Raw genomic sequence first — 285,031 nt, 5'->3', positions numbered from 1 at the left:
AAAATTGTATAAAACAATAAGCTTATTAGGGAATTTATATTTAACGCAAGTGTAAAGCAACTGCCTTACTTCGGGATTTATCTTAACTTCTATAGTACGGTTTCATACCGTGTACTTACCTTAGAGTAACTTATATCTAATTGCAATGAGCACTTACCTTAGAGTAACTTATATCTAATTGTAATGAGTACTTACCTTAGAGTAACTTATATCTAATTGTAATGAGTACTTACCTCAGAGTAATTTATATTTAATTGCAATGAATACTTACCTTAGAGTAACTTATATCTAATTGCAATGAGTACTTACCTCGTAGTAACTTATATCTAATCGCACTGTATACTTACCTCAGAGTAACTTATATTTAATCGCACCGTGTATTTACCTTAAAGTAACTCATATCTAATTACATCTTATATAATAATTCTTATATAACTATAAATTATATATCTTATTATATTTAATTTCAGTGAATGAAATCCACTTACCATGAATTACACTCCATAACAAGACAAAAATATTAATCCTTACAGTTACAGCCACCATTTGCGTACTCGCTACGCACGGTACTATAATTACGTGTAGCGACCTGACCTATATACATTCCCCGGGCGTAATTGACTTGCGAGAAAACTCCTGTGACCCTCTGTTGCGCAACCTCTGCGCTAGACACGAAGCGTGCACCAGGCGCCACTTCGTAGAAAACGCCAAACATTGTTCAACGACAAATTATTCTTAAACGACACAAGCCCGCATAAATCCGCGCAAAGCACTATCGCTTTTGATCGTAAAAATGTTTGCGCGGTAATCCTTCCGTTACCTGTTTGTGGCTGAATGGATAAGTATAAATCGGCTTTTGCGCGACCTTCGATTCCTGGTGACAGAGAATTCCCTTGGCTCCCAATACCAACGTCTTACTCGATCAAATTTTATGGAATGGAAAGCTCGAGTATTTTCTCTGTCCTATAGACAAGCGGTCTCTCCTGGGGATCGATGGAACAATCTGTAATATATCGGAACCGAGAAACGGCAACGAAATGCAGGATTAAATGAAATTGATCAGCGGACCGCTCTCGTGTTTCGTTCTACGTCCACCTATTTTTCTCGTAAGAAAACACTGACCGATAAGTATTTGACCAGTGAAACCGACTTTCCCAATGTCTCTTAAGAGCTATACTCAATCAGACACTGCACCGAACAGTTCTGTGCAAATTTACACACTACATTTTCGAAATTTTTATTTTATGAAACTCTTCGGTTTAAAATTTATCGAGTTAAGTTTAAGTTCAGTTTAAAATTTCAAGTATGGTATAATAAGAAGGTTACACTAAAAAATTAAACGATAGAATTGCAAAATTAGTATCAACGTCTCAATGAACGCTAACAAGTCGTGATTTGGGGTGTATTTATTCGTAACCACGTCTTTGAAGAAATCGGCATCTCCAGAGACGCAGGAGATGTTCATTATCGGTATAGACGGAGGCGAGAAAAATCCGATGGTGGAGACGAGGCAGGTCGTGGCAGGTGTGGAAGTTTCGAATCCAGCGGGAGAGAAATTGCGTACACGGGTCTTGCATCAGAGCGTAATAAAGGCGATGAGCGCTCTTTCATCAGGGGCGAGGGAGAGGGGAAAAAAGTTTTGTTCCGTTTTGCCGTGGCGAACTTCCGCCGCGGCGCCAAGAAAATCCAGTTTGTCCCCGGATGAATATGCATGCCGAATAGAAACACGGCAAAGAGAGGAAATATAGATATCGTTCTTAATGCAACGCGCAAAGATATGTTCGTGGAAATACAGGAGAAAAAGGAGGGGAACCCCTCAGTTTCTCCTTTCGACATGAGAAATGTCGTTTTTATACAAAGGATGAAACACAAAGGAGCTGCGATTCGCTAGGAGCTACAATTTTAAATGAAATATTCGAACGGAATCGATCAGTTTGTTCGAATATAAAATCTGTAATATATTTAATTAATACTTAATGTGGAACAGTATGGACATTCTGCAGGAAATATGTTTGATCCCATCTGACTGTTTCAATGGTGATATTTTTCCACTCGCACGAGTTGCGAATCCACAGGGAAATTGTTCCTTTCCTTAAAAAATACATTCTGAAAATTTCGTAATGCAAATCTTTGGGAGGATATCGGTAGTTTGATCATTTAAAATATTTTGTTAGTTGCGGAGCTATGTGCACAGTATCGTGTTGAACGAAAAAGGGAATACAAGCTGGTGAACGATCGAGCAGGGTTGATCGAGAAGAAAAAATCGAGTTGACCGATTCGTTGGTTATTCCATTAACTCTGGTAGGTGAACGGTAACGAAGCGAGGTTCAGTTCAGGGTGCAATGTAAATTGCTGGTGAAACAAAAAAGAGAGAAAATTGAGCGACGAATAGTGGCGTTAGTCGAGGCGCGTATGGAATTTCCGGCGATGTCCTTTGAGCCTTCGGAACCAAGCAAAATGCACCCGTAACAGATGTATTCGAACTTCCTGCTTTTTTTCATCCATCTTCCTCTTTTTCTCCCTCTCCTCGTTCGATCAATCGATTGCGCCTTTCCCTTCATTTTTCAGCCACATCACTCTGTGCAATCAACGTTCGATGTTAGATCTAATACGTCGCGGTATTTGATTACGTTTTCGTTGATGTTGAAAAAGCTTTCTCCCGGACATTGAAAAGATTTCAAATTGCCAACGGAAGGAATAAGCTCGATGAATTCCGACGTATGAGATACGAATGATTTCCTTCGAACTCGCGCATGGCTCCATCGTCCCCAAAGGATTAATTTTTCAAAGTTGGATGGAACGATAAAGATCAGAAGTTGGCCAGAAAAAATTCATCGACCCACGTTTTCTATACCTTTCCCGCGAAGATTAATGCTCGCCCGAGGATTATTCAGGAACTGTTCCAAGAAAATACGTTGCACGGTTATTTCTGACTTCTTCGTTTTTACTCTCCATATTGTTGACACAAGAATCGATAACGGATTGATACCGCAAACAGCTCTTCGAGCTCTAATTTCCAGCAACAATACGTGTCCGTTCGTTCTCATTCAATTTCAACCTTGTAAACTTCGGACACGTAGTGAATTGATGCCAATTAGGCAGAGTAATGATCAATCGCATTAGAGGAATCAGCTCGAGGCGGTCGTATCGACTGAACGTTTATTTGATTTCAATTTCTTCAGAACTGAAAAAATATTTGTCTGGCAATCCAACGGGCAAACGTGGAAATCTAATATCGTAATTGTGATAGTAGAAATTGTGGACAACCCTCGAGAACTTCTATATTGTGGTATGGTTGTCGAATCACTAAATGAATGTACCTCTTGATTTTAGGTAGCTAAAACTGTTGTGTGATTATCGATAGCAAACTGAAAGTCATCGTCTGTAAACAACCTAATCGCAGTAAACTGTCTAACCTGTTCCGACACTCATCCTATTCATGTACCAGAATTTTCACTAATAGTGTTGAACTAGTGCTGAACTAACTAGTGTTGCATTAGCGTTGAACTAGGTAGTGTTGAACTAGCATTGAACTAGCTGGTGTTGAACTAGCGTTGAACTAACTAGTGTTGAACTAGCGTTGAACTAGCTAGTGTTGAACTAGCGTTGAACTAGCTAGTGTTAAACTAGCGTTGAACTAGCTAGTGTTGAACTAGCATTGAATTAGCTGGTGTTAAACTAGCATTGAACTAGCTGGTGTTGAACTAGCGCTGAACTAGCTGGTGTTAAAATAGCATTGAACTAGCTAGTGTTGAACTAGCATTGAACTAGCTACAGTTGAAGTAGCGTTGAACTAGCTAGTGTTAAACTAGCGTTAAACTAGCTAGTGTTGAGCTAGCGTTGAACTAGCTAGTGTTAAACTAGCGTTGAACTAACTAGTGTTGAACTAGCGTTGAACTAGCTGGTGTTAAACTAGCATTGAACTAGCTAGTGTTGAACTAGCGTTGAACTAGCTAGTGTTGAACTAGCATTGAACTAGCTGGTGTTAAACTAGCATTGAACTAGCTGGTGTTGAACTAGCGCTGAACTAGCTAGTGTTGAACTAGCTAGCGTTGAACTAGCTGGTGTTGCACTAGCGTTGAACTAACTAGTGTTGAACTAGCGTTGAACTAGCTAGTGTTGAACTAGCTAGCGTTGAACTAGCTAGTGTTGAACTGGCTAGTGTTGAACTGGCTAGCGTTGAACTAGCTAGTGTTGAACTAGCTAGCGTTGAATAGCTGGTGTCGAACCAGCGTTGAACTAGCGTTGAACTAACTAGCGTTGAACTAGCTAGTGTAGAACTAGCTTGCGTTGAACTAGCTAGTGTCGAACCAGCAAGTGCTGCACTAGTGTTGAACTAGCTAATATTGAACTAGCGTGGAACTAGCTAGTGTTGAACTAGTATTGAACTAGCTAGTATTGAACTAGCTAATATTGAACTGACTTCCCAAAACGAATAAACAACAAAACCACCTACAATGTCAGTTAAAAACCTTATCAACAAATGGCCCTCACGCATCCAGCAAATGAATCAATATTGTAGAAAATAACAATGAGAGACAATCAATAAAAGCAAAAGAGAACCATTCGTTTTCATTCATAGCCGCAGATATGTTGGTCGATTCGCCATTGATTCCCCGGGAAGTGCACCTGTGGCACCAAATATATACCTGGTCGACGTGTGCATGAAATATATCGTCTCCGTCCGATAAGATACCCTTGCCGACAATAAAGTCGAGCCGTGTAACGTCAATCAGTCGTTTTATCGTCGTGAAACGTTTCGAGCAAGATAATACCGCTGGACTTTCAAACAAAATGTATTTACAAATTGCACTTTCGTGTCTGCTTTCTTCGGTCGCTCTCTGCCTGGCGGATGGTGTGGTACGTACTGCTTTGACATCGCTCTCCATAATTTAGCATCTGTTTACACGTAAAACTGAGCACCTTATTTGAACGCCCGCAAAGAGCAGAAACATCAAAATTTGAAACTTACGTGGTACCAAAAGTAGTTAGGTTTGCTTTGTAACTCAAATTGGATGGCCATGTCATCAAACAGGGAAACTACTGCTAAGAACACTATTGAATAAACAAAGTTATATAACGCGTTACGACACATTGCAGCTTGTCATAAAATTGTGAATTAAAATTCAGGTGTTATCGCCTTCGGTAGTAAACTAGCTCGTAGCCTTGCGAATTAAAATCGTCGCTAGTAAATTAGCTCAGCCTTGAAAATCGAATCGAAGTTTCCCAGTTCAAATTTTGTTAAAGCACGAAAGCTGTTGCACGTTACTTGACAAACTCTGGCGAATTTTCGACAGGTTTCGCAAAGGGTCGTGGGGCCCGCGGCAAACGAGGTAATTCAAGCCAACGTCACGAAATATTAGTCGACAGGTGAATGCAAGCTGGCAAGGGAAAACGACGCGAGTTAAACGCGGAAAGCAAGGGGTCGCTGTTAAATTCGCGGGGAACCAGGTCGTGGGCGTTCAACGCTTTTCCGCGAACTTTAAACCGGAAGTTCTCAGACGCGACCTCGTAAACTTCTCGCTGAAAGAGTTGTCGCGATTAAGCCGATATTGCGTTTCATCATTCTAACCGCGAAATATTCTACCGTATTCGATAAAAAGATTCGAGTCCGAATAGACGAATGTTAATTAATTACTCAGAATTTTGTTTGCCAGTATTTAGGTCCCGTTAAACGTAACACGTGCAAGGTAAAGCAACGTAGAATGCGCGAAAACTGGATTATAAAGTTTCGTTGTGTTATCACCGCTTAAGGGATTAACGCTTTCTTGCGCAACGCGTCAGAAATTCTAATCAGTCCCGTGTTTCGAAACTTAATCGAGGTTCTTGGTCAATTTCCCTGACCTACTGGCTGAGTTTACATTTTTCAGGAAACGACCACGAAGCCTGTACCTTTGGACTCCATGTCGGAATCGGCGATTCTTGCTACCATCGCTGCTTGTACCACTGGGTCTGTTTTAATTGTTCTTCTACCCACGATCATTTATCAGTAAGTATTCTGCAAAAGAAAGTCACTTAATAAATTATTCGTAATGATCATATTTAAATTGTAACTGTAAATTGATAGATAAAATTGACGTATGTAATCAGACTATGACTATTCATACCGATCATGAATAAAAATAAATGTATTTATTATTTACTTGTGACTGTAGCTTGATAGATAAAACTGACGTATATAATCAGACTGACTATTGAAAATACTGTTCATTAGTAATAATGAATGTCTTGATTCTTTACTTAAATTGTAACTGTAGCTTGATAGATAAAATTGAAGTATGTAGTCAGACTGACTATTGAAAATACTGTTCATTAGTAATAATGAATGTCTTGATTCTTTACTTAAATTGTAACTGTAGCTTGATAGATAAAATTGAAGTATGTAGTCAGAATGACTATTGAAAATACTGTTCATTAGTAATAATCAATGTCTTGATTCTTTACTTAAATTGTAACTGTAGCTCGATAGATAAAATTGAAGTATGTAGTCAGACTGACTATTGAAAATACTGTTCATTAGTAATAATGAATGTCTTGATTCTTTACTTAAATTGTAACTGTAGCTTGATAGATAAAATTGAAGTATGTAGTCAGAATGACTATTGAAAATACTGTTCATTAGTAATAATGAATGTCTTGATTCTTTACTTAAATTGTAACTGTAGCTTTATAGATAAAAGTGACGTATGTAATCAGACTGACTATTGAAAATACTGTTCATTAGTAAAAACAAATGTCTTTAATATTTATTTAAATTGTAACTGTAGCTTAATAGTTAAAACTGACGTATGTAATCAGACTAAATATTGAAAATACCGATCATTAATAATAATAAATGTCTTTAATATTTATTTAAATTGTAACTGTAACTTAACTGATAAAACTGACGTATGTAATCAGACTAAATATTGAAAATACCGATCATTAGTCAAAATAAATGTCTTTAATATTGTTAAACGTTTAACAATATTACTTAAATTGTAACTGTAGCTTAATAGTTAAAACTGACGTACATACTCAGACTACTGAATTTACCGATCATTAATAATAAATATCCTTATCATCTCACCTTATCACTGATCAAATATTGAGAACATTGAAAAATTGCGTTTCCCTTTTGGTAGCCGATAGCAGCGATTATCGGTAATCCTTACGGATGTCAACAAGTTATATTAATTACAAGGTAATCGCAAGTGTTTACTCGATATGTATCGATTTTACGTCACACGGGACGCATGCTTTACGCTAATGAAAGAAGGTGTTCTTTGGAGATGATAAGGTTAATCGTGTCGGCTAATGAAATCGGCCCGTAGCGTCTGCTTTATCGGTTTAATCTGTGTCGTATATCACCTGATATCTGATCACGGTTTCCCTTTGTCCAATCAAATTACTTCTACGTCGACATCCTACACTCCTAGTAGAATCACGTAGCAAACAATGATCGTTTTCACCTTCGTTTTTCAGCAAGCTGATCCGAAAGCATTTCTACAGCGAGACTTTCTGATCGAGGGATCCACGTTATCCAAAAGTAGCAATTGGGACACTAGAAAATGAGAATAAAACGATTCGTGTAAATTTGGAAGAAGGTTGGAATAAACGGGCAGAGTAAAATATGTAATTATCAGTTTCATTGGGAATCTCGCGCGTAACGACCTGCTGCTCGCATAATACGAATTTTCTGTATACGTTATCGAAGTGATTACTAGCTCATCGCCGGTTACGAGAGCTCTCGACGAGTGCTCGATTTTAACGAGGCTGGAAAATGTCAAATTATATATTCAAAATCACCGATTGATTGACTCGAAAATTGTCAGGACGGTCATCGTTACTCGTTACGCGAAATTATTCCGCCGCATCAGCAGCCTACGGCCCCAGTAAGGGAAAAACAAACTTTAAAATCCTGCGAATAATTACTGTTTTAACTTGACGTTCGAGAGGACTTGATAACGGGATTGCAGCGACCCGACGCACGTTTTCGTTGCAGCGAGTCGATAATTTCTGGGAAATGGAGAACGTCGGTTTGGATAACTGCAGCCTGCGGCCCCATGTTTGTTAACGCGGTCTATCGAATAATAATTTCCCCTGCCAGCTAAATCGAGTCACAGAATAAAAACGTCAACCGCTCGTCGCACCGGCCGCGTTTATTTACCGAAAAATGTGTATGCATAAATTATCGATCGAAGTATTGAATCAACATTACCCCATCATATTCTCCTCGAGAACGAATAAGTAATAAACTTCTCAATTTGTATTAGCGATCGATTCTGAGCACGTACATCCACTTTATCGAGGAGATAATAAAAGAAAACACGGTGGATACAATTTCTCACAACTGACAATACGAACAGGATAAAAAGTTTCGAGCTTGATTACCTCTGGAGCCCCCGCGACAGGGAAATATCGGTTCCGCGACGAAACGTGTCGAAAAAAAGATTTGGTCCCGTCGTAAATTCTCCTCGTGAAACAGACGATAATATAAACCGTGTACATAAAATTCAGACCGAGTGAAATGGTAATATAAAGTTTAATGCAGCCTCAAACTTCCGCGGATTATGATCGGGGAAGGCTTATCGCCGGAACTCTGGTATTCTCCTCATCGCATTGCAAATTAGAAACGTTCCTTTAAGGCATGACAATGTCGAGGTTTTATGCCTCGCCGAAAGCTCACCAGAATATTTTTAAGCCACCGCAACTTTTTCTCGTACTTTCAATACGTATGTAAATTGTCTAACTTGATTGAACAGCACAGAAAGCATTGTCTGAAACGTAGTTTGTATTTGTACTTTTTCCGATACAATCGATGCAACTGTAAATAAAAAAATTTAAATAAATTGTTACATATTCATAGTCTTTTTTATCCTCTGTCGATAACGAACTGCAGTTCCGATGGTCGGTATGTTATCTCTACAAGATAACGTTTTCACAACAAATATTTTTGGTGAATTATAACAACGCAGGAATTAGAAATTAAAAATAATTTATGCAGCTTGCAGTTATATTTTTGTTAACTTTTGTAGTTTGAGTTTTGGTTTGCAAACGGTATGGTCTTCGCCATCTGGCGGCTGTGTATTTTAAGTACATCAGGGTAGTTTTTTATTGAGAAAGAAAAAATGTTTTTTTAAATTAAAATTTTATGTATGTCATGTTTTATGTCTGAAGAGATGTTTGAAGGATTTAATTTTATAAAGTTGCCCGAATTTTCACAATAGACCCACCTTCAAAAATATTTAATGCTCCAAAAAATCCGGGGTTGAAAAGATTCTTTCGCGTCGACAGGTACAAATCCTTCCACGACGTGTATTCTCCCCATGTACCATAAGTGGCCCATTGTACTCGCAGCGACCAATTCACGAGACGTATCTATTCTCCGTGGAACATCAGTCATCGAAATACTTTTCAACAAATCGCTGATTTTCGAACCTCCACTATTAAACGCACGTATGATTGCCACACTGTCTGCTCAACTTATCAAATATTTAGAAAGCTGTAGCTAACGTAGCAACATACACGCCAATCTTTTCCAATTTTCTATAATTTTCTCCACAATTAACGGCAGAAAGAAAAGCTTGCAAAATTTCAATCTTGAATAGTTAATTTTGAAGGGTCAATTTACCGATGTCTTGCGGTCGCTATCAGTATGTTCCTTCGTTTACAACCAAGAATGAATCTCCACCAAGTGTGGCGCATACTCGAATTAGCGGGGACGTTTACGTGCACTTGGCCGGCGAGTACAAACGTTCACACGTGGAAAATCGTTTTGCGCAATATTCGATGGCTGTTTACTCTGATCAATTTACTTCTACTCGCTGTGTTCTTGGCGTTTGATATACATCATTGCCGAGACAATATCGTCGCCATGATGAAAGCGATCACTGAGATGGGGTGTCTACTGGAAGTGATACTGGATTTGGTAATGTACAAGACGTACGGTGCACAACTGCAGGTTAAGTGTCATTTTTTTTACCAACAATACTTCTATTCTATATTAGCAGAGTAATTTACCTGATCCTACCTTTAGATTCTAGTTCGAACCGTGAAGACGTATCTCAAAACAGCAGACCATCACCAGATCACCATTCTACAGAGTTACTTCGATCGCTACAAGAAATTTTTTTCTACAATCGCGTTTCCATACGTCTCGAACGGATTTTCTTTCACGATAATGGCGCTGTGCACGAAAAGAGGCCTACCAGTGGACGGCTGGGTTCCGTTCTCCATCGAACGCAGCGAGATATACTCCTGCGTCTTCTTTGTGCAATCCTACGGAATTTTCCAAATTTCCTTCAGCATCTTCGCTGATTTCATGATCGTCGGACTCCTTTGTTACATCGCAGCCAGACTGGATATATTAAGCGAGAAGATGAAACAGGTGACCGACTATGATCTGCTGACGAGCTGCATCAAAGAACACCAGGAAATAATCGGGTAATCTGCTTTAGACTTTAGATACTCTGAGATCTTTGTAATTTACAAGTCGCGGTACCATTGAAAGAAACTTTTAAGAAAAATAATAATTATCTGCAGTGAGGTAGAATAGAAACAACCGATTAGGCATTTACGCAGATGTATAAATTGAAACATGATGTTAGATTTTTCGAGGATACTAAAGCTGCTGTTCAGACTTTGTTATTTAAAACGAACATCACGATGGGAGGTACTGTTATATCCGCAGTTTTAGCGCTGCTTTATGTGAGTGTTTTGCCGTTAGAGCCAGTGGAAAAACAGCGGAACAGACATAAGACAATTTTTATCTCTTAATAAATATTTTTGTCATAAGGTTCGAAATCAGTCGATGGTTGTGGCGAGTCAGTTTCTCTTTATAGTGCTAGCGGGTTGTGGACACATGTATGTTATTACTTGGCCAGCGAACGATTTGAAAGAAAGTGTAAGTAACTTAAATCTTATTTCATGTTAAATTTCATGCATGAATTCATGTGGTGCTTTGCAGAGTCTACGATTCGCGATATCGTTAAATGACATTCGATGGATCGGAAAGAGTCGAGAAATGAAGAGTGCTGTACTAATCATGATGCTCAGGAGCCAGAAACCATTTCTAATCCCAATGGCCGGTTTACTCCCACCACTCTCCTTAGAATATTTCTCGCAAGTAAGTACTAAACTATTTCTACAGAATATTAAAATAATTACTGTTTTTTTAGTTCATGTCCAGCGTATTTTCCTACTTTATGACAATGAGATCCATGCTCGAGCTATAACATGTACCAAATTTTGTACGTCAAAACGCTATAATAAACTTATCGTTCTTTGAACAAAAATTGAGGGACACTTTTCTTTTAGATCTTCAATTAATGGAGACTGGTATTTTCATCTTCACCTTGTGAAATCCATCAACATTCACATCGTACACTTTTTTAATCTAGTCATGCAATGTCAACACAGTAAATAAATTCGCTGATACTAGAAAAATTACGCTATTGAATCACCCCTGTAGACAAGCATACTCACTGCGAACGTCTTCAAATAACTTCCATTTTGATTTACTTTCTTCCTTAAATTGTCGAACGATTTTGTGACATTTTTGTAAACTTGAGATTCATGACTTTTGTGAACGTGCGTTTGTTAACAAAGTCCGCCAACATTTTAATTGACAATATAACTGTCAAATCTAACCGTGAGTTCAACGCCTGCACCTATCGATTGAAAAGCAACAATGTATACAAAATAGATAAATCAAAGTGCTTTCTAGAGGCAACCGTTTCCACTACGATTAAATTTGCAGCACTCGGAAAAAATACCTTCCTGGAATAACATCGTAGCTTGCGTGCAAATCTGTATCACATTGAATGATTAATAGTTCCAAAGGGTTGATTTCGTTTAGCGATCTTCCGTCAGTATGGAACCTTCGCTCGCATCGACATACTCCTTAACATGTCCGCGTATCTCCACCAAGTGTGGGGTCTAATAGCGTCGATTGGTACGTTCACGTGTACCTGGCCGGCCGATACGAACGTCAGCAAGTGGAGGATCATTTTGCGCAATGTCCATTGGATGTTCGCCGTGATGAACGCGTTCGTGGTGGGAACGGGCTTGGTTCTTACCATGTATCACTATAGAAGCGACCTTATCACCATGACGGAAGCCATTTCAGAGATGGGGTGTCTCATAGAGTTGACGTTGGACCTCATACTTTACAAAGTTTACAGTGCGCAACTACAGGTTGAAGTTAGAATTAGAACTCAAGATCCTTTTTATCTGATATAGACCTAGATGGTTTTTTCAGATCCTCGTTCGAAAAGTGAAGACGTATATCGAAACAGCTAACGAGTACGAAACCAGCGTAATAGAGGGTTACGTTGATCGCTACAAAATACACTTCATAGTGATCGTGTCTCAGTACGTCTCCACTGGAACTCTGTTCAATTTGATAGCCTTGTACATGAGACGCCGGCTACCACTCAATGGTTGGTTTCCGTTCTCCATGGAACGCGATGTGGTATACTACTACATTTTCTGTGTGGAAGCCTATACCGTTTTCCAAATATCGTTCAGCATCTTCGCCGACTTCGTGATCGTCGGCCTGATCTCGTACATCGCGGCCAGGCTAGATATATTAGGCTCCGAGATGAAACAAGTGAGTGACTATGATCTGCTGGTAAACTGTGTCAAAGAACACCAAGAAATAATAGGGTAAGGTAACTCTACTTTCTATCAGAAAGATACATCTCAAATCTCAATACAGATTTCTCATAACGTTAGTTTCTACTCTTGGTGAACTTTTTGTCTAAATATTGTGCTCTCAAGATTGCTCAGATAGAATAGTCGGTTAGGTGCTTACGTAGATTGTAAAGTGAAACATGATGGTAGATTTTTCGAGGATACTACAGCTGCTGTTCAGACTATATTATTTAAAACGAACATCACGATGGGAGGTACGGTCATATCCGCGGTTTTGTCCCTGCTTTACGTGAGTGTAACCGTTTTTATTTTACGGATGGTAGGGTAGTGGTAGACAGTGTATTTGCAAGGTATGTCCTATGATTTTAAATGGGCATCTGTTATAAGGTTCGAAACCAATCGTTGCTTACGGCGTGTCAGTATTTGGGAATGGTAATGGCGGGATATGGACATATGTGGATTATTACTTGGCCGGCGAATGACTTGACGGAAAGTGTAAGTTTTAACTAAATTAATTTTGCAATACAACGTTAAGTACTTAACTACAATAATAGAAGTTAGGTTACTTCTGATGAATCAGTACTAATACACAGTTTTGTTAGTCTTTCGCGCTTAATACTTTGTCTAATGACTATATTACAGAGTCTGAAGTTTGCAAGATCGCTTCATGACATCCCATGGCTAGGAAAGTCTCGCAGAATGAAGAGTGCCATACTAATTATGATGCAAAGGTGCCAAAAACCGTTTCTGATTACGATGGGTGGCTTGCTTCCGGTCTTATCATTGCAGTACTTCTCTCAAGTAAATTTTACCAAACTTTCATTGTAATTATTCCTTAGATAATTTCTCTATTTTGCAGTTTTTGACCAACGTGTTTTCGTACTTTATGGCGATGAGGTCCATGCTGGAATAATTTTCAGTATGTGTGACTCACATTTTGTTCCTCATTTTTCTCTTTCTCAAATTTTGTGGCTCAGTATTTATTGTACTTTGAAAAAGTGAGAACTTATGTTCAATTTTCTTTTAGATCGAGATACCGATGGCCTTCAACTATACACCTCTTCACCCCACAGTGACATTTGTTAACCATTTTACATTGTACTGGATCAAGCACATCACCGTACACATTTATTAAGTTAATATGTTATTGCATACTCAATAAACAGTATGTATTTATTATACATTACCTCCATTTCAATATTAAAAAATTACTCACATGACAACAGTTTCACGTCGAACGAAATGTGAAACATTGTGTAAACCATTGAAGCGTTTAGCTATGATACGCGATACTGAAAATTTGTATGCTTCGTGCATATCTCTTTGCTGATGTAGATTTCTGAGCCTCAATAGTAATGTCGAAAGAATCTACAGAAAAAAACGATTAACACAGTTTTGAAGTGCAGAAAAAGCTCTATCGAATGAATATTATAACCTCTTGCAAATTGCAAAATGTCGCTGTAAAAAAAAGAAAATGTCAAAACGCTACGAACTTATTCCCCAACCTAATATTTCTACTGAATACCATAATAATTACTGTTTTTATACTTCATGTCCAGCGTATTTTCCTACTTCATGACAATGAGATCCATGCTCGAGTTATAACATGTACCAAATTTTGTACGTTAAAACGCTATAATAAACTTATCGTTCTTTGAACAAAAATTGAGTAACACTTTTCTTTTATATCTTCGTTTAACGGAGACTGGTATTTTCATCTTCACTTTATGAAATCCATCAATATTCACATCGTACACTTTTTTAATCTAGTCATGCAATGTCAACACAGTAAATAAATTCGCTGATACTAGAAAAATTACGCTGTTAAATCATCCCTGTAGACAAGCATACTCACTGCGAAGGTCTTCAAAGAATATTCCATTTTGATTTACTTTCTTCATTAAATTGTCGAACGATTTTGTGACATTTTTGCAAACTTATGATTTATGACTTTTGTGAACCTGCGTTTGTTAACAAAGTCCGCGAACATTTTAATTGACCATATAACTGCCAAATCTAACCGTGAGTTCAACGCCTGCACCTATCGATTGAGAAGTAACAATGTATAAAAAATACATAAATCAAAGTGCTCTCTAGAGGCAATCGTTCCACTACGATTAAATTTGCAGCGCTCGGAAAAAATACCTTCGTGAGTGTAGCTTGCGTGCGAATCTGTATCACATTGAATAATTAATAGTTTCAGAGGGTTGATTTCGTTTAGCGCTCTTCCGTCAGTATGGAACCTTCGCTCGCATCGACATACTCTTTAACATGTCCGCGTATCTCCACAAAGTGTGGGATCTATTAGAGTCGATGGGTATGTTCACGTGTACCTGGCCTGTAGATAGGAACGCCAGCAAGTGGAAGATCATTTTGCGCAATGTCCATTGGTTGGTCGCTGTGGTAAACGTGCTCATAGTGATAACGAGCTTGATTTTTACCATGTATCACTACAAAAGTGACATTATCATCATGACGGAAGCTATTTCGGAGATGGGGTGTCTTATAGAGTTGACGCTGGACATGATACTTTGCAAAATTCACAGTTCGCAAATACAGGTTAAAGTTAGAATTAGAACTCGAGATCATTTTTATCTAATATAGACCTAGATGGTTTTTTCAGATCCTCGTTCGAAAAGTGAAGGCGTACATCGACACATCGAACGAGTACAAAAACAGCGTAATAGAGGGTTACGTTCATCGCTACAAAATACACTTCTTGCTGATCGTGTCTCAGTTCGTCTCCACTGGAACTCTGTTCAATTTGATGGCCTTGTACACGAAACAACTACCGCTCAATGGTTGGTATCCGTTCTCCACGGAACCCGATCTGGTATTCTACTACATTTTCTGTGTGGAAGCCTATAGTATTTTCCAAGTATCGTTCAGCATCTTCTCCGACTTCGTGATCATCGGCCTGATCTCGTTCATCGCGGCCAGGCTAGATATATTAAGCAGCCAGATGAAACAAGTGAGTGACTATGATCTGCTGGTAAAATGTGTCAAAGAACACCACGAAATAATAGGGTAAGCTACTTTCTATCAGAGCTCTATTTCTCATAACGTTAGTCACTCTTGATGAGCGTTTTGTCTAACTGCTCTCAAGATTACCAGGTAGAATAGTCGGTTAGGTGTTTATGTAGTTTATAAAGTGAAACATGATGGTAGATTTTTCGAGGATACTACAGCTGCTGTTCGGAGTTTGTTATTTAAAACAAACATCACGATGGGAGGTACGGTCATATCCGCGGTTTTGTCTTTGCTTTACGTGAGTGTAACCGTTTTTATTTTACGGTTCGTAGGGTAGTGGTAGACAGTTTATTTGCAAGGTATGTCCTATGATTTTAAATCGGTATCTGTTATAAGGTTCGAAACCAATCGTTGTATACGGCGTGTCAGTATTTCGGTATGGTAATGGCGGGATATGGACACATGTGGATTATTACTTGGCCGGCGGATGACTTGACGGAAAGTGTAAGTTTTAACTAAATTAATTTTACAATACAACTCTAAGTTACTTCTGACAAATCAAGATTACTAATACACATCCTTGTTAGACTTCCCAGCTTACTTAATACTTTGACGTCTAAGTTAATAGTACTATAACCGTATATTGAATAATACTGTATTATAGAGTTTAAAGTTTGCAAAATCGCTTCATGACATCCCGTGGCCAGGAAAGTCTCGCAGAATGAAGAGTACCGTACTAATTATGATGCTAAGGTGCCAAAAACCGTTTCTGATTACGATGGGTGGTTTGCTTCCGGTCTTGTCATTGCAGTATTTCTCTCAAGTAAATTTTATCAAACTTTCATTGAAATTATTCCTTGGATAATTTCTCTATTTTGCAGTTTTTGACCAACGTGTTTTCGTACTTTATGGCGATGAGGTCCATGCTGGAATAACTTTCAGTATGTGTGACTCCATTTTTGTTTCTCATTTTTGTCATTCTTAAATGTGACTCAGTATTTATTGCACTTTGAATAAGAAGTGAGAACTTAAGTTGAGTTTTCTTTTAGATCGAGATACCGATGACCTTCAACTAGACACCTCTTCACCCGACAGTGACATTTGTTAACCTAACAATTTTACATTGTACTGGATCAAGCACATCACCGTACACATTTATTAAGTTTACGTAATATGTTATTGCATACTCAATAAACAGTATGTATTTATTATACATTACCTTCGTTTCAATATTAAAAAATTACTCACATGACAACAGTTTCACGTCGAGTGAAATGTGAAACTGTGTGTAAATCATTGGAGTGTTTAACTTTGATACGCGATACTAAAATTTGCTTCGTTTATTTCTGTTTACTGATGTAGTTAATAATTCCAACATGTAATAGCAAAGTTAAACACACATTGAACAGTGTAAGCAAGATGTAATACTAGATTTCTAGAGGAGTGCAGTTCAGAACACCACGAGGATTTGCTTTGTGAGTCTTTTGCTTTTCTATTCCCATATTATTTTACGAGTAAAGTAGCAGTTCGCAGACCACAAGTGCTCCATTCGTTAAATACCTCGATACCGGAACCAATTCATTTTCGCAAGCACGACTAATCGTATAAAGCAAGAGGTTTCCATTCACGTTATTGAATCTTTTAATTGATTTTCTATCGATACCTCTGTTTGAGATCTCCAGTTTAATATCTCTTTTCAGAGTCTACGGTTCGCAATATCGGTTAACGATGTCCGATGGATTGGGAAGCCGGAGAACGACGAGTAGCGTATTAATCCGGATGTCGGAAACCATTTTTGATTACAACCGTTCCCATACTTTCAACTATTTCTTAGTTTCACTTTCTTTCAAATCACTTTCTAATTCTGCATGTTTTCTTAAATCATTCAAACAATGGAGGGACTTAGAACAATATTATGGATCGAACTTAACCTAAAATTGGTACAATATTAAGGCAAACCTAACCTAAAAGCAACCAAAAAGAAAGTTACAATATTAGGTCCATTTTTATTATTCAAACTTGTGCGTCACGAGTGCGTCACAGTGTTGTAAGTTAAAGGGTTACATGTCAGTTTAAGTTACAACACGGTGACGCACTCGTGACGCAGAAGGGTTATATGTCAGTTTAAGTTACAACACGGTGACGCACTCGTGACGCACAAGAGTTATATGTCAGTCAGTGACAGAATAGGTTACGACACAACAGATATACTATAAATATATTTTACTTAACTTCATTAAATATTAAAGCAGTTGAACAAAACATGTAATTTGCTTATCAAACAAATATACTTCCAAACCCCCGAATCCCTCTCAACAAATAAATAAATTCAGTTCCAAATAATCTGGAATTTCCCAACATATAAACAATATAGTTTTCACTGTTCAAAAGACCACAATTTTCACTAAACAATTTTGCAAAACATAATATCAATTTCTCATGCAGAAACATTGCAACACAAACGATTACAGACAAAAACCAGGCTAATCAAATAAAAGGTATACGAATGCAAATATTAATCGTAGAGGACAGATATTCGTTTTTGTTCCAACCACGTATTTGATTCCGCTCCCGAATTAATGTTCGGTACTTCGCGCAGCGTCAAACTAACTGTTTGTAGAGAACGGCGTTGAAGCAACAATGTACATATAAAAGATACATAACCAATTTTCCAGCAGACTACTTCCTATCATTTCAGCAATTATCGTTGCTAAAGAAAAATACAAAATAATCCCTTCGTACTAGCGTAGCGTGCAAAATTCAGTCGTGAATGATTAATTTCGATCGATTTTCATTTGTTCCGCGAACACCTCATGGAAGCTTCCCGTAGCATATTCTGTCATAAAAGTAAAATGATCGCAAACCTCAATCAAGTGCTGTGTGTTCTCGAATTGGCGGGCACGTTCACGTGTACCTGGCCGGCTTCGAACAGCAGCAAGTTTAGAACCGTTTTACGGAACGTTCGGTGGACATTCGTCATGATCAATGTTATCCTCCTGACTGTGTCCCTGGTGTTCGGAATTTATTACTATCGCAGCGACATTGTTATACTGACGAAAAGCATTTCGGAGCTGACTGCCCTTCTGGAGGTGATTCTGGACCTGCTGTTCTGCAAAATGAACCACAGGCGACTGCAGGTTGTATTAAAGTTCTATGCATTCTTTGAGAAGAATCTGGCTCTTGTTAAAAGAAAGAATAGTCTTCCTAGAGTATAAAATTCCTAAAGTTCTGGTTTGAATTCAGGGTCTGATCGGGAGAATCAGGATGTATCTACAGGTAGCCGACGAGCAGGAGAATAAAATCATACAGAGTTACGTGGATCGTTACAAGAAATTGTTTTCGGTGATCGCGATCGCGTACGTTTCGACTGGAATATCGTTTAGCTTGGCTCCGTTATTCTCTGGGCAAAAACTTCCGGCAGATGGTTGGATCCCGTTCTCCGTCGAATCCGTTGGAATATACTGGGTCGTTTATCTCGTGCAAGTCTATTGCATCTTGCAGACGGCGCTCTGCATCGGTGTGGACTTCATGATCACCACACTTTTCTGTTTCACCGCCGCGAGGCTAGACATACTAGGCTCGAAGATGAAGCGAGTGAACCGCTACGACCTGCTGGTAAGCTGTGTCAAAGAACATCAAGAAATACTAGGGTAAGATATCGCTTCTGGAAACTTTATTTTGTTAGTAAAGACAGAGACAATTTATAGGAATTTTGTCCTATTGTGTATAATATTTTAAAGGATAATATTATTGTAAGTAAATTGAAATACGACGGTTAGATTTGTGGACGATACTAAAGCTGCTGTTCAGGCTTTATTATTCAAAACGAACATCACGATGGGAAGCGCTGTCATATGCGGAGCTTTCCCTCTGATTTACGTGAGTTTAGCTCTCCCTTGCACTGTAGAGTAGAATAGCAATCCAGGTTCCTTTTTAAACGTATTTCTGTGATATCAGAACCAGTCGTTGGCTGTAACGAGTCAGTTTCTTTGTATGGTGGTATCAGGCTGCGGACACCTGTACGTTATTTCCTGGCCGGCTGACGATTTGAAAGAAAGTGTAAGCTTGATAATTTTAGCTTGATCAGAGGTTCATCTCATTCATCATCAAATGCTACTGATACGAATCTGAAATAAATACTATTTTGAAATTTTTGAGAGTGATCTTCATAGTGCATAGAATCCCACTTTTGACTACAATTCTTCTTTAGACTTCAATTCTAAAAATTTTCAGAGCAATCTTAGAAAATATGAAGTCATGTCACGAGTTAGTTTTTCTTTAAATAGACCTCAAACTTTAACTTCGATATTATGCACTTTAGAGGCCTTACTTCAGAAATTCACCACCAGATGGATAAACATTCGACTCATTCTCGCAACTGCTCACTCAGTCATTCATCACCACACATGACATACGTCCAGAAAGGAGCACATATGTCAAATTATTTTCTATTATATTCTACTTCTAGGATTGTCCAGCTCTTAGTGTAATAGTGGCACTTTTCAGAGTCTACGTTTCGCAACATCGGTGAACGACATTCAGTGGATAGGACAGCCACGGAAAATGACAAACGTCGTTCTGATCATGATGCAAAGAAGCAGGAAACCGTGTCTGATCACAATGGGTGGTTTGCTTCCACCACTCTCGTTGGAATATTATGCACACGTAAGTTGCATAATATAAATTTTGTATGTACTTAAAAGAACCTAAATTTTGTATACAACAATAATTATTATGTGTTATGCAGTTTTTGACTAGCATATCTTCCTACTTTATGGCAATGCGAACCATGATTGAGTCATAATTCGGATCGAATGTACTGATTAATAAAAGGTCAGAGCAAATCTTTATTTATCGAATTTAAAAGAACCCGTATACCTTCAATTGTTATAAAATATCAAGTCATCGTACAATTCCTTCGTATAAATTGCACCCTCAAAGTGGAATTATTTCCACTCGCAATGAAAACACCCTTTCCCTATTTCTTAAGTTTCACCGTTTGCAGCACGCTATTCAACACTTTCCACGCACGGGTGTATAGATTCTCCCTCGAAAATGGAAACAGGTTTCTTGCAACAAATCATTAGGGGTTGCGAAGATTCTACGTACTGCGGTATTCTCACGAACTAGTGAAATAGTTACTAGCAAGGATGAATGTTGATTGCATAGCTTGCCACTGGCGCGTTACTTATTAATTTAATTTCGCCCTCGGTGTTGCGCGAGCGAACCCGTGCCACTATTTGAAAGAGATACCGTGTACGAGTATCGTCGGTTACGGAGTTCTTTGTTACAAATGCGGATTGTGTAGATACCGTAAAAATTATTTTACCCTTTAAACAGCCTTTTGGCAATTTTTGTAGCAAGTTATTTTACTGAATGTATAAAGGAATGTGAAGGGTTTGTAACATGAAACACGTGACTCCGGAGGCAGCTATACATTTCACCAAACTGAGTGTCCTCCTAACTTGTTCGTGGCCACCTTCGCCCCTAATAACAAAGACTCGTCTCTTATTTTTTAACATTTTGTGGTGTACGTCTCTGGTCAGTGCATTAGGGTTGTTCGTACCGTTGTTCAACGCTGTGTACGAATATCGTAAAGACCCGATCATTCTTGGGAAAACTGTGAGTCTCTGCGCGGCGGTGGCTCAGGTGATCATTAAAATGACGATGTGTCGGTTGCAGCAGAAGCAATTTCAGGTAAAATACTAAATTTCTAAGTTACAACTAAATTTCTAAGAAGAAACCATGGATAACTATAATTTTGAAAGTGAAATATTATTTCAAAACACAACCAATAGTAGTTGAGAATGTACTCTAGAAGACGTCTCAGTTGAGAAAATCCAAGAATCATAAAAGTGCTTTCAGGTTTTGTACTTCGACATGGAAGATTTCTGTAAGCGTGCCACATCCTCTGAAAGAATAGTTCTGCAACGTTATGTCGACAGATACAAATACTTCCACGGCGTTTACACTCTGTGGTGCTTTCTCACCACGATGTTCGTCATAAGTGGCCCATTGTACTCACCGCAAACGTTTCCAACGCACGCGATATATCCATTCCCCGTGGAGCATCAGCCATTGAAGTGCTTAATATTTTTCCATCAATCGTTGGTTGGCTTTCAGGCATCGTCTGGTATGGCTATCGATGCCCAAGTAGCTCTTCTTTTGCGGTACACGGCTGCTAGGTTCGAATTATTGGCGATGCAGTTGCATGCTGCTACTTCTGATCGTGAGTTGAACGCCTGCATAAAAGTACACAGTGAACTTCTGAGGTAATGTTTTTTGGGAAATTATTCTTGTTATGAATTTGTTTTTTATGAATTTTATACATTGAGTACCAAACATGAATTTTATACGTTGAGTACCAAACATGAATTTTACACATTGAGTACCAAACATGAATTTTATACATTGAGTACCAAACATGAATTTTATACATTGAGTACCAAACATGAATTTTATACATTGAGTACCAAATATGAATTTTACACATTGAGTACTAATCATGAATTTTATACATTGAGTACCAAACATGAATTTTACACATTGAGTACTAATCATGAATTTTATACATTGAGTACCAGACATAAATTTTATACATTGAGTACCAAACATGAATTTTACACATTGAGTACTAATCATGAATTTTATACATTGAGTACCAAACATGAATTTTATACATTGAGTACCAAACATGAATTTTACACATTGAGTACTAATCATGAATTTTATACATTGAGTACCAAACATAAATTTTATACATTGAATACTACCCATTAATTTTATACATTAAGTACTACTCATGAATTTTATACATTGAGTCCCAGTCATGAATTTTACACATTGAGTCCCAATCATGAATTTTGTGCATTGAGTACCAATCATGAATTTTGTACATTGAGTACCACTCATGAATTTTACTCATTGAGTCCCAGTCATGAATTTTACACATTGAGTCCCAATCATGAATTTTGTGCATTGAGTACCAATCATGAATTTTGCACATTGTTACACATGAATTTTAGGTACACTAGACAGGTATGCAAATGCGCCAGATTCTTAGTGCTAGCAACAGTAACAACTACAATAATAGCAGTTATATTTGGAAGTCTAAACCTGGTTACTGTAAGTATATTTTGGTCACTGCTTTTATCATACAGTGATAAAGTATAAAATTCTTGTTAATAACAGAAGCAGCCATTATTATTGAAAGGCTTATACGCAGTCATAGTGTTCAGTGCGAGCGTGGAGCTGTTCATGTACGCCTGGCCGGCTGACAACTTGATGCGCATGGTAATAAAAATGCGTGAACAAAAGTAAAAATGTAAGAATAATGAGAAAGTGAGATCTTTTTGTAGAGTGAGAAGATAGCTACGAATGCGTACAGTACGAAGTGGTTCGAAAAAAATATTGCGATACAAAGAAAGATATTTTTTATGATGTTAAGATCTCAGAAGTTGGAGTTTATTTATGTTAGAGGTATCGTTCCGAAGCTGTCGTTGTTTTACTACGCGCAGGTAATTTTTGGAACTAACTGCAATTATACGATGATAATCAATGATACTATTTTTCAGTACTTGTACAAGTCAACGTCGTACTTCGCTGCGTTGCGTATAATGGTCGAAAAATGAACGTTGTGATATAACGAAACAATAAAAGACAGTAAAACATTGAAAGTGTACATTAGTCGTTACATTTTCCTCGTTACAAGAACATTTGATCTCATAGAATACTGCACTAGAACTGAATTTCGAAGCGAATTTGATACTACATTCAATTACCCGAATTATATCAATTACCTATAGGAATAATAGCAACCATAACATCCCATTACGTGTGCCAGACTTCCCACGCTGTATCGTTTCTTCCAAACGCGAAGTTAACTGCTGAAGTCTAGAATAAGTGCTCTTAGACGCCATTATACTATTACACCTCTTATCGAAGCAAGACTATGATTTTTTTAATAGAAACGAGAATGTATTCCTTCGCACGTTCGATCTGGTATTCAATCGAGTCCGACTTAGCAAAACAGTTTACTAAAATAAGTGACTTTTAGAACGCAGCATGAAACAATACACAGTTAATACAGTGTTTAAAATGTATTTAAGTCAAGCCGACAATGGGCGCGAAAGTGTTAAAACGTTCTAAAAGCTAAGTTATCAAAAATCATGTTCCAAAACACGTCTCCAGAAAAAGCGATCACATTCACGCGATTTTGCCTGGCACTCTCATTATTCTTACCACTTTCTTCTAGAGCTACTAAATTACAGACGATCTGTTACAAGAGTCTCAAGCTTATAGTAGTCCTGAGCTCCTTCTTTCTCTTTCTGCCCATAATAAACAGTTTGTGCATGTACCAAGATCCTACGAATGTCTCCCAATCCGTCTGCTTCTTGATGGGAGAGTTCCAATTAATCTCGAACACCATTATTGGCACCGTTCAATACGATCGTTTACAGGTAAGATTCTTTCATGACTGAATTTACGAGTCAGACTGGGTATAAGATTGAAATCAGAATTTAGAATTTGGGAACTCATCAATTGTTCATTTTGGAAATTTGGGAATATAGCAGTATGGGATAATTCACCTGTCAGATGTGACATGTGTGACATAAGTGATTTTTGTACCTGACCACATATGTGATTAATGTGATTTTTGTACCTGACCACATATGTGACTAATGTGATTTTTTTACCTGACCACATATGTGACATATGTGACTATTGTAATTTTTGTACCTGACCACATATGTGACATATGTGATTTTTGTACCTGACCACATATGTGACATATGTAATTTTTAAACCTGACCACATATGTCACATATGTGATTTTTGTACCTAGCCACATATGTGACATATTTTTGTACCTGACCTCATATATGACTAATGCGATTTTTGTACCTAACCACATATGTGACTAGTGTGACTTTTATACACTGAACCATAAACTAAAAGACTACGTTACAGGAGGTGATAGAAGTGATGGAAGCTTGTTGCAAAAACGCAACCTTGCACGAGAAAGTGGTGTTCCAAAGGTACATCAATACGTACTCCCCGTTCTACGGTTCATCAGCGATATGGTTCTATGTGACGGGGATGATCCTCATATTGGGTACACTCGTCTCATCCGAGCCTTTTCCAACAAACGCCGAATATCCGTTTCCAGTGGATTACCAACCCCTCGAGTCCATAGTATTCCTGCATCAATCGCTTGTTCTCATCCAATGTTGCGCCCACGCGTGTATCAATATGTTCTGTGCCTTTCTCCTACTATTCGCTGCAGCCCGCTTCGAGATCTTGAAAATGGAGCTGCGGGAGGTTATGAATATCGAACAGTTCGTAATGTGCGTGGAGAAATATTATACCGTGAAAAGGTACTTCGAATAAAAATATTCTGGCAAATTGAAAATTTGTAAATTTTTGAAAATTGTAAGAAATTTGTAATTGTAAAATTGTAATTTGGGAACATTGTGTTAGGTATGCGAAGCAAGTGGTCAGCGTCGTGCGACTGGAAGTTTTGTGCATGCTAGTTCTGAGCGCTATAGCAGTAGTGTTTTGCGGTATTATCCTGATCCAAGTAAGTACGTTTCCTCAATGTGTATTAAAAACGGTGATGGAATTTGTTTCGAACAGCCACAGCCGCTCGCTACGAAAGGTCAATATTTGCCTGTGGTTGGAACTGCTTTGCTGGAGGTTTTCGTGATTGCCTGGCCTGCAGATCATCTGTTGGACATGGTAGGTTTACAAACCCGTATTTGACGGAAAATGTATTAAAACTGTCATGAACTTCACTCCGTAAATTTGATAAATTTCTTAATATATTCATGTGTGTATTATAAAATATATGTTATCAGAGCGAAAATGTTATGCACGAGATATATAAATCGAAGTGGTACGATCAGGATGTGAGGATGCAGAGGAACGTCAGAGTCATGATGTTACCCCAGAAGGCTGTGGCCATTAAAGTCCCCTGCCTCATCTCGACTCTGTCGTTGAATTACTTTTGCTCGGTATGAACCATTCTCGTATTAAATTAATGTCACTTCACTGATTTCATATTCTTTCAGTTCATCTCTAATGTATTCTCCTTGTTCTCCGTTTTGCGTATCGCTATTCTAAAAGATGGGTGAAGAGGAGCGAAACTAAATTTTAGAAAATTCTTTAACCGAGACAATGTGAAACATGTCTGTGTTTAGAAGTTTGTTAATAAATGTATCACTGCAGACAGTGTTTTATACTCGCGTGATGCTCATTGAACACTTTGCTTTATGGAGACACTTTATAGTGTCAATCAGACTTTATGTTTTTTTTGTAATCACTTCACAAACTCTAACACTGTTCTCGTAATTTATGAAGTATGAACCTTTACTAGAATATTGTATCATGAACCAAGAAATTACATAATACGACAAAACAGTCCAGAAGCTTTGGAAGTACGGCACATAATCCGTGCCATGTGCTAGACCTCCCATGTCGATGAATATCGTGCTTATCGCATCTTCCAAACAGAGAGAAGGTAATTACCCAGCACATAGAATACTTCCCGATTAATCTCGTGATTTCGTATCTCATTGATGATCACTTAATACCTAAATTCATTGATATTTCGTATCTTTCGAAGCGTGAACTCAACTGGTGAAATGTAGAATATTGTGTCGACTGAGACCTGAAGTTTTCGCGACGAAACAGACTACATTACTACATGTTGATAACTGTTACTTTACAGTCCCTCACCCAACGCTATCTAAAACGCTACAATTACCCGCGTAATCACAGTATGCCCCGTGATAAATTGCCACATGTGCCACACTTCCCATGACAATAAATATCATCTTTCGAACTACGCAACTTAAAGAAATAGTGGCTGTTCTGTAATGTATTTTTAATAGAACCGGGGGTTCACCACTGCGTTCCATCCGCCGTCATTTAGTTTCCAACAGCTCTCCAAAGTTGGCGAATAAACAGTGATCATTTTTGGTATCATGAGTCATTGTACATTTTCATTTATTTTCAATTAAAAAATATTAGAACAAATGTTTCGAAACGTAACGCCAGAGAAAGCGATCGCGTTTACTCGAATTAGCGTCGCGCCTGCAGTATTCTTACCGCTTTCCTCGCGAGCAACTAAGCTGCTGACGACTGGCTACAAGGTCTTCAAAATTTTAGTGCTCCTCAACTCGTTCCTTTTCCTCCTGCCTTTAATTAACGCTTTGTACACGTACAATGACCCCGCGAACGTTTCTGAGTCCATTTGTTTTTTGTTAGCCGAGGTGCAGTTTATAGTGAACACTATTATTAGTATTACTCACTACGACCGGTTCCAGGTAAGATCTCTCTGATTATTAGAAAATAGTACACCATTTAATACAGGTTCAATGCAAATTTTTTAAAGCATTATTTCATTTAATTTCTTTAAGTATCTTAGTCAAACAGCTATCAAGCATTACCCTGTTAAGGATATTGTTCAAGTATGATAATAGTTCTAGTCAAAAATAGTGCAAGTTTAATTACTGTAAAAGATAAAATAATATTACTGAATCACACAGAGCAAATGAACTTAATTTCTTGTCTAAGCGTCTTAACCAAACAGCTATCGAGCATTATCCTGCTAAGTATTATTCAAGTATGATAATAGTGCAAGTCAAAAATAGTGCAAGTTACTGTAAAAGAAAAAATATCACTGAATCGCCCAAAGCAAATAAACTTAAAGACTCAAACTGAGACTTCAGAAAAGTTAAAAAATTTTAATTTTGCCACAAAGTGAAATCACTAGTTAAAATGAATATAGGTACACGTTGCAGGGGGTAATGGAAGGCATGCAAACGTACTGCAAGAACGCAAAGGTTCGCGAGAGAGCCATATTACAGTGGTACGTCAATCAGTTCTCCACGTTCTACGGAGTGTCAGCGACATGGTTCTACACGACGGCGATAGTAGTCATTCTAGGAACATTTTTCTCGTCCCATCCATTTCCGACAAACGCCGTATACCCATTCGCCGTTGATTACCAACCTCTAATGAGCATAGTATTTCTGCATCAATCGGTCATCGGTTTACAATTTTCCGCGAGCGTGTGTGTTAGTGTGCTTTGCGCTCTGCTGTTACTCTTCGCCTCGGCAAGGTTTGAGATCTTGAAGATGGAGCTGAGGGAGGTTAAGAAGCCTAGCGAGTTGATAAAGTGTATGGAAAAGTATTATACCGTGAGAAGGTATGGAAAAGTATACCGTGAGGAGGTAGGAGGATAATTTGGGAAATAGGTAGCGAATGATGTTGTTTTAGGTACGCATGTGACGTGGTCAACACTATTAAACTCTTACCTCTGTGCACGGTTATCCTGTGCGGTGTGATACTTGTATTTTGCGGGATAAAGTTAATACAAGTATGTAGTAATAGTGACCTTAAAATGGATTCAGTTTAATTTTGAAATTTGTACAGCCGCAACCCTTCACATCGAGGTGCCAGTATTTATCTATAGTGTGGACTGCGTTGGTGGAGGTTTTCGTTTGTGCCTGGCCCGCTGATCATCTACTGGGTATAGTGAGTGTTTTTATATCATTACCTCACTTGTAACTCAATCCCAAGTGAAATTATATTAAAATTATTGAAATTATTGTGAAATGATTCTGCAAGCTCTGCAAATTTTACGCAGAAATCAGGTATGAAATTAATATCTCTGTTGACAGAGCCAGAATGTTATGGAAGGTATATACGAATCAACGTGGTTTGATCAAGATACGAGCATGCAGAGAGACGTAAGAATTATGTTGCTGCCACAAGCACCAGTGGCCATCAAAATCGACTGCATTATCCCGGCACTCTCGTTGAATTACTTTTGCTCGGTATGAAACATTGTTGCTAATGTAACGCGCATTTACTAATTTCGAATATTTTCAGTTCGTGTCGAACGTATTCTCTTTGTTCTCCGTCTTGCGAGTTGCCATCTCCGAAGACGAAGTAACGAACCACCAAACCTAACCTAGAAATTGTGTAATGCCTACGTAGTGTAGCTAAACTATGATCAAAAATGTTACTGCACTTTCATCATCGCACTTACAAGCATGTTTGATGTTCAAAAATCTTGCCACGGTAACCACTGAAACTCGATAAGGTTTTTCTGATTGGTATGTCCTTAAACATGTTAAATATGAACATAGAGAACATACGAACATACACGAAATCATGTGTCTCATCCTTCATGTCTTCTATAATAAAAATCATAACACCACATTCGTATCGTTTATTCTTTCCACATTCGTATTGTTTATTCTTCAATATTGTGTGATACAATTTTTCCAAGCTTTAGATGCAATAATTTGTTTACGAGGAAAAAATACGATGCAGCAATTCAGCCTAAGACAAATGCAGCTCTTCCCATGCGGGTGCTGACTTGCCCGAGATAATTGCTAAGGAAGAGAACCTTGCAGTCATTAAAACTGCATTCGTCATGACCAATGTTATCCTGCTGACTGTGTCCCTGGTGTTCGGAATTTATTACTATCGCAGCGACATTGTTATACTGACGAAAAGCATTTCGGAGCTGACTGCCCTTCTGGAGGTGATCCTGGACCTGTTGTTCTGCAAAATGAACCACAGGCGACTGCAGGTTGTATTAAAGTTCTATGCATTCTTCAAGAAGAATCTGGCTCTTGTTGAAAGAAAGAATAGTCTTCCTAGAGTATAAAATTCCTAAAGTTCTGATTTGAATTCAGGGTCTGATCGGGAGAATCAGGATGTACCTACAGGTAACCGACGAGCAGGAGAATAAAATCATACAGAGTTACGTGGATCGTTACAAGAAATTGTTTTCGGTGATCGCGATCGCGTACGTTTCGACTGGAATATCGTTTAGCCTGGCTCCGTTATTCTCTGGGCAAAAACTTCCGGCAGATGGTTGGATCCCGTTCTCCGTCGAATCCGTTGGAATATACTGGGTCGTTTATCTGGTGCAAGTCTATTGCATCTTGCAGACGGCGCTCTGCATCGGTGTGGACTTCATGATCACCACACTTTTCTGTTTCACCGCCGCGAGGCTAGACATACTAGGCTCGAAGATGAAGCGAGTGAATCGCTACGACCTGCTGGTAAGCTGTGTCAAAGAACATCAAGAAATACTAGGGTAAGATATCTCTTCTGGAAACTTTATTTTGTTAGTAAAGACAGAGAAAGTTTATAGGAACTTTGTCCTATTGTATATAATATTTTAAAGGATAATATTATTGTAAGTAAATTGATATACGACGGTTAGATTTGTGGACGATACTAAAGTTGCTGTTCAGGCTTTATTATTCAAAACGAACATCACGATGGGAAGCGCTGTCATATGCGGAGCTTTCCCTCTGATTTACGTGAGTTTAGCTTTCCCTTGCACTGTAGAGTAGAATAGCAATCCAGGTTGCTTTTTAACCGTATTTCTGTGATATCAGAACCAGTCGTTGGCTGTAACGAGTCAGTTTCTTTGTATGGTGGTATCAGGCTGTGGACACCTGTACGTTATTTCCTGGCCGGCTGACGATTTGAAAGAAAGTGTAAGCTTGATAATTTTAGCTTGATCAGAGGTTCATCTCATTCATCATCAAATGCTACTGATACGAATCTGAAATAAATACTATTTTGAAATTTTTGAGAGTGATCTTCATAGTGCATAGAATCCCCCTTTTGACTACAATTCTCCTTTAGACTTCAATTCTCAAAATTTTCAGAGCAATCTTAGAAAATATGAAGTCATGTCACGAGTTAGTTTTTCTTTAAATAGACCTCAAACTTTAACTTCGATATTATGCACTTTAGAGGCCTTACTTCAGAAATTCACCACCAGATGGATAAACATTCGACTCATTCTCGCAACTGCTCACTCAGTCAATCATCACCACACATGACATACGTCCAGAAAGGAGCACATATGTCAAATTATTTTCTATTATATTCTACTTCTAGGATTGTCTAGCTCTTAGTGTAATAGCGACACTTTTCAGAGTCTACGTTTCGCAACATCGGTGAACGACATTCAGTGGATAGGACAGCCACGGAAAATGACAAATCTCATTCTGATCATGATGCAAAGAAACAGGAAACCATGTCTGATCACAATGGGTGGTTTGCTTCCACCACTCTCGTTGGAATATTATGCACACGTAAGTTGATTTAAAAAAAAAACATAAATTTTGTACATAACAATAATTATTATGTGTTATGCAGTTTTTGACTAGCATATCTTCCTACTTTATGGCAATGCGAGCCGTGATAGAATCATGATTCGAATCGAATGTACTGATTAATAAAAGGTCAGAACAAATCTTTATTGATACTGAATTTAAAAGAACCTGAACATTCGTATACCGTCAATTGTTACAAAATATCAAATCATCGTACAATTCCTTCGTATAAATTGCACCCTCAAAGTGGAATTATTTCCACTCGCAATGATTTGATCACACAGAATACTGCACTAGAACTGAATTTCGAAGGGAATTTGATACTACATTCAATTGCCCGAATTATATCAATTACCTACAGGAACAATAGCAACCATAACATCCCATTATTTGTGCCAGACTTCCCACGCTGTACCGTTTCTTCCAAATGCGAAGTTAACTGCTGAAATCTAGAATAAGTGCTCTTAGACGCTGAATTACTTTTGCTCGGTATGAACCATTCTCGTATTAAATTAATGGCACTTCACTGATTTCATATTCTTTCAGTTCGTCTCTAATGTATTCTTCTTATTCTCCGTTTTGCGTATCGCAATTGTAAAAGATGGGTGAAAAGAAGAGGAACATACATAACTGAATCATAGTCAATTCTGAAACAATGTGAAACATATCTGTGTTTAGAAGTTTGTTAATAAATGTATCACTGCAGACAGTGTTTTACACTCACGTGATGCTCATTGAACACTTTGCTTCATGGACACTTTATAGTGTCAATCAGATTTTATGGTTTTTTGTAATCACTTCACAAACTCTAACAGTGTTCTCGTAATTTATGAAGTATGAACCTTTACTAGAATATTGTATCATGATCCAAGAAATTACATAATACGACAAAACAGTCCAGAAGCTTTGGAAGTACGGCACATAATCTGTGCCATGTGCTAGACTTCCCATGTCGCTGAATATCGTGCTTATCGCATCTTCCAAACAGAGGGAAGGTAATTACACAGCACATAGAATACTTCCCGATTAATCTCGTGATTTCGTATCTCATTGATGATCACTTAATAGTTAAATTCATTGACATCGCTTTGGGGTAGCGTGAACCCCAACTGAAGAAATATTAAGTAAAATATTGTCTTGACTGAGACCTGTAGTTTTCGTGACGAGACAGACTACATTGCAACATGTTGCTAACTGTTACTTTACACTCCCTCACCCAACGATATCTAAAACGCTACAATTACCCGCGTAATCACTGTATGCCCCCTGATAAATTGCTACATGTGCCACACTTCCCATGACAATAAGCAACATCTTTCGAACTACCCAACTTAAAGAAATAGTGGCTATTTTGTAATGTATTTTTAATAGAACCGGGGGTTCACCACTGCGTTCCATCTGCCGTCATTTAGTTTCCAACAGCTCTACAAAGTTGGCGAATAAACAGTGATCATTTTTGGTATCATGAGTTATTGTACACTTTCATTTACTTTCAATTAAAAAATATTAGAACAAATGTTTCGAAACATAACGCCAGAGAAAGCGATCGCGTTTACTCGAATGAGCGTCGCGCCTGCAGTATTCTTACCGCTTTCCTCGCAAACAACTAAGCTGCTGACGACTGGCTACAAGGTCTTCAAAATTTTAGTGCTCCTCAACTCGTTCCTTTTCCTCCTACCTTTAATTAACGCTTTGTACACGTACAATGACCCCGCGAACGTTTCTGAGTCCATTTGTTTTCTGTTAGCCGAGGTGCAGTTTATAGTGAACACGATTATTAGTATTACTCACTACGACCGGTTCCAGGTAAGACCTCTCTGATTATTAGAAAATAGTACACTCTTTAATATAGGTTCAATGCAAATTTTTTAAAGCATTATTTCATTTAATTTCTTTAAGTATCTTAGTCAAACAGCTATCGAACGTTACCTTGCTGAGGGTATAATTCAAGTATAATAATAAGGCAAATCAAAAAACAGTGCGAGTTTAATTACTGTACAAGATAAAATAGTATTACTAAATCACACAGAGCAATTAAATTTAATACAGGTTCAATGCAAATTTTTTAGAGCATTATTTCATTTAATTTCTTGTATGAGTGTCTTAACCAAACAGCTACCGATTACCCTGCTAAGTATGATAATAGTGCTAGTCAAAAATAATGCAAGTTACTGTAAAAGATGAAATATCACTGAATCGTCCAAAGCAAATAAACTTAAAGACTCAAACAGAAAATTCAGAAAAATTCAAAAATTTTAATTTTGCCACAAAGTGAAATCACTAGTTAAAATAAATATAGGTACACGTTGCAGGGAGTAGTGGAAGGCATGCAAACGTACTGCAAGAACGCAAAGGTTCGGGAGAGAGTCATATTACAGTGGTACGTCGATCAGTTCTCCACGTTCTACGGAGTGTCAGCAACATGGTTCTACATGACGGCGATACTAGTCATTCTAGGAACATTTTTCTCGTCCCATCCATTTCCGACAAACGCCGTATATCCAATCGCCGTTGATTACCAACCTCTAATGAGCATAGTATTTCTGCATCAATCGGTCATCGGTTTACAATTTTCCGCGACCGTGTGTGTTAGCGTGCTTTGCGCTCTGCTGTTGCTGTTCGCCTCGGCAAGGTTTGAGATCTTGAAGATGGAGCTGAGGGAGGTTAAGAAGCCTAGCGAGTTGATAAAGTGTATGGAAAAATATTATACCGTGAGAAGGTATGGAAAAGTATACCGTGAGGAGGTATGAGGATAATTTGAGAAATAGGTAGCGAATGATGTTGTTTCAGGTATGCATGTGACGTGGTCAACACTATTAAATACTTACCTATGTGTACAGTTATCATGTGCGGTGTGATACTTGTATTTTGCGGGATAAAGATAATACAAGTATGTAGCAATAGTGACCTTAAAATGGATTCAGTTTAATTTTGAAATTTGTACAGCCACAACCCTTCACATCGAGGTGCCAGTACTTATCTATAGTGTGGACTGCGTTGGTGGACGTTTTCGTTTGTGCCTGGCCCGCTGATCATCTACTAAGTATAGTGAGTGTTTTTATATCATTAATACAGTATCTCACTTGTAACTCAATCCCAAGTGAAATTATATTAAAATTATTGAAATTATGGTGAAATTCTGCAGGCTTCGGCTCTACGTATTTTAAGCAGAAATCAGGTATGAAATTAATATCTCTGTTGACAGAGCCAGAATGTTATGGAAGGTATATACGAATCAACGTGGTTTGATCGAGGTTCGAACATGCAGAGAGACGTGAGAATTATGTTGCTGCCACAACCACCAGTGGCCATTAAAGTCGACTGCATTATCCCGGCACTCTCGTTGAATTACTTTTGCTCGGTATGAAACATTGTTGCTAATGTAACGCGCATTTTCTAATTTCGAATATTTTCAGTTCGTGTCGAACGTATTCTCTTTGTTCTCCGTCTTGCGAGTTGCCATTTCCGAAGACGAAGTAACGAACCACCAAACCTAACCTAGAAATTGTGTAATACCTACGTAGTGTAGCTAAACTATGATCAAAAATGTCACTGCACTTTTATTATCGCACTTACAAGCAACTTTGATGTTCAAAAATATTGTAACTACTGAAACTCTATAAGGTTTTACTGATTAGTATGTCCTTAAACATGTTAAATATGTACATAGAGAAATACACGAAATCTTGACAACCCAAGAAATCTTGTGTCTTATCCTTCATGTCTTCTATGTATAATAAAAATCATAACACTACATTCGTATCGTTTATTCTCTCCACATTTGTATCGTTTATTCTTCAATATTGTGTGATACAATTTTTCCAAGCTGATGCAATAATTTGTTTACGAGGAAAAAATACGATGCAACAATTCAGCCTAAGACATATGCAGCTCTTCCCATGCGGGTGCTGACTTGCCCGAGATAATTGCTAGGGAAGAGAACCTTGCAGTCATTAAAACTGCAGCAATCGTAACGTATCATTTCGTAACAGAAAGGGTTGATACCATCGACCTACGTGTCGACATTCTAGTGCTGAGGGGATAACAGTAAACTACAGTGCTACTTCTCTAAAAATTTTTTTGACCAAACATTATTAACGCAAAACCTAACTAATTAGAACCTATGAGGTGTATAACGAAAATCATCTATGTGTATAACGATATCGTGAACGAGTTTAAATTTTAATTAAAATTTAACCGAGAAAATTTCAGAGTTAATTATGTTCAGAAATATAAGTCCAGAAAGAGCGATCGAATTCACGCGATATAGCGTGGCATTGACGTGCTGCTGGCCCGCGCAGGCCAGGTCCCGGGTGACCCGTTTCAAAATCTGCAGATGCTTAGTGCTCCTTAACGCGTTTCTTCTCTTTCTGCCTTTGGTATACTCTTTATACACGAACCACAACGACTACGTTAATTTTTCCAAATCCATATGTCTTTTCATAGCTGTCGTGCAGATTCTGTGGAACTCGTCCATCTGCATCGTTCACCAGAATAATTTTCTGGTGAGGCCGGTTTAATTATAAACTTCTAGCAGCCCTAATTCCACGCGTTGTGTCGCCACGCGCCCTAATTCCACGCGTTGTGTCGCCACGCGTCATATTTCCACGCGTTATATATCTCCACGCGCCATATTTCCACTCGTTGTGTCGCCACGCGCCCTAATTCCACGCGTTGTGTCGCCACGCGTCATATTTCCACGCGTTATATATCTCCACGTGCCATATTTCCACGCGTTGTGTCGCCACGCGCCCTAATTCCACGCGTTGTGTCGCCACGCGTCATATTTCCACGCGTTTTATATCTCCACGCGCCATATTTCCACGCATTGTGTCGCCACGCGCCCTAATTCCACGCGTTGTGTCGCCGCGCGCCATATTTCCACGCGTTATATATCTCCACGCGCCATATTTCCACTCGTTGTGTCGCCACGCGCCCTAATTCCACGCGTTGTGTCGCCACGCGTCCTAAGAGTTTAATTATAAACTCCTAGCAATATATCATTAAATCAATTTAACTGGAGTTGATCAATAGGAACTGATCGCAGAAATGAAAGATTGTTGCAAGAACGCGAAACCCTACGAGAGATCCACTTATCAAAGGTACGTCGACAAGTACTCGATGTTCTACGGAGTGTCTACCATCTGGTTCTACGTGACAGCGTTAATCATATCCACCGGAACGTTGTTCATACCACAGCCCTTTCCCACAAACGCGGAATACCCGTTCCCCGTGCATTACCAACCCCTCAAGAGCATCATATTCCTGCACCAATCCTTTCTGCTGCTGCAATGCTCCGCGCACGTGTGCATCAACACGCTCTGCGCTCTGCTGATGTTGTTCGCTGCCGCCCGTTTCGAGATCTTAAAAATCAAACTACGCAAAGTACGGACCTCCAGGGACCTGATAGACTGCGTGAAAACGTATTACATCGTGAGAAGGTATAAAATCGTCACAGGAAAGGATCACAGGGAAGTTATAGAAGATTGTCGTAGGTACGCGAAGAGGGTGTCGACGGCCGTTCGGTTTATAGCTTTGGTTACGGTAACCATGTGCGGAGTGGTGCTCGTATTTTGCGGGGTTAATTTCATCGAAGTAAGTTACGTTAGTGGTTATAGCAATTTAATCGTGGCAAGAGGGTTTTTGCAGAAACAGCCGTTCACGGTGCAAGTGCAGTTTCTGTCGCTGGCGGGGACTGGGCTGATCGAGGTCTTCATGTTCGCTTGGCCAGCTGATCATCTGCTACATCTTGTAAGTTTTTAACTCTTTGAGTACTGAATTGTTTGAACATGGGGCGGATTTAATTTGTCGCTGTATGGATTAATATATTAATTAATTTTCTTAAATGCAAATGACGAGTCAGACTCCACCGTTTCGCCCAAGTAAACAGATGACTCGTCAAATGTCAAAGGGTTAATACGCTGTATAAGTTATTACTGTGTCTGTTGTTAGAGTCAAAATACTATGCAAGTTATATACGAGTCACTGTGGTACCTAAGGTCTGCGAGCATGCAGAGAGACATAGCGATCATGATGCTGCCCCAAGCGCCAGTAGCTATTAAAATAGTGTACATCATTCCGATAATGTCACTGAACTACTACTGCTCGGTATTACTGCTTATTTCTAACATGTTACAGATTTTGTAACTTATTAATTTTAATAAACTTATTAATTTGTACTTTTAGTTTGTCTCGAACGTACTCTCCCTCTTCACCGTTCTACGAGCAACGATAAAGACCGAGCACAATTAAGCTGATCGATTATAGATTATACGTAATAAAGTTCCCTGCAAACGATAATACGAATCATTACTCGTAACGAGTCACCTTCATACATAATTGCGAAACGATGTCGTTTTCCTCCTCGATTAGTATCGATTTTTCAGAATGAGTTCTTGTCACATAATTTTCTTGACAGTCGAACATGTACCGAAGAGATCGTAACTTCCTAAGATTTTTGAGGACAGGTTGTCTGATCTTTGGGCACTGGACAAACTCAGAGGATAGTAGATGGAAACGTTTTCCGTTCGAGGTTTTATATTTGATGGAGTTCACCTATCAGTTGTATGGAATAATCGCAACTATACATGGTCTACGCTGTTGTTACCACTCTGTGAGCCATTTTGTGAAATCCGCCGCTGATATAATATTCGCGTCAGAGGTTTTGTACAACTCGGTGTACGTTCGACGGAGAAGGAAAAAGTTTCAGGTTGATAGAATTTGATATACCATTTGATAAAATTTAATAAAATTTGATATACCATTTGATAAAATTTAATAAAATTTGATATACCATTTGATAAAATTTAATAAAATTTGATATACCATTTGATAAAATTTGATAAAATTTGATATACCATTTGATAAAATTTGATAAAATTTGATATACCATTTGATAAAATTTAATAAAATTTGATATACCATTTGATAAAATTTAATAAAATTTGATATACCATTTGATAAAATTTGATAAAATTTGATATACCATTTGATAAAATTTAATAAAATTTGATATACCATTTGATAAAATTTGATAAAATTTGATATACCATTTGATAAAATTTAATAAAATTTGATATACCATTTGATAAAATTTAATAAAATTTGATATACCATTTGATAAAATTTAATAAAATTTGATATACCATTTGATAAAATTTAATAAAATTTGATATACCATTTGATAAAATTTAATAAAATTTGATATACCATTTGATAAAATTTAATAAAATTTGATATACCATTTGATAAAATTTAATAAAATTTGATATACCATTTGATAAAATTTGATGCACCATTTGATAGAACTTGATATACCATTTGATAAAATTTAATAAAATTTGATATACCATTTGATAGAATTTGATATACCATTTGATAAAATTTGATATACCATTCGTTAGAATTTGATATACAATTTGATAGAATTATTACAGATTTCTTTCCAGCACGTGGTGACCGACATGCAACAATTTTTCAACACGACAAACGTGAGTCTGAGACAACCAATAAAAGCTTGCTTCGTTCTGATAACTGCCTTCGTCCTCGGCAGTGTGCTTTATGTCATCGTGCCGTTCTTCGTTGAGAAACAAATGACTCCGCTGACTACGGTGTACTTTACGCTGCCTACAGACGAGCAGTGGGGTCGAAATCTCACTTTTATTTTGAATATCGTTAACATTGCGAACGCTTCCTCGTTTCTGTTCCTTGACATGCTGGTGATATTTATAATGTGGCATGTGGCTTGTAAGTTTAGTCTGTTGGGGAGGAGATTCTCGATTTGTGGGGAAGGGAGGATGAAGTTGTGGATCAAGCAACATCAAGATACTCTCAGGTATAAAGTTGTAAATCAAGCAATATCAGGATACTCTTAGTTTCTTGTTTAAAATAAAATGTTAAATTGCAATTTTGGAATTTTTGTTTAGGTACGCGAATGAAATCAATTCTATTATAGCCATCCTTGTAGTGAAGTCCACAATTGCTGTGGCGCTGAATATGATCATATGTGGTCTCGTAATCGTACGTGTAAGTACATACTGAATTTTAAACAGTGGCATAAAGACAGTAATCAGATCGTTATGTGTTATACTAATTCTGATGTGATATCACAATTGCGAGTCCACATACTTCCCTAATATTTCACCTTTCCAGAGCAAGAATTTCATAGAACTGATCAAATTCTTCACACTCACAATATTTTCCGTGTTGAGGTTCGTTATCTGCAGCTCGGTGGCCGACACGATGAGCGAGAACGTAAGTTGCGATACCGAAAGTTCAACAGAAAACAGAAGTACTTTTGCAATTTTCTAAACAGGCTAACGGCATCGCCTGGAAGATATACGATTCCCCATGGACCTACAGCAGCCCAAGAATACGTAGAATGGCTCTGTTGATTATAGCGAGGTGTCAGAAACCCGTGGCAATTCACGCGACTGGATTTTTATCATCGTGGAATTTGAAATTTTGTGCTCAGGTGGGTCACAAAATTTGGTTTGGTCAGTGATTAAAAACGAAACACGCGCTATATTTTCATGCGTTGTGTCATCACGCGCCCTAATTCCACGCGTTGTGTCGCCACGCGCCATATTTCCACGCGTTGTATCGCCACGCGCCATATTTCCGCGCGTTATATATCTCCACGCGCCATATTTCCACGCGTTGTGTCGCCACGCGCCCTAATTCCACGCGTTGTGTCGCCACGCACCCTAATTCCACGCGTTGTGTCGCCACGCGCCATATTTCCACGCGTTGTATATCTTCACGCGCCATATTTCCACGCGTTGTGTCGCCACGCGCCCTAATTCCACGCGTTGTGTCGCCACGCGCCACATTTCCACGCGTTATATATCTCTACGCGCCATATTTCCACGCGTTGTGTCGCCACGCGCCCTAATTCCACGCGTTGTATCGCCACGCGCCACATTTCCACGCGTTGTATATCTCCACGCGTCATATTTCCACGCGTTGTGTCGCCACGCATTGTACCTTCACGCGTCATACTTTAATGGGTTGCACCCCAACGCGCTATATTTCCCTCTACTATATTTCAACATGACGCATCACCTCTAGTCTCCCTTCCACAAATAAAATAAATGTTTAAAACATTTTAAACATAGAGTCATTTTATACTTTACAGGTGCTGTACACGAACGCCACCTATCTGATGACGTTGAGGGTGGTCATACGAGAATGAGACCTTCGGAAATCATTTTTATTTTATTTTAACAGAAGAAAAATGAAATAGGTTTGGTTAGGAGACGTTTATGAACTTTTATTGTGTTTGAACAGAAGGAAAATGAAATAGGTTTGTTTAGGAGAATAAGACATTTTTTATTGCCTTTTAACAGAAGAAAAATGAAATTCGTTTTCTTAATACTTTGCCTATCTTCGCCTAATCTTTGATACAATAACTCAGTAACACTGTTTACAGAAACTCCGCTTAATTCGAACCATTTCAAATATGGTCCATACAGTTTTCCATCGATTAGCGATGGTCGTTTAATCCCTGTCGACGAAGCGGAAACGAAGCGGTTTATTGGGCACGTTCACCATTTGGAATCTGCTTTTAATGTCGGCGTAGTCGTATTCGATTCGGAATTGCCGTATGAGCTGTAAACGTGAATGTATCAAAACTTCGTGACACAATACAAACTACTGTAATTACCCTTGCTGTTAATAGCATCATCGTCACTTCGGCCATATTTTTCCCTAAACATGATCTGGCACCGTAACCGAAAGGCAAGTAGCTGTAATTCGTGTCTTCTGTGGAATTCAGCCATCTTTCTGGACGGAACTTTTCTGGGTCCTCAAAGTTCTCCTCTCGCTTCGAGGTGATCTCGTTCGCCATTATGACGAAGGTCTAAAAAATAATTTTTGAACTGTGAATTTATTGATTAGGTTTTGAAGCAAATTGCAATTGTATCTTGAAGCAAATACAATTTGATATCACAGAACTGACAAAATATGAACTTACTCCTTTAGGTACCGTGTACCCATGTATCGATATCGTTTTAGGTAACAGCCTGGTGATGTAAGGAACCGCCGGACGCAACCTGTAAATCAGATTATTTATCCACAGATAAAATTTCTCCTAAAGATTCGACGTTACCTTAAGCTCTCTTGAAGACAAGCTCTCAAGTACGGCATACTTCTCAGCGTCTTCTCCGTGAAAGACGAATCGCTTGGTAAAACTGACACGATCTCTTCGTACAGCTTCCTCTGACTCCGCGGGTTCCTCGCTAAGTAATACAGCAAGAATGCTTCAGAGTTTACTGTCTGAAAGTTAAACCTGTTAATCTCGTTTTATATTGTACACCCAGAATCATGTCCATTACCGCTTGTACACCCAGAATCATCATGTCCATCAGCAACGTACAAACGTCGTCCGGATGTATGCCTTCGTTCAGGAGGAACTTTTCCAAAATGGGCGCACCCTCTTCGGTCTTGCCACTTTGGGCTCGGGTTCGGAGCTTGTTCTGCGCCTGACGGACGTGCTTTGCTATGACACTGAAGAATGTAGAACTGTTAGAGAACTATTAGAAAAATTAGAGAAATATAATAATTTGTTTTCAGCCCTTTGCACTATTTTAACGAGTCAGACTCGTGACGCACTCGGTCTTGATCAATTTTACTCAAATTTTTAATACGCTTCAATTTGGAGTTCAAGTCCAATTATAATTTACATAGTTAACTATTGACATAACATTCCTTTTTGTATATTTTAATATTGTAGCTATAATTAGGCAGTTCTGATTAACGCGCCTGACAAATAAGTCATAGTGCAAAGGGTTAAGAGATATGTACCCATCGAGGACGTCACAGGCGTCAAACAGCTTCCGTGCGAAGGGAGTCAAGAAGAATCGCCACACTTGGAAGCCCGTTTCGCAGCGACTCATGTATTTGTGGGCGACCGACAGTGCATTGATGATCCTCGACGTCTCTGACGTGGAGTTGTAGCCCGCTGGTTCTAGGAAACCCAGGTGCTTGTTGAATGTGAGACTGCAGAAGCACTCCATGCCCCAGCGGAGGATGTCTTCGTGAAATGTGGGAGGCACCTGATGATATCAAGCCTGCTATTAAGATTGCCAGGTGCAAAGTTATGAACGTACTTCATTTTGCCTGTTCCTGATTTTGTATATCCTGTTGATCAGCTCGTCACAGACGGTGTCGATTCTCTCGAAGAACGTGGAGGCCATCTGATCGAAGTCTTGCTCTACCTTCTCCCTCATCTCGAGCCACTCGGAGCCTTGCCTGAATATTTAACTTAAAATTAATCTGGGTTAAATTAGTAAATACTGTAGTAATAGTTGCTCGAAGATAACTGACAGCGAGAATGGGCCGGCGAGTCGATATTTGCGATAGTGCAGACGGTAATGCTGTAAAATGTCGATTCCGCTTCGAACCGGTGTGTCACCTTCTTGTTTGAAGACCTCCGCTATATGTTCTGGTCTGTAGACAAAAATTTAAATTCTATTCATTACTTTGTAACGTGTAATAGAGCTTTGATTATCCGAATGAATACAAGTACAAGTGTTAACTTTAAACCCATTTGCTTTGTGTTAACTTTAAACACTTCGACTTAACTAAGTTTTGAACACACCATCTAAGTTTTAACTTTGAGCACAGTATCTAAGTTTTAACTTTGTTCGCACAGAGTTGAATTCATCTCTGCCAATTTTCTACACTCCACTGTTCTTCAGACTATTTAGATTACAGATCGAAGGAACAAATGAGCTTCTTACCTATGAATCATGACAATGTCTCCAGAAAGTGGTCCATTGATTCTCACGATGCAGCCGTACTCGTTGAACAAGTACTTCAAAGGAGTGACGTTGCGGTTCCACGAGAGTCGTCCTGCAAACCACTCGTTTGAAATTCGATAATCCCTATGTGCAATCTGATCAGTGTACTAATAAAAACAACCTATCTCTCATAATTTTTGAAAGATCCAATTCGAACTAATAGACTTGAAGATTTCTAGATTTCAAATTGTATTTTGTTCAAGACAGGGATTTTCGAATTTCGATCTATCGAAACTTCAACAGATCGTACCCTGGGTGAATCTGTTGATTAGCAGACTGGAAAACAGTTGCGTACCGAGCAGCGGCACGTATTTCCAATACTTCTCCCAGATTTTCAACACAGCGGGTCCTGGAATCTCCTCGAAAGGGGCGGACTTGTCTCCGATGATCTGCGGCTCGATTTTCGGCGTGACGTCGAACGAGGTCGACACTTCCGGAGCATGATCCAACAGTGGTATCGTATTTGTTCGAGTTAACGATTCATTCATCACCGCCGCTGCTTGAGACTGACCAATGGGCGCAGCTGTACAGAAATTAATATTAATATTAGTTTATTGAATATCAAATTTCACGAGCCAATAATATTAAAATATCGTAATTATACTGTATCAGTAACCGATGATAACGACTACATTAACCCTTCATTATTACCCATTAGTAAACATCAAATTCCCAATCGCCATTGCAAATTGATTGAAATACGAAATTGCGAGAGCCATTAATTCCATAAAATATGCGGCTGTCAAAGTGTTCAATTGCGGATCAATAAACGCTATATTTGCTAGGGTTAATTATCGTTACTGAAAATTTACTCACAGAGTATGTCAGCCGCGTTCAGATCCAGACATTTTTGACTCTCGTTCACCGTCAGGGGTTTCGACAACTTCGCCACGGAACATTGTCGAGAAATCGTCGCGAATTTCGGTAACAAACGCTGCATCCTAAAAACTATTCACTTAACAGCAACTTTTAATAAAATTCGATTTTGTGGTACTGAATTCTGAGCTCGAGAAACAGTTAATAGCTGACGGAAAAAAATTAGAGCATCGTCGATGCGCAACTTCACCTCGTTGTCGGTGAATACTCGATCGACTCGAAATAATAGAGGCATTCTTTGTATATAAATTTTATTTGCCATATAAATTCGGTACTTAAAATTAAATAATGTACATCAAACGTCAACTTCGATCTCGACGTCTTCATCGTCTGAAACAGTCTTTTCCGCGTTCTTCTCCTTTATTTTCCTAGGCTCCTTCTGCGAATCGGAAGTTTGGCTCTCGCTTTCTTTCGTGTGTCGCCACTTCATTCGCCGATTTTGGAACCAAACTTTCACCTGGAGTAAATAAGATACAATACCAGACATTAGTATAGAGAGTTACTACAGAGAAAGTAATTATTAAAGAGAATATTAAAAATGTGACAATCATGAAGGTGTTTCCTTAACCCTTCCCGTGCCATTTATTTAACAGATGCGTCAGTCAAGACTAACTATAAAGGGCTATAACATTAAAACGAACAAAGAAAATTAAAATGTGAGTATTTTATATTCAGGGGTCCTTGATAATGCAACTTATAGTTGGACCTAAATTTCAAGTTAAAGAATGTTCAAAGTTTGTCACATTTTGTAAGTGCGACTCGTCAAAGCGAAGGGGTTAACAGAAAGAGTATCAATGGCTATAAAAAATAATACCTGAGCGTCTGTAAGACCAAGAGTAGCAGCTAGCTGCCTTCTATCAGGCTTCGTGATGTACTTCTGCAAGGAGAATCTTCTCTCCAACCCCTTCCTCTGCAAGGAGCTGAACACAGCCCTCGACCAGGACCTCTTTCTTCTGGTACTGGACTCTGATTGACTGGTGGGTGTCGATGTGGAGGATATCGGAACTGTAGAAGACATTCATTCGAATTATGATTAATTTGAGAGCAGCTTGTGGAAGAGGATTCGTCACGAATTGGAGACGGTAGTCTCAGCTGTATGGGGTGAGTGTTTCAACGGATCCTGAAGAGGCCCCCGAGATTGGGTACTTCTGGCTGATTTACAACCCTACCGTAAGTATACAACATGTGTACGTATTTAAACAGTGTGGTTCTCTCCGGTTGGTACGATCCGAATGAATTAGACCCAGGCAGTTTGTAAGGTCATAGTTATTTCGGGAGCTTTATGCTGCCGTTTGAAAGTGCAACTTCGATTGATGAGTTTTCGGTATTGTTGGATTACGAGGTATACGTAAATATTTAACTTAGTTTCTATCGAAACTGGGCGATTAATTGTAAAGATTACTATTGCAAGTCTAACATCTTGCAAATTTCATATCTTGCAAATTTAATATCTGGCAAACTTAATATCTTGCAAATTTCATAACATTTATTAATAGAACCCTGTTTCTCTGATCACCTTATTTCCGAGCACCATTCAAACACAAAATTACGATTTCCGATGAAAGGTCTGCTCGCTCGCTAAAAAAACAGCTCCGACTAAAATAAAATTTTACTCAAAAGTTAACAACAAAACCATGACATAAAAAATCTTGGTATTCAAAAATATTTCCTTTCAAAATAAACGGTATTGCATGTCTAAAGATACGAGAACAATTAAATTGATCAGGATTTGTAATTTTTATAGGTACTTCAGGTTCGAGAGATTCACGGCTACAAGATTTCCGACTTTTAACTAACCGAGAAGGGGCACGACGAAAACCGCTGTTTACGCCGGGCATAAACGAACGGTGGCACTTAAGATGTCGTTTAAACACGGACAGGAAACACGAGAATACACTGGCACGTAAATATTTTGCCCTACTTGCTGCCGAGTATTCGAGAGACAAGACAGCGATCCATATGCTCGCATTTGTTAATGACGCAACTTTCGTTTCATGAGTCGATGCTCCTGGATTATTTCCGTTAAGTGCATTTTCTTCTCTTAGATTAATTACAAGTTAAAGTTTTATTAGTTAGATACACTTTCGAGGTGATTTGTTACGAATTTGACTAAGCAGTTTCATTGGACACATTCAGTATTCAGTTTAATATAGTTTATAATAAATTTTGTTTGACTAAAGCTAGATTATGATGTGTGACGATGTGTAACATAGTGGAAGACATTTGCAGTTACAGAGAAATAGGAATTTTAAAAGAAGTCAGCAGAGTTTGTTACGAATTTGGCCAATCAGTTTAGTTCGACACTTTCATCATTCAGTTTAATGCAATTTATAATAAACATTGTTTGACTAGACCTATATTATGATGTGTGATGACGTATGAACATAGTAGGACAGACATTAGCAGTAACAGAAAAATAGCAATGTTAAAAGAAGTCAGCAAGTTTGTTACGAATTTGGCCAATCAGTTTAGTTCGACACTTTCATCATTCAGTTTAATACAATTTATAATAAATATTGTTTGACTAGATCTATATTATGATGTGTGATGACGTATGAACATAGTAGGACAGACATTAGCAGCAACAGAAAAATAGTAATTTTAAAAGGACTCAGCTAGTTTGTTACGAATTTGATCAATCAGTTTAATTCGACACTTTCATCATTCAGTTTAATGCAATTTATAATAAATATTGTTTGACTAGATCTATATTATGATATGTGATGACGTATGAACATAGTAGGACAGACATTAGCAGCAACAGAAAAATAGCAACGTTAAAAGAAGTCAGCAAATTTATTACGAATTTACCAGTCAGTTTAATTCACCACATTCGACACATTCACCATTCAGTCTGATACAAAAATTCATAATAAATATTTTTTAATTAAATCTATATTACGATGTGTAACGATGTATGCTCATAGTGGAAGACATTAGAAACAGACATTAATAACAGAGAAAAAATAATCTTAAAAGAAGTCAGTAAATTTTATGAACAAAACTAGAAAGTTTTAAGTAAAAGTATCTTCAAGTACAAAATAAATATTGTTTAATAATTTTTTATCTTACCTCGAGGAACAGGTCGAAGAGGAGCAGGTCGATAGATGCTCGGATAATTTTCGACGATAGCATGATTGCCATAACTTCCATTAATTTGAGCATAGGGAAAGGTGGGGCAGAGTCTGAGGGCTTCGCACCTGACGCATCCTCCGGGACAAGGGCAGCGCAGGGTGGAGAACTGGACCGGAAGTGGCCGGAGTACATCTTGTCGAAGACACAACGTCTCTTGAAACTCGCATAAACGAAAGAAACGCGTTCTCACTTATCGCGAAAATCAGAATCGACTTAATGAAAACAACGGAAACGGAATATTTAATCTATAACGTTTGTTTTGAAAGCGCGATTTCCGGTGCTCTCACCTGTTCTCTTCGTGCTGAATTCTTCCGATAATATACGTTCCACGCCGAACTTTAACTGTTTGGAACAATTCGTGTTGTCCACCACGTGTGTTTTCACTTCGTTCATTTTTAAATCCTTTTGCACAACTTTTAACTTTATGACATCTTTTGAGACCGAAAACCACTGTCTCGATTTGTCATGACGGAAGATTGACACATCGATTAATCGAATGTAGACGACGCTAAAGTTAAGGGTTGACTAAACGATGCATAGGAACATGGGTTTCTGCCATCTTCAGATTTTCGTTGGAAAAAAGAGAAAAAACGAAATATCGTGGGAGCTCGGTGCAATTTGGCCGATGGGATTGGCCCACACGAATACCGTAGGCGTGGCTCACTGAAGATTGGTTCCTGAAGGATGATGATGAGTCCGAATGTCAGGCTCTCATGCGCTGCTTCGCAGCATTCCTTCTTCTCGTTTCGTGAAATAAACATTATAAAAGTACCATAAAATCGTGCGTAACGATACGATTGGCTGGTGATACTTGACCATTGAGAATGAAGGTGAAATATTTAGCTTTGTTGGAAAGTTACGTTCACATTTTTAAAAATAAAATGCATACAACAAATTACTTGATTATTATTTACACTGATGCTTGATTTTTTGGAAGATTTTTATTTTGTCAAAAATTAACAGTATATTTTTATTAATCACACGTGTCACATCTTATGGTACAATTTATCTGAAACGTCTGAAGACATTTTGAACATAGTCTTGAAAATTTCGGTACATTTCTGACAAGAGAAAAATATAAAAATGGTAGCGAAGCTATAGATATCCACGGAATAATAGCATAGAGACGTATGGCCGATGATATCTCTGGAAGCCATATGGTTATCTTTGCATGCAGACTTTCGGAGTATACAGTCACTTAGGTGTTTATTTGAACAGCCATGTTTGAAGCAGCCTCTACCCACATGCTAAGAATATTCTTCGGGATATGTACACACCGTGATCCTCTATTCGATTTTATTAGGTTTTAGGATTTTCAAGAGTCCGCCGAATCATGATAAGCGAATCCCTAATTGAGTGCTTGGATCGCGAAACCTCTTTTTCGATCTCTCAACGCGTCTTCTATTCCTAATCTTCAAAAATTATGGAAGTTAATTATATTCCGCGTATTTCCGGGACAACATGATCATTCCTTGATACAATTTCTCTATTTGGAACTCGTTTACATCTACTCTGACGTTTCTCCGTGGACGATAATTCTGTAAATTCTGCAGCGCTTGCAGACCTTGCAAATTCTAAAACAGAAATGAACGAATTCCCCAAAAAATTCGTGTTGCAGATTTGCACTTTTACTCACCGAGAGAACAATAACGTTTCCATTGTTCGCGTTCATGGAATTTTGACGAATAGTCGTTATTATCATCGTCAGCAGATAGCCACCGAACGCCAGAAATGACAGGGCAGTGACAGACAATTGAAATATCTTGGAAATCTTCGAGTCTTTGCCCTTCTCGTCGTAGTGATCCTCGTAACGTCTTATGGACTTCTTGTTGAACCTCTTCAAGGGCTGCGCAACGGGGAGCGACACCGATAACATCCTACTTGAAGCTTGCATATCTTCCTCAGGAGCCTCATCTCAAATTTCACGAGAATTTTTCTTCTATTTCGATGCTTATTTTTCTGACGTATTATGATATTTTATATTACCTTCGATGAGGGAGGACTTTATGTGAATCAACTCGGTTATTGGCAGCTCGCTCAGACTGCGAACCTCGTCCAGGTAGAAGGATGTTCGATTTGCGGATGTTGGTTTTGAAGATAGTAACGTCATGAAGGCAATAGTTGCAGAAATAAAATTTCTGTAACATTCACATTTCGTTATGCAATATTTTTCGTAAAGTCCTTTGTACTTATAATTATTTTGGAAAATTTGATACTCCTCTTGCAAAAGTTACTGGTACTCACTTTTTCGCCATGTCTACCGAAATACTACAAGAGAACTGACTTACTTCCCGCTCAAGACTTATCCAGGACATAATTGTCCCCTCGAGTCCCAATTTCTTCTGCTTGGTCAGCAAAGCGTTGAGTCCCAATCTGATCACCGCGTCACAAAAACTCACCAGGATGGAAATGAGTAATTAAAATCCGTTACACCTGTCTCTTCTTCAGTACACAAAACGTTTCCGTAGCATCAACATGCCAAGACTTCTGTGTCTTCTTTGTATCACCGTCTTAACTTTGTATCAAGTCGATGGATCGCCAGAAAACAATGGTTAGTCATACTTGTGGGTCATAAATTAATCTACTTGTGGGCATAAATTAATCAATTATGTTTACAGGCGTTCTACACAAGATCAAGGCAGGCTTGGAGTATGCCACAAATTATTTGGAAACTGCGAAGGATATTGCTGATTTGGTGGCGAAGAGCTTGGGTCATAATTCGAAACGAGGCGAAGATGATGTGAAGCAGAAGGGTACTTTTGGGACGTCGAATCTCGTGTCTGCGTTTTTCCGGCTTGTTGGATTGGATTCGCAGAAGGTCACTGCTATTGCGGTTAACAGTGTCATATTTCTGGCGCAAATGGTGTGTATATTGTATGCCATGCGTTGTATTTCCACGCTTTGTATTACCACGCGCCATATTTCCACACTTTGTATTACCACGCGTCATATTTCCACGGGTTGTATATCTCCACACGCCCTAATTCCACGCGTCGTGTCGACACGCGCTATATTTCCATGCGTTGTGTCGCCACGCACCCTAATTCCACGCGTTGTATATCTCCACGCGCCATATTTCCACGCGTTGTGTCGCCACGCACCCTAATTCCACGCGTTGTATATCTCCACGCGCCATATTTCCACGCGTTGTGTCGCCACGCACCCTAATTCCACGCGTTGTGTCGCCATGCGCCATTATTCCACGCGTTGTATATCTCTACGCGTCATATTTCCACGCGTTGTGTCGCCACGCACCCTAATTCCACGCGTTGTGTCGCCACGCGCCCTAATTCCACGCCTTGTGTCGCCACGCGTCATATTTCCACGCGTTGTGTCGCCATGCGCCATATTTCCCCGCGGTGTGTTGTCACGCCCCATATTTCCACGCGTCGTACCGCTACGTATTGCACCTCCACGCATCATACTTTAATATGTTTCACCCCAACACGCTATATTTCCACCTACTATATTCCAACATGACGCATCACCTCCAGTCTCCCTCCCACAAGTAAAATAAAATTACACACCTTGCATAAAATCCTCAAAATTCGCATTCTAATTCACACTAACCTCAGATAGGTTCACTATTCGACCTGAAGCCCCCCAAAGAAAACCTCGGCCGAAGTTTCGAAGACGACTTACCGTGGAATCCAGCGGACCTCATCACAGAAAGCAAGAACGACAGAGTGAGTTACCCAGCAATTAAAAACCAGCGCATTCACTTAATAATATCATTTGCAGATACAGAGATTGTTAAATCAGGCTCAGGATGATGAACTACCGAATCAGCTGATCGAAAGAATAGAGGACGTGAATTTGGGATGCGTGAGACTCTTACTGTGCAAAACGTCGCCGGTGATCAGAGGTGTGCAAAATTTTCTGAGGAATAAAACGCGAAACGAATCGCATCGAATGACTTCATGGCTTCCCAGCAGGGACCAGTTCGAAGAAAACAGCGACGAATGTGAAAACACGCATACCGATTGCAGTTTATTTTCCTAGCCATAGTTATCGAAGCGGTTCCGAGTTTATTTAAGTTTATTCGCGGCGAAGTTGGTCGGAAAAAGAGTACGATGGATGGGGGTTCTTTCTTTCTTTTTTTAGAAACTGAGAAATTAATCCGTTGAATCGTCGTGTAACAATTTACTGTTGCATGCATCAGTTTTATTTAAGTATATGTATAGCATGTTTCACATTTTGATCATCAAAATAGTTCAATTAAACTAAGGGGTTGTAACAATATAAGATCTAGGTATATTAAACAGTCTTTGATAGGTTTGAGAAATTCATTGGTCTAAATGACATAATAGTTTTATTGTATATACGGTGTCCTCGGAAGAAAGGATACTGATCTGAATTAAATCGAACGGAAATTTTGATAGGTCGGATTTAAATAAATATTCTTGCAGAAGTTGATTTAAAAGGAAATAGTATCCTTTCATTCGTGGACACCCTGTACAAGTTATCGAAACAATCATTAACCATTGTTTCTTCTCGCTAACAATTTTTCACCCTCGATGAAAAGAGAATCGTGGTATTAGTTTGTATAGTATATATATTTGCGTCCATACAAATATATATTATATTACAGAATATACAAGGTATTCCAAAATTAATTTATCGAATATCTTGTGTACGTATCTGCCGCAACTTTACACGTGCGTATCAAATGAAATAGAAAAGGAATGAAATGCAAATCGATTCTTCGAACCAAGATGGGTCTGTTCAATGTTTAAAATAAACTTGTGCTTCGAATCGTTTCGCGAACGGCTTCCCGATACGAGATTAAACAACACTTTAAATATTGTTTCGTGATTCAACAAACTTCGGTTAAAGATAGAGAAAAAACGATATCCAGCAACGCATCGTAAAATTATTGCACTGACGAAGCACCTTTCAAACGATCATAAAAATTCACGTAGCAATTATTTCTCTAATAAACGAAACGGATGCTTGTACGATTCGCAAGGACGGCGCTAATGAAGATTATCTATTTAACTCAGATACAACCGTATGTCTACGATTTCGAATATCTACGTGCTCCTTTATCCATATACAAAATCACCTAAACTCGACTTTAGTCGATTAATATGAGTACAAGCGAAACAAAGTTCGACGAGAAACAGCAACGAGAGTAACAAGTAAAGGGGAACAACGATTATAAAAACAAGGTTTCTCGCGAAATTAACGCGTTCACCGATTGCCAAGACTTGGAAATGAACGCGTTAACTTTGGGCCTCTAACTACATCTAATGAGATCAGGATTATTGCGAGCTACGTTTCCCGGTAATGTCGAACTCTAGAAATTAATTGCGGGTAGCCTCTGGATTCTAGGAACACCGTTTAACCCTCGAAGGTTCATTCATGGAAATAAAAGCTGGTCAAATTCTTAAAAGTCTGTCAACAAAATTTAAAACGTGACCCTCGAGGGTTAACACCGAACTTTGGCATTCGAGAGTCAATCTCACCAGAGAGCTCAGACGTTAAATTCACCCGACTTTAGGCAAATATACTAGTTTTGATTTTAAGTTCGGGTTAGACTTGACGAGGTGAATCTAACCTGTACGTATACATGTAGTAAACTCTCCTTATATTGTCCTTCAAGCCTATGGCTGCAAGATCGCAATGAAAATCCACAACTCGGCAATATAACGAGAGTCCATATACACTCGCAGAAAAATCCAGCCCGAAAATATAAACTATCGAGAAAGGAACGGAACCTGTATAGGAAATTATTTACAGGAGAGCCCATTCACAAGTTCATTCACGATTTCACCAAGAGTCCATTGCCTTTTAGGCTGAACGATTTCTGCACACTGCAGTCTTTGGTAGGAGCAAGCGGAGACGAGGTTCAAGGTCAGCCAGTGACCTGACTAGAGGTTCGAAACGACGAAATCCAGTTCGTTTCCAAAAACGCGAATCGAAACTATCGTTGAAGAAGAAGTATAGGAAGCAACTGGAAACGAATCGACGGACGATCGCCGTTTACAGAGTCGCTTGACCTGGACTGATCAAATCGGTGCTCTCTGCGCAGGCTTGCCGCAACCAATCACGCAGGTTCCATGTTCTTTCCATTAAGTTTGAAGTGGGTTTGTCGACGGTGCCGACGCTGGTCGTGAAACCGCTGTTAGGACCGTACTGGGCGATTATGTTCTGCGTGGTGGTCACCGGTGGTTGCGTGGCTGTTAGCTGGGACAGGATGTTCGACTGGATATTCGGGGTACCAAACGTTCCTGAAAATCCAGATCCTCATAAAGATTTAACATTTCAAAATAAAATAAGACTGTTTTAACAGCTGCGAGATTTCCACAGACCTTGTACGCTGTTTGATTGTGCTGCAAGGTGGTGAAAACGTAGCCATCGCAAATAAGAGTACATCAAAGTGGGCGGCGGTGGAGTGTTAGTGTCCAAACGTTTGTTCAGCACGCCCCAGATCTCACGTATCTCTGAGTTTAGGTTTTCCAGGCTTGCGATGATTTCCGTCGACTCCTGGTAGTGATCCGGTTTGTCTGAATACGTCGGGATCGTGACACAAAATCGAAAGAAAATTGTTGAGTAAAAGAAAGCAACCAAAGATCTCGAACCGAAAGGACTAACTAACGGAACTGAAAAATGGAGTGTGAAAAGAAAGGGAAGGGATTGAGGACTGCAGCTCACCTATGAACGTGTCCGTTCCCAGATCCGTTGAACTGAAGCCACTGCTGGCGCTGGACATGTCGCTCAACGTTAGTTCGTCGTTTCTCGTCGAAGTTGGGTCGTTTTCGTTCCTTTTGGCACTCGCCACTCTCTCCAAGGATTGTTCCAGATGCCTCAGATGAATCACCTTCTCACCTAAAAGACTTCTGGTTCGATGTAGGCTCACCTCCATTTCCGAAAGTTCCCGTTCCTCCTGCAAAATTAAGTGCTCAGGTTAGCACTTGTAACTTGTTTCACTGTAAAAGTGTGTTCCAGCTACCAGGCCACGTATAGGGTGCTTTAGGTCTTGTCTAATTTGTTCAAGGTTATAATAAAAAATCTTCGTGTCACATTTTTAGAAAACAGGGTTGAAGTGACCAAACCTGAGACACTCCATACTGTGTTGCATTCTTGCTAAATTAACACTTTACTCTTTAACCCCTATGTCTTATTTGGTGCGTCAGTTAGAACTGACTAATTACAGGTACATTATTCAAACAGACAAAAAAGTTTGAAATGTTATGTCAATATGTTATTATGCAATCGTTGACTAAGCAAATTATAATTAGACTTGAACTTTAAATTGAAGCATACTAAAAATTCGAGTAGAATTGATCATGGCTGAAGTACGAGTGCGTCACGAGTCAGACTCGTCAAAGTAGTGCAAATATCCAAACCTTCCTTCAGAGGTGAAAATCCTGAGGTTAAGATTTGTCTATAACTAACAAACTGAAATGAAGTGCTCAGGTTAGCACTTAATTTGATAAAATCAAGATGATAGTGAAAGTACCTGAACCAATTGCTCGAGGGTTGCCCTGGCGCTACGTTGCTTCCAAGCCCTCTGTCGCCCGTGGAATGCGTTCTCTTGGTGTCGGAGCGCCTCTCGAGCCCTTCTCACGGAATCCCTCTCGACGTGGATTCGGTGCCGGAAGAACTCCAGCTCCGAGGAGGCGTTCGCCAGCGCTAGAAAATCGAGCAGATTCCTTTTCGGTGTCATCCGACACGCCCTAGGCTGCTTGGCTCGCGAAAGCGGCGTGCAAGAAAAGAGGTAACGGAAAGAAGAGAACGAAAGAGAAACGAGTCATAGAAGGAGAACCAAGAGTCCGGTGGTGCGTTCAGCGGGCCCAGAAAAGCCGCTAGCCAAAATAAAGTCTATAGATGCCTGGGGAAGAAATCATAAAACAATTTTCAAAATCGACCAATTGTGAGAAACGATCGAGAAAGAAACTGCGTTCGCGCGCGTGATGGCGTAATTGAAGCGGTTAAGCTGTAGACGCTTGACTGTTAGTTGTGAAAGTGTGTTCCTGCTACCAAGCCATGTATAGGGTGCTCCAAGTCTTCTCTAATTTGTTCAACGTTATTAACAAAAATACACTTCATGTTACATTTTTATAAAACAAGGTTGATGAAGAAGTGACAAACTGAAAAACCTGAGACACTCCATACTCTGTTGCATTCTTGCTGCCAAATTAACACTTTACAGTTCAACAAAAATCCAAACCTTCCTTCAGAGATCCTTCTTAAGGTTAAGTGTCCATACATAAACTAATAAACTGATTTTGAAAGACCGCTACAGTAAAGTGTTAACGTAAAAGCTCAACTGTCGAATGTCCCCAAGGTCCCTTTAAAAAGATTCACCTTTGTCCTGGAAAGGATACCGCAGCGTGTAGGCCGTTTCATTGCTGGGCAGCTGATCGCCCAGATCCTCCAGCTTCTCCAGCTGCTTCCTGATGTTCTCAACCGGGTTCTCGAGGTTGTTGTTGTTGTTGTTGCCAGAGCTGGCCCTGGCGGCGCTGGTCTTCTTGCTGAAGTTCTTCTTCCTCTTCATCATCATGTTCGCGTTCATCTCGCTGGCGGTGGTCGTGTCGTCGGACTCGACTCGGGCGGCGACCGTCTTCGAGATCGACGCCGCTCCACTCTTCTGAAACCCCGAATTCTGAACCTTCTGAACCGAGTCGTCCGACTTGTGTTCCTCGGTCTGCTCCTTCGTGGTTTGTGTCTCGTGCGCTTTCGCGCTCGTCGTCGCCGGGGGTGGGCGCGTGTTCCTTAGCGGCGTACTGCGAGCACGATTTAAGGCCTATAGCCAGACATTAGGGCGAATCGCATGAACGTGAGAGAGTACCTTCACAGTTCACTTTATGAGCGAGGGTTTGTTTAAACTATTAGGATTAGAGCGATCGAGGGGTAACGTCTCGAAAGTAAGATGAGCCGACTGCGAAGGTACTGGAGGTGACGAGGAAAATGGAGGTGCAAAAAACGAATATGAACACTGATTCGAGCAACGTGACCGCGTTGAACGTTTCAAGAATAACATGAATTCTCAAAACTTTCAGCGTGGTGGTAACACACAAACGGAACCATGCTTCCGAATCGGTTGTCACGACACGTACAATATCAGAGAGCGGTCCAAAACGTGCGATCAACCCTTTGCGATTCATTTCGTTTCTCTCGTTTCACACCGCCTCCATCTGTACGACGCTCCTACAATGTTGAGATGGCTTGAGAATTTCTGAACGGCAAACGGTTGACCATAAATGATTCGCGACAATACGAAGGTTAAATTCGACTCACTTTTGTTCCGACGACTCGGTCTTGTCGGTTCGGGTCCTCGTGGACGTTGACCTCTCCGTCTCCGAGGCAGTGGTGTATTCCTCCTTTCTTCTGCTCCTCCTCTCGACCGCCAAACGAACCTCCGTCTTCAGCTTCACGTATTTCTCCTTTAAAGCCATGTACTTGTCCTGCAGCAGCCGTTTCTCGCAACGCATTTTCTCGAACTCTATACTGTCTTGCTGGAGAGCTCGCTCCGTCTGCTTCCTCGCCTCCTTCTCCGCGTCGCGAGAGAAATCCGCGTGGATCTCCTCCAGACGCTGCTTGTACATCTTTCGGGTGAGATCCTCCTGCGAAAATTCCGGTTCGTGGAACGCGTGAGGATAGAAATCGAAGATAGTATGACGGTAAAGGTTACATCGCGATAATACGCAACGTGACGATATCTCGCGTGACGATACGCTGCGTGACACTACGACGCGACATGTAGCGTGACGTTACGGTGAACAGTGCGTGACTACACAATGTGATTGTACAATGAAAACGTATACTAGCAATGAAATATCAAAATATTGGAATCAGGATCAGTAGATAACCATCAGGTTGTACTGCTATCAGATAATAATACGCACTAGCGTTTTATTCAGTAACGTTGAAATATAATTCTTCAAGATACAACAGAATAGATCTCTCTTAAAGCTATCCTAAGGCGCTAAGGACGGTGTTGGAAAGAAGCTTCGGTTAAATATTGCACAATATAATCTTAAGATTTAACTTCAGTAAGTAACTAAAGTAACAGGCATCGTCAGGTACTCACGTCGATTCTAAAGTCGCGAAATATCTCCGCTAAACATTTCTCATGATCTTCCGTGATCTTCGTGATCTTCTCCCTTTGCTGTATCCGCAGTTTGGTGCGCAGATCGTCGAATTCGCTGTCGAGTTTCTTCTTCAGGGCCTCGATCTCCTCGGAATGTTGTTTTCGCAGCTCGAACTCGGTCAGTTTGGCGAGTTTCTCCTCGCCTAGGTCTCGTTCGTATTCGTTCTCTAATTTCCCCATCTCCTGATTCCGTAATTCTAGTAATTCTTTTCTCCTCTCGTCGAGTTCAGTCTTCAAATTCGCTAAAATCTCTTGTCTCTCCTTTTCGTAACACACTTCCAGCTCTGCCTTCACCTTCTTCAGGTTCTCCAACCTTGCCTTATCCATCTCGGCGATCAGTTTCTGGATCTCCTGCTCCTCCTTAAATAATCACAAATAATTAATCTGCTGAAACATTAAAAAATTGTTAGAGTGACATACCTTCTCAGCCATTTCTCTCTTCAACTCCTCCAGCTTGTCGTTCAAATTTTTCTGCAGCAACTGTTTCTGTTCCACGAAGTTCTCCTCCAGTTCCTTCTTCGTCTGCTCCAACTTGTTCTGGAAATCCGTCCTCAAAGCCTCTATGTCTTTCTGATGCTCCTTGCTGAGTCCCACCCTCGCCTCGTCGAAGTTCCTGTTCTGCTCCTCCTTCAAACGCTCCCTCCGCGACTGCTCCACATCCTGGTTAACTTTCGACAAGTCGGACGTGACGTCATCGTCGGTCTGCTTATCGTTCGTGAAACGAATCGCCGATTTTTTAGGCTTCACCGTCTTCTTGCTCTTCCGGATCTCGTCGGAGTCACTGCTCTTCACAACGCTGCAATCCGTCTCGCTCCTCGAGACCAGATCGATGTTCTTTATCTTCGTGAATTTGTTATTGGGAACATAATCTAAACTGCTCTCCCGTGACAGACTGTCTCTTCGCAGACTCTCCCTGGCCATTTGACTGCGGTGCTCGTTTTCGGAGACGTTCTGAACGACGAACCTTCTGCCGACCACCTTGCCGTTCTTCGGAGGCTCGGCCTTCTCGGAGGAGGAGCTCTTTCTGGTGTCCTCGTCGAGCTTGCTCTCGGTGTCCTCCTTGTTCTCGTCGTCGAAGCTCTGGGAACTCGATCTTTGAGAAGACAGAATCGACCCAGTGGGCTTGGTCGAGACCACTGCGGATATTCGCACGTTCTGCTCCTCGGATTCGGACTCCCACTCGTCCTCGGACCCGGAATAGGTGAACTTGATGTCCACTTCTTTCTCTATGTCGAAACGGACGCTCTTTCGTTCTTCGTCCACTGGTCTGTCGTCTGTTGGCAATGGAATACAAGGTGAAAGGTGATATTTAAATCTGGGTACCTCTGATTCTTAGCAAACTCCATTAATTAATTCTTGAAATGCAAACTCTTAGCAAACTCCATTTCAAGTAATTCTTGAAATGCGACGACTCACATTTTCACCACGATTCAATTTCGCGTTTAATTTCAATTCTTACCCCTCCATCAATGATCGACATATAGAAAATGTCCCTAACATTTGAACATTCTCTGTCTGTCTTAATGTTACAACAATAATTAACTCGCCCTGTCTGACGCACTTGCTGAGACAATCATAAGTTAAGGAGTTTCAACGTTAAATCTCTGTCTTACCATCCTCCGATTGCTTCTCCCTGAGTATCGACTTCAGCCTATCTCCAACGATATTCACTTCGTCAGCAATCGCCACAGTGCGGAAGTCGTCCAACTTAGCACCTTCCTGGCTAGGAGTAGTATCCCTGCTCCTGTTGCTCTTCAGGAACATAGTCCCTCCGCCGCTCAGAGTCAGCTCCTTCTGTTGTCCAAACTGACTAGGATGTTTCTCCTTGTCGAACTTCTCGGGCCTCTCCGATCTCGCCAGTGCCGTGATACTTAATTTGTCGATGTCTATAATATTCTCCTCGGAGCTGAACTTGCTGGAGAGCTGTTCCCAGTCCTTTTCGTGTCGCGGACTGAGGGACTCCGATCTTTTTAGCACCTCCTTTAGATCCAGCTCCTGTTTGGGACTCGCGGTGGTGGATGCGCTGTCCAGAAGTTTGGGACACTCGTAGAATTTTGGGTCTTGAAACCTGTGGACAGAACGGAGCTTACCATCACGAGTGGGTGGAAGAGAAGAATAACAAACCTGAGGTTCGTGTAATCTCTGGAAGCTCTGTCGGTCGCTAAGGGATTCTCCATCTTCGAGTCGCTCTCTCGTCTCGAATGTTTCTCTTGGCCGTTGTCCTTCTTGCGCGCGCCCTCGTTTTTGTCCAGCTTCTTCAAGGGCGCCAATTTCGTCGGGATCCTGGTAGCGACATTCGTTTTGTGTTTTATAGTCTCCTTCGAGGAAGTCTCCTTTGGAAGAGTCGCCTCCTCGTGAGACTCGAGTTCCTTGGCCGTGGTCTTCGAGTCTTCCTCTGTCGATCAAAAACTTTGTATGAGTTTCTGTGTCTCCGGTTATAGAGACTCCTGAAAGGATCGGGGAAAGCGAACTTCTTCTTGCGCGACGACCCTCTCGAGGGAAAAGAGGTAACAGTGGCAACGTTCCCTCCAGTGGAAGTCAACGACTGCTTTCCTTTTTACACGGCCCAGAAGAAGCGGATAAGAAAATTACGTAACAGCGGGAAGTGTCGAAACGAGCCGTTTTTTTCAGACGCTTTTCACGGCAATCACCTCTCGTTTCTCTTTGACGAAAAGTCCGACGTCCAAAAGGATAATGCTGTGGCAACTATTCTCTGGGAAAAACAAGCGACGGAGTGAACAAGTGTATGCATGCGGCGTACATATATAGACTGCTTCACAACACGTGGATTACGTCAGTGATAGAAAAACAATGCTAAAATTTCGGGCGAACACGCAGTTCTGATGTTTCAGTAATTTTCCGCTGCTTGACTCCGAGTTTTTAAAAGGAACCTGTAACCGTTTCTTTGACCATTTCCCTCCGCAAAATCGCATCGCAATCGCGAGTCTCGTTCGTGGGGTCTCAAAGGAGGAAGGTTTCCGCGTGAACGACTCTCCAGAGAATCGTCGGCGCAGGGAAATTTAAAAATAAAAAAAGGAAAACCTTGCTCTTTAAACCGACTGTGCCTTTAATCTTCCACGGAGTAGAAACAAGAATGCCAGGTGAAGGGGGACGAGAACCGCCAACAAATATTGACTTTTCGCGCAGTCGCAATTTCGTCTGGCACGCGATTTTAAGCGAAGCTTTTAACCGTTCGCTAAGTGACACTCCGTAATTCGACGATAATCAAAGTCAAAGAAGTCGCTTCTTTGAAACAGCTGTCTTTTAGAAAATTAAGTCGATGCGTTTGAGCGCGATTCATTGTTCCCTTTTCTCTTAATTTGAATCGCGAGCTTTCGTAGGCTGTTCACGAGGAGGAGCGTTCAAACAATTCGCGCTCGATGGACGTCGACGCGATAATTGGACGGATCTACGTTCAAGCAACTATTACGTACTTTCACGAGCGAGTGCACCGACACGTGAGTGCCTTAACGAATGTGTCGCACGCCGACGAGCAGCTCGAAAGAGTTTCGAGGGCTCTTTGCCGAGCAACTGCGTCCGTCTATCCTATCGAACGAGAAATCGCGCAACAAACTCGCTCGGCTGTGTAACTTTATTGCACTCGAAGAGGGACGATGAGACGAACGGCCTTTAACGCGTTCACTGGTGAATAACAGTTAAGTAGATCGATTGGATAAACCTCCGAGTTTTCGGTTTACCTGCTCCCAGTTTAATTATATAACAATTTGCTCGAAACGCTTCATACTCGAAAATTACCTTGATTTCAAATTGTAACAAGTAAATAACAATGTGTATTTTCTAATCAGGCCTTCAGATGTTTCAATGTCAGGTTAACGTACTTGATCTATGATACACCACAAGCGTCTGGCTTCGATCGCAACAGTTTAATAAAGACACAGCAAAGTGCAACGACAAACAAACAAATATCGAGCAACCGCGATGGCCTCTGACGAACTTTGACAACCAGATGGAATCGATTCACTTGCAAATTATCATTGTTTTTACGCGAACTATAATCCCGCGATAAGATTACCGTTAGCACGTGCTTGAAAATAAATAATAAACGTATCGCACGCGAATGTTACATAAAAGTACGAATCGCTTTAGCGGTGTTACGTAAAATGCAAGAAAAAGGACACGGAGTCAATAAGCAAAGTCGATGTTCCGATCTGCGGTCATTGAGAAAACTAAGTAATTGTGCAAACCGATGCTCCAAGGTCAAGCAATATTCTTTACGTAATAGGCGTGAATCATTACGACGATCGAATCGCGATCGAAAGCAAACACGACGGGCAAAGAAATCCTAAAAATATAATTCACGTTTGACGAGTAGCCAATTCGAAGCTACAATAATCGAAATTCTGGCAGAGTTACAGTGAACAGGTGTCCGCAATACTGCATCGTTCCTCAATTTTAGTTTTCTACTTGAAATGCAAGGCTGTACCGCTATACAATACGTGACTATCGGTTTTTGCCGGTCTCCATGGATTCCTCGATGAATAGCTAGTATGCGAATTCCATGAAAATATCCACTGTGACAATCAACGTGTTAATCATATACGAGTTACATCATGATTGCCGGTTAATTTCGCAAATGGAGAATCTTTGTCAATGGCAAAAATTACCTGTAAGAAATAGCATCGCGATCAAACGGTAATTAAATGACGCTCGTATCTTATCTTATCTTGTTTACCGTCCCATCGATAAGTCCGAAGATGCATATCGATACTCGAGAAAAGAACGCAGAAAGCTGAAATGCGGGGGTTTAGATTGCTGTTTGGAGGTTCGCGTGTTAACCCTTTGCACGAGACGAAAAGAAAAAAAGAGTCATGCCATTTCTAGTCCATAATATGCATGTCATGGTTTATTTATACACATGTGGTCTACATTATACATGTACAGAACGCGAAACCGTGAATGTTACACAAGCTGTCGCATCGTAATCACAGTCGAAGGGTATAAAAATATTTAGTTTTGTGTACTCGATAGCAATACAAGGTACGAACATAACTGGTCCTATCGTCAAATTCAACTACAATTTATGGAAAGAAAAAGGTCATACATTATGTGAATCAGTCAGGATGTGCACAGTAACATACAGCGTACACGCGATATCTGCTTTACAATTTAAGCGATGATAATCATGGAAGACTTTGGCTATCTTAATCGAAAGCTTACAAGGATTACAAAGCTTAAGCAATTAAAACAGAAAGAAACAAAGAATATCTAGAATAGAAAATGTAATTTCTAGGAGGGTGGGAATGTAGAAGGGTGAGAATTCGGAGGGTTGGCAGTGGACAGGTCACCGATTCGATTTCCGGTGTCGTCCCTAGTTATCACAGATCCCTGCATCATCGGTTGCAAGGTTAATCAGGTTACACCTACCCTAACAACGTACAAGTTCTTTCATAAATATTGCGTGTACGCTACAAACTGCAAGTCCAAGTGCAAAGGGTTAATCCTATATTTTCCATTCGCCCGTAATGACGAGGCAATCCGTACCGACGCTCATTTGCCTGGTATTGCCAGCCCTGGCTTGCTTGACCAGCTGTTTGTAGACAGCGTCCAGTGGATGCTCCCAGGTGGTGGTTCCGGTGGAAGCTTGATAATAGTACCAAGCTCCGCTGGCCTCGTGGTAGCATGGTTTCCAGCCCTTCGGTAGGGCCGCCATGAGGCCCTCCCGGGCAAGAACCAGAAGGTGCGGTTCCGCATCGGGGTCGATTCCCAGGCGTCTCGCATAGTCGAGCACCTCTGAAAAAGAAAACCAGGTGCCATCCATTAGCTGATTAAGGCTCGGATACTAATCTACCTGGAAAAATTAACGTTACGGTATAATTTGCGTTGGCAAGTGAAATTTAGTTAGCGTTAATAAGTAAAATCTTGGTAAGTGAAATTTAGTTAACTTTAGTAAGTGAAATTTTGCAAGATAAGGTCAGAGAGTACCAAGCGCCATAACGATATAACCTTGTAATCTTCTTCCGTCAAACACGATCAAATCACATAAATCACCCGAGTTAGAGCAAGAACTCAACAACTTTCTCCGATAATTCTTATAAATTTTACAACAGTTGATCAAAGAGAACTCGAGTATTATTGGACGTGGGCGTCCATAAAGAGTGTCGAGGGTCGTAGAATTTTTAACCTATCGGTTATTATAAATATTATACTTGTCGAAGAAAGTATAAAAAGCTTGTGGAAACGAGTGATTTCAAGGTTCTCGAGTTGGCGTATACTCATCGATAATATAGGCCAGGTGGAAGTACACGTGATACGGAACTACCTCGAGGGAAAAATTTGTCGTTAACATTGAATAGCATGTTAGCCAAACTTCTAGCTAATTGCTGGCAGTGGTTAAACATTTATCAACGGTACTTGGCACGATATTAATCAATTTTTGAGTACAGGATTCTAAAATTAAACATTGTTGCTCGAAAGAAGTCTAATCACCCAATCTGTTACGTCATTCAGAGAAATTGTGCACGTTCCATGCTACATGTATAATAAATGTGGAATACGTTAGCATAGTTCAAAAGGGACAGTTCAATATCTATATAATATTCAGAATCTTCTGACATCCGAGAAATTGCCTTCGCTAGCGACAAAAATAATGCATCACCGGAAGTACTGGCTGCGTCCTAAGCATACAATTAACCGAGTCTCGAGACTGTTTTCATAATGAAACATGGAAAATCGCGACGACAGCGCTGCAAAAGGGTCGATTAAAAATTCCATCATGGAAGTCTTTGACAGGTGGCTCGTATGGGGCTAACCGTCACAACATCTGTCTTCTCCGATGGGGAATGTTTCGTAGATATTCCGTTCGTTACCAGCTGAAATTTCCGAAATAACTGTCAGATTTTCGAGGAAAATACGCTGACGGGGCAAACATCGAAAGTGATTTTCAATTGACGGACGGATCTGGTGCAACGGAAGCTGGTCAGCGGTACTGTTAGGGGGGTGGTCCTCGAGGCTTATGACAAAACTTTCGCCGCACTGCGGATTCTATTGATTTTCCTCGTCGCGCTAGGGTACACGAGCTCACTGCTCCCGTACGACCCTGGTGTAAATAAACAAGGAAACACCACCGAAACTGTTTGACCTTTCATAGTTTTATCCACGACTTTTCCCATTTGATCTCTTCCGCCGTTAACTTTTACCCAAGACTTACGATTCTTTTACGTCATTACAGAAATTAACGATTACGTGTCAGAACATAAATTGACCCTGTTAGGTAATTAGAAGAGTGGTTTATTAGCAAGGAACGACTTTTCATCCCGATCAAACGGGATGAAAGAGTGTTTGACCCTGACCTCGAGATGGCCAAGTCGTAGAATTAACGAGGCAGAGAAAGATCTGGCGAAAACCACCCCTACATCGATCGAGGAACCCTGGAGTGTCCACGTACCTTCGTTCGACGGATGAGACGTCTCGTCGAAGACCTCCCTGCACAAGATCGTGGCTGCGCTGTCCTGAGAAATGCTCATGCTAGCGCGAACGAACAGCCGGGTCCCGGGGTGCAGGACGTTCACATAACTCGGCTAGGTAGGTCGCGTTTGGCCCGAGGACAACAACGCGCGTCGCAACGATCCGCCAGGCAAATGTCCCGCATTTTACGGTTACGACGACGACGCGTGCACTCGAGAGAGTTTCAGCTAACGACGAGGACGAGGACGACGACGACGAGGCCCGTCCGACGACAGTCAACGTTGAATTCGACTTGAACGTAGGCGGTGGAAGGAGGAACGGACACGAAGCGTGCAGCGCCCTCGGTAGCCTGACCCCGAACTAGGCCAATGATAAGGAAACGAGTGTAACAGCCGGCGGCAACTGTCTTATCGATTAATCGAAAGTTTCTGGCGTTCTCGTTTGACAGCCCGGGAAATACGGGAAACGATTTTCGAAACACTCGTTTGTTATTTTGAGACGTGGTTCACATTATCGCGGTTAGATCATGCAAACTTTACTGGAGTATTCGATTAAGGGATGTTAATTTAATTACACAGGTACTTTTGGACTAAAAGACCTTTGGATCATTCTTGAACTGTACTTTGAGTGACAAGTTGCAGGTACTTGTTTGTGATCTGATCTCTTGTGAGATTTCTGATTGATTCACATACTTGAGAATCAGATAAATGAATTCTTTTTTAATTGATGAGTCAGTGATCAAAGTCTGACGAGGTTTTTACAGTAAATGAAAATGATAATTGGTGTGTTGAAATATTTCTAACAGAAGTAAAAAGAGCAAATAATTCTTGACATCAGAAAATACCAGTGGCAATTATTGCTACAATTTGTTCAATTAATTGCTGTAATGTATCTATTATCGTTAAGTGGAGTTTTTATCACAAAGGCCTCGAAATAATGATCGAAGTAAGGTCACTCTTCAATAAGTACATTTTCAACTAAGAATTTTACAAGATTAATCTCTGTACATTGATTTTTGAATGTTAGAAGTTTTACACTTTATCGATCACCGTTTAAAAAATAGAAACGATAGTAGCGCTACGAATTTCGTTCTTTCCCGCGAAAAGTTTCAGATTCCTTCCTTACCGACGATCTAGAGATTTTACCAATGGAAGTTTCCCCTATGAATATCTATTTTATACACAAATATGCAAGAATGAATTAACTATTAAAAACATAGATTTTAACGCGGTTAGTATTATTTTTATAATAAGAAGAATTACAAAATTAATAAAACGTGTGTCATCATATTTGAGTGTCCTCCGCAGAGATGGCGCCAACGTATACGAAACTACCCTTACAATAATTCACGTCCGCTAATCTCTCGTTAAATTTTTACTAGTAAAATTTTTAGATACCTTCACTTTGCAAATTGCAGAAAATTGTCTCCATTGAATATGTAAAGTTTTTACGCACTTAAAATTAGAATTCAGTTATTCAGATTTATGCAACGTGTGACATAAATGATGACAGTGTGATTATGGAAATTTGTATTAGTATTGTATTTTTTATGCTGCTGCATTGTTCGCTCTTTCAGACACTTATAGATTAATAGTTTATGCATTCAAGTTTGAAAGTATATGTTAATAATTTTACGCTAGCAATTCACAAGGTAGAATACGAAGGAAATAATGAAATGTTCAGTAGAGTGCAAGATGTATCATAAAAATATTTTGGAGTGATACTTGGAAGAAACATTTGTATCATAAAAATGAAATGTAATAATTAGCACTTTGAAGTAATGTTAAAATATTCGTCGCATGTAATAATCAACTACAATTCAAATTGCAAATCACTTCTTTAAAATAGAACATTCATGGAAACTGCTGCATGACTCTATTGAAATAAAAGAAGGGAAATTATACATTCGATTATCGAAAAGTCAGAGCTGTAACTGATAATTTATTGTCTAGAAGTAATAAGAAAATATGTGATGAACTATCCAAACAATTGGGAAGAAACTGAATTACATAATGAGTAATATATGTAAATTCGTATCTAAGTATTCATACAGTGAGTTCATACAACCAAGAAAATTGGTAACACATCTTACAGGCTTCTTATTTTAAATTACAAAGCCTATTCAGACACTTGTGTCGAAATATTTATTTCATCAAAATAAATTCATTTCCCCAATGAATCTTAAATTATAAATTCTATTAAATTATATGATCTTAAGCTATATGTTCACTCGTTTTTAATTATTCACGTTACAGAAACAAATTCTTGGAATAAACAGGTAGTTAAACCCATTTTATTGCTGACCTAGCACTCTCAAATTTTGTGGGACAGAGAATGGAAGAAAATCTGATTCGAAGATGCAACTCCGATGGCAGACTCTTATTTCTCCATCCCCCAAGTCACAACACGATCTGTCGTTTCCAGCAATAGCGAAAATAATGATCGAACCATCGATTGGGACATTTAAATTTCACGCTCTATAGAAAACAACGAGGACCACCGAATCATGGTGTTAACGTTAACGACTGCAGTATTCGGGAGTCGTTTCGTCGAACGCGAAAATTAAATGATAATGATATCGTACGCCGACGTCGCATGAAATACTTGCGGCCTCTAGTCGAGAACATTTATTTCTCTCCTTCTCTTTACCTGTTCCCGTCACTCTTTCTTCTCATATCCAAGTCTCCAGTCAGTCACTCCCTCTTACTTCCCTCCGTCATCATATTTTCCTTTCTGTTCGCCCTTCCTCCTCGTTCTTGCGTTTTTTATTCTGTAAAAATCCTCGTTAACTCGAATCACGACTCAGGTCGCCGACTTTCCACTTTTCTCCAGCTAAATAAATCGTTAGAGGCTTGGTGGCCGAGCGCGGGCTAATGGCGCTCCACTTGTTATTGTTCCATGGTGTTTCTTCGATGAAACCGGCTTTAATCAATCTTCAATACATGCCGATGACACCATCCTTCCTACATTCTTCGCTATTTACAAAATAATTAAATACCGAAGAATTAATAGGCAACCCCTACTTGCCATTCAGTGTTCCTCCAAAAATATCGTGAAATTAGGATTCACATTGTCAAAGTTTTAATAAAATCTTCAATCACAATTCAAATTTCACACGTTTCAAATTGTTATTTATAAAAGAAACTCTTTTGTACATATTCCAAAGAGCATTTACCTCCAGCAACAGCGCATTGAGTCTCAGAAATTAAGTACTGTTTTTTCCTGCAATTTTCAAGTGTGCACACATTTCTCTTGAAGAATAACAGAGAGAAATTTAACAGGATTGTTGACTGGATTCTGTGAAACAGACGGGCAAAAGGGTACTTGGCTTTCTGGAGTCGAACCGAGAACAAAATGGCTGAAATGTACAGCGAGAAAAGCCACGCTTTTTGTGCAATATTTTAGCAAAAGAAGTTTCGTTTTGTTGAATCGTTTGTCGGGGAATTTTGTGGCTTTCGGAGACTACTGTTTTAGGGGTTGATTGACCTCTTTGGACGTCACGTGTCATCAAGATTTTATAAAAAAATATAAACCTTTATGCATTTGCAGTGCTAATAAAATGTAACTTGTTTATTTATGGAAAGTAAAATTCGGATTTAAATTTTAGATATTTAATGTAGAAATATTTATTTGAAGGCAATATTTCTTTAGCTTTACAATAAAATTTATGGAAAGTTACATAAATTGATATTATTTTAAATTGTTAAACGTATATTGAAATATGAGTTCAAATTAAAATTTTGTTAAATGTCGAGGACGTTTGCACACCTTCCTAAATAAATGTTACGTATAAAATTACTGGTGCATTTAATGTAGCGACAAAAATATCATTAAGTTTCTTTGAATCGCCTCGAAATAAAAAAGAAAGGTACACAAAAGGAAGGCAGAGAAAATCCGTTACGTAGCCATGATGGGAGAACGTAACAACCGAAAAATCACGTACATTACCCGGAACAATAAATTCTATTGGTCGTTAGACCCTCGAGCACACGCCAGGGGATCCCCTAATCCGACCTAACGCCGTAATATCGTTACCTTGTTAAATAAATGTCACAGCAGGAGGGTTGCTCGGGGCTGGCCAGTCGGTCTACAAAAGACCAACCCCTAAAAATTGGGCCAACGTTCGTACCGTTCAAAATGGTGGACCAACACGTCCCTAGCTAACAAAGAAATGCACAAAAAGGAGTGACGTTTTAGCGACTGCAATCTTTCTCGGCAATGGCCGATTGCAACCTAACCCCGATGATTCGTCGACTGAAAGACGAGATAATCGGACACTGACGAAGTGTTGCTATCACCATGTTCTCACCCTACTCTTCTGAAAACCTTGTGTAACTGCTAACAAAACTTCCATTGTTGTTTTCTATAGAAGTTGTAACAAGATGTAATCGTTAAGGGATGGACAACATAGAGCAGTTATTAATAAATATTATTGAACATATATTAGAATATATTCATTAATGAATAGCATTCATATTTTCTTTATTCTGATTTTTTCTTCGGTGAAGAATGTTGAGGAGGATGGAGAGATTAAATTTGAAAATGTATTTTATTTCTGACTTGTTTCTGTTTTCTTAATTATGATGGTTTCTGTACATTACTGTGTAAAATTCATGGAAGTCGAATTTGTTAAAGTCTGTTGATAAATTAGTTGTCACATCGGTCGGTTACAAATAATTGTATAATAGAAGAAAAAATATTTTGAACGTCATCAAATTAGGGTTGGAAATTTTTAAGCAAATGTAAAATAAAAGAATTTAATAATTCAACCCTTGTTCAGTCAAGATAAGTCCAGTGACCTCATCAAATATTCGTTTAATTGAATATAATCATGCAGGTAATCTTTCAAGTAATGATTAGAATTTATGCAAATTTATTTTAGAAACTAAGTACACCTCCTCATAAAAATTTTGTATTGATGCACTATAACGAATTCGGATTCTGCAGTGATGCGATTACAATGATTATGTCTGTTGTAAATCGCTGTATTTATTATATATCAATCTACAATGTTTCACTAAAAGTTAGACACAGATTTGTGTGCGGAAACAGGTAAAATTTACCACGTACAAGATTAGCGAAAGGCCTAAATGTGGTTACGATGTGCGCCATTGCGACGGCAAGCTTCTTCCGTTACAACAGGAAACTCACCTATGCACGACAGTTTCTACACATCATTCCTCAAGATACATTGCACATAAAATGCACAATAACATTATTACAAAAGAATTAACAGCCCTATAATTTATCCTACTTCGCTTTCCACAAATATTACATGACTGCCAGTTACAAAATTATCCAACAATTTTTTAAAATTGTTAATTTCCTTTTTCTACGGAAAAAGATCTCATTTTTTAAGCAACCTCGGAATCCGGAGGTTTCTATTCGTAGATAGAGCAAATTCCAAAGTAAAACGAAATCAAGAACTGGCTGGTTCACGCGACACGAGAGAGAACGTTCCATAAACATTTCATCCCCGTTCCATCAAGCTGAATGCACGAATAAAAATATAAAACATGCTGTTTTGAAAATCCATTCGACGCGTGCATTCATTGAACGTAACATCGATGAACGCTGATCGTTATCGGCGACGACAGATTTCACGGTTTCAAATAATAATGCGATTCTTCATCATCCGGTCGAGATGTTTATCCGCACCTGGTAACAAATGTCCGTTTCTCACGCAACCCTGATCTTTATCCCTGTTTGGTTGACTGGTCGTTTGATTCTCGTTAGATAACCACGTGTTAAATAACTTAATGATGCGTTTATTGTGGCTGTGGATTAACGAAGAAATGTACTCTCTCAAGCTTGAAAGGGCGGAAAGAATTATTTCTCCTTTACGAAATATAAATGGAATGTTTTTAGGTCGCGGAACGGCGGATTTCTTGCAGCGAGAAACTTTCAGTGTTGCAATTTGAAAAATATACTCAAAATTGTTATGGGAATGTGACTAATTATTGAAGGAATAAAGTGAAGATTGCAATGAAATTATAGCAGAGGTGATGAGTTCTTGTAAGGGTTGTTACATGTGTGTGATGATCCTCATAAAATGTACTTGAAAATTTGCATGCCTACGTGTCAGCACATTTTACTATATTTTGAAGACTTTTTCTGTAGATTGTTATTCTAGACATTACCACCGAAAGGGACTACAAGTTTTACTTCTATGTAAAACTTTGTAAAACCTAAACGAATTTTTCTATTAACTCATGTCGACACAGTGAAGTTAAACCTTAAAAATTATACCGATGTGTTATCGAGGAGATCGTAGCATCTACTTGCCGAAGTGAAAAATGAAGGGACGTCATTAATCGTAAAAACCCACAAGGTTGAAATATTATGGCACAATCATGGCGACAATTAAGACCGCACAATGTACACTCGAACGTGAATATTTTACCCTATCGCAAAGAGTTTCCCCAAATATCTTTGAAGAGTGTAGGCATTAAACTGGATCATTAATTCTTCCCGCAAAAAAACCCATAGCAATGCAACTTTGTTGCAATGCGATCTGGCAACGGTGGCGGCAATTACGATCTTGAAGCAGCGAACACAATGACTCTCAAACAGCGGTGGAAGACGATCGAAAGAAGAGGCTGACTGCGCGAGGATCCTTCTTGAGGCCTCAGAGGACGAGACCGCAGGAAGACCATTAGCACCGTATCATCGGCCTCGCAATAGTCGGTCTAAGCCTTTAAGCGCCATTTTGCTTTTCAATTTTCCAGCCGCAATCCACCCCCGTCGCCGAGAGAATCGTCCGTCCGTCGTTTTTCTGTCACTAATTCGTCGCTGTTCTTTTCTGCGGGGCCTAATGCCAGCTTGAGGCTACGCGGCTGCCAAAGCGAGGACACAAAGCGCGCGGCGGGGGTGTCAGAGGGTGGAAAAACGAAGGAAGGAAGCCGCGTAGTCGCACTATACGCGCGATGGAAGCGCGAGAGTGATCGACAACGCACACACGTACACACAGGTGGCAAGAGAAAAGGAGAGAAGAAATTTTACAGCGCGACAATCCACAAGGTAGGAGAAAATAATTGCAAGTTCCGTCAGCGACGACCGTGAGGGTGGTTCTTGGGGGGTGAGCAACGCTGAGGGACAGAGACGGACGAACTTTCGAGCGGTTTCCTTGCCGCGGGAAGAAGCAGCCAAAAGGGAAGGAGACGTCGACTGCGGACCCGCACGTCAGACAGAGACGGAGAGATCCAATTAAAAATATTACACATTACCCGCTACACCGCTAAAATGTATTTACTGTTTAAAAGCGGCACAGACAGAGGGGCCCCGGCTCCCGCTCCACCTACACGACTCAGATAGATACGTGTGCATTCTATGTGTGACGTGTTATGATCTTAACGCCTCCGGTGATGCGTACACGCGTGTGGGTATTATTATGTGAACTCTGTCACTCTTCAAACTGGGGATATTAATTCGCCCGATCACTCGAATTCAATTTCCTCAAACCTTCTAGCATCGTAGTCTCCAAGATTTGATGGGATTCGATCATAATTCTCATGCTGACTTTTCGATTCCTGAATCAAATCCATTTCATAAAGATGACAACCAAGTACACCTACATGATTCAAGCACCATTTTAAAATTTGATCATGATTGCGTATGAAGACAAATTTCAGAGGTTAACACCTGATGTATGCATAATGTACTGATCTCATAACCTATGACATTCAGGGTAGTGTTCGATGCATGCGTTATGACCAACCCTTTTAGTGCATCGTCTGTTATCGAGAATTCTCAGCTACTTGCAGTTGTATTCACTTCTAATTATTTGTACATGTATCCACTTTTGTACATTAAATTCAGTGTCTGATTATTTAAGGATGAATGATTATTCTTGAATAGTCAGACACTGAATGCAATGTCCAAAAGTGCATACACGTGCAAATAATTATAAGCTGATACAAGTGCATGTATCCACTTTTGTGCATTGAATTCAGTGTCTGATTATTAAAAAATAATCATTATTAATTCTTGAATAATCAGACACTGAATGCAATGTCCAAAAGTGCATACACGTGCAAATAATTATAAGCTGATACAAGTGCATGTATCCACTTTTGTGCATTGAATTCAGTGTCTGATTATTAAAAAATAATCATTATTAATTCTTGAATAATCAGACACTGAATGCAATGTCCAAAAGTGCATACATGTGTAAATAATTATAAGCTGATACAAGTGCATGTATCCACTTTTGTGCAATTCAGTGTCTGATTATTAAAAAATAATCATTATTAATTCTTGAATAATCAGACACTGAATGCAATGTCCAAAAGTGCATACACGTGCAAATAATTATAAGCTGATACAAGTGCATGTATCCACTTTTGTGCATTGAATTCAGTGTCTGATTATTAAAAAATAATCATTATTAATTCTTGAATAATCAGACACTGAATGCAATGTCCAAAAGTGCATACACGTGCAAATAATTATAAGCTGATACAAGTGCATGTATCCACTTTTGTGCAATTCAGTGTTTGATTATTTAGGGATAATTATTATTCATCCTTGAATAATCAGACACTGAATTAAATGTATAAAAGTGGATACATGTGCAGATAATTATAAGCTGATACAAATATAAATAGCTGAGAATTCTTGGTAATAGACGGTGTACAAGGGTTGACCACAACGCACACATCGAACTCTACCTGAATGTCACAGGTCATGGGATCAGTACATTTTGATGGACTCGATACGTATCGACTGTGAGCCATTAATTGCATCGAACATCGAATGCGGGAATTGGTCAGGATACTGAATTACCTCGAAACAACTACACCTAAATTGAAATCAAACGAAAAACAAAGCTGCCTCTGCAATTAAAAACAGACTTCCCTTCTATCCTATCTAAAGTAAAATCTAAAGTCTACCCTATCTAAAAGACTCCATTCTCTTCTAAAATTCCCTGTCAAATCTCCGTATGATGTTCATCAAACACCGGAAGAGATCTCCATCCACCAATCGAGAGCCAATCAAGCTGCACCATGATTAAACCAGGAAACCGGAAGAGCAGACAAAACCGTCCTATCAAAATAATCGAACAGGAGGCAACGGAATCGATCTCGTTCCATTCGCGCCTCGTTTCATTCACGGTGCAGAAAGAAATCGAGCCTTCTCGATTCTTGTCACGAGATCCGAGAAACGGAACACGGGTCTGTTTCCACGTCCAGCTAGTATCGGATCGATGGCCAACGCCGATATTGGAGGTGACATGTTTTGAAACACACCCCTTTCATCGGTTACCAGTTCCTCGATTTCTATGAGCATATTTAGGAGGCGGTTTCTTCCCACGTGCTTGCCAAGAAGGGATATAAGTGTCGTGTTACCACGGTGTACCGTGAACCCTGGCCACCGGAAGAAATTTTGACCGACAGAAACCCGACACTTCGATCTCTGTTTTTCGATCTTCGGATCCACTTTGTTTCCGATCAACCGATCTTACTAACTTGCTGATTTTTCCCTTCTATTTCAAGGATCCTCGATGGGTATGAATGTAAATAATTTCATTTGATGACATTTGTGGAGGAACATTGACTATGAATATATCTGTGAAGAAGAATACTTGGCTTCTTGTGTGAGGCAAGGGATGGATATTTAAGGGCTGATATTTTAATCAATTTTCTTAGTGTTCTGTTCGAAAGATACATAAAGGAGAATTTCAAAAATATTGAGAAAGTCAAGCAAGAGAGAAAATGTGGAAATATTTGATGATGACTAGTGAAGCTCCTGTTACAATAAAGAATAAAAATATTCAAGAATGAGTCTCAACCCTTTGTATAATTTTCACAGTTACATATGAAAGTACCACTCATATGTTACAAAAGAAAATTCATTGAATCCTCACGTAATTTTTACAAAAAGGCAACAACATGAAGTTTAAGTTCTGTTAATAAAATCAGTGACAAAGAAGTTCTAAAAAAAAAAAATGAAACGTGTTGTTTTATAATTTTTTCCCAAATATCCAAAGTACTAAACCATGGTTTTATTTTCAAGGAATATTGAAACACGTATGAAGGAAGGGGACAATGGTCCAACCACGGAGCCAATAAAATGTCCCCGGTGACATATCGTGTGTTCTAATACGGCTCCGGATCGTCGTACGATACCTGCCATGTATCTGAAGAGGTCCATTTAAACGTCCCTCGCATGTCCTCGCCGGTGACATTACATATCCGGCCAGGTATCGTTTGAATAAGTTAATTAAAACAGGTACGGCTTTCAGTTTGGCCCAAAACAAAGGCTCTCGCTGTCAAACCGAACCAAAATAAGGACCATTCAGCCGGTCTGCTTCTTCGTGACACCCACACTTCCTTCGGAACGGAAAGAGCCTCTTTTTGTCACCGCGTGTGTCCACATTTATTATTTTCCTTCGAGTACGAGCCTTTATGGCACAATCGAACTTGACGTATGCAAGGACGCTCTTTCCTACTTTTTTTGGAAATCATAATCGATCGTGTTCAAGACCTTATTCAAATTTAAGTTAAATTTTAATGTCTTGTTAATTCAAATTTCATTCAAACTTAAATATTAATGTTCTCATATGATTGGAAATTTAGGACGTTCAGAATTTAGGATGTTCAGGACGTACCTCAGAATATTCCAACTAAACCTGAGCTCTCAAATTGTTATAATTTAGAAAATACAGTCCCACAATCTACCTCAACTTCAAACCTCTTACAGCAAAAGATCCTATCAATAAAATTCGCTAACCGATTAAACTTGAAAAAAATGAAAGACAGCAAAAATATAAATTGCCCGGACGAAAGATTTCGTCCTCGTCGCGATCGAGGCATCGTGGCGCTGTTTGAATAGGAAACATGTCTCTTCTGGCACACGCACGCCATTTTTGAATGCGAGGTGAAGTGTTCCGTGGGGTGTCGGCTTAAGACACTCCTTTTTGCATTAATTGAAAAAGCCGATGCCAGGAGACGCGGTGGTACATCAAAGAGAATGTTTTCGTGGAACGCCATCGTGCAAACGAAATAATAAACAACATCTCGTTCCCGTTTCTAATGGGATGGCTGCTTGTCACCAGAAGCACATCGTCAAAGATATTCCGTCAGAAAAAAAGAAGTTCCTCCGCGTACATGTGTCACAAACGACGAACAGTACAATTTAGGGACTTCTACGAATAATTGCACGTGCATGCTTTCTCTCGTGAATTAATCATGCTGCTTCGAGGATAATTTTTATATATTTCCCTTCATTGAACAAGCTTCAAAATTCGTCGAATGTTCATTAGAGATGATTTGAGAGTTACAGAAAATGTGTGTAAATTTGTAAATTTTGTGTTATGTTATAATACTAAATTGTTAACTAAATTACTAAAATCCTAACCTATGAAAATTTATAAATACTGCATCCACTTTTGAGAGGAGTAGATTATTGGTACAAGGGGGTGGAAGGTTAAATTTGAGAATGAAGTATTTGTACCCTCATTACTAATGAAATGTGTTATAGCATATGTCTATTTTCCCTGTGATAGTCAGTGAAAATAATGGTTTGAGATTGAAGTAGCACGGAAGAGACTGTCAATGAGGGTGAGTAAAGGGATTAGAGGATACTTTCTCGTAGGACAATCAGGAAAGCGAAGTAAGACGAAGGAGAAGGAGGTATCTTGTCCGCCGGCGAAGAAAATTCGCAGGAGCTGTTAGTGGTGGAGGCATCGGCGGATCAGAGTGTGCGGGGTGTAACGTGCAATCGAGATTCCAGGGTGTTTCGCGTCTGCAACAAGAAGCTGATGCGCGTATACTCGCTAGCCGATGTCTGCGAGTATATCCACATGTTTCAACGTGTCTCTGCATACATTATCTTCGGCGGAGAAGGGTTGAGGGAAGCGCCTCGCCAACCCCCTCGACAGTGATCCGCGGCAGCGACTTCGCCACCCTCCCCGCGCCCCTCGGTCCGTCGCGAGCCCCTTTTTTCGCAGGGCGAGCAGAGAAAAATGCGCGATATAAAAGGAAAAATTTTTCTTTGCCCTCTGATTGGCGGTTGCCGTGGCAACACCCGGGCCACCTCGGCCTCTAATTATTTCCAGACACTGAGAATCGAACGAGCTCTCCCACGAGCTGCCGGAATAGCCCGGCACCACACACATTTTTCCATCGTATCCACCGTCACCGTTCGCATGGTGACGAGGGGTAAAGGAGGTGAAAACCACCTCCTTTCCTCTCCTCGCCTCGCCTCGCCTCACCACCCCCTCTTTCTCTCTTTCCCTGTGCCCGCCACCGTTGCTCTCGAGGGTGTTGATTGTTGATAGTCGTGCCACTACGCTACGGGAGGGAGAGACAGAGGAGATGGAACGAACAAGGGAATGATGGAGACACTGCATAGATGGATAGATGATAGATAGAGGCTAGGTGGTCTTTAGCGCGGTTTAACGGGAAACAATCGGTAAGAGCATCGAAAGTGGAGAACTTTCAGATGATTAGAAGAAACTACCGATACAACTTTGTCATCGTTCCTCATATCCAACGATACTCATCGAATGTTTAGCCACATACGATTTTATTACAATAATCATTTCTACATCAACATGTTTCTGGATTTTCAGAATCAAGTAATCATTAAATAACATTCTGTCCTACTGTCTTCATATTTGTTTTATATTCTGCTTCACATCTGTCTTATTCCTTTCCATCTACTAGTCCAGATATCTACACTGATAGATTTTTGAGGTTATGATCTTTGATTTAATAGAGCTACAGAACAGCGTCAAAAACAATGGAGCCATCGATAAAAAATAAAACAGTAAATAAATGAATGCTAGCGAAGTGTGTTAATCGAGCCGAAAAGCAGAACGATTACGAAGAAAAAAGATAGCGAGTGAATTCAACAACACGGATGCAGGTTCGCAGCGTCTCTCTAATCAAACGCAATTTTCCGTGTCCCCGTCGTCGCATCAAAGCGCAGCAGTTGAAAGTCCACGTGTTAGAGGATTCGCGAACGACAGAACTTTTTTCACGCTGCATTTCCAGATCAAACATCAAAGCTGTTTCGTCGTGCTTCGTCGCGTCGTCGGTCAGGTTGAAGCACGGATGCGACGCTCGTCGCGAAAAGCGATCGAGGAAACCTATATTCCGCAGACAACGCTTTCAACGGCGCATCTAATGAAAAAATTGTTGCAGCTAAAAAAAAGTTCTCCTACGTTCATTTTTTATTTTAGAAGCTCCCCCATGTGTGGAATAATAATGTGCTTCCATGTTTGCGAATCGCCTCGATATTCCCCTCATGACGAGGTAAACACCGCCAGTGAGTAAACGAAGTGCAACAACGACGTCGTTGTTTTCCTCTGCTGACGGGAGAACCTGGTTTACCAGGATCCTTAGGCTGCAGGATGAAGGGACCAGAGATAAAGAGACGGGGAAGAAAATCGTCGCTGGAAACTGGCGAGCGAGATGGACAATGCAATTTTTTTTTACGTCTAACCAGCCACGTAGACCCATTGTTGCTAGAGCGTCAGTTTCCCGCGAATGGATGCCTCGTCGTATACGCGTGAATCGCGAATTCGCTTCTAGGTAATTTTCCTCGCTCGGTGTACCAGCTCGGGAGTATTGTCCTCGAAGAATGTTGCTACGCGAATGCGAGTTCCCCTCGTAATAGGGATCGCGGAAAAAAGGCTTCCCTCCTTTTGGAAACGCGAAGACATTGCCTACTGTTTTCGATAGGCGACACTAGTTAGGGCTCTTGCCACCCTAATGGCTTTCATTTTCCTGACGGGTGATATTGTTGAGACAAAATCTTACTGACATTTAGATATTCATATGTCAATCTTTATCAAGTAATATTTATAATTCATGTGTGACATATGTGATATGTGGAGTTTACTTGTGATGTATAGGTTCAGTTCGAATTGTGACTTTCATGGTTGATCTTTGCAAACATAACCTCAAACTTTTTCTATTTGACTTTGACAGTTAGCTCTGATAAATTCAGCTGCTGAGTAAAGCAAAAATGAAGGTGTTAGAAGTTACAGTTGCAGAAGATTAATAAGCTTTTCTGATCAAAGACTATGAAACAGACTCTCTTGTAAATTTTTTTAAGATTACCACATTTCAATCAACATTCCATGACATTCAAACTATCGAAACATATTTTACATTCATAGTAAACCACAAATGAAACTGAAAGCTTGAAAGTTGTACCTGAAAGAGTACATTTCTTGTAAAGCTACAGTTGCAAACACACTTAAAATTGTCCATCAAAAGGTCTCTCAAGTTTCCATAACCACAAAAGGTCGATGTAAACGTTCGATAACTGCATTGTCCGCTAAGTGTTCACTGTCGGTAACTCGCGTGAAACGAGACGATTTCGAATTTCGAAAAATATCCCACAAACAGCGTAGGGTCAAGCGGGGGTCACAATGAACGGCCAACGAAAGGGAGGCACAGAATGAAGGAGTAGGAATTGAAGGGAACGTGAAAAGGCTCGCTGACAAGTCCTAGAGACGCGCTGTTCCGTGGGTCGGGTTCCTCTCAAATTTCAAAACTCGATTCTTCGACAAATTAGCTCGGACATTGGAGGCAGACCCTCGGACCTCACGGACCCGTTTTCATTCGATTATTCGCGTCCGTGGGATGCACGCCACGGTTTTACGCCCTCGGCCCTCTCGAGTGGATCGATTGAAAGCGAACAGATTTCTAGGACTTTTTACCTGAGACAGTATCTTCGCTCGGGACAATAAGTCCTGGAAAATCGAGTTTGCCATGTTTTTTCTTTGCGAGGGTGCGAATGACCGGTGAAGATGGAAATCTTTTTCTGGAGAGATTGTACAAATATTTCTGACAATGTAATATCTTGTTCGACACTGTTATTTTAAGTCAAAACAATTTACTTCGCAAGATTTTCTTAAGAAGGAAATTTGGTTGTATAGTAAAATAATCATGGAGGGTGGATTATGAGAAGAATAGAATTATGTGCATCCAGAGGTTGCGACGAAGGGTTTTAAGGTGTAAAAAGAAGAGTAACGAAACGTTTTCGACGAGGTGCCATGGACGATGGAAATTCGCATCGACGGAACGTGTCGATGAGAAAAATTGAAGACTTGAATTTCAGCGTGAGACGTAGCTCGAAGAATACCGAGGCCACTTTCTAAACCTCATCTTATCAAACTTATCTGTTCCATTACCCCCGTGAAACAACTGCCCCTCTGTTCCTCTCGATCAAACTTTTTCGATGCAAAATCTTAACAAATAAAATACGATCAAATGAAATCTTGAAACTCCCCAATCCACGAGACAATGTCGAAGAAAATTCGATAAGAAAATCGAGAAGCACCTAGCGAATTTTTAATCGTGTAACGAAGTACGTTTTTATTTTGTTTTAACATCTCCTGTAATTTGTCCATTTTAATTAATTTCTACGGGGCAGAACGACGCGACTATAGGTAGAATTCGTTACTCTCTCACGCGCATTATACGAGGCAAATAAGCATATATAAATAATGAAGCCGGCGATGCGCAACAATTTAATTACAACGTTCACGCGGATTTCTTCCCCCGAACCTGGCACGGTGTGTGTTCCGCGGCCCGGAACCCGTGTGTAGGTGCATCAGTAATTACGACAAAGACGGACAAGTGCTGCTAATGAACTCTTCATTCGGCCCAGACTACAAATAATTTACATCCTCGGCCGGAGGAGATGTAATTTCTATCACAATAACGCTTCTCGCCTTCCGCGAAACTGTGACGCTCGGTCCGCTCGCAAATCGGTACTCTCTGAATAAACAATCGTGGTCGGACTAATTGCATCAAAGAATTTTGGGTATTTTATACCGTTTCTAAGTTTTATGTTTCTATAATTATTTCTTGGTAAGGGATGTGCAATATTCAGCACAAATGCAATGCAGCAATTTATTGGACTGAAAGACTAGCAAGGTGAAGCAATCATATTTCCAGTAAGAACACTAAATTTTTATTGCTTAGACTTGTAGACCAAGTTTCATAAATTACATCACTTCTATATATTTTTTAATTTTAATTATAGTGGTATAATTCTATGACCCTGAAATATTCACTACCTTCTGATCTTCGATTTTAAAATTCTACAGTATGACTACAGGTTCAGGTTGCAACAAAATCTGCACCTCTATCGTTAATTTTTAATAGCACAAGTTGTACAATCTTCACTCAAGTTCTAAATATTTAATATTCACGATATTCAACAGGGTATATGTTCCTCTCAGACTTCCATTTCTGTAAATTTCCCTCCCCATTTTTAAAACACAAAATTCCAAGTACGTAATTTTTGACGATCTCGAATTTAATGTTATTGCGTACGAACTTGATGGAACATAAGTGGAAAGAGAGAAGTGTTGTAATGACTCGAGTCAGACAGCGAATACTACTTAAATTTCCGAGGCTAGGCCTATGTGCCGACGGATCGCGTCTCCCGTCGCGCGGCAAACGATTCTGCGAGCAAACTTCGTTGCCTACCCTCTACAGAATATATTCAATTTGTTGCAACTTCGTTTATGATTTAAAGGAGCTGCGTAACAAGGTTCTATGAAACTACACAGAACGTAATTGTTGAAAAACGATGTTCAAAATAGCTCTCTTTACAGATTATTCACGTTTTGGTTCCTCATTAAAAGCAACTAGTTCTCTATTTTAATTTTTACGTCTAAAATTAAACAAATGATACATGATACTTTTGCAAGGCTCTCACAAGGACTTCTAATGACTTACAGCAAAAATTTTTTGCTTTGAAATTTGACTACCAAAAATAATGATGTTCACATTCAACTATTTTCACATTGCAACAAAATGTACAGTTTAATCAACTCAAACTAGGAAACCTCTTTCTTTCTTCTACAAAAACAATAGTCAGACCTAGTACTCTTAACATCCTACAGTAATCTTGTAATTTTCAGTGAGTTTAATCGTTTCTATTGAAAAGTACCACAGCAAAGGTCGAAATCCAATCGTAAAATTTGATCATCCCCAACGATTCCCAGGGTTGATTGCGACGCGAATCGAATTTCCAGGGTTTGTGGATCTTGGACGACAGGCAGTTTCCGAACTGTAGGAAAAATTTTCATATTTACGACGTGTTCCATTATGCGGTTGGCGAGTTCGGAGAGGTCCGCATTGAAATCCCGCTGGACAAAAGTTGTGTCGTTCTGGACGTGTCCAAATATTGTCGAGCGCAGATGTCCGTCCTCTGCTTTTTACAATAAGAACGCGTCCATTCAGGGACAGGTTACGCGCCAACTTTCCGCAGCGTCCGGAAAAATATTTTATTTTGACGTCGACGTTAGTTTGAATAAAATCAAAACGTAGTTGTTGCTAGTTCGATATTCTAACCTGAAGATTGTTGCAAATGGGGACAATTTTAGGGTGGAATCGGAACTTGGTGTTCTAGCGTCGGATCGTTGCGAAATAGATTTCTGAATCTTCTCGCAAGAAGGGTGTGAAATTAACCTCTTGCCGTGCCATTTATTTATGAGGTGCGTCAGTCAAGACTAACCATTCAGGACTATAACATTAAAACGAACAAAGAAAATGAAAATGTTCTAAGTATTTTATATTCAGGGATCCTTGACAACGCAAATTATAGTTGGATCTTAAATTCAAGTTGAAGAGTATTCAAAATTTGAGTAACATTAATCACATTTGAGTTGTGAGTGCGTCACGAGTGAGACTCGTCAAAGCACGGCAAGGGGTTAAAATGTAAGATGAGACAATTTTAATGTAAACGAAGAAGAGACTCCTACTTTTTCGCGTCAAACTGCAACTTCGAAAATTGATCAGAGAAATTGAGAACCGAAGTGTCGCGTTTCCATGGTGTAAATTTTCATTTGTAAGCAAACATGCCGTTCTATTCTACGTTGTCCGTGAGAAAACCCAGAAAGATATACAACAAACAAAGAGTAAAGAAGAAGAGCAGCAGGGGAAACAAAAGCGTGAAACGAAAGAAAAAAACAAAAAAAAAGACATACCGATGGAAGGATCCTCGTATCAGGCGTCGATCGACGTGCCCCTTTTTCCCTCCCCCGTAACGCGCCGAATCCTTGGCAAAGGGAAGATAATAAGAAAAGGGGAGGGGGCGAGGAGAAAACGAAGGCGATCGAGAGAAAGAAAAAGCGAGTCCGGTGTGTAAACTGCGTAACCTGACGCCACGCACTGGTGGCAAAAAACTAAACGCAGAAAAGGCCAGGACCCCGGGTCCGTGACGGAGCAACGATCGTGAACTATTTCGAAAACCATAGCCTGTAACAGCGTCTCTTTCTCTCAGCGCTTGTCGTCTCTCTCTGTCGCACGCTCTCCATCCCCCTATCGCTTCTCCTCTCCTACGTGTGTCCCCGCGAATTGGTATTATGGTGCACCCCTCTCGAACGTTGATGCGGTTCGATTCACGCGTTGATATTTCACGCGAGCCGCGCATTTGCGCTCGACGACGCTCTGCCGGTCCCGCGAGTGCACGCGCGTGCATCGATACAGGGACGCCGTTAATGCGTCGAGCAGGAAGCGGTGAATTTCGACGGAAAAGTTGAGAAAAGGAAGCGACGAGAGGGTTGGCGCAGGGGGTGGGTAAGATTTCAGAGGCACAGAGGAACCGCGAATGGTAGGGGAGGAAGAGAGAGAAAAAGAGAGCGAATGAAAAGAGAGGGCAGCAGAGAGCGTAGAGGGAGAGAGAAGGATACGCGTCTGCAAAGGAGAAATCATTAAAAAAATCCGAAAACAAAGGAGAGGAGGCGTGCCTCGAGCCAAGATGGCCGTACTACTGGCGGCCCGGAGGCAGGAGCTTTTAATTAATGCAAAAAAAGCGAGGGGTGAACGATGGGAGGGGGCAAAGGAGTCGAGAGTACAGCAGCGCCTCCCGATTTCTGCCGACTCTCTCCCTCTCCGTACTTTACCGCCCATCGTTGCGGTTTTTTCGAGCAAAGTCACAAAAATACCGATTGACGATGCTCGATAGATCGTTCGACGTATGTGGACAACTCGAGCGACGATTCTAGCAGACGTCTAGCGTCGATAATAATCGAGCCGAGAAGAGGGTTGCCTTTTCGCGCTGACTGTACCGCGTAATGGGGTAGATGTGTGCTTTGTGTGCACCAGCCCTTCGGGAGTGTTACAACGGGTGGGGATACCCAAACAGGGGGTGGGGACATTCGTAATAACTCGACGTAGAGACCCTGCGACGTCAGAGACAAGCGCGTCACGACGATTAATTTGCGTCGAACTTTTCACGCGTTGGAAAATTTATTTGTCCCCCGTGAAACTTTTTATCGCCACCGAATAATTGAGCAGATTTTTGAATCGCTTTGTAGGAATCGCAGGAGGAGGAAGACGGAGCGGTCGCTTCGTATGGAGGCACCCTTACGCCCGCGCAAAAATCAACATGGCAGGGAGGACGCAGAGATGGCGGCTGCGGGCCGACTCTCGCCTCGTCTCGTTTCGTTTTCTCTCGTCCCCTGCGCCGTTGGGAAACACGATTATCCGATTTAAATACGAAATCGCGTGGCCCGCAATTTCATCGTGCCCGAAAACTAAGTAAATCGCTGCTAAATAACCTGCTAACGAGCCGACTTACGAGCTTCTTCGCCGCGAACCCGGTGACTTCACCGAGGCCGGTTGTCGCGAAACACGAATTTGCATGGAGTCCGTGGACTAACGCGATCAAAGTCGACTTCTGCTTGTTCGGGAAGAAGAATTCGGGAATTATACGACGAGGAAAATTTTTTTGTTATTCATGAACCGAAGGTAAACGTTCTCCAGGGGGACTATTGACGGAGAGGGTGGCGGAGTTGGCAAATAAGGTGAAACTCGAATTTTTATTACATGATGCAGTGAATAATTGAAGATTATTTAGCAATCGTAGTGGGTAACGATGTTTGAGGGATGTTAATATTTTTGAGGAAATAAATTAATTTTGTCTGACGCATAATAAGTAGCAGCTATTTTGACGTAGACGTCAAGTCTGTTAGGTGCTTTTGTTTGAGACTGCTAGGAGCCCTTATTTCTGATCCTATCGCACCCCCATGCTTCAAAACCACAAACCCTTAACTGACAGCTGAGATAAAACGACCCCTAACATCGAGATTTGTACGACCGAAAACATCGGTGAAAACTTAGAAGGTGGAATACAAACAAAATGTATTAACCCTCTGCAGATGGTTTACACTCCTTTCATCATTTAAAAAATGAAAAAAATTGTGGGATACTCTTCAAAGTCTCTACAACATACAGTCCTTTATATCAAATCTCTAAAATTTTTGTTGATAAAAATAAAAATTCTACTTCAATCTTCTACCTTCAGTCTGCTATCTTCAGTCTTCAGAGTTAAGGGTGAAATAATTAACTAGGGTGTTAATAAAATTTGTAAAAATTGTAGTAGATGAAGGCTAAGGTTTCTACCATGCAGAAGATGAATATTTGAAAATTGTCTCGAGGATATTGGCAGAAACGCATCTGCGCGAGAATCAATGTCTCCCTCGGAGGCGTTCCGCCGTCCTCCATCTTTCTTTCCTTCCGGAGGAGAACGCGTTCGCCGTATTAAAACCCTCGGTCCTTGCAACGACGCACGGGGGTTGTTTTCACGTGACCATGTTCAATTACTTACGAAGCGTACGTCGGTATCGACGAGGGAAAGGCAAGACATCGGGAGGAAGGTGGCTGCATCGAGGGTTCGGTAGACCGGAGCCATTAGTAGAAAAATATTCTCCAAGGGGCCATTTCGAGTGCCACCAGCGTAAACCCTTTAGGGCTGCTACAAAACGACGGGGGTTATAAACGACTTACGTATCTCGATTGAAAGCTTAATGACAAAATGGCGACACCAAGACGCTGCAGATAAACTTCGCGAACTATCATTTCACCCTTGCGAGGCGGTACTTCAAATTCACATTAAAATTTGTGTGAACTTCTAAGAAGAAAGTAGGAAAATTTCATCAACGTAATTATTATAAAATACAAGAGAATGTGAGATTTAAGCTATTAAGTCTCGGTCACATGATGCAAAATTCTTGTGAGGGTGTGATTTAGGAGATACAGAAAAGAGTTTTATTTCATCTGCAAGCTTTATTAATAAATCTTCTTTTTCTTCTTGTGTAGGTGGGTCACAATAACCTTGCATACATCAAGGAATTAAATATACTCTTGTTTCAGTATGCAAACAAAACCACCCTCTTCGATATTTCAAATTAAATCACATATGTAGTCAAACACATGTTAACCAAAATTTAATAGACTAATTCAGTATGATTATGATGACCATAATCTCAAGTTTCTCCTTCAGAAAGCCAAAAAGGGGTTAATAAGCTTTGCAATATCCATAATTGATCTTACAGTTACTAATCAACAAAGTTGAAAAAAATTTTGATGTACTACAAGATCTTTGATTATACAAATTATTTCTACTTAGTGTTTACTATCTTACAGTGCTATTTTCTGTGTAACACGTTAACTTTCTTAAGAGGGAAGTCGACAAGAATGGAGTGCAAACTTATGCATACGCGATGATCGCGAGCGGCGAAGGTCGCGCGTTCTCAAGATGGCGACCATCGACACCCTCGAATCGCGCGTCTACGCCCACGGGGGATGATAATCGAATGCAAAAATAGGGTGCTCGGTAATGCTGTGTACGCGGATAAAAAAGTTTCGCACGATGCACCGCACGCTATTGTTGCAGATACCATTAAATCTTAAACCCGTCGGTTTTCGTGGCACCCCTAGATATAATGACGAGGAGCAGTACTTAACATATGCGCATAAATCTATTATTAAAATTCACGTCCTTTGTGTCGACCGCGTCGACATTTTTATTTTCGTACCCTATACACCGTACATATGGAGCCTTCGTGGAATCTGAGGAGCGCATTAAAAAAACCGCGCCATCCATATGCCGTTTGCGACTCTAATCATAGCTATTATCGCGAACACGTCACGAACACCCCCGATCCACCCCTACTTTTAACCCGCCATACCTATTCTTCTCGCAATACACCGACGTGTTACGTTAATGACCCGAGGCGCGCTACTAGCGGAAAGAAATGATTCTTCTACAGGGTGATCCTAGTAACGAGGACACCTGCAAGCTTCGTACCTTTGAAACTACTCTGGTTTCCCTTCAAATCACGCATACCTTTTAAACTAACATACGTGAGCAATATGAGACTGTTCCATGAGTCCTCATGACGTTTCACAAATTTGAACAAATTGAGATCGAAAGAACAATTGTTGACGGTAAAATAGAACGTTCATCGTAGAAATTGCGTATCGTTGAATGAACGAAAAGTCTCGAAGAAGACAAGAAATCGTTCGCGGGATATCGAAGAGTACAACACACAATTTTCCACGAACCACTAACTCGCTACAAAAGATGTCTTCTGGTTCTGACAAGCATTCAGTGGAAAGGAAGAGAGGAAGGAAATTCCTCGCGGAAGCGAAAGGACATCGGGCAGAACGACAGTGCCTTTAGGATCCTTGGACGAGGGCACTTGACAATGGCCAGGACGAAACGACTTTTCCGCGTCGGACCTTTGACGAGGCAAGCTCTCCCGTTTCTATATACCGCATCTCCCGCACTCGTTTTATTCTCCTCCTCCGCCACCCTATCGGCCTTTTATTCCAACGGAGAAGAAGGAGGCAGGAGCTCGCGAAATTGCTGATAGAAATTTTAGCAATTTCCCAAATGGTTCCTTTCTTGTGGAGAAATCGAGCGGTCAATTAAAAGGGACCACGAGATCCCTCGGACGAAAATGGAACCTAGGGGCTATTTGCAAGAGTTATGCTGAAAGTCGTTCTTCTTCATTCGAAGATATCCACATTTTATATTGTCAAGAAAGTTCAACTTTATTTTTATAATTCACAAAAAATATTTGAGCGAAGAATATCCTTACTGTATTTTTAAGAAGGTCCTGAAAAATAAAATTTTACTTGAGTCCTGTCTTTATTTGCAAATTTCAGTGATGTTCTATAAAAGTGATGCTCCTAATACTCCTATCAGAATCGATAAATATTCAGGAATCCGTGACAATAAGAAGAAGAAAAATTAGTAAGGAGACAAAGGGGGAACGGTAATAACTTGACTGTTTGCAGCCAACGGAGCATACAGCCATTTTCTATCAAGAGTTAGCTCGTTAGAGTTTAAGCGTAATTGCATCACTCGTAACCGGTGTGCCTCGAGGGGGTTGAATCGCCTTGCAAAGTCGCGTGAGTCATTTTGATTGGATCCAGAAATTAAGGGTGGTAAAATGGCGGCAGCGCGAAACTGCCGTTGGCGAGGAATCCGGCCCACGACAATGCCAGACGTGAAATATTACCAGCGTCTTGTAACTTTTATAATTGCAACCAGCTAACGAATCCCGTCCACGGCTCTCGTTGTTTTTAATTTATAATCGCCGTCCATTTTTTCCGACGCTGTTCGCGAAAAGTAATCACAGGAATTTCAATCATCACGAATGTTATAGTCAATGTTATAGTCGCAGACAGGGAGCAGATACTGGGGGAGTTAGACCACGCAAGAGATGACTTATGTGTTAGGTCACCAGACGTTAGTACGCGTTACTTTGCTACATGTACAGCGATGTCTTTTGTCACGCAAGTCTCAAGAGTCTTCATCATCACTACAGTGTAAATTTTCAAATCGACAGATCTACTCTCATATTTTAATTTTGATTTCTATTTTTTTGCTGAGGTTGAAACCTTGAGCAGCTGTGAAAATGACAAAGTAATATGATATTTCTTGAAGAGAAAAAAGAGAGGTGAATGAAAGTATACGGTCCCGTTGGCGGGCAATGAAGCGGTAATTCTCGAATTTAATAAGGAACTCGATCGAGGATCGTTAATAGAATGAACGGCAGCATCCGAGGGGGTGGTAGTCGAAATAGAGCGAAACGCAAGACGTCGACGATTCGCCGAAGGATATCAACGAGATATCCTGGTATTTTATCTCATTCGATTATCGGCACGAGGTATTATCGAATTTATTATCAATTTTCGGCGAACGGCAAATTTCCCGGGGCAACGAAGACCTCGCCGGTGGTTGAACGGTGATTCCCTTACCCTTTTTCAACAGGGGGACTCCATTTCTATCTCCAGCCGACCGGAAGTCTTGCGCGAATGGCTGCTCAGCCATTTCCGCACGAAGAAGAAATCAAATGAGCGAACGATGGAACCCGCCGGTTACTGGGAAGGGGCTGTTAGGGTGATGTACTAAAAAGATAGGCTCCAAGGAAGGGATAAGGGTCCCCTTCGGCAAGAGTGCCGTACCCTACCAATAATTTTAGAGAATGTTTCAACGTTTCTTTTTTCTACATCCTCTTTTTTTTCTTGCATGGAAACCCTTCATGTGCTCATTCGCGTATAAACTCCAACTATTTTTATGAATTATTTCTTATAGGATATCATAACACGGATTGTATTAAAGAAACGTGACGATAATTTTCAGTCCTGTATGACACATTTAAATCCTAACTAAATGATCACATATTTATTATAATTTTTGCAGATATAAAATTTTCATCGCACAGCATTTTCAATGTCATCAGCTTACAATTTCATCTCAACGTCCTATCATGTATGAGACATACGAAATCATTGTTAAAATAAATTTTCATTTTGTGTCACAACTGACAATTTAAATTGAGGTTCAATAAATATATTTTTTCTAAGAAATTGAGTGGTTTTGAAGTACTTCTGATTTGTTTATTAAACGCTTATTGGTTACTGAAACGTACTTTGGCAATTTTCTCGGTTGCCATTGTGCGCAATATACGAACGTAGTTATCCAACTAGGATACTCCTCGTCAAACAACAAGTTACGGAATAAGCTATTCCGAACTAACTTTAACGAGAATATCACGGGGACGCGTTTAATAAAAGTCATTACAACGGACTGAAGTTAAGTTGCTCCTCGTTTATTTCTGCTTAAATACAATTAAGGAACTTCTCGCTGCTCGGAGCCAGAGCGAAATTGCTTTATTTGCTAGAAGTGTCATTTATATCTGTAGACGTTACGCTGTACGTGTTATATCGCTGGAAGAATGAATTCAATCTATTCAAAACGACGAGAGGAGAAACAATTTAATCGTCCGTTGCAAGGATAAATCATCGAACGTTTAACTGTTTCTCTCCCAATTACCGTTATTTCTCGATTACGGTACAATCTTTCGCTCCGATCAATTATCAGAAGATTTCATTTTATATTCACAGTCTCCCAAATCTATATATAATAATAATTTAAAGCGGACAGATTTAAATGATCTTAAATCATAAGTTATTTTTATCAATTTTATTTTATTGAGTTCTTGCAAATATTATAAGCTTATGTTATATTATATTGTAATTGTATTTTATATTATATCGTGCTTATATGTATTTTGTATATTGTAATTGTATTTTATATTACATTGTGCTTATATGTATTTTTATATTGTAATTGTATTTTATATTATATTGTGTTTATATGTATTTTGTATATTGTAATTGTATTTTATATTACATTGTGCTTATATGTATTTTTATATTGTAATTGTATTTTATATTATATTGTGCTTATATGTATTTTGCATATTGTAATTGTATTTTATATTACATTGTGCTTATATGTATTTTTATATTGTAATTGTATTTTATATTATATTGTGTTTATATGTATTTTGTATATTGTAATTGTATTTTATATTACATTGTGCTTATATGTATTGTTATATTGTAATTGTATGTTATATTATATTGTGCTTATATGTATTATTCCTTATATGTATTGTTATATTGTAAGCTATATGCAGAAAGATTAGAGGATAATTTTAGTAAGAAACGCATGTAAGAAGACTAGGAAGAAGTATAAAGATCCACAAGCCCGACTCATCGAACCGAATGACGAAAGCACCCCTGAACGACGGACAGACCGAAAAACCATCGTACAAAATACCTTCCTAATCCATTATCGTGGAATGCACTTTGCTCGCAGCCCCCGGCAAAGCGAAGTCCTGCAGGGTATATCGGGAATCGTGAAGAAGAAACCACCCCCGTTCGCTATCTAGCCGAGTTATCAGCTACCATGAGAGGAAAATGAGAATGTGAATGGTCGACGCACGGTTCCGTGTAGACAGGTGGATGATAAGTGCACGTAAATGACACGCGTGTGCAGGAAGCTTGGGTGGTAGGGGGAGCGATTCATCCAGGAAGATCCAAGGGTAGGGATCCTTGCAGATACGATGGCAAGGGATCTCGTGAAATGGTGGTTAGTCCGTGTATGCGTGTCTAGGGAGATAGGAAGGATAGGGACGGTGAAAAAGGGAGAGATAGAGAAGGGTGGTGAATGGTGGTTGTATGGTACGCGTGCGACGGTTTGTAGCAGGAATAGGAATATGAATATTCCTGGTGTTGGCACAGCCTGCGGGATATATATTCAGGGCCGAGTCGGCCCGCCCGCGGAAAAAAAAGTCGACAATGCACCGAGGGGTTGCGATTTAAATGCAGTCCACGGCGATTGGTGAACCGGTGGGGTGGTGGGCGTGGCCAACATGCCTTATGATTTTATATGTAGCCTCTTGATAGCTCCAGCTATACCCCCCTCGCTTATCCTCCCTTCTACCGTCTACTATCCGACACCCTCTCTTCTCCACCCCCGAACCCTCTTCCTCCCCCTTGGCGCATCAGGCTGCATCCGTTCGAATGCATAAAATACACGTAAGTGCGAGCTCGCTCTCTTCGGCTCGAGTGTAACGCGCATAATAGATGAAGAAAAGACCGGAGTCTTCTTCGTGTGTACGACCGTGTCTACGAGAAGGGAAAATGGAAAAATATTTTTCCATTTCACCCTTGCCGATGGCTGCACACGTGACTTATACCGATGCTTGCGCATCACAGGGTCAGTTATTTTTACTCGACCATGCATGCGGACTTTGATTTCCTTCTACACGAATTATCCTTTCAGATCGTTTTCGTTTTTCTTTCAAACTTCTTCTTATAATAAAAAGATCAAACGCGTGCAAAATACATCGCAACATAATCGAAAAAGACTAGGTAATTTATTGTAATATCTTCAAACTTACTACACACAATTTAAATTAACAGTCAAATATTTCAATCGACACATCGATCATTACAATTCATAAGGTTCAGTAATTTCCGATAAAACCAATTGCTGTCATGGTTGCAATTGGTATTCGAACTTAAAGGGAATCGATCCAGTTCGTCGTTACAGCTTTTAACAAACCTATAAACGATCGACTACTTGACCGGAGAACGAAGTAATATTCTAATGAATTTTCCATCTGAAACGTTCTTTTCCCCTTTCCGGATTATAATCTCGTAGGATAACGCTATGGAAGAACAACGTGACTTCGTCGTTCGATGCAGATTGCAGGCTGAGGATTAATAGATAGCGAGTGTTCGAAGGGCCCTCTTGCGTTTAGCTGTTTCAGCACATTAATATTCATACCTCCTCCACCCTCGGCAACCTTCTTCCGTTTACCCCTCGCGAGGCCCCCCGCCCCCGAGAAACCGTCTCGTTCGATTGTCGATGCAATTGCATTTTTTCAAAATTCAAGTGTACAAACATTTTGCCCTCTCCACCTGAATACATCGCAAAACCGCTGGCCTGTCAAAAAGGGATGATCCACTATTTTCCTTGTTAGGGTGCTATCGACAGGGTGCAACCTAACTCATTGCAAAAAATTTTTGGAGCAACTTCACCCTCTTTGTGACAGATTACATTATATGATATGAAATGTTACAGCAAGTGTACCTCAAATGAAATTTAACTTAGATCAAATGCAACTATCTTCTTCTTTATTCTCTCTACTTCTTTGCAACTCTCACAGTCAATTTCACAGTCAACCAATATTCACAGTCAAACAATATCACAGTCAAGTAGATTTAAAAAAGTTAAAGAAAGAATTTGTGAATCACTTGAACAAGTTCACGCTATAAACCTTGACACAAGGAAACAGGAAAAGTGATAAGAGCGCCACCCTCCGACTTTACATTTTTCTCGTCTGCCGTCTTCACGAGTGTACGGAAAGCAGGGGTGAAAAGTAGAGTTACTAGCCTAACTAGCATGCTTCCATGTATGACACTACACGCGTTGAGGCCACTAGAGGCAGAAGTACCTGAAGATTTTCCGGGTTTGTTAGTAGAGGCCTGTTGCATCTTTGCTGGCCTCGGGCCACGCTGAAAAATCTCTGGTAAGCTGGTTCGCGAAAGGGGGAAGAAAATGCCGAGAAGAGCCAAAAGCGACAGACTACTTCTTTCCCTCTTGGGATGCTCGAGACACGCGTTCAAGATTCTAAACCGCGATACTAGAACCGTGTCCTCACTCGACTTGTTTCTCTTCGTGTTTATTGTAAACTGGACGTTAAGATCTTTTGATCTTATACCACCTTTGTTAGCCATATTAGAAATAACTTTTATGATAATCGATATTATTTTTTCCTTTACAAAAGGCATTTTATAAATCTCCTTTCTTCTTTGAAGAAAATAAAATACATTCCTTCGCAAATTTGAAAGATTTTTGACAGACTCTTGGAACATAATAAAAAGCTGTATCAGCAGGGGAATTTCTAAGCCCATTCAGTTCCTAATTCATCAGGTAAAAATAGAAAACAGGAAGAGTGACCAGCAAGTCTGCCTTTAAATGACTAATCAAGTGGTCGACCGTAATTATGTCCCTCCAGACCCGAAACGTGTCATTCTAACCATTTTGACGGCTATATCGTGTCAGCAATCGGGGATTAATTAATACCCTGAAACGCCAGTTCGAGGATTATAATCAAATTAAATGATCAAGCATTTGAACGCTCCTATTATCTACAAATACACTAATGCTTCGTTGTATCAAACCTGCTTATAAAATGGGTAAATAAGTAGAGAAATATTCGCAATTATTTCGAAGTTGGATTAGAAACAAGTTATACAAGAAAGGAAATAATCTTCAGAATACTTGAATGACCGTTCTTGGTTATACTCAAAAGTACTGTGAATGATTTCTACAATTTGAAGACAATTTTGCGAGTACGAGATGTGAGAAGAAAGTTGATCGAGGGGGTGAAAAGAAGAGAAAATAAAATGGGAATTATTTTTTTCTTTCGACAGTAGGCCCGACCGAAAAGTTTTCGCACCTGGCCCTTTGATCTTTGGACAAACATGGCTGCTATAATTTCGTCGTTAAGAGGGCGTGGCATGTGTGATACCATCGTGGCGGGCGATGGGGGTCGTGCAAACAAGAAACGGCGCGGAACTCTTCGGGGGTTCTGTGCACCCCTTGAGAGGGAGGAAGGTCCGTCCAAACAGATGGGAGAGAGAAAGAGAGGATCAGAGCGTAGGTGTATTGGTACCTGGCAGGCATAATTATTTCTTAGCGGTGGCGCGGCCCATTGCTGCAATTAAAATGCCGAAGAAAAAAAGAACGAGATGCGGTAATGAGAGCGTTCCATACGGTACGCGACGTCCCATTAGATATTTCGGTGTGCAGCCGCGGGAAAATAAACCGAAATCGTTACGAGAATCATTATGGCCGGTTCTCTTTTTTAGCCGCGCCAACATTTCTACGCGTTCGATGGGCGCAATGAAAAATAATATCGCGCATCTGACGCCGACGCTTGTTCCCACCCCTCGCGAATCGTTCGTGAAATAACGAAACGAGATGTAAATGCGTTTGTTTCTTCTTCGTTTTATTTCTTTCCTATTTCTCTTGAATAGGAAAAGCCCAACCCCCACGTTGCCGATTACTCATCGCTAGTTTGCGATAAACGAAACGGGAAGAAAAATAATGTGCGTTGGTCGTTCGCGGAATATTTGAAGAATATGAGTAAATCGAGGGAAAGATCGATGAGACAATTACGACACGTAAAATTTTTTACGAAATCCCCGGCGAAACGAGATGTAAATGTTTCTTCTTCGAATAGCAAAAGGGGGAGGAACGCAGATTACTCATCGCTAGTTTGAACGAAATGGAGGATGAGAAAAAACAATATTGATGTATGTTGCTAGAAAAATAATAACGACGTTTTTCATTCGCGTTTCGTATTTGAATATAAGTGAGGAGGATTTGATGAGACAATCATGGAAAGTTTTTTCAAAATGATTCGTTCGGGAAATCACGAAACTAGACATAAACGTGTTTGTTTTTCCTCCCTTACTTTTTCCATTTGAATTTTCTTCTGAAGGTGGTTGGGGGTTGATTACTCGTCGCTAGTTTGCGGTAAATCACGCAGGAAGAAAGGATGGTTAAAAAAATAATAATTACGATACGTTTTGTTCACATTCGAGGGAGATTACTGTAGATGGAAGTTTTTCGAAATGAATTGCTCCTGGAACAATGAACGTTTCTTCTCCTTTTCGCTCTAAAATGCAAGCCTTATTGCTAGTTTGCACGAATGGCAATTATTAAGGTTACATGAAAAATTTAGAAAATAAGTCTTAGAGCTCGGGAGGGTTGCCGCCATTTGATTTTGTACAATAATTTAAAATAAGGATTTTTTAACTAATTCTTTATTACACATGTGAGGTATGCATATGACGAAGCACATGATAATAGAAATTATTAGTAGAGAAATAATAACAAAAGAATTTATTCAACTTTGTAATTTTTAAACTTGCTCTTAGCAGACAGTAAAAATCTACAAATGCAAAGGGAAGATCTATTCTGTATTAGAAAATTTTAACATAAAAATTGAACAAATTATGACAGCAGGCTTAAACTTTTCAGTAGAGAAATAATAACAAAAGAATTTATTTAACTTTGTAATTTTTAAATTTGCTTTTAGCAGACAGTAAAAATCTTCAAGTGCAAAGGGAAAATCTATTCTGTATTTGAAAATTTTAACATATAAAAATTGAACAAATTATGATAGCAGGCTTAAGTTTCTCCTCGCTGAAAATCTGTCAACGGTCCTCTACCAGTAATGAAGGAGTTTATGCGAAAATCGAACACTCAAATTTCCGGACACATTTCCATTGCCGGACTGGAGCGACGATCGAAATTCGAGGGAGCAAATTCGTGTAGGGACCAAGGGAAACGATTTAATAAACGAGGAATCGTGACTGTCAAGGAATCGGCATCGAATGATTTCGAGCGATCCGAGCCCGGAGGCGTCCATGGGAACGCGTTGTCTCCGAATAGGGCCAATTACGAGGACAGAAGGACTGTGACTGTTGGCGTATACCAGTCGAGCCTTAATTGGATCGTATAATGAGCGAATGACGTGCCGACCCATGGCCAATACCGGACGTGCTTAGACCGAAATTTGACACGGATGACAAATCGGGCCAATTGCTACAAAGTTGCAGGGGGAATTTTCCTCTCGCTAAAACCATCAAAATTACTTTCATTGTCATACTTATTATCTGTGAAATTTTTTGGAAGAATTTATAATTCATAGAGAATTAACGTATGTCATATATGGGGGGCATGTAAAAGGGGGTGGTTGAGGAAATATTTTATTTTGCAGTCAATGTTTTACATCTTGATAAGATCCCTTCATGTAATTTGTAAAATATAATTCACAAGTCACTGACATACGCCATATTTTTTGTATGGTTCTTGCAAAACAAGGGTGACTGAGGAAATATTTTATTCTGCAGTCAATGTTTTACTTCTTGATAATATTCTTGAAAGTTACCCTCCATGTAACTCATATAATATAATTCACAAGTCATTGACATACGCCATATTTTTTATATGGTTCTTGCAAAACAGGGGTGACTGAGGAAATATTTTATTCTGCAGTCAATGTTTTATATTTTGATAATATTCTTGACAGTTACCCTTCATGTAACTCATAAAATATAATTCACAAGTCACTGATATACGCCATATTTTTTATATGATTCTTGTAAAACAGGGGTGACTGAGGAAATATTTTATTCTGCAGTCAATGTCTTACATCTTGATAATATTCTTGAAAGTTACCCTTCATGTAACTCATATAATATAATTCACACCTAACACATTGTTTATGGTTCTCATAAAACATAGGATAACTAAGAAAATATTTTAACCCGACGTCAATGAAGAGGATCCTAACGTCCGAGGCTACAAATATATTCATACCATTTGCTGAAAAAATTCAGAGAACTTCGCACATATATGTTTGAACCCATGTGTGTGAAATAAAAATTGAGGACTCTTTGGACCCCAATCTTTCGCGACAAGGTTTCTACAATACTTCAATCAGTTACAACAAGATCCCCATCGTGGCCACGGAAGACAATAAAACGTTGCAAAAGTTGGCGGAGACACCCCCAGAGCAGTCAATGCGTTAATTTCTCTTTCAGAATGGCAAGAAAGCTCGCGGAGTAGGGATACAAAAAGAGGTGGCAGAGAAACTCATAAGTATTTCCTCTCCGGGTGGTTTACACGGCGGATTGGCATAATCTCTCAAATGTCTCGTTTCCAACGATCGCGCGATGTCGTTACGAGAAGGAAAGGACTCGGATTGAATGTAGAAGCGGTATGCGTGCGCTCTGTTCTTTGCGCGAAACACAGCATCTTCCCGGTGTCTTTGTGCACGCGTGTGTGTGTGAGCGTGCAAAGTCGAGCTTCATGGTGGAAAAGCGATCCTTAAAGTTTAATATTTAACGAGGGCTCGCTCTCTCCTTTCGGTCGGGTTGTAGTCGACGGTGGTCGCGTTACTTCGCAATCAGCCCGTCGAAAAAGTCGTATTACGTAATTCCTTTTGAAGCCGTATCCGGTGCACCATTAAGGCCAGCCGCGATCTCTTCGAATCTTTGATAAATTCCGGAATATTCATCTTGATGGCGCGTTAACGGGCCCGATTCCTCTCTTCGCCCGCCGAAGAAATCCGCGATCAGGCTTGACCGATCAAAGGATTAACTCGCTCCGATTTCACCGACTGCCACCTTTCCTGTACTTTTTCTATTGAGAAATGCACGCGAAACGATCCTCGGCCGGAATGAAAGGAAAGCTTGGGTTTATTGCGCCTCGCGAAATTACGCCTTCTAAAAAGGGAAACGTTCGAGTGAAACGCTGCTTGCATTCTGCCGTTGAATAAACAACGTTTCGTTCCTGATAACTGACTTGCTGATGTTCCTTTCGAAACCAAGCATTCACCACCCTGGATGAAGTATCAAGCACATTTATTTATATTAACAACCATATTGGTATATTCATGTAAATCAAAATTAATAACTTTAATGCTAACATGTGTTGGTAACATTATGTTCGTTACATTACTAGTTACAACACTTGTCAATCTGAAATGCATGAATTTATATTTAAAGAAGTGACATATTTAACGTACAAAGTAGCAAAGATCTAACTAACATAAGTTGAATATAAATATAATATAAATCGAGGCTTATGTTTATTCACACTTAAAAATAAAATAATTACAGTAGAGTATCACTAAATAAAAAAAATAGTTAAGCATAAAGCACATTGATTCCGACGCGAGTAAAACGCGAATAAATCCATCGTTTCCAGACGCGAATGTTAAAAGCGAGCTATTAAAGCAATTTCGCGTTTGTCCCCGTGAAAAAGCGTGCGATAAAGTATTTATAATAACTCGATGATTCCGAGTGAACGCGATGGACGATTAACGCTACTGGAGGGGGATGATCCGGCATCGACGATCATCAAATCACTGCGCGCTTTTATTTTGTTTTTACAATTTCATAAAAATCACCTGTCGGATAAATCGTGAAAACTTATCGGGAATAAAAAAAACAATGTTTCGTCGAACATTGAAGGGATGCAAATCGCGATTCGTTTCCTCGCGGAAATGCTTCTGCCCTCGCGGCGTCGTCCTGCGAGTGTTTCCAAGCACAAAGGGAGCGCGTGTGTAATTTGACGGTATTGTAAAGCCGCGACGCGACGCCGATCTTCGCGACGACCCAGGACAGACGCGCAAAATGGTGCTGCCGAGGATTTCATGGAATATTATTTCTCTCTCCAGAAGAGGGAGAAAGAATTGACCGGAATTCAGTTCGATTCCCAGCGTGCAGACGGCAGCACGTTCGGAATTACCGACCAGATGCGTGCTGCCATCTGTTCTGTACGCCTCAAACCTTGGAATTCACTAGACTTTTCGGGAAAAGGTACTAGATTTTTGAAACAGCGCTTCTTCGAGGGTGGAGATTTCTTACGGAACGATTGATTTGACATTTATCTTTGTTAATTATGGATGAATAATGGATTCATCGTTGGGATTTTTTGAAAGGGCTGCATCTTTGAGAATTAACTCATATTTTTTTATAGGTATCTTACATTATTTTTTTATGATACAACCGATCATAATTTCTGTTATTATAATTCTCTTTCAAAGGAGAGATGTTCAAAGAAATGAACAAAAACTAGATGCTGGCTGCAATAAATCCGTTATACATTGAATTATATTAATTTGTCTGTCCCTTTGCAAAAGCCCTTCTACTTGCAATCAAAAACAAAATGAAGCTTGAAAATTAAGTTCACAATTGCTCTGAATTCTCACAAATAGTAGCTAAACAAAATGTTCGTACCTTTCATTTTCACAAGATGCCAAGCAGTAAAAGTTTTAATTCTTCCACTGCAAATAACAGCAAACAGCAAGAAAAAGGTGGACGTTATTGAAGTAGTCTTTTCTTAATGCGATACACTTGTATGTGGAGTCACACAACCGTCTCACTTAGCTGCTCGAAAGACACTACTAGAAAATGTAAAGAGTACGCTCTTATACCGAGCTGCCATCGTGTTGTAAGCATTCGCTGAAGGCATCGATCAATTCGATTATTTCTCAAATTGTTAAACTAGTTTAGAAAGATTCTAAAACATTTGTATACTCTTTAGAGAAATTTTACAGTGTCACTGTTAGGGGTACGCACCCCCTAAATTAATATTTCATTCATAAATTCAGGATCTGCAGAATTATTTACTAACAAGAACCACTTTTTGAAGATTAAGAATAATTGGCGAAAATTAATTAGCAGTCTTTTATTATATTTTAATAAACTTTCATATGATGCTAAAATAAAAGACCATGAAAACCTTTCTTGAATTTCCCTTAACCTTCCTTAATTCCCCCTTCCATTTTTAACCAAATCCTTCAACCCCAATTGAACTTCCCAACTCCAAAGTTCAATTAAAAAAATTTCTAAGAACAGAAATTTCCACAAATATTCGAAAAGGAAGCAAACAAATTTTTCCGCAGTCGGATCTCGCTGCACGGATATGCAATTTCACGCGTCATTCGGATGCATTTAATGCAACGCATCTATTCCTGAGAAGAACTAGAACGGGATACCACGGCGCCGAGCGAGGGAGCATCGTGAGAAGCTCGAGTGGTCGCGGATACTTAAGGGCTCATGGAAGAAAGATTAAGAGAAGGACTACCAGTTAGAGGCGATGACTGGGCTGCCTTTTTTTGAGAGGCAGAAATTATCTTGTCGTCTTCCTGACGAGCCCTGGGTGGTCCACGTTTCACCATTCAGAATACCACGAAACACTGTTAACCTCATGATAAATTTGATTAAAAGAACCATCTTGACGCACCGTGCTTATCGAAATTCTTCCTGGTTTTGTCAAATTCGTGATGGAAGAAAAATTCAAGATTTGAGATTCGAAATGTCGTGCACTTAGTTAAGTTTATAGTTGAACTATGACTTTTAAGATTATTCAAGCTGGTACATTGTAATCTTAGTACTTGACAATTCAATTTATGTTAATATGAACAAGCTCCATTTTCCAAACAAGTTCACAAATTTCAGAATTCTTGTATTTTTCAAGAGGGTTATGAATGAAGAGACTAAATTTTTAGAGGATATGAAGTTGTTAATGTATATCCATTTTGTTCGAATAAGTAGAAATGAATGGCTTCGATTAATAAGACTATATCCTAAAATAATAATCCTGATCGCTGAACGATCATCTCAGCAGATTTTAATGGCGTCATATCGCAACAGTGTTATTCAACCGAAGGAGCAGCTAAGCCGAAAGAGATCCAGCTCGTTCGAAGAAGAAGGCGAACACGAAGAAGATTGAAGCCGTTCCTTCAGGAAAAGGATACTTAGGATTAATCAGGGATGCTGTAATTGAATTTAACGTCCGAATTGAGTATTTTCGCTTACAAAGAGCCGAAAGAGAGCGTGGGCCGGGGAGATCGAAGAGAGAAGCTCTGAAGGAGCAGGAGAGGACGAACTGTGTAATTGGAAAAGCTTCGGATTAACAATTTTGCAGGACTCGGCGAAAATGTTGGCGAAAAGAGGATTGCCAGAGCAACGAGATCCTTTTCGAGGTCGAGTTTGTAGGTTGGAAACACGGTCGAACGAACGAAGGGGCACCGTCGACGTTTATCGATGCTGAAAGTGGGCCTCTTCGAGGAAATCGAGTTTGAGAAATTAATTTACCGGCATTATGCATCGATCGGGCTTGCCTTGGCCACCTTGCTTCTTCGGGAGACGATTTTTCTGATGCGTTGTTTAACGGTGTACCAGTTTCTCATTCAATTTCTATACTATTACTAATTTTCAGGATATCATTCTTTACCGAGCTAGCTTCATTCTAATAATTTAGTTTAGCTTTAGTCATTGACATTTATCTTCTATTTAAATAAAAATTCTGTGACAATTAGTTACATTTTGAGATAGTCAGTGCTGTTGAGGCTTTTAGTACATTTTGAGATGTTATTAAAATCTGATAATTTAAAAATGCATTTAATTCTTCAGTAGTGTACTACAATTCTAATATCAATGTGTCTAATTTATTTAAAAAAAACGTGAACTAATTTTGAGGAACGATATCATTCTTAACTGATGCAAAATCTACTTTCATTCTGGTAATTCAGTTTAGACTCACATTCAGACTCATTGACATTTATCATTTATTTTCTAAATAAAAATTCTGTCAGTTACATTTTGAGATAGTCATTGCTGTTGAGGCCTTTAGGTGTACATTCTGAGATGTTATTAAAATCTGACAATCTAACAATGCATCTAATTCTTCAATAGTATACTTCAATTCTAAAATCAATGTGTCTAATTTATTTTAAAAAAAGAAACGTGAACTAATTTTGAGGAACGATATCATTCTTAACTGATGCAAAATCTAGCTCCATTCTGGTAATTCAGTTTAGACTTACATTTAAACTCATTGACATTTATCTTCTATTTATCATTCATCTTCTAAATAAAAATTCTATTAGTTACATTTTGAGGTAGTCATTGCTGTTGAGGCCTTTAGGTGTACATTTTGAGATGTTATTAAAATCTGATAATTTAACAATGCATCCAATTCTTCAATAGTATACTTCAATTCTAAAATCAATCTATCTAATTTATTTTTAAAAAAACGTAAACTAATTTTGAGGAACGATATCATTCTTAACTGATGCAAAATCTAGCTCCATTCTGGTAATTCTTCTGAATAAAAATTCTGTCAGTTACATTTTGAGATAGTTATTGCTACTGAGGCTTTTAGGTGAACATTTGAAATGTCATTAAAATCCAACAATTTAAGAATGCATATAAAGCTTCAATAATATCCTTCATGTGTCTAATTTATTTTAAAAAAAAAGTAATAGTGAAACTTGAAAACTGACTTCTTCTAACACCTGAAAGATTGAAATATTTCGTGAATTCGCTTTGGACTTCGCAAGAGCGTTATAACATGAAATTTTGTGTGCTCCCTGTTTAATCGTCGCGAGGAAAACGGTAGAGCTTCCGGACACCGATTACATTGTAATATCGCGAAATTTCGAGGTAGCTGAAGCATTGCAACTAATTTCATATTTCCCCCGTGGCCTGTGCTCGTCTCAAATTTCCTCTAGTACGGGATAAATGATCTCGACTGGTATCGTAATTAGATAAATTAACAGCGTGAGTTGAGGCAACGTGTTCGTAAACGAGAACACACGGACAGCCGCGCGAACAGGAACAAGAGTGGTTTGAGGTCTAGTTATCCGGAACTAGGATCGCTGCATAGTGCATCGACTAATTGTAAATAGCGCGAGCCGCGGAATAAATGCTCGTTAGCGTGCTAGCCAAAGGAATTTAATCAATTTGTCGCTACTGGGACTTTGTTCCTTTTCCAACATTCCCTCAATTCTTTTCAGAAAAAAAATTAACTTGACGTCTTTGAAACGGTGCATACACGGTGCATACAAATTGTAAAATAATCGGTGATGCATAAATAATTGATAACGTAAAAAATTAATTAAGTAGCAAAAATTTAATGTGAAATAATTAAGAAAGCGACGTAAATTCTTTTCAGAAAAAATGAGCTTGATCATGAGGTCTTTGAAACGGTGCATACACGGTGCATACAAATTGAAAAATAATCGGTGACGCATAAATAATTGATAACGTAAAAAATTAATTAAGTAGCAAAAATTTAATGTGAAATAATTAAGAAAGCGATGTAAATTCTTTTCAGAAAAAATGAGCTTGATCATGAGGTCTTTGAAACGGTGCATACACGGTGCATACAAATTGTAAATTTGACATGATCGGTGATACATATATGATCCATAACGTAAAAATTTAATTAAGCAGCGAAAATGTAGGATTTCATGTGAAATAATTAAGAAAGATAAGGACAAGCAACTACTAAATTCTTTTCAGGAAAAAAAGACTTGATCGCGACGTCTTTGAAAGGGTGCATTCTTCTCAGTGCATAAAAATTAGACAATCCATCAAAATGTGATAATCGGTGATCCATAAATGATCGATGACGTAAAAATGTAATTAAGTAGGTAAAATTTAAGGTGAAATAACTAAGAACGTCACCGTTAAATTTAAATATTGCAATTATAAAATTACAAGCAAGTAAACTTGCAATTTTACCTGGTACCCTCGAATTTACGGAAGAACGATTCGCATTTCCGACAAATTTGCTAGCATTAACGAGCGGCAATCTCACAGTTAACACTCTTTGAGCATGATGGCAACGTGAGAAGGTTATCACCCTCGCGTGCCCCGTTTCTCCAGTCCACCATGTAAATAGTTACCGCGATTTCTTCCTGAAAAAGACGAGGGAAACTTTGAGAAAAAATCACGATCGTAAAAGAGTGTGGATGTGGCCACGCCTGGAATCCTGTTGAAGGAGGCTTAAAACTCGCTCGGAGAGGCGCGATCTGGCCAGATGAAGATATTTGCGCTTCCGTCTGTGACACGGTCGCCCTTACACGGCCACCAGTCAGCACAATGCGCTGAATTTAGAAGTACAATGATCCTATCGTTAAGTTAAGAAGCAAGTACTTGGATCTGCAATTCGTTGGAGAGCGTTGGCCGATGAAGGGGTGCCCCCTCGCGCGCTCCTGTCCCAACGCTCTTCACCCGACAGATTTACGAGTTTAAGCGTTTTTTCGAATCCTTCGGCAACACTTCGCGAGACTCGGTAATTGCAATTTCAGGGAACCGCAAGATTCGAGCCTGACGTGAACATCGGGGAACGATTTCCGCGCCAAATCCTCCTGAGTGAACGGACTCTTATCTTATTTTTTTGCAAATTTCTCGACTTACGCGTCTGCGAGTCATCTTTCATGTAACAGCCCCTTTTCGTTTAATTACTCTGCTGAACATCTAACACTAATATCGTATTGTCTAGCTCATTAAGCTTGTAAAGAAATAATAATTTTGCTAATTTTTTTGTATGACATATTTTAAAGGAGATAAAGTTTATTTTGGTATGATTGAAATTATCGTATGCGAAATTGAAACTGCTTGAAATTTATCACTATTGCAAGATATATTTGTCTTTTGAGATTAGTGCAGATTTTGGTACATTCTGCTAATTTCTTGTTTCCAAACTATTTTTAATAAGAAAATCTTCTTTTGTACTGTTACTGTACAAGTAACTATAGATTGAACAGAAATGAAATTAATCTCACATAGCTGCACAGCTGAAAATGCTTATAACCTCGAATAGGCCTAGGTGATTATATAACCTCAAAATGAGACTATCACAAATATTTTCCCAGCGTCTACTTTTGATGGCTCTACCTTTGAATCTACTGAAATATTTTTCTAATTAAAGTAAAAAGAAATTGAGTCACTTTCAAGCCCAAAATCGTTTCAAAATTTAATACCGTATTGCAAGATTAGCACCAAAATATCTTCTGCAAAAATTGCTCTCTTCCAAAAGGCATTATTAGGAATAGATAACATGCAGGTTTATTGAACGACAATTCAGAAAGCATGCAATAATTTCTTAATATAAAGAGCAAACGAGCGAGGACTGAAAATGAAGGGGTTGCTCTTATACTTTTCCTTGGCTGAGAAGATGAACGTAGGAGCTCCGAGATATTTCAACGAAACAAAGCTTGGAATACAAAACCTCTCTCCTTCTTTCTTCTTCCCGTACGACGAAAAGATTTTTTCGCCGATAAAAAGACTATCTCAGCTTCGGTATTATGCTTCTTTGGTGTTATCGTTGGCGGATGTTAGACCGGCATGAATGTACGTATCGTTGGCGCGTTTCATCTGAAAATGCAAATGATAAATGCAGCTGACGGGTTCCCTTTCGCGCGGATCGCGTCAAACAAATTTTGGAGCGAACTTTTCGTTCAATTCTTCGCTTTCAATTCACTTTATACTCGCGAACTTTTCTTACTTAATCCTCGTTCGTTACGGACTTTGTATCTTTTACTTATATAAGGATTTGTATTGAAAAATTGAGAGATTAAATCAGGCCTACTTATTGCGAAATTCATTTTAGTATTTTTAACTGATGTTATAAAAAGTCTGCATTTATTTCAACTGACTTCAAGATTAACTTCTTAAATAACAAATACGAAGATAGGTAATTTTGTACACATTTGTTCATGTTATTAAAAAGGTGAGATTTTTAAGCTGACGATGTGAGAAATTAAGCTGACGATAAACATACATGTTTTCAAATTATTGTGGAAAATTTTAGCAAAGAATTTTAATCTTTGTTCTTACAAAACTTCACCTCAAAAACTTTATAAGTTTATATTGTAAATACATGTGTAAATAATTATATAGTTACTGAAGTCTTTGTTTATAAATTTTCATTTTTAAGAAGGTGATATGTGGAGTCTGCAGTTACATGCTGCGAACATTGATGATGTCCTTCTAAATACATCAGTATTTACTTTTATCAACAATCACCGTCTTAACCACTGTCCAACATCGGATTTTCAGCATCAGATGAAACGTATACAATTATTTTCTCCTACTGTTTCACCCCAAAAAACCAAAATTCAAAAGCATACAAGAAGAGGAACGGTGAAAAGGAAGAAATGTTAGAAGTATAGATGCGAATAGACAGAGGAAAGCGATAAGGAAGAAGAAAAAGCCTCGTTTTCGAAAAATGGCTCAATTTCGAGCAGGGGGCACAGGATTCCGTCGAAAAATGTTCCCTCCAACGATATCGGGAGACCCACCGAAGATCACGAGTCTCCACACCCTTTTCGTGTTCGTAGCAGTCGAACCACCCCCGCCACGGTGTTCGCCACCACCATCGACGCCACCAACACCACTACAACCAACACCACCCCCCTTCTCAAGTGGAATTGGCGGTGTTGAACGTCACGAAAGGCATCCGAGGAGAGTAGACCTTAAGCTGGACGGCCTTAAGGGCGTGTTTCCCCTGTCGGCCGCAGACGGGTTGAGTGATAAATCGATTTACGTTCTGGCCAATGAGGGTTGAAAGTGGCGCTTTCTGATTGGCCCGTAGCTAGACCACTCCCACTTCGTTAATAAAGGTTTCGGGCGAAAGCCCGTTTCACTGTGCCACAATTTCCGTTTGAAAGTATGTTTGCTTCTACTCGCTAAGAGATCCACAGTTGCGATATTTTCGAAACGCAATCGTGTCTTTATTCTTCTAATCTATCATCTTCAGACTTTACATTCGTATCTCAATCTTCTATGAATTAGATTAGATGAAGAAGGTGAACTAGATAAGGATGTTCAGATGTTGGTCTTTGAAAGTTGAGATATATTCTTCATGAAATTAATACACACAACAGACACATGAGTTTACCTACATTTCGTATTGAGCAAAGTTCATGTTGAACAGTTTTCACAGAAGTTTTCCTTAAAACAGTCCTTCACTCTCAATTAAGATATCTTCATAGATAGACTCTCAAACATGCTGCAACAAATTTTGTTTACAAAGCATTCAACAGAAGTCCAACATTTTCTATGTCCAAATGTATCTCGCGAAGAAACGCGAATAGGGAGAACAGGGTCCTGGATGGTCGAAAGCGTCCAGAAGGTGGCAGCGAAGATAGAAGAAATCCTGTCTGGAATGAAAGTTGTAGCTCCAGAAGCCAGATCTTTTCCCCGTGGTGAACCGGTCTGTCGTAGGCGTATCCGAGCGAGGCGTTGACATCGGTAGACCCCACCTTCGAGCCGGTAACTAGGGCTATGTCTACCCTGCTGGCTGTCTCAAAAAACCGACCAATCCGCGATGCGAGACGGCCACTGTCGGCGCGCAAAGTAGCGGAGGCGCCTTTGTTACGAGGGGTCGTTGGGACGAGATCGTGGAAAAGAAGAGACGGAGAGAGTGGGGTTGTACGCGCGTCGCGTCGAAAGGGAGGCAGGCAGGCAGCCGTCGAGGAAGAGAGAAGGGGTCCTTTCCCCGGCGAGGAGGGGGCAAACAGCGTCGGAGGGGGTGTGGGGTCGAGTAAACGCCACCCTCCGCGAGATGGTACGTGTACGCGGGCGCCCGCGCGTGTGTGGGTGCGTGTACGGCGCCCCCGGGGGGTTTCCCTTCTTCGTTGGCTGTCGCGCAGTCGAGCAACCCTGTGCTGCTCGCCAGCTCAGTTGCCCATCGCCGCGACGACGACACGGTTGCGCCACGACGACAGGCCAGACGTCACCGTAACCGGGACTACCCCCGAGAGCAGCCACGTTGCTTCTCTCTCTCTCTTTCTTTTTTCTTTTCCGTACGTTCCGCTCTCGAACCACCGTGTTACGCGCGACCGCAGAGTATCAACTCGCCACGCGGATTCAGCCAGTCTGGAAGTAAGCCGTGCCGCCGGTGCTGTCACTCGGTTGTTGCCTCCGACGTTCTCTGTGTTGTTCCGTATTACGATCCAACTGTTGGACGAAGGTTTGTACGTCGTCGGGGATGGATGGACGTTGAATCGTCCGAGACGATCCTTGACAAACAGAAGATCCCGGTGGTGTGCCTTCCTGTCAGGAAATAGGAGGCGAGCAGAAGACTCTGTTTTGTCTCGTGAAATTCGATCCAAACCGCGAGGAGAATGAAAGGAAGCGGTTCCATGAATTTCCATGCGCATCGTTGAGGTCCGAGAAGAGTTTTGTTCTGGTGGCCAGGGACGATGAATGGAACCTATAACCGCGATATCGGGAGAGTGAATAGAATTCCTGGACGCAGATAAGGTTCTGATTGTCTCGAGATTTCGGCGTGAGAAAGAGAGAGAGAAGTATTATCGAGTAACTTCGACTACCGGTCGGTTCGACGAGGAATCCGTACCTGAACACAACGAATCTTCCATTCAACGAACAGACTGGACGAATGTGTGCCGTTAGACGCGTAGTTTCTACACGGTAATTTGTGTTTAAGTGCAAAACGAAACGCGAGGCGATTCGGTTGGCTCGAAGAGTCGATCCACGTATCTCGAGTTGCCGTCGCTCGCCGAAAGCTGTCTTCTTCGCGAAAACGCATCAAGGATTTTTACGTCCACAACGAAGATTAGCCGAGAACACAGCCCAGTAAGCTTTCCACCAATTTTCTATGCACGACAATCTTTCGATTTCAAGGGATCTTCGATGATGGAGATCTATGAGAACACTTAGGATCACCGACGGGACTCTGATCTCGATCTAGCTCAAACTGTTCCGTATATTTTTTCAAACTAAACGAACCGTTCGATTAGCGATCCCTTCGTAGCGGGCCTATATTAATTTTCAACGTTCGTCGAGCCCAGCGTCGGCGGGGACATCGAAATAGCGACGCGTACGCTCGCCACAAACCGTCGGATGCCGAGCGAGCGTTATGTCAGGGCCTAGCCGCGACAAAGGACTCGTTTCGCTTCCTCTTCTCGTCGATCTACGTGAAAAACTCTCCTCCGATTTCTGATCTGGAGTTTGCGTTCCGAATAACCTGTCAGCCACCTCCCATCGCTTAAAAACAAAGTTCCTACGAATCGAGACACGAAGCAACGATCAAACTTTTCTCAATCCTAGCAAGAATACAAGGAAGTTAACTCGAAGAACAACGATTTCCGTGAAGCCTGTTCCGTCAACGAGCCTGTCAAGGATGCTCCATTGACAGGGACACACTAGAGACTAGAAAATATTCGTTAAAAGAGGGATCACGATCGGAAAATGTCGTTTTGAGTCGATAAGATTATCGACAAAGACGCAAAGATGCCGCAGCGATCGCCGTTCGCGATCCAAGAGCTGCTGGGGCTGAACGGTACCGGAAACGGAAGCGGTACCGATCGCGGCTCGCCCCAAGGATCACCGCCAGCCGGCGTCTCCGCCGTTTCTTACGCGCCCGCGGCGCCTCATCACAAACTATGGGACTACATGCCCAGCCTCACCAATCATTTGGGCAATCTGGGCAATCTTGGGAATCTGGGCAACCTGACCGCCTCGCGGATGGCTTACCTGAATGCGCAGGCGGCCGTCGCGGCTGCCTTCCTGCCGCCGCCCCACCCCCACCCGGCCCACCACGTACCGCATCATCAGGTACATCAACCGGGACAACTTCCGGCCTCACCGGCCGGCGTCAACGTGCATCCGGCTGCTCACGCGCAGCATGTACTTCCGGGAACCGCAATCACCGCGAATCATCATCAGCACAGTCCGAATCAGCACACGCCACCCCATGGTGAGTTCACGACTTCCTTTCTTTCTGTCTTACAGATTCCGGATCAGTTTTACCTCCGCTTCGTCTAGATTTTTATTTTTTATTTAGTGAGTTGGATCTTTTATTTCCTCTTCGTTCATTTCTTTGCTTGAAACTGGAGCTAGATGCGGACTCCGAGTTGAGTTTTTTTGAGTTTCTGGGGGTGAGATTTCTAGAGTAGATGGTCAAGAAAGCTTTTGTATTGCATGCTTCATTACTTGTGACTTAGGCAACGATGTATGTGAAATATTCAGACGTGTCTTCTTATTATAACAGATAGGGATACAGATTTTAAACAAGAAAATTGAATAATTCCGATTATGAACGTCGTCGAGAATTAAGGAACGGGTGTAACTTTTGCAAACTGCTTATTTGCAACTCAGCTTCCCTACGTAACTCGTCATTACCGTTAATACTCGCCCCCACCCCCGTTAATTTATAGATGACGATTAAAGATGACATTGTTTCCGTCATATAGTTCCGCTCGCGAGACGCGGCCCATTGTGCTTCGACAATTATAGCCGTGCCATTTATTCCATGAACGGAGCCTCTAACTGTTCCTTTCATTCGCCGGCCTATGGAGAATTGATAATTAATTTTATACAAACCGTGCAGGTATTGTGCCCGAGTAACAAGCAAACCACCGCGATTCAATCTTAACGCGTTCTCGTTAAGACCCAACATCTTGGCGACGTTGCGCGTAGAAAAACCTTCGGAACTAAGGCGTCTGGCCGGTCGTTAGACGCAAATTTTACAATAAACAAATTATAAAGTGACCCGATGTTTTTGAACGGACCGCAGCCGGCTATACAAGACCTTCCCTTTACAAGCTACTCCTTGCAAGAGTTTAAGCGGGGCGAGAAACCAATTAAAAAAACACGCGGTCTCCAGCCATTGATTCCACGTGTTATTACCCTTTGCGGAATGCCTCGATTTTAATTTGCATTTCAGAGATTTCCAAAGGAAACTTTCGTAAAATTGCTAGGTTTGCTTTTACTTCCAATAAACAGTATCATTAATTTTACGTTTGAAAGGGGGTTACAGAGGGGTTCTCTGGGGAGTCACGATTAATATTATTGAAGATGGTAAACAGGAAGATTAATATTAAAAATGTAACGATAAAGAGTAAGTTCGTTTTTGCCAGTTATGTGACCTCACAGATCACAATAACACTAATCGATCTTTGGACGAATCGACCGCCAACGATGAAGAGTAAATTAATAGGCGTGTATCCCGCCATGAAACGAGCACTTAACGCACACCACTCATGGCTATCGCTTAACAGAGAGCCACTCAAGATCGTGTTACCGAAAATCGACTCACACCTTGTATCCACGTGCGAACTTCTATTGTATCGTTCGCAGGGAGCAGACTTTTGGGGGAAAAATCGAGGAAAGCTGACCCAGCTTCACGCCTCGGTTCACTTTTCCTTCATTTGTGTACAAACAACTCGAATTGACCAGCTGAATCGACTGACCCATCGATTCGCGGTGAAAACTGTATTGTTTCTCTTTTCGTTAACGTCAAGATACGTTAACTGAGACGGAGAGCGAGGGAAAGAAAGAGGGTAGTTGGGGTGAGCGCACTGTGGGAATTGAATATTTTTGTCAGAATAATCCCCAACGTTATGAATAATTAGTGGTATAATGAGTTGAGTGTTGGGCAGACCTGCAATGTCTCACCAAAACACAAAGAGCCTCGACAAAACGTAAAAATGGCCGTGCTCTCGCAAACTGTTCTCAACCTACACCGACCCCTAAACTTCGTCCTCGTGAGAATCTCAATCACTCAATATTAATGCAAATCAGCTACATTCGCTGACCACAAAATTTCGGGAATTTACAGGAAGATTCAGAGTCTCAATTTTTTTATTCCTCATCTTTCTAGACACCTGGTGTCATAATTAACTCAATCATTAAAACTAAATTTTACGACGTTGAGGTTCTTCCATGTTAAACTTATTTCCATCATCTTCAAACATCTTTGAGACACGTCATTCAGATTGTGAAGCAAAGAAAAGGAAAATGAGAGTTTTCGCGATAGGCATTACCGTAATAAGAGGGTATCACGATCCGGAGCGTGGATTTTGTCCTGTATAACGAATTTTGAGAACGATTTTCGGGTGTCGGGTTCCCGGTGTAGCACAAAGGATCTGCCCTTCCATTCAAACGTCACTCTAGCACCTCGTCTTACAGTACAGCATTTATTTGCCGCGCTTCATTCGTTCCTTTTTGTCTTAAATCTTGGCCAGACTTAAAGACGAGAGCACAGAGGCGAGCCAACTGCTCTCAATTTATCCTCGATAATAATCATATCGATCGATTTCGCGTTGGTTGAAAAAACAGACGCAGGATCTGTCGCGTGGAACGCAGCCCTTGAACGCTGTCTGGCTGGTTCGTCGATTAAAAGTCCTTTGTTCTTCGCTTATAATGGACCCTCGTCCACGAAAATTTCGGAGCGAGCCTGCAAGTTGTTTGCACACTTCGAGTCGAAAACTTTCAAACTTATCTCGCTAACTTCGACAGCTGATACAAAAATAGGTTACCTTAATCAATTCTTTATACTTAGGTCGAGGAAGTTTATAGACTCTCGGATATTTAAGGAATAGGGACGTACTTAAGGAAGGTAAAAATACCCTCTGTCTGTATTTACTGTATAAGTGCTATAAGTATTAATTTGCTTTTAAGGAATAAGTTCAGATAAGTCTAGAAAGTTTATGATGTATATGATAAGTCTAGAAGGTTTGTATCTGTAAGCAGTAGCGTTTAAACGAAGGTGTAATTAATATGTGTACGCGGAGGTTGTAACAAGAATAAAAATTGTTGGCGAGGACGCGACGGGGACAAAAGAGCAGGCGATAAACAGCGACAATGAATAGGAGGCGGTGGTAAATGGGGAATCATCGATTCGCTTGGCACCGCGTTAATCGTTAGGATGAAGAGAGGGCCAGAATGCAGGAACTCTGCGGATCGCATTGTCTAAGAATTCCGAGATTCGCGCCGGTTCGTTTCGGGCTTTTGCCTTTCCAACGGCTTGTATAGGAGCGCCTCTCTCTCTCTCGTACCCTCACTCCGCTTTTTCGGTTCGTTTGAAGTTGGCAATCAACTAGATTGCCTATCAACGCCTGAGAAGTCTCCTTGCACCACTCCTGTCGGTCCAGTCCTTTTCTTGCTTTTGCACCCTCTCCTCCTCTATTACACCCTCACACACGGCCACGCGACAACGTTGTTCTTCGTTTATTCCCTCCTCGTTTCCTCTCGCATCTATCCCACCCTTTCACCTCTTTCTCCTACTTTCCCCTCTCTTCGTCCTGGTAACACATCTCCGATTCTGCAAAACGTGGCGCAATCGGTCCACCATTGTTTCCGTGTACCCTTCTCATCCTGAGGGAACGTCAAGAACGCCACAAGCGGCTGACCATTTTACTCGAAGACATTCAAAAATCCACAAGCAGTTGATAAAAGTCTTTCAATATGGCTTTCGGATAGGGTCTGGCTCAGAATTTCCCTTGCATTACAAGATCGATTGAAGGTTCATCGAATTAAGAGAAGTGGTTGGTTTTATTAGCGTAGTTTCTTTCGAAATAACGGATTATACGGGTGGTGATTGATCGACGATAGGCGTCGAAGAAATCCGGGTCCTCGTCTCGAGACCAGATCGAGGCGTCGGTTTCGTAGTGGGCTAATTTGAATTGCGACGGCTCTTACACACACGCGATCACGCGGAATCGGTCGTTGAAGGCGCGGAAATACAAGGCGCAACACAGAGGGCTAGGGGTTATATAGGTGTTCGTGTCGCGAGTCTCTTATACTAGTCCGCGACCACTTTTCCCGGAAACAAAGCCGGGCGAATTCATAATCCGCTAATTTGTTCAAGATTTTTTGCTCGAGTGGCGGCGCTTGCTTTGTCGCGGATCCCAGCGTGTCGAAGCCGGGCGCGCGTGGGGCTCGCGTTCAAGCCGCTTTGAAGTACTAATCAGTATCGACCTGCGCCTACAGGCCGCACCCCTTATCCGTGCTTACACCCTCGCCTACCGCCCACATCCACCCTCTCCTTCGCGCAACACCCCGACCACGGAATTTCTCCCTTTCATTCTTTTCCTCGACTTTCCGTCAGAGGCGTGACGGATCAACGGATACGTCAGCCGGAAGTCTATCCCGTTGCCATTTCGATTTCCCAACGATGCACCCCTTTTCTTACGATCGCTTAGACACCGCATTACACTACGTACTCCATAAAATACTAAAGCTACTATGTTCCAAATTATTATTGTTTCAATAGTTATTTTATGTAATCTTTGTTGAAACATCAGTCCTAAATTGTGTAGAATACTCGAAATATTTGTGGGCAACAAAAGGTGTAAAGTATCGAATATGCATGCTGAAATTAATCGATTCGTCTGGAAAGAGAAAAGCGTCGCAGGTTGGCTAGCTGACTCGGCTTATGCAATTGTGAATGCAAATTAAACGAAATTAAACAGTTAATTAAAGCACCCGGCGCCCCCGGGAGAAGTTAATTGAGATTCTTGGGAGATTTGTCGCGCGGAATGTCTTAATTTAGTCCCTTAAGCGCCCTAACTCGCCTTAACAACTTAGAATAATTGGATAACACTGCCAGGGCGTACTCACCGTCACAAGTAGGAAAATTCAGTCTCTCGGCACGGAGAGATGCTTTTTCATTCTTTTTTCTTCCCCTTCATCTCTTTTTCGTTTTTTTTTTACAAAACGAGTCACGATTCACCTGCATGCTTACTGCCATGTTCTCTGTTACGTTTGCGTTAATCCTTCAATCGATCAAGATTAACCTGCATATTAATACTGTAAAATTGACCTGCCTGTAAATAGAGTAAAATTAACCTATTTATAAATACTGTAAAATTAACCTGCCTGTAAATAGTGCAAAATTAACCTGTCTACAAATACTGCAAAATTAACCTGTCTACAAATTCTGCAAAATTAACCTGCCTGTAAATAGTGTAAAATTAACCTGTCTATAAATACTGCAAAATTAACCTGCCTGTAAATATTATAAAATGAACCTGTCTATAAATACTGCAAAATTAACCTGCCTGTAAATAGTGTAAAATTAACCTGTCTATAAATACTGTAAAATTAACCTGTCTATAAATACTGTAAAATTAACCTGTCTACAAATACTGCAAAATTAACCTGTCTATAAATACTGTAAAATTAACCTGCCTGTAAATACTGCAAAATTAACCTGTCTACAAATTCTGCAAAATTAACCTGTCTACAAATTCTGCAAAATTAACCTGCCTGTAAATAATGCAAAATTAACCTGTCTACAAATACTTCAAAATTAACCTGTCTATAAAAACTATGTTTAATTTCGAATTTGTTATTAAAGTAGGTGTATTGTTCATACAGGAAAAGAGAATTCCATTGATTGACCAAAGGTTTACCAACTCCCCAATGTATCTTCAAACTTCTGAATCGAAAATTAACCTGTAGTTATAAATGTTGTGTTGAGTTTCGAACTTGTTATGAAAGTAGGTGTACAATTGTTCAAGCGAGAAAAGAGCTATTGATCGAGCACAGTTTTCCCAGCTCAGTCAGAAATGATTTTCTCTCATCATTACGCTCTGGTCGCGGTGTCAATCATACCCACCCTCGCCTAATCGCGTAATCCGCTCGAACAAACCAATCCGGGGAACGCGAGGAAAATCTCTTCTGCGACTCGAACTTTCCGCAGGAAATGGAATGGAAATTACGAATCGGTTATATCAGAATCTCACAAGATAAAAAATCTGCAATCAATGTATTAGCCTCTGTACTTTGTAATATCCCACTTCGTGTACAATTACGAAAGAACTTATTTGATCTAAGAATTACATCCTGCAGTAAAGTTTGAACGAAAATATGCGAAAAATGTTTGATATTTAGGTTAGATTTGACGTAGGTTTGTTTGAAAAGGAAAAGTAGTAACAGAAACGTTGTCTGAACGGATAATATAAATCTGCCTATCGATCAACCCTCCTGGCAAAGTCATGCGCGCTAACCGGTCGGTGTAAAGCACAGCACGTTTCATCGTAACGTAAGCATGCGGCATTATTTCAAGTCTGTGCACAGAGTACTTAGAGGTGGTAGGTCGACTATCAATCGGCCTTTTCGCGCCTGCTCTACGCTCACCTCGTAAATTTTCACCCTTTGACACGCGCCTAATACGAGCCCCTTTCGGGTGTTACGCTCGTTCCGATGTTGGCTGGTGGTGTTAACCCCTCGGGAGCTGCGGGACGTTAATGAAATAACACGGGAATTAGTCTCGGACATTACCGGCAAACTATGTCCATTATCGCGACTCGCTTGCGCGTACAAACGCGCCAAGTTTCTGCTCGATATTCCGCCGAGTTTCTGGCCAACGTTTCTGCCAATCGTGGCCGAGCCGGGCGACGCGATCGCTAATTAGTGGGTGTGAATTGGTGGATTCTCGTCGGGATTCGGTTGCTTGATCGATGAAAATTAAGGGAAATTGACTGTAATTGTAGTTATCGGCGATCGCTGGATCGAGGGGGTGCCTCTACTGACTTCCACTTGGTCTCTATGTCGAATTATGCCGGTTATTCGTTGAATCGTGCGTTGCTTCATGGAAATTAAGGGAAATCAAGTTTAATTGTAATTATCGACGATCGTTGAATTAATAGTACTTCCAATTAGTTTCTATGTCGAATTAGTAGATTCGTGTCGAAACCACGCTATAAGCTTCTGCTCTAGTTTTTGATTAGACGTCTTCAATTAATATCGTTATTAATGCACTGTTCGAATCTTCTCAGATCCAATTTTACCTTCATCCAATATTCCACCTACATTTACTGCTCTCTTCGACAACGTTTCACCCCTTCCCTTATTACATCCACTCGTCATGCACATCACTATTGAAACATAATAAAAATTTGCCCTACAAGTTTCAGTTCAGCACCTGCTGTAATTTGTACAATTAATGATCGTTAAGTTCAAAACATGTCTGACATTTCAAGCTTATTTTAGTATTGCAATTGTGATTAGTTCTGGTGCGACTGTCAAAAGTTAATAGGTCAAAAGAATGAAGAAGACCTTAATCCAACATGTTTGCAAAAATGAATCTAAGTAAAACCGAGTGAAGGTTAAGCAAGAAAATTTAAATGAAAAGGCAAGAAAATTTAAGTGAAATTTAGGCAAGAAAATTTAATTGAAATTTAGGCAAGAAAACTTAAGTGAAATTTAAGCAAGAAAATTTAATTGAAATTTAGGCAAGAAAATTTAGTATAATTATTAAAGTAATTGTTTAAACACCTTTAAAGAAATATGAGCGTCAGTGGGTCAAAGGGAGTACAGCGTCCATTCTATGCGGCATCACGTTTTGCACCTAATTTTACACTCCCGGCTCGAAAGTAGGCAAGTAGCTCTTTTATCTCTGGGAAGGTCTCTTGAAGTTTTCCACGCTAAACCTCGTCTCGCCTTTGTACTTCTCCGCTATGTTCTTACGATCAAAAGCAGCGACAAAAATTGTGCGCGAAATCGATGCGGATCGTCCGGTCGATTGACCCCTGTAAAGCTGTAGGAATAAACGGAACCGCAAAGGAACAAACAAGGTGCGTGTCAACGTTCAACGTATCGTCTCGCGTTTAAACCTGGATGCGTGCGTAAACGCGCGTACACATGGACGATTCTCCGTAGACGCTTGCGTTGGTGTGCGTGGAGAACGGTGGTGTTAGTGGGCTTTCAAGCGAACGACCGTAAGTCGCTCAAATTGGTATGGATTTCCAGTCCAACACCTCGATTGTCCCATGTGAAGAGTGCTTCGCGAGCATACATGAATTCACGCCTCAGACACACGCGCGCCGTAGTCCTCCGTTTTCCCTCCCCCTCTTTCTCTCTTCGTTCCTCTTTCTTCGTCGTGATCGTCAACCCCGTGTTTTCTCCTCTCGCAGTTTCTCCTTCCTTCTCCATCGCGTTGGGCCTCGAATCTCGTCCGCTCTCTCGTGCGTTAGTCGCGGGCAAAATCTTGCTTGCCCGCCGTTGTATGAATGGGCACGCGGGTAACACATATACGCGCGCGTGTACCAGCGTTGATTGCGTGCCGATGAATGCGTTTTCACCCGTTCTCTCTAAGTAGCAGCTCATTCCGCGAGCCATGCTCTCTCTCGCGACTTGGAAAATGAAGGTGGCTGCCGCTTCTCTCCGAGGCTCTTCGGAGCCACGAGTGCGTGCGTGCCTACGTACCATCTCTGTCCGTTTCACCGTTAAGGGTGTCTTTCTCGACGCGACGGATCTCAGGACGCCACGGTTTATTTTTCCTTCGACCGCTCTCTCTTTTCACCGACGATACTCCGTTTTTGCCATTTACCCTGGTAATTATTTGCCGAGCCTGCCGGTCATGATTACCCACTGCTCGTTACTTGAATTATCCAGGAACGTTCGTGAAAGCTAATTCTCATTTTGTGTTCTCATGCATCGAGAACAAAATCTATTGCCTTCATAAGTGTCCTATTGTGTATTGTCTTCATAGGTGTCTTATTATATGTCTTTGATATACACACATCATATATGCACATATGGAATCGTTGGTCAAAGGTGAAGCTGTTAGTTGATGGAGGTCAATCAAGTCTTTCTGACCAACTGGTATATGCAAACCTTATATCCACATATCAAATCATTGATCAAAAGTGAAGATGTTGATTGACAAAGATTAATTGTATCTCCTCGTTCAACTGATATAAACAAGTCGTACATCCACATATGGAGTCGTTGGTCAAAAGTGAAGGTAATAGTTGACAGAGGTCAATCAAGTCTTCCTGTCCAACTGATATACACAAACTTCATATCCACATGTGGAGTCATTGGTCAAAAGTGAAGGTAATAGTTGTCAGAGGTCAATCAAGTCTTCCTGTCCAACTGATATACACAAACTTCATATCCACATATGGAGTCGTTGGTCAAAAGTGAAGGTAATAGTTGTCAGAGGTCAATCAAGTCTTCCTGTCCAACTGATGTACACAAACTTCATATCCACATGTGGAGTCGTTGATCAAAAGTGAAGGTAATAGTTGATAGAGGTCGATCAAGTCTTCTTGTCCAACTGATATACACAAACTTCATATCCACATATGGAGTCGTTGGTCAAAAGTGAAAGTGGTCGTTGACAAAAATTAATCGAGTCTTCCTGTGCAACTGACACATACAAATCTTACATCCACATATGGAATCGTTGGTTAAAAGTGAAGGTAATAGTTGACATAGATCAGTCGAGTCTTTCTGTCCAACTGACATAAACAAACCTTATGCCCACATATATCCAACATAAACTAATCTTCACACATTGGTGAAAACTAAAGATGATGAATAAGAATCATCAATTGAGTCTCCCTACCCAATATAAACTCTACCCAACAAATACGTCTGCCTATAATTGCTCAAAAATAAAAATGACGAACGACACAAATCAATAGAGCGTTAAACAGAGCATAGGACATTTCCTAATCCAGGTGACAGATGAAGAAAACGAGCTGACTCGACTCGCCTCGCCTTGATCGAAGGAAATTGCGCGTTGAACAGGCAGGACACGTTCGAACCGTGTCCTGAATGGGTCGACGCGAGCTAAGCATTCGGTTTCGGGCTAGAAAGAGGCCGTTGAAGGAGAGAGGCCGAGAGAGGAAAGGACGTCTTTCAAGGAGTAACCACAAATCCTAGTATAATACTAATAGGCACATAATAGAGTCAATAGGGCTTAGCCGCGGGACGACAATGAGATCCTGTCAAAATACGTCGGGTAACACGAAACCTAGGAAGTGGATTTTTCTCAATGGAAGGCCCCTGTCTTGTCACCACGCGCGGGCTGTGCCTTATTGTCGGGTTTTCAAAAAATCCGAAACCTACCGTGCATGCGATTGGGGTTTAAGTTTCACAGTAAGGATTTCGGGTACAGGAACGCGGGGAACGGATAATAACGGAGCGTGACACGCTTTCGATCCTCAAGTGAACAACGCTTTTCTGTGGTTTCGGGAAATTTGGGATCGGGAGCTGTAGAAGGGAATTTGGGAATTTGGGAATTCGCAAGGTTGGGAATTTGGGGATTTGGGAATTTGCAAGCTTGGGAATTTGGGGATTTGGGAATTTGCAAGCTTGGGAATTTGGGGATTTGGGAATTTGGAGATTTGGGAATTTGCAAGCTTGGAAATTTGGGGATTTGCAAGCTTGGGAATTTGGGGATTTGGGAATTTGGGGATTTGGGAATTTGCAAGCTTGGGAATTTGGGGATTTGGGAATTTGCAAGCTTGGGAATTTGGGGTTTTGGGAATTTGGAGATTTGGGAATTTGGGGATTTGGGAATTTGCAAGCTTGGGAATTTGGGGGTTTGGGAATTTGGGGATTTGGGAATTTGCAAGCTTGGGAATTTGGGGATTTGGGAATTTGCAAGCTTGGGAATTTGCAAGCTTGGGAATTTGGGGATTTGGGAATTTGGAGATTTGGGAATTTGCAAGCTTGGGAATTTGGGAATTTTGGAATTTGGGGATTTGGGAATTTGCAAGCTTGGGAATTTGGGGATTTGGAAATTTGCAAGCTTGGGAATTTGGGGATTTGGGAATTTGCAAGTTTGAGAATTTGGGAATTTGCAAATTTGGGAACCTGCAAGTTTGGGAACTTGAAATTTAGGACTTGAGGAATTTGGGAATTTAGGTATTTGAGGCATCAGGTGACGAGGACGAAATTTAAGATTTAGGTCCTCAAATTTCCAAGTGCTCAGATGCCCAGTTCCCCAGATTCCTACCACTCTACATCTCCAAACTCCTAAAAGAAATTACACTTGAAAATCTCTATACTCCAAGATCCTTAGATCCCGAGGTCGCTAGAGCTCTAAGTGGACCTCAAGATCATCGCTACATTTCCATCTTCCTATATCCAGAAGTTTGAAATAAAGTTTGAAGGGGTTGATCTAGCGTTAATCACCGATTCGTTGAAGTATCATTTGCTCTACATTTCCCATGGTCGCAACTCGTAGGCTTGTTAAGTGTTCCCAACGGCGGAGCATACTTTTCTGGGTTAATTTATCAAACAAACGCGCAAACTCGGCGCAAGCTCGGCATCCCCATTTTAAGACGGCGGCTCGTTAAAGTCGTTTGAGGGTGGAGTTCTGCCGCCCCCGTGGCCGTGCACTACAACCACCGCAGCCCCGTGTACCTATATCGAGCCTCGTAACCGAATATATTCTTGCTGGTCGTTCTTGAAACGCGAACTTTCCTCTCCTTCTCTCGTCCGCTTTGTCTCTTTGCCTCTTTATCGCTCCGTCGACCGGCAACCAGCCCTAACCTTCTTAGGAACGCGAGAATCTTTTTCAACCCCTGTTTTTCAACCGCGCGCCAACAGGGACGACTTTATTAGAAAATGGCCGTGGTGAAACGTCTTAATACGCGGACTTATTTTCCTTCCTAGGGCGATGAGCTCTGAAAGCGGTATTCCTCGCAAACGATGCTCGAATATTTTATGTACGTATAAATACGTTTCAGGAAATGAAAAAGCGTGTAGGCTGCGGGTGTCGACAAAGTGATTCAGAATCCGTGCGCGATTAACGGGCGCGTGGATTTGTTCTGTCGTGTGTTGGGCAATTAAATCCACCGAAACGGCGGAACTAACGAGTGAAACTTCAACGAACGTCTGCGCTTAGCAAGGATCCTACGGTTTTCAAAATTGCCTTCAATTACGAATATATCGCTGTTGTATAGCCCCGACGAGCCGGGGCTCGTCACTCGTTAAACGGGAAATCATGGAAACGCAATAATTAAAATTTTACGATTTCGCGAGCAACATCGCGCTTGTAATTCAACCTTTTTGACTTTTATTTTGGTCTGCCACTCTTTCCAGGAGAATCATACTGGCGGACCTTCCTTCTTCGATCTTTCTTTTATTTTTTAGTCAAAATCGTCTCAAGAATTTCTTCATTAAAAAATTCAAACTCACAGCAGTGCTTTTTTATGTATTTTATGAACTGATCTTCACCGATGTAATTTTCTCTGTTTGCACAGAAATTGTTTCATAAATTAACGGTGTTAAAAATGCGAGTGTAGAAGAACCCATAGAATTGGTAATTGGTATCAGGAGCGTGACAAATAATTAGGAAGGTTAATTAATTGCAGAGCATCAAAGTTGCGACGAGTTTAAATTTGATCTCGTGGAAGATTGATTCCCTGTTAATTTTCCAGGGGAAAAAATGCGAGGTCTGATAATCATTCTAACGAGGTGACCTAGGTCATGCCTCTGGTCCCGTGCGAAAGAGGACGCTGTTTTTTCTTTTTAATAAAATTTTAATTAATTAAATTACAGTTAATTCTCGTCGAGTCATTAAGGGTAGCGTATTCGAGACCAGTTATATAGTACGTGCATGTCTCTCTCTACCATTCCGGATCCCAAAGAGCATTGGAAGCTGGATGAAAAATGTCTTACTAGGCGCTAATGAAATAATTGTCGAGTTAATTTCGCGGAGTCGTTAATCAGGGTCGAGCGTCGAGGCAGCCACCGCATGCCACCCCCTTCGAACCACATTTCACGGAATTCTATTTCATTTTTAGATGAAATTTCGCTTCGCGCGATACACTTTATTCCCCGTTCTTTTACGCTATTTTTATTTAATATCTTCCGGGTTCCGCAATTACGATTCCCTTCGAATAATTATTGCCGCGAATATTCGCGTAATTTGCAATAACGAGGTATCGACGAACTCACTCGCGTTTCCGAAAGACAATTTGTAAACGATCATTATAATTTTTGTTGCAGGATACTCTCAATCGAAGAGTTCGTTTCCGAACGCCAGTCCAGGTAAGAATTTTCCGCGCAAAATTTCGTTTCATCAAGTAGCTTCGCTCTGAATTTCTCGAATTTAGTCGTGTTAAATTGTGCATAGGACCTCGTTTCCAGCTGGCACGTTCAAGTGGTTCCTCGAGTTTCAAAGGGGTAAAATTCGGTTCTGTTCATTTTCCGCGGAGCGGAAACGCTGAATCGATAAAGACGGCCAAACTATCGGAGGTTACGTTTTTCGCTCGAGTTCTTCCACGCGATCATCTTCAGCTTCTTCTAACTTTTCAAAAATGCGAGCAAACTTTCGATTCTGTATGCTTTCACCCAGAATTGAAAATGTTCTTCAAATCGACTTCTAACAAGGGTTCTTTCACGAGTACCCTCATAACTTTTTCTATCCTCCATTCAGCCGATTCTTTCCGGCTTTTTAATCGCATTAACCCAAAACTTTAACATTTAGATTACAAATAGGTGATATCATTTTTAGATTAGAGATGCAATTCGTGAATAATGCTGGCATATCAACTGCTAAGGGTTCATATAAACAAGTATTACGATTCATAACCGAGATTCATGATCGTGACAAGGCTACATTACTCTTGCGATGACGTCATGTAGTGGATGAGCGGGAAAACTGATTACGTATTCATACTCGCTATGACTCCGATTTTTCCGAGCCATTAAGTGGTTCTCGCCTGACCCGCAAAACGATGTCGCTCGAAACGAGGAACGACAGGTTGAGAATGATTACCGTGAACTTTACATTTAATGGGACCTTCAAAACTTTACGCGATTAAAGCTTTAAAAAGTTTATAAACTTCGGGTGGAATTTTGGGAGCCAGGTACGCGAAACCGTATATGGTTTTTTTCCGAACAATATAGAATTTCTTGTCAAAATATTTCGAGGGTGGACCACACCCCTAATCGGTAACGGGAGACTTCCGAAACGGGAGACCCGCCCACCGTTCAATTTTAAATCGCTGTTCCTTGGACTGTGATTCCTATTCGTACAAAGATGCCAGAAGAATTGACTGTTTCATTAAGAACTGAATATAACCGGAAGAGGAGTTTAAAAACATGCATCAAAGTGGAAGAGATTTTTGTATTGGCCAGCGTTTCCATTGCGTCAGCAGGCGAAACGGTTTGCCATCAGGATTACGAAGGATTCCGCAAGGACGAGACGAGAGGCGTCCTTAACGAGCAGCTTTCCGACAGAATTGGTTGTTTTAACAACTGTGCGCCACTTTGAGCTCGCTAGGCAAGAGAGAAGCAGCATCGGGGGAAAAGGGTAGGTAGGAGGCAAAGGACGAGACGAGGGTGGTAAAGGTAGGGAGAAAATACGCGGTTTTCGCGAGGACACGGCGCAGAGGTACGGGAGCTACCGTAATAGTCCAATTTGCTGGCAAAGGAAAATACCGGAGGATTCTGGGAGGTAAAAGGAGACCTGGAACGGCCCCGGGGCTGCCACTAGCAACGCTCAGAAAAGACGGCTAGAAAATTGGAGACGCGGCGAAACACGGAGGGAGCCTTTTCCGTGGAGGACCTGTTTTCCACGAGGGCACCTACTTTTCCTTTAGACCCGGTTTACTGGCTGACGTGATGTCAATTATACATGGGCTCCTAAAAAGACCACTGCTAAAACTCTCTGATACCGTGCACCCTTCTTACACATTTCTCAGCAATTCTTTCCTCGTACGTTTCAAGCAATGACAAGGTGCTAAAGGTTCTTTGTGTTGGCAATTAAAAATATTAACACTAAACCTACCGGCGTATATGTACTTAATCTGAGATGAAATATGGAGTCAAAAAATAAATGAACAAATGACAAAACAATTAATTCTTTATCTTGATGAAGATCAATGCAGATATCAGAAGAATCAATTCAACAAATTGTGTCATTTATAACAAGGATCTTGTGGACCGGTTTGGTAGTTTTAGTGTTAATCAAAGGGAGCAGTGTCTCAAACAGAAAATATTAACACTAAACTTACCAGTATATAATATGTACTTAATCTGAGATGAAAAATGGAGTCAAAAAATAAATGAACAAATGACAAAACAATTAATTCTTTATCTTGATGAAGATCAATACAGATATCAGAAGAATCAATTCAACAAATTGTGTCATTTATAATAATGATCTTATGGAACCTTTTTGGTAGTTTTAGTGTTAATCAAAGAGAACAGTGTCTCAAAGAGGTGAAAGTTACATCCATGACACGTCTCTGAATAACTTCATAAACCTGACAATCGAATAAATGCACCATAAGCTTTCCAGGTCGAGCCTCTTAAATCCTTCAGCCGTCAGTGTCCGATCATCTTATTTCCCAGTATCGATTTCACCGTTGCTAGTTTCCGTGAGAAGACATTGACGGTGTACGAGTGACGAGGAAGGAGAGTAGAAAGTTGCAAATAAAGATTTGCAAAACGGTACAGACCGAAGTTATGTATTTAGGGGGTAAAGAAATCTGGAGAAAACAATTTAGATGGTCGAGAAGAATTGTTGGAGAAGAGAGCTGGAGAGTGGCGAGGGTTAACTGACAAAGGGGTTAACCAACGATTCCTCGATTCGTCGCGAAAGAGATATTCTCTCTCCGAGTTGAAAACGGTTGAACGGTATAAATCGGAGGAACGGGCCCGCGTACCTCCGCGCTTCTTTCTTGCTTTTTTCCTTTCGTCACTCGTGACCGATTGTACCTATCATAGTGGCTCGAGATGCGCGTGTGTTCCCATACATCTCCTTTCATTCGAGAGACTCGAGAAGAGAAGTGGGTGGACGGTGCTGTTGGGGTGTCGCCGAGGACAGACAAAGAGGGGTTGAGTTGAACACGCGAGATGGAAAACGGGAGAAAGAGAGAAAGAAAGCGAGAAAAACGAAGGTGGAAGCGGTTGGAAGAAGGTGGCGGGAGAAGAACAGGGATGGAGAACGAACGAGCGAGAAATGGGTGCCGAGGGCTGCCACGTCGGAGGAGGCAACAAAGATATTAATTAAGAATTAACACGCGTACTGAAACCGCCCTTAATTAGTAACAGTCAGTGCCTGGAGCAGCGGTTTGTCTGCGCGAACCTGTACCAGTGGGTGCAGGGTAAACACGGGGAATGAATTGTGATGAAAACAGAGAGAGAGAGAAAATAATAATAATAAAAAAGCAACGGACGGTGATTCGCGAAGGAAAAATAATTTGCTTCGAATATTCTGCTGGCGAGGATAATAAAGAAAAATGGTTCGTGGCACCGTTTCTTCGATCGAAAGTGCAGATGACGATGGCGTTTTACGCGAAACGAAGTTTAAACGCGCGAGCACGAAAATAGAGACGAGGAGAAACCGAGGTGCAACGAGCGAAGGCCAAACGGACATAAAGGAAAAGCCTTCAAACGGTTTTCACTCGTGTCATGAAACATATGCTTTGATTACTCGGTGGAGCTCATTAGCACCGTAATAACATGAAACGGGTATACGCGAAAAGGGATACCTTAGAAACGGCTTAATACCAACGAAGAATTTCGCTTTACGACTTTTTCGTGGAAGGACACTCCGGATCGACTTAGCTATTCAACCGCTGCGCGTGCCAACCCTCTATGCATCAACACTTAACTGGCTGAAAGAAAAATTTACTCTTTCAACTAAATAGAATCGCTAACCCATCTTTAGCCCCATCAGCTAATTTACCCTTCTAATACTCTTTACCCTTCTAATTCTAATATCAACCGATCTAAGAAGAAAATAAACGTCGTGATTTCTCAGATCGATCGACACATTCTCTGATCACCCAGCTCTGAATATCTTCTCGTGCAAGAAGCAACGTGCCGCATTCAGAGCGCCCCGTTCAAAGCGTTCTACATACTTTGAATTTCTCTCTAGCGCTACTTTACATTCGGAACGCAATTATGGCGGGGCAAAATGGAACCCTTTCTAATAACCGGTTAAATTCATCCTCGTAAATGGCGTTGAAAGTTCGGTGAAAGGACGCTTATTTTTTAAATAGCGTTACGCGTTCTTGCGCGATGAATAGTTCTAGTTTCGAGTCAAAAGCTATCCTTTTGCACGTAACGCGTAGTGAATAGAGGTCATTAGCTTGACGGTATTTCTCCGTGATAGAATTTTCCTGTTGCCGGAAAGCATTCCAGAAGAATTTTCGAACGCGTTCTCGTTATCCTTTCATTGGCCAAGCTGTCGACTCGTAGCCGGGATCGATGCGTGTACCTATTGCGTGTGGAGCACGTGAAATCGTGACGTCACAGGCCGGAGGCCATTTTGACTCAGCTGGTCCCGACAAAAAGCAGCTCGAATGGCAGGACGCCATGTCCTGCGAGCATGGCAATACAATGAACAATGATCTGTGAGTCGGTGTGCGCCCCACGAACACCACTAAACCGTACATCGATTAACACGCATATTTGTCAGTGAAAGACCTCGCCAGCTCCGGTGCTGGAACTTCCACCCTTTCCAAGGGCCTTCTAATCGAACGTATCTACGAAGAAAGGGCTTACATTCGAATAAAACGTTCAAATTTTCAACCCTTCGAGGAATTAGCGAAATGGCTACCTGAAGATGCGAAAGGTTTAATAGCGTCACACTGAGAGTTAACACCCTTTGATCATATCCGGAGGAGGAGAGATCGAAAGACGTTGAATCGTTTCTCAGGAAATATTTTGACAGAAATGGGTGTGGTGGTTTTGGTTACCAAGCGACGGTCGCCCTACGGATCAAAGGAATTTCTTTTCCCCGGTTTTCGGTTTCACTGGCGCCACAATTTGTCAGCTGGCAACTTTTACCCCCCCGAATTCAGGAAAATTCGGTAATGAAGGTCAATGTGCGTTCGACCATTAAAGCGACACGACTCGCGGACGAATAAATATTATGCGGCTGAAAAATGCGCTTTCGAGCACATCCAGGCGTCCTCGACTCCTTGCGCGAGGATTGTGCCGATGAAAGAGGGTAGAGAGGTCGGGGTTGTCGCGAGAGTAGAGAAGCCCTCTCGCTGCCGTTCGTACAGATACACTGGCTACATTGTGGGTTTATAGGCTCATTGTGCGACTCCGTCACAGGGCATTGTCGTCCTTTTTTCGAGGGCCGGAGATTCACACCTTTTCACCGGTGCGGCGCGATTTTCCACGATGGGCGCGCGAACGAAACGCACCGCGCCGGTTCCATTGAGCGGAAGAGGGCGAGCCAACTCTCGTGGAAGGGACGACGACGAGAGAATCCGGTGATGGGATAAAGGGTGATGGAGATACACAGGACAGATAAGAACTAAACGCGAAGGAACGCGGAACCGGTAGAGGTTCGTCGGATTTATCGCGCGACGAATGGGGTTACACGAGCGTCTTTCTTTTCGACCGGCGTCGATGGGTCGGTTGAAATGAGAAAGACAATGATGGCTGTTTAAAACGGGGTGTTGAGGATGTGAGAGCTCTTCTGGATTAAATTTCTTATGGTTGTACGTTTGAAAGACGGATCTCGTTTCCTCGATTTAAAACGATGAAAATCATTTTCGAACCTGTTGCAAATATCCTGGTCACAAGTGCTAGAATTATTGAAGTGCTCTATTCTTACATTATAATGTGTTATTTCTGTTCTGGGAATTAACATATATTATTAAGAATAACACAGCTCCATTAGCTTGAGAACAGAGTTTCGTTACAAAATTTTCAGACAGCGTACGATAACTGATTATTCGATAATTGAGTTTGATCCCGTCGTTATTGTTATCGCTAGGATCGATTTGCCGGGACCTTATGAATTTGTAAGCAAAGAAATTTGAAGGCTTGCCAAGTCTCTCTTCTGGAACGGACAATTAGACTTTTCTCGTCGACCTTGAGGGGAGTCAACGAGACGTTGAGGAGTTTGTCCGACCGATCGTTAAGTCACCCCGTACCTTCGCCCTTGTTCTTTGTCGAGATTAGAACCCGGTGCTTCGAATAATATGCCCTTACCATATATAAACCTCAAATTTTCTTCTTCGCATTAACTCCACATATTCGCGAGATGCACCCCTCTTCAATTTTCATTCTGAGACCTTAAAATTATTATTGCACCTTGAAATTATTAATGTACCTTAAAATTATTAGTGCACCTTGAAATTATTAGTGTACCTTAAAATTATTATTGCACCTTGAAATTATTAGTGTACCTTAAAATTATTAGTGTACCTTGAAATTATTAGTGTACCTTAAAATTATTAGTGTACCTTGAAATTATTAGTGTACCTTGAAATTATTAGTGTACCTTAAAATTATTATTGTACTTTGAAATTGTTAGTGTACCTTAAAATTATTAGTGTACCTTGAAATTATTAGTGTACCTTAAAATTATTATTGCACCTTGAAATTATTAGTGTATCTTAAAATTATTAGTGTACCTTGAAATTATTAGTGTACCTTAAAATTATTAGTGCACTTTGAAATTATTAGTGTACCTTAAAATTATTATTGCACCTTGAAATTATTAGTGTACCTTAAAATTATTATTGCACCTTGAAATTATTATTGCACCTTAAAATTATTCTTGCACCTTGAAATTATTAGTGTACCTTAAAATTATTATTGCACCTTGAAATTATTAGTGTACCTTAAAATTATTAGTGCACCTTGAAATTGTTACTGTACCTTAAAATTATAAGTTGACTTTACCGTAAAATTGTTTAAAAGAAAAAAGAAGAGGATGAATTAAAAAGAACAGCGGTGACAGCGAGGCTAAAGTAGGAACTAAATTTAGGTCGACATGTGCGTACGTAACGTTTGTCTGGCGCCAAGGAACAAAATATGTAGTTCGCTCACAAAAATATTAGGTTACTCCGAAAACAGCCGGCAGTCAACACTCTCCTGAAGCGTTGCACGTGGCGTGGACAAATTAAAACGGATTCCCATGGTAGTTTCCAACCTGGAGACAGAGGCAAGTCGATATTAATTCACTGAGCCGATCGTGATCGATTATTCGGGCAGACAAGGAGCGGAACAATTTGCAGGCAACAATCGACAAACGCGAAATATGATTCGTTGCGAAGATCTGTGAAGTCTGCAACGGCTATGGGGGACGATTAATTGCGCCATTGAGCGAATAGTGTGTATTGCCGGTATTATCCGAATCGAACATAGCACGCCACTCGGAGAATAATTATGAAATCATTCACTCGTGGAACAATTTCGAGCGGCAGTTCTCTGCTTTTCATTTAATTCCCGATGTTTAGCCGCTCTATTTTCAAAGGGTGCCGTGCACAGCTTTGTTAATTCGCGTCACTGAATCGATTCGAACGAGTGCTACTCTAACCCCTCTTTCTCTCTAAAACGTGAAATTATGCAAATTATTAAAACACGTTCGATTAGCGCTCGAGAAGTGCCTCTTCGATTTTTCACCCTGCACACAGTAGTGCTTACGCTCTTTACAAACTCTGCTCAACAAATATTTGTAATTATTTACAGCATATAATATCAACTACTGCTCGCTCTGCTTCGTTTAGAAGAAATAAATTGAAATACTACGCGTGGTAAATACTTCTAAATGTTAGCTACGGGCTAAAAGAGGTTCATCGAAATGATCGTAACGAGACGTGAATGACGAGGAATCGTATCGTTCCCCGATAAGTTATATTTTTGTCCAAGAGTGACGGAACGTTGGCTCCGCGCTCTCCAATTATTAGAACCCCAAGCAGTGGTGTAACAAGTTTGCGACCCTCGCGTCTCCATCGAGCTGGGATTTGGTAGGGGTTGCTTGAAAGCTTGCAGCGTGTGCCGCGTAACGTGATCGCGCCTCGACTCTTATGAATACCGTAAATTTTACGCGATACGTTGCCGACAATTTCGCCCGGTCATCAGCATAAAATCTATTCCACGTTTGCCAGGCAAAATGAAACCCGTAGGAAGCTCGACGGAGATTTACGAAAGTACGCTCTCGCGTCGATTTCGATTTCACTTCCCCGGGTTAGGAGCGACGATTTTCCACGCGCAATTTTCGCGACGAACAATTATTCAGCGGCTCTGGCCACTTAGCTCTCCCGTTAACGAGTGAGTTTTGTCCCGTCGTGTCCGGGATTCTTTCGCGATTCTCTAATTAAAAGCTGGCGCCCGTCACGTGGCTTCGCCAACGTTTTTACCGGTTCTGTGACGTGCTAATAGTCCGACTGGAGAGGACCAAATTAATTTGTACGCGTTTTTTACTACCGGAGCCGTCATCGAATTAGGACCTTTTTACGATGACTACACTCTTCAGTTTACCTACGGTCGCCGAAAGTCAAGCTTCTGACAATAGTTTAGGGATTTGGACTTCTTTTTTGTTTAAGAAATGACAAGATGACAAGTTGCAGCCGAAAGTGAAGTTGTAGCTGCTTGTGATAAAAGTTTAGGGATATGGACTTATATTCTTTGTTTAGGAAATGACAAGATGACAAGTTGTAGCCGAAAGTCAAGTTCTAGCTGTTTGTGATAAAAGTTTAGGGGTATGGACTTATATTCTTTGTTTAGGAAATGACAAGATGTGAAGTTGTAGCTGAAAGTCTAGTTGTAGCTGCTTGTGATAAAAGATTAGGGATTTGGACTTCTTCTTTGTTTAGGAAATGATAAGATGTCAAGTTGTAGCTGAATGTCAAGTAATAGCTGCTTATGACAAATGTTTAGGGATTTGGACTTCTTCTTTATTTAAAAAATGACAAGATGTACAGATAATGAAAAGTTTATTCAATTAACGCTGGTAACAAAAAGCTTGTGGCTACAAGAGTGCAACGCGATAGAGTCATGGATTAATTGAGGCTATAGACAAGAATATAGGCTAACATTACTAATTTGAAATAATATGGTAGAAGTCAGATATGACACTCTTAAAATTATGGAGACCTTCAGGTCCAAATGAATGCATCTCTAATTTGAGATAGTATGGCAAAAGTCAGATATGATACTCTTAAAATTATGGAGACCTTCAGGTCCAAATAAATGCATCTCTAATTTGAGATAGTATGTTAAAAGTCAGATGTGATACTCTTAAAATTATGGGGACCTTGAGGTCCAAATGAATGCATCTCTAATTTGAGATAGTACAGTAGAAGTCAGATATGACACTCTTAAAATCATGGAGACCTCCAGGTCTAAATGGATGCACCTCTAATTTGAGATAGTACAGTAGAAGTCAGATGTGATACTCTTAAAATTATGGAGACCTTCAGGTCCAAATAGATACATCTCTAATTTGAAACAGTATGGTAGAAGTCAGATATGACACTTAACATTATGAAGACCTCCAGGTCTAAATGAATATATCTTTAATATGAGATACGTGTTAGAACTCACGTATGCTTAACATTATGGAGACTGAGATCTAAATGGATACATCTTAATTCGATCTGAGGCTAACAACGCTCTCAGCATCGACAAGCGCGTAAACTGGCGTTAAATTTTCTAGGATGGTACCAGCAATTTTAGCGGGTCATCGGCGTAAAGTCGATGCTCATTGTAGGCTGGCGTTCACGAGGATGCGAGCAGAGTGGACCGTTGGTGGGTGGACAGGGCAGAGTAGGGGGCAGACAGCGAGGGCAGAGGAGTTAATGGGGACGAACTGTAGAAGTGGCTATAGTCTAGTGGCGTGTTAGGGCCAGGGCCATTAAGCTTAATGACATAATGAAGTAAATGGCTGTGCATGCCATGCCACGCCGGAGACTATAGCTTATAACCGCCGGGCCTCCACCCCCGCGCAATATACCGCGTGCCAGGAATTCCTGACTTATGCCTCCACTGCCCAGTCGAAAGGGGTAGCTCTAGGGAGGGTGCTACCACCCTTCTCTGTTTCTCTTTCGACTCGCCATTTCTCCGTCGTTCTTTCAACCCTTCGTCTATCTCTCGCGAATGTCTCTGTTCCATTTGTTCGCCGAGGCTCTTTCTCTGTTCGTATATTACGTAAAGGGTTGTCGGTAGCACACGTGCTGGAAAGCGAATTTATTTCGGGAATTGCCAAGCGTCTCCGTCACTCTATCCCCCGTTTTAAAAACCTAACCCTCTCGAATTTCCTGCGAGGACTCGTAATTATGCGTTTCGACTAACGGAAAGGTCGCGGTCGCGAGCGTTTAATGTAACGCAAAGGTGGACACCTTCCCTGCTCTCTTGTTTACCGGTCGCTGCACTCCTTTCACCTTCCAGCTTTTCTCCCAGCCACTTTCAAAGCCTGATAGCTGCAATTTCCAGTATTAATTGGACGCGTGAATGGACCGTGTCGTTCCCTGTCTTTCGAGATTCAAGCGAAGAGCTTCGAGTTCTGGCGGGAGCTTTCGGCCCATTTGTCGCGTTCGATTCACTTGTGACGACCTGCTAGACCCATGAGCTTCTCCTCATTCATGCTGGTTGAAAGAGTCAAAAGGGGCAATTGCTGGCGTCATTTTCAAGTAGCCTTTTCTCGCATAGTCGGAAGAAAGACTCTGCTATCTAGGCTAAAGAAATAGACGATTCAAATACTAATTTATTTCTGCGCGTATGGAAAAGCTTAATTTAAGAGTGTTTGAATAGGTTTTGAGCACTCTATAATTACATCAACGTTTCGGACTAATTTGTTGAAGAAAGTTTGAATAAATCGATCGATAGATCGTCTCGAGAAATCCTTGAGAGCTGCCCTCGAGCATGGAACAAAGTACGTAGGTACGACGAAGGTTAAAAAAAAACCGCGTTGTTTTCGGGCAATCAACACTTCGTCCATTGTCCTTGGCTGGCACCTGAATGCGTGGCCATCATAATATTCACACCATTTCGTATAGGGTCGAATTTCGAGCATGGCCACCGAGAATGGTTCGAGACGCGCGTGAAAACACGTTTCTGACCACGAGGCGCGAAGAAACCTATGGAAGGAAAAAAAGTAGAGAAAGAAGAATCGGAGAAACAGAGCGGGTTAGTCGAGGGTAAAAGAGTCGAGAAGCGCTTCCAAGAAGAAGACTATTCTACGCCCACGTAGAATCCGTTATTCTTTTCTTTCCTTTTTCCTCGCGTTTTCTTTCCCCATCTTCTTTTTCTTTTCTTATTTTATTTTTCGGCTTCTATTCATTAATTATCGCCCATTGAAAGGGGGCCAGGCCGTCCGATTGTGCGATCCCAGATCGATGAAACGCGTTTCACCGGTAACCGTGATTAAATCCGTCGCGTTTTTCGCGAAATAACCGGTCGGAGGGTTTTTTATTCGAGAATTTAATTACTGCCGTATTATGCACGCGAATGCTCGCGATACGAGCGGAGCGAATCGCTCCAGCCGAGAAACAACGTCGCGATTCCTGGCGCGCTTAGAAGAAAACTCGCCTTCGTTAATTATTCGTCTTCGTTATCATTGTCGGGGGTACTCGAACCTTGTATCTGAAAATAATTACCGTCTCCTCTCCTCCTTCCGCTTCTTTATACCCTCCCTTGATAACAAGCGACTCCTGATAAACCCCTAACATTTTCTATTTAACCAAACAAATTTCATTTAGACGAATTAACACTGCAACTACCTGACTGCTTCCAGATTTCTCATTTTATATTACAAAATTTATTATCGTCATTTTATGGAAATGTCTGTTATTTTGTTGAGGTAAAAAATAGTTCTATATGTTACTTGTGTTTTGCTCTATATGTAGTTCTATATGTTACTTGTTTTGTTCTATATGTAGTTCCATATGTTACTTGTTTTGTTCCATATGTAGTTCTATATGTTACTTCTTTTGTTCTATATGTGGTTCTATATGTTACTTGTTTTGTTCCATATGTAGTTCTATATGTTACTTCTTTTGTTCTATATGTAATTCTATATGTTACTTATTTTGTTCTATATGTAGTTCCATATGTTACTTGTTTTGTTCTATATGTAGTTCTATATGTTACTTGTTTTATTCTATATGTAGTTCTATATGTTACTTGTTTTGTTCTATATGCAGTTCCATATGTTACTTGTTTTGTTCTACATGTAGTTCTATATGTCACTTGTTTTGTTCTATATGTAGTTCCACATATTACTTCTTCTGTTCTATATGCAGTTCTACATGTTACTTCTTTTGTTCCACATGTAGTTCCACATGTTACTTCATGCTTGATTTATATATTTGCCTTCTAATTTTACTTTCAATTCCTTGATAAACGTCGGTAGTTCTAGCGTTAATGCTTGGCGCTAAAATAAAAAAGAGAAAATTGCGAAGCAAAAGGAAACGCACGGAGCGAATCGAACGAATCTCCAGAGGGCCGATCGAAGCCAGCAAATTAATTCGACCCCGAAAACATCGTGGAAGCATTAGCAGCTTACCCCTAAGCTGCTTGCCGGTCTGTTACAAGTGTTTTACAGCGTGTTACATGGTGCAGCAAAACTATCCCGGGCTCGAGGGTCCCTAATCTACCGAAACATCCCTCGGGATGTATCCGAGCATCACCACTGCACTCGGATACGCTCCATTCGCCCTTTCGGCCATGTAAACGACCGCGTTACATGTTTCACGCGCTCGATAAATAATTCCTGGCTCGATGCATTTTTCAGGCGTGCTGGTATTTCGGGGTCCTCAGAACTGTTGCTAACATTGAGAACGATCGAACGTTAGCTCTTCTTTCGAGTATTGTCTCTGTTCAGTTTAGCATATTGATACGAAGTGATATTGCGTGACAGTGAAATATTCTTTGACCGGTAGAACATGTAATATTTTCTACCACGTTGATCGCTGAATTAATAATTTCTTCTGACATTATTTTTCGCGTTGCCTGTAGGAAGATGCGACGTCTGGCGTATCAAATTGATGCGTAACGTCGTTTTCGTATACGATGGGGTTGGAAAGCTACGCAATTTCTCTGTTGACCTATCGGGGAGAGTAATCGATTGCATTTTACAAGAAACACTCGCCAAGGGCTTCAACGTACACGTTCATCATCTACGTCCTTACAGAAGGATAAAAAAATCCTCCATTTTGTCCACTTTAATCTTGATTGAATATAAATTTTCTTGAGCAAGTGTATCGTGAAGCGGCATAAAGACTCATTCGTTAGACGGCGAGGTAATTTCACGAAAGAGCATTTATCCGTCCTCGGAAACGAATTTTCAATTATCAGACACAAAAGGCCCGGGGTAATTCCCGGTTTAAAACGTCTTCGCGATGCACGGAGCTGGAAGGGAGAGGAACGAAAGAGAGGACAGGGCGGTGCCATGAAAAGATTTTCAAATTAAATTTCAGGATTAGTACCCTGGTTTAATACGGACAAGTGACGGCAGAAGACGTCCCAGGGGTGTGCTACGTGCTACCTTCGCCCTCCCCATGGGACACCGTGCACACCAGGCCACTGTGTAACAACGATGTTCCTACCCCTACTGGTAACGCTTCGCGCCTTTCCATTTGCTCGATGCAAACTATGGCCTTCTCTTTCTATACCTCTTTCTCGGGCCTCTGTCCAGCTGGACTATTTCAGGAGGGATGCTAGAATAAACAGAACCGGGGAAATTTGCCGTAGTGAAGGACTTATGGGGTTGATACTTCTTGTATCTTGTCAGCAAGATATAAATTTTCTTGATATATATATAGGTATATAGTTCTTGATATAGTGTTCTGATAAACAGATCAAGATCTTCAATGTTGGTAGAATTGTTGTTAACAATAAATATTAAGCTGTGACGGTCTAAGAGACTAGCATCAAGAAGTTTCAGATCCCCTGTTTGATAAGTGCTGTTACATTGCAAGCCACATTAAGTAATGTACTAAGACTTAATAATGTAGATCCTTCAACTCTGTAACAGTTCTCCACCCTTCGAAACAAATATTTACGTGAGGTGCTAGCTACCACTGTTTCATCATAGATGATGACTCCAGATTTTTGATGGAGCTAACTGTATTTCTCAATCTCATAAGAAATGTGAAGTATCATTTGAAGAATTTTTACCCCACCATTTTAAATGAATAGACGTGCATCGATTTCGACGGGGTAGGATCGGCAGCGATCAGAGGCTGCATCCAGCAGGATTAGAATATCAATTATCGAAGAAACACGGACCCCCGGGATCTAAAGAGGTTCTATTATGTTTGAGCGCAAGGAAGGAAGGCAACCAGCCAGCCAAGCAAGGCCACGGGTTTAAGGTCTTAACAGCTACTAAAGCAAAAGCTCCTTCTGTCTCGCTCTTAAGCACGGAAAACAAGCCGTGTTAGACGAAGGGGTGTATTGAGGGCCGCCATTGGCTATCCACGCTCCTTTATTGCCGGTTGCCTGGTAACCGGCCTGCCGCCGACACACACCGATCGCAACCACCCTGCAAACCACCCTGGAACCCGACGGGAACGCGCACACCCTCGCCTAGGAACACCAACTCGCAACCACCACTACCACCACCACCACCATCGCCACCATCTCTCGCCACCCTCTCCTCGACGCTCCACCAGACACGCACACACTCGCGCCACCGTTTTCTCAACCTCTACGAACGAGCGCACACCCTCAACGCTCACGGGGGTGTGCGAAGGAATCTTCGTGTAATCATCCTTAGACCGCTCGACGTGTGCGTGCGTGAAACAACCCTACCCTGAGCCTTGGAGTGTACGTACGCATGGCGTGAATATATTTAGCGAGGAAACTACCACTGTTTTCACGGGAGAGGGTGTTTCGAGAGCCGACTCTTACTCCAGCCTGACTCTGTACGCGCACAAAGTCTACCACGCTCGCTGGACGAGAAGACTGTGCAAAGTTTTCTCGAGCTACTGCGTTTCTTTGTTTTTATCGGTGACCAGATACCCTCGGTCATTGTTCCTTATCTATACGTACTTCTCAAGATGCTGTTCTTAGGGTTGCATTATCAAGCTACTACGTTACAAGCTTTGGATGTAGAATTTTCAGTGGTGGTCAATTTTAGTGATTCAGTTTTTGTTTTATCTCAAAAGGTACACTCAGTCGGTAGCAAGTTAATTTATATAAATATGATATGTGTGTACATATGGTCACATGTGAGCTCGTATGTGGTCACATATGTATATCATATCATATATAAATATAATACATATCACTTGTATCTTTCATCTCAGAAGATATACTCAGTCAGTAGCAAGTCAGTTTATATAAATATGACATGTACATGTGGTCACATGTGAGCTCGTGCGTGGTCACATATGTATATCATATCATATATAAATATAATCCATATCACTTGTATCTTTCATCTCAGAAGATATACTCAGTCACAAGTGAGTTTACATAAATATGACGTGCATGTACATGTGGTCACATGTGAGCTCGTATGTGGTCACATATGTATATCACATCATATATAAATATAATCCATATCACTTGTATCTTTCATCTCAGAAGACATACTCAGTAGGAAGTCAATTTATACAAAAATGATATGTATCTACATATGTTCACATGTGACCTCGTATGTGGTCACATATATATATATCTTATCATATATAAATATCATAATCCACATCACTTGTGTCTTTCAAATCCGTCACATACCACATACGAGATCACATGTAACCTCGTATGTGGTCACATGTGACCTCGCATGTGTGTGACAGATTTCGTTGAAAGATGTGATGCGTATTATATTTGCAGTACCTGCTTCCTTCATTGAACCCAAGGTCTCAAGTACCCTCATTTTGTGGAAGCTAATCAGTGCACGTCAAATCCAATAAAGATGGTTAATTCGTAATAACGCTATATCACGGCCGTAATCTTGCGTTCTCGAGGAGATTAAAAACAATTGCTTCTGAAGTGGCTACGTGCACAAACAGTGTCTCCCTAGGTTCCCGAGGGAGGTCGCGACATCCCACGATGTTCGAGTGCACTACGAACGGATTAGATCCAGGGCAAATTAGAGGAGAGAAATGTTCTCTCGTCATTGGGTAACCAGAATATATATGTACATGTACATATCAGGGTAGAAGGGCAAACGTGTCTCTCCGTAATAGCTAACTGGATTTGATTAATCGATTCGGTTACAGCCTCCTACTTAGCCATCGTGACGCTTCCTGCCGCAACTAATATCGATCATTCGAAAACAATCTGCAATGTTTCACTTTTCCAAAATTGTGTTACAGAAAAATTGCGTTACCGAGTGTTTCACTCGGAGCTTAGGGAAACATTCTACTCGGAATTCGCTTGAAGTATTCAACGATGTTCCAATCTTCGAGATTTATTCCTCCTCCGGGTATTTGGGACAAACCGTCATAAAGATACGTCGGAGTGACAGTTCCATTTTCTTTGAAAATGGTCCACGTATGCAAGGTTATTGGTTGGACTTGTAAATAAGCGTGCTCAAGCTGGAACAGGAAGAAACGGGTGTAAAGAGCCTCTCCTACGATCTTGTAAAACAATGCGTGCTAGGTTGAGCCTCAAATATTTCCTATGCGACTTATTTTCTTTGAAATGTCTCGGACACTTGAGTTCTTGACATTGGATAGAAATTTCATTAGATTACTTTTACAATTTTATTTCAATTATTTGTCACAAGTGGGTTTTTGATGTGAACTAATTCAAAAGTGATGTACTTTTCTGAAGTTACAGCTTTTGATTAGATTTTGTAATCTGGGCGTTGCTGGACATTTCAATTACTTTAATTTGAAAAATTAATTATTTTGGCTGAAGGTAGGGCAACGTTCTTCAGCGTCTTTAGTCGCTACACATACAGAGCGCGTAAAATAGAGCGAAATTTACTTGGCACAGTAGTCGAAAAGACACTTCTGACCACTGTAGGGATTCGTGTATGCGTCGAGAAGAAACACTGGATAAAATTAAGCTTGCACGCGAGAAATTTGCTTGAATCGACTGAATGCGCCCGACGCTTCCTCATTAAGTTCTTCGTCTTCGCGACGACGGAATACTTTCCCATCTGTCGAATTTAAGACGACGGTTTTCGTTGAAAATAAGATCCACCGAATTAATTAGTTCATCGAATCTCGTTTGAAAACAAATTTCGTTCACAAAAAAAAATTCATTTCTTTTTGAAATGTCGCCAATGGAACGTTCCTTTGACTTTGAGGAAACGTTTTGAAAAAAAGCGGTGAAACGCAACCGACGAAATGAACGCAAAAGAGCAGAACGCGAGACGAACAAGGAAGAATTAACAATGCTTTACAAAAGCAGCCTTCGCTATTTTCGCCTTGTATGCGCCGTGGGTCGCGAGCAACCGTGAAACTACTCGACTCGAAAAAATTCAACACGGAATTCCTCTTTTGCTTCTCTGGCCTTTTTCCGATGCTCACGCATTCGGAAAACTAGCTTTGACCGTGCCTTGCGCACAAAGTTGAAACACTTTATTTTGCACCCACCTAACAATTTATCCAATGCGATTCTCAATCGCTATTTCGAACAGAAAGGGTACATTACACCCTTGTCAAAGACTAACCATCGATGTCTTGATCGTTCATTTTATTTCTGGATTAAACGAATTTCAATTGCAGCGAAAACTTAATAGATGCTTTTTAAATATATCAGGAAATTTGCTCAATTTTTTGGTAGGACTTTCAGAATGATATTTTAACTTTGAAGCATTTTTGTGCAAGCACCTAAGACCTGACTTCAGTATACATTATATTTCAGTATACAGAATATTTCACATATGTACATATGTCACATATGTAATACTTCAACAATATGTCACTACCCATTAAAGTATAACTATGTTACAATACTACAATATACATTAGTATATTTCACATATGTACATATGTACATATGTAACATGTTGTTGAAGTGTTACATACGTACATATGTCACGTATGTAACACTTCAACAATATGTCACTACCCGTTAAAGTATAACTATGTTACAATACTACAGCATACATTAGTATATTTCACATATGTACATATGTACATATGTAACATGTTGTTGAAGTGTTACATATGTGACATATGTACATATGTAACAATATGTCATATTCAACAATATGTCACTACCCATTAAAATATAACTATGTTACAATACTACAACATACATTAGTATATTTCACATGTGTACATATGTCACATATGTAACACTTCAACATGTCACTGCTCATTAAAATATAACTATGATACAATACTACAACATTCTGTTTGTACATTATGTTTACACTTAACGTTTGAAAAGAATCAACGAATGGATGAAATAGTTCCTGCATTTATTCTGAGACATTAATTTTCTGGTTTGAATATTAATATCAAAAAATGTGAAACTCAACTTTAACTCGGTGTGAATTAAATATAAAAAGTGAGAAATTTTATTTCGATAGAATTTTATTTATATTGTATAGAATTTTGATGGGGCATCGCGCAGAAAAATGTGCAACATGGAGGTAAAATTTCCGATGAGAATAAACATGAAAGAAGTAGGACGTGTGGAGTAATAGCGAGCGTGACGTCAGCAATGCGTTTCGTGGGTCCAATTAGTCGAAGAACACGTATAATTGGAATTAAGCTCTTAATTAATAGTTAATTAGCCGCCGGTAGTAACGGCACCGGCACCACCAACAACTGTAGTAACGAGTTAGCCCCGGGGAGAGGGTTTCATTGTGGGAAGAGCGGCGCGCGCCGAGCCGGTTTTCGCTCGTTAATTCGAAATTAATTTATAATTGATAATTAATTTCGGGCCACGGGTCCTGTCCTGGCTGCCCGTTCCAAACCTTTCTAATTTTCTGCCTCTCGTGGCCACCGGGGAAAAAACTGCCATTTACTCGCCACGTACCAATCGTCACTAACGGCATATTTAAAAAAAAATGAAGGAGTTGTTTTTCTCTTTCTGTATCATAGGAGCACCGTTAGCTCCGTAATTGGAGAACCTAGAATTTTTCAGATGAAAAATCCGACCGGACAACAGGCTTTCGTGACTTTTTCCTTCTATTTTTCACTATTTTGCACGGCAATTTTTTCTCCTTGGAAACCGTTCCATCGAACCGTAGGAAATTCCGTTATCGGTAATCCATTTTCCGAGTATTCTGCCGGAATATCGAGTGTCAAGTCCTTGCTACGACAGTCGATATCGAGTAAGGGAGGAATTTCTGTTTCGATCTCGACCACCGTTTCCTCGTCGAAACTCGTCGTGTCGTTAATTGAGTTCTTCCTTTTTTTCTATTCGAGATAATGCTTTAAACTTGACGTTGCAAACGTTTGACAAAAAAATTTCGGGATAAAAGAGAAAGTGGGACTGCGTAATGTGCGCTCCTTAGTGGCGTGTCGATAGTTACAAAGGGTGAAATTGGAACAGGAAAAGAGATCAAAGTGTTGGGCGAATTTGGGTTACGTAGGAAACCTTGTTCTCCACATTTTAGTACTTTTAATTGTGTCTAACGATCTGGAGCTTAAACTATAACTTGCAAGCAGGTTGATGATTAATTACGATAACGTTCATATTTCTATTCAAAAATGGTAGATTTTCCACAAATATTTAGGGAGACAGGGAAAATGAAAGTTTAAGTAGAACTTGGTGTCAGTAGATGCAGTCGTGCGTAGCAAGACTGGCGCAGAAAATAAGATATTACTCTTTCAACCCCCTGGGAGTATTTTGATAAATTTGACTAATGACATACTTCTTCAACTGGGACTAATTTTACTCGAATTTTTAATTCGGAGCAAGTCCATAATTTTTTTTGTAATATAGCTGTGATTAGTTAACGTACCCTAAATCATACTACAAGGGGTTGAAGACAGAAGTATACATAACATTTATCTGTCCATAGAAATACATCACCCATAACATTAGCATCCCTTACTCACCTAATTACAAATTTTAGAATTTGTCAATGCAAGTACTTGAAGAGTCCTGAAATCTTAAAACTTAAAACTTATCCAAAACAGAAATAATCCTTTTAATAATCACAAGTGTCCTACACAGTCTTTTTCACTGCACCAATGCTTTAATCCATGAAGTGTAATTTTCTGAATAAAATTTGATTTTCGAAAGTGCAGTTCATTAAAGATGAAATTTTTCTCGTTAACTGATATCGAGTGATAGGGAAGCAGAGTCAGGATACTAATACAAGCTAAACATTGAACGTAATTTGCGTGGGATACGCATGGTTTCGATTCATTGGCAAGTCAGGTATAATGGGTAATTTGATCCTTGATGTACGCGCGGCTGGAACAAAGCGGCGTGTATAATTATCAATTACAGTCGGTGCTATGAAATGACGAGCTCCGAGTCTAATGGACCGTTACTGCGCGCTAACTGGCGATTTTTTTGCGAAAATACTCTGCGGAGAATACGTTGCAAATTTCAGCGCTATTGGATACTTTGTGATCAATTGCGCAACTTTGTCTTATTGCTTTGTCAAGTCAATTTCATCTTTCAAGACTGCAACTTTTATTATTACGTTACTCTTTGCATAAGGGTGCTCGCATTTACTGAGATTCGTTCAACAATTTGAAATAAATATTTTTTAAATGAATTCAGAGTGTTATACATATGTATAATGATATATAAACATGGAGGAACATTAGATTATTTTATTGTGTAAGACAGGAACTGTTATTATTATTTGTCTCTTTTAATCCTTTACACAAAGATGCTCATATTTACTGAGATTCATACAGCAATTTGAAATAAATATTTTTTAAGTGAATCCAGAGTGTTATACACATGTATAATGATGTATAAACATGGAGAAACATTAGATTATTTTATTGTGTAAGATAGGAACTGTTATTATTATTTGTCTCTTTTAATCCTTTACACAAAGGTGCTCACATTTACTGAGATTCATACAACAATTTGATTTGCAATATTTTTTAAATAAATCCAAAGTGTTATACCCATGTATAACGACGTATAAACATGGCGGAACAATAAATTATTAAGTAAGACAGGAACTTTTATTATTATGCATTTGTTACTTTTAAACTTTTGCACAAAGGTGCTCACATTTACTGAGATTCATACAACAATTTGATTTGCAATATTTTTTAAATAAATCCAGAGTGTTATACTCATGTATAACGACGTACAAACATGGTGGAACAATAAATTATTAAGTAAGACAGGAATTTTTATTATTATGTATTCGTTACTTTTAAACCTTTGTACAAAGGTGCTCACATTTACTGAGATTCGTACAGCAATTTTATTTACAATATTTTTTAACTAAATCCAGAGTGTTATACACATGTATAATGATGTATAAACATGGAGAAACAATAGTGGCAATTAATGATAAGATAATAGTAAATCATTTAACTAAAAAGTTTTGAGGTTAACATCTGACAAGAGCAGAAACAGCTTCAAGTGCAGAGGGTTGAAATATTTGTTTCAATTTAAAATATCATTGTGCCTATCACTACTTGTAAATACAGAGAGCTATCTAATCTTTAAGACGTTTAAAAATAACATTGTTTAAAAGAAGTCCAACAAAAGTAAATAATTTTAACGATACTGTTACAGGTGTGGGTCACAACATAGAATCAGGAAAAGACTTCACGGTCGACGGTCTCTCCGGTTTCAGCAAAAAGAAGAAAAAGAAGCGCCGTCATAGGTGAGTGTCTCACCCCAAACATCAACCACCAATGTTTAGTTTACCATTATGTCTCCTAAAATAGAAAAAATTAAATTGACCCGTAAAATCAGCGCGATAGAAACACGCGTGAATAATTAATAACCACTGGGGAAAATTTTCGGCGTTGCATCGAGGACTATTCTTCCGTGCTTTCCCTTAATTATCCGCCGAACAATCGTTCGCAATAATGATAAATTTATTCCGGGCCAACGTATACACATCATTTCGAACTTTTCAACGTGTAATCGGTGGTAATGAGTTTGCAGGAATTTTGAAGCGACAGATAATCCAATACCAATCATCGTTCGCTAATGATTGCACATCAGATGAACGAATTCATCCTCAAATTATTTATTGAAAAATTTAATTATAGAAGTTGATTTCGTTCCGATATTTTGAGAATTCCCACCATTTTGCGTGCAAACTTCACACGGAAATATTTCACATTTATCTTCAAAATAATTGTTCTGAAGACCGTTCAAGTTTTGTGTAAAACTTTTCATGGAATGTTATGGAAATGTTAGGGGTAGCAAACTGAAAGTTTCAGTAATTTACCTTTCAAGTTTTGTGTAATTTAATTAACTTGTCAAATCATGGACTTAACCTTAACATAAGGGGTAACTTGTTAACTGAATAACTGATACATCAACCCTTCTATGATAAGAATGTTAAACTTCTGAATTTTTTATTTCGCATCATTCTGCTTCCATCATGTACATTTTACAAATGTAGTATTTAAAAACTTGAGAAGTCAACCACAATTGTTAGCGATTTAAAATACGAAGAAAGATTGGCAGGTGTGAATGTCCCCATTGAGCGTAGGCTAGCTTTAAGGGAAAAGCTGTAATGGCATATAACTAGGTTCATACGGTTGTTGCTCCAGGACGATCTTCACGTCACAGCAGCTGGAGGAGCTGGAAGCAGCGTTCAAGGAAGCCCATTATCCTGACGTGTATGCCCGCGAGATGCTCAGCCTTCGAACCGATCTGCCCGAGGACAGGATACAGGTGAGCGAAAATCAAAAGACCTATGAAATCCGACCTCGTGACCTACGAATCGGAAGCTCGATACCACCATCGTAACCTTGCCTCGCTGAAATTCGCGACTCAGTGGTATCGTGTTTCTCGATACTCCTGAACCCGATCCACTAGAATCGATCTTATATCCCTCGAATTTTTTAGATCCACTCCTTGCTAATTTCTCGCCACAGTTTTCGAATCGTGAACGAATGTTTGCACATCGCGTAAAGCTCGCAATATAATTCGCTATCACGAGCACAATCCGCTTGGTCGATAATTTCGTTCGTTAACGAGAATTAACAACGTTACACGCTCTTGTGAAAATTTACCGTGTCGTTCGGGCACGATCACACGGCATAATCACCGAAGATATAAAGCTCCAATACGTTTTCACGCAATTACAATGAGCGTTCGTTCTGTCGACGAAAATTCCCCCGTAGAGTTACAACGGTGAGACTGCTTTTTGCAAACGGCTTTCGCGGCTGCGTTTTATTCGTCAAAGAGAATCGTTATCAATCAACGAACGTTTGGTATTAGTTGCACTCGTATAAATTACCATGCAATTAATTTTGTTAATTTCTACAGCGTCAATACGAATCTGTTTATTTCCGATGCAATTCCGCAATTAATTTTCATGAGATTATTTTTCTTTCGTTACAATTACTGAATTTTTGTTACAAGTAACTCTATTTCTTTATGTTTATTACTCCACACGGGTTATTTTTTATTTTGAGGTCCAAAAGCCTCGCACCCCATTTTTTCTATTTACAATCAGTGACTGATAGAGTCACAAGTATCTCTATTTCTTTAGGTTTAGTGCTGTAATGTGTTCATGCACACTGGTCAATTTTTATTTTGCAAAGTATTCAAGGGAAAAATCTTGCACCCCATTTTTGGCGCAAACCCCACTCGCAACAGTTTCGATCTCGCGGTGATATCGCGCAGAATTATCGACATCGCGTACAAAGCAGCGAAAGAACAGTCGCGAAAGGGGTGGTTCAGTGTCGGGTGGAGGGTGGAGAGTAGCAGGACCAAAAGGCACGACCATAAAAGGGAGAATTTTCCCGGGCTGACGGTTAGTTACCGCGGACCCATGGAGTACTAGGCTCAGATAGGTTTCCGCATGGCGGACCCGGGACAAGCTTCCCTCTCTCTCCCTTTTCCCTCTCCCTCTCCAACCCTCCCCGTGTACCTCTCGTTCTCGATCTCTCCCCTCCGGCGTGCGTGCGCCACGTTGTCAAAATCTGGCCGAAAAACCTAGACGCGGAAAAGGGAGAAGAAAATCGGAGCGTGGCACGTGGATGAACGCGCGAGTAACGTCCACAGGTATCCGATACGCGGCGAGCGTAGAGCGCTGATCGCGTTTCGATATAATTCAGAGGGTGGGTCAGAGGGTGGCGGTCCGCGAGAAGCAAAGGTGGCAAAGGAACCGCCGACGAAGGTGTACAAGGGGTAAACGGACCGGGAGTAAGAGCAACGAGGACGGGCTCCGTTCGAAAGACGGAGAGAGGCGGAAGGAGGAAGGCCACGAAGGCTTTGGAGAAGGGTGAAAAGACAGGAGAGGGGAAAGGATAGGTAGGTACGGAGTCGCGCTTCACGGGGTTGTTGAAGCTTCGTGGCTGAAGCGTGCAGGCGCGTACACACAGAGAAGAGCGAGAGGAGAGCGGCGCCGTGAAACGACAAAGCGGCCATTGCAGGATGGGTGCGGTCCCGCGGGCCAATCAGAGAGACGAGTCGCGGACCGGTCGGCCAATCAGACCGCGCCTTCCATCCGTCTTTTGTTTCTAAATTTGCGCGCGCGGCGGGGACACAATATAACGAGCGCGGGGACGGAAAGAGGGGTTGATAATCGTTAACGGTGATATTTTTGTATGGGAGTGCCGGCTTTCTTCGTCTTTTCTCTACCTCCACCTTCAGCCTACCCTCCCACATGCTGCCACACACTCCTCCCTTCCACATCCTTCGGTTCGCTATCGCTCTTCTTCTTCCTCCTCGTCTTTGTTTCCTTCGTTTGCCGCGCGAATACGCTTCCGCTTCTTGATGTAGACTGATTCGCGATCTTCCAACGAGCTTCTTCGTCTTTTGCCGAGACCCTGTGTCTTTTCTAATCCCTTTGTAGCTTCCTTTGTCTACTGCTGCGTTTTGTTTCTCCCGCGCTCGGGTGCGCGCACACGCGTGTCCCGAACCGACTATGCGGGCGCCTCGTCGCGACGCACCGGCCAGTTTTCATATCGATTAGGACCATTTTCTGGCGGTTGTTAAGCATAGAACGTCGCTAACCTTTTCTTGCTACAACTTCACAAAATATTCAGCAAAACAAGACTTGCCATTTTCGATCGAGCAATCATCAAAGTATTTTCTCCAAACAAAAACCTTCATGTATTCCACAACTAAAATTTGTCGTTCTGAAACTAAAATTTGCCAAGTTATGAACTTACTATTTACTAGAGAATTTTCATGGCATGAAAACTTTCAGTACACGAAAATACAAAGAGTATAACATGCATGACTCAAACAGAAATAGTTCCTACCCTGAAATTTTACTAATAAGTTCCCATAGCCCCGTCATCGAATTAAACCGTAACGAACCGTCAACGTCGAAACGAAGAAAGGGAGCGGAAGTGGCTGCTTCCGCTATCGAACGAAATTATCGCGTCCAGCGAACGACTTGACGTTGCACCGTCTGTCAGTTCCGCGCGTTGAGGTGTTATTACTCGATTAAACGAATGAATTCGTTCGTTCCAAAGTGGCACGAACAAATTAATTAGTTACGCCCATTGTGCACGCTACATCGAAAAACCTGGCTCAAGACACGTTGTCTCTTCATCAGGACAATGCGAAAAGTATTCCCTTTGACGAGACATGATTTTCGGTATCGAGAAGCTTTCTCATTTCGAGGACGGACAAAGAGATGCAAGAAGCAGGGAAAGGAAAAAGAGTCTTTCTTTGAGAACGAGGGAAGAAATATTCCTTTTCCTCGCGAAATGAGAAACCAAGATACTCCATGGCATTCTCGCTTGCTCGAAATACAAAGATTTTTAATACACTCTGACGGATAAGTTTGTGGGGATCGTAATAATTACCGGTCTTTTCAAGTTTTCAGAGCTCACTCGATGAAAGAAAGACTCCCGCGGTGAAGTTAATCGAAATGTCTTCGACAGACGCGACTCAATTGTGCACACCCCGATTGCAACTGTTTCCGAATTATCTTTTTTTAGCCTAAGAAGAAATAGTGTTTAGTATAAGAAGAAATTTCAGTGCGCAGAGTCTGGTTTCCAAATTCACCCCACGAACCGATCGACTTGACTGCTCGTTATCGCGATCGTTCTCGTGCTCGCGACGAGGCTGCGTCTGATTGGCGCGGAATCGTTCACAAACGGCGGTAATTTCGGTGGTCGGAGGGTTACGACTTCTTACGGGGGTGCGAAAATTACAGGCTGCCAGCACACGTTCTTTCAGACCGTGATCGATGTATATAACCGTATAGACGCAGGGGTCCTAACTCGCCAAGTGTTTCGGACAAAATGACACCGCGAATCACTGTTCAATTACTGTTTAATTTTCCCGTACGCGTGCGCTTAATAAATCCTCTCGCCACGGGACTTTTAACTGCAATTCCGCGTGCTAATCGCGTTCGAACCGTATGATTTTCAGTGGGTAATGTGCGGCTTCACGATCATTTTTGTTATATCGTAATTGCACTCCGATTCGGCTGGCAACTGTAAGAGATTCGAGCCTGAAGAAATTCGAAACCACAGAGTACAAAATTTTATGAACGATAATATTCATCAAATCCAATTTAACATACATTTGCCAGATAATCTCTCTGCTGACAACGTTGATAAAATATCTCGAGTCCAAAGACTTCCGTTACAATCAAAGCTGAACTCTTCCTAATTACTCTAACGGGTTTGCTATCTTGCTCGAACAGAAAGACGTTTCCCGGTTGAAGTTATCCGGGTAATGAGACCCAAGACTCCCACGGGCTCGTTCGAAAAAACAACACGTATCTTCGTAAGCGGCCCATTAGCGAAGAATTTTGACGTGGCTCAGACAATCGTTCGCGGCTAGGCGGATGGAAAGCTGTTCTGTTAAGGAAAAAAAATTGACTTCAAGTAGCGAGGAACGGCTCGCGAGACGCAAGTCATCCACGAGGATCTCTGGAGGGTTCTCAGCTACGGCTTCCACGTACGTTCCTTGACAAAGGTTCCAAGGAAGCCCCCTTTCCTGACAACGGGGCCCCATTGTCGGTTCACGTTCGGCCGAGGCGCCATTGAAGATTCGAACGGCCTGCCAGGTAGGCAGGCGGTCTTCGACATTTTTTTTCTCCTTCGATCATCGTGCACGATCATCGTTGGCCACCGGCTCGATACGCTTCGTAGCCGTGTAATTATCGCCTGGAACCATTAGTTCGTGTAATCGGGATCTTGTGGTGGTTTAGAAGCGCCCACTTGATCATCCGGAGACTTCAATTTACTTTCGAACGGTGATTAGGATGTTAACACCTCACTCTGTTTATACTTTAGCTATTGATTTAATCGAGTATTATTTTAGTTTCATCTTCGTATGTTACGTTTGTTCAAGGTATCACATACTGTGTATTTGATTAGAGTTCACTGTTTTATATCGCCATTGCAAGACAAATAATTATGTCTACACTGAGTGTCAACACAATTAACTTTTTCCGCTAACCAGATGATACAGATTAAGGAAAACCGATAGAAAAGGTACTGTTTCTTTTAACCAAACTCATTATCGAATTACCGTTGTCTCAGGTATAATCGAATCGGAAAGTTAGCGAAGCTTTTTCCATGGTCCGACAATTGTTACGTCGCTTTATAAAGGAAAGAGGATCTTTTCGTTTACAACCCGGTCAATCTTTCACATAATTCAGTAGCAGAAGTGTTCCGCGAGGAAACATTGGACCGAAAGCAATTGAAGAATCGAGGATCTTTGTCTAGCGAGATCGAGTTCGAACGAGCCTCTTATTCGGTTTTACGATGGCTCTGACGACGCTCTCGGAAATTCTCGAAAAGGAGCGCCATTTTGTTGGATCCAACGAATTACTCTTCCACGAACTCGACGAGCGATAAAAGATATTGTTCCTTCAAGTTGAATTTTATTTCTAAAATTCGAATCGTAAACGTCTCGTTGAAGATCAAACTTCGAAGGCGTAAGAATGCTGGACCCCTGAAAGAAGTCGTGGAGGATAACAGAAAATTAAGTGCGCGTTTCAAGCAGAGCGTAATCGCTGAAATGAAGCATAATCCCCCAGTCCGAGCATTACGAATTTTCATTTTTAATCCACTCGTTAGCCGACACAATCCACAATTTGCCGGAGAGTGGCGCATTACCAGCGACAAGAACAAAACCGGCGTTCATGCTCCCTTCCTCTCGACCGCTACCAAAATGGCTCGCGACAATGACGTCGGCCGAGAGAAGACATCGAGCCAAGCGAAACTCGCCGTATCATTCGGCAGCGAATGAAATCGTCGGGTTACCGGAGGGTCCTGGACCGTTCGGGTCGTTTAGACCGATGAACAGGAAGAAAGGGAGGAAAGGCTGAAAGTTTGGCTCGTTTCGAGGATATAATCTACCGGAGGAGAAGAAAGTAACGAGGAATCGAGTTACGTTCACCACCCACCCTCTTCAACCCTCTTCCGCTCTACTTCGATCTTCTCTGTTCGCTCCTCTTCTCGTCCGTTTCGCGGAAAGAAAGCCAAGCTAAGAAAGGGTAATGGCGCGGAAACACGGCTCAAATGACCCGCGAATTTCCAGCGGACGGAACTTCCTACTCTCTCGTACTCTTTCTCTCTCGTGTTTATGTTTAATAGGCAGCTACAGTCGTGACTCGACGTGAATTATACCGGGATATTACCATTCACACGGCGAATTTATGGTAATTTTCGTCTCCTAGACGGTGCTTAACGTCCTGCGGTACGCCAGATATGATCTTCCTTCGATCTGCACTTATTCAAATTTCAATCTCTATGAAGTGTTATGCAGTCGAGACTCTTACGTAATACCGCAAATGTCTCTCAAAATTTTCACATTACTGAACAATGTACTTACTGTAGTTTATACGACTTGCACTCTACGAAATGTTAAGTGTTTAGAAATTTTAAGTATTGAAACTTTTTAACATTTTATGCTGCATCCACCATTTACCACATCTTTCTTCATTTTAAGTATTGAAAGTCTTTAACATTTTATACTGCATCCACCTTTTACAACATCTTTCTTGATTTTAAGTATTGAAACTTTTTAATATTTTATACTGCATCCACCATTTACCACATTTTTCTTGAACACTTATGTATCACAACTTAAACACGTACCTGACACATATTATCACATATGCACATATATTATCACATATGCACATATATTGTCACATTATGTACATGCTATAAATTCGACAGCAATGTCTGAAATAGACAAGATATCATATGCAAATAATAACGAACTTCAACTTTAAGTAAACCTTGACAAAACTTGACAAAGATGGAACAAACTTTTGAAGAACCGAAACTTGAATTTCAGTTGGAATTTTTTTTATAAAGGATCAAGTTTAAGTTCTGCGATTACCATCTGGCCGATAGAGATTGTCTACAGACTCTGTTATTCCTGAGGAATTTTCAATGCTCTTGAGGGCGGGGTGACAGGTGGATATCCTGGATAAAGGACCGAAAAGGACTCCGTTCGAGTACCTAGTGAAGACGTTAACACGTTCTACAGGCCATGCTAACACTGTGTAAACAGCATCAAGCCCTCGAAATTAGCCATTCTTGGCTGGGTAAAATAAATATTTTCGCATCCGACCATCGTTAACGGATTATGAAAATCCCCCTAGAGTGATGTAGCTATATTGCAATAACTTTGTCAAATGTTACAAAGACCCTACAAAAATTATAACAACTCTTGTGTATTAAAAATCTAAACCTTCATATCTTCAATTTCATTAACAGACTTCTAAAGAATAAATCTTTCCTAGCAATTGAAGAAGTATTCTTGCTAAGAAGGATTCGAAGAATCAGAGGAATACTTGTTTCCTGAAAAGAGTCGAAACTCAGCCTGCAGCGAGGATTCGGAGATGTGGCGATTACGCAATCCGTGTTAGGAAATTTCGAGGCTGGTTCCTGCCCAATTATTGATTTTGTCTTTTCGATGGCCACGGTCGCGACAGGAAAGCGATGCACGCTCACACTCTCGGCTCGTCAGGCTACGCACAGAGGGGTGCACGCGTGTGTGAGCTGCGCCCGCAGAAAGGGGGTGGGTTACAAAGCTACGAACGCATTAAATACTCGAGAGCTCGGTGTCCTCGGATGAGCTTTACGTACACCTTCATACGCTCGCACGCACGGAGTCGCGCACAAAGACAGAGGCTAAATTGATTGCGTCTAAAATCCAACGAGCTTTCTCGCCGTTTCGTTGCCGGCAGCCGCGACACCGCCACGAAGATGGCGAGGAACGACCTTTGTGACGGAACGACCGATGCGTTTCACAAAAAAATATATATAGCAGAGAGGATTTTTTTCTCCGGTTGCCTCTCTTTTTTTCCAAGAGCGCGCTCTCTTCTAGCCACCCTCTGTGGATGCATGGAAACGGATCACGGGGGTGGCTCGAGTACTACGTTTCGCCTCGCGATAAATAAGTTTTTCGCCGAAAAACGCGATCAAAGAAAGGCCGAACTAATGGGGCGGACTCTCAAATTTTCGGATTTCTTTTAATTAGACCAAATTAACATTCTTGTACTCTCAAACAAGCATTTCATAAAATATATTATTTGCAAACGTCGATCATTCGAAGTAAGAATTTTGATAAAAAGCCTGATCAAAAGAAATTCTGAACGCGTCGATGATCCTAAACCGAGCGAACGTTTTTGCGCGGTCGTTCGCATTCGGACAATTTTTCTGTATAATGTGCAATTTCCAGTAAAGTTTTCCGACAGAGTTGGATTCACCGTTTTTCCCCCTAATTGATCGCGAACGAGTGGCCTGTGTAAAAAAGATTCGTCTCATTGAACGTTCAAACGTTCGCTCTCGCCCCATCTCCGTTGGCGTCATAATTGTCGGTGGATCGAATTAAAATCGAATTACCGGATTATCGCGTGTGATTCAGCGGCCAACAATTCCCTTATGGGGGATGCTTATAATCCGCTCGTAAGAAGCGGCCGATCGTTCGCGCATAAAAGCAGGCCGGTTGCATCGTCGACCTACGAATCCAATAGACCGTGGACCCTGCGACCCTCGTAATGGGGTTGTGGCCAGCGCGAAAGCTCATGAATTTTCTATCGCTCGTCAAATGATTAAATGATCTTCACGTAGGGTGGCCCTTTGACTTCCGCGTCTAGACACTGACAAGTGGCGTTCATCCCCCTATGAATAAGGCGAACCTTGCGTGGTGACACGTACACTTATTTTTTTGGCAATATTTAACGGGTGTAGTGTACTGGACAAATTTTTGTAATTTCCATGACGGAATTTAAGGGGGTGAGAAATCGGTGCGATTAATGTTTGAACGTTCCAAGATTTTCAACACAAAGATTTAATTTAAGATAATCGCAATAGGTAATATATAAAGATAACCAACTTCCACTATCGAGATTTGGTGTATTTTAGCATAAAACTATATTTAGCGGACAGTTTCTTGGGCGCCTGTGGAAGGAACTCGTAAAACACGCCGCAAACAAAGCGATGAATTCCGGTTGGCCGCATTCCACCCTAAAAATTGACCAATATCCCTCGGTACGGCTGGGTCCAGACTCGAGGCAAATAAATAAGGGCCTGTAGCGTGGAAATCGGGTTCTGTATAGGAACATCTAGCAATTTGGGCGTTGCAGGATTGTCAACGGTGCCGCTTATAAATTCTAATAAACCCCATTGCACCGGGCGAAATCTAGAGACAAGGGTGGGTACCAAGGATGAGGAACTCGGTGGACGGGAACAAGGGGATACTGGATACTGGATATAAATCTCGACTAACCGAATTAAGTTAGAAGCATGGGCCGAAGTTTCGCCACGCCCTCGTCGCCGATGAAACGCTATCGAAACCCGGAGTCTGCGTGGTGAAAACTGTGGCGAGAGAGGAAGAAACGCGGCGGAAAAGGGGGTGTGGAAGAAACCGCGACTTCGAGATGCGCTGTCTTGACGTTAATTAATGCGGGCTCTTCGGAAATTAGCGGGAAAAAAGACCCGCAATGCGTACGCTTCTACGCATCCTTCACTTCTTCCTTCAGAAGTAGATTCAGTTTAACGGGTTTAGTTTAACGGACTTATATCGAGTTGCATTGAGAGCATTGTTATTACCATGGGACCGATGGTAAGGCATAATTGCATTCGGCTAACGTAACAGCTTCATCAGGTTTCCCGTTAGCTCCACTGCAATCGAACACCCCAATCAGATGATTTTCAGTTAATCAATACCTAGATATTTCGGGAAATTGCAAAACGGATTATTAATGAAACGTGTCAAAAATTTCCCTTTATGCCTGCGGGAACTAAATCGTGATTAACGGGACCCTCTTTCCTTCGTCCAGCAAGTGTCCCACCTAATGATGTTCCGGCGCGTGCCACTTCACGGCATGGGGTCTACCCACGAACCCCATGCTCCCAGCTAACCGAACTATTTGTCAGCCGATGACCAGTAAGAAGAACATGCTTGCACGAGCATTATGCGGCAAACGAGCGATGCGTTTTTCGAGGGTTTAACTTCGCAGCTCCACACGTTACTTATTGGAACAGATTAATTGGCTTACGGGCACCCTTGGTTGTGGGAACATTATTCCCGCGGATGATCAACTGTATCGTGCTAAATGATCTGTATGAATATTTGATAAAACTCTGACGCACTGTGGGAAATTGAAATTCTGATCGTCGATGGACTTTTTAGATGTTTGGGAACAGGGTTCCTAAGGTCTCAGGGTTAGGAAAAGAGTTTGGACTCAAATTGAACGAAAACTTCAGATATTAACATTTCATCTAGAACCAATGATTACAGCAGGTCCTTATAAAATCAATCAATCGATCAATCAACATTTGATCCTCCTTTCAAATAAAAAAGGAATTTGTAGAAATACTCTTTAGATTTTTTTGCAAGCTATTATAAGTAGTATTATTGTAATTAAAATATGCCATACTTCATACATAAAAATTAATAACTATTCGTACATAATAATCTTGGTAAATTCAGAGTTTAGAGTTTTATGGTTCCTACGCAAGTTGCCAGTGAAATTCTTAAAATTCCGCTCGTACTGCTCCAAGTTCTCATTCTTGCCATCTCGATTTCAAAGACGCTCGTCTGGAGGATCCTCGGCGACAGGGAAACACGATCACGCGAGGATAAAAAGGCAAGAAGGAAGAAAGCGTTTAATAAGCACGTAACGGACATCTAATACGTCTCGTCGTCGAGTTTGAGCTTTGACGACACTGGCAACGGAGGGTTGGTTGATCGCGTTGGAGGGTGGGAGCGTGGCGTGGCGGAAGAGGGAGAACCAGAACTCGATATCTCATTATCGGTCGATCGTAAATTGAAGTTACCGGTAGGGAGTAACGAGATCTCCAATTATCCTTGGGACAGTATCGGCTTGCGTGGTGTGTACAGGTGTTGACGTGACGATGACTCCGAGGAAAAAAGCATTCGCGTTATTGAGCTTTCAAAAGTTAATAGAATATTCAAACTAAGAAGAATGTAGATATCGACTTGAAGTTTAAGCTTCTGTAAAAATAGTGTTCAAATTAGAAGCAAGCAATCAGTTTTCCAGTCTTCTGATGTTTTCCAATCATCACAAAGTTAGTGACAAATTTCAAAACATTTGAAGTTAGAGTGAAAAGAATTAGAAGGAACCAGAAGAAAAATAACGGTTTGGCAATGTCTCTCTCGACGGCGGAAAATCAAAAAGCTTTCGGTTAGGTAGACCTTCGAGGACCCTCGTCCTGCCAGTACCTGACGGCAACTCTTCAGCCTCGGTTTCAATACGTGGTGCCGGTATCGAGGCTCGAGTGTTGCGGCAAGAAGCAGGCAGGTGGGTGCCGACTTGTCACGCTCCTCTTTTCCCAACTTCCTTGAGCGTGTTTCCGCGTCGACATCCTGCACACTATCGGTGACTTCGCGAGCGTGTATCGTATCGGTGTATTGGTAATCCATTGGAAGTAACCGCGACTCCCTCTGTTCCTCAGACCAACGTCACCCTCTTTCAACACAGCTCGACCAACTTGGACGCGGTAATACCATGGTATTCGAGTCTTTCCCTCGATCTTCCTATCGATGTCCTTCTCTCCATCGCGGTATCGTCGTCCTCGTCCACCTTCAGTATTCCCTGTTTCTCCTTCTCTACCCCTCTCTGCCCCGTTCCACTTGCCTGCCTCTTCCTGTCGCGCTTTATACATCGGCCTCTCTCTCTCTTTATTCCCATTCCCATTCTCATCCTCTTGTTTTGGTCCAATAGTCAGTCGCCGGTCTGATCGATGATACGCCAACAGCCAGTACTGCGCATGACCGACTAAATACAAACTCGCTCCTTATTATACCGGGTGTGCCAATAAAGAGGGGGGTGGCGGGACAGAGAATGGAGAAAGGACGAGGCGTCGACGGGGCACAAGGGGTGGGAAGCTCATCGTGCCGGAGTTCTAGCTCCTTCGAGTCGACGAACGCTACCATAAAGGATCCTCTTCTTTCTCGTTGCCTCGTTGCTGCTGCTGCTCCTGCAATGCAGCCCTGGACCCTTCTTCATCCACCTATATACGTGTATATACGCGTATATACGTATCCATTCTGTTCCCGTACTTTCGTCTCTCGACAACCTATTCCGGCATGCCGAAGGATAAATCCCGGTACCCGATTTCCAATCCTGAACAATCTTAAACGCGACTCATTCGCTGGCTTTCGGATTTCAATCGCCTACGAATCTTTCCTTTTTTATATCACTCCTTTCTCCCTGTATCTTTTACTTCTTTCCTGCTGTTAGGTTTCCAGCTTCTGACTTCTTGCAAACTTCTTGCTTCATTTCTTGTTTCAACTGTGTTCCATGTTGAAAACTACAGTGTTGATTTTTTAACAGATGTTTAAAAAGGATCATCAAAATTGGTTCATTGGTTTAAGAGAAAATTGTGGACAAACGTACATACATACATATACACACATGTGTACATACATGCATACATACATACGTACATTATACACATGTGGACATATATGCATACATACATACGTACATACATATGCACACATGTGTACATACATACGTACATACATATTCACATATGTGGACATACATACATACATACGTACATACATATACACATATACACACATATGTACATATACATATAGATACATATACACACATGTGTACATACATACGTACATAGACACACATGTATACATACATACTTACATACATACATACATACATACCTATATACATACATGCAGATGAAATACAGAATCTCCTTTTTGAAGTCGATTAAAAATAAACCTGAATTTCCATAAAATCTTCGACAATGCAAAAAACCAAAAAGAGTTTGAGATTTTTGTCAGCATGAGAGAAGGTAGATTGTGTACCCACTCTGAAACAGACATCGATAAAGCGACCCAGCAGAGATGCTTCGTTGAATCGTTCGAACTGCAAGTACATTTAAAGTAGATTTCATCGTGGTTCGTTGCTGAAGCGCGCAATCGCTGTCACGAATCCGTTTGGAAATCGAATAAAACAGCTTTACGATCGGTACAATCATTTACGCGTCAGCGAATAGAACGGCTGTCCCCGATCAACGACAGATTTCCAACAGGATTCTCTCTGGTTCTCGACCATCACCATTTCTGCGACATAGCCTTCGAGTTTGCTTTTCTCCTTTCGTCTTTCCACATTGACGGACTATTACCGCACGATTTTCATAATAGCGTTAAAAATTGGAAGAAGATTCATGTGATTCGGTCATAGGTCTTTTAGATCCAGATCAAATATTTTTTAAACCTTCTCATTTATTTATCAGAAGACTAACTGAAAGAAAATTAAAATGTTCTGAATATTTTATATTCAGGAATCCTTGATAATGCAACTCAGATAAGACTTAAATTTCAAGTTGAAGAGTATTCAAAAGAGTAAGGTTTGAACAGTAAGTCAGAGCATGGGAAGAGGTTAATTTATTTTGCCTTCTCCGATGTTCCACACGATATGAATTCAACGTTTGCCATTAAAATTATTTAGATTAAAGCTTCAGTCTTTCATGAAGTTTTCTTTATCCGCTTATATTAAGTTTGTGACACACAGGTGAGCCATGGGGTAGCGTTAATAAAGCGAAAGCAGTTCGAGAGCAATGCAACATTTGCATGTTGTATTTTCCTGGTTGGCAAGGGGGTGGGGTCGCGAAAAAAAGGCCGGCCAGCTCGTTCGAGGCTAGGCGGAAGATAATTTCGGGGTGGCAGCGCAAATTGACAGGGCAACGCGTTCCCATTCATTCGAATTACGTTCCAATTCTGCCGGTGACTTTAGCATTGTTGCTACAAATTGGTACACGCCCTGGCCTCCGGCCCTCGTATCCACCACCCACTTCTCTCCTCTTCTCATCCCTCATCCCTGGTCTGCCCGCTGCACACGTCTCGCAAATGATGCGTACACGATTCTTTTTTTTAATCACATCCTCCGACGATCACGTACGAGGAATGCGTCTGACGGATTGACCGTTAAATGGAAACTGTTCCACAAAATTTTTCCTCAAAATGGCCGACACGAGTCTCTCTATTAATCCCTTAACCTATAAATTCTTTAGTCTAATTATTATTGCAGTAACACTGAAATGTTAGGGTACTTCAACCAATCTTTATTTATACAAAATTTGATCTTTGTGAAATTCAACTAATGTATACAGGTACATTTAACTGCAACCATGAGTTTGACTTATAAGCCAACCTTTAACAATTCATAATTATCAGAAGTGTATGAGAAACAAATTACCGTGACTAATTTACTACTGATTAGTTCGAAAACTTGCAAATCTAGCTCGTTAAGGTCGAAGCCGAGGGTTGCGTGACCCAAGAACCGGCACGCGTCTTCGCCCTAGGTGGTCCCACGATCGGAATCGTTAACAAGTAACCTAACAGCCACGGAAAACAGAATAACGAGTAGAGGATCGTTTAAGCGTGATAGTTAACTAGAAGCTAGCGAACCGCACGCACCGATCGCACGCTCATAGTGCGCCAATTACGAGACAATGATCATTAAATGGACAAGCGAATCGATACTCCAGTTTTCTGAAGTCGGTGAACCATGTTTAGACACTAACAAGCAATCTTCTAGCGAATAATTATGGAAACAGATCTCGGCAATATGGAGAATATTGTACACAAAAATTTTGAGGTTATCTTCAAACTTGAACGTTTAATAACAAAATCGAGTAATAAAGTTTGGTTTGGAATTTGTTGCAGGTGTGGTTCCAAAACCGGAGAGCAAAATGGCGCAAAACGGAGAAGTGTTGGGGCAGAAGTACCATAATGGCGGAGTACGGGTTATACGGAGCGATGGTGCGACACTCGCTGCCGCTTCCGGAGACGATCCTGAAGAGTGCCAAGGAGAACGAGTCGGTCGCGCCGTGGTTGTTAGGTAAGCACCATCAGAATGTCTTTCGAATCTTGAACAAAGCGGTGCCATTAAGTTTTGCTAACTTCAGGAAACTTTTAAGAATCTTTTCTCGATCGGAGCCAGCAATGCTTAATGATTAATTGAACGTCCAACCTTGCAGAGAGTATACAAATCTCGACTTTGTATTTTTTTGTTCGTCCTTGTCAGCTCAATCATCTAAGACGAGCAGCTTTAGTCAAGATATCGAAAATAATCAAGAAATGATTGACTGTGGCCCCGCAGGGATGCATCGGAAGTCAATCGAAGCGGCGGAACATCTCAAGTCCGGCGGCGAGGATAGCGGAAACGATCACAACGGAAGCGGAAGCAGTCCCCATCACAATCATCATCAAGGCGGACCGACCAGTTCCGAGAGCGGCCAAGAAAGCCAGGACGGCATGGGACCATCTTCTTCGACAGGTAATACACCTTTCAAAATTATGGATTACTTAGATTGATCAATAAATTAGATAGGTAGTTGCAAAGTAGATTATTCGTTCCTTTGAACTGAAGTCAAATTTAGAAAATTTCTGATCCTCTTGCTTGCGTGAAAGGATAAAGCTTGAACTATGTAATTTGAGCTTAAAGTATGTGATTTATTTGGTCAAATTTGTGTGCTGCAGGAATGGTACAAGACACAGAGCAGTTGAGAAACGAGAGCATCGCCTGTTTGAGGGCGAAAGCCCAGCAACACCAGCTACAACTGAGCCTACAACCGACGCCAGCGCCTACCAGCACCTCGTATCCAGCAGGACCCCCGTCGAGCACGCTTCACGCTTCCGTTTAATCATCGTTCGAAACATTCATCCAATTAAACAGCGTCCATCTTCACGGACAAGCCGATACCGATCTTCCGATACGTAGTCACGAACATCGGTATCGCGATCGAGTTTTAGACGCGATAAACCTTTGACAGAGGTCACTCAACGAACACGGAAAGAAATTCTTCAGAAGAAGGTTTTCGACGAATCAGGGTAAACGAATGATCCATTACGGGATGTACGAATTATACAGAAAAGGAAACACAACGAATCGTTCGGTTTCGAGCGAATCTGGCTGCATCATCGATGTCGCACAGGGCCTACGTAATTCTCGGTTCCTTCGAGAATCGATAGCCGAAGGGAGAACACAACGAGAATGATTTCGGTCCTCATCAACGAAACGGTGGCCTATGGACGGCCAGTACAATGACGAATCATCGATCGCGGATAAAGCTCGCTTCCAACGCGTCCATCGCTCGACCTCGAAACGAGGACCTCGAAGACAATTACTCGTGAAAGAGCAGGTGATTCGCGACGTGGAAGACGAACAACTAATTAGAAGTTAGAACCGCTTTAAATAGTGCGAGTATAAATAAATATGTATATGTGTGAGGGAGAGCCTGCGTGCGTGTGTGAGCCTTGTGTAATCGTGAAACGAACATTTCGCCTTTAGGAGAACTCCAAACGATTTGCAACGAACGATTAAATAACGAGTGAGACGTTAACGAATTAATAGCCAGCAGACACATCGAACCTTGAGAGACGCTTGAGGAGCCGAAAATTCATAAATCATCTTACGTGAGAATGAGCGAATGCGTGCGAGTTTCGGGAAGGTGAGCGTGACAATGTTTATTAGCGAACAATTCCTATACCCAAGTACTTAAAGAAGACGTAACTGTTGTCAAATGTGCAATATGTCGGTATAAGTTCTAGCTCCGTAAGGCATTATACTTTATTTACGGATACGACGTGAGGTGGTGGTGGCAGGGTAATGGTGCCCACGGACACGAAACAGTGATTGATCCTAGGATGCAAGTGAGATATTTAGTACGTTGTTTTTGGCAAGGAAAATTCAGCGAATTATTCTAAATATTAAAGCGAGACTGAGTGATACATTTTGCAGAGCACTTGCCGATACATTCTTCCACGGAAAGCAACGAAACCTTTTATCAGGATATTTGAAACCAAAATAAGTTTAGTACCGTTTGATCTAGATATCTACAGTTTCATTCTTATATAACGATACCTCGATCAGAATGATGGCTTAGAAAGGTAAAATATGGTTTACTCTTTGCATCCTAAGGTTAACTTAGAGTATAAAGAGCACGTTACACGAAAAATAACCACACGTAATTTTTATTCTTCCATTTTGAGAGTTTTGGTGCCGCGATGGCGCCGTTACCTTCCGCCCGCCGCCCACTGTATATAAATATATAAATACAAAGTATACATATATAAATAAATATATATATATAAAAGAATATAAATGCAAAATATATGTGGTTACGCTGTAAACTAAGTCGAACGAGTCTCTCTGCGATTTTGCTCGGCAAAATTGGTCCTAAGACTCACTTTGCACCCTCTAGGTTTTTCGAATGTTCGATTTTGCACATTTTGATTTGTTCACGCGAAAAGCAGCTGGTCGATCTCGAAACGGGACGAGCGGGGGACGTCGTTCGTCTTAGACCCATCGGATTATACACACGTAACGTAACGCATTATAATTTAAACGAAACAATTACGGGATGAGGTAATCACGTGCTGTGCAAGGGTGAAAAGAAACGGTATAATGGAAAACAGCGGTGTTTGTGAGATACAATAAACAACGCGTTTCGGATCTCAAGCGAAATCCCTATATCCGAATGCCCCAACGCATGCATAGTAGTCGGCTAGTGTATGTAATAAATAAAGTTTCTGAACAAAATTACGTGTTGCGTTTACATTGTCTTTGTTCCCTCTATTTCTCTTTCGAACGTTTTCTAACAAAAATTTTCCTACAATCTTACAACATTAATATTGCGTTAATATTCCTAATCTTACAACATTAATATTGCATTTTTTTGTTTAATCATTCGATGGATTTTAACAATTTAAATTTATTATTATGAAACTGATTAACAACTCAAGACTTTCATTAAGGCCAACAGTTATGTCTAATGACGTCCTCGGATTTTTCGGCACAGAAACTTCACTTTGAAAATGAATGACTGTATTACATTTTTTTTAGATACAAGGGAGCCGTTGACGCGAAAAAATAATTAAAAGTTTATTAATTATCGCACGATGTAGGCGATATAAAAGTGCGGCCTAAATTTTTAATGACCGTTCGAACATCGTTAATACTATCGGAATTCGTCCATACTTTCATTCCAGATTTTTTCTAAATCTTAATTATCGGATATTATTTTCTATCCTTAACAACATCAGAAGTTATAGCTTTTTTATTTTATCAATCTTTTGCATTTGCACTGTTGTTAGTCACATTATCTAGTTAATTAAATGTAGCAATGATATGTGAAATGCAGGGACTATCAGTATCTGTGGCGCCATCTTTAGTCACGGGTTATACTCGAAGAATTCTGGGAAATTTTATATGTGACGCCATCTTAGGTCGAGTATACAGGTTTCTACTATATCTGATACTAATAGAGTAAATAGTTGAGTGATATTATGATTAGATTGTTAATTAATCTTGGTAAATCATATTTTATCCAAGTAAATCAAATTATCCAAATTGTACATTCTCTTCAACCACATCTCTGAGAGTACAGATAAGTGAACGCTGGATGTCTGAAGGCTGTAAGGCAATCTTGAAAAACTCGACAGTAATTTTCATATATTTCGGTATATTTCTGTATATATTAATACATGTGACATTAAGGACTCGGTAATATATTAACTGGACATTGAGTCTTGTCGAGCGTCCTCCACAAGAACGAGACGTCGATACTGAATATTTACAAAAATACAAAAGCTTATAAAACATCGACTACTATACAACAAACTCTCGTCTAATCGCTCCTTCTCTACACATCGAAAACTAACACGATTTCTGTCGACTAGACGATTGCCAACTAGTCCCTAAATACAGTGCTGTCCAGGTTCCCTGACACAGACAGGATTTGTGGTACTGGTACATATAGAGACAAAGTGTTGGGAAGAGGACTACACAAGGGTCAAGCAATAATAGTTGTAAGGACATATTATGGAAATAACCCACCTACAACACTAGCTACCCTAGAACTTTTGCCCTTGAATATTGTCCAATGCTAGCAATAACACTAACATGTGTACACATGTGTTATGAAGCTCGTGTGTAGTGAAGGATCTCGTGGACAGCACTGCGCTAAGCGATCTAATCGATGCGTTCGTCGATTTCTAAAATACAAAATCAGACTTGTATGTTTCGTGGGGGCAGAAGGTCTGCACCCTTCTAGGCCCTGTTTGTATGTTTCATAAGGACACGTTCAAAAAGTTGTAAAAAAATTTCAAAAAATGTCTTAGAATCGCGTTATTTTCTTGAGTGACAAATCCGTGACTATATACAAAGAAAATCTTGTGGTTATTTAAGGATATATGTTCCGCCTTTTTCAACGTTGTGATCGATGGAAATACTATTATACGTTTTCTAAATTTTAAAGATAGTCTTTGTGCTTAGAAAAATGAAACATTGAAAACTATCAAAGGAATAAAGTCTTTAACAAACGAATCAAAGGAAGACGTCTCAAAATCAACGAAGAAATTCGCGAGAAACTTAAATTTCCTTGTCTATGTACATTCCCTACTTGTCTCTCTACACGAACATTTTTCTTCCTATCACATATTAAACCGCAGTTCCACCGAAGCCAAGGAAACATTTCGAGATAATTTCAAAACGATTCAGTGTCGTTCTCTCGAGTCTTCCCTGTGTGCGCTGTGTCTTCGCGATTCTTGTCCGCTGGGAGTCACAGGTCTGCGCTTCGATCTCTTGAACTTTGCTATATCCTCCCCGAAAACATCCCCCGTACGAAGGGCTGATATCAGGTCGTCGAATTCACCCTTATTGTCCGTTTGCCCGTTACTGTTCACCTCGTTCTTCTTGCTCAGAGAGATGCTGTTCAATATTCCCTCGCGAGAGTTCTTTCTCTCCATTGTCCTCTTTCGAAGCTGCAAATTATCAAAATTTACCAATACTGTTAAGGTTGATTTGAATTAATTCATACTTCTTGCTCCTGCTTTGCTCGACGCTCTTCCTCCTCTATCTTCTTCCTCATGTTCTCCACGTCCTGTCTCGCCTCGGCTAACGCCTGCAGGAAGTTCTCGAAGATCCCGAAGAACTCGTCGGGCTGCACTCCTGCGGAGTCCTCGCCGAACAGTCTTACTGCACGATCGAACTGCAAATCAAATTCAAAGTTCAAACTGCATCTTTGTGGAACTTTTGTTTAACCTTAGATAGTTGTTCAACCTTGTTTGAGGTCCTTGTGACCTTTGAGGTCCTTGTGACTATAGAGTACTTGTAGTACCTGTAAATAGAGTTTAACATACCCTGGTCTTCATGTCCTGGAACAGATCCTCCGCCTCCGCCAGCCTACACGTGGCCTGCGCCTGGAAGTCCCTCATCGCCGGCAAGAACATATCTCCCTGCAGTACCTGCGACTGTCCCCGATGGAATTCTGAAAGTACACCAAACATGGTGAAACCAGTTTGTATAAAATTCTTTCCCAACCCGCCTATATTAGGAATCGAAAGTAAACTCGATTGCAACTGACCAATTTCTCTCTGAACGTCTTGAAGACCGTTCTTGAGATTAGCCACCTCCTTCTGCAGGTCGGCCATGCTAACCCTGGCGGCGGTTCGAACGTGCGGCATGTCCTCCTCGATGTCCAGCACCTCCCTGAACCTGGACTCCAGAATCTGAACCAAATAGTGCAACAGCGTGGTGCCTTTGGAGCAAGAGGACTTCGTGTCGACCAGACGGTTCAAGGAGGCCAGACGGAAACCGCAAGCGTTCCCTCGAGCGTTGCCGCGATTTACGTAATTCCCTAGAGCCAGCACCAGTTCCAGCAACTTTCTGAGCCGCCTTGATCTGGCCACCTGCCGACTGGCTTCGAGAACCGCGCGCATTCTCGGCGTCAATTCCGCGATGCTGGCAGCGAATTTCTTTTTGTAGTGAAGGGATCGCAGTCTTTGCTCGTAGTGGGGCACTCTGGAATGACCGGGTGATGTAAAGAGAAATGAATATTGAACAGAGACTGAAATATTTCAATCACGTACTTGGATATTTGGTATAAGAAACAGTCGGCCCTGCTCTGCAGCTCCTTCTGGTGCATGTCCAACAGAGCTGCCTCCTCGGACGACGGAATATATTTCAACAGCTGTTCGACCATGTCTATGTGCAGAATATTTTGTTGATCCATAGATAAAATTGTTCTTGTGATCTCGTTGTCGGACATTTTTAATTTTGATAACAGTATGGTGCAGTTTTGAGCTCTCCTAGAATCGATCACCGACATGGTCTTCTTATTCTTTCCCAAAGTTCGGAGGTCCTCGATCGAACCTTCTGCTGATACTCCGTTCTTCTGGTAGGCGCAGAAGATCTTGTCGATGGACTCTAGGTCCATGACGTTGTACAATTTCGTGTCGTCTAATTCGGACCATATTGTTCCCTGGAGTTTCTGCTCCGGTATTTTGGACCAGTTGAAGGATTTTAGGGGGTTGCTGGGCTGAGGAACGTTCTTTATTATCTCCACCTGTGGGAATTTGCAATGTTACTTAAATCTTGAAGATGATTAGATATTAAACATGCAATTGCTTGAATATTTAGTCTATAATACTCTGTATTTTAATATTTAGTCTGTCATCCTTCATGATAAACTTGAAAAGTGAAACCTAAGAGTGAAATTACCTTCATAGGAGGAGGAGCAGCCGGCATCAAACAAGGCGGTGGCGGCGGCGCCAAAGGTGGAGGCGGAGGAGGCGGCGGCATCGGTTTCGACTCAACCTTCTCCAGAACCTCATCCTCCACAATTTTGATCGTCGCTTTCGCATCATCCGGCAAGCTCCCAGAGGCCACCAATTGCTCCAGCCGCTTTCTCTCAGATTTTTCATTATTTATCTGTCGAGATAACGTCTCCAAGTTGTCCTGCAGCTCCGAGATCCTCTGCTTCGTCTCTATATGCATCGACGTCTCCTTTTCGAGACGTTCCTTGACTCTCGCCAGACTGGCCTCCATATCTTCCTAAAAAAAAAACGGTAACAATAACGTAACGTACGGTGGCAAAAAGCAGCCTCGATTTGGCAAGGCGATAAATTACTTTCTCCTGCGTCCTCAGATCCAACTCTTGTTCCTTCTTGGCCAATCTGGTCGACATATCGGAGTTTTCTCGCTCCAACTCCTCGGCCTTCTTCCTGGCCGCGACGAGTTCCTCTTCCTTAGCGAGCAGGTGAACGATTTCCTTCACGTTGATGTCGATCGGAGCCACGTCAGGGTTTCTAGTGACGCACGTGTCGGTTCCTTCTGATTGAAGGACGATCTGCTGCACGATGCGGTCGAACAGCAACCAGTGCTGCGGGTAGGAACCATAGTCGACTGAAAACGAAATCAATTTTTAAAATAATTTGATGAATAAATAATTTTAGTCAGAATATTCTTTTAAATCGACTACTCACGAGGCAGCAACAGGCAGTGTTCTAACAGACTCAACAGATGAGGATAGGCAGCGGTGTGGCTGAGCTTCCTCCTCAACAGATCAAACATGGCGGTGGCGCTCTTCGTGTCCACATGTTCCTTCTCGAATTTCCTTGCCAGCTCCTTCTCATCCTCGTTCCTGACCATCTCGAAGAAGTCCAAATGTCTGTCCAACGTCTCGTTCTCGTACTTCCTCAGCTTCTCGATAATCGGTTGTATCCCAAGCATCAGCAACTCGTATCTCAAGTGCAGCCTAAACTCTAGGGTCACTTGACCGGGTCCGTAGTTCAGCACCGCGTTGATGAACGACATGATCGCCGTTTTCAACGACAAATTATCCTTGTAGATCCCGAAATTCTTGTCCAGATCATTGATGATGCTTTGGAATCTCGTTCGTTCGGAATGGAACTGCTGGAAGTGCAGCATCGCCTCCAGCACTTTTCGGTGTCCGCCAGGAACCAGGCATACGGCGCCCAGAATTTCCAGCACGGAGATTTTCGTTTTGATATTCTCGGTCGCCAGCGACTGTGAGATCGTGTTGATGGCTGTCGGGTGCGCCAGTACGTGTGCCCTCCCGTTCTGTAAGGATACAAGTTCTGTAAGATACAAGTTCTGGGAAAAAATATTCACTGCTTCTGAAACTTACGGAATTGTTCATCAACGCCTTTAAGCACCCTATGACGCTCGTGTGCAGGTTACTGTTGGCTGCTTCGGGCTCCATCGTGCCTAGTACTTGCAACAAAGCGTTTAGACCATCAAGCTCTATGAATCTGAGAACGAAACTGTGCGGCTGCGTCCTTAGGGCGGTCTTCAGGGCCTCTACCTGTCGCATCTGGTTCGTGAGTTCCTCGCCTTCTTCAGAGAATGGACTCTGTAATTAGAAAAATTTAGATTAACCCCGTACAATTTAATTTCATACTGTGCCATAAATAACAAGATTGTCTTCTTTATGTTTCACCCGGTACACCACTTCTTTGATACGTCTTTATGTCCAGGTTTATCTGAACTTTGGTTTAGATTTATCACGTGTCTGAGATGTCATTGTAAGCTAAGAGGTTAAGAGACGTTCAGTGTGATGTACAATGCTAATTTGATTTGTATGTATATTTGAATGGAGTCACTTACGCTAGCTATGGTCCTCAGTCTGTTGATGTAGTCCTCAGGATCGCCGCTAAGGTCGGTGGTCCTCAGACTCCCGTTCTCCAACGTGCCGTTGCCTTTCCTGGAGCAGTAAATCTGCCACTTTTTGTTCGCCGGAAGTGCCAAGACCGCCTGCCGGTTAGCCTGGGTCAGGTCCAGCTCGTCCACCAATTCGAGGAACATCTTGTTCAACTCCTCCTCGGAGGGCATCGGCAGGGTGGGTGTCATCGCTTGAAGCGTGAGCGTACCCGTGTGCTCCACCACGCAATACGTGATTTCCGGGGGCTCGTCATCCTAAAATTGATCATTAACAAAATTAATCAAAATTGATTATTATCAAAGTTCATCAAAGTTGATCATTATCAAAGTTCATCAAAGTTGATCAGTATCAAAGTTCATCAAAGTTGATCATTATCAAAGTTCATCAAAGTTGATCATTATCAAAGTTCATCAAAGTTGATCATTGTCAAAGTTAATCAAAGTTGATCATTATCAAAGTTCATCAAAGTTGATCATTAGCAAAATTAATCAAAGTTGATCATTATCAAAGTTCATCAAAGTTGATCATTATCAAAATTAATCAAAGTTGATCAGTATCAAAGTTCATCAAAGTTGATCATTATCAAAATTAATTAAAGTTGATCGGTGTCAAAGTTCATCAAAGTTGATCATTATCAAAATTAATTAAAGTTGATCGGTGTCAAAGTTCATCAAAGTAGATCATTAGCAAAATTAATCAAAGTTGATCATTATCAAAGTTCATCAAAGTTGATCATTATCAAAGTTCATCAAAATTGATCATTGTCAAAATTAATTAAAGTTGATCATTATCAAAGTTCACCAAAATTGACCATATCAGTTGGGTGTTTGACCAAATAATTTGTAATTTCATAACATTAGCAAGTCAACTCTGCAAGACTATAAAATTATACTCGACATAAAAAGACACTTTCAGACTTGCAAAAAATATGACAACAAGATGAATCAAAACCGAAATTTTAATGCGAACATTGTTTTGAAGATAAAAGAGAACTGAGACGTGAAAGAATTTTACAAGCATGTTTTTTTAACGGCACGTGAGAGAAATGACGAGAACGAGGGAAGACACGTGAGAGACAGCCGAAAGGTCATGGAATCGAGTTCGCACGTTCCTCTCGAACGTCACAGGTATTTCGACTTTCCGTGAAAACCGATTGGGAACGAAGACGATCGAGGGTATGTAACCAGGTCTTGACCTTATTGAAGACGGGCCTCGGCATTAAATCGCGGAGATGCCGCTTCGCTTGCGTACAGTGTAAGCGATCGACGATCGCACTGTAATCTCTTCACACGAGTACCCTACTTCCAAGAGATTCGGTGCTGTTATGCTGATTTAAGAGGACTCAGAAAACTGTCTATGTCGAACTTCTGTTCTGTCGATCTCCTGTCGAATCAGAAATTTAAGATGAGACACGTTGAAAAAATATGGAGGATGTTAAAATATGGGAGGATGTACGAAATATTAATTGGTAATTTTGCAGATTTTCTGATTCATGTTTGCAATAAATTTATGCAAAATTAACGTGAAGATCGGATGGCGGCAACAGCACAAAGGGGCGTAACGCCTTTGAAATTCAGTGGTATTCGTACGCTAACGTTCAAGTTCATCGAGCGTTTACGATCGACAGAAAGCATCGACATCTCGCACTGTACAGTTCTCGCGGCTCCTTCGACCCAGCTCGAAGCAAAGAGGCAACGGCAGCAAAGGTCAGGGGACCGGCTCAGGCACCGGATTCCTAAGGTACTTTCACACGTGACTAGGAAATTACCTATTCGTATCCATCGCTATTATTAATTATCAGGTCGAAAGTACTACTTGCACCTGAATTGTGTAACTGTTTCAAAAACTCTTCCAGGAATGAAATTGATAAATTCGTTCTGAAGAACGGAATCGGTCATGTCCGAAGTACAGTAAAGTAATTTTGCACGAAAGAAAGACATTACATCCGGAGAAGAAATTGCAGAGGCCTCGATATGCGAAACAGATGGACGATAGAAAACAACATAAGCTGGATAGCACATACGGTTCTTCATAAGCGCCTACTTCTCGATAAAGCTGAAATGGATCCGGCAAGAAAGCTTCTACGTGAACATTAGTATGTTTTTCGTTAGTGTCGCTGGAAAAGTGATTCTTGGAACTGAGTTTCTTGTCAGAGCCTCTGAGACGAACAAAACGGAATTAAAAATCAGCTTTCAATGTTAACATTGTTTTATTACTGTGTTTTTAGAGTCTGACCTAGAGACTAGAAAAAGTCTCGTGACAGAAATATTCTTTGATCGTCGATAATTGAAAACGTGTTCCATGAGTCACCTGCATTCCACCGGAACTTTGCAGGTAAAAAAGGACTAGAGGATCCTCTCTTTAGAGAGTATTTATAAAATAGGTTCGGTGAAAGTTCGATAATGCTTGAATGAGTCTTAATAAGAGGTGTACTGAACAATTGAGAAGAAACGAGTTTCCAAACTTGATTCTTTAGTTCAGATCAGATCGAAAGTGCGATGTTTTGTGCTGGAGGCATTGAAATCCGTCATTAAAGAAAATGGGTCGGATTCGTTACGAGCTGACAAATATACAGGTTTGAAATGATTGCGAGATGCGGAGGGTTACATTACCCTATCCGGTACACACCCATAAATGCAAAGCATTCTTGCGTCCGTTACGCTTGCTCGAATGACATCTGCAATGCAAAGTGATGCACTCCCAGTATAACTTGACGAGGCGCGTTAACCTTCCTCAGGGAAAATGAAAAGGACCACCATTCATCTCAATATACACAATAATACTTGTCTATCTCACCTTAAATCAAATATTAAATCGACTAGACTCTCAAATATTAAGACAAATGCTTATTGTTCTGTACTCGAAGACCTAACGCGTGGCTCAGATCTCATTTTCCTCCGCCATTTTTTTCAGAGGTGACCGGCACTTCTCAGCAACTTCTCACTTCTCAGTCGAGATCAGAAGAGGAGCAATTAAGGATGAGACTTGAAATTACAGGGTGGAGAAAGGCTAGATCAAATCGAAAGTGCTGAGATTGAATCATTAAGTTTCCTCGAGCCTCGCAATTACAGCACGCGATAAATCAGCGGCTTCTAGAGCAGAAACGGAAGTCTAGATGCTGAAAGTGCAACAGAATTTACATGGAGAAAAATACAGCTATTAGTAAATTATCAGAGAATAAAAAGCCTTTAATTTCTTCGTTTGTTCCAGCTGCTGAATCTGCTTAGGCTTACGTAACTTCCTAATGACAATCGACTTCGTGGAAGTCTACAATCGGCTCGAAACGGAACGAGGAATGCGGAATTGCTTGGCGGCTTCAAAGCACGGAATCAATTTTCGCGCTTTATGATCGACTAATTGTTCCTGTTAGAGCTCAACAGCTCGCTGCATTCAATTTCGCTGGGCAGCTATTTGTGGAATTATTAACCCTTCGGAGGTTAACTTGTAACGGCTTCACAGGGAATTTCATAGATAAATATAAGTGGAGGTAAGAATTACCTGGAGGCAACCGCAGAAGGACTTTTTCACTCGCGATGGCATCGTCTGGCAGCGACCCACGAACTCCTTCAAAGGCTGCGGACTCTTCACGGGACAGCTCGGAATCCTCTGTAAATTAATACAAGTTATTATTAAATCTCTAGCTTACAAGTTCGCCGAATAAGACACAACTCTTACACGCTATTCAAAATATAAGTATAGGGTGTCTCAAAAACAATGCACAGGATAAGAACTTTATTATTTAGTCATTTAAGAAGAGTGACTAGAAAAAGAACCTTTTTATCCCTTATGCAGTAAGAGAACCATAGTTCGCAGTATAGTAAAGAATTTTTAATTTGATTCAATATATAAAATTTATATATGTATTTTTGAAACGACCTGTACAATTCTATACACGTAAACGTCCCATGAATTTATAGGACAATGAAGTAATCAAACAAAGGGACAAATATCTACAGTGTTTATCAACGAAAATCTTGAAATGTACAGGGTGTCTCAAAAACAATGCACAGGATAAAAACTTTATTATTTGGTCATTTAAGAAGAGTGGAAAAAGAACCTTTTTATCCCTTATGCAGTAAGAGAATCATAGTTCGCAGTATAGTAAAGAATTTTTAATTTGATTCAATATATAAAATTTATGTATGTATTTTTGAAACGACCTGTACAATCCTATACACGTGAACGTCCCATGAATTTATAGGACAATAAAATAATCAAACAAAGAGAAATATCTACAGTGTTCATCAACGAAAATGTACAGGGTGATTCAAATAAAATTCTCCCAGTTACGACGAAGAAATACTGAAATACTCGAAGTTATGATTCCAACAGCGAAAACTCGTTCTCTAAATAGTAGAGCACATAGCATTGCAAATGAATTAGTACATAAATAACAGTTATTTGCAAATAACTTTCTTCGGAACAGTGTCCGTTTCGGAATAAAGATAAAATCACGAGAAGAAACCTAGGAAATCATTCGTGACTAATTATCGAATGCCTCTGAATATTAACACCGCGTAATCGGATAGAAAATCGGATCAGGAAGCTTTACAAGTTTCATCGCGGAAATGCGTTTCCCTTTATCGATGACTTTCTCCGTCTTTTGTCCGATACGCGAATTCTTCTGTCGTAATTAGAAGAACAAGTAGGACAACTTGTTACGGAAGAGCAAACGTAACGCAGCATATACAGTGTCATAACGATGCTATCGTGTAACTGTCGATACTCGAGATACATTATCTTGCGTTGACAGAGTCGTATCTGGGACTTTAAATCATTGCGGTACAAAATTTATCGTTCGTCAACTCCGCGTTCCGAGAAAAATGAACTTCTTGTGGAATTTTTTAATTGAATAGACTTCGGAGAGAATACTCTATCTTTTTGATCTGCATATTTTTGGGACGAGTCAAGTTTTTAAGATGTGATCTTTTTTACATCTTCTTTCAGAGATGCAATCTTTTACTGCTTTAAATTTGTGAGCAAAAATGACCTGTTTCGGTAAAAGTGTAGAGACGTTAAAAATGTAAGAAATGGAGATGGAAATTAAAATTGGAGAAATGTTTCGGTAAAAGTATAAAGACGTTAAAAATGTAAAAAATGCGAATATATTAGGAAATTAAAATGGAAACTTACAAAATTATTTTTAACCTTAATTTTAACTTTCAAAAATAAGTTGAAGGATCCTCATAAAAGAAGACTAAGATAAAATGGGAAGTTCTGAAGGCGTGAAATTTATTTTACGACTACGTTCACCTACACCAAAGAACCAGGACGATCCATTGTCCCGTTCTTCCGGACAGGACTCGATGTCCTCGTGCTGACCGGGTGACATCGCGTATGAATATGCGACGGCTTTTTCATCTAATGAAAGAGTAGACAACGGCACGATCACGATCGTAATTGTTCGTCCAATTACCCGCGAATTTCACTTTTGCGCGTCTAGAGCGTCGGCGAGACTGCCTCTTCACCGAGAGGCTCGAGCCGACGTCAACGAGGTCGACCCACAACGTTACCTCTTATCGTGTCGTCAATTTCTTATCGCCGTGTACGGAAAATAAATATCCTCGACAATTTCTGGTCGACTTATCACCCAGGTATGCATAATACATCCTTTTACGTTTGATAAAAATTGCAGATTATATGCTGAATCATCTCTGAAGCTAGGCTCAAAATTTTAGTTCATTATGGATTAGTTCATTTAGCTCAATTTTAGGATTCTAATTTATTCGTTCATTACAGAGTATTTTGTTCAAATTTTCTATTGTGACGGGTTTATTTCTGTATTTTTTTTAAATTGTTTGATGAGCTTGTTCAAAATGGTTGTTTGATGAACCTTGTTCAAAGTGACTGTTTGATGAACCTTGTTCAAAATGATTGTTTGAATTGAAACTTGTTCAAAATGACTGTTTGATGAACCTTGTTCAAAAGGTTTGTTTGATGAACCTTGTTCAAAATGATTGTTTGATGAACCTTGTTCAAAATTATTGTTTGATGAACCTTGTTCAAAATGACTGTTTGATGAACCTTGTTCAAAATGACTGTTTGATGAATCTTATTCAAAATGACTGTTTGATGAACCTTGTTCAAAATTATTGTTTGATGAACCTTGTTCAAAATGACTGTTTGATGAACCTTGTTCAAAATGATTGCTTGATGAACCTTATTCAAAATGATTGTTTGATGAACCTTGTTCAAAATGACTCTTTGATGAAGTTTATTCGAAAGGATTGTTTGATGAGCGTTGTTCAAAATGATTACTTGATGAACCTTGTTCAAAATGACTGTTTGATGAAGTTTATTCAAAAGGATTGTTTGATGAACCTTGTTCAAAATGACTGTTTGATAAACCTTGTTCAAAATGACTGTTTGATGAAGTTTATTCAAAAGGATTGTTTGATGAACCTTGTTCAAAATGACTGTTTGATGAAGTTTATTCAAAAGGATTGTTTGATGAAGTTGATTCAAAAGGATTGTTTGATGAACCTTGTTCAAAATGACTGTTTGATGAAGTTTATTCAAAAGGATTGTTTGATGAAGTTGATTCAAAAGGATTGTTTGATGAACCTTGTTCAAAATGACTGTTTGATGAAGTTTATTCAAAAGGATTGTTTGATGAAGTTTATTCAAAAGGATTGTTTGATGAAGTTTATTCAAAAGGATTGTTTGATGAACCTTGTTCAAAAGGATTGTTTGATGAACCTTGTTCAAAATGACTGTTTGATGAAGTTGATGAACATTTCTCAGTTTAAATCCAAAAAATTCAATGATTACGAATTGACTCGAATACATCTGTACAAAAAGATAAATCGACTTTCGTCAAATATTTACCACCTCATTATCAGTTATCAGCAGTGCAAAGTTATGGACCGACACTAAGGAAATAACCGGAGAAACTTAGCTATCGTATTGCATATCGATGATCTGCGATAAAAAGGCGTCGAGGAATTCCAAGCATCGATCGACCACTTTCCACACCGTCGCGAAAATTTATGGCATCGATGGCTACCCTCGTTGTCGTATTTTCACGGCATCGTTAAACGGTGAATATGAATGTCCATACTTAACACCTTTCTCTTAGAAAGCACCAGCCTGGATGCTGAAGCTTATTTTTCTTTGATTGCTTGATCGATTTTTCAAAGACCTTTTTTAATTAATCTTCCGAAATTATTTTAATTAGACATAAATCTAGTTTGTGTACGCTTCTGTCAATTAATCGAACGATGGACTAACCTCAAAATGAACTACCGAAAATTCAACGAAGTCTGAACGATGACTGAGTGTTGTAAACTTTTTTTTCCAAGGCTGCACGACTTAATCTAGCACCTAAATCATTTCCTTCGCAGACACGCCAGACTGTCATGGCTTGTAGATTCGCAACTGTAAATACACAGCCAGTGGTTCGCAATTTGCAAGAAATTCGCAGAACAAATCTGGCAAAGAATATTTCCGCGTATCGAAACCTGTATCAATAAAAAGCGCAAGTTATTTCTCGTATAAATATTCATCGATTCCTGTTATTCAACGTTGCAGTTCTATGGAATTATGCGAAACGGCATAACTATTTCATTGCGTAACTATTCTCAACAATTTTTACAGAGTAAAAAATCAACACGTGGCAATATTAACGGTACACCGAATTAATCCTATGTAAATCAAAGGGTTACGATACGTCGACAAAAAGGTGTCTCCAGGCAAAAGGTGAACTTTCATCGGGAAAAAACCATTCGGAACGTTAACGCAAAATTTACGGAAAGATTACGGTAATATATCTTGGCGAAGGACAAAGCAAATTTGCATAGATAAACGCGTGAAGATTTCAGAAAGTGGGTCACACTACGGTTCTCGCCTGAATGATCATATGGAGGACTGAATGGCTTAATTAGACCTGGCTATCTTCCTAAGCGTGACGATTTGATTGTTTTCCATTTCTGAAGAAAGAGTCTTGCTTGAGAGAACTCATTGTTACCTGAAGTGTGATTCTCTAAACGATTCTCTTAAACTTTACTGTGTATACAGTACACATACGTTACTGTATATGTAATACACATACGTTACTCTGTATGCAATATACATACGTTACTGTGTATACAGTTTCAAAGAAAATTGCATACTGACTTCATGATATTTTCATTATGCACTAAGTGATTGTAGTTGCACTGTATAAGTAATAGCACTTGACTTGTATAAGTGACATTTGAATTTTATACAAGTTCATAATATTTTCATTATGCACTAAGTGACAGTAGTTGCACTGTATAAGTGATAGCACTTGAATTGTATAAGTGACATTTGAATTTTATACAAGTTCCTAATATTTTCATTGGGTATTAAGCGACAGTAGTTGCGCTCTATAAGTGATAGCACTTGAATTGTACAAGTGACATTTGAATTTTATATAAGTTCATATTTTCATTGCGTACTAAGCGACAGTACTTGCACTGTATAAGTGATAGCACTTGAATTGTATAAGTGACGTTTGAATTTTATACAAGTTCGTGATATTTTCATTGCGTACTTGACAGTACTTGCACTCTATAAGTGATAGCACTTGAATTGCATAAGTGACATTTGAATTTTATACAAGTTCGTGATATTTTCATTGCGTACTTGACAGTACTTGCACTGTATAAGTGATAGCACTTGAATTGTATAAGTGACATTTGAATTTTATACAAGTTCGTGATATTTTCATTATGCATTAAGTGACAGTAGTTGCACTCTATAAGTGATAGCACTTGAATTGTATAAGTGACATTTGAATTTTATACAAGTTCATGATATTTTCATTGCGTACTTGACAGTACTTGCACTCTATAAGTGATAGCATTTGAATTGTATAAGTGACATTTGAATTTTATACAAGTTCATGATATTTTCATTGCGTACTTGACAGTACTTGCACTCTATAAGTGATAGCACTTGAATTGTATAAGTGACATTTGAATTTTATACAAGTTCATGATATTTTCATTATGCACTAAGTGACAGTACTTGCACTCTATAAGTAATAGCACTTAAATTGTATAAGTGATACTTTATACAAGTAACAATAATAAAACTGATTTTCTAGCTGTTACTTTAGCTGGACGAATCTTGCTCAGTCCCTTGATTTCCCCGCTCGTTAATTCCCGTTTCCCAATATTTCCATCAGAGGTAGCCAGCGAAAGATAGAAAGAGCAGCCATCTCGAATCTCACGGTACCGGTTATCCAGCCTCGGTAGCGATTCTTCACGATCTTCAGCCGCTAGAAATCTCGACGTTAAATGCTCCAGCGTGATTTGTCATCGTGGACCACCTCGTGCATCATTCGTGAACGTTAATTGCGAACGGCGTTCTCTACACGATTATTCTTGTTATACATTCGATACGGACTCTAGGACAGATTTCCAAAGGGGAAGAACAAAAACGAGCTACGACTTAATAGCTTCTTGCTCTAATCCTTTGATTAATCAGCGGTACCTTTAATGGAACGATTGTATCATGGGGTGTGAAGTTCCATTGGGAATAATTAAAGTTGTCTTGAAAGACTTTGTTTTTAGTAATATATCCACGTCACTTAACTGGTAAAATTCGACGGAGAAGAAAATATCAAGGACGTCATTAAAATTATTTTAAAAGATAAACGAAACCTATCTGGCCAATATTAATGAATATAATTATCAATTTATAGGTAAAAATTTTTAATAAATTATCTGAAGTTATCCTAAAATTATCTTAAATTATCTTAAATTGTCTTCTAACCTGTATAATCGATAACAGAGATAGCAAGCAAATCTAATCACGTCCCAGATTTCTCAATCGAAGCGAGTCAATAACCGGAGTATTTATCGATCTATCGACGGAACAATAGAAGATCGAATCACGTGACCAGTAGCGATGTTCTCTATCATACATCTGACATCGATTTCGATCAAATCGAGAGAAATGCTTTTTGAAAACTGTAAACCAGCTTACGGAGGGAGTCGAATTCGATGATTTACGAGGTCGTTAAAATGGTAGTGTAGCAGAGCAGTGCGTTCGTTTAACAGCTTCGATGATCGATCTACGACCAGCGTAGATATTTCTGGACTTTCCTTTTTAAATGAGCACCGATATGTACGCGAGAGTACCGCGATAATTTATACTAACGTAACTTCGGTATTTAGCCCGTACGTAAATCGACCAATCACGACGAGAAATATATGTACTGGTATCAAGGTTTGTTTTAAAACGTACCGATTAGGAACTGAAAATAGAGTCGTGTAATACAGTGATTAATAAATTATAGCTGGCGAAAGACTACTTATCGATAGTAATTAGTTTCATTAAACTGGGAATTCCTAGTTCTAATTGTTTCAGATTGCTCTTATCTCGTGTACGAAATATCTCTGGGTCAAAATTCTTTGAAGAATGCGGAGAAAGTATCCGTGGATTCTTCTACGTTAAACGTTCGTAATATCGATCCAGATATGGAGGCGATTGGTCGACATCGATAACACTGACCGAATAAAGTTTCACTTGAATATCTTTGGTGAGAGTACCAGGACTCATTATGGACTCGATAATTTACCTATTTTTCATCGGCCATTGTTACACGCATGGCTTTCGACATCACGTGTGAATTTGAACACATGATCTAGAGTTTGACGCAAGTTATTCAGAATGGGCGTGGTTGAGAATTTCAGAGCTAATTAGGCTTAACTTTGTTCTGAAACCTCAAAACTTCATCGAATCGAAGGTCTGGATTTTGAGTGTGACGCACTTGTGACGCACTTGTACTTCACATGGGATCAATGTTACTCAAATTTTTAATACAAAATGAATTCAAGGTCAAATGCACTTCTTTTTGAGCTCAACTCCTAATTGCATAGTTTATTGCATAATACCAATTTGATATTTTATCATGACGCAGCATGACGCACCAGACAAGTGCAAGAGCTTAATCCTAACTTATAATTATTTCAAGAGTTTCATAAGTCAGAGCTAACTAATATTAAAATAAATAAAAAATTGCATAGTACCAAATTGATATTTCATTATGACGCACCATGACGCACCAGACAAGTGCAAGGGCTTAATCCTAACTTATGATTCTTTCAACAGTTTCATAAGTCAGAGCTAACTAATATTAAAATAAATAAAAAATTGCATTGTACCAAATTGATATTTCATTATGACGCACCATGACGCATCAGACAAGTACAAGAGCTTAATCGTAACTTATAATTCTTTCAACAGTTTCATAAGTCAGAGCTAACTGATATTAAAATAAATAAAAAATTGCATAGTACCAAATTGATATTTTATCACGACGCACCATGACGCACCAGACAAGTGCAAGAGTTTAATTCTAACTTATAATTCTTTCAACAGTTTCGTAAGGCAGAGCTAACTAATATTAAAATAAATAAAAAATTGCATTGTAACAAATTGATATTTTATCACGACGCACCATGACGCACCAGACAAGTGCAAGAGTTTAATTCTAACTTATAATTCTTTCAACAGTTTCGTAAGGCAGAGCTAACTAATATTAAAATAAATAAAAAATTGCATAGTACCAAATTGATATTTCATTATGACGCACCATGACGCATCAGACAAGTGCAAGAGATCAACCTTAACCTATAATTTTTTCGACAATTTCGTCAGTCAGAGCTAATCTTAAAATAAATAAAAAATTGCAAGGCACCAAATTGATATTTCATACTAGACGCATCATGACGCACCAGACAAGTGCAAGAGATTAACCTTAACCTATAATTTTTTCCACAGTTTCGTCAGTCAGAGCTAATCTAAAAAAATGAAATGTTTGAAACTTTCATAAGAAAAGAATAAACGAAGGGGTCAGTATGTAAGGACAATGGCCTAAGGCCGTTCGTAGGATACGAACGAATGCCCGTAGCCAGCGATTCGAGCAAGGAACCGTTTGAATTCCTTCCTGCTGTTCTTCCAGCGTCCTGTAATTCGTAATTAGTTGCGGATGCAAACGACGGTGAATGTACCTTGACGAAAGCGCTACCTTAGACGCGCAAATCGTGGTTGACTCGATCACGGACAAGCGTCTAATCAATTTACGTACACCAATTACGCGTAATTACTTCTATTTCGCGCGTTTTAATTAGAAGTAATCGCTGGAGGTCGGCTTCACGGAACCACCGTAACGGAACAGCCTCCTGAGTAAAATATGAATTCATCCGAGTTCACGCCGACGGACACGCGATTTATTCGTTTAATTGCCGGGAATTAAAAGATTCTACGGTGACTTCCTTGCCAATTATATAAATGCGAGATGGTAAATTGCTCGAACAATCGAGCAGGAAGAAAACTGTAGAAATTTTCTATCATCGAAACGCTCAGAAATGTCAGAAATATTCTCATGGTCCTAGACCATTGTTAACGATAATCAGGGAATCGCAATTTCTCTTCGGTTTCCATAATCTACTTCCATAAAAAAAAATCTGAAGCGAAGGATAATTAAACCGATTTCAGATTTTTCTCTACTCATAAATTCTTCGCGTGAAATTATTTTGAGATCTAATAATGGAAGCTCGAGTACCGTAATTTGTATTCATTTTATCCGTCACGAAATTTTGTAATTTCGAGGAAAAATGTCGTCGATATCACATGGATAATTCGTAGTAATTTAGCGGTTACCGCAGGTGGCTAACTGGCCGTTGTACGAACCTCCAGCTTCAGATTGAAACATGCAACTGTTCGAACAAGCCTGTGGCGATTCCGCCGGCAAAAGAAAACGATCCAAGCTTGAACCAGTCGATCGTAACGAGGTAATCGATAAACATCTAGTTGCTGGACTAAACTTGGTAGAAATCGAAAAAACCTGATAACCATATACAGGATGTTTCAAAAACAGTATGCACCGCAGTTTTTTACTGTAGTAAACACCGGTTTGCAAACTTTAACTAGCGAGCATGAAATTGTAGGCTGCGACTTTAGGATTTTAATGTTCGAGAGAAAGCTAAATGGTTCTTTATAATAAAATTTACTCTCTAATTCAAGTTTGCACTATTTGCAATAAAAGTCTTATCAAGGCTTTATATACATATTTTTCTATTTCTCAAACTTTAATTTCCTTTCAATTTCCAAGAAATTTTCACACGGAAAAAGTTTGCGTAGTTTGCAGAATGATGACAGGATTTGTGAATGAGTAGCAGGAAAGCTTAGACCTAATGTCAGATAACATTAGAAGTTAATTTAGTGCAAGAAGCGTCGAACGGTTCTCCGAGCAAAAACCGAAGAGGTTCAAAGCACTTCGGACATTTGTAGGTGCAAATGTCTGCGATATAGAAAACGGTACTTTGTAAAATTACGCGGCCGACCACGTGGCTAGATAATTTCCTAAACATTACCAAATTCAGCTTGCCCATCTTCTCCAGTACGGTGTCCATTTTGAATCTTTCCAGGAGTCTTATCTCACAGTCACTAGTTCATATCACGAACGAGAGTAAATCTGGTTTCAGACTTATCATAAATCACGTGCAAATGAAGAAACCGCTGCACCGGTTCATCCAGTTTTCCTCCGAATTCTCATCCGACCTTATCTTAATGTCTCTTGTCACATTATCGATCCGTAGCATGTGGTATGCAGAACGAGATCTCGTGGTGAGAGGATCGCGGAACCAACCTTCTTGCTCGCGATTGTAGGTTGAACTGCCAGGTGAAAACACAACACCTCTCAACCTGCACAGGTGCACACCGAGGCCTCCCGGCCCGTGGTAGGAAGGGGGTCCTACTTGTACTCCGGGGGGAACTGTTCAACACGGATACCTTAATCTTTGCCTGGCCATCCGACCGATATCGTCTTTGATGCTCGCAAGTCGCATTACCGGAAGCGAACAGGTTTCGAGATACTTACAAGGATTGCAGGGATAGTGCATCTTGATATTGACCCTTTAGCTACGTTCACCTTCGATTCCGGTGTCGATTAAAATTTATTCTTGATTAATCGCTCGTGAGATCAAGGATACTTCGCTAACAATGAACATATAGGGTGTTCACGTTATTTCAAATTATTTTAAGTTACTTCAGCTATGAACTAGAATAAATTGCTGAATGATTAGGTCTGAATTTAAGCAGATGATTTAAGAAGACATTTAAGATGATTATATTATATATGCAATTTTGAAACTCCAAAACTAAAGTACATTTATAAAGTTCAATTATTGAAGATATTCGTAAAATGTGTAGTACGGAATTCAGCACTAAATGTGTACTTAAAATGTATACTTAATTTGAAATTGAAAATGAAGCTGTTTTGATGAAAGACTCTTTGTCTGTGTTCTTTGTCTGATTCTTTGTTTGGATGAAAATTAATGTATGTTTCAAGAGAATCACTTCAACAAATTCTGTAATGTATAACAAGTGTGGAACATTTAACTTGAGGAACATTTAGCTTGAGGAACAATTAGCTTGAGGAACATTTAGCTTGAGGAACATTAGACCGTATGGGTATATTTGCTGTTAAAATGCAGGACTTGTCGAAATGTTGAAATTTGAAGAAGTCGGTCGAAACGGGCGTGAGCGACCCAAATTTTGCGCAAGTCGTTCGAACAATGAATATTTATAGGATGCAGGCGAATACGTAATTTCGTGAGCAAACGTATGTGGAAGGAAAATATTTTACGAGCCATTAATGTCCCCTGTCAAATAGCAACATTCTTAGCCTTACGATGTCTCACGAAATCGGGTCACTTTTAAATCCGTCAACCTCAAACAAACCTCAGAAAACCTCAAAAACTTGATGCAAAGTTAAATCGTTGCAAAAGTAGTTTCGTGCAATCGAGGAAAAAAGCAAGTAGCCATACAAGGAGGCGGCTAAAGAAAAAAACATGAAAAATCCTCTTGATGCATTTGAAACAGGCAAATGCTGACCGTTTTCTCCTGGAATCTCGACTTCTTTTCCGCACACTTTTCGTACTTGCACTTAAGGAACGATTGCGTGTGCATTGTACTTAAACGGGCGAGGGATAAAAAGCGGACGGAACGTGCACGAGTTGCACGAGCCACGTGCTTTCGAAACTTGGAAAACCATCTCGTGGAATATTTGGTCAGATTTACATTTGGTTCAAACTTATTTAGGTTTCATCGAAAATCTTAGGTTAGGTTTGAAACTTCACCCTTAAAATTCATTGTCTTTGTCTAATGGCTACTTCTATCTTATAGATAGTAAGGATCAATACAGAAGTACAAGTATTAAACTATTGGAGCTAGTTTTCAGTAGAGCTTGCATGACTATAATGTGGAGGTACCTTCTGTCTCGAGATATCTTTCTGTTGTATCTTACCTATGATGTTGTATAGGAACTTGGGGCTTCGATTTGTACTCCAGAACTTAGAACTTCTAAGAGCATTCAGCCAGAAGGATAACTCTATACGAGTAGTTTACTATCTACACGATATTGTAGCGAGTGGAGTTCAGCTAAAGTAGCTACTCGAAATCCTTCCAGTTGAAAGACTCATGAATTTCTTTAAAATTATTATTTTCTATTATAAATTGTCCTGTTCTCCATATTACTGTTCAAGCGTCCCACGTATAACTCTACAGCCAAAGTATCTTCTCAAAAATCCTTCCAGTTGAAAGACTCATGAATTTCTTTCCTATTATTAATTGCCCCTGTTCTCCATCTCACTGTCCCATAACTCTATCCATAACTATATAGAACTACCTAAAAAATATAACCTAACCTAACCTAAATATAACCTATCCAAATACACCTTCCAAAGTGTCCAATTGAATCATCACAATAACCAAACCAAACGTCACCGAAAGTACCAAAGATGGTTCCATTGTTCGGATTAGGAAGAACGTAAAGAAGTCCTTGTTTGGTCGATGGGCAGTAGCCTTGCAATGGAATGCATTCTCGTCTCTTCTCGCCGCTGGTCGACTGGTTTTTCAGCAAGTAAAACGAGACTCGCGAACGTCACCACATTTTTTCCTGTTTCCCTGGCGGAGGAGGGCTTGCTTCATCGTCGTTCCTGTCGCACTCGATCTCCGTCCTTGAAGGCATTCTTCGACGCGGTGGTCCTCGGGATCCAAGCGACATTTCAATCGAGTTAACTCCAAGACCTATCGATGTTCTTCAATTAACACCTGGCGAAAGTACTTCTGAAAAATCATTCCGAGCGAACCGGTACTTTCTTATACGGTTTTTAACCGACATTTAGAAACCGTTCGTCGCCATTGTGCTCTTGTGACCTGACCTCCAGATGTCTGCGGAATTGGACAATTTTGACATATGTCTCAGAATAGACTGAATAGATTTTGCTAAAGGATTCTAATTTTAGAGACTATGAAACTAGTTTTGAAAATAATACTGCAACATTAGTCAATGTTATACTTGAAATTCACAGAATGCTTCGGATGTCATATAAGCGTATTAACGCAAGATTATCGGTCTGTTAAAGGAAACTTCAATTTGTAAGGTATAGAATGCCTGCAATTTTTCCGCGTTTGAAAAAATGCAGAAGTCGTAAACCCTCGCTCGTAAACCCGGTAAACGAAGACAATTGCGGAAACGCGGAGATCGGAAGATTCCTCGTTTTCACCGGTACCCGCATATTTACGCGCATTCCTATGATAACGGCCGAACGAGACCAATCGATTAACGGCGACGCCATTAAGTCCTCGTTAACGCGACGAAGTCCCGATCTCTGAAAAACTCGAGTTGGAGCAGATGTCAAATCGAGAATCCAGCTGCTATCGTGAAGAAATCTCTCGGATCATTAGAAGAAATTAGAATTAGTCGGAATGACGTTAATTAAATTACATTAGCTCTCATGAATATTAATATGTGGGAAAGGTACGATGGAAATAATGTTTTTCTACTTAATAAAACTTTCTTAAATTTAATGTTTTGCTTCATAATGGTTTTTATTGCCATGTGATCCACATTTCTTGCTATATTATCCATATTTTATCGTTGAGAACACAATTGAAATAAAGCCGTGAGCCACGTTCGCACGCTTCACCGGATATCGCCAAAAGAGACGAGGAAGAAAAGCTGTAATGTTATGGCGCACGTGTCGGGCATAAATTTGAGAAGAAAAATAGAGAAATCGAAAGTGCAGTCGCGACACAATGAACCTATTAACGCCTATTGAGCGTGGAGAAACTGTGTATTTTCCAAAGATTTGCCACGCTCGCTCTAACACTCGATAATGGCTGGTCAAATTCATGAGGGGCAATAAACGCTCATTAACGCAAAAATCGGGCAGTAAATCCTCGTTATATCACGGAAGCTGTGGGAGACGAATAGGCAATATACATAAAAAATTTCTCCTTTGATATCCCGACTGTTATGACTGCACATGATCATGTAGGGTAATTCAATAATAAATTATATAGTCGCTCACAAAAAATTAGCTGAATTTTATCATCCACTAAATACTTTTATGATCTCTTAATACGTAATAAAATGATTCGAAATTAATTAAGTACCTATAAAACTTTGTAGAGTCAAAGACACTCCTGTGTGATTGATATAAAATTCTAGTTCGAACATTTCAAGAATTACTTGTCGTTTGCAGAAATAATTTTAGGAACCCACATAATTTTGATTTATGAATATTCTGCACTTTGAGAAGTATTGTTCGATGTTTCCGTGTTTTATTATGTGTCGATTACAAACGTGATACATGCGTATTTCGAGGTCCTAATCGGTGTCAACTACTGCACGTATCGACCTACTGAGGAAGACCCGTTAAGTTGGACCTCCCTTTCTCTCTCTGCGCCTCTCTGTCTGACTTTTGACTTTTAGAGTGGACATGCTCGAGTACACTGCATCGACCGAGCAAAAACTTTAGCAAATCCTCTGAAATATTCCATCATAATTTCGAACACGTCATGACATCACAAGACATCGCATGACAAGTTTGTCGAATATCGAACCTAATAACAAATGTCCGATTGTCCGCCGCAACAATGGAAGAATACCTGAATTTCAATCGCTCTGAAAGGTTAAATTTGTGGTATTATACTTCGACAATCATTATACAAAGGCGAACAAATGTTCAAGTTTTGCCGCACGTTTCATGAAAAATTTACAAAGCAAAGGATGTTAACGGTAGCGCGTTGTGAGACATAACTGTCCGTTTGACACGCTGCAATTCATAGCAACTTATCCGCGAGGCGTCCTGTCGAACAAAAGAGACGTGCAGAAAATTCAGAAGAGAGCGGGAAAAGCCACGAAGGTGGCCGCTCAGGGACTCCGTGTCCGCGAAATCGGCACGAACGGGAATGGAATAACGAAATAACGTCTGAATGAGCCCACGCGACGGTCTGCACGCCCACCTTCCAACAGGGTCTCTCAGCTAAACCTTTCATGTTTCCTTTAATTCGATAAACATTTACTCTGTGCAGTCATACACGGTTAGACGCGTGAAAATTGTTAATTAACGGATGACGTTAATCGAGAAACCTCTTGATTTAATTTTGCATTCACATGATAAAGGGGTGCAGTGGTTTGTGATACAATTTTTCTATGTAACAGTACTTATAGAGTTTGACAGTAGAGACACATAGTGTTAGGTTAGGTTAGCCCCTTAACCTACAAGGTTTACAACGGTCCATCAGTCAAAGCTAATTATTACAGTAATGTTAAGATATGTACAGAATATTAAAATTTTAGGTTCAGATGTTTTAGAAATCTTCAATGAAACAAATTACAATTGGTAACTCAAAACTTCATCTTAATGCAAATACAATTTAGGTTAAGTTTGAACTGCAACGTGCGTCACTAGTGCGTCACCATTGCATTAGGATATGTAAAGAGTATTAAAATTTTAGGTATATTTTATGTTCAATCTTCAATTATACAAATTACAATTGGTAATTCAAAACTTGATGCAAATTTAGGTTAAGTTTGAACTGCAACGTGCGTCACTAGTGCGTCACCATTGCATTAGGATATGTAAAGAGTATTAAAATTTTGGGTACATTTTATGTTCAATCTTCAATCATACAAATTACAATTGGTAATTCAAAACTTGATGCAAATACAATTTAGGTTAAGTTAGAACTACAACGTGCGTCACTAGTGCGTCACTACTGCATCAGACTCCACATTATAAGTCAAGAGACCAACCCTTCAAATTTATTTAACTTCTTCAAATTTGATAGAATTAAAAAAGGAATTAGATTTAGGTTAAGTTTGAACTGTAACGTGCGTCACTAGTGCGTCACCATTGCATTAAGATATGTAAAGAATATTAATTATAGGTATATTTTATGTTCAATCTTCAATTATACAAATTACAATTGATAACTCAAAACTTGATGCAAATACAATTTAGGTTAAGTTTGAACTGCAACGTGCGTCACTAGTGCGTCTCTAGTGCATTTATTTAACTTCTTCAAATTTGATAGAATTAAAAAGGGAATAAAGTGACGAGTATCACGTAGTGATCGACAAAAATCGTGGCACACTGACCCAAGCTGCGTTTTAGAATAAATTTAGTTACCTCCGCTGTTAACGGTGCTCGGTTCCGATACCTCCACATTTTCGATTCGACGGACGTACCGAAAGGTCGATCTACGAGGATCTACGTGACCGTCGCTTCATTAGCATTGTTTACGTGACGCGTGTCTGGGCAACTTAATTACAATTCCACGGCACGTAAATCCGTGTATGATGCTTCTGGAAAGGTACAGAACATACGCCAAACATAACTCATAAAGAAATGAACGTATTTTGCGAGACATGATGTATCGTTAGAAAATACCGGTATCGGAAAAGAACTTGAATTTCAAAGACTGGCAAAGTCAGGTGTGCCCGTGACTTTCATTTAACGAGCCGTTCTTAATTACCTGCTTGAATCGAATGTAGCCTGAAGCTGGAATGAAATTAGAACACCGGTAAACGTTTCCACGTTCCATTACCATTTCACCGATTATCAATGACGAATGACAGGGTGTTTAAAGGTGCAGATTTAGTAATCGGTTGAAAGTTCTATGAAAAGATCCCTAAATTCCATATTTGTGAATGTGTATATAGTGTTCAGATAGGAGTGGTTTCGCACTTATCTACCGTAGTGGGTCACCGTGCCTTTTTATCCCCCGATAAACCCGGCTATCTTTCACAGCGGGTTTTTTCTCCCAGTTCGCATTTCTGGGATGAAAATTTCACGCATGAGGGCTCGTGAACTCCGGGCGATCCTTTTTTCCGAGCGGATCATCGAGCCGATGATAGGTTGCACCGTAAGATTAGAACGGTCGCTGATAAGCGGCCGGTTCGTGCGAGTTCCTCGTTACGCTCGCGAGATAATAAATCGTTTGTCCGGCGTGGAAATGTGGAACTCGAGTTACTTTCGAACTCGAAATACGTCGCGTGTTGCGTGCCACAGCCACTGGCGACGAGTCCCGTGGGAAAAGATGAATTTACGGACCGTCCGTTACTAAATTAACTCGTTTCTCTTCTGGAGCTAAGATTATAACGATGCGAGCCTCTATTCGTTGGCAATTCTCATTTATCAACCCCGCTTTCTACCGCGTTCGTAGAAATCTGACCACAAACCCTCGTTTCATCTGGATGCTCCTGGATATAAGGTCAATTCGCTGATTAGTCACGGGGTCTTCGCTGACAATTCTTGACACAGACTCTTGGAGGTCTTACCTTTCCTCGTATACAGTTGCAACTTTCTATCTCAAGACCGAACCTTTCCAAAAGTAATAATCGAACGGAAGGTAATCCCCAAAGAACCATGCTGGTTTCGTCAGGCATTGTCACCCAATCCTTGAATCATCACTCCCCGGTAACTTCGGCTAAATTTTCCTCGCGCCTCTAATTCACGGTTGAATCTTACCAATGAGTCACGCACGAAGTTGGGGACTCGTGGGTGGAGCACGGAAACCCTTAGGCCCAGACGAAATCAATAATAGCACCGACTCCGCGATACCCAGACGATTTCGTCCAAGAAGTAAACGAAGCTCGGTGAAATTCTAGCTGACTTCTCGAGGGCGATTAATCTCCGTTTAGAAGGTCCGCTGACCTTACAGTGATTCGCGATCGATCCCTACAATGCATGATTTAATTAGAGGAACTCGAATGACAAGCGGTGTACGATTACTCCCTCGGTGCTGGACTGATGCCAGTCTGTCAGCTCAGAACGTCTTAGCCCTTCGATACCATTTCGTGGATGCGGTCGGGAATAACTATAATATTGCAGACTAAGTTGTTATGTGACTGACTGTGAATTTGACTTGATTAGTATTATTGTTCGTAGCTGAACATCACGAATCAGATTAAAAAAATTGCAAAGTTAACTCAGATGGCAATGAATTTATAATTCTTCAAAGTCAATGTAACTCTAAATCCAACAATGTAAATTATACGTCTTGCATGATTTTTAGTAATCAAAGAAATAATACAACAAATCTTATCGAAGCTGTAAATTAACCTAAATATTCAGCAATTTATTTGGAACTCTTGTAGCTTGATGAAGCTTTACAGTAACCTTAGATCCATCGATACCAATAATCTAAATCATGTGTAGATTTTGTAGAACTGCTACCAACTTTCAAAGATTGAAATAATGCAATGAATCCTATAGAAATTATAAATAAACCCAAATATCCAACAATCTGAGTTCATGAAACTTGAGGAAACCAGTAACCTCTAATCCATCGACACCACAATATAAATTATGAGTACGTCTTGCAATTTCTACCAAATGTCAAAGATCGAAATAATATAACAAATCCTCTTGAAGCTGTAAATAAATCTAAGTGTCCAGCAATCTGAATTCTTGAAACTTGCTGAAACCCCTAACCCCAAATGTATCGATCACAATCTAAATTATGTTTTGCTATTTCTATCAACCAAAGACCGAAATAATACAACGAATCCTAAAACTGTAACTAGACCCAAATGTCCAGCAATCAGAATTTTTAAAACTTGAAACCAGAACCCCCAAATGCATCAACTACAAAGTGTCCAGCGATTTCTACCAACTTTCCGACAAATTCCGATCAGATAAGCAAAGATGTACGTCTCCGATATTTCTCCATTTTGATAACGGATCTAAAGACGAGATCCGAACAATTTCTCCGGTCGTTGAAAATCTATCGGACAATCGCGAGCTTCCGTCGCTTCTTCCCTCACGAGGATGACTCTACCGCGTGGAAGATCTTGGCACGAGTTCAAGCATTCGTTATTCCTCGCACGCTTCTCCCTCTTCATCCCGCAGACTTTTTCGCGATGCAAGCCTCGGTTATTCGCGTTCACGATTTTCGGAGATGGTCAGAAAGAGAAACGTGGAGAAAAGAAAACAGAAAACCCGGTTACATCTTATAATTCGGCGTTATTTACATTTCAATCGGAAGCTTTCAGATCCGTCTTTGCTAGATTCTTGGCAAGATTCAAAGTTTTTGCTCGATTAATCGTGGATTTTGCTGGTTTTGAAAGTTTATCCTTTCTGGCAATCTAAGTTGCTCTACTTTTGACTTGGCGTTGCTTAAGGAAAATTCGGGGGAGAAGAGGTGGAGTTTTCTTTTGGATGGAGAGTCTAACCTCTTAAGTAACGGGTCACGTGACTCTTAAAAAGAGATATAAGATTCATATTTTTTCAGAGAGTAATTTTTTTTATTCTATTTATGATGTATATAATGGAGTTCAACTTTGACTCTAATTGCAAATTTATGATCTGTATAATCAAGTTTAATTTTGACTTTAATTCTCAATTTATGATCTGTCGAATCAAGTTGAACTTTGACTCTCATTGCCAATTTATGACCTGTAAAATCAAGTACAACTTTGACTTTAATTCTCAATTTATGATCTGTATAATCAAGTTGAACTTTGACTCTCATTACTAATTTATGACCTCTAAAATCAAGTTCAACTTTGACTTTAATTCTCAATTTATGATCTGTATAATCAAGTTGAACTTTGACTCTCATTACTAATTTATGACCTCTAAAATCAAGTTCAACTTTGACTTTATGATCTGTCGAATCAAGTTGAACTTTGACTCTCATTTTCAATTTATGATCTGTAAAATCAAGTTCAACTTTGACTTTACTTCTCAATTTATGATCTGTCTAATCAAGTTGAACTTTGACTCTCATTGCCAATTTATGACCTCTAAAAGCAAGTTCAACTTTGACTGTATGATCTGTCGAATCAAGTTGAACTTTGACTCTCATCGCCAATTTATGATCTGTAAAATCAAGTTCAACTTTGACTTTTGATCTGTCTAATCAAGTTGAACTTTGACTCTCATCGCCAATTTATGACCTGTAAAATCAAGTTCAACTTTAATTATCAAATTGTATGTTAGTTAATGAAATATAAGTTTGTTCAAAATTAGCTTAAAATTTATTTTCATTAAGCTGAATAAGGGGAAGCTGCATTCCACGTATGCATCAGATAAACATCAGTATTTGATAAACAGCTTCCCCATTTGACGAAACGCAGCCCCCTGTGACTAATAAATCGATCCGATAACATCTGAGCGCAGAAAAAACAGAAGGAGCGAAAATTCATGGCTGTTCCGCGTTCTGACAGCTGAAAAATTGTGAACGCATTCCTGTTGGCTGAGGACCTCTTCGTTGAATAAAAAAAATTTCCGATGAGGCAGTCATTAAGGCGATCGCTTATTACTTGTGCCAGGTTTTTTTGCGACATCGCATTTTTCACGGGCGATTTCTTCGCTAAGAGGATTAAAAAAGGCGTCCAGTTTACGGTACTTTAACGAGACAAATCGATAGTGTTATCGGCTCGAGGGCTTAGCTAACATCCTTTGTACAAACTGATATCTTAAAGCGTGGAAAATGAGGCGAGAAATTGGGTTCCGAAACAACAGACAAATGATTAGAAATCGGTTTACCGTTAGAAGTCCCCGAGATATAGAATTATTCGATGCAGAAGCAACAAGAACCTTTGCTTCGTTAGCAACCAGTGATTATCGCGGCAGGTAAGCCGACGATTTATACCGAAAAGAATCGCTTCCGTGTTTCCGAGCATCGCTGCGTTTAATTGTAGCTTCGCGAATAAACATGCCCCGTTAGTCTCGCTACTTCAAAGAAATCCACAAGTCTTTTAACAACAATTTAACAAGATAAGATCCTCCGTCACTGAATCCCCGAGGAGTCTAACTTGTCAGGGAGCGTTAAAATATTCCGAAAGGACAAAATGGCTAGATTCGACCCGTGATTTATGGCCTCGTTCGAGTCAATTACCAGTCAATTACCAGCTTCCGAAGCGCGGTAGCAATTAGTGGAATTTATTAGCCTGAAATTTTGTCCCTGTTGAAAATCCAGCGTCTGCGGAATAAAGTGGAAGGAATTAATGGTTAATAGACAAACATCTAAGAGTTTATATCTCGGTACGTTTCTCCAATTATGTTCGCATTAATGACGGCGATAAACTACGGCAAGAACTTGATCCTATTAATATTCACTGACATGTGGATTTAATGGTTACCCATTCTAACGTGGAAGTTTACGAGGATATCGCGAAGTGAGAGTAGGATCAAAATGTCTTTTAATCGTGCGTGAATTTAGAAAATACAAATAATCAATTTTAGTAGGACTTTGCACTCACATTTTTTGTCTAGCTCTATCATTAGCTTCATTTCATGCTTTTTGCAACGAGGAGAATTTCTGTTCGAGTGACCTGCAAATGTTACTTCAAGTTCTTGACCGATACTAATTGCCGCGTACTGAAAAACGTTATAATTGCATAAACATCCGCAGTCTAATGACTCGAAGCGCCAATAAAATCCCACACGTTTTTGCTGATAAAAATCGCAGCCTTTCCAAGCCGCTCAACGACCTCAAAACGCCGATCAGATCTAATCCGTATCGGTCAGAAATCGAGCCTGTTCGAGCAAAATAACCGTTCGTTAACGAGAACCAGTTTTCGGAAATTAAAAGGCAAAAGCAAAAGTTAAATATCCTAACCTTGACGTGGGTGAAGAAAGTGGTTTAGACAACCTGCAACTTGTACTTTCCGACATTCCCTGAAACAGGAACGTGTCCCTAATTGACGAAGCCCTGGTGATGGATTAACCCATTAGGCATCTTAATACCGAGATTCTAGTTGGAAATAAACGGATAACAGTCCGTTGCTCTTATCTTACTTTCAACCCTTGCTTCGCTATTTGATGCATTCTCTCCTCATTCTTCTATAGATACATTAGCTATAGGAATATATAGATACATTAACTATAGGAATGTATCTATAGAATGTTTGAGTATCTATAGAATGTTTGAATTATACACAGTATGTCGACAAAGTAGCGGAACATTTTAAATTGAAGAAAAATTTAAATTTAAAATTTAATCATTTTCTGACATACTGTTTAGATTTCACTGAAACATCAGTATATCGAATTGCAGTATATATAATTTCTTTGGCGATAGAAACTTTTCCAGGCATACCGGAATCCTCGTTTCGTAACCCGCTGCGGAAGACGTTTAAATGGTAAACGATGTCCCAGCGGTGATTTTCGTAACAGTCTCTAGGGGAAACTCGCGTCCATAACTCAAGACCAGGAATTAATCAAGCGAATCTACACCGCGTGTAAAATTCGATCGTCACTTTCCATTTCCGTAAGTGTAAAACCGTCGGTCATTAATTAACGACACATCTTCGTTACGTAAAACGTATCCAACAAAATTCCACGTGGATGTAGCACGTGTTACGATTTCGATACCGAGAGGATACATCGGATACTGAAACCGAGTCTATTGCGTCCAACTTGCGGTATTTTCCTGTATGACAGCATCGTGAAACTCGATGACGTTAGATACCGATCGGTGACTTTACACTTCCGGAAAGATCGGTGCTTGGCACGGCTGCGTAAGATAAATCGAGAAATAAAACAATTGTGCAATTGACCAACTCATCTTCTATGTTATATTCGCTACATTGTCTAATTAAACCGTAACAATATCCTTCCTGTTCCGAATCATAACTTTTCATATGTGGTCGATGAAAAAATGATCCACATCCTCCAATTGTACCGGTTAAATTCGTACGTATTAGATTGCCGACAAAGGCGGTTCACACTTACGAGGCGCAAGGGATAGTCGCGTGCAACACGTATCTCATGAGTTCTAATCCTGTGCAATCCATTTATTGAAAGCAAACTTCCACGTCACTGTATTCCTTAATCACTGTACCATTAAAGTTCACTTAGCACACTTATTGGACGTTCGTGACAACTTATAGGCAGATGCAAATCTAGTGCACTGTGTCGAATATTCCACATGAAATTGATATTTGGAGCAGTCACGATTTGGAGTAATCAGGCATACTGAAGTATTTGTACTCCACACTCCTATGTCTTCACTTCTACAGATGTCTTCACTTCTATAAATGTCTTCACTCTTATAAATTTTAATCTTCAATCAACAAGATGCACCGGTTCAAAAATATCCAACATTCCCCAAGAACCCCAGCAGATCAATAGTCCCCGAATCCCGCACTCGCAACAGAAGCAGCACGAAAGCAACTCGCGGATGATTCACAGTGAAACACGGAATCTGGGGATTCTCGCGATTCTCGCGCGTCTTCCATCGGCGAAGAACGCGCACGTGGCAAAAGGCGAGCCACGATACTCGGAGTCTCCGGGGCGAATTCAGCGAGCCTTTGTGTGCGGGTCGGCGTGTATGCGTGAAAATGCGTGTTCCCGTGTGTCACGTGGCCCTTAAGGCCGGCTCACAAGGGACGGAAGCAGAGGAGGCCATTGTCGTCGAGTTTGCCGTCCAGCTACAGCCTGCACGAAAGAGAATCGCTGCCAGAGGGTAGTTTATGGCGCGGCACCCCATGGGGGACTGGAGCCCTCGTGCCATGGACCAAACATCTGTCAGTCCCCTCCACCTTGCCACTTTACCCGTACCAATTTCGACCCTGTTTCCCTTTTCTTTCTTTTTCATTTCCTTCGACGTTGGGCCTACGTTTTGAAACTTCTACAAAATTATTCAATCATGCACATCTCTTCATTGAGTTATGATGTAGTTTAGCTTACATCATTTTTGTAGAAGAAATTACCTGGTTACAATGTTTTGTTAGTAGGAAATGATACAATTTGGAGAAATGCATATTTCACATATGTTCACATATGCTCTTCTATAATTTCATGCGTATGTCATTACTGAGTATGATATACATACTGACATACATACATATACATATGTATATAGATATGTATATAACATACATGTACATATACATACACATACATATACATACATATACATACATATACATACATATACATATACATATAACGGTAATGATACAATTTAGAAAAATGCATATTTCACATATGTTCACATATGCTCTTCTATAATTTTATGCATGTGTCATTACTGAGTATGATATACATACTGACATACATACATATACATATATATATAGATATGTATGTAACATATACATACACATACATGTACATATACATACACATACATGTACATATACATACACATACATATACATATACATATACATACATGAACATATACATATATGTACATATGCAGATATACATACATTTAGTATGATATACATATTGCAGCACAATTCTTACTGCACCAGAGAAAAATTATGAAATGTATGTTGCAACACTGCAACATGTCTAATACAAGTATGTAGAAGATTCACACGTGATATTTGGGTGGTAATCACATTCGGTAATCGCCTTTGTGCAGATTGTTATTAGCGTTTTATTATCAATGATCGTTGTTGGGCGTTTCAAGTGTTTGCGGACATCGTAACTGGAAAATGGTAAATGGAGCGAGCATAGGGATTGCGTGGAGACGTGGTGCAAGATGTAATTTGCGTGACGATGCGTGCACGTAGTGCTCGAGGGAAAGGAACGCCGAGGGCAGCAACGTCGAAGCGATTAGGGCGGTTCCGGGAGATGCATAATGCATACGCGTTGATGCATGCTTTCCATGATCGACTTCGTGACATTGTTTCATGGGGTTCCATGTGTGAGGTTGCGAACTAGAAAGCTGATCGCGATATGAAACAATGTGGAATTGAGTGGTAATTCAATGAACAATTGAAGATGAATTTGCGAATAAAAAACAAATTTGTTCAAATTTCATTGAACAAACTAAAAGTATATTAAACTGAAAGTAAACATAAATTGAAAATGTAAAAATTGTATTAGCGAACTATTTTACTTTGCACCGGAAATGCAATGCTAATTTGACGCGCCACCACACCCCATGTGCAACGTGCCCCATAGCAACGTGGTAATTAGAATCGTTTCATGGTTTATTAGGAACAACCCAGCCACGTTTTGGGCGCGTTCTTGCCAGCCAATACAGGGTGTCTCAAAAATGTTGCTCTCAATAACAAACGTTCTATGCAACTGCTATAAATATTTTTTGAACCATTAGGAAACACGATGTAGCAACTGTTTCAGCGAAAGTGCATTATCGTAACACGCGAGCAAGTATCGCTATGGTTAATTGTTCGCGAACGAACACGCAGCGCGTGCATAACGATTTTGCGACGAGCGGCGATGACGCGCGACCTAGCTGCAAATTGCAGGAGGGGTCGGACAATTGGCGGCAATTGACGACAATTAGGGACAGGAGCCGTGACGGTCGTGATTTCGTCGAGGAACGGGACGATGCTCTGACACGGAACGCCTTTTAGATTCAAAGGATCCGACACTTTCGCTTAACGAGAAGCGTGAAGTCGAAAGTTTGCACTTCGTCGAAATTCACAGTTTTTTAGAAGAATGATTTTTGATACAAAATTTTGATTGTTAAAATTATTTAGAACACAGCTGATTTTCAATCATGAATTTCAAACATAGCTGATTTTCAATCATGAATTTCAAACATAGCTGATTGAAATAAGAGATAGCAAGAAAATATTAAATATACTTGAAGAGATACCTGTTACACAATGCGTTAAGAAACCTTTCTTCCCAAGAATTAAAGCAACCTTGACAACCTTATTAAGGAACCCAAAAAAAGCCCCATGACTCCCCACGTACACAGACGCACAATTGTTTCCACAACTTGGAAACCTCAAGAGGAAAGAAACGATCACGTGGATATCTTTATCGACCGCAGCAAGAAGGTTAACTTTGAACGAGGCTAAACGAAGTAACAGGCGAGACTAGCGGTGTCCTTGATGCCAGTTTCTCCTAACAAGGGTTGTCGGTTGGTCCGCTGAAATGGCAATGCGACCAAATGAACATTCCATAAAGGGATGCGTCGATCCTTTCCGAGAAAGTCCGACCTGGAGATCCTCGGGGAAACGGAATCTACTCCGCGGAACAAAGAGGAGACATTTTCAAAGGAACAGTCCGGGGACGTTTCGAATTGTTTCAATTTATTAAAAGACTTCCTTCAGACAAAATGTGCTCGATCGCTTCAGAGACTAAATTCTAAGTTCAATGATTTTTTTCATGTCTCATAGTTAATATCCTATCGTATCCCACAGTTAATATCCCTTTTAATATCACTTTAAAAATGGAAGTAGTGGACTTGAACTCTGTATGTAAGCATCAGAAGAGAAAAATGTAGAAGCTTTTTACTTGTTGATGGAATTACCTGGAACGTTTAGCGAAAAAAGAAGACCTTGTTGTTATTGCAACCTAGGACCGAGTGCAACTCGAGAAGTCAAGCACCGTGTTTCTTGCCATCGATTTCTCGTTCACGTGACTCATTGTTTCGTCTCGAGTAGTCTGCACACGTTTCGCACCTTCCAGGGTGTATGCCGAGGAGATTAGCCGCGTACTTCGTCTCCGTGTTTCCAGAATAGCCGATTAATTTATTTTTAACGAGTATGACATCATGCGCTTGAACCCGTCGTCAACTATGCACCAGGCTAATAAAAGATTCCGTATTCTCGTTTGCATTCGCCGGATGATTATACACGGATAGAAATTCCTGTTTATCAAAGGACAGCTGCAGTATTTCTCGTTCCGCCGGGGTGGTATGAATCAGGATTTTAATATCCCACCTCCGCACCGCCTTCGTGCTCCTTATCGTGCCCCTTTCCTTTCAATGACGTCATTGTCTCGCCTTCTGAAAGACTGCAAGTTTTGCAGGGGACTACAATATTTTGGCAGACGTCGTGCAAACCTTGCGAACACTAAGGCTATTATGCTATGGGTAGGTGCTATGGTCCATCTTTAGGCACCGTTCACAATAATGAGGCTACGAGGATCGATAGCTCTGAATAAGTCACTACGACCTTAACCTCTGGTGTCTCGGGACGTTATAGTGACTTGTAATCGATTATGTTCGTGCCTCACATTCTCAATAATTTAGAAGCTAGCACTTTAGGTAAACTAGTTATGAGTTCCACAAGATGGCCATAGGAACAGTTTTGGACTGAGGATATCGAGACAATGTGACGTCAAAAATACTTGTAATGCAAACCCGAAATAATTTAGAAACTACAGCTATTAATGTAGTTTAGCTATTAAACTATTAATATAATTTAGCATTAATACAGTTTAACTATTAAACTATAAATTACCCCAAAAGATGAATAGATTTTAAAACGCACTTAACGTGGAAGATCGCCATTGTAAGTCCGCTGAATATTCATATGGAATTTCACACCGCTGACAGTGTTTCCGACAATAAAGTGATGTGTAGCACACTCGGCATTGTGAACGGAGCTTAAGGGCGTACGACGATACATACACTCGAGCAGGGAGCTGACAGCTGTGCCCGATAGCCCACATGGCGCTCTTTGCTCTTGTCGGGATGCAGGCCTATCGATTTTATCGCGCAGTTTCGCTAACGAATGGCTGGACGAACGTTGATTAGAAGACAGCGGTTTATCGTTCGTTATTGACTCGTCTTGCCAACTTAAAAGAAGCCTAGTACGTGTCGGCTACTTCGATCGGCTATACCGTTGCAACACCAAAACATTTGCATACGTAAGTTTGAAAATGTTCAGCCTAGTTTGTCTGGTCTACCAAACGACTGAGGTTAGGATGTAAGAATGTGGATATCTCCAAGGACTTCCTATACATTCCGTACTTTCTAGCAACAGCCTAATACATCCAGAAAATGGATTCTGTCAACCTGTCGGGAAGCAACATTGTCGCTTAGAGCAGGAAATCCAGCTTTCTTCGGCGACACGGTAATCTCAGAATGGACAATCAGCATAATGCACAACGAGAATGGGTGGCTCGAAAATCCTCTTAAAGCAGCCTTAACGAGTGAACGACTAGGTGAGGCTGGAGGTGGTTTAATTGGAGCCGCGATGATGAATGGCACACGGTAGGCAGAGCCCTCGAGCTAGCTATCTTCCAACTTTAAACGACGTATCATCCGGAAATTAGAATGAAACCAAGGCCTACCGGTCGAGCAACGCTCGAGGCCCTTGAAATTCGCTCGGGAGAGTTACGATTCTTCCATTGGCGTTTTGCAATCATTAGCGATCGTTTTAATTAGAGACCGTAACGATAGAGTAATAAAGGCTGATAGAGAATCTTCTTTACCGCTAAGTCTTTTTCGATCGATATTCACGCACAGAGATATTAAGCAACCGGTGAAAAGTACCTTCCGTTTTCGGAAGGAAACGCCGAAACTTTCACTGGCCACAGTCGCTTACCAATGATACCGTTGCCCCATTGTTCCCTTAACAGTTACGGCAATTAGATTATGGCTCCGCGTGTGTGGTAACCCGCGCTGACCTAATGAGAGTGTGTCGAAACGCAAATTGTTGCAATTTCTATACAGCACCAATTATTATCGTTATCACGATGAACACAGCGAAAGTTTCTAAGGAATAAATTTAACAACGCGTTTTCGAGCAAGCTTGCGAAACTCCGCTCAAGAATCTTCCTGCGTTCTTCGCTCTTTTTTTCTACCCACCGGACGAGGTTTGTTCTTGCTGCGAGGCTATAATGTGACTTTCAGCGTGCACGGTAGCCAACGGTGAGAAGAGAATTACGATGGCGATACACGGGGAGAAGAAGTACACGGAGCGCTTATTACGATTTTTACTGGCCTTTACGATCGCACAGTCGAACGCGCTATCAAACGCATACCTAACTGTACCTTCAATTGGACACATAGTAGCGCATGGCCACCGAATTTATTCTTGTTTTTAATCGATCGACCCAATTTCGAAATGCTCTTACGGCTTCTTCCTTCCTCCCTCTTTCAATTATATTGTCTTTACGCTCGAGGGGTGACTCTCAGTCACCATTTTATTTAATAATACGAAACAAGCATTTTTTAACTGATTCTATAATATGACACGTGTGATGTACAAACATAGAGAAACAAACAATAGTGGAAATTATTAGTAGAGAGAATTCATTTAATTTTTTAATTAAGTTTTAAAGTTGCTGTTTGCAAACAGTCAAATTACGTTCGAGCGCAAAGGGTTAACATTTTGTCCCTGTGAAACGAAGGTACTGAACGAATTCCCATGTGATGCAATGCAAAAGAAATCCGAGAAAATAAATAATAGAAAAGGGAGCCTAAGAAAACGGCCCTATGCCGCCTCTAAATATTTACAGTAGCCGTAACACGTGTTTCCTCTCATAAGCGTGCCAGTAGAATCTTTTTACTGTTCGTGCTTTACACGAATTTAATTCAATACCTAATTTGTGAGGTCGAACTAATTTCCTGAAAATTTCCGCTGGGACAATGGTGTCCCACAACGTCGCACACGAGTAGCCTACGTGTAGAACTCGTGTAGGTAGTCACTGACATTTGAAAATGTCAGTGGGCCCTCTTGCAATGCGCTGTTTATCATTTGGGTTAGCGAGTCGTCCGCGGAGTCGATATCTGTACCAAAACGGATGGAGTCATGGTAAAACATTTTATCTTTCAAGGTGGAAGCGACAAGAAAAGATTCATGGCCAACGTCGCGGAACATTTTTCTTTCAATAAATTCAATAAATTCTGAACTGATGATTTACGAAGTCTGCACTTGTAAAAATATACGATGGTTAAAACTGACTGATTTTTGGAACCTCTGGAAAATACGCTCCTTGTGGGAGACTTAATTTGAAGCCAAATATTGGCATACTTTCCTTCGGAGATATTTAAACCGTACAATTGTACAAAGAATTTTTGCAATTATGCTTTAAAAATGTTTCTATTTGCTTTCGTTATGAAGCTTAACCCTTATGAAGCTTTAACCCTTCATATTACTAAACGCTGGAATTTTTCTTTTTCCAACGACGCTTTTGTAGATACTTTCTAAATCTTCCAACTCGGCCAATGAATGTGAAAATCTCCCGAAGAATGTAACCTTTTCGTTGAGCGTGAATCCTTAATGCTAAATAGCTTGCTCTTTTTCCTTAATACAGGATTGACATGTTTAACCAACAGAATACTTATCACAAATACATGGACTGTTAATCCACAAATATTGTAAGACTGCAGAAAGGATGTTCACAGTTTGCGAGAGAGCAATTAAAAGAAAGCGTTAATTGAGTGTGCGTGTTCGACATCGAGCACAATGGAAATTCCTTGTAACGTTAATGAAAACTGCTCGAACTCTATCGGTAGCTAAAGAGACGCTAATCAGTGGTTAACGCACGATAGAGACATAACTTCCCTTTCAAATCGAAAGTGTCAGAGAAAGCCGGTAACGTGAACTGTGCTTGCGTAACGAAAGTCCCTTTAGGTATAATATTTGAACCAGGGAAATTCACTTGATTTAGGGAAATTCAGGTGGCATTTTCTTTTCGAAGAAGATTTGCAATCAACCGCTTAGAATTGTATGTAGCTTCGGATTCTTATTACCAAGATTATACGTCCATTCGTTGGTCCTGATTGATGTAACGACTATAATCGTGGCTCGAATGTCGGTGCCGGCCTCGCTAAGCGTCGTTTTAAATCACCCTACTGCTCTCCCATCGGTTCGAGTTCTAAATTTACGACTTTCTCCGGCCAACTTGAACTCGAAGCACCGTTTCGATATACACATTCGTGATAACTACAAACGCACGTGTTCGCGATTCGCGTTTTGCTGAATAAACCACGTTAGCCCGTAACGACGTTGTAACATTGTCTCGGACAATGCCGGCTAACGCGTGCGGGTAAATATATCGAACGATGGTTCATAAGTGGATGATGAGTCGATAAATCAAGCTGGAAAGCGGGATAATTCTATGTATTACGCTGTTACTGATGTCAATTCGTCTTTGTGCGGACCGTTGACACAGATTCCGTCATGCAAGTTTTACGAGCTAATGCGTTACGAATTTGAAGGATCCGATATATGTTCTGTGAGTATCGATTATCCGTAATGTTGCATTTCGAAGTTCCTAACATCGGTTGACCCTTAATTGCCACATTGCTGTACAACTGTAAATGTTCAGATGTTCCGAAAATTCTGGTATGAATATGACATACACTTACATGCATGTATATCACATATGTATGTATCACATGTATGACTTAAACTTGTGTGTCACATATGTGACTTAAACTTGTATGTCACATATGTGACTTAAACTTGCATGTCACATATATGACTTAAACTTGTATGTCACATATGTGACTCAAACCTACATGTTACATATGTGACTCGAACCTACATGGTTCATATGTGACTCAAACCTACATGTTACACATGTGACTCAAATCTAAATGTTACATACATATGAGACTCAAACCTACATGTTATACATGTGACTCAAACCTACATATTACATATGTGACACAAACCTACATGTTACATATGTGACTCAAACCTACATGTTACACATGTGACTCAAATCTAAATGTTACATACATATGAGACTCAAACCTACATGTTATACATGTGACTCAAATCTAAATGTTACATACATATGAGACTCAAACCTACATGCTATACATGTGACTCAAACCTAGATGCTACATACATATGTGACTCAAACCTACATATTACATATGTGACACAAACCTACATGTTACATATGTGACTCAAACCTACATGTTACATATGTGACTCAAACCTAGATGTTACATACGTATGTGACACAAACCTACATTTCACATATATGACTTAAACTTGTATGTCACATACATGACTTAAACCTACATATCATACATATGACTTGAACTTGTATGTCACATATGTGACTTAGACCTACATATCATATATATGACTTGAACTCGTATGTCACATACATGACTTAAACCTACATGTCACTTATATGACCTAAACCTACATGTCATATGATTTAAACTTGTACGTCACACATGACTAAAACCTATATCGGCCGATAAATATTTAACGTCATCAACCTGTCAGGGGTTAGATCCAATGTAGAATTTATTGGAAAATGGTTTCGGAGCTATATCGGTGGAAATTATAGTTTATTTTTGGCAGCTCTAGATAGCAAGTAGGACACGTTCGAAGCAGAAACTTACCGTCTCTCGTAGGTCGCGATCCCGAGACGTCAGGATCCGGTGGTCGCGTCGGGACGCGGCGATCAATAGAAGAGCAAAAGGCACATGTCCCGGTAACTTCTCACGCGGCGATGCACTTCAGCTTGGCGGTCATGCTTCACCAATGCCACGATCTTGTTGACAACCTCGATGTCTCAACAATTAAAATCGACAGTCTGCAGATATGATTTAAAAATAAACTTCCTCTTCAATTTTCAGAATCTTTCTGAATATTGTCGAATTTTTACTTTGAGTACAAATATAAGAATGACTTCAAGATTATGATGGTACTCTAACTCCTTACCCCTTCAAGATTTTACGTCTTTACGTAGCCACTTAATGTAACACTTAATGTATCCACTTAATGTGATGTAACACGTAACGTGACATATCCAGAGATTAATGTTACAAGAATGTAGTATAAATGAAAGTAGGAGCAGGGGGTGGTCCTCCCTTGTCTTCAAGATTAAGTCTTCAAAATAGAGTATCCAGAATGTCTAGACGTCACGCGATCTGAACCTCAATGAACCTCTCCCTTCGAAACGGGAGTAGGAAATTATGAACGACGGTCGAATAGGCGTTGGTTAGGTTCACATCGTACACAGTTCAGAGGTAGAAACTTCCATGAGAGATTGATTGCGAGATGAACGACAAAGCATGAATAAACATCGCGATGGAAACGAGATCAGTCGTCGCGACGCTGGCGTCGATACGAGGAACACGAGAGCCGAGAAAAGTCGGGACACTGCCATCGGGTAGACCGACGACCCGGTGTGGTTCTCCTAACACGACGACGCACTGCGCCGACGTCGCGACGTCGACGACGTCGTCACCTAGGCGACCACGACCTCTCGCTCTCCTCCGCCTCTTCTATCGCGGAGGGTGGATCGATCAATCGAAGTCGGCCGAGTACAGCGCTCTCCGAGATATCGAGATGTCGAGAGGGAGGAAATGCACTTTTTCTTTTCTTTTCGATACTTTGGTATCGTGTTCCACGCTTCGACGAAACGGTAACACTATTGTCACACATTTCTCTTATCGGACGCTTGCTTCAATTGACATTTGAAATTTTATGAAAGGAGGTTGATTCGAATAATCACACGATGAAAGGGTTGATTACGTAGATTTACTGTTCACACGATATCGTGTGCATGCATGCTTAGAGTTTATTGGCTCAGTTTAAAAGCAATTATACATACATACAATTATATGTACATAGGTTCAAAATATATTTAAACCCATTACGTATGGTTTTATAAAGCGTATTACGTGAACTAACATTTTTAGCGAGAACACATTTTCATATCAAATAGCCGAATATCGATCAAAGCTAAATAGACAGAAAATCGATGACACAATCGATAACCTCAAGTACCAAAAATCAAGAAGGTTAAAATGGTGAAAAATGCCATAAAAGTGTACGCTCGAGTGAAGCCCGAGAAGAACAGGAAGAACGTGCTGGTACATAGTCAAATATACAAAGCTAACCCCTATTTTTCATTGTACATTCTTTCTAAAAGAATTACCAAATCCATCACCGTCCCAAAGAAAACGTGGAGGAAGATTTCCTGTTTCTGGTAACACCGAGCCAAAAAACGAAAGAGTACCCCGACAATCGAGCGGAGTCATGGAATTTCTCGTGAGATAGCAAAATTAATATTTAGCTTTCATAGATGCGAATCGGGTACTACTTTCAGTTTCTATCGGATATTCGAGGAATCCACTACGCAGGAGGACGTGTTCAAGACCGTTGCTCAACCCGTGGTGGAAAGGTAAAAGGAATCGTATCGTTCGTTAATTAATGAGAATATAATTCACGATCTTCATTCAGATGCCATTTCTATTAAAGTGCCCTCGATGGCTACAACGGCACCATCTTTGCTTATGGACAGGTACGCTCTAATTATATTGCCATGATGGTTAAAATTTGTAAAATTGAATTAGTGAAATTGTTTGGAGAACAGCAAAAGATTTTGTGACTCTTCAACTAAGTCTAAAATATTGTGGCAGTCGGTAAACGCTCTAATTATATTGCCATGGTACATTTGTAGAATTAAATTAGTGAAATTGTTTGGAGAACGTCAAAAGATTTTGTGACTCTTCAACTAAGTCTAAAATATTGTGGCAGTCGATAAACTCTCTAATTATATTGCCATGGTACAACATTTGTAAAATTGAATTATTGAAATTGTTTGGAGAACAGCAATAGATTTTGTGACTCTTCAACTAAGTCTAAAATATTGTGGCAGTCGGTGAACGCTCTAATTATATTGCCATGGTATAACATTTGCAGAATTAAATTATTGAAACTGTTTGGAGAACAGCAATAGATTTTGTGACTCTTCAACTAAGTCTAAAATATTGTGGCAGTCGGTAAACGCTCTAATTATATTGCCATGGTACATTTGTAGAATTAAATTAGTGAAATTGTTTGGAGAACAGTAAAAGATTTTGTGACTCTTCAACTAAGTCTAAAATATCGTGACAATCTACTGACGTCTATATCTAACAACAGATTAGTGATAGATGTGTCTGTGTCACATAATATGTGTCTAACGTGCAACATGGACAATCTACTCTACGTAACGTGGCAATATAATACGTTTATTTATGACATAATTTTGAGAACCTTGCAGACAGCAAGTGGAAAGACATATTCCATAACCGGAAGACGTGAGAGCGTCGAGCAGCTCGGAATCTTACCCAGAACCCTACTGCACCTCTTCGAGGCGATAGAAAAGGTAGCATTACTGTTAAGTGTGATAACAGAATTGGTACAGAGCCCTTCTCACAGCGCCCAGAAAACGTCTACTCGGTCGAGGTGGCTTATCTGGAGATTTACAACGAGAATGGCTACGACCTGTTGGATCGGAAGCTGCGAGAGGTTACGAGATTGGAGGATTTACCGTAAGAACCTATTTCCACAAAGTGCATTTCTCTAAGTCCAGTTATAATTCAAACGTTACCTAATATTTCTGAAAAGTCAATTAATTGATGGTAACATTTGATAAAGAAATCCATCGGTTAGTGGTTAGTATTTCCATCAAGTATTTTTAAAAAGTCTTAATTGACAGTCTACTGTGCTAACAGGAAGCTCGGTTAATTCGCTATCATGCAGGTAATGGTAGGTTTTATGAGACGAGGGAAATTGACGACGTAACTCGATTAATTAATGAAGATCCTTCGTGTTTCTAGACGAGTAGTTGTCCAGGAAGACGAAATTGGTCGACTACACCTGAAGAATCTGACCTTCCACTGCGTTGCAAGCGCGGAGGACGCTTTCGAGCTGCTTGCAGTGGGCGACGGCAATAGGTGAGATAATTTGCAATGGTATTGTTGTCTCGAACCTGCAACATGCGTGGTCGTGACCAGTTTCTAGAGTAATTTAACCCTTTCAAAGAATTTTTTCGAGCTAACTTTCAAGCGGAAGTGGTCGATGTTTATTTCTTCTTAATCGTAGGATTGTACTGAGAGAAATTACGACTTTCTTTAGATTAATGGTTATATAATTTAGGTATATAAGTTAATGTTTAATAAGATTGATTTGTTGGAAGGGTCACTGTGGAGACTCCGATGAATCCAGAGTCATCGAGATCGCACTGCGTCTTTACCATCGTAGTCTGCACGAAGGAGTTCGGAGCCGACGAGTATAAGCGAGCGAAAATACACCTGGTAGACCTTGCTGGGTTCGTATACTCCCGCTTTGATCGACCGAAGGTACAATGGCAGCTTAGGCTAACCTCGTGTAGGGCAGTGCTGTACTGACAGAACCTCTGGAACTAACTGTATGGAGCTATAGAGATTTGCATTAATCTTCTCGTCATTTTTAACTAAATTTGTTCAAATGTAGTTGCTTAGGAGTTTCGTACAAACTGACTGTTATTATGGGATCATTGAGTACTTTAATTCAATTTTATTTTCAAAAGATAATTTCGTCAGAGTATATTCATCATAACATGACTATTAACTATTGACTACTGACTGCTAGTATAAAACTATTGTATTTTCAGTAATTAACTAAATATCATTTGCTTGCAAAACAGTCTCACCACATTCAAACGGTGCTTCAGTTTTGGTGAATTTATTTCAGTACAAATTTTCAGTAATTAACTAAATATCATTTGCTTGCAAAACTGTCTCACCATATTCAAACGGTGCTTCAGTTTTTGTGAATTTAGTTCAGTACAAATTTTCAGTAATTAACTAAATATCATTTGCTTGCAAAACAGTCTCACCACATTCAAACGGTGCTTCAGTTTTGGTGAATTTATTTCAGTACAAATTTTCAGTAATTAACTAAATATCATTTGCTTGCAAAACAGTCTCACTCAAATTCAAACGGTGCTTCAGTTTTTGTGAATTTATTTCAGTACAAATTTTCAGTAATTAACTAAATATCATTTGCTTGCAAAACAGTCTCACCATATTCAAACGGTGCTTCAGTTTCTGTGAATTTAGTTCAGTAGAAATTTTCAGTGATTAACTAAATATCATTTGCTTGCAAAACAGTCTCACCATATTCAAACGGTGCTTCAGTTTTTGTGAATTTATTTCAGTACAAATTTTCAGTAATTAACTAAATGTCATTTGCTTGCCAAACAGTCTCACCATATTCAAACGGTGCTTCAGCTTTTGTGAATTCAGTTCAATAGAAATAAAAGAAATAAAATGAAATAAATCAATGAAATGATTAACATCCAAAACGACCCACTTGCCAACAATTTTTCCATGCTTTCTCATCGCCATCTGCGATGGTGGCGAAATTTCGTAACGGTACCCGATTTTTCAACGAGATCTCCTCGTAGGTCCGAGCGAGTCTACAAATGCTCGATAAGCGGCACCATTCTAACCGAGGCGAAGCACATTAACCTGAGCCTACATTACCTGGAACAAGTCATAGTGTGTCTGGGTCAGGAGAGCGCGGGTCACATTCCATACAGGTGCTAAATTCAAGAACCCGTAACTATTCATTCACTACATGCTTCTACTAGTCATTGTATTAAATTACTTTCGTTATAATTCCTTGTTTACTGTTTACTTGCTGTGGTACACCGTTATGTTGACTCGAGTGTGCCTCGACTAGGTTCACATAACGTTGTGGATATTTAGCTGATGGCTATGTAACTTTCTGTTATGTTATTATTTTTATTTTTGTTGCATTATGTTAACTTTGCTTTTACTGTATTAAGTTATTATTTTGTTTAGTATTCTTTTATAAAATCTTTCAATGATTCATGTAATGTGGACAACTGTATTAGCTAAATAGCTAATGGCAACATAACTTTGTGTTATGTTATTATTTTTATTTTTGTAGCATTATGTCAACTTTACTTTTACTGTGTTAAGTTAGCATGTTGTTTAGTATTCTCTTATAAAATCTTTCAATAATTCATGTAATTTGGACATCTGTATATTTAGCTAATAGCAATCTAACTTTCTATTACATTATTATTTTTATATTATTATAACATTTTATTATACTAACTAAGTTACGTTGTATAGCAATCTCATACAAAATCTAACAATGTCATAAAAATGAAAGAGATTCAAAAACAGCTTCAAAGACAATAGGTACTTTCTTATTTGAAAAGTGACCCATTTGAATGGTGACAGTCAAACTTGACTATCATTAATTGTCAAATTATGAAACTTTCATTCTTCTTTTTTAACAACTGTGACACTCTTATTCTTATCATCTTATTCTCCTATCTTTTATTTTTCAGGAACTCGCTTTTGACATCGATTCTCAGAGACAGTCTAGGAGGAAACTGTTTAACCACAATGTTAGCCACCATGAGCATCGCCTCCTTCAATCTAGAGGTGATCCCCTAACCACCCCTTAATTAACTTCCACCTCTTAACTTAACATTTCCTGCACATCAGGAGACCCTGTCCACCTGTAGATTCGCCCAAAGGGTAGCTCTCATCAGAAACGACGTGAAACTGGTCCTAGAAAAGGACGTCAACAGCGAGAACGCCTTACTAAAACTAGAAAACGAGAAGCTGAGACAACAGATTAAGGAAATGACGAAGAACACAGTAAATTTCTTGGTGCTTTAATTACAAGATCTGAAGTTTTAATCGATTTTATTAATAGGAGCTCACCGCCGAAGATAAGCGAAATCTTGACTCGCAGATCAGAAACTTTTTAGAAGCGGACGGGCAAGTTGAAGTGGGAAACAATGTCAAGAAAATTGAGTATTGTTTCGAGAGTTTTAAGAGGGTCTTCAAGTTGAATAAAGATAAGAACGGTTGCTTGAAGAAGCTGGAGTATTATAAGGATCTGGTTATTCAGAGGGACAAGGAAATTTGTATCCTATTTAATATTTGTTATCTACTTTGTAACTGTTCTTATAATTTTTGTCTACTTTTTTATTTATTTATTTTCTTTGAGTATTTTCCTGAAGTCTGAGTAGCTTTGCTGATTGATTTGATGAAGAAGGGAAAAGAAGGTTACAAACTCAAGTATCCATAAGTATTCTTTCGTTATTAATAATATCTCGTTCGAATAATATCTCACTGAATTTTCAGATTCGACAGAAAAAAATTTGGAAAACCTAAAACCTGTTCCTAAAACAGTTCAGACGACAGACAGTTCAGACATCGACGTTGATAAAATTAAATTAAACCTAGAATGCAATGGACTTAACAACCCCCGTAAGATCAAATTAATTCTACAAGCTACATTTTATTTTAATAAATTAAATTTCAGCATCAGAAACCAGCAAAATTGCAATCGATAAATTTCTGACCGCTATTCCAAAGAAACCGAGGCCCAAAATTAAATTGCCAAAATGTTTGGATCAAAATATTGATACGAATGTTAGAACTGCTGATTCTGATCAGATTACTATCAGATCAATTTGTAATGATATCTCGAGACCGAATTTACCTTGCAACGTTATCAACTTGACTCTGAATTCAACCGACGAACCGAGTCAGCAATCCTTCCGCAAAAAGGAACGGGAGAAAGCGAGGAGGCAAATTGAGGCTCCCAAAAAGAAGTCCGAAGTGAAGCAAAGTACAGAACCGAGTGGAACTCCCATCTCTTCCGAGTCGAAAGAGAGAATAGAAATTTTGGATACCGACACACCGTTCTATCAAAGATTTTTAAATTCGAACGCATCCAAACCTTCCATGACTGAAAATTTGGCGGGAAGAAAGTCTGAGAGCGCGAAGAAAGAAATTGAGGCTCCCAAAAAGAAATTCGAAGGGAAGCAAAATACAGAACCGAGTGAAACTCCCATCTCCTCCGAATTGGAAAAGAAAACAGAAATTTTGGCTACCGACACACCGTTCTATCAAAAATTCTTAAACTTCAACGTCCCCAAAATCTCCAGTCCCTCCATAACTCAAAATTTGACCGAAAGAAAGTCACAAAGTGCACCTAAAATAGAATCCACAGAGAGTAAACTATCTCGAATAAATTCCCAACAGGATTACAAGATAAATCCCAACGAAGATAGCATTGACTTAAAATTTTTAGAAAGACCCGATAGAAGGAGAGAAAACGCAGATATCGATCATGTAACTCACACAAAAGTCGGTAGCAATTTACGAGATATCGGTTTACCACATAGAAACGAGGTGGAAAATGAGGCAAAAGAAAGTCACTCGAGAATGTGTTCCTCTGATAAGATAGACAGAAAAACGAGCGAAAAGAGAACTAGTATTTCCAGTTTCAATACAGAAAAATGCGAGCGGACGAAAATTATGAAGGAAGTCAATGAAGCTACGAATTACGAGAAATGTTTTACAGATTCGTTGCCTTTAACTGGTGATCCAGAGATCGATGAGGAGATTATTGCTTTTTATAAGGCAAAACGGTCTGGGGGTACTTATTGAATCTTGAAAGAGTGAACTATAGCTGTAGTTTCAAGTGTATTACAAATATGTACAATAATTATAAATAACAAAGTTTATGTTCTTTAATTTCATTAAAGGACTTGTCCTACACTTTAGGACAGGAGAGCTCCATGTCTAGTTTTTCACCGTGCATGTCTGCTTCTAGAATCGTTAGACGATTTTCGTGAACCAATGCGAGACAGTGTCGTTTCACCACGTTTGTGTATTTTCTGATTTTTAGGGTGAATATTTTGTCAACGTCCATTCTTATGCTGTCTCTGTACAGGAAGCCTTCAATACCTACGAAGAGAATAAATGAAGTTTGCAGATGAGAATATAGGGTTATTTAATAAATGGATGTACATTCAGTGTTGAGGATATTATAAAATTATGTACTGTGTGAATGTATTGTACATTATTATACAGGGTGTCTCACAACTAGTGTAGGTCTCTGGGGGGTAGCTGACGTGATTTTAAATAAGGTTTCCCTTTGCAAAAATGGGATCTGAAACTCCGATTTGGAATTATTAAGGAAAAACACGGATCAATCAGAGCGCGTGGTAAATACAATGCGTAGTAAATACAACGCGTGGTAGATATAACGCTTGGTAGGTGCAGCGTGTGGTAAATACAACGCGTGGTGGGTGCAGCGCGTGGTAAGCAACGCGTGGTGGGTGCAGCACGTGATAAACAACGCGTGGTAAGTGCAGCACGTGGTAAATACAACGCGTGGTAAATATAATGCGTGGTCAATACGACGCGTGGTAAATTCAATGCGTCGTAAATACAACGCGTGGTAAATATAATGCGTGGTCAATACAACGCGTTGTAAATTCAATGCGTGGTCAATACAACGCGTGGTAAATTCAATGCGTGGTAAATAGAACGCGTGGTAAATACAACGCGTGGCAAATACAACGCGTGGTAAATACAACGCGTGGTAAATACAATGCGTGGTAAATACAACGCGTGGTAAATACAACGCGTGGTAAAGAACGCGTGGTAAATATAATGCGTGGTAAATATAATGCGTGGTAAATATAATGCGTGGTCAATACAACGCGTGGTAAATGCAATGCGTGGTAAATATAACGCGTGGTAAATTCAACGCGTGGTAAATTCAATGCGTGGTAAATACAATGCGTGGTAAATTCAATGCGTGGTAAATACAACGCGTGGTAAATACAATGCGTGGTAAATACAACGCTTGGTAAATACAACGCGTGGTAAATGTGTGAGACACCCCGTAGATTAAATTCATACCTTTATATTCATAAATTCGGAGATACATTCCGTTCTCAATAAAGATTAACAGTGTTTCAATATTTCCTTCGAAATTAATTACAGTGAAGAATGTTGGTCTATGTGTCTTTATAGTTTGAAACACCTTTCGTTTTGTTCCGCTAATCTTATAAATCTGAAACGAAAAGATATTAGTATTCCAATTGCAAAATTTTGAAATTTTACTCACAAATATATCTTTGCTAATTTCTTCGTCGTAGTACAGTATCATCTCTTTCTGCAGTAATCCAGCCTTGAACTTCAGAACATCAGGCTTCGCATCTTTCTCAAAATCATTACTATCAACATTGTACTTATAGATCTCAGACTTTCTGGCCAGCAACATTTTATCTCCATCGAAAACAATTTTTAAATCATCTGGTGAAGACAGACTCTCGTTCAATCCTACTGATCTCATCTGTTCGTTACTCATCATCCTCAAAAACGTGTCCCGATTGCTATTTACATTCTGACCGAAGTCTAACACGTGCTGCAAAATAAATACATACACAATCTTGCATAATTTTGCAATTGTATAATCTTGCAATTTTTATAGAATGTGATTGTATAATCTTGCAATTTTCATCTTCAACTATGATTAACACACCGTGAACGTATCGTTCTCCAACTTCCACAAATTCGCAGAGCCTCGTCCACACAAATTAGGTCCGGAAGCCAGGAAAAATAAAATGTCCTTGTGTCTGATGGTGGACCAACGTTCCACTACTCCAAAATCTGGAACATTTTCTATCAACTCGAATTTTGTTCCTGTATACACATATGCGTGCATGTGACACGTGGTGAAGCTTAACATCATGTAGTCTCTGTCCTCTAACTCGAAGTAGTGAACACTGACTATCTTGTTGTCGAATTCTATGATCTGCAGGTAGTCGAAGGCGTTGAATTGGTATATTTGATTTTCGGCGTAGTATTTGAGGCGTTTGAGCTCTTCACATGTGGTTTTCAATTTTTCCTGAAAGGCATATGTGAAATATGTTGCATATGAATAGGGTTAGAATTACAGAATTATGGAATTGAAGAATGTTCTATAGGATTAGAATTAAAGAATTGTAGAATTAAAGAATGTTATGTTACATAATGACATGAAATATTATGTTACACAGTGAAATACTACATATGTTACACAGTGACACGAAATACTACATATGTCACACAGTGACGCAAAATACTACATATGTCACACAGTGACACCAAACATGTTACTCTATTATATAAAATATTGCTACTCTAACTTCTGTGCTAAACTTCTGAAACCATACTTTTTCCTTTGTCAACACAGCATCCATTTCTGCATGTGTCTTCGCCAACACATGTGATATCTCAGTGATGTTAGTTCCATTCACAATATCGCTCCCAACAGCTCCCTTCTGGAAGTAGACATCGCCTCGCACGGTCCAGGTACCGGAAACCACTTGTCGAAGAGGGCTGTTCTTCATGACAGCCACCGCCTCCCATCGTGCAGGGTCTATGCCGTTCAAGTAGCCTAATGTCCGAAGACTCTTCTTCAAATATATCGGTCTCTCGAATATGAAGTTTCCTGTGAAAAACCATTTTCTATAGACACCTTTGAATGTCCAAATTTCTTCTTAATTTAAGTGTTTCAAATAATCTACATTTTATTGTACACTATTGTATATTTTATACATACATAGACACCTTTGAATGTTCACATTTGTTCTTAATTTAAATGTTTCAACTAATCTACATTTTGTTGTAAATTATTCTATATTTTATACATACATATATTTTAAAGTGACCGATATAACAGGTCTGTATATATAATAATCTCAACATAATAATTCATAATAAATAACCCACCTCTCAAATCGCCTTTCGAGTTCAAAGAAATCATTCTGCTTGGATCAATGCCATTAAGATGTGCATTGAAATCACGTCGCATGCGAACGTGACCATGGAAATTGAAATGTCCTGTTATGTTCTGGTTCCCATTTACCTGAGCAGAAATAATCTCATACGTTCCATCAACTTCATTTCTATACAACATTATTATGTTTTACCATGAACGTGGTTTGCTGAACATGCTTCAAATCTTGCCCATTAATTTTTCCTAGTATCTCGATGTTCTCCACGTTGACTGTTCTGCATCTCAGAACGTTCACAGGTATAGCTTGATCGGTGTGCAAAGGAATTAACAAACTCATATCGATGTCGTTAATCTTCCCCGCTTGGATGTTCGACAGGAACGTCACGTTCGTTAGCGTCATAGGCTCTGCAAACCCCCAAATTATTGTTTACTTAACACTAAACCTACTAGCATGTATACTTAACTTCAAATTAAAAAATAAATAAATAAGTACACACATTTATTCTTTATTTTGATGAGAATCAATGCTGATTTCAAGGAATGTACTTTAAAAAAATATGTACCTTATAATAAAAAACTTGTGGAGCATTTGACCGGTTTGATAGTGTAATCTCATTTTACCTGTAATGTAGGCGGGTTTGTTCAAGTGCAAAACGCTATGTCGCAACTCGTCAACGTCGATTCCCATGATGGACTTCGTTTCGAAGCTCTGTTTGACTGTAATGTCGCCATTCACAAGAATTCCACCCTTAAAATTAATTTTGGATTTGATCTTAAATGGTTTGTCGATGAACACAGCCTTCTCCCAGAATCTCTTCAAGTTTATGTCGTTCAACTTATCGTGGACAGTGATCGAATTCTCAAAGGTGACAGAGTTGAACACTTTCTTCCCTGATATGGTGACATTATCTTCATCCTTGAAGACTATGTCTTTCAAAAAGCTATTAAAGTTTTTCCCCTGAATGGAGCCATTCGTGTATAAGTTTTGGATAGTGACGTTGCCATTGAAATGGACATCTCCATTTAATACGTAGGTGTCGCCCACGAGTTTGAATCTGTCCATCAAATCTTGGAACGGTATGTCGTTGATCTTCCCAGTCACGTTGAATTTATTGAGCACCGTGATGGAACCTTTAAAATATTAATATACAATTTCAAAACACAGAACTCCATTGTTACATCAATAACTACATTGTTCCAAAACTCACCATTTACAACCACGGGTCCTGTCAACACCTGTTCCTTGCTGGGGTCAAACAGCATCTCTATAGGTCGCCCGTTCAGCATAGTTGTCTCGATCACGCCACAGTTAACAACATCGAAAGTTTTATGTCCATCAACCTCTATATTCGTGTCCGTTTTCATCACGGTATCAGAAACGAATTCAGAAAAATTTACACCGTTCACTAAACCTAGAATAGTCAAATTTCCAATGGAGACGCCATCTTCGAAAATGATGTTTCCGTTCTGGTCTTCGTTGTACCAGTCCACCACCGACTTCCCGTTTACCGAATTCGCTTTAATCACTCCTGTCACACGAAGAGACTCCAAAGTAACGTTCCCATTGAAAATTTCTGATAACATCGTTAACAAGCGATTGGTTTTCTCATTGATTTCGTTGATGGACATCCCGTTTATGAAGGATGCGTTCAAGAGGTCGGTTTGTAAATTCTCAACCTCGTATTCGTCCACATTCGAAGAATAGTTCTTAACAAAATTTGAAAAATCGACGTCGTTTATTGAGGAGGGTATAATAATATCTGCGTATAAATTCTCCACTGTTAAATTATCGAAGTGCACATCCGTCTCGTTTAGCTTCCTATGGAAATCTTCGTAGGACACATTGTTTATTTTATCGAACGTCAAGTTCTCTACTGTGATCGGTGATTTAAATACTATGATCTTCTGCAAGCAAGAGTCTGAATTTTCCTTGAATAGGTTCTCCAATTTTTCGATTGCTCCAAACGTCACGTTTCCGAATGTAACGTCCGGTAATATTTTCACCAAATCTAAAATGTGATGTGTACAAATCTAGATGTGTAGAAAAGATGTCTATATATTATTGTGAGAAAGGAATTAAATATTTACTTGGAAATTCTTGCTCCGTGTCCAAAGTCACATATTCGTCCATCGGACGTTCGTTGACCAATCCAGATGTGATGTGAAGAGATTTCATTCGAACGTCGCTCAAGAACGTCTTTGTCCCAGTAATTTCAACGTTCTCCTCCGTTTTTAGGAGAAGATCTCTAAAATCGAATAACTGTTGGTTCATGAAGAAGTTGTCGAACGTCACGTTTCCCAAAATGTTCAGACTTAGGAACGTGACGTCGTTGGAGATCTCAGATGTTTCGTTTAGTAACAGATTCTCTTCGGTCCATCCGGTTATCTCGCCGTCTATCTGCAATTAATAGTAGGTTTAGGTACATTTCTTATGTAGCTATCTTTACGAAATACGTCAAAATGATGCGTAAACATAGTATTAACCCTTCTTGAAGACTTCAGAGAAGTATTCAGAGTACTTTTACTGTTCTGATTTACCTGTATCTGGTCGTAGACCGACAAGTCCTCGAACGTGATCTCCTCTTTAAGAACGTTGTCTCTGTTCAGTATCACGAAGTCCTCGAAATCTATATCGTTCAGGGTGTTCACGTTCTTCAGATGATGCACTGTTAGTTTATTGAACGACTTCACACCTGTTATGTTTGCGGATCTATCGTCGGTTAGCACATACTCATCAGGGTATGGGAGACCATTCACTATGTCCACATCAAAAATATCAGCGCTTAGCGTCTGCAATTAAAATTGAAAACAGGACATTTATCCCTTGCCATTTATTTGTTAGATGGATCAGTCAAAACTATTCATAGCTATAATAAACAAACAGTAAAAATTAAAAACAGGACAATTAACCCCTTGCCATTTATTTGTCAGATGGGTCAGTCAAAACTATTCATAGCTATAATAAACAAGCAGTAAAATTTAAAATGTGATTATTTTATATCTGATCCTTGATAACACAAATTATAGACTTAAATTTGAAGTTGAAGGCTATTAAGAATTTGAGTAAAATTTGTTATATTTTAGCTGTGAGTGCGTCACGAGTTAGACTTGTCAAAGTACAAGGAGTGAATAATCTTTGAAACTTGTAATCTAATAGTAATCTTTTAAACTTGTAATCTGATAGTAATCTTTGAAACTTGTAATCTAATAATGCTCTTTGAAACTTGTAATCTAATAATAATCTTTGAAACTTGTAGTCTAATAATAATTTTTGAAACTCGAAATCTAATAGTGATCTTTGAGTACCCCTTCGATGACAGTGTTCCCAGGAATAAAAGCCGGCCGATCAATCCACACAACGTTCTCCATCAACCTCTTCCAATCAACACCATTGATCGTCTCAAATAATAAGTGCTCCGTCACATGTGCTCTATTTATTGCAGAGAAGTTCACATCGCTGCAGTCAAACACCGAATCCGAGAAACGTATGTTCTCCACAGGTATACCATTCAAGGAATAAATTGTCAGGTTCTCAGCTTCGACCGAAGAGAAGGTCTCGTAAGATTTGACATTGTCATTCACATTGACATCATTAATGTAATCCACGCTTAGATCATTGACAGTCAAGGTACCCGTAATGTTCAGATTTCCGAATATCTCTACATCGGAATCAAAATTTAACTGGTTCAGATCGGCATCCTTCAAATTCGAATCGATTTCTTCTAATTTTTCTTGTAAGTCGTCTAACTTTCGGGTATAAGACTTTACATCGAATTGTAACTCCTCTTTTGTTAATTTTTTGGAACCTATACTGACGGAATGGTATGTCACATTGTTAGATAGAACTGCATTAGTCGCGTTTAGTGAACTGATATTCCAGAATCCTGTGATCACCGGATTCTTTAGGTAGCTTTCACTGATACGAGACTCTGTTTCGTCGAGAATCTTCTCTTGCTGATACAACGTGTCCTAGAAATTATATTGATTAAGTTTGGTTAAGCAAATACCTTTAATTTAGAGACTCGTTTAGAGACTCACATTCAACAGACGTTGTACAATCAACAATTTTTCTATACTATACTGAACAGGGTGTTTCAGTTCCTTCAGCTCGGTGTGGAACTTCACGAACTGATTACCCGCAAAAAATCCGAATTTCGGAACCGGTGTGATCGTTGACAAATTAAATTGATCGAGAACATTGCTAGGTAGATGTATCCTCTTGTAGCTCAAACCTTGCCAAGCCAAAGCAATCACTGTACTATTTTGTAACTGAAGCAGTAACAACGATTCCTCTCTATACGTATCCAATCTTATATCTCTGACCCAATAAATATCTGAAATGTCTATCAAAAAAAAAATTAGACAATTGTCCAGGTAAATTAAAGGTCTTCTTACCAAAACTAGGTTCAGACTCTGTGTTGTACTGAAATTCCCCTTCGATGAAGTGAAAGAGTCCAGCTTCAGGTCCGGATATCGCCAGGAATTGGAGATATCCACTTTCGAAGCAGGCGAAGTTGTTCAGATTGTGGGATTTTATTGTTTTTAATTCTTGGAAGGTGTCTCCAAAGATGGTACCCTTGTATTCGAATAGGGAAATTTCGTCCTTTCCTTGGAGGGCGATGGAGACGCTTTCGTAGATGGAGCAGACTTGGATGTCGACTACTTTTGGCACGGAGGTTGTTTGGCACAACCTAGATTTGAAGAGTAGAGATTTGAAGATTCTTAGAGATGGAAGAGGCTTTTTGGAGAAGTTGGGAAAGTTGAGATGTGTAGTTTTAGTGAAGAGTTGAGTGGATTCGAGTTTGAGTATGAAAGTGGACTAGTGGACTGGAGTTTGTTCAAGTGGACTAGGTGTAATTAGAGTAAACCCAGTTTGACTATAGAGTCAACTTAACTTAATTTAAGTAGACTAGGTCCAACTTGACCAAATTCACTTCAACTTGACTTGACTCCATTTAGCTTAACTCCAGACTCAACTCAACTTAATTTAACTGGACTTGGTTCAACTAGCCTGAACCCACTTCGATTTGACCCAACTCCACTTAATTTAACTCCAAACCAAATTTGACTTAATTCAACTGGACTAGGTCCAACTATACTAAATTCACTTCAACTTGAACCAACTCTTAGTTTAACTCCAGACTCAATTTGATTTAATTTAACTGGACTTGGTTCAACCAGTCTGAACCAAGTAAATTCAACCGGACTAGGTCCAACTAGCCTGAACCAGCCCAATTCAACTTGATTACCTCCATCCCCATTAAACCCAATTTAACTTACATCCAATTCAACTTCTATCAACCCAACTTAACCACATCTTACCAAAAGTGAAAATAATCGTTCAAAAAATCAACGCTGAAGCCATAAACATCAACAGTCGAATAGTGCTGTCTAAATCGTATTTCTTCATCAACCAGCAACAACAATTTATTCCCATCTTCCTTCTGAACAAACTCCATATCATGTACATGTTTCTGTACCGGCCACAACCAGAAAGACTCAAAAGAGTCTCCATCAAGTTTGTACCATTGCAAGGAGGTTCCATTGTTCGATTTCACGCACAGAACGACGACCACGGAGGAATTTAGATTAATCACTTTGAACGTCAACACTTCTCCCTGGACACTCAAATCCACATTCTGAGCGATTTCAACATTATCTAAATTTAATTTGTACAGCGATAGGGTGGATTCTTTAGCGCAGAAGAGGTAACTGGTGTCATTTGTTTGAAAGAACTGCCAGTTGGCCACTTGTGGTAAAGTTGGATGTGGATGAATCGAAATGTCCTTCACGATCAAATCTAAAATTGAGTAATTGAGTAAAATGAAATAATCTAGAATACTAGAATACTAGAATACTAAAATACTAAAATACTAGAAGTGTTAAGTGATTAAACTATGAATTTATACCTTCTCTGTTCCCAACTCCGCTGTCGAACTCGTACTCCATCCAAATAGGAGATTCATCCTCCACATGTCGCAGAACTCTCCTCGAGTTAGCTTCAAGGAACTCATCTATCGTTTCCACCGATTTTACAACGCTCAATCGAAGAAGGAGAACCAGAAAAATTCGACCGACCGAAACCATTTCCATCTAAGATCTCGCGATTTCTGAAACCGTCCGTGACATTCGAGCGATACAAAATATTTTCGCGACCTCAGTGATTCTCAACTGTTTACAATATTTTGCCTCAATTTCTGCTTCATTTGTGCACGTATTAATTACACGCTTTCACAAATATGTGGGTCAGAGAACTGTTCGTTTTCCTGACAGGAAACGTTTTATTCGAGTAACGTATGATACAAAACAATTACAAATGAAGTAACTTAATTGAACTTCAGTCAAGAAATATATTAAACTATTTCACACAAAAGTATTTACATATTTGATTCCTTGTTTAATCCTAGAAAAATTCGAACCCAAGGCATCAAGATTAATCTACGTTAATAAATAGAAGAAAGTTTAAGGCACTGATACTGGTAAAAATCTCGTTCTGTCCCCAACTTTTGGTTGAAATCTCAAATTGATCTTCTCCTTGTCGTCCTCGCCGACTTCCAGGAACGTGTTCCAGTCCACTAGGAAGTACAGCCCGTTTTTTCTTTTTGGCGGAAGAACAGGATCTGGTTCGGGAGTCGTCCCGCCAAAAGACTCCTCTAGTGCCATTAGATTCGAGGTCGTAGAGTTCGAGGTCGTTGAGGTCGTAGAATCCTTGGAAGTGGACGAGTCCACAGCTAACTGATCTGCCGATTTCGTGGAATCTGTGCTGGTCGTCGTCGATTCTGTTGACAAGTTTCATAGTAATACTCGGTTCACTATTTTCGATTTCCTGAATAGTTATTTTATTTACAAAGACGTGGAAGGAGCATTGTGTTCTTTATCCGCGATCGATTTTCCGCTAACGAGTGTAAATTAATGATGCTATTATTTCGTTCACTTTCCCTCGGATATTAGTTACAGACGTAATTAATTACAATTAGGAAAAGAAACAAGCGAAAGTTTCAGTCGTCGTAAGGCTGAAGTTCGTCTATCTTTTCCCAGACTGTCCTTTTTAGGGAAATCCTTTACATGAAAGCGAGAGAAATCTGACTATATACAGATACCACATGAAAGGAAGATTGTAAACAAAAAGTTCTTAACACGATCCGCGATGAACTGATGAAATTAGAAATCACCCTTTGACATGCAATTAACCCTCTGCGCTCGAGAGACGCCAAAATTTGAAATAAGCATTATTTAACTAATTCTGTAATTGTGATAATAAACATAGTGAAAGAGACAATAGTAGAGAAATAATAACCTCAAGGGAACTTATTTAACATTTTAAGTCGCAAACAATAAAATTACCCTCGAGTGCAAAGAGTTAACAGTGTTTAAAATCACAGCTAACAGAAAGTCAACCAGACCCGCGCTTGAACCTATTAAACACGTTCATTAGTGCGACTCGAAGTTTCGTTAGCCCCTGAATGATCTTCCGCACCCAGAATTCCGAGCTCCCCAAAAGGAAAATCATAAATTTCTTAATACCAGTCGTAGCTATCGTTTCTTCTGTGGTGCTAACAGTGGTCACCTGTTCCTGTCGCTTCACCTCGTTCCTCAGCTCCTTGCTATAATTTCTGATGATCTCCTCAAGCTTCAAAGGATCTGGTCCATCCTTCAAAGTCTTCGTCGACTCTATCAGATCATTAGCCGCCTTCTTCACGTTCTGAATATCCGCTTTACCTTGCTGTACCAATTTAACAGTATCCAGTAACTCGTTAATCTTGCTCCTCTGTTCCTCATCTTTTACATTCACTTCGTGAGGCTTGAACACGTGGTTCGTCGTCTCTGTCTCCATATCCTTCTGAGTGCTCGAAATGAGTCCAATGTTCTCCAGGATGCCTCTCATGTTCTGAGGCACAGCCTCGATCAACGAAGCCTCCGTCGGCCTCATGGACTTCTGCCTCCGATTATCGACCAGACCGAACTTCGCCAGGAACTCCTTCATCCCCTGATCCTTCACGCTGGACGTAGGCAAAGGTTTAAAGTTCGTGTACGAATTAAAACTGACAGTCTTCGTAGTTGTGGTAGTAGTCGTGTCCAGATTCGAGGTCTGCAGCCCAAACCTCTGGAACAGCATCTGCACCTCGGGCGTCAGATTCTCCATACCTTTCTTAATCTCAAACCCAGAACTCTCGAAGGTATTCTGATCGTGTATCGACGGAGAGTCCGACCCGGCTGGAACTAAACCCTGGATGCTGTTCAACTCGGAACTCTCTAGCAAGTTCTTGTTCTTCTTATAAACGTCCTCCACGTTGCTGTAGTTGTCGGGCCTCAGACCGATCGACTCCAGCAGGTCCATCACCTCTGGCCTCATGGTTGACGTAGTGCTCGCTCGAAACCCTGCAGCGTTCACGGAATAAGTAGAGCTGTATTTCACTCTGGGAGATGTTTCCGTGGACATGGGTGTCACGTACAACGCAGTGGGTTGTTCCGAACTAATATATAGCTCCGTGGTCTCGTTTGGAACTCGTTCGGTAGAAATAGGTTCCTCAGGTTTGTTCACGGTTGGCAGAAAAGGAATCTTGTCGACGTTCGAAGGTAACGTTGGTTTTAAAGTACTTGGAGGAGCGTTATAACGCCACTGACTGGACGTCAACACGTTTTGGGTCGCCTTTGAACGATCCAGGTCTATGACGATCTCTTTGGGTGTAGACTTCGTGGTGGGTTCCGTGACACTCGTACTGTAAACGATCTCCAGGTCCGATTTCTCGTACACTGGGTACCTCTTTGTCGTCGTTCGTTCTGTGGTGTAGCTCTTCTGCAGGTTCTCCAGGTTGAAGGAGAACCTCACAGGCGTGGAGTCCAGTTTCAGCGTCTCCTTCAAAGGCAGCTTTCCCTGCACCTCGGAGTACGTCTCTCTATGATTCTTGTATTGGTTCTTGGACTTCGGTTTGTAGCTTTGAGACACCAGGTTCTCGGTGGACACCTCGTTGCGAACCTCGTTGTCCTCCTGTTTCGAGTCCTTGAACGAGCGATCGGGAATTATTTGGGTCATAGGTGGTTTCGTGTACAGGTCGTTCAAGCTTCCTTTCTCGGCGTTGTAGGGAAGAACAACCATGAGGGCTCTTTGGTACAATTTTCTGGCTTTTTCTAGCTTCTCCTTGTCTTTGTACGCGTTCAGATCTTGCGACGTGATGTTCTCGAGGATGTGGACTATTTGCTGCCTAGTTAGACGAGGCAGCTTCGGGTTCTCGCGAACCTGTCGCTCGACTTCCTCGATCGTACGGTTGATCGAGCTCTCGATCTCGTATCCCGATGGAAGATCATTGTCCTGACAGTGACCTAGGCTGAGTACCAGTAGCAGAATGAAAACCGCAAGCTGCGAATAATTAGAAATTTACGGTTAGGTTAGGTAACTGTGATTTTATGGATAATTGAAGACGGTATAAAACTATGTAAGTGGTTTCAAGTATTAAGGACTGCAAGTTGGAGCAAATCGAAGACTGCAAATTGGAGCAAATCGAAGACTCAAGCATTGAAGACTGATCGTCTCATCATTTTTTGCATAGTAATTATGACGCGTGGCCTACATTCGCGGCCTACGTTCTCCAGTAAAAAACGATCATCGAGGAAATATATTTGACATTGCAGTACACGGGTTTCCAAAGTCTAAGAGATCGTAATCACTAACGTGTTTCTTTCATATTCATAGAGCTCTTGCAAAATATCCTTGACGTTTGAGCAACTCACCTATTTTACATGTTCAAGAATGTCCCTTTTCAATCTAGAAAACTGTCATTAAACCCGTATTTCTTGTTCGACTAGTTTAAATTTGACACATTTTTATTTACGAAAAGCAACTGTTACATCAAAAGTAGTATTGTCAATTAAAGTCACTTACCCAGATTAAAAATGGATAAATTTTTATTTACGAAAAATATAACTGGTTACATAAAAAATTATTGTCAATCAAAGTCAATTACGGAGATTAAAAATGGATAAATTTTTATTTACGAAAAACATAACTGGTTACATAAAAAATTACTGTCAATCAAAGTCAATTACGAATATTAAAAATGAAGACATTTTTATTTATGAAAAACATAACTGGTTACATATAAAATTATTGTCAATCAAAGTCAATTACGAAGTTTAAAAATGAATACATTTTTATTTACGAAAAACATAACTGGTTACATAAAAAATTACTGTCAATCAAAGTGAATTACAAGGATTAAAAATGGTCTTCCGGTTCGTTTAAGATGACTTTCTACCTATTCCATTTTCAGATTTATACGCTCGTTTCTTGAAATGACTATCATTTTCCGGATGGATTGAAACGAAATTATATACACGGAGGTGTTTCGTGACCGAAGACATCGTCCGTCTCGATTAAATTTAATGAACGGAAAACAGCAACAAAATGATTTCGTGTAACAGAAAACGATGTTGTTATACTGAGTAGAGAAGTTAGACACGCTGAACGATTCGGGATAATGATTTTCGAAAACGAAAGTCACTTTCGACTTCGAACTGATCTGACGATTTAGTGATTCTGCAATTTATTGCGACATGGGTGAATCTTTTGAAAGCTGAATTCTGTGTATTTTTATGGGCCTTCGTTCTTTCTTAAATATTCTGAAATTACTTGTGAGAGAAGGTCTGATTACATGAACCTGATGTTTTAAAAAATTTGGAGAAGTAAAAAGTTTGAAGAAAATTTTTTTATGAGTTGAAAGAAGTAAAATTTTTATGAATTGAAAGAAGCAAAATACTTTAAGAACATTTTTATGAACTGGAGGAACTAAAGAATTTGAAGAAAATTTTTATAAATGAACCTGATGTTTTAAAAAATTTGGAGAACTAAAAAATTTGAGGAACATTTTTTTGTGAGTTGAAAGAAGCAAAATATTTTAAGAACATTTTTATGAATTGAAAGAAGTAAAATATTAGAAGAAAATTATTATGAATTGCAAGAACTAAAATATTTGAAGAAAATTATTATGAATTGCAAGAACTAAAAAATTTATGAATTAAAAGAACTAAAAAATTCGCTATCATAAGTTTAATAAACATAGTCTCTTAATCACCTGTATTTGAATCAATGTTTTCTAGAGCAAGACTCACAGAACTCCGTAACATAATTACTCAGCAATTAACAGCATTTACAAGCACTTTTCGTACTTTCAGACCCATGGAACCGTGAAGATTCACCGCGTTTCCTCAAGAAACAGAATCTTCCAACACGTGTTAGTCACACTCGGTTAAAATATGGCAGCGACATTTTATTGCAATAATAGCTGCTAGAATTTCGGGAACAATGACACGAGCAGCAGAAACTTACCATTATGACAACCAATCGTCTGAGAACGCAGTTGACTACTGACTGAAACACCGACTAAAGGCCTACTTTCGAACTCTCTCTCTATCTCACCCGTTTATTTCACCTCGACCGTCCTCATGCACGTAACTTCGTTCATCTGTTCACCTGAACGGAGCAGGTAAACCTTCCCGCCACTTTTTCGAGGAAATGATGCACGGTCTTCGTCGCGTTGATCACTTTAAGTAGAAAGGTAAATCCAAGTTCAAGGAGAAAGAAAGTTGTAGGAAACCGGTTGATTTCTATTGAATGAATAACTGTTGCATAGTTAGCGAATGTGGGTTTAACGAGGTAGATGGTGATCGGCAGGTCTTGACAGTCGATTAGGGAGCTTGGAAGATTTGAATTTATAGAGCAAATTGAAGATTGATTTATCAGTGAAAGTCTGAGATACCTGTCAGTCACATTAGTGTAATTAGGAAGTTTAGTAAAAATTTATATCGGCGCGCTTTTTGGGAAGAGATTGCAATCACCCTCTAGCAGGTGGAGTCGCAACTTTCAAAATGTAAAATTACACCTTTACCGATGAAAAAATAGATACATTTTCACGTGAAAGCATTCATGAGGTTAATTAGTATTGCTCTCCAATGTAATTTGATGCAAGAGAAATGTAATTAAGTTAGAAAAATGAATTTTAATTAGGGTCACTCGGAAAATAGTACTAGTGGCGCCATCTCTCCGGCGAACGGGGTGAACTACAGTCATCTGAGACACCTACTTCGTTAGTTCGGTCATGCGCCACTAGGTAGCGCTGCGATACCGTGGCGCCGCCTACCGCATGATGGCCGACGGCGCTAAGATACCAGTGGCGCCGCCTACCGCATGATGGCCGACGGCGCTCGGATACCAGTGGCGCCGCCTACCGCATGATGGCCGACGGCGCTCGGATACCAGTGGCGCCGCCTACCGCATGATGGCCACCGGCGCTACGACACCAGTGGCGCCGCCTACCGCATGATGGCCGCCAGCACTATGTGGTGATCATCGGAGTCGTCATCAGTCAAGAGGAATTCTATTTTCAAGCCGTCGATAAAGAAGAATTTTATTTGTATTTGATATTCAACTTAATTGATGTTAAATTGTATATTTAAAGGAAAAACGTTCGTTATTCATTCCATAATGAAATCTGAATTCAAAACGACATATTTCAAAATCAATTTCAATAAATCAGTTATTATTGAAAGTTATTATTAATTGACTATTTTAAATATATAAAAACACTCTCTATAGGGAAGAGATGACAATCACCCTCTAGCAGGTGGAGTCGGAACTTTCAAATTGTAAAATTACGCCTTTACCGATGAAAAAATAGATACATTTTCACGTGAAAGCATTCATGAAGTTAATTAGATTGCTCTCCAATGTAATTTGATACAAGAGAAATGTAATTAAGCTAGAAAAATGAATTTTAATTAGGGGCACTCGGAAAAAGTACTAGTGGCGCCATCTCTCCGGCGAATGGGGTGAACTACAGCCATCTGGAACACCTCCTACGTTAGTTCGGCCATCATCCGGTACGTGGCGCCACTGCTATCGTAGCGCCGGCGGCCATCATGCGGTAGGCGGCGCCACTGGTATCGTAGCGCCGGCGGCCATCATGCGGCAGGCGGCGCCACGGGTATCCTAGCGCTGGCGGCCATCATGCGGTAGGCGGCGCCACGGGTATCGTAGCGCTGGCGGCCATCATGCGGTGGGCGGCGCCACAGTATCGCAGCGCTACCTAGTGGCGAATGACCGAACTAACCAAGGAGGTGTCTCAGATGGCTGTAGTTCACCCCGTTCGCCGAAGAGATGGCGCTACTAGTACTACCTTCCGAGCGACCCTAATTAAAATTCATTTTCTGGCCATTTTTAACGTATTTTGCACCAAATTACTTCGGAAAGCAATGATAATTAGTTCTAGAATGTTTTAAATGTATCAATATCTCCAGTAAGCAGATCTAAGACAGAAAACCGCCTAAGACATAAAACCTTACATTACATTAGGAATAGTTAAAAATTAATAATTTGGCAGAGACAACACACTTCAAAATTAATTACTCTTGCATTACGATGTAATTTTATTTATAGTTCAGTCAATTAAGCTAGTAAAATTAACTGTTTTAAATGGGATTGATTCGAAAACGGTACAGGTGGCGCCGTCTAGCGGTGGAAGTTGGAACTAACGAAGCCGCTGTTTCAAAATTGTGTAGTTCACCCCGTTCGCCGGAGAGATGGCGCCACTAATTTTATTTTTTAGCGCGCTGGGTTCTAAACTCAAAAATTATATAAAAACACAGCTTTTAAAGTACTTTTGGATATTTAAAATAATTTCTATAATAAAATATGACTTCCTGATGCAACTTTTCTTTAGATTAATTATTTCTATAATGAATATTCAATGTAGAAACTTGTACCTAAATGAGGTAACACCTTTTGATGCAGATCGAACAAGTCAAAATCGCTCAAATTAAATATGTAACAAATTCAAACATGTAAAATGCAATGTACACTTCTATTTTAATTTTTAGAATAATTACAGTGAGTCTTTTTCACCATCTAGCGATAAATAAATGTTGTAGAATTTTACACAAAATTCAAAACTCAACTCCGTCAACCTTGTTAATTTTTATTAAGAACATTATCTCCTCCTGAATAACTCTAAACCACTAACTTACCCAACTAGCAATTAATTTTAAACTACATCAAACTTTCACCAAATATTCTTTCAACCAAAACTTAATTTCTTCACTCGAAATTTTTTCACGAACTTCAAACGATATTTATAACTGTTGGCAACAACCACAAACTTCACAAATAGCTTATTTAAAATAGAAAAATGAACGTAGTTACAAAAGATATAAAAAGTCAAACAAACTACCAGGGTAATCGCGGAGTTATTGATTTTTCAGCCGATGCTTGCAACAACAAGATCGGTGGTAAAAGTGGGGACTCACTCTCACTGTTAACCGACTAAGGTGCCGTAGCCTTTCTGTTCGTTTTTAAATCACCACGAGTTCGTTTCACTCGTCGGTGAACCTTGCAAGGCGGAAACCAAAGGTACAAGGATCGGTTTTCGAATTAATTTAAAAAGGGGATACAGTGAGTACAATGGAAATCGAATTTGAGAATCTGGCGGAGTTCAGGAATCTTAGCTGCAACCATCAGTACGTTCCTTCGGCCACTGAACATATAGAAAGTAAGTTCACTCTTTTCTTTGTCTTGCAAAATTATACTTGCCGATTTCTATAAATTTATCTGCTTATGGACACACTGATGTTATGTACAGATTGGTGTTAATTTTAATAAAATAAAACTTGTCAATTTAATTTTACTTTCACTTATTTTTAATAAAATAAAACTTGTCAATTTAATTTTACTTTCACTTATTTTTAATAAAATAAATCTCGTCAATTTAATTTTACTTTCACTTATTTTTAATAAAATAAATCTCGTCAATTTAAGTTTACTGTTGCTTATTTTTAATAAAATAAAACTTGTCAATTTAATTTCACTTATCAGTGAGACTTGAGAGTCTACAAATTTAATTTCAGAGTATTTCAAGAATATATTCAGAATTTTATAAACTTGAAACTTTTTCAATTTTAGTCTTTATAGGTTCATGCAAATTTCCAAGATATTGCCACATATTATGACGTACATTACCGTACCGCTATTAGAAAGTAAACTATGAACTGTTATGAGCAGTGCGCGTAGTTTTGCAATAGTTGCTCTGCGGTGAACTTTCATTTACAAATTTTCACGGAAGTACACAAAACTCCCGTTCCAAATTACTGTAAATAATAAAGCTAGAAGTGTTTAAGTTACAAAATATTTGTAAAATAATGCGCCTACATTTTTGTCCCATATTAAAAAGAATATTTGACTCCGTTGCAGAGTCAAAGCTTTCGCGATCCACCGCGCAGGCGCAGAAGGCGTGCCTCGGTGAAAGTTCCAAAGTTCGTAACAACTATAATCGTTACATAAAATCCCAACTTCGGAAGCAATTAACCGAGAATAATCGTGCACGATAATTAGGCTTCTATCAAATTTTCAAAGAACGCTTCACGAAGTTTCGACATTAAACGAGAATTCTTGTACGCTTCCCTTTGAACAGGCAATCGAAACTGGTTCCGTATTTAACATCGAGGATGCCTCTGAACGCGGTAGTGAGGGCTTTCACCGTAGCTCGGAAATAAAACGTATCGTTAACATAGAATAAATGAATATAATCAAGCTTCGATCGGTTTAATTCAGCGTTCGCTTGAAATTTTGCTGGGGAGTAAATTATCGGACAAAGATTTCCATAAGTTTTTCACTTTTTTGATCGTCCTCGAGCGGAGCGGTACAAGGCAATCCTCTTTTGCAATTATTGCGATATTGAGGGAATGCAACTGCGAAAGCGGATGCATATTGCTGCATAAACATTTTCTACTCGAACCTAAATGCATTTTCTAAACAGTTGAAATTTGGAACATAATGGTCACTGTTTATGACATAAAAAAATATCGTTGTTTAACTATAAGATCATTCTTCTTCTGAATTGTCACATGTACATGACATGTTCTGTAACACATTGTGTCGATTGATATCCATTAACCTCGCGATTATCACACTGCAAACATACGGCAGCAGCGATGGTCTCAAAACAGATTTTTTCAGACCCTTATCGCATACCTTCCATAATCTCTTGTTTGAAAATTTACACAAACTAATAATTCATTTATCTCTTGCTATTCGACATTTTATATCCTTCTATTCCACAAATATTTCTATTCTATTGAAACATGAAATATTCTATTTCTATTTTATTTTTAATAGGTTTAGGAGCATTCGGTAAAGGAATAGTAATTTTTCTGTGAACCTGAGTTTTCTCAATGAACAGGAATTTTTTCAGTAAACAAAGATTTTTTAAATGAACATGAGTTTCTTTAATGAATATAAATGTTTGCAATGAACAGGAATTTTTTTAATGAACATGAGTTTCTTTAATGAACAGAAATGTTTGCAATGAACAGGAATTTTTTTAATGAACATGAGTTTTTTCTGTGAACATAAATTTTTTCAATGAACATGAATTTTTTCAGTCAACATGAATTTTCTCAATGAACATAAATTTTCTCAATGAACAGGAATTTTTTCAATAAATCAACATTTTTTAAATGAACATAAGTTTCTTTGATGAACATAAATTTTTTCAATGAACAGGAATTTTTTCAATGAACAGGAATTTTTTCAGTCAACATGAGTTTTCTCAATGAACATGAATTTTTTCAATGAATATGAATTTTTTCAGTCAACATAAATTTTCTCAATGAACAGGAATTTTTCCCGTAAACAAGAATTTTTTAATTTTTTAAATATTTTATTTCTATTTTTACAGGTTTAGGAGCATTCGGTAAAGGAATAGTAAGTTTCGGAGCACTGCTCTCAACTCTGACCCTCTACTTCGCCGTAGACGCATGTCACAATATAATTCAACAAAAAGAAGCAAGATTCTACAAAACCAATGCCATCGTGATCCTACTCGTATATCCAGTCGCCAGCGTCTGCAGTCTAACAGCCATTGCGATACCTAGGTAAGACACTACGGTGAAAAATTGACTGAGGATCCTTAACAGACTACGGGTCTGGCGTGAAATAAACCAGAAAATCCACTTAAGGGAAAAGGAGCGGAAACGCGATCAGATGTCGTGCTAGGATCTTTGAGACACTTTTTAACGATGGGACCTCTGCAACTAATGATTTTGATTTTCCGAGATAAATTCTGACTGTCGCACCTGAGATGTCGGAAATTTGATGGGGTCTCTTGATAGTGTGGACACGAGAATTCCATTGCAAATTGATATTTTCAACACGACATTTTTTAAGTTAAATTGTTAAGTCCCTTAATTTATGTATTTGTTAAGAAAATTTTAGTAAACATGAATTTTTTCAATGAACATGAGTTTTTTTGGTGAACATGAATTTTTTCAATGAACAGAAATTTTCTCACTGAGCAAGAATTTTTTAAACGAACATAAATTTTTTTAGTGAACATGAATTTTTTCAATGAACAAGAATTTTCTCACTGAGCAAGAATTTTTTAAATGAATATGAGTTTTTTCAATGAACATGAATTTTTTCAATGGGCAAGAATATTTTTAATGAACATGAGTTTTTTCAATGAAGAGGAATTTGTTCAATGAACAGGAATTTTTTTAATTAACATGAGTTTCTTCAGTGAATAAGAGTTTTTTAAATGAACAGGAGTTTTCTCAGTCAACATGAATTTTTTTAATGAACAGCAATGTTTGCAATGAACAGGAATTTTTGTAATGAACATGAGTTTCTTCAGTGAACATGAATTTTTTCAATGAACAGAAATTTCTTCAATAAACATGAGTCTTTTAAATAACTCCAAACATAATCGTTTCAACAACCTTCAACTTCAATAAACATCACCTACATTTAAATTTTATTTTCACTAAAAAAGTGCACATAAAAAAGAATTTGTACGAAGTCTAACTTTAACAGAACCATCGAAAACGTTTAACGATCTCTGAGAAGAGTTAATTGATAACTAATAGGGAAGGTTAACGATGGTTTTTCAGGACGCAGTTGCTATCGGAAGCCCTGACTCAAATCTTCCTGACGACAGCCCTGTACCGGCTTTATCTTCTGCTCGTCTACGTCGGCTTCAAAAGGGTCACGACTCCACCGGCCATGACGCTGAAAGTCGGCCCTTGTTGCTGCTGGCCCTGTCTGCCGTTTCCAAATCTTCAAATGACTGACGCCAATTTGTCCTGGCTGCGGTTGGTAGTTCTACAACTTCCTATTATCCAGGTTATTTCTTCTTTTCTACCTTGACTTTTTTATATTCGTTTTTTCTTTCTGACTATTTTCCTGGTATCCTCGAAGGCTTGTGTCTGTTAGATAATTATTCAGTGATGAAAAATTTATTCGAGCCGTTAGCTCGGTTTTTGTTGCAAAGCAGATTAGCTGTTACGTCTAGTGTATCCACATTACTATTGTAAAGCTTCTATTATGAAGAAAAATATATACTTTGCTACATATGATGATTTATACCTAAATTTGATTTTTACTATGGTAAAGATGGAATGCTGTGGTAAATGGTTAAATAAATTTAAATTATTATGGGTCTATAAATGTTAATTGTGAAGAGTCTATAAATGTAAATTGTGAAGAGTCTATAAATGTAAATTGTTAAGAGTCTATAAATGAAAATTATTATGAGTCTACAAATGTAAATAGTAAAGAGTCTGCAAATGTAAATTGTTATGAATCCATAAATGTAAATTGTTAAGAGTCTATAAATGAAAATTATTATGAGTCTACAAATTTAAATGGTTAAAGTCTACAAATGTAAATTGTTATGAATCCATAAATGTAAATTGTTAAGAGTCTATAAATGAAAATTATTATGAGTCTACAAATTTAAATGGTTAAAGTCTACAAACGTAAATTGTTAAGAGTCCATAAATGTAAATTGTTAAGAGTCTATAAATGAAAATTATTATGAGTCTACAAATGTAAATGGTTTAGAGTCTACAAATGTAAATTGTTATAAATCCATAAATGTAAATTGTTATGAAGCTACAAATGTAAATACTTAAGAATTTATAAATTATTAAGAGTCTAAATGTAAAGTTATCTTAGAAGTTCAGAGACAGCTCCAGAAAATTACTGATTTAAAAATATACGATTCCAGGGACTGATCTACTGCATATTCCTCTTCATAGCAATGGAGGAGCCAAATCTGATGACCCAGTACGGCATCTGTTTCCAGCCACTTTGTGTAGCTAGCATATTTCTCGGAATATATGGACTGACCATCGCCATGAAGAGTCTTCAAGAAGTCGCTCCAGGTAAAAATCATGCATGCTTAATTGAGAAGAAGGACCTCGCATAATCTGCCCTGTCTGCGCTCTTCTGTAACAAATTATTCAAACACGCGATCACGAGGTAGTTGCTGCTTTAAAATCAAGAAGGTTGCTACTTTAAAATGTAGAAGGTTACTCCTTAAAATCTGGAAGTTTGCTACTTCAAAATGTGAAAGTTTGCTACTTCAAAACCCAGAAGATTACTCCTTAAAATTTAGAAGCTTGCTATTTCAAAGTCTAAAAGCTTGCAACCTCAAAATCGAGCTGCTGAGGAAAACAATTGAACCCCAGCACTTTAAAATCCAACTTCTGGTCAATTATCTCCGGACCGCACAACGACAGGAAGCAATTTTCTGAGGTCCCGAAAAGTCTATTGTGACCCAGTGTTAATGGACTCTGACCTGCGTTCATTTTTACAGAGGCGAAACTGCATAGGAACACCATGGTCTCCCAGATGGTGCTGCTGTTTTCGAAGCTGCAGTCGTTCATTGTCAAGAGTCTGCCTCAAACAGGACTCTTTCCGTGCAATCCACCGATTACACCGGAAATCTATGCCAGCGGTAATACTCCTCAATAATAAATTCTTAATTAAGTAGGCATGCTGAGGCTTTTCGAATGCTTTGTATTCGTGGTTTACAATTTAGAAATTTGCAAAGGAAACACGTTTATTCAAGTACCTTTTCGCTATTACATAAGTGAGAAATTACGATGTTAAAACTATAAGTGGCAACGTGTGGAACGAGGTACTTAGGGATGTATACTATAATCTGAGATCATAGATTCCTTGAAATGTATAGCCATCAGAGTTAATAACAAGTCATTACAGCTGGGGTACGAAATATTTGCATATGGCCCTGTAATTATCGTTCAATGAACCTTTCTCCTCTTCGTGCCTCGATCTTCACCATCTCGGTTTATCACAAAAATAAGTTTTCCGTGTTTCACACAGAGAAGATTTCCTAGAGGTTTACCTCTGTCAATTTCTAGCCTAATCACTTTGAACCTAAGTTTTGAAAATTTGAATGCTTTGAAAATTACTTAAAATTCGACCTAAGCTTTTGAATCCTCGATCCGAACCGTCGTGGTTTATCACAAAAATAAGTTTTCCGTGTTTCACACAGAGAAGGTTTCCCAGAGGTTTACCTCTGTCAATTTCTAGCCTAACCAATTTGAACCTAAGTTTTGAAAAATTGAATGCTTTGAAAATTACTTAAAATTCGACCTAAGCCTCCGAATCCTCGATCCGAACCCCGGTTTATCACAAAAATAAGTTTTCCATGTTTCACACAGAGGTTTCCTCTACCTCCGTCAATTTCTAGCCTAACCAATTTTAAGTTTTGAAAATTTGAAAGCTTTAAAAATTCTTAAAATTCGACCTAAGCTCTAGAATAGATTTCTTGGTAAATTGATTTCCATATACGAGATGAGATAAAGCACTGTTCCGTCCGATTTCAGTTACCCAAAACGCGCTGATGTTAATCGAGATGCTGTTGCTCTGCTACGCGGCGAGGTACGTTTATTACGTGGACGTGGACAAGGAGAAAGAGCCGACGGTCGAGGCTACAGATCGGTCGAAAGACAAGCCGGAGCAAGTGAACTCGTCGAATAACAACGAAGCTAACAAACAAACTTCAACGTTCACCGCGTGAGATCTCAACTTCGTCGGTTAGACTACGATCTCTTTGTTAATTCGCGGATACTCGTTAGATATTAAGCTTTTGATGATACGTTAGATATTAAGTAAGTGTTAGAATGAATGAAATGAGTGAGGGTTCAAGACTTTTTTACTGAAGCACACTGGTGCTGTCCTTTAAGGATCTGTTAAACGAAAACTGTTAAATAAAGCGTGTGTACGTTTTGTGTACAATTTTGTAATTTATCAGCTTCTCAGAAAGTTGCAGTTGTAGTTTGTTAAAAAGTTTCTCAGTAGAAGTTGAGGAAAATTAAATCAAAGAGGGAAAAGTAATCAAAATTTGATGGTGAAGAACATTTATTTATTAAAGAAATCTTAAATGCTACAACAAAATAATTTCCATCATTGTGCAACTCTTTTTGCCAACATAAAAGCAATTGTTCAATTCCTTTTTTAAGCAAAACACTTGCTGAGACTTAAAAAAGTCCTCCGATTTTTCATAGAAAAACTTCAACGAAGAAATGAATACATGAAGAAATAAAGAAATGAAATTTCAGTAGCCCTAATATATTCAGAAAAGCTCGGATACAGATTACTAATGAATTTAAATAGCGCATCGGAGTTATCGCACTTTCCTGCCACGCATTGAGATCTCCGGTGCGGAAGTAACTATGAAACCAGCCACACGCAGCCGTCACAACGCATTATCGCGTGTCACGGCTGACTGACAAATCACAGTGGATGCTCAAATGACTTGCAGGCACTCTTTCGAAACGTACTCAAGCAATAGTGGGCGATCTAAATGTGACGATCATTAAGAAAAGTGTGGGTCTTTTAACTCTAACGTAATTATGACGCCTACGTGGTGAAACATTTCGGTGTTTCAAGCTGAGAAAAATAGGACGAAAGATTGAAATTCATTGAACGCAAGCAGGTTTTTCGATTCCCTGTTTTATTATATCGGTACTTGTATTGTTCGTAGTGGATATAGCCCACATACGATGTTGACACACGTGCAGCTGGAAATTCGGATGCAAAGGTAGCCAGGAAGACGTTAAGTCAAAAAATCAACATCAAAGGAGGGTACGCTTAAAAAGGCCTTTACCAATTCTTTGACGCAGATGCCCAACGCTGCATGACTTCACCTTTTCACGGCGGGAAATACTTTCAGTCAAAACCATGCAAAACTTTGTATGAAAAACTACACAACTTTGTATGAAAAACTATATAACATTATAACTTTGTATGAGGAGCTATAAAACTTTGTAACCATCGAGGTACAAATTGAAGACCGAAGCGAACTCAATCCGTCGATGATGCACTTTAGATAACGTTAATCTTAATTGACACCATCAGCTACAATGTGAAAGAGCAGTCATCCAGATTTAAGACTGCACAACAGAAAGCTGCAAACAGGTTTCGAGTGTCGGAGCCCGAGTAACCCGGGCGATCTTAATTAAATCAGACGCTTGCATGGGCTTGCGAGATCTCATAACAGGATTGCAGTTTCATTCCTATTAACACGACTCAGAATTGCACTGTATTGGTAACAATTCCTCAATTTATTCATCATTAATTAATATACTTTTTGAGAAGATTCAAAGACATTTTGTACGCTGAACACGTTTTATAGATGCAGGGTCAAAGATGCGAGGTCAAAGACGCAAGGTCAAAGCATAAGGGAAGTCAGTCGCCATATTGTTAACAATTTTACAATTTATTCATCATTAATTAATATACTCTTCGAGAAACATTCAAAGGCATTTTGTACGCTGCACGCGTTTTATAGATGCAGGGTCAAAGATGCAAGGTCAAAGCATAAGGGAAGTCTTCCGCCATATTGTTAACAATTTTACAATTTATTCATCATTAATTAATATACTTTTGGAGAAACATTCAAGAGCATTTTTCACGCTGAAGACATTTTATAGATGCAAGGTCAAAGATGCAAGGTCAAAGCATAAGGGAAGTCTTCCGCCATATTGTTAACAATTTTACAATTTATTCATCATTAATTAATATACTTTTGGAGAAACATTCAAAGGCATTTTGTACGCTGAACACGTTTTATAGATGCAAGGTCAAGGGAACCTCGAGGAATAATAAAGAAGGGAAGTTTTCGTAGAACGTTATCTGGCGAACGTTCACCTCGGGGTCAGCAAAACAAAGACGGTTAATATGTCGGGACACGTTATCGGAATATTAATATCCTGCCCTTCTGCAGGATCCGAAGCCACCCTGGTGACGATCGATCGCTCGACGTGGAAACACGGAACGAGAAAAATCGCCGCGTCCCTTCGAATGTAAGGAGACACTTCCTGATGCTCGTCGGTGATAATTCTTCCGAACGTCGTCGCTCGCCGGAACATCGACGTCTTCGAATTTCAAACTCTGTCTTGCCAGACCTTTTATTTTCACTATGTAATCCGCTCGATTTCAGACATTGCAACCCTCTTCATTTTTTAAGAGGATTTTTTTAAATCCACAATTTTTATTCAGGCACTTCATTTTTTTAATACAGGGCGCCTCGTAATTGGTACTAGTGGAAGGGGGTTGCAGACGTGAGTTTGAACATCTTTTTCTTTTATGAAAATAGAGTTTGAAGCTCATTATTGAATATACAAAAATAAAATCGGTGTTAAAATAGTATTATACAGGGAGTTTCATGAGTGGTGCAGGAAAGGAGCTGCAGATGTGATTCTGAACAACTTTTTCTTTTATGAAAATAGAGTTTGAAGCTCATTATTAAATATACAAAAATAAAATCGGTGTTAAAATAGTATTATACAGGGAGCTTCATAACTGATGTAGGAAAGGGGCTGCAGATGTGATTCTGAACAACTTTTTTCTTTGTGAAAATAGAGTTTAAAGCTTCGTTTTTAATACAGAAGCAAATTTTTGATATGATCGTATTATACAGGGTGTCTCACAACTGGTGCTCCTAGAAAGGGTAGTTGACGTGATTTTAAACAACTTTCTCCTTTGCGAAAATAAGGTTTGAAGTTCTTAATAATTCAGAAATAAAATTTATGCTATGACCGTATTATACAGGGTGTTTCATAACTGGTGTAGTTAAGGGTTGTAGTTGACGTGATACTAAACAAGTTTTTCCTTTATAAAAATAAGGTTTGAAGCTTCGTTCTTATTAATACAAAAGCAAAATTGTTTATATGATTGTATTATACAGGGCGTTTCACAAGCAGTGTAATATAGAAAATGTAACCTTCTGTCGTTTTTTGAATTATTACAGAAAAACCATGCTTCAAAGCTAATTCTTTAACAACTACCTTTTCTACATCAATGTTGAAACACTCTGTACAACTACATAAAAAATTTTCAAATATAAAAATTTCTTCTAAGCTAAATTTCTTCCACTGTACGAATTCGAATAAAAAAATACCTGCAAGTTCCAACTAAGATTAAAATTACAGAAATGGTTCAGTAATCTTGCATCCTCGATCCTCAGATCGAGGACAACTGCGCAAGATAGGACGTTACACGCTCCTGAAAGTATATTGCGTGGTCCTTCATTTTTTGAGCGATTTGAGGGTCCGTTGCCTACCTGCAACCTGGCCCAACGAGACTACAAAACCTTCTCCATCCCTCTCTCTAACCTCTTCTCCCTTCTGCAGTTGTATCGACTCTCCTTTCTTCCTTTTCATCGTAGACCTTTTTCCTTGGAACCGTGATCACGATCAAGCTTCGAACGCGTAATAGATTTAACAGTTTCTTTCGGCCCACGGTGGTTTCGAGATCGGTTTAACGGGTGAAAAAAATAACGCACCCCGATTGTGTGAACCTGGACCTTTTCGGCTACCCTTCACTACGATTTTTTATTCACGTGTGTCATATTTTTTCTTTGGTATGAAGTATGGTAACTTGATAGCTAGTTGATGGAATTTTTTTACTTGATACAATTTTGGTACTTGATAGAATTTTGGTACTTGATAGAATTTTGTTGTTTGATAGAAATTTATTAGTTGATAGAATTTTACTACGTAGTCATTTTGTTTGCATGGTGAATTTTCATATAAATTGACAAAATTATAATTCATTTATTGTAACTTGGCTCATTCTGTTACCCATAATGTTACGTAGTACATAGAATTTTATTCAAGTTCTCAAAGGAGGAACCTCCCCTTATTTCAACCTAACCATATTATTAAATTTACATCAATAACGAAATCCATTTTAGAATGCTTCGAAGCTAAGTCCAAAACCTTGAAATAGACCCAAATCACGTGAATTCTGTTTCCGCAAAAATTACCTCGAAATAAAGGACATCGGGTTTAGGAGTCACGGCGTCGTAATTCCCAAATAGTTGATTGGTAATCTCGGAGCTAATTAAGGCAGCCGACTCGGATCCAGCGTCCAAATTGTTTTCTATGCCGGCTCTTCCCTCTGTCCCGACTAGATAGCCTTGGGGATCTTTTTTGCCAGGGGAGGCTGGCAAAAAAAAACAACGCGAAAAGATATTTCGCGACCTAATGAGCCGGTTTAGCGACTCTTAACGTAATTATCTTTATGATTTATAAGAAACGTTCACTCGTTATCTGGACATCGCGTAATTTATGGATCCCCGAAAAGCGTCTAATATTTTTTCACGGTCTTTAGAGTAACAATGTGTTCCCCTAATAATGAATACATTATCGTTGCAATTTTTTCACTTGTCTAAATTTTTACTTGTCAAAAATTTTACTTGTCAAAAATTTTAAGTATAATTAATAATTTTAAGTCCAATTAAAAATTTTAAGTTGTATTCTATTTAACACTGCAAATCACAGTACTGTCTTCACTCTTCAAAAACAGAGTTTCTTTAGTTTTAAAAATAATTTATTAAAATGGCTGTAGTAGTCTTCAGTCTTCAAAAGCACAGTTTCTTCAGTTTCAAAAATGATTAAAACGGCTGTTAGAAGAACCTTGCCTATCTATTGTTCCTCCGGTAATTCGTAGAGCAAACAAAGCGTCCCTAATTTCTGAATTCCAACGGATCCACCAGGTCTAATTTAACTTATTATTCTCCGGAGCAACAATACGGTATTGTTTGCAGAGGAACCTGAAAATCATTACAAAAACCCGTTTGTTTTCTTTAGTCTAAGCCGACTGCCCTAAAACTCCCATAAACACTTGCAGTAAAAAGGGCTACCCTCGAATCGACGCTTTCTTGGCTGCCGCGCTGTGATCACGTTAATGACCCATAATAACCGAAGCAAAAAATTGTCGCAAGTAGGCACTTGTCCAAGAGCTCGACACCTAACGAACACCGACGTGTCTCGTGGAAAGAAAGGAAACGTTATTTTTGGATATATCAATGGAAGCGATATTTCGAGGCGATTCAGCTGCAGGAAATTCGACGTGGATTTCTTGAAGAGCACGCGTGGCCATCTGTGGTGAGCAAGAAATCGGAAAACGTTTTTCGGGATCGTCGACATATGGCACGCGGGCCAGACTTATCTCCGGGAAAAAATACGCCTGGAAGGAGCGGTCTGCTGAAAATGGAGGCTTCTTTAATCTTCCCTAATTTTCGGAGGCTGTCGGGCGAAAACTGTTTCATGATTCAGGTATCCGTCGAAAATTTGATCGAACAGATGGTATTTTATCACGAAATATCAATTTATCACGTAATATTAAAATATCTCATTGCATCAAAATAGCTAATGTAATACAATAACTAATCACAAAATGTGATTTCAGTGTCAGAAACCGAGATACTTCTACATTTTATATTTGGAATGTTATATTCAGGTATAAAAAGAATTGTATAAAAGCTGAAGAGTAGTTTCTAGGAGTGGAAATTGAAAAGATCAGCTACGATCCATCATCCGGAAGAGAGCAGAAGCGTCGGTGCGGGTCAAAGTGGCCGTGAATTTTCGCTATTCGGCCTCTGTTCGGTCCATTCTACCACGCGACCATATGGCCGCCGACGGCATGGTCCATTATTTTCTACAGGATTCATGGCACAGAAATGGAAGGCGGGGGGCAGGCCCACCACGAAATTACCCGAAAATTGGCCCCGTCAGCCTTATTTTTTTCTGGATGATCTTAATTTGAATTTCAATGTAATTCGTGTCTCGTCAATTAACTGCACCCTTTACATTCGAAAACTCTCCTAAAACAAAATTATTAAAAAACGATACATTTTTGACTTGTTACAAGTTGTGCTTTGCAATGCGATCATGCTTCATGAACAGATATACATATTTTAAATTATGAGGTTATTATTATTTGATACTTTTCAAGGTTTAATAGCGATTAACAGTAAAGCTATATAGAATGCACAATTAGTTTGAAATTAAAAAAGGGAGTTGAATAATTAAATAGACGTTGAAATTAGACAACAGACATCGTTATTATCTCGATAGAAATCGATGCAGATAAAAATCTACATACAGATGTTTCAAGAAAACTACCTTAAATTTTGTAACCTAAAAATTGAAACTTGTAAAACAGTCTACTATAAAACAGTCTACCATAAAACAGTACTTTTGGTAGTTGTATTAAATGAAAATTGAAATTAAAGGGAGTCTTATTAAAATAGCTAAAGTATTTTATGTTCGCAGTTCCTTTGTGCAAGAAACAAAAGTATTAGAGGTTTCCGATCGAATCGATGCTTACAGCTGTCTTCCAGCCGTTGGTCTATTTAAGTTTCTTTTTAGCTTCTTTCTCTCCTGACTTTCCTTCCCTTCGACTCTATAAAATATGCTAAACGCCCGCGGAGGCCTGGCGCCCCCACAGAGCCCTCTCCCATCTCTCTCTTTCTCTGAACGCTGTTATTTACGAATTATGAATGTTGTAAGACAGAGCATAATGATCGCGACGAGTCGGCCAATTTTCGTCGCTTTAAGCACCGTATCCTTAATGTGCCCTCGGCGTGGTTCCCTAGGAATTCTTAGCATCGATCGTCATTCTCCTAAATGACTTCTCACGTTATCTACACTGAAAAAGTATTCGGAAAAATAACGGAACTTTTTAAATAAAGAGAAGAGACTGTGTATAAACCTCTACCATATACTGGTGGAAAACCGTGTCATTATCAAGTTACAAATCTCAATTGTCACTCAGTTATAAAATCTAACATCCAGCAAATATTCCTTAACGAAAATCCTAGCAAATATCATGGAGTGTTATACATGAAGTGTAATAGTATATTTAAGAAGATTGAAGTACACTCGAAGTTATACTGTTAGCTAAAATTTTCTGCTGAGCCACTCTGAAGGTAACTAAACTTTTTAAATAAAAAGAAAAGACATGTGTATAAACCTCTACCATATACAGTAATTATCAAGCTACAAATCTGAATTATCACTCAGTTATAAAATTTAGCATCCAGCAAATATTCCTTAACGAAAATCCTAGCAAATATGGAGTGTTATAAATGGGAAGTGTAATAGTATATTTAAGAAGATTGAAGTACAGTCGAAGTTACACTGTTAGCTAAAATTTTCTGCTGAGCCACTCCGAAGGTAGCCATTGATTACGTCGAAAAAAGCGGCGGGCCATCGCTTAATACGTGGAACCATGGGCCAGCAAATCGACAGCGTGATCCGCACGGCGTCGTTTTTGCAGCTTTCGCGTGCTTTTTACGAGCCTCACCTTAGCGAAACGCTCCTTTCGACGGCAATTACCCAGGACGAACACACGCTTGCGGTCGGTTTGGCCGCGACGCGAAAACGAACGACGGGCCCGACCATGGGGCCCCCATTGAAAAGCGAACGAGCCACGAACACGCGTGGAACCACGTGCATACGAGATTATCGGACGATATTCTTCGTGAGCCATTGTATCCTGCAAAAAGTGGCCGCGGTACAAGATGCACCGGCTACGCAAAAAAAGAATTAATGACGGCGGAAGAGGTAGAGAATCGGGTAGACGCAAGAAAGAGTTCGGAATTTCGTGCCATTTGCGCCGTGAAATCTGCCGCGTGAATTTCTTCGATGAAGCGGTCCGATGCTATCGAAAGGTCCATCTTTGAACGCTTAGCTCACTTTTGTTAATGGTACAATAATAGCACAAGTGGTACTTTTATATTCTTCCCTTAATTCAGTCAAATTATTTACAGAATTATTTACAGAATTATTTACAGAATTATTTAAAGAATTATTTACAGAATTATTTACAGAATTATTTAAAGAATTATTTACAGAAGTATTTATGGAATAATTCCTGTGTTGCATAATTTGAAAGTATACTTGCACCTAAACTCATCACTTGTGCGTCATGACGCACTCGTACTTTAACTAATAAGATAAATTCTACTCGAATTTTCAATACTCAATTTTGAGTACAAGTCTATTAATTTGCATAGTCTATTCCATAACACCAAATTGAAATTTCATCTTCCTTTGTCTAATATTAATTCTGACAGACACAATCATATTGCAAGTTTACAAATATCTGCACATCGAATTCAACAGAGTTCACATCTGCGCCTCACATGTCAAAAATCATAACTTTCAAAATTCCGAAAATGGCAGAAACTAGAACCGCAGGGAGCCGCAGTAAGCGAAAGTTCCGCAGCCGAAAGGTTTCAGAGGCTGTTCGATAACAAAGACCCTCACAGGATGAGATTGCAAAAAGCGACGGTCGAACCGCAGTTTTCACTCCGACCGAAAGTCAGCCGCAGTAAATTAGGTGATTGCTACCGTCACGTTGACGAGGAAAACCGAGGTAGTCCGACCTTGAAGTTAGAGTAAGGAGTCCTTGATTTACAACTGGGGCTGTATGACAAAACGATGACGCTCGCGGTACAGCTCTAAATCAGCCCAGATTCGTAAACGTTCACATGATTTACTGGGGGGGAAAAAAATTTTCGCCCGTGCCAGAGGGTGAAGCCTTAATTGCTGGGATGTGAGCTTTTCTGTGACTGCGAAGGGACGCTGTTAATTTGACAGCAGGGGATTGATGAGCTACGCCCTAGAAAACTAGTTTTAGCTTTTAGTCAATCTTTACAGATTTAAAATTGATAGAAAATAAAATCGGGTTAATTTTAAATAAAGTGCTGATACCAAAGACACCTATTGAATTGTTTCGCAAAGAAAAGAAAGTGTAAATTATTAATGAAAAGTGTCAGTAAACCCCTTATCTCAGGTAACTATTTGGTTACGGACACTCATCAGACCTCCGTCCACAAGATTCGACTCCTAGCGTCATAAAGCAGTCCCCGAGGCCGATCCACCAGCAGTGGAGGGTTATAAATTTCGGTTTCGAGAATTTGTCAGGCTAACATATTGGCGGATACCTAGCAGGGGCAAGGTAGAAGGCTAAGTGCTCAATAGCGATTCAGAGATCCTCTGGTTACCACCTGTCCTCCCCGGGGACTCGTTTCGTGAAATCTCTTCTTCTTTCTCTTCTTATACCTTGACCGAGGGAAACGCTAATGCTGCCGACTGACAATGAAAATTTGTCGCCGTCGTATTTGACGCGAAAACTGCCTTTCAAAGCTCCTACGACGATACAACCCTGAAGACCTAAATTTTCTGCCTTGTCGCGTCGATCAAGATGACTCTTGGCTAAAGGTGTTCGCTGTAATTCTTAGCAATTTTATGCTCCTACATTAGGTTTATAGAATTAAGGCTTCAGCTGAGATTCACTTCTCATTGGATGATTTGAAGAATTTTAGACGTAAGGTGATTTGAATAATTTTGGGTATAATATGATTTGAATAATTTTTTGAACGTGTTCGAGAATTGAAGACGAATAATATTTGAGAAAAATATTCCCTCGGGTTTTGTATGGAGATTATGCTGAAAGAATGGCTATATTTTTCTAGGACAGATAAGCTCCCCAACGTGTGACAATCCGATCAGCAAACTTCTTTTGTTATGCACCACGTCCTCGCGCCTCTAAAGTCCAGTGTAAACTTTGAACGCGTCCGAAAAACGTGACTACACTTTCAGTGTAATTTTGACGTTATTTTGATAGTTTGAGACGTCTGGTCTCAAATGTTTAATTAACGTATCGAACCGTTGCATCTTTACCAGTTATATTTTTACGCAAAATCTCATCTCTCCTAAGAATTTTATGAAAGAACTGCAACGCCCTGAAAGAAATCAGAAAGGAAAGCTTGATAAGAAACCCAGTTCCGTTCTATTGAATCCCAATGGAAAAGCGTTTTTTATGCAACTCAAGAACGGAAACGGTATCTTGACCCATCTTTGAACGTGGTTTCGATTCGAATTCTTTCTCTTACTTCTAAACTGCCGAAGCTCTGTTCAAGCCAAAGAAACATAATCTGACGGAAAATCGAGACTCACGTAATCCTTCGCGGCGAGGATTACGGTCGATAAACAATGCTCTTGCGAGGGCAACGCGTGGTCACAGGAATACAAGAACGGTTCGTGCGGGAGATGTTACACGGTGATAGAAAAGAAGGTCGGAGACGCGGGAAAAGGAATGTGGAAGGGAGGTCACGGATTACGGGTCCTACGAAAACATCCTCACCTATGGGTGTCGGGAAATGTCTTCAGGGAGGTTCAGCATCAAACATTGAAACCCTAACACATATTAGGAAAATCCGAGAAATTTAGCAAGTGACTGTAATGAGTAAAGTGATTGAATCCCTAAATCAAATGAGTCTAAATGAGGCAAGACATGAACCTGTGTATTACGAATGTATTGTATTGAAATTGAATGTATGAACAAACTAATTGAATATGTATTGCAATATATGTATGTATTGCTCAAAACGAGTGCTACTTAAACCCTTTCCTACAATTTGTCGGATGCAAAACTACCTTCATAGCTATAATATTAAAACGAACAAGAAAGGTATAGAGTATGAAAAAGTCAGGTTTGTCACATTTGAACTGCAACTATGTATGTATGTAACATATGTATTACTCAAAACGTATATACTACTTAAACCCTTTCCTACAATTTATTTGTGGCATGCGCCAAAACTACCTTCATAGCTATAATATTAAAACGGACAATGAAAGTTTAAATTAAAGAGAATTAACAATTGCAGTGAGGTTTGGGACATTTGAACTGCAACTATGTATGTATGTAACATATGTATTACTCAAACGTATATGCTACTTAAACCCTTTCCTACAATTTATTTGTGGCATGCGCCAAAACTACCTTCATAGCTATGATATTACAACGGACAATGAAAGTTTAAATTAAAGAGAATTAACAATTGCAGTGCGGTTTGGGACATTTGCACTGAAATATGCGTCATGAGACTGGGTGTGAATCGAGAGTTTAACGATTCCATGATCTCAATTCTGAACGATTTGCAATCAGAACCTGAATACTCTGCCACCCTTTCAGGGAGTTACACCAGTTGACACCCTGTTTCTAAAGAAAGTCCCATTAACGACACGAAAATTCTATCGATTTGCAAGAATGCGCAAAGATGAAAGCCTATTAATTTTACAGGAGAATAAAGAGTCCCATTAACGACATGAAAATTCCATTGATTTGCAAGAACTCAAAGCCTCTTAATTTTACTGTATAATAAAAATAGTAAAATTGTGAGGCATAGATCGGTCCAGGTGTGAGAAAAACCCTGAAGCACAATAAAATGTCACTCTCCATTGAAGTCCCGAGCGCCACCCCTAAACGCTGCCTAGATGAATAGTTCTTCTATTCGTCTTTTCTATTGGCGAGCGAACGGGCGCGGATCAGCGTGTTTCACAGGCTCGCGCGAGGGATGCAACTTAGGCCCAGAGTTTTAACGTCATATATTTCACCCCACAATCGGACTGCCAGACAAATACCCTTATTTGTACACATCCTGTGCATTGTGGCGGGGTATCACGGGGCACCCAGGGAGCACGAACGACTTCCGGTGAATACGTTTCTACTCCTCCTCCTGCGCCTGTGTTCTTTATCGGAAACCCCGTGTCTCTCCGCCTCTTCCTTCGCGTTCAGCCTCTTTGATTTGATTTTTTTCCTTTCATCGAGTGGAGGTGGTGGGTGGGACCGTGTACCTGCGAGAAATCGTGCTCCTTTTGATAATACTTCGATCACTTCCTTCTCTTTTGAGACGGGATGTTTGCAACGTTCAGGATGCTAATTGCGGCTAAATTTTCCTGGTCACCCTCCGAACCTTTCAAAGCCCTCTTCTCTTTCGGGTCATCTTAGCCCATCTACGTTATTAATAACTGAGATTTTCAACGAAGGTTCCTTTATTCTGAAACTTCGTAGCTTTGACAGGCAAACTAGCTCAACGCAATTTTGCTCGGGACATGACCCAGATTGCGTTCAAAGAACATTTTAATAGCAATTGTTCCACAAAAGAGGAATATTGTGTTTTCAATGGATATTATCGTAAACTAGAAAGGAACAAAGGACGAAATTTCATTTGTCCCGAGAACAGGTCAATTCCGAAGCAATCTTTTCTTCCTTCTATCGGGGAAGGATTCTTCGCGGTAGAATGGCGTTTTGGACCATATGCCGGCGACCATACGGCACGTGGATAATTACAGTGAAACGCTAGGCTGTAATGCGAGGGTGGTGCACTACCGAGATAATATTCGCGACGACAGATTGTATGCAGAGCATTCCAACGGGAAACTTGAATCGCGATGCATCGTTTAAGAATATTGCTTCGATAATTTTCTTCCATATATTTAATGTTACATTTGTGGTTTCCTTGATATTTAGTTTTGGAAGTTATAGACATTATCTTGTGGAAGCAACATAGAATATTTCTGAAGATAGTAATGAAGCATTTTGAATTTACTGGTTAGGTTAGGTTAGGTTGGGTTCGAGACATTAACTGTCTTGTGGATGCACTTCAAAATAATTAGAATATTTATGAATATAGTAATGAAGCATCTTGAATTCACTGGTTAGGTTAGGTTAGGTTAGGTTAGACTATTAACTGATTAGGTTAGGTTAGACTATTAACTGGTTAGGCTAGGTTAGACATTATTAACCATCTTGTAGAAGCACTTCAAAATAATTAGGACATTTATGAACATAATAATGAAGCATCTTGAATTCATTGGTTGTGTTAGGTTAGGTTAGGTTAGACTATTAACCTGTTAGGTCAGGTTAGACTAGTAACTGGTTAGGTTAGGTTAGACATTATTAACCATCTTGTGGAAGCACTTCAATATAATTAGATCATTTATAAACATAATAATGAAGCATCTTGAATTCACTGGCTGGGTTAGGTTAGGTTAGGTTAGACTATTAGCTGATTAGGTTAGATTAGACTATTAACTGGTAAGATTAGGTTAGACATTATTAACCTTCTTGTGGAAGCACTTCAAAATAATTAGAACATTTATGAACATAATAATGAAGCATCTTGAATTTGCTGGTTAGGTTAGGTTAGGCTAGGTTAGAGTATTAACTGGTTAGGTTAGGTTAGGTTAGACTATTAACTGGTTAGGTTAGGTTAGACATTATTAACCATCTTGTGGAAGCACTTCAAAATGCTTAGAACATTTCTGAACATAATAATGAAGCATTTTGAATGTACTGTTTAGGTTAGGTTGCTGTTAGGTTATGTTACTAGCTGTAAAAATTACACAAATATTAATTCATGTTGAACATGAAATATTCTTCAGAATATATACAAGGATGAAAAGCAAAAGCCTTAATCTAAAGGGTCAAACTTTTATACAACTTCAATTTGCAGCTACTTAAATTATAAATTTCTTAATAAACTAAAATAAATAAAAATTCATTATTACTAGTCACCCAATTATACATGTTACCCTCCCAGATAAAATTATAATCACTCAAAACTTGATCATAAAATACAAAATTTGAAAAAATTTACAATACAAATACATCTACTAATTCTAACGTGCATATCTCCAACAAAACTATTGAAAATCTTTTAATATAAGAAGGATCTTATAACGCGATATTAGGAGTCTAAAAACTCCTTCCAAGAATCAGGATTGCATAGCAAAATAAAAAGAAAAAAGACAGCAACTCTTTTCGCAGTTTGGCCTACTTTGGTCGGCGAAATAATTCGGCCAGAAGGACGATGATGCAGCGTGGTCGACCATATGCCGAGGGAGACGGTTCCAGCCTACGGATAATTACAAGGGATGCTACGCTTGCCTTTAGGGGGTAGGGGCGAGCTAAAATTCAATGGTGGGGCGCGTGGCTACATAAGGAAGGTACCGACCTCCGAAGGGTCGCAGTCGGCTCGAAATTTCGGAGATACCCGTGTCTGTATTTCTCCTCCAACGCGTTGCATTCGTTTCGATCATTGTTTCAGTGTTTCACAATAGTGGTTTTAGAAAGTGAATCAGTGAGTGAAGAGAATCGAACATGGAAATTTTGTGGTTCCTGTTTTTCTGGTGTTTGACCACGGTTACCGGTTTTGATCTTGGACCGGTCATCAGAATCGCTCAGTGCAGATCACAGTGTTTGAGGAAACATACCACGGAGGGAGTCTGTGATTGGTACTCTGGACAACAACAGACCACTTGCAGCATGGTAATTAAATTCTCATTCATTTCAAAAATTCTCTTTGAAGTTTGATGGCTATGTAGCACCCATATCTTCCTTTTGATAGTCAATAGACAATTGTTAATTAATTGGAAACTTTATTTAACCTTGTTGAAAGTTAGATCATTTTAAAAGATTAGTTAAATTTGTGAGAGATGATTAAAATAATGTCAGATATTTTTTTAAATTCTCTTTAAATTTGTATGATATTTGCTAAAGTTTAAATTACTATCCCACTGATTTTTCATAAAATTACTCGTAATAATTAGAGACGTGTTATTTCCGAAAATACTCCAGCCGCTTCGAACATCCATCCTGCGAGACCCTCTTTCTCAAATAGCCCAAGTTGGAACCCATCAGGAAATTCAGAGCGACTGACCCTTCTTTCCCAAGAATTCCCTCAAAAAAAAAAACAACGAAATAACAAAAATACCCCGCGAAAAAGTATCCGTTCGGTCATCTGGAAATCCAAACTAGGAACCAGACGATAAATCTCGCGTGTCGGTTTTATGGGGCGCCGAGGAAAATCATGGTGGTCCACCCTTGGTAGGCACCCCTCCCGGACAGATGGGAATCACGATTAACTCACGTACAATGCACGTACACGTGTGTGTACTCGTAGGGCGTTGCTCATTTGGTGTACAGGGGGTGTCCATTAATTTCGGGGAAATCGATGCCATCTTGCCCGCGTACACCCACGGAGAGACGAATAGAAGACGCACACACGCTCCGGACATTATCGTGGTTGAATCGAGCGAGGGCGATGATCCATTCAAATTTATTCTCGAAAAAGGAGAGGTCCTCATTTCCCTGGTCACATTAGAATAACGATTCTCGGAGGAGGCGGACGCGCGGAGGTGGCTTAATGAAGGTCGTGCTGCAGGGGAACCCCCTCGGTGAGAAAACGGCCAAGTTACGGTCGTAATGACGATTATTCGTGGCTAGGGGAATCTTTCGCTCGCTTTGAACCGCCCTTTCTTCTCGTGCACGGGTAATTGTTTCTACTTCGAGGGTGCTCGACCGATCGGAAACGAGGGTGACTCGAATTGGCAGGTTGGTCATCCTTGTTAGCTTTGTTTAAAGAAATTTCTACCGCCATTCTATTCACTAGTACCACAATATTTCACTCTTTATACTGAAATTATTTTTGGAGGAATTAGAGGAGCTATACCGTTTTTGCTGAAAAAGGTCATAGGGTCACGTATGTGGAATAAATTAGAAAAGTTAAGAGTAGATTGAAATTCAGAATATAGAGTATTTTATGATGGATGTAGTTTCTTAATCAGTGGAATGATAGAGTGATAAAAATTCGTACGGGTATTAATCGGTAATCGAAGACTGGTGGATTAGAGGCGTCGATCGCTCCATCAGATTTCATCCAGATGAAATGATCGTACCGTTATCGAATTACGATCGGAGGGTCGTAAAAACGAAGTCCCCTTGCCCAGGAAATCAATGACCGGGTCGTCGTAAAGTGAAATAAAGAGGATGAAAGGGCGCCGCGAGAGCCTGCAGCTTCGTGGCTTTACTGAAATACTGGCCAAACCGAGCAATCCAATTTTCTATATTCCAAAGATTCCATTACGTTTTTTCCTTCAATTCGAAATGGTAAAATAACCAACCAATGATTTGGACTAATTTCCACGACAAAGACCTTAGGAGGTCTAATCTCGACACGAAGACCAAATGTCGGGAAAAATGGTCGTAGGAAATTATCGCGAGGCTTTTTTGGAGGCGTCATTAACGCGAAAGAGGGAATGCTTCGTAGAAACAGGCGGACTTAGAAGGAACATCGTGATGAAGGATAATTCAGGGAGTGAGGGGTCTAAGAGAATAAAAAAAGACTCTGGAAACAGGGCTCCACGAGAGACGGTACCCCAATAAATATGAAGACAACAACGACGGTGCCTGTTATGCCTGAAACAGGTTGGAGCTAATTCGGACCCCCACCTAAATTCTCCATCTCTTTCTTTCTTTCTTTCTTCCACCTTTTTTTCTCCTGTCTCTGACTGCATCTCTTCCTTCCCCTGGTCCTCTCTATAGCCGCTTAAATCGCTCGATTCAACGGTCCCAGCCGATGCTTTCTTATTCTCCCTTTCCTTCTTTGCGTTCCTTAGCCGTTCCCTCTTCACCCTCCCTCGTCTACCGTCGTCCTTTTTACCCGTGCGTGCAAGAGCTTTTTGTTCAACGTTCAAACCTCCCTCTTCTCCGTGCTCGCTTCTTTTACGTGTGTACGTGTACGTGATTTTATTTCTTTTTTCTTGTGTGTTACAGTGCTGGCAATACTGCGAGGGCTTGGAGAATCGCTGGGAGAAAACGAGGACCATTTGCGAGGGCGACCAGTATCTACATGTAAGTAAATTTACGGAGTCTTTCGATTAGGGGATACCCCAGGAAATTTTCCTTCTAACGAGGGGAAACGGCGTTAAGGGGCGTCATCTGTCTTTGGGGCTCTTACTGCTGTTACTGGTAATAGAATAGCAGTAATGCACTATATTATACACATTATGTACAAATGCAAGAGCAACATTATTTATAAATATAACAGCAATATTATGTACAAATATAACAGCAATATTATGTATAAATATAACAGCAATATTATGTACAAAAGTAACAGCAAAATTATGTACAAATATAACAGCTACTTTATGTGCAAATATAACAGCAATATTATTTATAAATATAACAGCAATATTATGTACAAAAGTAACAGCAAAATTATGTACAAATATAACAGCAATATTATGTACAAATGTAACAGCAATATTATGTACAAATGTAACAGCAAAATTATGTACAAATATAACAGCAAAATTATGTACAAATATAACAGCAATATTATGTACAAATATAACAGCAATATTATGTACAAATATAACAGCAATATTATGTATAAATATAACAGCAATATTATGTACAAAAGTAACAGCAAAATTATGTACAAATATAACAGCTACATTATGTGCAAATATAACAGCAATATTATGTACAATTATAACAGCAATATTATGTACAAATATAACAGCAATATTATGTAAAAATATAACAGCAAAATTATGTACAAACATAACAGCAATATTATGTTAAAACCAGATCGGTCCAAATACAGAGTCACATATCGTTGCCTCAATTTCCTTTGACCGAAAACAGATTTTCAAATGTAGCTTTCCATCTGTCAATTCCGATAAATAACCTCCGTAGAATACCAAGGTTCTTAAATTTCGGACCTCCAGGTTCGAACCACCGAGGCATATCGAATCAGCGGAAAATTCGAATCGATCGAAAAGTTCTTTGCGCGGGGGTTAACTTTGAAGGTCCGAAATCGATGAACATTGGCCTGCGGCACTGGGGCGGGAAGAAAGGGAACCGATAAAAGGACGCAAAGCGCAGGGAAAATCCTTAGAAACGGCTACCTGTCGATTTTCACGGAAGATCGAGCTTAGTATCGACCTCTGCAGATAGAAATCTTTTTTCAAATATTTGGGCAACGGTTGACTACCGAGTTACTATGAAGCTTTAGACCTTTGGACCCACTTTTGGGGTTCTGATGTTTTTTGATAAAAGAATTGGGGGTATCTTTAAATAGTGTTTGTAGAATAACGAGAAGGAAGAAGAATTTGTATGAATAAGTTTAGAATTCATTAAATTAAAAAACCAAGAACCATTATCTACATTTTCCATAACTAGTTTCATTTTATTTTCCAGTGTCCCGCATGTCAGACAGCGTGCACCTACCGCCAGACAAGAGTGGAAGAAAAATACCTTCCCTCCATGCTGCCCGCCCCCAAGAAGGCGCCCCTCAACCTCGACAAATTCGACGTGGCGGTGGTAATGCGTAAAGTGTACAAACAATGGCGAGTGTCCGGCTACTACCCAGGTGGACGCAGTCCAAACTTACGACCCGACACCTGGATCATCGTGGCAATGCTGGACGGCGTCAAGCACTACAGTTGGCAAGAGTGGGAGCCGAAACTGGAATCCCTAAAAGAAGGTCCCTTATACGAAGCGACGATCTCGTGGAAAGACGTGCAGTCGCAACTCCAGAAACAGAGATCCCTGGAACAGGTTCGATTCAACAACCGAGTGAGACAATTCTTCCTGGAAAAGTACGGCGAAAAGGTGCTCGCCGAATGGAGGAGCCAGGAGGACTCTCAGATCTCCGACGAGGTATTCAGGAGGTTCTTCTTCAGAAGAAAGGACGATCGCACGGACGATTCCATGGAAAGCGACAATACGCCATCTACCAGCAACGATTACAAGCTGGACAAGGACCAGGGGAACAGGGAGTCGTACGTGGTGTCCTGGGAGCCGGAGACGGGAGGTCTGATGGGCAACCAAGTGGCGGACTCGAATTCTGCGCAGATTTCGCTGGTGCCGGGCACTAAATACTTCGTGAGGATCGCGTCGAACGACGGGCCAGGTAGTTTCCCCATCGAAGTGGACACCAGGCCCAATTTCGTTCATGCTAAGAGGATAGAGAGGACCCTCGAGGAGCTGTATCCTTGGGACATCTACGCTGCCTGCGGTTGTGCCGTTCTTTCGCTGGTCATTCTGGGCCTCGTAAAGATTTGCATGAAGAACAAGAATGCGGAGGTCGAGGAAGTTTGAGCATTTTCTGGTCTATTGTTTAGTTCTTTATTGAAAGGAATTTAATTTTAAAGTGTATCATATGTGTAACCCTTCGTACTTTAGAACTAACACGTTGACTCTTCAAATTAACTTTGTAGATTATTCATTTCTTTTTTTTGCGAATTAAATTTGTTCCATGCTTGTCAACGTGTTAGTCGACAAACTCAGGGACACGTCTGCCCGAGGGCGGACGCTTTTGTCAAAGATAAGGGACTGCTAGATTATTGCCATTATATGTATAACAATTGAGTCGGTTCCTTGAGGATAATTTTGTACAAGCGACCGAGTCAATTCTACTTAACCCTGTAAATTTGATGTTCGATAGATAAGATAGTCTGTAAAACGTGTAAATGTGCTGGTAGTCTGTACAAATGGACCATATTTTTGTACGTGGTAGAAGGTTAAATCACTGCTTGCTCAACGCGCAACGGACAGACTGTTAAGAGTTCCTATCATCAGAGAAAGTAGAACAGCGCTTTTCGAGGTGCTAAGCTGTGTATTTATTTGTAAATAGTACGGAAGCTGTACATAGTTTTTAAAGTATAAATAAATCTCTTCTCAACTATTTTGTACTCATTCTTTCCTGGAAACTTTCAGGATTTTAATCCCTTCTTGTGGATCCCTCCTTCTTTGAGGATCAAACGTGAATGACGAGGGTTCTTTTCATTGAATTTACGAAGGGACTGTTCCATATCGAATGGATTTAAACCAGATTACTGAGGGAATGTTTCATTCTTTGAACATAAAAGATTCTTTAATACTTTGAAACTTTCATTCCGGGAATTTCGGAATTCGGGTATCTGGAAAATTGGGGTATTAATTTGACTTCTCGCTGGAAGACTGTTTTTGCAATTCAGAGCGAGTCAGATTTTCCAACCTTGTCGAAATAACTGTTATCCAAAACTGGCCCCAGGGAGTTAGCCAAATTCCATGGCTTACCTCTCGAGAAAGTCCCATTTCCTTTCGAACGCGGCCAAAGAAATACAGAGGTACATTGAACTTTCCCGAGCGAATAATAAACTTGTCGTGAGTCGGCGGAATAAAACAAAAAGAGAAGACGATTTCGTGGGGGAAGTCCAGCTGTGTACGCGTGTCGCACACACGAGCAACGATGAAAAAGTGTGTCGTGACCTCGAACAAGGTCCCGTTATCCAAGGCAAAGCCTTGGAAGCGGTCGTCCTCAGTCTTGACTCGGAAGTCAAGCAAAGATGATACTACTGCTTGCTTGTGTCAGCCTCCTAATCGGTCCTGGTGAACTGGGCATCCTGAACAATGGACCCTCCGTCGGCGTGACCGCCGTTTCTGGACTTAGTGCGCTGCCTTTTGGATTCGCTACTGGTCCAAGGTATTTTTAATTCATTTCTGCTACCCTTCAATCTCAAGTCACTCTGAAGATTTCACATTTATTCTACTCTAAAATATTTTATTTACTTTTCTTGTCATTTATTCGTTGCTGGTCCAAGGTATTTTTAATTAATTTCTGCTATCCTTCAAAGTGGAGTCACTCTGGAGATTTCACATTTATTCTACTCTAAAATATTTTATTTACTTTTCTTGTCATTTATTTGCTGCTGGTCCAAGGTATTTTTAATTAATTTCTGCTACCCTTCAAAGTCGAGTCACTCTATAAATTTCACACTTACTCTGTTCTAAAATATTTCATTTACTTTTCTTGTCATTTTTCGTACACTTTAAGATAAGTTTGCTTAATTACTTTAATGTAGCAAAGTTTGATCATGAACAACGATCTAATAGTATCTGATAATACACAGTGATGTATCAATGCCACAAGGTTGTTAATACTACTTGTTCAGATATTTTATACTCTTGTGTTTTATTTTGTCAAATATATATAGATCAAATCTATACTGAGGGGTTCAGGAAAATACATGAAAAATAACTGTATGAAAAAGTTAATACTTGACACTGAAGATCATGTAATTTTGAAGATCAAGTGACTTCAAATGTGTGAGGTCCCAATAGCAAAAATTGAGACATTACATTTAGAAGGGTGATCTCCATCAGACACTGTTTGTACAACGAATTCTTTCAACTTATTATCAATGATCAGATTGTTACTTTGCGTGCCACATGTAGTACACCGTTGCTTTAATTGCTGAGTCGTAGACGATGTTATCTTGAACAGTGTTCGCCTTGTCCGGTTATGTCTCGCTCCACTATTCTATATACGTATGGTTTCTCTTTTGAAAGCGGCGTTCAATTTGGAAAAGAATGTAATTCTATTTATAACTGAGACATCCTTTGTCGTTATACTTCGTCATAATAATAATACGGTTAATTAAGCTTGTAATATTCGAGCACTTCCGAGGAGCCATTTTGTGAACATTTAAGCAGAACATATGTGAACATATTCACGTGAACATTTTAAGCAGAACAATATTTTATTTACATTTCCAATCATTTGTTATGAAGTTTGTTTAAGATAAGTCTGCTTCGTATTTGATTAGTTTGATGTACATTTTTAATGTAGTTTAATGTAGTTTATTATGGTGTGTAATAATAGTGTGTGATAGTTTAATATAATGCACTTAATGTACCAGTTTAATGTGCCAGTTTAATGTACCAGTTTAATGTAGCTCAATATAGTTTACTACAGTGTATAATAGTTTAATATAGTGCACTTGATGTACCAGTTTAATGTGCCAGTTTAATGTACACTTTTAATGTAGTTTAATGTAGCTTATTATAGTGTGTAATAATAGTGTATAATAGTTTAATATAGAGCACTTAATGCACCAGTTTAATGTGCCAGTTTAATGTGCCAGTTTAATGTAGCTCAATATAGTTTATTACAGTGTATAATAGTTTAATATAGTGCACTTGATGTTCCAGTTTAATGTGCCAGTTTAATGTACCAGTTTAATGTACAAGTTTAATGTACCTCAATATAGTTTACCACAATGTACAATAATAGTGTATAATATTTTAATATAACGCTCTTTAATATAGTTCAATCTACAGGTTTGATCATATACAGTATAACCTGATAGTACACAGTGGTCTAATGCACCGATATTTCAGAGAAATAAATTTGCATTTAGGTACGTGCCCAAATGGAAGAAGCAGGCATGCGAGATACCAGCTTCCCAGCATCCAAATTCGCATTACATCTGCGACGAGGCCGGAGAAGTAAAGTGTTTGCCAGGTAAAAAAAGAAGTCGAAAAGTGCAATAAAAAGCTAATGACAGAAATTCTTGTATAGCCGATTCTTTTAATTCTTTTCTTAGGATGGACCGGCGATTTGTGCGACGTGCCAATCTGTCGTAAGGGATGTGACCCTCTTCAGGGTTACTGCCGTCGACCCGGTGAATGTCGCTGCAAATTGGGCTTCTACGGTGAGCTATGCGACAAATGTGTGGCTCTGCCAGGATGTCAACATGGCAGGTAATTTACAAGCAAAAATACTACACAAAATTAACTTCGCATTGTATTACAAAAATTGCACGAACGGAAGCGAGACCGCTGTCTAACTAAACCACGAACGATCCACTTTCCGGTTTAATTTCTCCATAAGAGATACAATTACGTTAACCGCGAATTTATTCCAACCGTTTTTAAACAACGCGTCTGACCACGGTTCATTTAACTTCGAACCGTGAAAGTTTCCAGCACGAAGATCTTGATTTCCGTAACGCGAAACGTTTTCCGCGAATTCGCGCACGAAGACCTTATTACCCTGACAAAATTGATTTTCGTTTACAGCTGCAACGTAAGCTTCGAATGCTCCTGCGATCCTGGATGGAAGGGTATATTCTGCTCGGAACCGATCTGCGCCGCCGATTGTCTACCCAGCCAGGGATACTGCGAGAAGCCTGGCGAATGCAGGTAACGTGTTAAAGCGTAGTGGTGGAGTAATGAACGGTTATCGGTACCGGTAGCAGCGAATCGAACCGAACCGACCATTTACTTGGCCCTCGTTCCGTTAATACGTGGCTGGTACTTTACATCGAATGTGAACGATGTAATTCAGGCGTTTAGTCGAAAGTACTGTATTTCGGGATTTCGAGTGTAATGACAAACTGAGGTGGAAACGTGGCATTAGAGGAATGTGAAGGAACGGGTAACGTGGTATCGTAATAGTAAGGTACAGAAACCAGCTGAGAAAAGCTAAGTAGGGAGCTGAGAGAAAAGCAAATAACAAATGCTGGACCCAGAAAAACTTAGCATATCTCTTCTGACCACCTCTCAAAAATTGTACGACTCTACAATCCATCTAATTCTTCTATATCTTCTATGTCTTCTATATTTTTCGCAGATGTCGACTAGGTTGGCAAGGACCAAAATGCAAGCAATGCGCAGTTCTCCCCGGCTGCGTTCACGGAACATGTCAAGGACCACTCGAATGCCGCTGCGAACCCGGCTGGACCGGACTTCTCTGCCAGACTCGTGAGTAACCATTGTACCCCGTACAATGTACATTTATCTAAACTAATTTGTTGTCTGTGCAGCTGTTTGCTCGCAAGGATGCAGCCGAGAACACGGCAGTTGTCGTCGTCCGGGGACGTGTAGGTGTCGCGTAGGTTGGACTGGTCCAAATTGTACCGAATGTGTCCCTTATCCTGGCTGCGTACACGGAACTTGCAAACGGCCGTGGGAGTGCAGATGCGAACCTGGATGGGCTGGGGACCTGTGTAACGAGAAGTTGACGTATTGCGACGAACACCCGGGAATATGTCAGAATAATTCGACTTGTATTAGCATGACCAGGGAAGATGGCAATTATAGGTATTGTATTTTAATTGGATATGTTGATGATATAACTCATACGTTCATGGTATAACTTCTATGTTAATAGAATAATTCATATGTCAATAGTATGACCTTTACATTAATTGTGTAATTCATACATCAATAATATAACTTCTAATATAATGATATAATTCATACATCAATACTATGACTTCTACATTAATAGAATAATTCATACATCGATAGTATAACTTCTACATCAATGATACAATTCATACATCAATAGTATAACTTCTACATTAATGATACTATTTATACATTAATAGTATAATTTCTACATTAATGATATAATTCATACATCAGTAGTATGACTTCTATATTAATGTTACTATTCATACATCAAAAGTATGACTTCTATATTAATTGTATAATTCATACATTAACAATATAACTTCTACATCAATGATATAATTCGTACATAAATAATATAACTTCTATATTAATGTTACTATTCATACATCAATAGTATAACTTCTACATTAATGATACTATTTATACATCAACAGCATAACTTCTACATCAATGATATAATTCATACATCAATAATATGACTTCTATATTAATGTTACTATTTATACATCAAAAGTATGACTTTTATATTAATTGTATAATTCATACATGAATAATATAACTTCTACATCAATGATACAATTCATACATCAACAGTATAACTTCTACATTAATGATATAATTCATACATCAATAGTATCACTTCTACATTAATTATATAACTCATACATTATAGTTGCTGTTAAAGAAATAATGTCTACATACAACACCATAAAATTGCAGATGTATCTGTCCTCTGGGTTACATGGGTCGCCAATGTCAAATCAAAACGATGATGCCCTCAACAGAGCTGGTGCCTCCCACCCCAGATTCAATCGAGCCCGAAGCGAAACCCCAGATGCAACCCGAAGAAAATGACAGCTCGGTAGACGAAAAGGATAAGAACACGGTGAAGGACGAGGAACAAACGGTGGAACCATTGGGTTCAATCGTAATTACGGATCCTCCGTCCACGATTGATCCTGCTGCAACCGTCGGTAAATGGCCAACCGAACCTCCCACGGAATTGCCAATCACGGAAGGGGACGATGAAAATGAGGCGTGAATGACTGCTCGTTGACTGTTACATTATTTATTTATTTATTTTGCATATAGGACTATGTAATGATGATTTTGTAGCCTTTTATAATAAATGACTGTATGATTCGTAGAGGAGTTTTTATTGGAACTGAAGGAGGAGTTAGAGGAATTTGAGGAAATTCGAAATTTCGAAGGGGTGGAATGCTCCTACGGGAAATTTCAGATGTGGAATTTCGAGATTCGTAAGATTCGTAAAAGAGTTTTTATTGAAACCGTGAAAGCGGGATTTAAGGTGGAATTTGAGGAAATTTGAAATTTCGAAGGGGTAAAATGCTCCTACGGGAAATTTCAGATGTGGAATTTCGAGATTCGTAAGATTCGTAAAAGAGTTTTTATTGAAACCGTGAAAGCGGGATTAAAGGTGGAATTTGATGAAATTCGAAATTTCGAAGGGGTGAAATGCTCCTACGAATTTCGAGAAAGCCCCGCCATTTCGAACCCAATTACTTTACAACGTAAACTGTAACTGTGGAACTCTTCGATAAAATGTATATAAACATTCCCGTGAACGTTCCGCTCGAATGGTCACGTATTCGATGTTACACGATGCATATTGCACGCTCGTGTCGTTTTCCATCGGCGGCCAGATCGACTGCCCACGTAATCGCCCGTCCAAGTCTCGTATCTTACGTAATCCTTACATTTTTATCCTCCGTTCGTGCGTCATACACGAGGGAAATTCTAACGCAGACCTGGTGCAATCGACCAAAAAATTGAAACACTGAGAAACACAATTATAACGAAATATATTAACCAGGTACAAACGAAAATTGCCAATAAATAAACCTAGCAGTCTACCTTATATGACCGATTCCATCATTTTTGCCCACTTAAAATATTTTAAGGCGATCAGAAATTTAATATCAGACATGCAAATCTTCTTAAGCCGTCGTCAATTTATGTATCTGAACCAATGGTGTTTTATAGTTGTTTTATGAGAATTACGGAATAGCGTTCGTTTACGTTTTGCTCGACTGCGTAGCTAATCGAGGTCTGTCGATGTTGGTGTATGACTTAATCGACGCTTTAAAGTTTTGCTTTAATTACGGTTGCATCGCCTTTCACCGTTGAAATTGAACCTTGTATTACCTAAAAAATTTTAGCGGTTACGCAATTTTCTATGTTCAACATTTTTAATAAAGAGAGATATCAAAAACACCCATGAATCATATAAAAAATATGATTTTGTAAATGGAAGTTAACGAAGGAAGTGATGAGTATAAAAGGGCTTGATTGCAGGATCCAAAAATTTGGGATGATTTTATGGTACTTCGTTAGCGACTAATTTTATGACTGACTCAGCAGCATCGGATTGCAGGTACGATCCTTGTTTGATCGTGGCTAATGAAGCACGTCCCGAGATCGACCTGACTTTTAGCATGCTCTGATAATCGTCCTTCCATTGGTATGCGTCGCTCGATCTATGCCTTTTCTGCGGCGGTCTTAATATTCGTTAATCAAATGTTTAGATGTACAAAGTTGATTCACTGTTTGTAACAGGTAGAAAAATGTTGCTTAAAATGTAGCAAACTCTTTGCATTATCCTTACATTTCTGAGATCACGACTGCTCTGATTCAATCATCTCCTAATTCATCGAATCGAAGGAATGCCGAAGGCTGCTACAAATCGTCCAATTACAATGAGCTCCAGAAAGAGTATAATGATGCCATTCATCAAGGTCGAGCAATAAACGTTGGTGTTCTTTTTTGTGCTGAGTCGAGGTGGAATGAAATTAAATCGCGTATTTACGTAAAGATCGCTTGGTGTGGAAACGAGGCTAATTGTAAGAATAATGACGGACGAGTGGAACGTCACGAACGGAACACCCTGTATGCAACACGTTACGGAACACGAAAGTCCAGTCTTTTGACACGACAGTGTTGCGTCCGAGAATAATTTAAATGAAAAGTTAGATTACGATGTGAAATCTGGGTCGGACGGGTTTGATTCGTTAAATGCGATAATCTGCATATGAGGTTTATCTTTCTACAAAAACTTGTACTCTCGCTTTCAACCCATGTCAAAAATCGCATCGTTCTTTTTAGCCATGTGATCGAAAGTCACAACTTGGAACCGGAAGACGGAATTCGAAGACTGGAAGAAAAACGTATCGTTACGCACCGATCGATTAATATGTCTCGACATGAAAACCGGTCGATAGCTCCTCGATCTAAATAGAAACCCGTGCATGGCACGCAAATGAGGTGAAACGTCGTAAAGAGGTCACAGCTAAAATTATTAGAGCATTCAATAATTGATAGGCATTTTCAGGACGGTAAAACCATGAATAATGGAGATATGCAAATAGTTTTCGGATATTTAAATCCGTATGACGTAAGGGGAGAATAACAGTTCTATTTTTGTTGCGAATTTCGATGAACTTTTGGAAATAAAAGAGCTAACGAAGAGACGTTTCAGAGCGAAACGACCCAGATGCGTTCGTGCACGTTACAGAAAATACACGCGAAAACTTCTCAAGTTCTCTTTTGCTTATCGATCTCTAGATCTAATTTTCGGTATCAACAGGTTCGATCTACCATTCCGAGAAACAAGTAACGAACAAAGGATATCGTGCGCGTTTCATATAATTTGTTGCGAAATTGCTTGATAAAAACTTTTAATGTTAACCACCCACGGTCCCGGAAGTCATTGACACGTGGTCTTAGTCATAACTGTGAGATTAATTTCTGATGCAAATGCTGGAACGTTTTAAAGGTAATCCCTTGTTGTATTCGTGACGCAATCGTGACGCACCCCTGATGCACCCATGACGCATCTGTGACGCACTCGCGATGCACCCTTGCTATATTCGTGACGCACCCGTGACGCATCTGTGACGCACTCGTGATGCACCCTTGTCGTACTCGTGACGCACCCGTGACGCACTCGTGATGCACCCTTGTCGTATTCGTGACGCATTCGTGATGCACCCTTGTCGTATTCGTGACGCACTCGCGATGCACCCTTGTCGTACTCGTGACGCACCTGTGACGCACTCGTGATGCACCCTTATCGTATTCGTGACGCACCCTTGACGCACCCGTGATACATCCCTGACGCACCCATGATGCACCCGTGACGCACCCGTGATGCACCCTTGTCGTACTCATGACGCACCCTTGATGCACCCTTGACGCACCCGTAACACATCCCTGACGCACCCGTGACGCACAGATCATATGTGACGAACCAAACTCTTGCCGAATTTTAGATTCAATTCATGCAGTCTCCACAAATCAAGAACCTAAGCTAACATGTATAACTTTGAACTTTCCTGAGTCATCTTCACATGCTAGGAATAGGATGTATAATAGATGAGTAACTGTAGGTATCTGTGCGAGATGCAACTGGATAAAAAATTGTAGGTTGAAGGGTTAATGTAATGGTTCTATGATGTGTCTACATCTCAATCATCTGATGTCATGTCCCTAACACATCTATTGCTCTATACTATATACAGTACACTCTCCATACTACAGTACAGATCTAGTATTACTGACATAGTAGTTATAGCTTCCATCACACCCAACATACAGCTAATGTACTGTAATGTGGAACCATCACAAGTGTCTCTTCATGTTTGAAAGGGGTAAACAAGGGTGGGCATGATTGCAGGATAAAATGTAGCAAACGCAACGGATCGCAGCTGTATCGGAGAACAGGAAAACGCAAGATCATTGAGGCGTAAGGTAGGGGCTCCTTCACGAACGATTTCCCTTTCAATCGGTTCGCCCTTCGCCATTCCCGCGATCAGAGAATTCCAGATCCGCAATTGCACAAATGTTGGTCTGGCCGTCTATCCATGGTCCGCTTTCGAACGGTTAGCCGAATGGAAATGTACCAGATCTGGTCGGTACAGGCCGGAAGGGAAAGTATAAAGGGGAAGGCTTCCCCTTTGGTCTCGCTGCTCCGGGGGTCCGTTCAAACGTTCCCCGGTAAATAGAGGGCATCCGTTGAGCGATCAAAGCGCAGCGTGTAATTACGTTTCAGCCTCGCGACGTAGGTGTGCGATTCCGCGCGGGGGGAAAACGCTCGCTCGCCTTTGACGCACGTTTGAATTTTAAGTTTCACCTCGACCGACTGATTTACGCGCGTAACGCAATATCGCGGTGGAATGGCAAATATTCTAATGATCGCCTGTCAGCGAAACCGACGTTATTGATTGTTGGCTCGCATCTTTACGGAGAAAATGAAAGTGAATATTTTAAAGTCAGATTTGAAAGTCATCGAAACACCTGATTTACAAACTATTTTTCCGCTGAGAGGTGAACAATCTGAAACCTTTTAATAATGCATTCGCCGGGTAATAATCGGTAGATCTCATTTTCCCATTGTCAGCACGGGTCGTAGAACTGGTACCGTAATGAACGTTACGTAACTCCACTATCGGGTCCAAGCATCTGTATTATGCCATACCGTCGTTAACTTAGCGGTTGCGATCTATCGCGTACCCAACGCGCTTCAGTAACTGGCGTAATTGCGTTTCTTTCAAGGTCGAAAGCTTCATTTCTTCAGAAAATCAATTAATCGAATTTCAACCACATTCCGGTGAAAATTACACAACACAATGATTTCACGATTTTCCCTTGTTGCGATGAAAGTAGACATTCGTGTTTCAAACTCGTCAGACTCGAGGGTCGAATTTTCCTCGGAGGAAAAGGAATCAGAAGTTTCACCTTCTATTTGTTCAGATTCAAGGTTTCAAAAGAAACCGTATGAAATTGTACGACTAATGTCGTTTACCCTTTTTGCAGAATACTCTCTAATGATCGTGACGATTATATGTTTCGTAACGGAAACCGTGGCCAATTACTGATTTCAATGTCGCGTGATTCGAGACACATTTCCAAGAGAAAGCCTCGGAACATTGTTTTTGCAACTTTTGGCCTTCGCCATTTGCTTATGCTATACCTTTACTCATTGACCGCTCTTCCAGTTTTCCTTCGTCGTTTTGCAACTCATCGAGTATTTGCATTCTTATATTCTCGTTATATTTCTACCTTGGTAAAGTTAGAGGCACTGAAAATATTCTTCAAGCAATAAAACCCCTAAAGTAACCCCTTAAGCTACAACTTTCTGACAGGTACGTTCACAACTAATTATTGAAATATTCTTCAACCAATAAAACAATTAAATTTACCCCTGAAGTTACAATTTTTTGTCAGATACATTCACAGTTGTTTATTGATACTAATTATTGAAATATTCTTCAGCCAATAAAACAATTAAATTTACCCCTTAAGCTACAACTTTTTGTCAGATATATTTACAGTTAATTATTGATACTAATTATTGAAATATTCTTCAACCAATAAAACAATTAAATTAACCCCTTAAGTTACAACTTTCTGACAGGTACGTTCACAGCTAATTATTGCAACAATCGTCAAATAAAAAAAATTGAAGTTGGACCTTATTTGTATTCTACAATCCTTGATTATGAAGATTATACTTAAAATCCAGTTACAGTAAAAATAAAACTCTTAGCACATGTGATCACATGTGTGCGTCACGAGTGCGTCATGAGTAAGAGAAGAGGTTAACAACAGAATTAAAAATCCTTGATTGTGAAGATTATACTTAAAATCCAGTTACAGTAAAAATAAAACTCTTAGCACATGTGATCACATGTGTGCGTCACGAGTGCGTCATGAGTAAGAGAAGAGGTTAACAACAGAATTAAAAATCCTTGATTGTGAAGATTATACTTAAAATCCAGTTACTGTAAAAATAAAACTCTTAGCACATGTGATCACATGTGTGCGTCACGAGTGCGTCATGAGTAAGAGAAGAGGTTAACAACAGAATTAAAAATCCTTGATTGTGAAGATTATACTTAAAATCCAGTTACTGTAAAAATAAAACTCTTAACACATGTGATCACATGTGTACGTCACGAGTGCGTCATGAGTAAGAGAAGAAGTTAACAACAGAATTAAAAATCCTTGATTGTGAAGATTATACTTAAAATCCAGTTACTGTAAAAATAAAACTTTTCACACATGTCATCACATGTGTGCGTCACGAGTGCGTCACGAGTAGAACAAGAGTTTAACAACAGAATTAAAGATGATTTCCAAAGTGGTACAACAGCAATAAAGTTTGAAACAGCTCTCAGTTTTATTTAACAAACTAGTTTGAACACAGTAAAAAGGTAACGCGTAGTTTCAGTAAAATTTCATAAACCAGCGAGCCTGCGTCATCGAACCGTACTTTCGTAAAAGTAACGGGCGCTCGAAGAGACAGTTTTACCACTCTTTAAGCATCGTTTACCCGCAAAGTGGCCCTCATTGGACAGTCGCACGGTTTTGCATGTGCACTTCTGCAACGAGTTCACGTTTACGAGCGTATTGCAACGCTTCTGTTTCCTCCGTGTGTTGCCTACCCTTCACTGAATTCCGATCGGATGCAGTTCGTGAGGGATATCGTTCCGTGAGATCACGATCGTTTTGCCGAGATATCGGAACCAATAATGATCTGAAAAGGAAAAAGAACGTAATTGGCTTCCGTTGAATAGCTCTCGCAACCTAACACTGTTAGTCTCCTTATTTACGAGCTGTGAGCTCCGAACAAATCGTCGTTCGAACAAATCTATTCAAACAAAATATAAGTTCTGTCTATCGAACGTGTTTGACGAACAGAAAAGCAATTTTAACATTGATCTTGGTATCCAGTTTATCGTTCTTTTACATCGAATAACTCGTATCCGCAAGTCGAGATCATGTAATCCAGCGAGACGAGAATTACCGGCGGCTCGATGTTGCCCCAGGCGCTTCTTCTTGTATAACTAATCTTCATGGCGACCTACCGCAAGAAGGTCTCTGCCATGGTCGATTTGAATTAACGCCACGCTCGCAGTTAGCCTTGCTATTGTTCCTTGTTCTTACCGGTGACCCCTCCCCTTTAACCAACAGGTTTCAATTTGCTATACCCGCTGATAAAAGTCGCGTGCCGCATGATCGATCGACCTTACATTGGTCATATTTAATTTCTCTATGCGTAATATGCCGCTGTTTACAAACAGGGTATTTTTAGATACAGGTGTTTACAGGTCTTTACACTCGATCAAATTTTTATACTTACGCTATTAACATAACTTGTTCAATTTGTTCAACTAATTCTTCTATCTCTTCTTAGGACAAAACTCTTTTGTTAAGACACTAATCTTTTGTTCTAACAAAATATTTCGTCCACCATTTTATGTCCAAAATGGTGTCTATAAAACTTGTTGCAGACTGCTTAAAAGTCCTGCACTCTTTTGTTTTAACAAAATATTTCGTCCACCATTTTATGTTCAAAATCATGTCTGTAAAACTGACTGTTGACTGCAAAAATTCTGCACAATTTACCTCATAGACTTAATTATAATTTTTTTTAAATATATGTATTTATGTTTTATTTTGATATTGAGTAACAGATCTCTCCTCAACTCCGCAGTCACCGTTCATAAAAGGGTCAATGCAATCGTTCGTCGATGAATAATGAACCTATAGCATCTAAGTTATGGCATTTGTAATTGTATCTGAGCTCGTTAAATCTCTGACGTAACTGCAACTTGTACTATCCTGTCTCTAGCGTTGTCCGAATGTTGCCTATCGAAATGGGTGTGTACGCTCGCAGCGAAATTTCTCACGTATCCTGTATCACGTACCGCTACTTTATACCTTATCAGTGATACGTCTACAACTTCGCTCACACGATATTTCATTCGATTAAAAAATCCTTCACGCTCGATAACTTTAATTTATTATATTATCTGAATCTGCAGTTCGATACAATGAGGATACTTTGTAATGTTGATACGAGACTGTTATTAAGACATAATGTGGTGGAACAATTTTGCTATGAATACGTTGCACCTTTCAGTGGAACAATTTTGCTATGAACAAGAGGTTGCACCTTTCAGAGGAACAATTTTTCTATGAACAAGAACTTGAACCTTTCAGAGGAACAATTTTGATATGAACAAGAAGCTGAACCTTTCAGTGAAACAATTTTGATATGAACAAGAGGTTGCACCTTTCAGAGGAACAATTTTGCTATGAACAAGAGGTTGCACCTTTCAGAGGAACAATTTTGATATGAACAAGAAGTTGAACCTTTCAGAGGAACAATTTTGTTATGAACAAGAAGTAGCACCTTTCAGAGGAACAATTTTGCTATGAACAAGAAGTAGCACCTTTCAGAGGAACAATTTTGATATGAACAAGAAGTTGCACCTTTCAGAGGAACAATTTTGCTATGAACAAGAAATTGAACCTCTTAGAGGAACAATTTTGCTATGAACAAGAAGTTGAACCTTTCAGTGGAACAATTTTGTTATGAACAAGAAATTGAACCTTTCGATGGAACAATTTTGCTATGAACAAGAAGTTGCACCTTTCAGTGGAACAATTTTGCTATGAACAAGAAGTTAGACCTTTCAGAGGAACAATTTTGCTATGAACAAGAAGTTGAACCTTTCAGTGGAACAATTTTTCTATGAACAAGTAGTTGAACCTTTCAGAGGAACAATTTTGATATGAACAAGAAGTTGAACCTTTCAGTGGAACAATTTTGCTATGAATAAAAAGTAGCACCTTTCAGAGGAACAATTTTACTATGAACAAGAAGTTAGACCTTTCAGTGGAACAATTTTGATATGAACAAGAAGTTGCACCTTTCAGAGGAACAATTTTGATATGAACAAGAAGTTGCACCTTTCAGTGAAACAATTTTGCTATGAACAACCAGTTGAACCTTTCAGTGGAACAATTTTACTATTTGTTATGAACAAAAAGTTGGACCGGCGTAACAATTTAGCTCAGAATAAGCTGGGCCTTTGATATTAGTCATCGAGTATTCGTCATCAAATTTTTATCGCTTTCACCATTAAACCAGTTTCATTTTTAATATCTTATCGTTCGTTGAAAAAGAGGTAGAATAACAAGGAATATTACGCATGGAAAGAGAATTGATCCAGTATGTGTATTACGTAAGGCGGATCTTGATAGCAACCACTGTTTTCACCGAGACTATTAGCAGAAAGTGAGAGCCTAAGGATCGAGAGGAATTCGTCCTTTTATCCTGTCACGTAACCCGTGTTAAGAATTTGAGAACAACATACTTTGAGTGGACCGCAAGTTGTAATTTGTAAATTGCGTTACAATTTTACAACGCATAATACGTTGCAACGGGGATTGCAACACGAACTGCAACGCGTTGCATCACGAATTCCTCCACGTGGCGATGTAGCGCGTGGCCATATACTCTGATGAATTACAGACATAATTTAGTTTGTGTTACAATAGATTTGACAGAAATTGCGGTAATCGATTTATACGCGTCAAAGAAATCGCCTGTACAAATCAGCAAGATCGCAGCTGATAACACGTCAAACAGCCCGTTTCATTCTTAATCAACCAGTCAGCTGTTCGAAACTATATTACGTCACGCTTTCTAAGTTTCGGGTCACTAATGACGAGCTTCTATTTTTTCGAATTGTTTTGAAACATCGTTTGCAACAATTTTGTGGAGTGAATAATAAAACTAGAGCTGCGACATAATTATCTTCGGACGTGATTTAGTATGTAAGTGACCTGTCGACTAATACAAATCGTGATAAGAATCTATGCAACCAAATTGATCGATATCGGCCATAAAATAGGACACTTTTTGCTGCTATTGAAAGTGTATCGGATTTGTCACGTAATACTTAAGTCACAGTGTACATTTAATGTCACTTTTAATTGACAGTTGCTTTATGTCTGTGATAACGTTTAATTACTGTAAATTGACGTAACAAAAGATTGTAAAGTTACAGTTTAATTGGACAAATTAAACTAGTCGATTTTTATCTTAATTGTGTTGAGTACATTCGATGTGTACTTACATCGTTAAGTATATCTACACATCGTTATGAATTAAATTATGTGTTATCTTATCGTAATTTGCTCGCATTAAAAAGTGTGTCAATACTGGACATTGTAAAATCATTACATGTTTATGTACACGATTCATATTTACCTATGAAATACAAGTTTACGATCTCCATCAGTTCCAGTTCACTTGCGCAGAGCTGTCATTTTCACGTGTAAAACACCAAATTTAAATTGCATCATTCCCGCTAAAATGTCACAAAATCTAACGACATTTGCGAAAGATGTTGTACATATTTAAAAAAATAAATTTTTTATTTCAAGTTAAAATCCATGCGGGAGCTTAAAACTGTTTAGAAAGTGGAAAATGGAATCAGGAAATGTCTTCGGCAGGTCATAAATATTTCTGAGTAAAGTATTCTAGTTTTCCAGATCAATTAACTCTTGCATAATTTCGAGGTTTACACCACACAGTTAATCGATTAATTGTTATCTCGTACGATCTCTATTTTCAGCTTTCCTTTTCTTGCAACTATTTCAACTCTGTCTACAAAGGTGTACCCTGTCTAATTTTTGTGCAAATCTATGTTCAAAAATTCCTCAAAAAGCTTACCCGTGTTTCAAAAGATGACCAACCCTTACACAACTTTCCCTAATTTCCCCGAATATAAGAAATGACACCTTCACCTCCAAACTTCCCTCACATTCCACATAATCCACAAATTCACTCGAGAATTCCACAATCTCGTATCCTCATTAAAGAGTCCGCCTAAGCTCGAAATGCATACTCGCTTATATGTATCTGCATAAACTGCAAGCATTCTATGTACTAGTCCAGACTAGTGCACGTTTAGCATGTTATACAACCTCTCGTATACATTATATATTATAATGTGTGACGGTATGTGGCCGTGTCGTGGGTAAATAGTGTACATACGTGGTAGGTGTGGCGATAGAACACCGATCGGCCATTGGCTTTCGATTGGCGGGGTGCACGCGTAAAATGAAAGTGAATTCCCTATATAAAGGGTGGTTTTCTAGCTACGCGACAGAAGCAATTTAATTTACCAGCCAGCCATTCTAGCCAAAGTATTAGTCGCTCAACATGAGGGCCCTGGTACGTTTTCTACTCGGGTTGCATTTTCTTCAATCATTTTGTGATTGTGTTCTGAAGAGTTTTGGTGAACGTTCAGTGGACACGTTTTCGAAAGGGTTGAAAATTCGTTTCTAATAGAAAGTTCATTGCGAAGTTCTGGAGGAAGAAAAGTTCCATCAAGATTGTACAATAGAGTCTTTATTTCGAGTTTCTGTATTAACAATGTAATTTGAAAGATCATAGACTTAGACTCTTCTAGACACATCACCTAGATGAAAGAATAATGAGAATCAACCGTCAACCCTCTTCAGTCTCACAACTTATGAGTTCCTCCCTTATTTCCAAGATAGTTATTTTGGTTCTTTTTTCAAGGTATGTCTGATGCTCATCGCGGCAGCGTACGCCGGCGAAGAAAAGACGGTCCAGAAGCGTGGGCTGCTCGGTCTGGGCGGCTTGGGTGAACTGGGTGGTTTGAGTCTCGGCGGCGGTCACCTAGGAAGCGAATTGGGACACGGAAAACTGGCGATCGCCATCCACGAAAGACCAGTCGCTGTGCCAGTTGCGGTCCCGAAACCATACCCAGTCCCTGTCGACCGACCAGTCCCAGTAAAGGTAGGAAAACGTCCGCACTTGCTCTTACAAAACTCGACACGCTCTATTAACCCTCAATTTTTTAATGCTGCGTTTCCACAAATCTCAATGGTCGATGTATCGACTGTTGCATCATGTCCTGAATTCAGTTTTCACACGTAGAGCGATTAGGAGACGTTGAGTCATTTATACGTGATGTTATGTTGGGGTTTGACTATTGTCTTAGATTCAGAAGTGTGTCAATTATAGAGTTTTTAGTTGGTATAAGTAGGTTGTTATGCTGAATCATTTATGTTAATTTAGGTTATGTTATGTTCGGGTAGCTTTTGGGTTTGATTGTCTCATTTTCAGAAATCAGGTATCAATTCTATAGAGTTTGAGAGCATTGTACCTAGGATAAATAGGATGTTATGTTGCATTATTGATGCACATTGCTATATGTGGTATTATGTTTAGGTAGCTTTTGGGTATGAATCTTTCATGTCCAGAAATCAGGTATCAATTCTATAGAGTTTGAGGGCATTTTACCTAGGATAAATAAGATGTTAGGTTGAGTCATTGATTTCCATCATTATGATATTATGTTGACTCCAGTACCTATGGAATATGACTTGCTATCTCATATCTTGAAATCAATTTTCATCCACATATCAGTTGCATACAGTTTGAGAACATGTACGAATTTGAACCTTGTAAGACATTAAGTTGAATCATTGATTTTCATCACTATGATATTATGTTCACTCTGGTACCTCTCGAGTATGACTTCTTGTCTCAAGTCCCAAAATCAGTCTTCATCCACATATCAGTTGCATAGAGTTTGAGAACATGTATGAATTTGAACCTTGTAAGACATTAAGTTGAATCATCACCAAGATATTATGTTCACTCTGGTACTTCTCGAGTATGACCTGCTGCCTCATATACCAAAATTATTTTTCATCCACATATTAATTGCATAACGTTTGAGAACAAGTATGAATTTGAACCTTGTAAGACATTAAGTTGAATCATTGAGTTTCATGACCAAGATATTATGTCCACTCTGGTACTTCTCGAGTATGACCTACTGTCTCATGTTCCGAAATCATTTTTCATCCACATATTGGTTGCATAAAGTTTGAGAACAAGTATGAATTTGAACCTTGTAAGACATTCAGTTGAATCATTGATTTTCATCACTATGATATTATGTTCACTCTGGTACCTCTCGAGTAAGACATCCTGCCTCACTTTCCAAAATCATTTTTCATCCACATATTGATTGCAGAAAGTTTGAGAACAAGTACGAAATTGAACCTTGTAAGACATTGAATCAATCGCAAGACATTGAATCATTTCACTATGACATTCAGGTACCAGTTGCGGTCCCACAACCCGTTGCAGTGCCAGTGCCGGTGCCCCAACCTTACCCTGTGGTTCAAACCAAAACCGTAGCGGTCCCCGTCGACAGACCCGTACCAGTGTCGGTTCCAGTTAAGGTGCCCGTGCCCGTTCCAGCTCCGTACCCCGTCAAGGTGAGCCAAAACCTACTGTCCCTAGTTGATAACAACATATAGAAATTAATCAATCGTTTACACTTTCAGGTTGCAGTCCCCCACGCGGTTCCAGTCGCGGTTCCACAGCCTGTCCTCGTTAAACAAGCGGTCCCTGTTCTTGTTAAGGGTCTGGGCCATGGCCTCGGACACTACTAGATGAATTTTCACCTTCCTTCAAGTGTTGCCCTTTCGCGTCTAACCCCCTCGCATCGCAAGAGACACATGACGAGCGCAGTACCAAAAGTTCTCCTTCTGCCTAGTTACGAATCATGCAATAAATTGATTTTATAAATGTTTTTTAAAGAAACATGTCTTCTTTTCTTGAAAACCTTTTCCCACGTTTGTACAGGGAATTACGAAACTAACATCTGTGAAGATAATTAAAAAAAATAATCAACAATGTAGCTAATGTTTTAAATATTCAAATTTTTGACAAATAATTAAAATAGTCCCAGAGATTCGAAATTGATTATTAATTGACTCGCTGTCGAGATATTAATTATACGCAAATGAAAAGGTTTCGACACTTCCTCGCGACAAGCGATCGGCATATGAACGCTATCTGATCTTATTGTGTACGATTCTCAAACCTTGGCTGCGATCTGGGAACCGAATCCTGATTCTCGAAATCTCACGTTGCAATCCGGGTCAACAATTTTCTTTTTCTTTAGTGTCTATGTTTAGTCAAATCTTTTTTGCAGTAGCAAACAAAAGACTAGGAGAATTTTCTACTCTCTCACCAAATTCGATGAAACGAATACGCATCACCGTTTATGGCGCGTTTTCCACATAATTGTGGAAACTACAAACGTTTTTAGACGGTCTTTGTTAAGGGTGCTGCGTCGAATTTTAGAAAGTCTTTAATCCGACATTTGACATCGGACTTTGCTACAGTATTTACGCAAAGAATTATGGAATTTTATATACTGTCATAAGGCAAAAACACGGTTAACGACTTAATATTACGCGTTAAGAACTGTAACAGTAATTATGTAAGGGTCAGACCTTCATATATGAAAGTAAACGAGTTTTTGATATTCTTACAGAACAAAATACTTTGCTATGTGAAAACGAGTCGATCTTTTACCTTCGATTTGTTTTTTGCACTATCTCTATGCAAATTTTAGGCTGAAGCGTAAATTAATTTCAACGGACTCATGTTTTCGATTGGGCAATGATTAATAGGAGTGGATCTAGATTCGAGTTTTTCTAGAAACGATCGAAATATTTCAAGAGTTATTTCTTCGTCGTTTCTTCTTTAAGATGTTTCCACAGGTTAATTATGCGAGTCATAAAATTTAGCAAACTGTATTACGAAACTCGAACAGCTAATTAGAAATTTGAAGAAGAATTACGATCCGTTTTTCGCCTTCAGAAGGTAAAAGTACGATCTCTTTTTTATTCTCCTTCTGATATTTTTTCTCGCATTTTAGCCATGAGTAAGACACATTTAGATTGTAGCTTCAGACTCCTTAATGCGTTAAACCTGTCTACAAAAACATTCATGTCCCCAAAATACCTTTCGCTTACGAAAATCATCGGATGATTCGTTACAAAAGAAAGAACTGGACAATCCGGAATTTGAATCGCGTCAAAACACTCGGATAACGTGTTCCCAAAAATGTCTCGATTGCTCAATGGATCGTAAGTAGTTTCCAGTGTCGTTTAATGTATCGATCGCCACTTTCCCTTTTTTGAATGGCTTTGGGAAAAGTTTTGCTCTCATTTTCATGACAATAAGACGTTGTATAATAAGCTGGCAATGTGAGTGAAATTTTTGGAACTGTGACCAAGAGCGTAATGGCGACTCATATGTTCACATATGACGAGCAATAAAGATTGCCGGATAATGGTAACACGTTTGCTATGTAACAAGCCTTCAACGTTTCAGAGTAATTTTGATTGGGAGAATGATTGATAGTTACGGTTATTTGTCGACATTTATTCTGTGGAAATATTAAGGCAGTATAGGAATTTGGTTAACTATAACCTACAACCATATTTCACTTTTATTACAATTAATCTGAATGAATACATAACTAAAGAATTAAGAATTGCTTAATGACTCTACGACCCTAAATAAATTTTTATTAAATGTCATAATGATTCTACAACCTTAAAATAATTTTTATTATTTGACATAATCACTCTACGACTTTAAATAATTTTTTATTAACCGACATAGTCACTCTATGATACTAAATAATTTTTTATTAACTGACATAATGACTTTACGACCCTAGACAATTTTTTTTAATTGACATAATGACTCTATGACCCTAAATAAATTTTTATTAGATGTCATAATGATTCTACAACCTTAAAATAATTTTTATTATCTGCCACAATGACTCTACGACCCTAAATAAATTTTTATTAATTGACATAATGACTCTACGACCCTAGACAATTTTTTTTAATTGACATAATGACTCTACGACCCTAAATAAATTTTTATTAAATCTCATAATGATTCTACAACCTTAAACTAATTTTTATTATTTGACATAACTTACAACTATATATGTAGCCATACACTGCAGCTAACTGCAAAAAGATCCGACGTAACAGTAATTTTAAACATTCTGTGCATTTCACTTTCATTATAATTAATCTGAATGAATACATAACTAAAGAATTAAGAATTGTTTGAAGTATTAAGACTTAACTACATGAAACTATGTGAACTCTTAAGGAACAACTAACGCTTAAGGACCTAAGAAACGACTTCAAATTCGTTATCCAAATATATAAAGAAACATGCACTCCTTAAGAAGCAGCATGTTGCCTAACTGCTCCAAAAAAGCAAGCTTGAATGAAGTTTGCTCCATCGCCGAAATGTCCTATTTTGCTTTACTCCAGGTGGGCTTGTAACCTGTTAGGGTAAACGCGACGAAATTCGAGCAATTTCGCTGCAACACGCGAAGGTTGAGCAATCGAGCCCATCTCGGCGCGTAACAAACGGACCGTGGAGCGTTTGTGCGTTGGAAAGAAGGGAAAAGGACAAAGACAGTTTCCGGTGTCGAAATCGGCCATTTATGCAACTCACGTGTCCTTCGTTTCTTTTACTTCACTTCCATATCATTCCGTACACATTTCCTGAATATCACTTTGATCTTTACAAAATTCATAAGGAATATCACGCGAACTGATTATTGATAGAATCTGTAACAAGTACCTGAAAAATGTCACTTGGATCTGTAATAAATTTTCTGAAAAATATCAGAAGGATCTATAAGTAATTTTTGAGAAACGTCACTCGGATCTGTAACAAAATTTTCTGAGAAATATGACGTGAATCTATAAGTAATTCCTGAGAAATGTCACTCGAATCTGTAACAAAATTCTTGAGAAATGTCACTCGAATTTATAACAAAATTTTTAAGAAATGTCACTCGAATCTGTAACAAAATTCCTGAGAAATGTCACTCGAATCTATAACAAAATTTCTGAGACATCACACGAATCTAATTCCTCAAAAGAGAAATGTCACTCAAATCTCCAATTTTCTAAAAAATATCACTCGAATCTCTAAGAAGTCTTTACAGAAAATAAATTAAAATCGATAGCACTGTTAAGCTTCCTTGTGTAGACACCTTTGTACCTTAGAACGATTTTAGCAAGTGAAGGCACGAATGCGTCGAAAGAAGTCGGATACTGTGATCAATTAACGATCAAGCCGTGATCGACCTTGTAACACTAAACGTTATCTGCGTACAGCTTCCAAGGGGTTAGGAAAATCGGTGTATCCCGATCAAGGTAATGAATCATCGACGTAACTGTACAAAATAACAATCGATCTAATAAGAACAAGGTGAACTAGAGGGACTATTAGAAAGAATCTTACAAGGGAAGTGCGCGACCTTCACTCTGATTAGGTAGTGCATAGTCAGAGGACCCAGAAGTAAGTGGATCCTGCAAATTCTTGTGTGATGTTCTCACATTAGGACTCTACACAATTTTTTATTGTGGAACATAATTCTAGTATATTTGACTCCCTAAATTTTTATTAAGTGACATAATGACTGTATGACCCTAAACAAATTTTTATTAACTGATACAATGACTGTATGAGACTAAATAAATTTTTATTGACTGACACAATGACTCTATGACACTAAATAAATTGTTATTGACTGACACAATGACTCTATGACACTAAATAAATTTTTATTAAATGACACAATGACTTTATGATTCTAAATAAATTTTTATTAACAGACACAATGATTCTATGACACTAAATAAATTTTTATTATCTGCCACAATGACTCTACGACCCTAAATAAATTTGTATTAAATAACATAATGATTCTACGACCCTAAACAAATTTTTATTATCTGACACAACTCTAAGCTACAATTCTCAGTCCACAGTTCCCCAAAACTTTCATAATTTTTATTTTAAAAAATCATCAGACTTGAGTGCATAATCCATCAAACCCAGACAAGGGTCCTCCCTTTTTTCCACTTAATTAATTTCTCATTGGATCATTCCACCATTTCCTAGTATCAAGTTCGACGTTCTGAGATTCCCAAATGTCAGGTGCAAAAATTTGAATTTCTAAAACGAGAACATTAAAATAGTCAGACACGGATTTACCGATGAATCGATATTTCGATGGACAGTGCAGGGGCGTCGAGGTCGACAAGGAAGGAATATCGATCTTTCGGATAATGTAAGAGAAAGATAACACTGCAATTAAATACTTTTTATAAGTTATAGAAAAAAGGTTTTAACCAACCTGCTTCTACTAATTTAATTTACATATTTATGTAATTCGTATCGATTAGAAAAAAGTAGTCAAACTGCTCTAGAAAAGTGCTAATATCTGGTAATAAAAGTTTGTACCAGAAAATAAAAAGCTTCGATCCAAGCATCATTCCATCTTGATATTTCGTAACTTCCTGCCTAAATTAAATATTTTTTTTCTACTGCACACGTCATCTTATTAGCATAACAATTTATTTGTCAAATAAATATTTTAGCTAAAAAATAACCTTGGGATATCGTGTCAGGAGTGATCGATGTTGATCCAGTAAATTTCAGTTATGACAGAGTGTAATTATTACTGAATAAACTGTGGTTAAAGGAATTTTGGACAAGTACTACATTACGACCAAAATTGTACGGAGTTACAAAATCGTGAGCTGTCTGCGAGAAAGAGAAATGAGAACTGTTCCACAAAATCCATCAATTTTAATTAAAAAACTTGGGTATTCCAAATTTGTGTAATTTATTATCGAGGTCTTTGAATTAGTCAGATCGACATTGCAATAAAAATGCAAATTTATTATTTATAGAACTCGAGAATTTATTTCTTTCAGCTTCAAGTAAAAAGTGCACAGATAAAGTAAACAAGTTTGTTTTCCTGTGATCTAGATCTAGATATCTGCCTGTAATACAAAGATAACATCTAATATTTTCTCTAACAAATTCTATAAATTCTCATAATTTTCCAAACATAACTACACCTATTAAATATGTGTAAATAATTATAACTACCTATGATTAATGCAGGAATGTCATAGGGGTACAAAATGCAGTTAAAAACACTCAGCACAAACAATAAGTCGAAGACGCAAAATATTAATCAAAAAAGGAGGGGCATAAATAATCTTTCGCAAGAAAAAGGAGCGGAAAGGTTGCCTTGGATCGCTTTTCGAGGACCCCTGCTCACTCCCCACGCCCAATTTCTTTTCACCGTTTCTGTAGCCCGCCACATGCCCACCACCGTCGACTCGTTCAAGGGTTCGTCGTGGACGTCTCAACGTATAAAAGCAGTGGATCTTCTTGGTATCTCATCAGTCGCAAAACAACGACGAGCCAAGTCAATAGCAGCACCATGAACGCTAAGGTGAGCATTGACTCTGCGAACACTCATCACACTTTCTGGATTTGTCAATTCTGGATTTCAACTGACGGACTTAGACTTCTTACAAAATTCAAAACACTTTTCATTTCTGTTAGTTCTCAGGTAACTTAGAGCTAGAGCTAGGTTTCTCCAGGTTTCTATAGAAGACTAGCTATTCCCTTCAAGTAAGAAATTCAATTTTTCTACCAAACTTTGAACTCAAATTGTAAACCCATTGAGACAGTACGACAGAACTGATATAGTATGACAGAAATCATACTACAGATGGTAGAAAATAAACATGGAGAAGTTTGATGTTGAGGAGAATGTAAGTGTGTTTCTGGTTGCAGCTTTTCATAATTTTCGCCCTCGTGGCAGTAGCATTCGCCGAGGAAGGGGCGGAAGACACAGCCGCCGAAACGAAGAAGGACAAACGCGGGATTTACGGGTTAGGATATGGAGGATACGGAGGACACGGATACGGTGGTGGATATGGTGGTGGATACGGTGGTGGATACGGCGGAGGTGTCTCTGTACTGACACAGCAAGTACCTGTTCCTGTTCCGCAACCTGTTGCTGTTCCCGTCGAGAGACGCGTTCCTTACCCAGTTAAGGTAAATTTCTTCACATTAGTGTGCCAGAATCGTGTCCCAGTGTACAGTGTATATGAAACACAGTAATAGTGGTTTTTCCCATTTGTATCTTTCGAGTCAGCCAAAGTGCTGTCACGACATTTGAACTTGTTTCGCAAAAATGAAATCGTGCGTGGAGGCATGTGAGAGGACCTCGAACCACGCTCTATTTATCGCGGAATATCTGTTCCTTGGCAGTCACTTCATCATCGGACGTTAATTAACGTTTCAATGCGAACGTGCGTGGATTTCGTAAGGATAGAAACGCGTTCTTAGAAAATTTCGTAAATCGTGCAACTGTTTCTTTTAATCGGGTGTGATCTGGTTGGACTGAAACTCCACCTTGCCCCAAACTTTTCGCCTGACTATAACCTTTTTGTTCATATTGATGAACGACTTCATATTGATTCAGAACTTGAAGTTTGATAACTGATGAAATTGACGAGATACAATTTACAGACTTGCAGAACAGACTTATCCTTTCTTTTAATCAGGTGTGATCTGGTTGGACTGAAAGTCCACCTCGCCCCAAACTTTTCGCCTGACTTTTATAACCTTAGTAATTTGTTCATATTGATGAATGAATTCATATTAATTAAAAACTTGAAGTTTGATAACTGATGAAATTGACGAGACACAATTTACAGACTCGCAGAATAAACTTATCCTGTAATTGAATATGAAGAATCTTAATAATCCTATAATTCAATATGAAGAACCTTAATAATCCTATAACTAAATATGAAGAATCTTAATAATTTGATAATTAAATGTGAAGAATATTAATAATTCTATAACTAAATATGAAGAATCTCAATAATCCTATAATTAAATATGAAGAATCTTAATAATCCTATAATTCAATATGAAGAATCCTAATAATCCTGTAATTCAATATGAAGAATCCTAATAATCCTGTAATTGAATATGAAGAATCTTAATAATCCTATAATTGAATATGAAGAATCTTAATAATCCTATAATTGAATATGAAGAATCTTAATAATCCTATAACTAAATATGAAGAATCTCAATAATCCTATAATTAAATATGAAGAATCTTAATAATTCTATAATTCAATATGAAGAATCCTAATAATCCTATAATTCAATATGAAGAATCCTAATAATCCTGTAATTGAATATGAAGAATCTTAATAATCCTATAACTAAATATGAAGAATCTCAATAATCCTATAATTAAATATGAAGAATCTTAATAATCCTATAATTCAATATGAAGAATCCTAATAATCCTGTAATTCAATATGAAGAATCCTAATAATCCTGTAATTGAATATGAAGAATCTTAATAATCCTATAATTGAATATGAAGAATCTTAATAATCCTATAATTGAATATGAAGAATCTTAATAATCCTATAACTAAATATGAAGAATCTCAATAATCCTATAATTAAATATGAAGAATCTTAATAATTCTATAATTCAATATGAAGAATCCTAATAATCCTATAATTCAATATGAAGAATCCTAATAATCCTGTAATTGAATATGAAGAATCTTAATAATCCTATAACTAAATATGAAGAATCTCAATAATCCTATAATTAAATATGAAGAATCTTAATAATTCTATAATTCAATATGAAGAATCCTAATAATCCTATAATTCAATATGAAGAATCCTAATAATCCTGTAATTGAATATAAAGAATCTTAATAATCCTATAATTGAATATGAAGAATCTTAATAATCCTATAATTCAATATGAAGAATCCTAATAATCCTATAACTAAATATGAAGAATCTTAATAATCCTATAACTAAATATGAAGAATCTTAATAATCCCACAATTAAATAAGAAGAATCCTAATATTTTCCTATAATTAACTATGAAGAATCTTGATATATAATCCCATAATTAAACACGAAGAGCCTGATGACCAAGTTACCAAAGATTAGACAAACCAAAAAGAAATTCCAACTATCAAAAGATCAACCTAACAAAACTTTGAACCTTCAGGTACCAGTCGCAGTGCCAGTAGACCGTCCAGTGCCCGTCCACGTACCGAAACCCTACCCAGTGGAGGTGACCAGGCACGTACCAGTGCCCGTTGACAGGCCAGTTCCAGTTCCAGTAAGCGTTCCAGTCAAGGTTCCAGTACCAGCTCCGTACCCCGTCAGAGTACCTCAACCCTATGCCGTCCCGGTCGTGAAACCCGTTGCAGTCGCGGTCCAGTCGTCGCCCCAGGTCGTCATCGAGAAGTACAACAGCGGTCACAGCGGCTGGTCCCCAAGTGGTTACTCTTCCTGGTAAACAACGCAACGTGGATTTGGAGAGCTAGCTTTGTCTCGGCACTTCTGTTTTCAATCGCTGTTGACGATGTTCCTCAAAATCATTTCTCTACTGAAAAGTTCTGTTTCACCTGAACGGAGAATTTTTGAGGATAAATTTTTCAACAGTTTGGACAATGATTTCATCCTCTGCTTTTGGATTTTCCTGTTTTTGTAAGTTTGACGAAGAATGGCTCTCCTCGATCTGGACCCTTCTGGAAGTCCATGAACAATCGTTCAGTGGAAGGGATGGAAAAGATCGCACTGACTTTAGGAATATTTTTGTATTCTATTCTTTTGTACATGTAAATCGACGTCCATTGCATCGTAGAAATAAAGAATTTTCGTACGAATCTACTGTGGGAAACCTATCCGGAAACGATCCAATTTCCTCGTTATCGAAGTAATTGCATAATTACCTCATTGTACCTTATACCACCGTTGCATAATTCACGAAACGTGAATAGAGTAAACGTTTCAATTAAAGTATAGGAATAGCACATGTCGATATAAGGATTTCTTTTAGAAAGCCTTAAAAATGACATGATATGTGAAATCAAAAAACTGCGCATTTAACCGTATCGATTACACACGCTGAAAACTTGCAATCCACTTTTATGGGAACAGGAAATGATTAAGCCATTCTTACTGATACTTGTTACTGGTTTTATTGTATTTGATCAAGATTTATTTTTCACGTTTGAGAACTCACGTTTCACATTTCGAGTGTATAGATTACATTGTAGATTCGAGGAGTATGTGATCGTAGGAAATGATAGAGAAAAGCCTGTAGCAGGGAATAGTTTGAGGATTATGGAGACTGGGTCTGGAGACTGGGTCTGGAGAATATAGGTCTGGGTAGAAATATTAAATGGAGGACGCTAGGGTCTAGAGTCTAGGAGCTAGACTTAGGTCATAGCTAAACTTCTATGACCTAAGGAGGACGTAGAAGCTTATGAGCTAGGGAACTTAGCTGAGGGGATTTAGGTTTAAGAGCTTAATGAAGAACCTAGGAAAGTCTCAAGGACCAGATACAATCTATAATACTTATAACTCGACCTAATAGGAAAAGAGAATCTAGGACCAGTTTAGAGATTAGAGAGAGCTTAAAAACTGAGGAAAAGAGAGAGACTAGAAAAAGCCTATGAGCTGTGGGGGGCCTTAAACTTCAGCTGAAGATAATAAATTATATAATGTAACATCAGATGTAAAGGAGGTATCTATCAGTGTACCACATCACATAAATATCAACATTTATTAAAAAGTATATCAAAATCTAACAAAAATTGACAAACAGAAACTTAACAAAAGTTTGATATACATAATATACAGTCCTAAGGGGTTCAATGATGATCAGAGTAGTCGGGTTGCGAGGGTTGGAAGTTTCCTTGTTCGTGTCCCTGCTGATTCACCGTGTAAGTGCTATAGCTTTCGGACTCGTGACCCCCGTGATCGCCGGAATCATAACCACCCACGCCACCGACGCTTTCCTCCGAATGGCTGCTCGCTTGATAAGGAATCGGGTGTGGTACCGGGTAGAAGACCGGCTTGCTTATAGCCACGGGTTGAGGAACGGGTATCGGCTGCGGTATTGGCACTGCCTTCGGCACCACCAGCGGTACTTGCTGATGAATCTCGACCGGGTATGGCTTGGACACCTCGATCGGCACGTGTTCCTGGACTTTCACTAGCTTCGTGTACGGAATCGCGATAGGATGGTTCACCGGCACTGGCACGGGTATGTGATGAGGCACCTACAAAAGAGAAAGGAATTCTAGATCAAGAGAACGCGTCCGGAACCGCCCGACAGAGGACTATCTTGTTTCGTGGTTGCCGAGAAATGGGATCGTCCGGCTTGTGGTTTCGAGAAAAAGATGCGGTTTGGTATACAGGGTGTTCCATTAATTCTCGTCATAAATTTATTGTTTGACAAATAATTTGACTGACTGACTTTTCAAAACATCAGCAAGGTTTTTGAAAATTTTTTAAGACATTAACTTTGGACTCAAAGTGTAATTCAAAATATAGGATTGTCATAAATTTATTATTTGACAAATAATTTGACTGACTGACTTTTCAAGACATCAGCAAGGTTTTTGAAAATTTTTCAAGACATTAACTTTGGACTCAAAGTGTAAAATATAGGATTGTAAAGATTTTAATTATTTCTCTCATGGAAAGTTTGCAAGTTTTACTAAAAAGCTGTGGAGTTTAATTTTGTACTGTTAGGTGATGTTTTTTTTAATACTGTTCTAGTACCTTGACTGGATACGGGACTGGGACCTTGACAACGGCAGTCTTCGTGACCTTAATGATTTTCGTCGGGATTTCTTTCAGATGCACCGATTGCGAGATAAGTTTCGGTTCACTGGCGAAACCATGGCCTTCCAGGGAGGAGAAATGAGAGGCCTTCGTGGCGGCCACGGCCAGAGCGAATAAAAACTGCAAACCGATCACCAAGTTCATGAAAGACAAGAAATTCGAAAAATTCGATCGAATCTAATATCTGTCGAAAATTTCAATTACAAAATTTCACACCGAATCAAAAAGGGTATTTACAAGTAAAACTTTCACTTAAAATTTATCACAGAGAATCTACATCTAGCAATACTTTCCCCAAAAGATGCTTTCTCCATTTTTAATAATCACTTTCTGAAACACTCGAAACCCTTTGTCACTGATACACGTTCACAAAAGTGTGAAGTAAAAAAGAGATTCCTTGGTCACTTCCGGTTTAAGATGATAAACTTACTACTCGTAACATTTTCAGGTTCGTAGATGGAAGTAGATAGTTGCTTCCAATGGAGAAGAATCACACTGACAATTGCAGTACAAGCTGTTCCTTATATACGAGGACCTTCACCATCACCGATTCACGAAGAAAGCACTCTCTTTCCGACTGGCTTACGTTCTCTTGATCTTGTCTCCGCTTCTCTCCTTTTTTTTCTCTCGCGACGGACGAAGTTCGACGACCGCCGTTAACGACAACTTCCGGTCTTTCGTCCGTTCTGGAGCACGCTCGATTTCAACCGTAATCGATGGCGATCCTTCTTGCTGCATCCTCTGAAATCTGATGAAGATCGTTTCGTAACTGACCTCGTCACGCTACTGTTTTCATCCATTACTTTGTTACCGCTTTAATTTACATTACCGGAAAATTTAAAAAATTTAATGAATAGCAAGGAAAAGGTACAGCTAATTTTGCATTAAATTATGTAGAGAAATTATGAGTAGACTGTTATTATTTCACCTTCCATTTTCCACTTTCTACCTTACAATATTCCACCATATTAATTCGATGGTATATTTACTGACCATGGTCTTTCTCTTTTAAATTAATTAATTGGACTTGTCAACATGTTACGTCGATTTTTTTGAGACACCAAAATCAAGATAAAATGCCACTTAAACTATAATTACAATTAACAATGTATGTAAATTGAGATCTCCATCTTGAGTAATTCATTACCAGCATTTAAGTGTTAAACTTACGCAACATGTCCAATTACTCAGGATGACATCTGGATCCAGAAACGTGTTTCAATTGAAACCTTTCAACTCTGGTAATTCATTAAAGATTCCAACTTTCACCAACATATTGATTTAATATATTCACATTTGACTCGAAACGTCCCAGTGAAAATTTGTTAAAATATTCTTTATTAACCAAAAACAAGTACATTTAAATAAATATATCGTATAACCAAGGAAGAAGTAAATATAATTC

At 39.6% G+C, this 285,031-nt stretch overlaps 25 protein-coding genes and 3 long non-coding RNA genes across 38 annotated transcripts; 19 read left to right on the top strand and 9 right to left on the bottom strand.

Moving 5' to 3' along the window:
- Positions 1-4,608: 4,608 nt before the first annotated feature.
- LOC100874989 (uncharacterized) lies at positions 4,609-16,755 on the top strand. Its single transcript, XM_076539787.1, has 15 exons — positions 4,609-4,860; positions 5,871-5,989; positions 7,465-9,943; positions 10,019-10,425; positions 10,590-10,689; positions 10,778-10,885; positions 10,949-11,260; positions 12,242-12,592; positions 14,872-15,195; positions 15,260-15,607; positions 15,755-15,904; positions 16,003-16,110; positions 16,271-16,429; positions 16,488-16,547; positions 16,656-16,755. Exons 3-14 carry the CDS (start codon positions 9,638-9,640, stop codon positions 16,539-16,541), a joined length of 2,727 nt encoding a protein of 908 aa, XP_076395902.1. The 5' UTR covers positions 4,609-4,860; positions 5,871-5,989; positions 7,465-9,637; the 3' UTR covers positions 16,542-16,547; positions 16,656-16,755.
- Positions 12,677-14,479, top strand: LOC100875102 (odorant receptor 10-like). The gene is made up of 5 exons (XM_012296989.2): positions 12,677-12,925; positions 13,024-13,131; positions 13,279-13,437; positions 13,496-13,555; positions 13,664-14,479. Exons 1-4 carry the CDS (start codon positions 12,884-12,886, stop codon positions 13,547-13,549), a joined length of 363 nt encoding a protein of 120 aa, XP_012152379.2. The 5' UTR covers positions 12,677-12,883; the 3' UTR covers positions 13,550-13,555; positions 13,664-14,479.
- Positions 16,756-18,383: 1,628 nt separating the features above from the next.
- LOC100874879 (odorant receptor 46a) lies at positions 18,384-20,410 on the top strand. Its single transcript, XM_003700039.3, has 6 exons — positions 18,384-18,743; positions 18,850-19,256; positions 19,386-19,485; positions 19,564-19,665; positions 20,113-20,271; positions 20,354-20,410. Exons 1-6 carry the CDS (start codon positions 18,420-18,422, stop codon positions 20,408-20,410), a joined length of 1,149 nt encoding a protein of 382 aa, XP_003700087.3. The 5' UTR covers positions 18,384-18,419.
- A 578-nt stretch (positions 20,411-20,988) lies between these two features.
- LOC105664057 (uncharacterized) lies at positions 20,989-23,256 on the top strand. Its single transcript, XM_012296960.2, has 6 exons — positions 20,989-21,303; positions 21,472-21,878; positions 22,632-22,731; positions 22,798-22,899; positions 22,965-23,123; positions 23,181-23,256. Exons 1-6 carry the CDS (start codon positions 21,013-21,015, stop codon positions 23,235-23,237), a joined length of 1,116 nt encoding a protein of 371 aa, XP_012152350.2. The 5' UTR covers positions 20,989-21,012; the 3' UTR covers positions 23,238-23,256.
- Positions 23,257-23,394: 138 nt separating this feature from the next.
- On the top strand, positions 23,395-34,454 carry LOC100874766 (uncharacterized). Its single transcript, XM_076539786.1, has 14 exons — positions 23,395-24,065; positions 24,577-24,983; positions 25,087-25,186; positions 25,243-25,344; positions 25,464-25,619; positions 25,677-25,735; positions 29,855-29,954; positions 30,033-30,134; positions 30,582-30,740; positions 33,074-33,480; positions 33,552-33,651; positions 33,708-33,809; positions 33,967-34,122; positions 34,178-34,454. Exons 1-14 carry the CDS (start codon positions 23,775-23,777, stop codon positions 34,256-34,258), a joined length of 2,322 nt encoding a protein of 773 aa, XP_076395901.1. The 5' UTR covers positions 23,395-23,774; the 3' UTR covers positions 34,259-34,454.
- Positions 27,251-28,635, top strand: LOC100882905 (uncharacterized). Its single transcript, XM_076539497.1, has 5 exons — positions 27,251-27,817; positions 27,889-27,988; positions 28,045-28,146; positions 28,293-28,448; positions 28,504-28,635. The coding sequence occupies exons 1-5, from the start codon at positions 27,417-27,419 to the stop codon at positions 28,582-28,584; spliced, it is 840 nt and encodes a 279-aa protein (XP_076395612.1). The 5' UTR covers positions 27,251-27,416; the 3' UTR covers positions 28,585-28,635.
- LOC143265755 (uncharacterized) lies at positions 29,019-30,033 on the top strand. Its single transcript, XM_076539498.1, has 2 exons — positions 29,019-29,212; positions 29,319-30,033. Exons 1-2 carry the CDS (start codon positions 29,054-29,056, stop codon positions 29,727-29,729), a joined length of 570 nt encoding a protein of 189 aa, XP_076395613.1. The 5' UTR covers positions 29,019-29,053; the 3' UTR covers positions 29,730-30,033.
- A 527-nt stretch (positions 34,455-34,981) lies between the features above and the next one.
- LOC105664056 (uncharacterized) lies at positions 34,982-37,013 on the top strand. Its single transcript, XM_012296917.2, has 6 exons — positions 34,982-35,266; positions 35,796-36,202; positions 36,257-36,356; positions 36,411-36,512; positions 36,714-36,869; positions 36,948-37,013. Exons 1-6 carry the CDS (start codon positions 34,982-34,984, stop codon positions 37,011-37,013), a joined length of 1,116 nt encoding a protein of 371 aa, XP_012152307.2.
- A 1,544-nt stretch (positions 37,014-38,557) lies between these two features.
- Positions 38,558-39,954, top strand: LOC105664055 (uncharacterized). The gene is made up of 5 exons (XM_012296908.2): positions 38,558-38,595; positions 38,687-38,786; positions 38,880-39,014; positions 39,076-39,234; positions 39,898-39,954. Exons 1-5 carry the CDS (start codon positions 38,558-38,560, stop codon positions 39,952-39,954), a joined length of 489 nt encoding a protein of 162 aa, XP_012152298.2.
- Positions 39,955-40,031: 77 nt separating this feature from the next.
- Positions 40,032-43,608, bottom strand: LOC100883942 (putative cytochrome P450 12a5, mitochondrial). Of its 2 annotated transcripts, none has more exons than XM_003700035.3 (11): positions 43,379-43,608; positions 42,813-43,085; positions 42,503-42,614; positions 42,087-42,209; positions 41,870-42,011; positions 41,565-41,815; positions 41,096-41,267; positions 40,870-41,036; positions 40,735-40,813; positions 40,426-40,620; positions 40,032-40,370 (listed from the first exon to the last, which is right to left on the bottom strand). In XM_003700035.3, the coding sequence occupies exons 1-11, from the start codon at positions 43,500-43,502 to the stop codon at positions 40,260-40,262; spliced, it is 1,749 nt and encodes a 582-aa protein (XP_003700083.1). In that variant the 5' UTR covers positions 43,503-43,608; the 3' UTR covers positions 40,032-40,259. The 2 variants fall into 2 exon arrangements, with proteins under 2 accessions (XP_003700083.1, XP_076396038.1); XM_076539923.1 differs by having other exon boundaries at positions 42,858-43,085.
- A 64-nt stretch (positions 43,609-43,672) lies between these two features.
- LOC100882793 (H2.0-like homeobox protein) lies at positions 43,673-46,966 on the bottom strand. The gene is made up of 4 exons (XM_012294740.2): positions 46,861-46,966; positions 46,511-46,705; positions 44,253-44,443; positions 43,673-43,895 (listed from the first exon to the last, which is right to left on the bottom strand). Exons 1-4 carry the CDS (start codon positions 46,964-46,966, stop codon positions 43,734-43,736), a joined length of 654 nt encoding a protein of 217 aa, XP_012150130.2. The 3' UTR covers positions 43,673-43,733.
- Positions 46,967-47,529: 563 nt separating this feature from the next.
- On the bottom strand, positions 47,530-48,688 carry LOC105664054 (uncharacterized). Its single transcript, XM_012296889.2, has 3 exons — positions 48,560-48,688; positions 48,210-48,487; positions 47,530-48,147 (listed from the first exon to the last, which is right to left on the bottom strand). Exons 1-3 carry the CDS (start codon positions 48,681-48,683, stop codon positions 48,004-48,006), a joined length of 546 nt encoding a protein of 181 aa, XP_012152279.2. The 5' UTR covers positions 48,684-48,688; the 3' UTR covers positions 47,530-48,003.
- A 296-nt stretch (positions 48,689-48,984) lies between these two features.
- Positions 48,985-50,577, top strand: LOC100883833 (uncharacterized). Its single transcript, XM_003700034.2, has 4 exons — positions 48,985-49,124; positions 49,192-49,436; positions 50,149-50,259; positions 50,315-50,577. The coding sequence occupies exons 1-4, from the start codon at positions 49,049-49,051 to the stop codon at positions 50,573-50,575; spliced, it is 693 nt and encodes a 230-aa protein (XP_003700082.2). The 5' UTR covers positions 48,985-49,048; the 3' UTR covers positions 50,576-50,577.
- A 138-nt stretch (positions 50,578-50,715) lies between these two features.
- Cep164 (centrosomal protein 164) lies at positions 50,716-64,445 on the bottom strand. Its single transcript, XM_012294729.2, has 12 exons — positions 64,078-64,445; positions 62,175-62,423; positions 58,797-59,067; positions 58,286-58,740; positions 57,093-57,946; positions 56,613-57,032; positions 55,820-56,145; positions 54,887-55,305; positions 54,039-54,211; positions 53,231-53,462; positions 52,888-53,082; positions 50,716-52,806 (listed from the first exon to the last, which is right to left on the bottom strand). Exons 1-12 carry the CDS (start codon positions 64,154-64,156, stop codon positions 52,559-52,561), a joined length of 3,921 nt encoding a protein of 1,306 aa, XP_012150119.2. The 5' UTR covers positions 64,157-64,445; the 3' UTR covers positions 50,716-52,558.
- Positions 64,446-106,748: 42,303 nt separating this feature from the next.
- Positions 106,749-161,376, top strand: LOC100883611 (uncharacterized). Of its 2 annotated transcripts, XM_076539842.1 has the most exons (7): positions 106,749-108,827; positions 121,610-121,651; positions 142,943-143,033; positions 143,938-144,061; positions 158,498-158,672; positions 158,859-159,110; positions 159,314-161,376. In XM_076539842.1, the coding sequence occupies exons 1-7, from the start codon at positions 108,362-108,364 to the stop codon at positions 159,475-159,477; spliced, it is 1,314 nt and encodes a 437-aa protein (XP_076395957.1). In that variant the 5' UTR covers positions 106,749-108,361; the 3' UTR covers positions 159,478-161,376. The 2 variants fall into 2 exon arrangements, with proteins under 2 accessions (XP_076395957.1, XP_076395958.1); XM_076539843.1 differs by lacking the exon at positions 121,610-121,651.
- Positions 161,377-162,277: 901 nt separating this feature from the next.
- Positions 162,278-203,297, bottom strand: DAAM (disheveled-associated activator of morphogenesis-like protein). 6 transcript variants are annotated; one of them, XM_076539837.1, is made up of 12 exons: positions 202,615-203,297; positions 170,797-170,904; positions 167,244-167,552; positions 166,765-166,989; positions 166,100-166,697; positions 165,745-166,019; positions 165,336-165,668; positions 164,705-165,180; positions 164,200-164,636; positions 163,976-164,103; positions 163,654-163,824; positions 162,278-163,597 (listed from the first exon to the last, which is right to left on the bottom strand). In XM_076539837.1, the coding sequence occupies exons 2-12, from the start codon at positions 170,836-170,838 to the stop codon at positions 163,331-163,333; spliced, it is 3,261 nt and encodes a 1,086-aa protein (XP_076395952.1). In that variant the 5' UTR covers positions 170,839-170,904; positions 202,615-203,297; the 3' UTR covers positions 162,278-163,330. The 6 variants fall into 6 exon arrangements, with proteins under 6 accessions (XP_076395952.1, XP_076395953.1, XP_012150110.1 ...); XM_076539838.1 differs by lacking the exon at positions 202,615-203,297 and adding an exon at positions 193,311-194,057; XM_012294720.2 differs by lacking the exon at positions 202,615-203,297 and adding an exon at positions 180,648-180,963.
- LOC143265799 (uncharacterized) lies at positions 168,118-170,802 on the top strand. Of its 2 annotated transcripts, XR_013040503.1 has the most exons (4): positions 168,118-169,038; positions 169,154-169,393; positions 169,526-169,632; positions 170,212-170,802. It is a non-coding gene; the product is annotated as an uncharacterized LOC143265799 (long non-coding RNA). The 2 variants fall into 2 exon arrangements; XR_013040502.1 differs by having other exon boundaries at positions 168,121-169,038; positions 169,526-170,802.
- LOC143265800 (uncharacterized) lies at positions 177,162-178,116 on the top strand. Its single transcript, XR_013040504.1, has 2 exons — positions 177,162-177,495; positions 177,637-178,116. It is a non-coding gene; the product is annotated as an uncharacterized LOC143265800 (long non-coding RNA).
- A 136-nt stretch (positions 203,298-203,433) lies between the features above and the next one.
- On the top strand, positions 203,434-210,881 carry LOC100883200 (kinesin-like protein KIF6). Its single transcript, XM_012296858.2, has 15 exons — positions 203,434-204,093; positions 204,153-204,271; positions 204,330-204,404; positions 204,482-204,524; positions 205,269-205,373; positions 205,427-205,539; positions 205,828-205,944; positions 206,187-206,318; positions 207,438-207,572; positions 208,356-208,452; positions 208,516-208,671; positions 208,730-208,943; positions 209,049-209,084; positions 209,164-209,289; positions 209,345-210,881. The coding sequence occupies exons 1-15, from the start codon at positions 204,028-204,030 to the stop codon at positions 210,475-210,477; spliced, it is 2,667 nt and encodes an 888-aa protein (XP_012152248.2). The 5' UTR covers positions 203,434-204,027; the 3' UTR covers positions 210,478-210,881.
- fs(1)N (female sterile (1) Nasrat) lies at positions 210,495-219,724 on the bottom strand. Its single transcript, XM_003700028.2, has 16 exons — positions 219,514-219,724; positions 218,927-219,404; positions 218,000-218,295; positions 217,643-217,947; positions 216,911-217,573; positions 216,143-216,394; positions 215,693-216,002; positions 214,813-215,613; positions 214,226-214,735; positions 213,798-214,009; positions 213,598-213,733; positions 213,039-213,316; positions 212,366-212,731; positions 211,949-212,248; positions 211,741-211,894; positions 210,495-210,777 (listed from the first exon to the last, which is right to left on the bottom strand). The coding sequence occupies exons 1-16, from the start codon at positions 219,695-219,697 to the stop codon at positions 210,584-210,586; spliced, it is 5,439 nt and encodes a 1,812-aa protein (XP_003700076.2). The 5' UTR covers positions 219,698-219,724; the 3' UTR covers positions 210,495-210,583.
- A 122-nt stretch (positions 219,725-219,846) lies between these two features.
- Positions 219,847-225,260, bottom strand: LOC105664048 (uncharacterized). Its single transcript, XM_076539841.1, has 3 exons — positions 224,928-225,260; positions 221,129-222,962; positions 219,847-220,383 (listed from the first exon to the last, which is right to left on the bottom strand). Exons 1-3 carry the CDS (start codon positions 224,928-224,930, stop codon positions 220,067-220,069), a joined length of 2,154 nt encoding a protein of 717 aa, XP_076395956.1. The 5' UTR covers positions 224,931-225,260; the 3' UTR covers positions 219,847-220,066.
- Positions 225,261-227,843: 2,583 nt separating this feature from the next.
- On the top strand, positions 227,844-236,691 carry LOC100882981 (organic solute transporter alpha-like protein 3). 3 transcript variants are annotated; one of them, XR_013040420.1, is made up of 7 exons: positions 227,844-228,141; positions 230,326-230,521; positions 231,536-231,767; positions 232,654-232,810; positions 233,245-233,385; positions 234,281-235,281; positions 235,441-236,691. XR_013040420.1 is itself a non-coding variant. In XM_003700027.3 (6 exons), exons 1-6 carry the CDS (start codon positions 228,054-228,056, stop codon positions 234,472-234,474), a joined length of 1,008 nt encoding a protein of 335 aa, XP_003700075.1. In that variant the 5' UTR covers positions 227,844-228,053; the 3' UTR covers positions 234,475-236,691. The 3 variants fall into 3 exon arrangements, 1 of the variants encoding a protein (XP_003700075.1); XR_013040419.1 differs by having other exon boundaries at positions 234,281-236,004; positions 236,092-236,691; XM_003700027.3 differs by having other exon boundaries at positions 234,281-236,691.
- An 11,862-nt stretch (positions 236,692-248,553) lies between these two features.
- On the top strand, positions 248,554-254,079 carry LOC105663734 (uncharacterized). The gene is made up of 3 exons (XM_012294644.2): positions 248,554-248,870; positions 251,157-251,234; positions 252,591-254,079. The coding sequence occupies exons 1-3, from the start codon at positions 248,703-248,705 to the stop codon at positions 253,491-253,493; spliced, it is 1,149 nt and encodes a 382-aa protein (XP_012150034.1). The 5' UTR covers positions 248,554-248,702; the 3' UTR covers positions 253,494-254,079.
- A 600-nt stretch (positions 254,080-254,679) lies between these two features.
- LOC100882869 (uncharacterized) lies at positions 254,680-259,503 on the top strand. Its single transcript, XM_012294635.2, has 7 exons — positions 254,680-254,859; positions 256,577-256,680; positions 256,763-256,919; positions 257,238-257,360; positions 257,791-257,921; positions 257,984-258,260; positions 259,077-259,503. Exons 1-7 carry the CDS (start codon positions 254,723-254,725, stop codon positions 259,396-259,398), a joined length of 1,251 nt encoding a protein of 416 aa, XP_012150025.2. The 5' UTR covers positions 254,680-254,722; the 3' UTR covers positions 259,399-259,503.
- Positions 259,504-265,530: 6,027 nt separating this feature from the next.
- Positions 265,531-270,152, bottom strand: LOC143265742 (uncharacterized). The gene is made up of 2 exons (XR_013040411.1): positions 269,440-270,152; positions 265,531-265,911 (listed from the first exon to the last, which is right to left on the bottom strand). It is a non-coding gene; the product is annotated as an uncharacterized LOC143265742 (long non-coding RNA).
- A 106-nt stretch (positions 270,153-270,258) lies between these two features.
- Positions 270,259-272,823, top strand: LOC105663730 (cuticular protein). The gene is made up of 4 exons (XM_012294625.2): positions 270,259-270,408; positions 270,760-270,999; positions 272,334-272,495; positions 272,565-272,823. The coding sequence occupies exons 1-4, from the start codon at positions 270,397-270,399 to the stop codon at positions 272,670-272,672; spliced, it is 522 nt and encodes a 173-aa protein (XP_012150015.1). The 5' UTR covers positions 270,259-270,396; the 3' UTR covers positions 272,673-272,823.
- A 5,418-nt stretch (positions 272,824-278,241) lies between these two features.
- Positions 278,242-281,657, top strand: LOC100875589 (uncharacterized). The gene is made up of 3 exons (XM_003700127.3): positions 278,242-278,374; positions 278,722-278,985; positions 280,994-281,657. The coding sequence occupies exons 1-3, from the start codon at positions 278,363-278,365 to the stop codon at positions 281,285-281,287; spliced, it is 570 nt and encodes a 189-aa protein (XP_003700175.1). The 5' UTR covers positions 278,242-278,362; the 3' UTR covers positions 281,288-281,657.
- An 883-nt stretch (positions 281,658-282,540) lies between these two features.
- LOC100882649 (uncharacterized) lies at positions 282,541-284,206 on the bottom strand. Its single transcript, XM_012294604.2, has 3 exons — positions 284,057-284,206; positions 283,564-283,746; positions 282,541-283,058 (listed from the first exon to the last, which is right to left on the bottom strand). The coding sequence occupies exons 1-3, from the start codon at positions 284,066-284,068 to the stop codon at positions 282,648-282,650; spliced, it is 606 nt and encodes a 201-aa protein (XP_012149994.2). The 5' UTR covers positions 284,069-284,206; the 3' UTR covers positions 282,541-282,647.
- Positions 284,207-285,031: the final 825 nt, after the last annotated feature.

The sequence above is a fragment of the Megachile rotundata genome, chromosome 14 (genome assembly GCF_050947335.1).
Source record: "Megachile rotundata isolate GNS110a chromosome 14, iyMegRotu1, whole genome shotgun sequence".
Lineage (NCBI taxonomy): Eukaryota > Metazoa > Arthropoda > Insecta > Hymenoptera > Megachilidae > Megachile > Megachile rotundata.
The sequence above is the reverse complement of the archived record's forward strand: the minus strand, read 5'-3'. Positions and strand labels throughout refer to the sequence as shown.

What these genes read in the sequence shown, in the direction of transcription:
- LOC100874989 (XM_076539787.1), top strand. Translation starts at nt 9,638, where the DNA reads ATGTTCCTTCGTTTACAACCAAGAATGAATCTCCACCAAGTGTGGCGC. An exon ending in CGGTTTTGTCTTTGCTTTAC is followed by an intron (nt 15,905 to 16,002) that starts GTGAGTGTAACC and finishes ATCTGTTATAAG; the next exon opens with GTTCGAAACCAATCGTTGTA. An exon ending in CGGATGACTTGACGGAAAGT is followed by an intron (nt 16,111 to 16,270) that starts GTAAGTTTTAAC and finishes ACTGTATTATAG; the next exon opens with AGTTTAAAGTTTGCAAAATC.
- LOC100875102 (XM_012296989.2), top strand. Translation starts at nt 12,884, where the DNA reads ATGGGAGGTACGGTCATATCCGCGGTTTTGTCCCTGCTTTAC. An exon ending in CGGTTTTGTCCCTGCTTTAC is followed by an intron (nt 12,926 to 13,023) that starts GTGAGTGTAACC and finishes ATCTGTTATAAG; the next exon opens with GTTCGAAACCAATCGTTGCT. An exon ending in CATTGCAGTACTTCTCTCAA is followed by an intron (nt 13,438 to 13,495) that starts GTAAATTTTACC and finishes TCTATTTTGCAG; the next exon opens with TTTTTGACCAACGTGTTTTC.
- LOC100874879 (XM_003700039.3), top strand. Translation starts at nt 18,420, where the DNA reads ATGGAAGCTTCCCGTAGCATATTCTGTCATAAAAGTAAAATGATCGCA. An exon ending in TGAACCACAGGCGACTGCAG is followed by an intron (nt 18,744 to 18,849) that starts GTTGTATTAAAG and finishes GTTTGAATTCAG; the next exon opens with GGTCTGATCGGGAGAATCAG. An exon ending in CGTTGGAATATTATGCACAC is followed by an intron (nt 20,272 to 20,353) that starts GTAAGTTGCATA and finishes TGTGTTATGCAG; the next exon opens with TTTTTGACTAGCATATCTTC.
- LOC105664057 (XM_012296960.2), top strand. Translation starts at nt 21,013, where the DNA reads ATGAAACACGTGACTCCGGAGGCAGCTATACATTTCACCAAACTGAGT. An exon ending in TGCAGCAGAAGCAATTTCAG is followed by an intron (nt 21,304 to 21,471) that starts GTAAAATACTAA and finishes AAGTGCTTTCAG; the next exon opens with GTTTTGTACTTCGACATGGA. An exon ending in CGTTGTTTTACTACGCGCAG is followed by an intron (nt 23,124 to 23,180) that starts GTAATTTTTGGA and finishes ACTATTTTTCAG; the next exon opens with TACTTGTACAAGTCAACGTC.
- LOC100874766 (XM_076539786.1), top strand. Translation starts at nt 23,775, where the DNA reads ATGTTCCAAAACACGTCTCCAGAAAAAGCGATCACATTCACGCGATTT. An exon ending in GCGGTATTATCCTGATCCAA is followed by an intron (nt 25,187 to 25,242) that starts GTAAGTACGTTT and finishes TGTTTCGAACAG; the next exon opens with CCACAGCCGCTCGCTACGAA. An exon ending in GCGGGATAAAGATAATACAA is followed by an intron (nt 33,652 to 33,707) that starts GTATGTAGCAAT and finishes AAATTTGTACAG; the next exon opens with CCACAACCCTTCACATCGAG.
- LOC100882905 (XM_076539497.1), top strand. Translation starts at nt 27,417, where the DNA reads ATGGAAGGCATGCAAACGTACTGCAAGAACGCAAAGGTTCGCGAGAGA. An exon ending in CTGATCATCTACTGGGTATA is followed by an intron (nt 28,147 to 28,292) that starts GTGAGTGTTTTT and finishes CTCTGTTGACAG; the next exon opens with AGCCAGAATGTTATGGAAGG. An exon ending in CGTTGAATTACTTTTGCTCG is followed by an intron (nt 28,449 to 28,503) that starts GTATGAAACATT and finishes GAATATTTTCAG; the next exon opens with TTCGTGTCGAACGTATTCTC.
- LOC143265755 (XM_076539498.1), top strand. Translation starts at nt 29,054, where the DNA reads ATGACCAATGTTATCCTGCTGACTGTGTCCCTGGTGTTCGGAATTTAT. An exon ending in TGAACCACAGGCGACTGCAG is followed by an intron (nt 29,213 to 29,318) that starts GTTGTATTAAAG and finishes ATTTGAATTCAG; the next exon opens with GGTCTGATCGGGAGAATCAG.
- LOC105664056 (XM_012296917.2), top strand. Translation starts at nt 34,982, where the DNA reads ATGTTCAGAAATATAAGTCCAGAAAGAGCGATCGAATTCACGCGATAT. An exon ending in ACGTATTACATCGTGAGAAG is followed by an intron (nt 36,203 to 36,256) that starts GTATAAAATCGT and finishes AGATTGTCGTAG; the next exon opens with GTACGCGAAGAGGGTGTCGA. An exon ending in CTGATCATCTGCTACATCTT is followed by an intron (nt 36,513 to 36,713) that starts GTAAGTTTTTAA and finishes GTCTGTTGTTAG; the next exon opens with AGTCAAAATACTATGCAAGT.
- LOC105664055 (XM_012296908.2), top strand. Translation starts at nt 38,558, where the DNA reads ATGAAGTTGTGGATCAAGCAACATCAAGATACTCTCAG. An exon ending in CAACATCAAGATACTCTCAG is followed by an intron (nt 38,596 to 38,686) that starts GTATAAAGTTGT and finishes ATTTTTGTTTAG; the next exon opens with GTACGCGAATGAAATCAATT. An exon ending in CCGACACGATGAGCGAGAAC is followed by an intron (nt 39,015 to 39,075) that starts GTAAGTTGCGAT and finishes TTTTCTAAACAG; the next exon opens with GCTAACGGCATCGCCTGGAA.
- LOC100883942 (XM_003700035.3), bottom strand. Translation starts at nt 43,502, where the DNA reads ATGCAGCGTTTGTTACCGAAATTCGCGACGATTTCTCGACAATGTTCC. An exon ending in GCCTGTGACGTCCTCGATGG is followed by an intron (nt 41,268 to 41,564) that starts GTACATATCTCT and finishes TACATTCTTCAG; the next exon opens with TGTCATAGCAAAGCACGTCC. An exon ending in TGTCTTCAAGAGAGCTTAAG is followed by an intron (nt 40,814 to 40,869) that starts GTAACGTCGAAT and finishes TCTGATTTACAG; the next exon opens with GTTGCGTCCGGCGGTTCCTT.
- LOC100882793 (XM_012294740.2), bottom strand. Translation starts at nt 46,966, where the DNA reads ATGAACGAAGTGAAAACACACGTGGTGGACAACACGAATTGTTCCAAA. An exon ending in ATTCAGCACGAAGAGAACAG is followed by an intron (nt 46,706 to 46,860) that starts GTGAGAGCACCG and finishes GTCTTCGACAAG; the next exon opens with ATGTACTCCGGCCACTTCCG. An exon ending in TCTTCGACCTGTTCCTCGAG is followed by an intron (nt 44,444 to 46,510) that starts GTAAGATAAAAA and finishes TGTCTTCTACAG; the next exon opens with TTCCGATATCCTCCACATCG.
- LOC105664054 (XM_012296889.2), bottom strand. Translation starts at nt 48,683, where the DNA reads ATGACGTTACTATCTTCAAAACCAACATCCGCAAATCGAACATCCTTC. An exon ending in AAAGTCCTCCCTCATCGAAG is followed by an intron (nt 48,488 to 48,559) that starts GTAATATAAAAT and finishes GTGAAATTTGAG; the next exon opens with ATGAGGCTCCTGAGGAAGAT. An exon ending in GAAACGTTATTGTTCTCTCG is followed by an intron (nt 48,148 to 48,209) that starts GTGAGTAAAAGT and finishes TTTCTGTTTTAG; the next exon opens with AATTTGCAAGGTCTGCAAGC.
- LOC100883833 (XM_003700034.2), top strand. Translation starts at nt 49,049, where the DNA reads ATGCCAAGACTTCTGTGTCTTCTTTGTATCACCGTCTTAACTTTGTAT. An exon ending in TGGATCGCCAGAAAACAATG is followed by an intron (nt 49,125 to 49,191) that starts GTTAGTCATACT and finishes TTATGTTTACAG; the next exon opens with GCGTTCTACACAAGATCAAG. An exon ending in TCATATTTCTGGCGCAAATG is followed by an intron (nt 49,437 to 50,148) that starts GTGTGTATATTG and finishes CACTAACCTCAG; the next exon opens with ATAGGTTCACTATTCGACCT.
- Cep164 (XM_012294729.2), bottom strand. Translation starts at nt 64,156, where the DNA reads ATGAGCATTTCTCAGGACAGCGCAGCCACGATCTTGTGCAGGGAGGTC. An exon ending in ACCGAGTCGTCGGAACAAAA is followed by an intron (nt 55,306 to 55,819) that starts GTGAGTCGAATT and finishes TCGTGCTCGCAG; the next exon opens with TACGCCGCTAAGGAACACGC. An exon ending in CCCTCGAGCAATTGGTTCAG is followed by an intron (nt 53,463 to 54,038) that starts GTACTTTCACTA and finishes TTAATTTTGCAG; the next exon opens with GAGGAACGGGAACTTTCGGA.
- LOC100883611 (XM_076539842.1), top strand. Translation starts at nt 108,362, where the DNA reads ATGCCGCAGCGATCGCCGTTCGCGATCCAAGAGCTGCTGGGGCTGAAC. An exon ending in GGTCGCGCCGTGGTTGTTAG is followed by an intron (nt 158,673 to 158,858) that starts GTAAGCACCATC and finishes CGTCCTTGTCAG; the next exon opens with CTCAATCATCTAAGACGAGC. An exon ending in GGGACCATCTTCTTCGACAG is followed by an intron (nt 159,111 to 159,313) that starts GTAATACACCTT and finishes TGTGTGCTGCAG; the next exon opens with GAATGGTACAAGACACAGAG.
- DAAM (XM_076539836.1), bottom strand. Translation starts at nt 172,630, where the DNA reads ATGTCACCCGGTCAGCACGAGGACATCGAGTCCTGTCCGGAAGAACGG. An exon ending in AGGCGTTGATGAACAATTCC is followed by an intron (nt 166,698 to 166,764) that starts GTAAGTTTCAGA and finishes GTATCCTTACAG; the next exon opens with AACGGGAGGGCACACGTACT. An exon ending in CTGCTCCTCCTCCTATGAAG is followed by an intron (nt 165,181 to 165,335) that starts GTAATTTCACTC and finishes AAATTCCCACAG; the next exon opens with GTGGAGATAATAAAGAACGT.
- LOC100883200 (XM_012296858.2), top strand. Translation starts at nt 204,028, where the DNA reads ATGGTGAAAAATGCCATAAAAGTGTACGCTCGAGTGAAGCCCGAGAAG. An exon ending in TCTTCGAGGCGATAGAAAAG is followed by an intron (nt 205,374 to 205,426) that starts GTAGCATTACTG and finishes CCCTTCTCACAG; the next exon opens with CGCCCAGAAAACGTCTACTC. An exon ending in CACCTGGTAGACCTTGCTGG is followed by an intron (nt 206,319 to 207,437) that starts GTTCGTATACTC and finishes ATCTCCTCGTAG; the next exon opens with GTCCGAGCGAGTCTACAAAT.
- LOC105664048 (XM_076539841.1), bottom strand. An exon ending in AGAAACGATAGCTACGACTG is followed by an intron (nt 220,384 to 221,128) that starts GTATTAAGAAAT and finishes ACTTGTCAACAG; the next exon opens with AATCGACGACGACCAGCACA.
- LOC100882981 (XM_003700027.3), top strand. Translation starts at nt 228,054, where the DNA reads ATGGAAATCGAATTTGAGAATCTGGCGGAGTTCAGGAATCTTAGCTGC. An exon ending in GGCCACTGAACATATAGAAA is followed by an intron (nt 228,142 to 230,325) that starts GTAAGTTCACTC and finishes CTATTTTTACAG; the next exon opens with GTTTAGGAGCATTCGGTAAA. An exon ending in ACAGCCATTGCGATACCTAG is followed by an intron (nt 230,522 to 231,535) that starts GTAAGACACTAC and finishes ATGGTTTTTCAG; the next exon opens with GACGCAGTTGCTATCGGAAG.
- LOC105663734 (XM_012294644.2), top strand. Translation starts at nt 248,703, where the DNA reads ATGGAAATTTTGTGGTTCCTGTTTTTCTGGTGTTTGACCACGGTTACC. An exon ending in AACAGACCACTTGCAGCATG is followed by an intron (nt 248,871 to 251,156) that starts GTAATTAAATTC and finishes TGTGTGTTACAG; the next exon opens with TGCTGGCAATACTGCGAGGG. An exon ending in AGGGCGACCAGTATCTACAT is followed by an intron (nt 251,235 to 252,590) that starts GTAAGTAAATTT and finishes TTTATTTTCCAG; the next exon opens with TGTCCCGCATGTCAGACAGC.
- LOC100882869 (XM_012294635.2), top strand. Translation starts at nt 254,723, where the DNA reads ATGATACTACTGCTTGCTTGTGTCAGCCTCCTAATCGGTCCTGGTGAA. An exon ending in CCAGGATGTCAACATGGCAG is followed by an intron (nt 256,920 to 257,237) that starts GTAATTTACAAG and finishes TTTCGTTTACAG; the next exon opens with CTGCAACGTAAGCTTCGAAT. An exon ending in CGGACTTCTCTGCCAGACTC is followed by an intron (nt 257,922 to 257,983) that starts GTGAGTAACCAT and finishes TTGTCTGTGCAG; the next exon opens with CTGTTTGCTCGCAAGGATGC.
- LOC105663730 (XM_012294625.2), top strand. An exon ending in ACCGACCAGTCCCAGTAAAG is followed by an intron (nt 271,000 to 272,333) that starts GTAGGAAAACGT and finishes TATGACATTCAG; the next exon opens with GTACCAGTTGCGGTCCCACA. An exon ending in CAGCTCCGTACCCCGTCAAG is followed by an intron (nt 272,496 to 272,564) that starts GTGAGCCAAAAC and finishes TTACACTTTCAG; the next exon opens with GTTGCAGTCCCCCACGCGGT.
- LOC100875589 (XM_003700127.3), top strand. An exon ending in GCGTTCCTTACCCAGTTAAG is followed by an intron (nt 278,986 to 280,993) that starts GTAAATTTCTTC and finishes TTGAACCTTCAG; the next exon opens with GTACCAGTCGCAGTGCCAGT.
- LOC100882649 (XM_012294604.2), bottom strand. An exon ending in CAGTCCCGTATCCAGTCAAG is followed by an intron (nt 283,059 to 283,563) that starts GTACTAGAACAG and finishes TCTCTTTTGTAG; the next exon opens with GTGCCTCATCACATACCCGT.